The sequence below is a fragment of the Topomyia yanbarensis genome, chromosome 2, assembly GCF_030247195.1.
Source record: "Topomyia yanbarensis strain Yona2022 chromosome 2, ASM3024719v1, whole genome shotgun sequence".
Classification (NCBI taxonomy): Eukaryota; Metazoa; Arthropoda; class Insecta; order Diptera; family Culicidae; genus Topomyia; species Topomyia yanbarensis.
Window position 1 is genome coordinate 52,268,924 of NC_080671.1, and position 229,165 is coordinate 52,498,088.

The 229,165-nt window shown below is 37.7% G+C and overlaps 3 protein-coding genes across 6 annotated transcripts; 1 reads left to right on the forward strand and 2 right to left on the reverse strand.

Moving 5' to 3' along the window:
* Positions 1-275: 275 nt before the first annotated feature.
* Positions 276-161,091, reverse strand: LOC131684952 (uncharacterized). Of its 3 annotated transcripts, XM_058968246.1 has the most exons (12): positions 113,731-113,789; positions 103,999-104,075; positions 71,066-71,631; positions 60,699-60,812; positions 60,423-60,587; positions 32,554-32,761; positions 24,321-24,557; positions 23,918-24,099; positions 20,904-21,105; positions 20,540-20,665; positions 19,779-19,921; positions 276-4,011 (listed from the first exon to the last, which is right to left on the reverse strand). In XM_058968246.1, the coding sequence occupies exons 2-12, from the start codon at positions 104,017-104,019 to the stop codon at positions 2,274-2,276; spliced, it is 3,702 nt and encodes a 1,233-aa protein (XP_058824229.1). In that variant the 5' UTR covers positions 104,020-104,075; positions 113,731-113,789; the 3' UTR covers positions 276-2,273. The 3 variants fall into 3 exon arrangements, with proteins under 3 accessions (XP_058824229.1, XP_058824228.1, XP_058824230.1); XM_058968245.1 differs by lacking the exon at positions 113,731-113,789 and having other exon boundaries at positions 71,066-71,652; positions 103,999-104,019; XM_058968247.1 differs by lacking the exons at positions 60,423-60,587; positions 60,699-60,812; positions 71,066-71,631 and adding an exon at positions 160,063-161,091 and having other exon boundaries at positions 113,731-113,817.
* Positions 161,092-174,572: 13,481 nt separating this feature from the next.
* LOC131684956 (troponin C) lies at positions 174,573-212,923 on the reverse strand. Of its 2 annotated transcripts, none has more exons than XM_058968250.1 (4): positions 212,705-212,923; positions 184,618-184,931; positions 175,579-175,688; positions 174,573-175,514 (listed from the first exon to the last, which is right to left on the reverse strand). In XM_058968250.1, exons 1-4 carry the CDS (start codon positions 212,705-212,707, stop codon positions 175,486-175,488), a joined length of 456 nt encoding a protein of 151 aa, XP_058824233.1. In that variant the 5' UTR covers positions 212,708-212,923; the 3' UTR covers positions 174,573-175,485. The 2 variants fall into 2 exon arrangements, with proteins under 2 accessions (XP_058824233.1, XP_058824234.1); XM_058968251.1 differs by lacking the exon at positions 212,705-212,923 and adding an exon at positions 192,563-192,857.
* Positions 202,275-204,637, forward strand: LOC131684954 (uncharacterized). The gene is made up of 2 exons (XM_058968249.1): positions 202,275-202,915; positions 202,966-204,637. The coding sequence occupies exon 2, from the start codon at positions 202,971-202,973 to the stop codon at positions 204,282-204,284; it is 1,314 nt and encodes a 437-aa protein (XP_058824232.1). The 5' UTR covers positions 202,275-202,915; positions 202,966-202,970; the 3' UTR covers positions 204,285-204,637.
* Positions 212,924-229,165: the final 16,242 nt, after the last annotated feature.

Consider the following 229,165-nt stretch of genomic DNA (forward strand, 5'->3'; position numbering starts at 1 on the left):
TTTATTTATGCATCGATAGCATACTTTTCTATCTGCCTCTCGTTTCTTCTGCTGTAAATTTTATGCATTGGACATATTCGGGCTATCCACTTATTTAATGCTTACTAGAAGTATATGCATGAAAATGCATAAAAATCACAGCAGAAGAAAAGAGACAGGAATAGAACGTAGGCTAACTATGCATATTTTTGTTTCTCAGTGTACAACACACATCACATTCGATATCCTGCGATCTGCTACGGAAATGTTCGGATAAAACATTTGTTTTCAATGAATCGGGTTTCAAAGATGTTCGCTTTATTATTGCTATGTTGTTGTTTTTTGCTGATATGATTTACAATCGTCTCGGGTTTGTTTTTTAGACTATTGGGGGTGAGTTTTGCATTTGTTGTAGATTTTTCGATCGATCCTATTTTCGGAAAGAAAATTTGCCTATGTAGAACGTGTAGTTTTGTATTTTGAATAGCGTATCTAAAATTTTACACTAGCAGTGTTGAGAGTTATTGTTTGTTTTTCTTCGGGGAACATTTGAAGTATGGAATAGCGCGTTTGTTCTTAGTAGAATCTGACGTCATTTCTTACGTTATTTCGTTAAATGTCAAGCTCGCATTACATAAATTTCTATGAACTATTGTATCTTTTAGTTGGTTTTTACTTTGCAGTACTTGGATCTGCACCCTATTTTGAGAAATGTGCTTTATTTTGGGGATCATTGACTGTTTGCTAAAACGAACAATTTGGGCGCATATTTATCTTTGTTTAGTGTTATTTGGAGTTTGGACCCGGGAATGACTGTTCGTATAGACATTGCATGTATTTCCGATTCTAATCGTCTAATTGAGATAGAATGCAATCCGGTATTGGTTGAGTGTGGTAAAATGTTTAAAACCCATCCTGTGGCATCAAGTTGTTCGTTTGGTTCGCTTATGTCGTCTTTCTTATTTATAAAATGTTCTGGAGAAAATTATTGGTGCCGACTAGTGGCTAGCTGACCGTTGAAGGCTTTTAAGTTAGTAGAAAAAGCTATTTTTGCAAATGATCCCTAAACAACTTATGGTCGCATTGGTTTGATAGTACTTGCCAGCATATATCATACAATACACAACAATGAATTTCGAAACGAATCAAAGGATACACAATAAGGGCACACTGAGCGATTGAGTAATTGATCTCATTTGGGACGGCTTTAGGTTATGTTTATAATCTCTTCTATTCCAGCTATCTTTTATTTAACGATAACAGATTGGTGTGCTACGAAGAAAAATGAACTTAGTTCTTTTTACATTGAAAGAAGTAAACCACTTTGCGCAAAGGTTCGAAATATTGATTCGTTTTTTGGTCGGAAAGGACTTATTCAAACAAGATGCGCAATCTGGTTGCTATGAAGTTGAAAAGTGCATTTTGTTTCGTTGTGAAATCAAATTATTTTGGCATATCTGTTGTCTGTTTGTAATATTTTTAATTTTATGTTAAAACTACAGTTCTCCTGTCAGACATTTTTATTTTATGTTAAGCGATAGACTTAGAAAACTATAACAATCGACATAGGCGAGTAATAATCATCCTCTCTGTCTAACAGAAGTAATTCACATTTGTTCATCCTCAGGTCTGCAATTATGAGCTATGCCTAAGTATAGATACAGTCACTGGACATTTGTTCAATACCTTTAACAACTATATAGATTTTCATTTACAGCTGCAGACTTACGCTATATAGATCGTTCTCTTTCTTTTATCATTTATTTTATTGTTTGAATACTGATTACAGTAGTTGATTGACATTCGTGTTGGATGAGTTACATTATGTTACCGCCAAAATACCGAAGAACCCACTTCAAAATAACTTCTATTCCGCTCACGCCGTCATTAAGTGTTCTATTCCTTCACCTTCTTGGCAGGAAAGTTCCGTTAGACTTGTACTTGATATATTCGAAGATAATTCCGCTATTCAAGAGATTGTTCAAAACGATTTAGATAGTATGGAAGAGACTGTAAAATTGAGCTACCATTTTGTCCATGAACAGTACGGTTGGGTGAGAAATATTAGGATAGTGTTTGGAGAATATTTGCTATATTTTCCTAAAAAAACCTGTATTTTTTTGACTTGTATTCTCTTGATTTCTGGGTACATTCGTAAAGGTAACATTTTTTTTTAACATTTCGTTCGCTAAAATTAATTAGTTGTATTTTTCTTTATATTTTCCCTAAACTAGTACTTCATACTGAACCGAGCTAAAATCTGTAGAAAAATAGTTTACACAACTATTATATTATCACAACATTTGTTCCGACTCAGTAGGTGAGATGGGTGACAGTTCCATGCCTTCGAGAAGAGGCGTCTTTTCTTCGTTCCCACTGCCGAAGCCGCCGTCACTTCCAGCAGTGTCGTCGAGATACTTGCGAACTTCGGTCGCACTACTGCAGCTTTGACTTCGTTGTTGCATCATTGGAGACCGCAGCAAGGAATCTGTAATACTACTACTTTCCTGATCACTGGTGTCATCAGCAGAAGAATTCTCCAGTTTCCGTGCTTCGATTTCAGTCCGATCTTCCGATGAGTAGCTTTTTGTGGAACTGTTCGATATACTGCTGCCAGTAGTACAGTGCTTCCTATCCTCCTCAGAGAAATCTTCCAGTGAAATACTATCCAGGATCGTGCTGTGTTTGAATTTAGCCAAGCTGAAGAGCGCTTGTCGATCGGTTCGGGTTCGACGAGGATTCATCACTACTGGTTCCGGGGTCAGTATGAACCGTTCCGTTTCCGTTCGGTCTGCTGACGTGGGAAGATCATGGGTTGAGCTTCCGTGACTTAACAACCGGTCTATCTCACTCTGGGTCGATGACGAAGAAGTCATGTTGAATGATGTTTCGAATAGATATTCGTTCGATTTGACCAACTTGTTTCGCCATTGGCTGGTTTTGTCTCTAGTAGCGGAAATGCTTTGAAGATTCTGGAACGAAGCGTTCTTCTTTTTCTTCGTCAGCTGATTGTACTGAGCGGAGCTTACGGGTTGTTTGGGGAACGAAGATGGCACCAACGTTGGTGGTAGCGATAATTGATGTTGCAGTTGACTGGCTGATTGTTGGCGTGGTTTCATTTGTTGTCGTTGTTGACTCATACGGTTGTTGTTGATGCCGGAGGAACTGTTATCGATTGGCATGAAAGCAGAATCAATTCGTCGTTCCTCTTCGAAAGAACGAAATATCTTGCGACTGCTATTTTTAATCGATTTGTTTGCCATACGGGACGAGTAGGACATGTCTTCAAATGAAGATACTCTATATTTCTGCGAGAATACCTCGGTTGTGGCACATTTACGGAGTGGCGATGAAGTGTAGCACAGGGAGCTACTGGTTGCCGAGAAGGAATGATTGTTTATAACTAATTTGGGAGGTTCCAGGAAGCGAGTAGTATGATTCGGTGAAATATCGCGTGATGGTCCAGGATGAGTGTCCCGGGGTGACAGACTGGCATGTTGATCGTGACACGGTGAGGAGCCAGCTGAGTCGATGTATTTCAGACCGGCCATAGTGGTTGCGATCGTTTCTGAGCCACCTTCAGCTAGCAAGTCTTCAACTCCTTCGTCGATCGGTGAGTTCATCGAAGCGAAACTACTGAGCTTAAAGCTGGACGCTCGGGACGACTCGCCGTCGGTCATTGAGCCAAAGGCGGAGTCTTGCGATGGATTGCTGAGGCCGAGTATCATTCCACGCCGGCTGTACTCCATGCGGCGTGATTTTAGGTTCTTGTACGCTGACGAAGGATTCAACTGCTGCAGCTGTATCGAGCCAGTGGACGACGACGTCGAGCCCTGGGACTCGATCGAATCTATACGAATGATTGTGTTACTATTGCTGTTATCGTCCGAGTGAACGTTATTGTCACAGTAATGTATCGGCGAGCAGAGTGGGTCGTAATGGGCAGGATCGTCGATACGGGCTGACGCTATAACTATTTCATCTAACAGATCTTCGGAATCACTACTAGACAGATCGGAGGATTCTACGTCACTATGGTTATGATGTTGTTGATTGTTTGGATTATTTGCAACAAACGATGAACCAGATAAAAGAAAAGAGACAAGAAAAACACAACATAAGCTGATATCATTTCACTCGGTGATGAGCCAGTAAAGCTCACCAGATTGGATACGTGATGTTTCGATTCTACTTCGCTCCCGTGAATAAACACTACTGGGAATCAGTGCTAGCGGGAACGTATTTAGACTACAGGTTGGTTCAAAACATATGAAAAAATTCTACTTCGTATGTTACAATTAGAAATGGCAACACAAGAGAGAAAATGCAATGGGTAGTTTACAGCTGTATTCTCTAAGCCAATAAAATAAAATCAAAGCAGTTATCAAATGTGGTGGATAAACAAATTATTACTAGAATCAGATGTGGCGATTTGTATGATGAATGTAAATGTTCAATGCACCAATGATGAACGATTAATAAATACAAATTAAACGAGAATGTAGCACGTAAATTAAATAATGCTGTTCGCAATAATACTGCTCAATTTCGTAAGAAAAAAGTAGCACGACTTTTCCAAAAAAAAACAAAACATGACACACGTTTTACATGGTTAAGTCTTATTTTGAATACGTTGCTTGTAAAGTCTCATAGTCTTAACTTCAAAAATATTGCCGTGTCTTTAAATACAGAAAAAATTCCGTACTTAGCCAGGAGTTGTTCAATAAATGGTCACATATCTTTCATAGCAGCATACGAATCGTTTGGCATCTCTAAAAGCTAGCATACGTGTTAGTTGGAAGCAATCCAATTGAATCTTACCTAGTGTAAAATATTTCTGTCATTTATTCATTTTTGTTTTTTTTTCGCTTCATTTCAAAATTGCTTTCTGTTCAAATAAAAAGCATTCAATACTACCATTTGTATGTTGTTAGCTTGTTTGTTTGCTTTGACACAACGTTAGGACTGTCGAAAGTCAAATTCGTCATAGTATGCTTGCTGATAGTTTCTGAGAAAAGTTAATTAAAACAGAACGAAAATATGATTAGAACATGAGACGTTAGAAAATGATGTTTTATGATTATCTAACAAACATGAGGGAATCGAGACACATGTACAGTTGTGTATTGAAGGAAGCCTTGGGCGAAGTCGAAGGTGAATAATGTTTCGGCTCAATTATTCTCTAACATTTATACAATAATTAAACACTATTCCTAGTAAATGGATACACTATTAGTTGATTTCAATTCATATATTATAAAATGTTGTACTGTGATGAAAAAAAAGCCGATATTATGTTGTATTTATAATTGAAATGGATTTGATTTTTTTTCATGAACGTGTAATTTGTCTTTATCAATCGAATGTTATGCACTTCGGAACTCGTATAGTGATTAATAAACATACTGTTCAATGTAATGGGAACTATCCGGTAAATAAGCTCCTTGAATCTGATTGAAATAGCGCATTGAATTCTACCCACTTTTAACAAACATCTTTTTCGCGTATTCGACGCCTACAGCAAAGTATAAATACGCAAGCGATTTTCAATGTATTTTGTCGTGAATTATTTTCCATTTACGACTTGAAATTTAAATTCTATGATAGTCCTCTAACAATATTTTAACTGATTTTATGCTTTTTGCTCTAAGTTTTATAAATTTTAACATTACATTTATGTTAGAGCAACATTTGAAGCTAGATTGGGAAAATGCGAAAATGATAATTTAATAGAAGACACTGAAAGAATGCATGCCCATGGTATCTGTGATTTCCCAATTTCCAGTTAAGGGCGTTAACTGCTTCACAATTATGGGACTGTAATGATGTCAGGGGCGTATCCAAAAAGATTTTGAAATGCACATTGGACAATATGTAATACGTTAATCGTGTAGTATGTGCATTTAAATGCCAAATTACAGATAACCTCATTTAATGAAAATCAGTGTAAATTTTGGTTTGAAAATGAAGATTTGAAAATATAAAATATGGGGGGAGAAAAAATTAGGTAAAAACTATTTTTTCTCCACTAAGGAAAAAATTGTTTTAAACCACATTTGCGTGTTAGCATAGCATATATTTTTAACTTTTGTTCATATATTTGGCTTTATTTGGTCTATAAATAATCGGTGAAATGCATTTTGGTGGAAATGAGTCAGGGAATCTAGAAAAAATAGCTATTTTCGGTTACAGTGTTGGTAATTATGCTATATTTCCAGTTTAAAGCATAAACTGAATTTCTCTCACAATTCGTGTATTTTTGTTTTGAAAATGATTATGCAATTGTGTTTCTTAGATAGTTTTAAACATAAAAACATCTTATACATTAAGATAACTTTAGCCAATCCTCAGACACAGTCATTTGAAGCAATAATTAAAAATTTCACCGCGCTTCTCGCTATAGGAATCAGGAATCAGTAGCATTTGGCTCAAATGGCACGTTCCCCATGTTGATCGGAGATTTGTGCCTTGCCAAGAATCGTCTTTTCATCATTTTCCTGATGGGAAGGATTTGGGAAGTGGTAAGGTTAGGGGTAAGGAAAACAACGACACAGAACAATTAAAACAGAGCATTTTGCACCCACGGAGTGATGCTGAACGATCTGCAGGTGCTACAACAGCAGGAATAAAACTTTCAACCCCCGGAGGGATTTAGAACCTCTACTCAAACAGTGAGCGGATATATCAACACCCCCGAGGGGATATTGAGATAACAGAACGAGAACACCCCCGAAGAGATATTGTCACTAAAATACGGCTAAAAAACTATAGCTCTTTACCACACTGGGTTAGGAACAAAAGCATATCCTTAAATTTCAGCTCTCTGTACATAGGTTCATCTATGTATGGAGAACCAAAAAACCGGATGCGCAATTGCATTAATACAGGGCAATTGCATATCAAATGATATGATGTTCCGTAATCGGATTCACAAAGATCACATCATATTCAGCGCGCTGAATAGTAGCCATGTGATAATTGAGTTTGCAATGTGCAGTCAGTGCCCTGACCAGAATACTGCAGTTGTGCTTGGAAAAATGCAACAAATTTCTTGACATTTTCGGACTCACATCCGGCAGAAAAGCCTTTGTTTGAACGCAAGTTTGCAAGCTACGCCAATGGTTGGCATGTTCGAATGCAGCCCAAGAGCGAATCTTGTGCTTTATCCAACTTATTGACAGTGGTAGAACTGGTTCTGGACCAACGAAATCAGTCGCAGCGCCAGCTCTAGCCAATTCGTCCGCCCATTCATTTCCAGTAGTACCGGAATGACCGGGTACCCATAGAAGGTAGATAGCATTTGAAATGCTAAGTTCTTCGATTTGAGTTCGACATGCGATTACTAATTTCGATCTCGAATCTGCCGAACTAAGTGCTTTCAGGGCAGCCTGACTGTCAGAGCAAAAATAGATTCTTTTACCGCAAATTCCCTGTTGAAGTGCGGATTGTACGCCACACAGAATCGCAAAGATTTCTGCTTGGAATACGGTACAGTATCTACCAAGCGAATGAGATTGGTTTAATCTCATCTCATGACAATAGACACCAGCACCGGCTCGGCCCTCCAACAAAGAACCGTTCGTGTAACAAACTACGTATTCTTCAAGTTGTCGCTCCATCCAGCCAGACAGCCATTCCTCACAAAGAGGAATTCTCACATTGAAAGTTTTAGAAGGAAAACTACATGTGAGTGTAAGGTCACTGGGAGCAAGTGTATATTCATCCCAAGTAACCTTTTGGGGCCACAGTCTTGTGTGGCTAGTTACACGATCTATTGGGTTACTGTTCCAGAGCCCAGTAACCTTAAGACGGTATGCACAAGAAAGTGCTTCTTGTTTCAGAAACACATGTAGTGGTTTTATGTTCAAGAGTGCCTCGAGAGCAGCAGTAGGTGTTGTCGAGAACGCACCAGTCATCGCCATCAAGACCATCCTCTGAAGATGGTTTAACTTTGATTGGATTGTCATGACTTCTCCCTTCTGCCACCAAACAAGGCACCCGTATGCCAGTATTGGTCTAACAATTGTTGTGTAGATCCACTGAATGTACTTGGGTTTGAGTCCCCAAGATTTGCCGAAAGCCCGTCTACATTGGCCAAAGGCCATGCAAGCTTTCTTAATCCTGAAATCGATGTGAGCTGTCCAATTAAGTTTTGAGTCCAGAATTACCCCAACGTACTTAACTTGATCTTCGACAATAATTTCAGAGTCAAAAAACTGCAATGGACGAGCTCCGGTTGTAATCCTTCGTTGCGTGAAAAGCACCATTAAGGTTTTATTTGGATTAACTGATAGTCCAACATGAAGACACCACCGCTCAACAACACATAAGGCTTGTTGCATCAAATCAAAGAGTGTGTTAATGCAAATACCGGTGATCATTATATGATAATCATCGGCGAAACCATACGTCGGAAACCCAAGCTCATTTAGTTTTCTCAACAAGCTATCGGCGACAAGGTTCCATAGAAGTGGTGACAGCACACCACCTTGAGGACATCCGCAGACACTCAGTTTCCTCATCTCTACTTGTCTTAACGATGAGCACAGATGTCGGTTGCTAAGCATTGCGTGTATCCAGTTCGTGATATATGAAGGTACTCCATGATCTCGTGCTGCTTCCAAAATGGATTCGAAAGACACGTTGTCAAAAGCACCTTCAATATCGAGAAAAACTCCTAAACGTGATTACTTTTGTGAAAAAGCTTTTTCAATGTTGTAGACAACATTGTGTAACAGGGTGGTAGTAGACTTCCCCCGCTGATATGCATGTTGCATTGCATGCAGCGGGTGCTCGCCCAAGCTACCATCCCGAATGTAGTGGTCGATTAAACGTTCCACTGATTTGAGAAGGAAGGAGGTCAGACTGATCGGTCTAAAGCTCTTTGCCTCCTCATAAGTGACGCGGCCACCTTTGCGAATGAATTTGACAGTTATTTCCATAACTGACATACTTCAAACCCGCCGGATGCCACGCGGCCTCTAGGCTGGTTTTGTCCGGAGAAAGATAATAGAGTTATCAACCTCCTAGTGGACCACAACCAGTTACTGGGGAGTTCGCCCGGCTCTTCCCAGGCTCCGTTCGCCATTGAGAATATTTTAAACCCCCTCAACAATTTTACCCATAGCACGGGTCGCATGACACTATGGAATTGGGGTTTCCTGTTTGGTGTTACCACCGGAACAGGTAGTCCGTAGTGTAATTCTTAGCCGGTTGAAACAACCACTACCGACACTACACGGCTTATCTAGGCTGTTCGGAGAAAGAAGCTGACATTTATGGACAGCTCCCATAGATGGCCGAACAGCCACAGACACAGTCATTTGAAGCAATTATTAAAAATTTCACCGCGCTTCTCGCTATAACTCAGTAACCAAGCAGAATGCCAAAATTCTGAAAACGCCACTTTGTAGAGATTTTTTAGACAAGTGATGTGGCATAGCTAACTTGGTTTACCCCAAACAGCAACAACAATTTATATGTAGAAAACCCACTAACTTGCATTTTCGCAGCTAGGTGGCACTCTATGCATCAGTTTATCACCGAAAGTGAAATTTGGACAGATAATTTTATTGTCTACAACTTTCTCGAAAGCGGCAACTCAATCCAACTTCTTTGGGAGGAGTTATTAAACTTTTAGTGAAGTGATGTCTGAATCACAGAGATCAGACTTCCATCTTCAGCTTTCAACTTGTGTAAAAATCTCTAACGGTTTCGAAGGTAGTTGGGATATCCAAACCAGGTGCGCTACTGTTGTCATGTTTTTGTGACTGAGTTCGACTGAATTGACAGCGGATATTCCTGTACCGAGTCAAACTAGTCCGGAACCGGTTCGGACTTCCAGTATGAATCCCAGCTCAAAGCATGAACCGATAGAGTCACAATTGGTTGTTTTCTTTGAGCAAGATTCCATATTGAATCCATTTAGGATTTCGAACCGGTTCGGTTCCTGAATGGATTTGACGGATAGTTGGGATAAGTAGGTTTGGCGGCGCTAGTGTTTATCGTATATTAATTTAAATGTTTACACACGTTTTTTAAATATTTTTGGATGTCTGTTCTCTGTGGTAATAGTAATTTGAAAGAATATTAGTATATGGTATGAGTCATCTTTAAACGAAAAAAAATTAGCTCCATGTTTCACAACATAGACGGCACCAAATACTAACTTTTCAACGAAAACAGATAGAAAGTAAGCGTCTTCTACAAAGTTGTAGAACAAGTCTTTTCCAGTAATTCTTGAGCACATACTAAATCTCTCCTTCTTTTTTTATTTCGATTATAGAGTTTTTAACCTTAAGGTCATTCGCTTCTTCGGGTTAGAAAAATCTCTTATGAAAAATTTCTAATCCTATGTCGGGACTCGAACTCAGGTGCGCTGCGTACAAGGCAATCGATTTACCAACTACGCTACGCCCACCCCTTCCTTTAGAAGTTAGTGTTAAAAGTTTTGTAGTTCCAAATATACTATTCAGCTAAACCCAATCATTATTGCGCGAAATAAATAAAGCTCGTGGGAATCGACTTCTGTTTCATCATCATGTGCTTCAACTTCAACTTCATTATTTCTCATCAGTTTAATCAGAACTCCTTTTTTTGCGGGACTAGAGTGTCGCTCAGAAACACAAGTTGAGTTTTCGTTTATGGAGCTAGCGTCAATCCGGCATCAGCTTAGTCCTGGCATTAGTGTCGGATTCTGAAGATTTTGTAAAGAGAAGCAAAAAAACTGCTTTTTTCGTTTTCAAAGATGGCCGCACTCGCTCAATCGAGCGACCGAAAATAAAAGTCGTAAGGGCAGAACAAGCTTCGTAAAACCCGATTCAAATATATTAGAATATAAAAACCGGATATAAACTTCAAGCATAAAAATCGGACAGGCTCTTTCCTTTGTAAGAGTCGGATAAAAAACCTTCAGTAAAAAACCGGAAAATAATAAATCCGATTTTTACAAAGTTTTTGTTAGTCGACTTTTAATCTTGAACATCAAGATATACGGATGCTCCTACGAGCGATTTATTTATTTTGTAATCGATTTTTATACTGGAGGTTTATCTTTGCCGAGTTTTACTGGTGAGAATTTTTGAAACGATTTTATACAGAAGTATTTCTATCCGAGTTTTAGGCTTGAAGTTTATACCCGGTTTTTATATTCTAATATGTTTGAAGCGGGTTTTGCGAAGCATGTTCTATGCGACTTTTATTTTCGATCGATCAAATGGCAAGTCATGCGACTCTTCCGTTAATGTGATTGAGAGGATTGCATGCTGCGGCAATAGCATATCGTTTTTCCACCGCACTTGTATTTCTGGTATGCAACGATTCGCACTATACCATTTGTCTAGTTTCAACAAGAACCTGTAGCAATCCGATTTCGCTACTCCCATCGTAGACCCAAAAAAGTTATTTGTGGCTGTAGATAATCTAAACGCGGTCGTCATAAATCTTTCGATCCGCATTTGGACTCATTTTCCGGCATATTCTGGCTCTTGTCAAGTGATTTCCGAGGTACTTGCCCACTCCAAAACGAAGTCGCGAAAATAATGCAAAAATTTGCGCCACTGTCGCCGCTGTTTGCGGTACTGGAGTTATTCAGCGGGAAATCAGAATAGTTGCTATGGTGAACGGAATCCATTCTGGGTTTATCTGAGCCGCCTTGTTGCTATGACCCAAGAATGCCTCGGAATAAGCGACACACTTAAAGCAATTTTGTTGGTCAAGAAAGGGGCTCTTTTCGAGCACTCAAAGCGTTAACTTTATTTGTGGGAGACGAACCACTGCGACCAGTATTTAGATCTATGGGGGTAAAGCATCTATTCGGCCGACTGGAGTATTCGTTCGTGAGTTCAATTTTGACCAGCTAAAGCAGGATTGATTTCGCTAATAGGGCACTGGGTTGCATCGCCGCTTGTATTACGGAAGCCCTCGCCATAGTCAAGCTACTGCAGCCAACGTTCGTCAGTCGTTCCGATCCTGTGTGCGGGAGGGGAGAAAGGGTCTTCCAAACTTTCGGCAAGTATCCATCCATTCTGAATAATTCAAGCGCTGAAATGTTCTCTAATTTCATTCCATTGTTAATTGCTTTGTATCAGCACCAGATTCCGTTCTTTTTGCCAGCTACCGCTGCTGTTTACGCGAGGGTACCTCTTTTTTTGAAAAAAAATCATGTATGTGTTCACAGATGAGGTAGCTAACGGATGTTCAATAAAAAATGAGAATGATTTCAATACCTTTCTGTAAATCAAGTAAAGAGCCTTATTTTTTTCTCTCCAGGAGAATTGCTCTCTGGACTCCCTAGAAATGGATGACATGTTTCTTTTCGCTCGGGTGCTGTCAGTTCAATCGAAGATGGCGTTGAAACAGTAAGCACTCCGCGAGCGTGTATTACGGTTTTACGAAACGTATGGTCATCGGGGAAAAAAAGTTTACGGTAGACCACTTTCGAGACGAAAACGTGCCCGTGAGTACAGTTTACCGGATCCTGGCATCCCTGAGTGCGGAGCGGAAGGCCGGTAGCGGCCGTCCGGCGAAGAAAATGACGACGTTGAAAAAGCTGTTCGACAACAAGGACGGAACGAGCTTGCGTGACGCCGGCCGAAAATATCACTGCTTCCATATCTTGATTCACCGAACCCTCAAGATGGAGGACATCATCTGTTGGAAGAAGCCTCGGTCCCTCGAGTACACGGACGAGCAAACCTACGAGATGACGAAGAACTACAACGGGACGTCGTTCGTGCAGGACGACGAAAGCTACTTTCCGCTCTCGAAGACCCACATTCCATGAAATGACAGCTATTATTTCAGCGACGAGTCAGCTACACCCCCGAAATAAAATATAAGTTTTGGCATAAATTTGAAAAAAAAAGTTATCGGACAGAGGGATTTCAAAGCCGTGATTCAAGCCGAGCGAGCTGGCCATCAATCAACAAGTGTACCAGCAGGAGTGTCTTGAGGAAATTCTTCTGCCGTTCATAAAGGAGCATCATGCATCTTCTGGCCGGACAAGGCGTCTTCTCCGTTCTTCTTACTCCAAGAAGACGTTGGAGTATCTTGGGCAGAAAAAGATACCGTACGTGCCGAAAGATAGGTGCCTGATCAACTTGCCCCAGTGCCGTCCCATTGAGGATTTTTTCGGCTCCCTCAGTGCCCTAATGTACAAAAATAATTGGCGGGCCAAGGATACGAAGCAGTTGACCACCAGAACCCGGAAGATGGACGTCAGTGCCGTCCAGCGCTCTTGTGAGAGCGTCGCGACTAACTTGCGTCGTACGGCTGACCAGGCCCCTTCTCGACTATTCATTGACATTTTTTTAAAGAATAAACATTATGTTTTTAATAAAGAATACTGAATCCGCTGATTTTTGTTTTGTTTTTTTAACTACATGACTGAACAAATTCTCATTTTTTATTGAACACCCGTTATTGAGCAGCACTTGCGAGTCTAAATCTGGGTGCTATCGATATTAATGCAACTATGATTATCAGAGCTTCCTCGGTTCCACTCCGTTATTCTGAAAAGGCACATCGAAGCTTTTTTTACCACGCTTCTTCACATGTTTCGTATATCTACTGCTAGATGTATGTACTCAGTCCATAAAAAGGGTAATAAGCGTGATGTAAGTAATAACCGTGGAATAACATCATTGAGTGTTGTTTCGAAGCTGTTCGAGCTTGTGGTTATGGAATTTCTTCAGGTTCACTGTAAGCAGAATCTAAGTGACGATCAACACGGGTTCACGACTTCACGACTTTTCAGGCGCTTACGATATCAGAATAGCAACAATGGAGAGATTTCCAATAAATGGTGGTGTTTGCAATGGTTTCGATCTTACCTCACAAACCGAGAGATAGCGGTTGTCATAGGCGATTACCGGGGCTCAACATTCTCTTCTATGCCAGGAAAACCTCACGGACGCTACTTGGGACCGCTGATGTTTCCACTATACTTCCTTGATGTAAATCTAGTACTGAAGACTCCAAGATTGTCCTTCGGTGATGATCTCAAGATTTTTCGTCAAATTCGTTATAGTTATAGCGTAGTTGATAAATTGTATGCAGCTCACATGGGTTCGAGTCCTGACCCCGCACAGAGGGTTAGAAATTTTTCATAAGAGATTTTTTTAACCCGAAGAGGCGAATGACCTTAATATTAAAACCTCCGTAATCGAAATAAAAAAGGTTATGCAATCACTCTGAAAATCGTGAATCTATTCTCGGTCTAGAGGGCCTCGTGTCATATACAATTTGACTCAGTTCGTTGAGATCGAGTTTTATAGCACGCTACAAGTGTATTCTAAGTTTTACGAGCGACATCAAGAGCACCATAAAACCTGAATTGTTAATTGGTAATACATACTTAACTAGATGCAAAATTTCTTGGATTTGCTGGTCTAGATTACTAATGATCAAACAAAGTAGGTTTGATCACATTGGCCACCTATGACGGTTCTTGAAGCCCGTGGAGAACTTGCGAAGTTCCTAGTTTAATTATTAACTTGATTTCAAATGAAAGGAGGAGAGCAAATTCTGTAAAATGGTATGACGCCGCTAGGCGGCGCTAGTGAGTGTGCACTTTTTTGACCTACTGTATCTCAAGTTCTTGATTTTTCAAAAGGACGGTGTCTTCGGCAATTTTGCTTAGGAGATCAAAACCAAAGAGGTGGTATATGCGATTATGGATTCTGCCACTAGACGCACTAGTGTGCATGTCATTTTTTCAACTTATGGTATCCTAAATCTCTTCGGCAAAGTCGCTCATGAGATCAAAACCTACGAGGTGTTACGTAAAATGGTACGGAATTAAATCACCAGATGGCGCCAGTGTGAATGCATTTTTTCGACGTGTTATATCTCAAGATACTGATTTTTTTGCAGATCATGGACAATGCCTCTCATGCCCTAGGTTTAGGCCATTTAAAATGAAAAAAGAATCAAATAAACGAACTGACTAAAAAACCTCTTAGGAAATTGAAACCAACGAAGTGGTTCATCGAATAATACGGGATTCTGCCACTATGCGGCGCTGGTGAGCTTACCATTTGTTAATTCTACTCTATATAAAGTTGCTACTTTTTTATCAGGACGGTGTCTTCGAAAACGTTGCTTACAAGATAAAAAAGAAATTTTTCATAAGAGACTTTTCTAACTCGATGAGGCGAATGACCTTAATATTAAAACCTCTATAATCGAAATAAAAAATGTTATGCAATCACTCTGAAAATCGTGAATCTATTCTCGGTCTAGAGGGCCGCGTGTCATATACCATTCGACTCAGTTCGTCGAGATCGGAAGTTTTATAGCACACTACAAGTGTATTCTAAGTTTTACGAGCGACATCAAGAGTACCATAAAACCTGAATTGTTAATTGGGAATACATACTTAACTAGATGCAAAATTTCTTGGATTTTCTGGTCAAGATTACTAATGATCAAACAAAGTAGCTTTGATCACATTGGCCACCTATGACGGTTCTTGAAGCCCGTGGAGAACTTGCGAAGTTCCTAGTTCAATTATAAACTTGATTTCAAATGAAAGATACAAGGAAAGATACCGGAGAGCAAATCCTGTAAAATGGTATGCCGAATAGTCCGGTATTTTAACGCTAGGCGGCGCTAGTGAGTGTGCACTTTTTTGACCTACTGTATCTCAAGTTCTTGATTTTTCAAAAGGACGGTGTCTTCGGCAATTTTGCTTAGGAGATCAAAACCAAAGAGGTGGTATATGCGATTATGGATTCTGCCACTAGACGCACTAGTGTGCATGTCATTTTTTCAACTTATGGTATCCTAAATTTCTTCGGTAAAGTCGCTCATGAGATCAAAACCTATGAGGTGGTATGTCAAACGGTACGGAATTTTATCACCAGATGGCGCCAGTGTGAATGAAATTTTTTCGACGTGTTGTATCTCAAGATACTGATTTTTTGCAGATCATGGACAATGCCTCTCATGCCCTTTAAAATTAAAATGAAAAAAAAAATCAAATAAACGAACTGACTAAAAAAACCTCTTAGGAAATTGAAACCTACGAAGTGATTCATCGAATATTGCAGGATTCTGCCACTGTGCGGCGCTGGTGAGCATAGCATTTGTTCATGCTACTCTATATAAAGTTGCTCATTTTTTATCCGAACGGTGTCTTCGAAAACGTTGCTAACAAGATAAAAATGTACGAAGTGGTGCACTGGATAGTTCAAGATTTTGCCACCAGGCAGTGCGAATAAGCATGCACATTTATGATTTGCGACTTTCAAGATCTATCTTTTTTTGCTAGAATTTTTGGTTTAGTAGTTTGAAATTTTACCACCAGGCAAGACCAACGCACGAAAATGTAAAAATTGTGGTATCCTGACTACATCCAAAGGGTTTCTAGAAAATATTTTTTTTTCATTTTATTCAAATGTATTTAGCAACTAAATAAGGCAAGGATAACATGTAAAATTGTTTTATACTGTTCAACAAGTTATGATCAATGTTGTTCTACACAGCTTATACAAACAATAACATAATTCATGTCAATAATGAGCTATACCTTTTTTAACACATATCAGTACCTTATCAGTAAAATCTGTACCTCATCGGCACAGTACTGGCGTCTACATTTATCTGAAATTATATTGCAAGTAATTTTTTTCTTGCAAAATAACGACAGAAGTAAAATGAAGATCGTCTTCGCGTATCCCATCTTAGGGCGAAACCAGTCAGATTATATGTTTTATAGCAACTAGCAAAAATAGGAGATACTAATAATAATATCGAAGTACACTTTATCGAAAAAAGTAAACATCCAAGGTGGACACAAAAAGTGTTATTACAACAATGAGTTTTATTTTGTTTCGCGCGGAATAAATTGAAGAACAATAGTTTTTATTTAATATTATTTTGCATTTAGAAAAGATGTGTCAATATTTCTCTGCCTGCTGTAAGTTGTGATCACCATGTTAGTTGGGTCATTAAGCTATATATAGTTTTCCGTTCCATTCGATAAATTTTAGGTTCAATATGCATAAAATAGCATTATTCCAAAAAAAATCGTTATAATACGTAAAAACGATTTTTTTGTTTGTTAAAATAAAACTTATGTAAACTTGGCAACCATACATAGGAAAACTGCGGTTGTTTACATCTGGCCTATCAAGACAACACCCGAAATGAAAAAAACTATATGCATTGGATAGTGTTTATGTCAAATAAAAATAACCCTGCGGGAAAACCGGGAAAACATGTATTCATTTTTTTCTGACAGGGCATCATTTGTCGTGAAATTCGATATGTCAAATGCTTCTGATAGTGTCAAATCCAGACTGTCAACATATTTCTTTATTTTAAATTTAAATTTTGTTTTTACGTTTCCTGAGTTGGAAAAAAACATTGCTGCGAGTACGAAAATGAGCTTTCGATGTATGTAATAAAAAAGATTTTTTTCTCATTTAATGACCCAATTGCACAAATGTTCAACAGGGGTTTTATGACTTCCAAATCTAAAATTCTCTTTGTTCATTTTCCAAAATCATGAATACACATTATTTGATACTAACATAATTACTCAGTTGATAAAAAACGTCACCTGACAATTTGATTAACTTATTTCTAATTTATTCTCTCCCTTAGTGATATTGGTCATTTTCCAATTTAGAGCGAAGAAAAAAAAACGTCAACCTTCTAAAGGATCAGAAACTTGAGATACAGTAGGACAAAAAATGACATCTTACTAGTATTGCCTAATGGCAGTATTCTGGTATATTATGTGTACCACCTCGTAGGTTTTTGGGTTTTGTCCAAAACACAAACTTTCTAAAAAAAATTCCGAGATACAGTCAGCTGAAAAAATAGTTTGCTCACTGGCGCTACCTAGCGGCAGAATTTTGTTTCAAACTATTTGGCCTTCCATAGACAAGCTTTTGATTTCCTGAACAAGTTAGCTGATGTGAGTGACCCTCTACATCAGTGATTCTCAATCTGGGATCCGCGGATCCCTAGGTCGCCGCGAAGAAAAATATATTTTCTGAGGGCAGTCTTATTTCCTAACAAATTGAAAATAACATCGAAATCACAAGATATGTTGATCGGAATGTTGGCCCATGTAGTGCTGTCTACTTACATGGTCTTAACAAACAATTGCAGATTTTATTGCTTCACTTGAGTTGTGTCAGTGTACAAAAATGATTGTATCATGTCCAGAACATGTTATCCGAGGAATAAACAATGGTTTGGCATCGACTGTGTGTAAGAAGTAAAACTGTCATTTTAAAATGCCACCAGAAAGTAGCAACTTGCTACTAGCCAAAGTTACGATCGGCCAGCAAACGCTACACGGGCGTTGCATCCAAACTTGAATACAATGGTGATTCATGCATACGAGCCTGTATGCGATGGTGATTTTCAACGTATTTTCATTTAAATGTTTACACAAGTTTTTCGGCAAAGTTTGTTCTAGCTTATATGTCTGTTCTCTGTGCTAAAACAGCGCGAATTTCAAAGGTTAAAATGTAACATACTCAAAAATTGTCCAAGAGGTAGAATAACTAGTTAAACCAGCTGGGGTTTTCAGTTGGGTTTTCAAAGGTACAAATCTCCGAAAAGCGCGGGGATCGTGCCATTGAACATCTTATTTCGACTTCTTTCTACGAAAGTTTCCATTCTGTAATTTAAAATATGCAAACCTAACGAGTTAATTGTTTCTGTGCTTTCAATTGATGCAGACAAGTTAAAATGTCTTACCCGCCAGTATTATTTTTCAGTACTGTCAGCGTGATTCGGTTTAGTCCTAAGGTGCCACTGAGAATACGCCACTGAATGATAAAAACGATCTTTATAAGCTTTTTATAAAATTACATCAAATTGAACTTATAAACGATCACTGCTTGAAAAACTAACTACGCGAAAAAATGCAAGGCCCTTATAGATGAAAGCGACAACAAAAGGAAAAGGCGCACGATTTTTGAATTAATGGAAAACTTTACTTACATTATTACTTCAATTACTAAGCTTTTATTTATGTCTCATTGAATTACCAAATAATGCTAAGTATGTAGGTGCTTCCTATCTTTTTGCATAATCGACTTACTAAACTATCAAGTACTATCTCCTCGAATCCTTATAAATTGTGCCTTGCAAACTTTATTTCTTTACTAAACTAAACTTGCGTTTGAGCTTACACTATTCAAGTTTTCGATAACGAGTTGAAAACTCTTTCTTCTAATCACTGCACTACATTAAACAAACGATGCAGCCGCATGGTTGCTCGTAACATGTTTGCTTTGCAATCGTTTAATCTTCGGTTTGCCTTTTCCAACTACAACTTTCCGCAAAGCCAGAAAGCCGTTCGACGGTGGTTGCTACAAGGTCTTTTGCTTGCTTCTGGGGTGTGAAGGTCTGTTTTTTTTTGGTTTACCAGTAGAATCACCAACAGTGCGAAAGTTGGCATAACATCAGATGATAAAGACGGTTTTCGTTTGGTGGGATGAAGTAAAAAGAAATGAAGAGATAGAAAGTCAGTATAAAGATAGGAAGTATCGTTATGAAGGTTTATTTGCTGAAGGCACACGGTGTTATGACAAAGAAAATTTTTTGCTTTCTCCACCGAAACAATCGTTAAGAGACGGTAAGTACTCGTTTAAACACCGGCAAAATAATACAACTGAAAACATTGGAACTAAACAAGTGATAACATTAAAATAAATGTGATTGTGGACAAAGTGACTCTGCGGTTGCGGTCTGTTGCTTTATTGGTAGAGTTTTAGTTTGCAAGAATATATTGAAGAAATGCAAGCAGTGGGGCCTAAAGAAAATTTACACACCCAGTTTTCCGGTCACGTGGTGTCGACGGTGGTGTACATGGTGAGCTGCCTTCACTGTATGAACCATTTAGTATCGTACCCTGTCGTCTTCGTACGGCGTTCAGCAGACTCAACGTGGAGCTACTCAAACCATGCTTAAAGGACTGCGCGCCCAGGTGACGTGTTTGAACATGGAAAGAAAAGAAAATAATTGAAATTGATGGCGGCCCAATTTACTTTAACTGCCTAGAGCACTTTATGTGTACTAGATTCTGTCGCTACGAACGCGTATCTATCAGAACAGGCGTTAATTAGGCACGACATACGTGTTGTTGATAGGTGTTATGTTGAGATTTTTTACGTGACCTAACTTATGAATAGCTTTTCGCAGGGTTTTCCTGGATTGGTGATACAGAAAGTGGGCGGTGTCCGCATGAATCAATTGTCATCTGCTCATTGCAGGATTATTACTATCAATAGGTACGTATACGTCATGGATTTGTCGTCTACGCCGAATACCGACTGCAAAGTCTGTCGCGACCAAAACAACGATATTCCGCAAACATATTGTAATATGTACCGCGAGTTACTTAAAGTTTTCGGTAAATCAGAATCGTGTCTCTAACATTTACGAATACAAAGCTAAATAGCTGTTTTCCTGCTATCAAGTTTGACATCCGGTCAGACAAAATCTTTTTTCGTCCCTGAAGCTGCGAACTATTTTTCGCATATTTGTCAATAGTTTGGTTTTAACTTTTTATCTATATCTAATAAAAACTTACAGGCACACATGTTCCTCGCAGTTCTCTTAAATCGATATTGCGGAATATATCACAAAGGACCAGCTCTTCGACCGTCGGATAGCGACCATCTGGTGATTCGAATATCATCTGCAGCACGTCCACGACCTGTAAAGATGTGAAAAAGTGAGATAACAAACAGAAAGCGAGAAATCAAAATGTCACAATCCATTAGTCATCCCACTGGTGATGCTATGGGAGGACATTTTTTTTCTTCCGTATGCCGGTGAAAATGGCTGTGATCGGTCACGGCAGCGACACTAATAACGCCCCTGTGCTGGTAGAACGAGCAGTCTTGGCGCGATATTTACTATACTAGAAAAGAAGGTGGGAGATATTATACAACCTGTGGATAGCGCTCGAGATCAAGCTGGTAGTGGCCTGGAGTCGGCTGGGGTGAGGACAGTTCATAGCCGGCGCACATCTCAAAGAGCAGGTGACCGAAGCAGATAACGTCGATGTTGTCGATGTCCGGTGAGGTGTGAGCCCATACTACTGCGTTGACCCGGGAATTCAGCCCAAGTAAACCGTTTTCCAGCCCGGATAATCTAGGGCGTTCGGGGGTAGAGAGCAAATGCGAAAATAAATAGATGAGTTTTGAATTACGGAATTAGCCGAGTGATGGCAAACAAAATTGTTGGCAGAGGAAATGTTGCGTCCCGTTACCTGTCATCTGACCGTTAGAATGTTTTTTTGGCTAAATTGATTACAAGCTTATCGTGGTTTACAGTATCTGTAAATATCGCGTTCCACTGATTAAGGGCGATTTTCCTATTATAAACCTATTAGCGAGGGTGCTACACTAATTTAATAATAATAATGGAGCTGCTGCACATTCATCCGAATCAATGTTTTTCTTGGTAATATATGTGATATTATAACAAATTTAGCTTGAAAACTTAAGATGTTCTCGTTTGAAGGTGGCAGGCACTGTTATAATCCACAAGCTCAAATGAATGGGCTATTGGAAACATGGCGGGATCACCATTAGAGTGACAAGAAAAAAAAGACCCCTACCGGCCCACCCCTGAATCGATTCCTCGTCCCACCAGAAGTACTTGCTCTAAATTTGTAGCAAATCGGACAATTCTAGCTACCGGACCAACGTGCCTGAAGTTTGTATGGGGTTTTTCGACAATTTACAGGGAGAAAACACACTAGCTCGCATTTGCGCCGGTAGGTGGCACTATATGCATCATATCATCACTGTAAGTGAAAATAAGAAAGATAATTTAATTGTCTACAATTTTGTCGAAGACTGCTGGTCAATCTGGCTTTGTTGAAAAAAGTTATTGAACTTTTAACGAGGTTATGTCTGAGTCAGTTTTGCATGGGGCCTAGCAGTGCATGGTTCTGTATCAGTACTTGATTCCAACGAACTAACCATTTTTGTGAAATAATGGTTAGGTTTAGCTCATGAGCATGTTCAGAAGAATTATAGTAGATAATACGAGTCAAGTTTTGGTTAGAAAATTTTAGTTCCACCTATGACCGCATAGAGGGCGCCAACGTTAACTTTTCAACAGAAAGAGATAGAAACTAGGTGTCTTCTACAAAGTTGTAGAACGGGAATTTTGCAGTATTTCTTCCGAACATCTCGATATTCTATCTCTCTTCTATAAAAAGTTAGTGTTGCGCCCTCTATGCAGTCATAGGTGGAACTAAAATTTTTCTAACCAAAACTTGACTCGTATTATCTACTATAATTCTTCTGAACATGCTTTTGAGCTAAACCTAACCATTATTTCACAAAAATGGTTAGATCGTTGGAATCAAGTACTACTACACAACCATGCACTGCTAGGATCCATGCAAAACTGACTCAGACATCACTTCGTTAAAAGTTCAACAACTTCTTTTATCACAGCCGGATTGACCAGCAGTCTTCAACAAAATTGTAGACAATTAAATTATCTTTCTTATTTTTACTTATAGTGATATTACAATACATACACTGCTACCTGGCGGTCAAAATGCGAGATAGTGGGTTTTCTCAATTTAAATTGTCGAAAAACCCCATACAAACTTCAGGCACGTTGGTCCGGTAGCTAGAATTGTCCGATTTGCTTCGAATTTGGAGCAAGTGCCCCTGGTGGGACTAGAAATCGAGCCAGGGGTGGGCCGATAGAGTTTTCAGAAATTCATTATTTTTTCTGGGCAGTCTAATCACCATGCTATATATGTTTTGAGTAGATAAATAGCCGTGCGCCTCCATTTTTCAAAATTTCAAGGGTGTGCATGGCAATTTTTAAAAAATTAACCCTCCGGCACTCGTGCGGTTGTATTTATTGCAACACCTTCAGAAACTCTAGTGAAATTCTTCTAGCACCAGCGGCTGCTTATTCGGGTAGCCATTCGCGCGAGTACCGGAGGGTTAATGCCAATATTGATGTTGAAAATATTATGTGCATTACGGTTGTAATGCAACCTATTGCATCCATTTTATCCATATAGAATTAAAACACAAACATTTCCCATTGCCAACTTTTCTCATATTCATTCACATAATTTTCCTGCTTGTAACTGATTTATTTTCACACTTAATATCAGTGATTACAGCAGATCCACCACCATTAACTTTTACTCATTTATCCCAAGCTCTGACATTCGGCCTTTGCTGTATACTTGTGGTTTGTGGAACTAGTGCAAAAGCAGGGATTATTCACGCGCAAACGTTAAATCCGACTAACGTGATGAGAAGATAAATTTCGTCGCTTTTCGCGGCAACACGCCGTAGGGACGATATCTGTCTTGCAACCAGATTATTTGTCTTTTTCGGTATAATCCGGTATGCCATCCGAGACTATAAGTTTTGCGTTCGTTTCAACATTTTATCGTGGTAGTTTGGAATTGTCTGTTAAAATGCATTTTTAGTGTTGAAGTTTCACTTTTGTTCGATAATCCAGTGTCAACTTTTGGAAATGACATCTGGTCGAAATGTGGTTCTTCTAAGAAAGTAAACTGTTAATATTGCACGTCTAGTTAGTGGGGCTAAAATGACCTAACTTTTGATTCAAAATTCAGTAATTTTGTAGCAATCAATCAATTGTGTCCACTTTTGAAATTTATGTTATTATATATTATGAAAACCGTTTAACTTCGAATAAATAAGTGGCCCAAATACATTTTTCTACATATAAAACAGTAGCTTAAATTACAGTTGATAAATCGATTATGCCAAACTAGTCGACATCGCAGTGTTAGCTCTTATTTTGTATGAATTCGATCACACAATGTTAGTTAGCACCGTGGAGTAATAGTCTGTTCAAACTATTAAGTGTGCAACATTTCCGCCCGTCAACAGGTTTGATTTTTACATTAGTACTGTGTGACGGAAGTAGGCCGAAGGTGAAAACTTACCTGGCCACCCCATTCTGAAGTATTACATTTCCGCTATGCAGATGGCCGTGCGATGGAATTCCGCGCTCCTTTAAAAATAATAATGCTTCTAAAATTTGACGTCCCAATCGTTGTACCTGTGACAGGGGCAGGCAGGTGGATTTTCGTGTATATTTACGGTTCCATGGTTCATTCCATTGGGACTGCGTGTGGTGTTGCCGAATGCGGTGAAGGTAAAGAGAATTGAATAAAATTAAATTGTAATGATTACTGAATTACTATGTATGTGTGAATCAAACATTTGATGAAATATGATTCAATTCTTTCGTAGCTTATGAAAGCTAGTAATGCACATAATGAATGTGGACAGCATCACTGCCATCATTTAACATACGGCTGGTTTTCTCCCTAAGTCAGTAATTACCTTATAAATGAGATCCTTCAGGCTTCCGCGTTGATTGAAAGGCATAACGAGACACACGTACTGATTAGTGTCGGTAGGAAAGAAGCCTAAATCTAAAACCGGATTGATGTATGGATGCTGAAGCGAACCAAGCAACTCCATTAGAACGCCTTGTGGACATTCGGACGGAGGTAACTCATCTAAGGCAATACAGTCAGGAGGTAATGGGAGCAGAGTCATCAGACGATCCGTGCGTACCTGGAAGAAAAAAGCATTTACATTAAATAGATGAGAACTTGGCATTAAGTAGAAAAAAAATCGTTTTGTTTCTATATCGGAGGTTTTAATTCAAGTTCTTCATTTGTTCCATGTGTAACTGTAACCTAGGGTTCAGGGCCATTCACGCTCTCTACCGCATATAATAGTGAAACAGAACTTTGAAGTTTAGTCATGGTATCAACAACAAATCGACAAAATGAAACTGACATTGCTAAGAAAGAATGCTTTTTGTTAACCCTTTCTAATTATTCATCATTATTGACTCACTGCGACACGTTGTGTGTGCTTTAGAAAGCTGTCCGCGGTAAACGTTAAAATTCATTGCATTTATTCAGCAATTATCTCAATAAAGTATATAAATACGACCGGATAGTGTTTATTAATTTTGTTTTTTATTCCTCGGCTTTTCGGTCTTTCAAATCAGAACGGGTATTCTATACTGCCCGACGTTTCGACCACTGGTTTTGGCCTTTTTCAAGGGAAATATGTTATCGTTCTACGTCTAAGTTTTGCTTCATATGCAACAGTTTGGGAGTAAAACTGGTTAGTTTACACATCAACCTTTTTACCACTGTGCACTATTTAACGACACTTTCAAAGATCTTCGAAAGTGTCGTTGAATAGTGCAAGTGGTAAAAAGGTGGATGTGAAAACTAACCAGTTTTACTCATCAAACTGTTGCATATGAAGCAAAACTTATGGACCTTCTCAACGTCGATAAACAACGTATAGATGTAGAACGGTAACATATTTCCCATGAAAAAGGCCAAAACCAGTGGCCGAAACGTCGGGCAGTATACAATACCCCTTCTGATTTGAAAGACCGAAAAGCCGAGGAATAAAAAACAAAATTATCTCTATATAATGTGAACAAATAGCCGCTGAAAACCCGACCACAAATTCTACAGGCTGTTCTGCTCTTGCGATTAAGCTCTCGTATTAATTTACGTATTACATTATCGATTTCTTTAAACCACATACCAAATACGTCTATCGATCACATATCCCCTGTACTGGTAGTTAAGTAACTTGTCACTATGTAATTTGAGATGCAGTTTCCATTAAAACAACAAAAAAAAGTTATGCATTTTTAATAAAATTATGGGTTAAATTCAATAAATAAAATTATTGTGTGGGAGATAACAAATTAATTTAATGGATACAACAAAATTTATTTGTAGTTCAAAACAAAAATATTATCGTTTTCCTTTTTCAATAATCATTTTATTGAAAATAAAACAAAATTGTCAAAATAAAAATAAGATAATATTAAAATTGAAAGTTTATTGTTGTTTGAATAGATTTTTTAGATCCAAGAAACATTAAACGATTAAATTCAGCAACACATATTTTTGATTTAAATATGTTAAATTTTTCTGTGTATAGGCCATATGTAGTGACAGGCCTTTACCCATTATCTTGCTTTGGGAGGGGCCTAAAATGGAGTGTATAAAAAATATTATAATTAAATCATTATAATTCGAGATAGCCACTGAAAACTGCACGAAATTTTAAAATGTTGTTACTGAAACAACTCCAAATAAATGTATTATAAAAAATGGGTGTTTAAGAATTCGAATGATCATCTCAGATGTCACTGTCACCCAATCCCAGTGAGTAGAAAAGTGTCATAGCAAAAAAACTGTCCCAGGAAACAAAATTTTCCTAGAAACAGCGGATCTGGCAGTTCAACTCTATTTTAAACGAATCTGGCGTCCTGCTACTATCACTAGTTTAAAAAATAATCATGAAACTGCATTCATTAATAATATGTGAATTTTTACACAATGTGTTCGGCAGTATTGTCAAATATTAGAGATTATTGAACAATATAGCAAACATGTTATCTTGTTCATAAAAATATCTCGATTCCTGAAATAATGGCGAAAGATATACTGGTAATTTTTATTGCCTTATACAATTGAATTCCCGGAGTGTTATAGAGCGAATGCCATAACTATACAAATGTAAGAACTCTAGGAAATATAAGAACATTTTGCTTAAGAACTGGTCTTTTAAACAATGCAAAGTATATTTTAATGACTTTATGATTTAGTTTTTCTAAACGATCTGCCAAAAATTTGGATTTGATGAATGTATGGGCGAAAATATTGAAATAGTGAAATTTTGAAATTGTGACCTTTTGTTTAAGTTGTTTTAATTTCAACAATTAAAGTTCAAGTTGTTCTAGTCTCAACAATTAAATAAAAAAATATTTTAGACAATGTGTTATACTATAAAAGGATACATTTGAGAAAAACTGAACTGTAATTATTGTGTCTGTAAATTTCAGTTTTTGAAGTTATTACTGATATCTTGTAATTTGTGTAAAGATATTATAATATTACCTGTTACATAACTTAACATCGCCAAATTGACACGAATGTATAAATAAAATTGGGCACAATAATTTCAGTATCATTAGCTTCTGACACATGGAAGAGAACACATCGTATCTTTGTGACTCTTTCTTCTTTCCCTATCTTTAAATTGATGAAGTTTATCCTATTCATGACATCAACCAATCGAAATCAATCCACAAGCGCCTCTTTCAACTTTTCTATGCACTCAAAATAAGTGCCTTCAAAATTTCGCTCCGACTTTCTCATTCCAGTTAAAATTAAACAACATTCACCTTTTTTTCGTGTTAGAAAAATTTATAACCCTTTGAGCGGGGACGGAAATCGAACCCAGGTGAACTGAACACAAGGTAATTGACTTACTAACTACGCTATGCTCGCCCCCTCGATGGTATGTAAACCATATAATAGCAGATGCCATACCGTAGCAAAGCGTTGCAAAAGTTTGACATGAATAGGATAAACTTCATCATTTTTTTCTGCCTTCTGATCATCTCTCTTCATAACGAACACCAAAAAAGAACAGGATACAACACTTCAAGATGTGTTCAATAACCGAAACGTATCATAGCTTTTCAAATACACGGTCTCACGAGTCTATAGTATTAAAGATGCAACCAGTTACAACATTCTAGTTGCTCTCCTCAATTTCCGATTGATGTCTCTCTGATGTTTAATCGCGTCGTGTACAGGGCCATCGAGAGTCGAACTGGGTCCCAGGACTTATTACTGCCCGGACCTTCTGTATAAAGACTTGTTTGAATCTTGATTAGAAAAATTGTGTATATTTAACTGTTTAAATCAAACCATATTGGATCAGTCCGCTTTAAATCATCGATTGGAAAAGCAATAACAATTGTATTTTGTTTGAAAATAGTGCCTCAATAGAAATGAGCGAATTTTAAGCATAAAAGTTTATGGTCGTGGAACGCTAACAATACAGCGACTGATTTTGAAAGTCTTCTTACCAATCAACCTTTAGCGATATTCAGTAGTTAGTAGTAGTTAATAGTTTGGTTAGTTAGTAAAGTGGAACCATGGGCAGAAATCAGTACCAATAAAAAAAAGTTTTCCTTCAAATTATTGTACACAATTCAACCGAAAAACGTCAAATACAAGATTTTTGCCTATATTGAAGACAGCGCAATATTTTTTTATTTTAGTAAAAGATATTAATGGTGTTGGTGTATTTGGACTGATGTAAAAATGTGTTGTGAAAATGGTATCGAAGCAAAAAGAGCAATGAAGCAAAATTTTTCTCGCGCATCGCGAAAATTGATCTCTCGAACGCCAAGTTGGAGCAATGGTTGAATGTCACAAACGTACAAAAGTGTTCGGAAGACGGTTGTCGGTAGCAGGGAAGGCTGTGTCGGGAGAAGGGAATCGAAAGCCGGAGGCCGCAAAACCGACGAAAGAGTGGGCAGCTGTTTCAATCGAAATCCCAAAATGTCCGCCCGAGATGTCGTAAGCAAGCTGGAAAGATTGTCTGCAGCCGTGCATCGAGCTAAAATACGAACCGGACTGTCGACTTACAAAAAGGTGGTAACTTCAAATCGTGACGATAAGCAAAAGCAGTCGACCAGAGAACGAACGCTTAAACGGTGCATGACTCTGCTGACGAAGTTTGATTGCGTGGTAAAGGATGACGAAACGTGCGACAAGGCAGATTTTGGAATGCTTCCTGGATAAGAATATGATACGTTGAATGTCAGATATTTTGAAACACATTAAGCTGTCGAAGTTTGCAAATAAATATCTCATGTGGCAGGCCATCTGTTTGTTGTGGCGTGAAGAGTGACATATACATTGCGACCAGGACCATCAACTGGGATGTGCAAGAGTGCCTGGAAAAAGCGTCTTTTGTTTTTCCTCGAGCAACACAATTGTTCCGTTCTGTTTATTGCAACACAATTGTTCCGTTCTGTTAAAAATTTGACATCTTGCCATTACGAAAAAAGGTTATGGAGTAACATGCGCGAACAATGTCCAGGTGATGTGCAAGGACATAAATCCTCCCAATTCGACAGAAAAATATGGGCAATCATCAAGCGGAACCTCAAGAAGACAGTTGTCGTTTAGAGGTAGCAAACTGGCGATCTGCGGCGTGGAAAGTGACCAGAGATTGTACGAAATTTGATGGAAGAAGTCAAGCAAAAGGCACGGCAATTTGCATCCGCTAGAAAGGTAGCTTAAGTGAATATTTTTACATTGGACTGTATGAATTTAACTTGGGGGCCGTACACAAATGACGTAGCTTTTTTCTGGCGATTCCTCCCTCCCTCCTCGTAGCATTTGGTCACAAAATTCTAACCTCCCCCTTGTAAATGACATAGCATTTCCTTAACCCCCCCCCCCCCCACAACGCGACAGGGAGATGCAAAAATTACATATGTTTTTCAAATCTTTTAAATAACAAAATGTTTGACAACTTTTATCAACATTTTCATTATAACAGCAAATTGCCTACAAAACAAGCCCATTTCACGACAAATATAGTGTGGATAGTTTTGTTTAGAATTTTACATGTCATAAAGCATGAAGAAAAGTTCACAATCCTGCAGCTGCCAACGATTTTAAGAAGCATAAGCTCAACTAAATTACTAAATTTTCTTTGATTGAATCCGAAAGAAAATTTAATTCAGCTACCAAAATAAGTCTACTAGTTAGCAATATTAGCTAACTAATGTGGAAATTTAAATCCGCATGAAAAATCTTTCCATTTCATTGCGAGCCTGCCATTCCGCGAACAGTAAAATTACAAAATGAAAAACCGCGTGAAAAGCAACTTGGGAATGGAGGAACATTAAATAGTTTTCTCTAATTAATGGGTTTTGATGCCTGTCAAAAAAATTTAAACTTAATGCTACGTCGCACAACTTCTGACCCTACCCTCCCCCTCGTCACACTTCGTCACAAATTTGGTTTAACCCCCCTACCCCCTAAAATGCTACGTCATTTATGCATGACCCCTTGCAAAAGAAACCTGATTTGATTTAAATTAAACTATCAAACTTGTTTCTACATTCATGATATACATCATATATCCTCGTATGCATTTTGGTATACTTTCGCGACAATTCTTTCACAGAATTCAGATTATTATAATTATTTATGTTTAGGAAAGTGTTAGGAGCATGAATCCTTATTAAACCAAGAGCAGGTTTCTTGATACATAGTTAAGTTCGTAGTACAGTGAAAACTATAATAGCCATGATCGCAACCAAACGTTAGCGCAGTACATTTGTAAACGTGAATTAGAGAATTAGATTTTAGCTTTCTAAACATCGCTGTGTCTGCAAATTCTAATGCTCTTCATTTTCAAAATTGAAAATCTTTTCTTTTCAAATTTCAAGGTTTTGTCCCTTTTTGCCCGAAGGTGTTTCAAAACAACCTTACTGGTATGTAGACGCATGGTAATCAGCGCAAAAACAAGTGAATCAAACGTAAACCAACAATTTATATAGTCAGTGTTAAATGAGACCGAACTAAGTGACAAAATATTGATTTCAAAAAAACGAGTTTGACAGTTTGAATCGCAGCATCCATTACATTATGATTGGAAATTATTTTTTGCCATAATTCTTGTTTATTGTTATTTCAAATCTGGCAGAAGTCATATGAAGCTGACGAAATTCTTTATCCAGTGCTATCATTATCTCATTTTTGATGTTTTGCGACTTAGTCCGGTCTGACTTAACACCGACCATATACAGATTTGAAGGAGTTTTATCTAATTTTTACATTGTCCTTGACATAACTAATTAGTAAAAAAAGATTCGTCATAAAAATGGCATAATGCTAATAAGAAAGTTTCGATAGCACTGTATGGACACATGTATCTCATTTATAACTTTTGATATTTAACATGAACTCATCACCCCAAAATTAGCTCAACATGTGATTTTCAGCCGGGTTCAGTTGTGGTGTTGTCCGACTTTTGTTCAATGACCCGCGTGTTCATTAGCGATGTATTTGTTAAGAGTTGCTGAGATATATTTTTTTCTGAAAAAAAAGATAAGGAAATTTTCTAAGGTTGGGGGGGGGGGGGGGAGGCTCGACTTAGAAAACAATTAAGGGGCATATAGTATCATGTGCCATTTGTCGTTTATTAATAATTGCCATATGTGTCTGCCAACTTGTGCATATACTCCACTTTTGGTTACTAGTGCCTAGTAAATAGTCCAGAATCGAATAGATATCGAGAAGTGCTTTAAAATTACAATGTGCAAGAAACCTTTGTCAGAATGAGTGTAATGTAAACATTGGGATTTTTGTCCATGAATGCCATGCCCATAGTTTACAACCACGTGATATTAGCGATTTTGTCAATATCATTCAACTAAAAAGAGAGGTTAATGATTCCCAATAAATACTTTAAAACAATGCTATGTACCTCTCCATCGATTATTTTGATTTTGATTTGTTTGGAATAAAGTTGGTGCAAAAAGATACTTTAAGGGATTACATCACTGTAGAGCACGAAAAAATTGGAATATTTCGAGAATTTTTCTTATCGCAATAAAGAGATGAATCGAGATCTTGTTAAATGGGATTTATAACACAAGTATTGAATCATCCAAAATAACTTTTTCGAGTAATATCATCACAAGAAGGCGGCTGTGCAGCATTTTTCCCCATGCGCATTTTTTTTGAAGGGCCGGTCTGAAATCTATCACTCGTAACTTTTGACCTAGAGCCAAATACTAAAGTTTTTGTGATTTCCTCTGTCAATAACAAGCGACGTACGCAGGATTACTTTTGAGTGAAAAAACGCCGAAAATGTCATACAAATCGACACAAAATAGTTAATTAAAAAAAGTTAAGCAATAAAAAAAAATCCTACGTACGTCGCCGAAGAAATCAATTTTGAATATACTGTGAAAATTTCAAAGCGATCAAAAATCATGTGTTCGAGTTACATTTCCAGCCAGTCCAAAAAAGGGTTTTCGAGAAAAACACGGTTAAAGTTTTAAGTACACACGGAATATACATAAGAGGCGTTGCGGCAGAATTGAACATTTGAACATTTATGCATTGTTTTCGTTTTCTATGTTTTGGGATATCATTTTTAACATCTTAACGCACATTTTAAACTAATGAATAAATAAATAATCGATTACAGTGGTGTAACCCCTTAAAGGACTTGCTCAACTTTAAAAAAATAATTTTCTATGATTATTTGATATATCAACATTGTGTGAGTCATCTGACCATTTGAAAGCAACAATATGGACAGATCAACATTCAGTTTAACCTTCCGGAAGTCGCGCTAGTGCAGTGACTGCTTGCTGCTCTGAAAATCTAGCGATATCGTCTTGGCGCACCAGCGGCTCGTTCAAAGGGCCATTTGCGCGACTTTCGGAGAGTTAAAAGTAAATAAACAATTATTTTGGAATAGTAAATATTTTCAGGATTATTCTCAAATTGAAGATTTCTCCTTAGTTATATTTTTTTTACTGATAAACCCCGTTATCCTCCCGCTCAAAGGCCTTCGATATATTTCTAACTGTTAGAAACTAGGTCTAATGAATATTATAAGTTTAAAAAAAGTTTTTACAAAAGCTTTACCCGAACGGAAATATTTAGAGGTGCTTTGATTCGCAATGTAAACTCACCGTGCAGTCATTCAGGAGGAACCAGTGCTTGTTTGGTCGAGAACCGATGTCATCTAAGTGCGCTATCGATTCGTATCGTCCTCCCGTGTTTTGCAACCAGTCTTGACACGCAGTGAACGCACGATCCCGTGCAGCTCGTTCCCGGGGATTTCGGTCCGGGGCTCCGATGCCACTGTCCAGGGCGGTGTACTGGTAACGCACATTGTGCCTGGAAGTAAACGAAAAATGGGACCTTCCTAAGTTTAACAAAGTTGACGATGATACCCTGTTGACTGTCTGATTGAATTTCATCACTGATGGGTCCGAATATAGCGAATAAGATTAAATTAATTCACTAGAACAAACAACCAGTAGCATACTACGTACCTAGCCCCGACAAAAAGTTGGAAATTGTTTCCAATTGTCCGGGAATAATAATTGAGCTTATCTGTGCATAAGTTTTATCCAAACCGTTATTCTAATGTAATAAAACTTTTCCACGATAAGGTAGTCCAGATAGAGGCTTTATTATTTTATTATTAACCGTCCTTCGTTCAAAGTGGCGGATAAAGAGACCAGCGAATGTCAACGTGCTTTTGGCAATGCAATGAATATGTAATAAAAATGATATTTATGCTGAATGTTCCCATTCGTATGCTAGCTCACTGGAACACAATTTCCTTTCGCTGTTAAATAAGGTAGGCGACGCATTATGCATCTTAGGTTTCATCCTATTGAATCAAATCCGATCTATTGGCTCAAACGGTAGAATGAAATATATGATGATCGATAGGTATTATCACTTAACTCACTGACTATTGAGACCTTATATCTTAATTTCAACGAAGCAGTAAGGTGTCCACTGTGTTTGAAATGTTTTTAAGGGGTTTAATACCTTTGCATGCAATTTTCCGTGATTTTTTAAAAATATATTTTTAAGTCTAATACAAAAAAGTTGATGTTACCATGTGTCATGAGAAAATATTGAAAATTTAAAAAATAACCACCGTTGAAACGTTTTACATAGCGTTTGCGTTGACTACGATATCTCCACTTTTTACAGTTATCGTAACTAGCTATTGTAGTATTGGTGACATTGGTGGTAGAGATTTTGTGGTCACCGCACACGCTCTAAAATAGATGCTTCAGGCAACGGCCGTAATTGAGCCATTCCATGAGAAATCAACCGACCACAAAATATGACCATTGGCGTTTCGAACAAAACTTTGAAGTTGTGTTCAGTTTATGAATGACATAATTTGTTTCTGGCAACATATTGATACAAGTGCAATTTTTCAAAAGGACATAGACATCTTTTCGTGTATCACTTTCAAAACAATTTAGTTCGGTTACCGGAATTTATATAGCAAAACTATTTAAGAAAGAGTTACAGGGAATGAATACGTCTGTACAAAAAATAAACACTGAAAATGTGATTTTTATCAAAACCAAAATTTTTTGTTACAAATTTTAATTCTAATGAACCCAATTTATAAATTAGTTTAAATTTTGTATATTTTGTTAGAAGTGCTATCGTACTACAATAGCGGTTAAAAATGTTGAGATATCTCGTGCAATTGTATATAACCCTTTATTTCTTAAATCATCAGGTCGTAAGGAGACTGGTTACAAAAACGTTCAGAAATTCATGTTATTTAAGGTAGACTATGCAATTAAACTGAGAAAGCATTATTTTTGGAAAAAGTGTAAAAGATTTTTTATTCGAAAACTGCATTTTTCCCAATTATTTAATTGGTCGCCCATTTTGCCCCCAATCCGCCTACGCGTATCTGGTGATGGGGTGATGAATGGTTACTCTTTCGCCCTGTAACCATAATGGATTAGCAAAAATGGGGGAGACTCAGAATCAGCATCCCTTCTCCAAACTCCGATCCAATTAATAGTGTAATAAAATTGAACATCAAATACGAAGCGAAAGAGAGGGGTAGTCAGAGTATTGCTTGCGATGCTGAAATCGGTTGACTGGCTGAGCTCTAGCGAAACTAGGACTCAACTGAATGAGATTGTGTATTGTGCACTGCGAAAATGGGGGATGAATAGTAAACCCGGGGCAGAATCCCTATTCCGAAGCTGTAGATGAGTGCGAGCGCAAAACGAGTAACGAAAACACGCAGGGGGAAAAATTGGTGTCACGCTGCTTTTGGTGACCTAGTTCAACATTCCGGGGCAGTCTTTATTCAATATGGATCTATGGAGCGAGTATATGTACTGCTATCTAACTTGACGAGGGGTGGTGGAGGCGTGGTTACTAGTTGCCTAGAGGCGGTTTATGTTGGGTTTGAGAAGTTATGCAAATTGTGCATTCAATCGAGGTTTTCGCGTCGATTCAACCATCTAAATTGGGTGTGAATTACAAACATAGAAGCTTATCTACAAGGAAGAATATTTAGTTTTTTCCCGCAGGTGCTAATGTTCTGGCGATGTTTTTGCATTTGAGGAGGTGGTAGTGAAGTCAATGGAAAATTTTGAAACGATGATTTTAACGAAGATAACTGATAGATAATCACAGACGAGTAGAGACCTATGTATCACAGACCAGTAGAGACCTAATCGCAAATTTTTCGAGCTTGCGTTAAAATACGAAGACCAATAAAAGTAAACTTCATGCGGTGCTTACTGACCAGAAACAAGCTAACACGATTGTAAAGGAATCACATCTCACAAAGGAAAATAGCGTTTATATTCCGGCACACATTGTCAAAATCGATGGTGTCACGGAAGAATCGCTAACATCCAAAGCATTACTGGAAGTAAATGGAATATTTAAATATCTTAACCGCTCACATGTAAAGATTATCTAGGACAGACTAATAATCTCAGGGATTGGGGAAAAAGAAAGTAGTCCCCTCAAATTCATTGACGGTAATTTCTCTCAAATTTCGTCTTACTGGGCAAACTTTGACTCCCTTTTCGCATGTATGCTGTAGTTATGATTTGTTCCAGTTACAAGCAGTACCTTCTGATGTAATAACAATGGGGTAATATGTGATGAAGAACATAAGGATGACACATGAGAAAAACACCACGAGAATGCACACTTTGCAATGGAAACCGTCATAAAATCACGTAATGTCCTAGGGATGAAATTCGCTCGGAAAAGCTAAAACGTTCGTAAAATATTTTTTTGTGGAGATAGTAAAATCGTTACCCGAAAAGCCAATTCCACTAGATAATCCATTCGCAGCTCTGGCTGATGAGGATGACTCCAGTTTGAAATTGGAAAACAACTACACAAATATTAGTGTAGTCAAAAGAAGAAGGATATTGATCTCATCTTCAAAGCTTCCTCGCAACAAAGGGCATGCTCTTCCTAAAACTCAATTACAAAAAAGCTACTACCAAGCCATTTTTTACTAGGTTCAGTTTTCGTGATATAGATTTTCCTATAACACCAGGTACGTCAAAACCTCTCAACAATCAGAAAACCGAAGTGGTTAAATTCTCTTTTTATCCATAGTAGATTGGATCTTCAACTTTTATTAAGTCAAAAGTATTATCTTTATTTGGCTATCCACAATTAGGCAGTTGGTTAAACGACTAGTCTTAAAAAAATTGAGTGGCTTTTGTCCACCAGTAGGTTGATAACAGTCTATCAACTTTCTCCGAATAAAACCAGTGTAGAGGCCGTGTGACATCCGATGGGTTCAAGTATCTCGACCAAGAATTGATCCACTGGATTCATGCTCCCATGTCGTAAGAGGCGACTGCAAACAGGAGTCCTCAAGTCAAGGTGTTTCTGTATGGCGAGGACTACATGGCTGTCAGAACTAAAATATGCCAGTCGCGCACGGAGTGGGTTGGGTCTTACCCGTGCTGTGTTAAGCGATTCTCTGGCACAGTGGACGTTCGTTTCTTCGCAAATCGTGGCCTTCAAACTATAATGCCCCGAATACCCATTTCGGGGTTCGCTATAGGCGATTATAAGCCAACGTGTTTGATATCTTCTAGTTACTGTACAAGCAGTAACAAGCAGTGTGATGATGAAATGTGTAGTGCTGTGATCGAGTATGGTTTGAGTAGCACAAACTAATCTTCAGCATAAATGTACAGCAACTATGAATCAATAGCTCCTCGTGCAAAAAGGAAAAGCTTCCACATTTTTGGTTCAAGAATCGAATGTTGGATAACTACTTAACCCCTTCCTTTTGCTTCCAACAACAATATCATGATAAATCCACGTGAAATAGCTCGTGCATGTATACTTGCGAATAGTGCTATTCAAGCATGTCTTATATCCCACCTCACAAATTTGCTATCACGGTCAATATGACTGTTGAAAATTTGAACAGAAAATACGCCTACTGTTTGACATATTTGCTGCATAATGAACCATTACCTTCTGATGCTTTCAAAAGTACTGCATCATACTGTAGCAGAAATGGATTTCCCCTCATAATCGGCAGTGATGCAAATGCCAACCACATAATTTGGGACAGCTCAGGTATCAATTTGAGAGCCACCGAATTGATGGAATACTTAAGTAGTACAAATCTGCACATACTTAATGCAGGAAGCCGTTCAGCCGTTTGCACGAGCTGGCAGAGAAGAGGTGTTAGATGTAACTCTCTGCTCTGACGGTATTACGCAGGAGTTAGCAAACAAGCTCGTACCAAACGAGTCTTTGATCACTTAAACGTCTCGCTAAATATCGTCACATATCGTAATCCAAAATCTACGAACTGGGTCCTCTACAAAGAGGGCTTGGCGACTATTTTTGGGGTATTTTTCGACAATTGAATCTCCAAATGTCTTGAATGACGTCGTGGATAAAACAAACTCACTCATAGTAGCAGCGTACCAAGAGTCTTGTCCGCTTCGAGTTATCAGTTCAAGGAGCCCCTTGGTGGAATACCGAACTTGTTTGACTTAAAATGTTAGGTATATGAGCTTGAAATAGCAAACGCAAAGACTGGATGGAGCCATTTCAGATGTCTTGCAAAACATACAGAACTGCTCTTCGAGCTCTTGAGCAACGTGGTTGGTAAAGCTATTGCACAAATGTCTCAAGTCTCAACGAGACTAGCGGATTAAATAAGTTACCTTCGACATCGAAAGATTGTCATGTCAGTTTGATTAGAACTGCTAATGGTGAGTACTCGTATGACGAAGATGTAGAACTCAACTGTCTTTTTGACACACTTTCCAGGTTGCACGGAGGCATCATTGACGACTGCTTCTGAGTTCTTTTATGATAGTTCTGATACTTGGGCATTTGCTCGTAGAATTGTCACAACTGAATCGATCATTTCAAATCTCTAACCCTATGTACGGGGTTGGGATTTGAACCCAGATGAGCTGCGTACAAGTTAATCGATTTACCAACTACGCTATGCCCACCCCCACTCCAGTTCTATTTCAAAGGGGTAATGAACACTTCAACATATTTTGAAAAAAAAATTTACTTGTAGCCATGTAACAGGATATGTTCCATTAACGTGGAAGGAAATAATTGTAAAATTCACTCCCAAAGGTGGCTGCGTCACTTATGAAGAGGCAAAGAACTTTAGACCGAGCAGTCTGACCTCCTTCCTTCTCAAAACAGTGTAACATTCAATCGACTAATACATTCGGGATGTTAGCTTGGGCGATCATCCCCTGTATGCAAGCAAAGCATATCAGAGGGGGAAGTCTACTATCACCCTGTTACATAATATTGTCTACAGCATTGAAAAAGCTTTTCCACAAAAGCAATCAACCTTGGCAGTTTTTCTTGATATTGAAAGAGCATTTGACAACGTGTCTTTCGAATCCATTTTGGAAGCAGTACGAGATCATGAGGTACCTATATATATCACAAACTGGATATACGCAATGCTTAGCAACTGGCATCTGTGTACATCGTCAAGATAAGTAGACATAAGGAAATTGAGTGTCTACGGATGTCCTCAAGGTGGTGTGCTGTCTCCAAATCTATGGAACCTTGTCACCGATGGCTTGTTGAGGAAACTCAATGGGTTACGACATATGGTTTGGATAGATTACAATGGGAGCTCGTCCGTTGCGATTCCGAAAGTCTCTGAGAGTATTGTCGTAGATCAAGTAACGTTGGGACAGTTCTTGACTCAAACCTTAACTGGACAGCTCACATCGATTTCAGAATCAAGAAAGTTTGCATGGCCTTTGGTCAATGTAGACGGAATTTTGGAAAATCTTAGGGACTTAAACCTAAGTACACTCACAACAATTGTTGGATCAATACTGGCATCCGGTTGCCTTGTTTGGTGGCAGAACAAAGAAGTCATGACAATCCAATCAAATCTAAATCATCTTCAGAGTATGATCACGATGACGATAACTGGTGCGTTCTCGACAACACCTACTGCTGCTCTAGAGGCACTCTTAAACATAAAACCACTATATGTATTTTTGAAACAAGAATCACTTTCTTGTGTATACCGTCTTAATATTACTGGGCTCTTGAACAGTAACTCGATAGATCCTACAGCTAACCACACAAGACTGTGGACCCAAATGATTACATGGGATAAGTAGCTCCCAGTAAACTTACACTCACATGTCGTTTTCCTTTTAAAACGTTATTTGAGAATTTCTCCTCGCAAGAAATGGCTGTCTGACTGGATAAAGAGACAACTTCAAGAATACGTAATTTGTTACACTGGCGGTTCTTTGTTGGAGGGCCGTACCGGCGCTTGTGTCTATTGTCGTGAAATGAGAATAGTCCAATCTCATTCGCTTGGTAGATACTACACCGTATTCTAAGCCGAAATTGACACTTTAACAAGGAATTTTCGGCAAATGAATTTATTTTTGTTCGAAGAACTTAGTATCTGAAATGCTATCTACTTTTTACGGGTACCCGATCATTCCTGTATTACTGGAAATGAATGGGCGAACGAATTGGCTAGAGTTGGCGCTACAACTGATTTTGTTGGTCCAGAACCAGTTCTACCACTGTCGACAAGTTGGATAAAACACAGATTCGTACTTGAGCTGCACCTGAACGTGCCAATCATTGGCGTACATTACAAACCTGCATTTAAACAAAAACTTTTCTTCCGGATCTAATGTCCGAAAATGCCGAAAATTGCAGGATTCTTGTCAGGGCACTGACTGGACATTTATCACATGGCTACTACCCGAGCAAAGTCAAACATCAAAATTACAACAAATAGAAATCATGTTTTGATAATAGTATTCATTTGAAAACTTATTTTGCTATCAGTTTTTAAATATGACATCAAATTTTGATCTCATTTTGCTATCCTTGTTTCTTAGAAGAATTTTCTATGTTTATATTTCTTTGGTGAAACGTCAAAGTGAATACATATTTTGTTATCAAAAAAAAATCCAACGAGCTTTCAATTTACTCTCACTGATAGCAGAACTAGTTTTCTGTTTGATATCATAGGACAATTTTGCTGCTTTTCATTTTGATCTCTTAACCGTTAAAACGACCAAAATGACAACAACCTGAGCAATCATTTGCCGAACATCACAACATCAAGTTTAGTTTTCAATTTGTTGTCAGACTCTGCTCGGATATTCAGTGTGCTGAGTATTAGTTGTGTGATCTTTGTGAATTCGATTACGGAACTTCATATCATTTGATACGTAACTGCAGCAATGCAATTGCGTACCTGGACTTTTGCTTTTCCATACATAGATTAACCTATGTACAGAGAGCTGATCAGGAATCATCAGTAATCCTGAAGAATTCCAGTGTGGTAAAGAGCCTTAAGCCATATTTGAATGACAATATCTCTTCGGGGGTGTTGTCGTTCTGTTATATCAATATCCTCTCGGGGGTGTTGATATATGCGCTCATCGAGAAGTGTCTTTTATTTTCCTTGGGAGTGAAAAATACTTCCGTATTGTCTATTTTCTCTGTGTAGTCTTTTTCCTTATCCCTAACCACTTCCCCAATCCTTCCCATCAGGAAATGATGAAAAGACAAATCACGACAAGGCACAAGTCTTCGATCAACAAGGGGAACGTGCCAATTGAGCCAGTCGCTACTGATTCCTAATTCATGCGAGCAAGTTTTTAATTTGGATAAAAAATATGAGTCTGGCAACCGATTTTGATGATAAAAAGGTTGTTAGCTGCAGAGCTAAATATTAAATTATGGACGCTTCTTTATAGAAAAGTTGAACAATTTACGTATTTTTTATTGAAAAACCAAAAAATTTCATAATATTGCCTCAAAACTGGATAGTAGTTTTAACAAAAGAACATAAAATAGCATACCGATAGAAAGGTTTATTCTTCTTTTTTTCGAGAACACTTAAGAAATTGAAAATCTACTGTAAATGACAAGGTAGCTAATATTTTTGGTACCGAAAGTCACAAAAATAGCATTTTTTGTTATTAATCAAGATTTTGAAGGTATACAACATTTCTCAAATAATGTTCTGTGTTGCATTTGATGAGATCTACAACCTATTCTGTAATACCGTGTAATTATTGAAGCATTGTTTCGCGATCAGAGTATGAGTGTGAATTTTGTTTTTAGAGGCAATGATTAAGCAATCTCAACAACGATCTATCCAATTAAAATGTACAAAACGAACCCGTGAACTTGTCAAATTCACCAACTATTTCTTGCCTTGCTTGAATCGTGTTGTCTCGACAGAAACACTAACAACAATCAGTGTAATTACTAAAGTTATGTTTCTTTTGCTAACCAGTTTAATTGACCTATTAAATCATAGCACGTAGGGGTACTACTCTGCCATTCTTCTCACAATGGTCCCACGTTTCTTTATGGCGATTTCCAATTTCCTTCAACAGTCTATTATCACGTGTAGTATGGACCAAACTATAATGGTGGAGAAAAGGGATGGGTGGTGGTACCAATCCTGTGACTCTCTGTTGAACTTCCATATGTAGACAAATGTGTCAAACGGTCCTAAGTGCAAAGGAGAGCCTACATTTTGATTATCACAGTATCATCAAAAAAGTTTTTAAGATTGTTCTAATATATATATATATATATATATATATATATATATATATATATATATATATATATATATATATATATATATATATATATATATATATATATATATATATATATATATATTAGATTAGAAATTATAAATATATATATATATTTATATATCGAAAGATTTAGATTTTGACTAGCATATTATGCAGAGTTTAATGCAGCCGAATTTTTAACAGAAGAGAAAATAAACAATAAGAGGCTCTCATTTGCCCTTAGGACAACTTAACATGTTTGTCTAGATATGTTTGCAACATCGTAAACATATGTGTATACCATATTGCGAACATATCTAGTCAAACATGTTAAATGGTCCTAGCATCCAAGACGGCTGTGAAACAATAAAACTAAATTGGGGATCAAATCGTATTTTCCATGTGCCGTGGTGGACTAGTATGCATAAATTAGGTCAGACTTCTTGGCATCAAAATCTCTCTGAACAAAATGCAAAAAGCAGTGTAAAATAAATTTCTCACAATATATAGCCAACATATTACTTAACTTCCTTCGCATATTTCGCGTTTTGTCTGCTTTAGCACCAGGGACAGTTGAGCGTAGAACGTCTACACATACCGGTATGAAAATACATGTCGAAACCTATAATAACCATATTTGCCATTACCACGATTTAGTACCGAGTCGGTGGCGAAGAATTTCTACGTGGTTGCCTTTTGAATTTTTCTTTGCCAATGCGATAGCTCGAATCCCGCCATAGTTTGCCTACCAACTTTTTCTCTCTTTCGTCTACAGTCTGCCAAACAAACAAGAGACACAACACTCAGTCGCAAAGGTGGAGCAGGATCTCCTGAAAAAAATGCTTGAGGTGTTTACAGGCTCATTTATGATAATAGTACGGAAATTACGATGGAAAGATTGGGTTGCGTCCCAGATGTGTTAGTTGTTGCGCGGTGGTAGCAACAGAGACCTGTTTGTGAGTTAACTGGATTGGACAGAGTGTGGGTTAGTTTCATAATTAAATTACTTGGAATCAGGTAGGCTTCCCAGAATTTCCATAAATCGTTCACCTAGTATTAGTGTCAGCCAATATTGTTGGTAGAACAGTACAAGTAGGTAAGTGATTCAATCACTGTACATATATATAATATTTCGTGTAGGCAGCGTAACGTGAAACAGTGCAGTGGCTGGTAGGACACAGTTTATGGGTATTAACAATAAATGTCACTTTCAGATAGGGAGTGCACCTATTTTCGACATATTAAAAACCGTGCCGCTCGTTTCCGTTAATTACTCGGTCTAAAATCGACGAAGTGAGTATAAATTTATTTTTTTATATTTGTTTCGTTTCTAAAAAGCAGTATAAAAGCAACGTCATAAAAATTCGAGCGTTCACATTTTCATCCTGCTACTTGAGCCGATTCGTTGAACAAACGTGTCATGTATTGCATTGGGCAACGGCTTCAAATGGGTAGAGTGACCATAGGAATAAGGTGAGTATGGGCTTAACACTTTACGACAGGGAATCATACTCTCGGAACAAATTTTGTTTAGGCAACTGTTCATAATTTGGTTAACTCACCTGTGTGAACAGTGGTAGTATAAATTTTCCGCACCATTAATTCAAGATTTAGACTATTTCAAATGGAATAGCTTTTTAATTTCTGGATTTTTATATGCAGTTTTTTTTTATTTTGTCAGAGTTGTGCATCTAGGCTAATGGTATGCAAATAAAGGTTAAACCAGTATTCGTTCACTGAATGGTAGTCGTTTTTTGGACAATTTAATTTGGCCTGGGAATTAATCACCCACGCGCGAGCATAGGGACAACATGATGCATAGCCTATGACACACAAATTTCTTACTTACATAGTTATCCTCATAGGTTTTGGTTATAACATTGACATTAATGATATCTGTATTGGTATCTTTGTCTTTTACATCGGATAATATGTTACTTTTATATTAAATGAATGTGAATTAGGGCATTGCAAATAATCACTCAATTCTGAATCTTCAAATTGCCCCCGTCTTTCATATTACGACCAATCGTCGCTTTTGTGCTATCCCGATCAGAATGAAATAACAAGATTATAACAGAACACAATTTGTGTAACATATTGTGTTATAAATTTGGTCTCGTTAGTAGTTAAAATAACAGAAATTTATAACAAGTAACAACGTGAGATAAATTCTTGAAATATTTCTGTTATGTGTTTCTGATCGGGATCCCATGACAAACGTCATTTTGGGGTAAACTGTGTTTGGTATGCCACATTACTTGCCTAAAAATCTCTACAAAGTGGCGTTTTCAGAATTTTGACATTCTGAGGTATATTGAGAAACAGTGCAGTTTTTAATTTTATGCTTCAAATGACTGTGTCTGGGGATTGGCTCAAGTTATTTGGATACCTATTTTTTCTAGATTTCCTGACTCATTTCCTTCGAAATGCATCTCACCGATTATTTATAGACCAAATGACGCTAAAGATATGAATAAAAGTGAATAATTGATGAATTTTTTCTATGGACCATTTTCCATGCACGATTATGACACGCCATAAAAATTTTGTCATCAATACACACCACCGTGAGTGCGACTTTTATTTACATTTTAAGTAAAAACTCGCAACATAGTCAACCGATCTTCGTAGTATGTTTAATGTAGACTAAATAGAAGCATCAATTGTCTTCTCCGAATTGTTTCTACCATTTATAAGTTTTAACATATTCAATATCAAACTCGTTTTTCTCGAAATGTGCTAAATGGCGCTTGTCATAAGATAGCACAAAAGTGATGAAATGTCAAAGTAAGCTCAGATGCAAATTTTACATCCTTTGGACAATTTCAGATTACCATCCACTTTGCATGAAGTTTTTGAAATTGGTACTATGGGAAAATGGGGAGGCAAAATATATTAAATGCCATAACTTCTGGAGTAGCATTCTGAAAATTACAATTCATAACCCTTTTTAAAGAAAATAACCTTAGTATTGGAAGATGTTTCCGTTTCTCGAAAAATACGGAAAAGTAGGTTACTGGATCATTTTATCCCCAGAATTCCCTAGTTTTAATATTTTTTCTGCTCCGTGATGCAAATCAAGCATACTTTGCAGTTTGCCTAGCGTGAAAAAATCGGTGAACGTTGTTGAACGTGAAAAATTCTTAGGCACAAAATGAAAATGTCGGTTGTCACGGTAAAGAAGGACTTGTCTGTCTATACCAGGACACATCCTAGTGAACTCGGGTAATTATGCTGCCTAAGCTCGACCCTCATTAGCAGAAGACAAAAATTAAGCCCGTACGATATTAAGCCTGTTCTAATGACCATGACACTTCTAGTTTTCCGATCTGTTTACTTCACACCCTTGCTCTCACTTGAGTACTATGGCTCTAATTTTCATAACTTTCCCTACCCAGTAATCTCTAGCTAATTGAATGTCGTTAAAATGTAAAAAAGAAAATGTGACTAACATAGCCGAAATAAAAAAAATTAAATAATAATTTGTTGCTATATTTCACCCTAAGGAGGAAAATTTAGTAAAAACCATAATTTCTCACTAGGGTGAAAATTTGTTGGTAAAAACCAGTCTTTGTACAGGAGGGCACAAATCCTTATTTCATACTATGTTGCGTTTCGGCTTCGCCTCATCAGAAACCGACACTAACGTATTGTCGGAATAGATTAGCGCCGGCTTGACGCAAATCCCTTAAAACTAAAACACACTATGTGTTTCAATCAAACGACTGATCAAACGTGATGTCCCGTTCGAGCAGAAGTTCTGTTTATGCCGATGAGACACAAGTGACCCCGAAACTTGTCTTGGCTTAGCAGGCCTATGCGAAAGCACTATGCTATATTTCACCCTAAGGAGGAAAATTTGGTAAAAACCAAAATTTCTCACTAGGGTGAAAATTTGTTGGTAAAAACCAGTCTTTGTACAGGAGGGCACAAATCCTTATTTCACACTATGTTGCGTTTCGGCTTCGCCTCATCAGAAACCGACACTAACGTATTGTCGGAATAGATTAGCACCGGCTTGACGCAAATCCCTTAAAACTAAAACACACTATGTGTTTCAATCAAACGACTGATCAAACGTGATGTCCCGTATGAAATACATAGTACATAGTATGAAATAAGGATTTGTGCCCTCCTGTACAAAGACTGGTTTTTACCAACAAATTTTCAACCTAGTTAGAAATTTTGGTTTTTACCAAATTTTCCTCCTTAGGGTGAAATATAGCATAGTGCTTTCGCATAGGCCTGCTAAGCCAAGACAAGTTTCGGCTTCACTTGTGTCTCATCGGCATAAACAGAACTTCTGCTCGAACGGGACATCACGTTTGATCAGTCGTTTGATTAAAACACATAGTGTGTTTTAGTTTTAAGGGATTTGCGTCAAGCCGGCGCTAATCTATTCCGACAATACGTTAGTGTCGGTTTCTGATGAGGCGAAGCCGAAACGCAACATAGTATGAAATAATTTGTTGTTAAACGGAATTTGATATGGAGACTAAATGTTAAAAAATTTGATGTTTATGAAATATGAAAATGATAAAATTTAATTTTAAGGCTTTTTAATCCCAACTTTTTGTGTTTGGATAAAGGTAGCAAAGGTTCCGTTCGATTTCTGAGATTTTTTCACATTAGACAAACTGCAAACTATGTATGATTTGCATCACGGAGTAGAAAAATTATTAAAAATAGGGAATATTGGTGACAAAATGATCCAGTAACCCACTTACTCGTATTTTTCAAGCTACGGAAATATTTCCATTCAAATATTAAGGTTAGTCATGCTTTAAAAAAAGGTATAAATTGTAATTTTCAGAATGCTACTTGAGAAGTTATTCAGATGCATTTAAAATATTTTTGCCTCCATATTTTTCCATAGTATCAATTTCAAAAGCTTCAAGCAAAGTGGGTGGAAGTCTGAAATTGTCCAAATGCACAGTGGTTTTTCGTCAAAAAACGCGCGAAAAATTGTTCACGCGAAAAGGGTAAAGCGTACAACAAAGATGTCTTCTAGAATTTTTATGAAGTTCCAAGGCCTTCAATTTGATAATATAGTTATAGTGATCAATTCCCCTTGAAGTGAGATATTTGCCATAATTTTTTTTAAAGTCGGAAAAATAGGATGAAGCCTTCAGAAATGTTGAAGAGCTTGTTTTTGCGAACATCTTTACTGAAGACCAAAAAGCTCTATTTATAGTACACTCGAAGTTATTGACCGTTGTTTGTGAATGACCCCTTAATTTTTTTTACAATATGGCTTCTTAAATATCGTAGATAAAGCTTCAGTATGTTCTAGAAAGTTGTTTGTCTTGTCAAGATACATACCTTTCCACAAGAGATCATTGCAGCTTAGAAGTTTTTGGGTAATTTTTGGTAAAATTTGCAAAATTTTCAAATATAATAACTTTTAAGCGGGCAAAAACAGGCAACCAACTCTAGTTGCAATTAGAAATGCTATATCAACACTATAAAATTAAAAAGAGATCACTTGTCTCTCGTTATCTCCAGTAGAGTTATAGATGATTTGAAAAAAACTTGTTTTTGAAATGTCAAATATCTTCGAAAATACTCGAGATATAAAAAATTATGCGTAAATAAAAATTGTGTATTTTGACGATTGAAAAAACTTCATAGAATGTTAATTGAAAAGATATTTTAAAGCAAATATTTTTTGGGGTCATCCAAATATAACGAGCTAAATTTCTTAAGTATTACAAAAAGAGACTTCATCTTTTCAGAAAAACAGGGTGCGCCATTTGGATGTATCCTATTTCAACATTCAACAACTCCGCCATTTTCCAGCCGATTTTGACAGATGAACACAATTCTGAAACGTCATTTAGTTCCATCTTAGCTAAGAGTCGTTTTACACCAGCACGACCAGAAAGTAACTGTTTGGACCGGAGTGTGCTCCAAAACAATCATTGGTCCTTATTTTTTCAAAGAGAGAGAGAGAGAGAGAGACCATCGACGGTGCACGCTACCGTTGGATTTTGGCGCACTTTGTCTATCAACAAATGCAGAAAAATGGTCTGAAAAACTTTTATTTTTTTTCAACAAGACGGGGCACCCTGCAACACCGCAGCCGCTATAATCAAGTCATGGCAGAGAAAATTCTCAGGACGCGTTTTCTCAAAAAATGGTAATTTGGAATGGCCTCCTCGTTTTTCAGATTTAACGGTACCAGACTTCTTCTGTGAGGTTACTTGAAAAGTTAAGTTTATTGTAGCAAACCTAAGAACCTTGACGAACTCAAAGCTAATATACGAGCTGAGGTTGCTGCGATTAAGCCCAAAATGCTGTCCAATGTCATGCAAAATGCCCGCCAAAGAGCTGCTTTTCGTGTATAAAATGGGGTTGATCATTTAATCGACGTTGTATTTAAAACCTGATTTATAATAAATGGTATAAAATATCCTAAAAAAACTTCACTTGTGAAAATCGGCTGATACATCCAGGTGGCGCAACCTGTATTCGTGAAAGCCATCTCCACAATATGTCCAAAGATGTTAGCTCATTTCTTTTACCAAATAAATTGAATTGAAAAATCTCACTTATAGGAGGATTAATTACGAAAATCACAGCAGCGACCTTGCAATTTTTGATAAGTAGTCCTAAAACTATTGACGTAACCCAGCTGTTTTTTATCAATCATTTATCAACCATTTGAAACACTTTATTTCTCAAAAATTGCGAAATAATTGCGAAACACGAAATAAACCGTTGTTGAAATATAGAAAGTAGTCGATTTTGATAATTCAAACCTTTTTTACGGAACATACCGAACTCGTCAGAATGATATTAAAAAGTTATAGTGATGAATTGGTTTTAAAGGCTTCATCCACAAACAACCAGCAATAATGTTTAAGATATTAAAGATGAAGACATCGTGTCTTCAGTAAAGTTATTGGCAAAAGCTTGCTTTACAAATTTGCCAAATAGAAAATTTTTATATATGCGCTTGCAAAAAAGTTGGTAGATATATATACCAACTTTCTTTTAGTGAGATTAATCATCGAAATAACAATACCATCTGAAAGGGCTTGTAATGTTCACAATTTCCTCCGAAGACATCATTGACCCAAATCTAATGATTAATTAGTCGTAAATTAATCGCACGATTTTGACAAAAAAAAATCACTGTGAAATGTTGTGAAATTTGGCATCTGAGCTTACTTTGACTATTGTCACAATATGAAAAGGGGGGAAGGGAGATTAAAAAAAATTACGATGCCCTAATGCGAATTTCAAATATAAGTATTTTTGAGTTTTTCCATTGAATATCGCTCCTAGATTTTAAACTGATTTTGCACACGCTATACTTTGAATTCTTCCATATTGCATCACTTATAGAATCCGTAGCAAATAGTAGCTTCTGAATCATCGGGGGCTACCCTTGTGAGCCTTACTTGTTGGTAGGAACTTTATTACCTGCTAGCATTACGGAAGGAGCGATCTGATAGTGCTAACAACGAAACAACATTCACATTCACACGGTACGACAAACAATTTCACGTGTGCATGGATAAGGCAGGTACATGTATTTACACAATAGAAGATACAAAGGAAGAAGATGTGAAGTATCGATACCGAGGGGAAAACAAACAAACGTAAGGTACCCTTAGCAGTGTATAATCTTATAAGATATTCACGGAATTGTTGAATTGTCTTGTGCGGAAATATAGGGTAATGAGACTATCTTGACTCTATTAGGAAGGTTGCCGCACTGTTTCATTCATTACTCGGTATTCAATCGATGGAATGTCTCGAAATTGGTATCAATATTTTCGCTTCGTTCCTGAGAACTTGTGTAGAGTTAAAATTTATCAAACGGGCCACCAAAATTAGTAAAATTACAATTTCAATGAAAGATTCATTTTTCGATGGTATTTGGTATTTAAAAAAGAAATCCAGATTCAAAGTTTTCAGTCCGTGTAGTTTCAAAAATTTATTGCAGGCGACCCAAAGTCGGTCAAATTTGAATGATCAAATCATCAATGAAATTGTCAAGAGATAAAGATTTATCGCTACAATTTATGGAAGAAAGTTTTTAGAAATCCAGTGAAATCATACCTATAAATACGAAAAATTAAGAATTTTTGCTTGTTGAGCCAATATCATTTAATTCAACGCAATGACATATTTTCAATGACTTGCAAAAAGCTTTCTTCCATAAATTGTAGCCCATATTAATTTGATTGATGCATAAATATGTACATGTCATCGCTTTGAATTCAAGTTTATAGGCTGAGCAAATATGTACTTTGCGTGCTTTCCGCAGTTGCATTTATTGTCGTTTAATAATGCGACAAAAGCTGCAACAGCCATGTTTGTGCATGCGGACTCTCAGCAACGCAAGCTGTTTACGACTTCAATCCTTCAAGCGTGGGCCATTTTTTTCGGCGGCTTGTTGTTAAGTACTAGAAATAGTATGTGGTTTTTACGAATGAAATAAAGATCCACAAGACCTTTTTACACGGTGTTATAAGCAATTCCCAAAAAATAACCGAAAATGATATTTTTCGGATGGGGAAAAATACGATGAATCTGTATCTTTTAACGATTTTATTGCGGATTTGATCATTAAAATCGGTCAATTGGATCACCCGCAATAGTTGTTTTTAAACCAAGCGGGCAAAACACTTTGATTTGTTATTTTCGCTAAAGAATTTGTTTTTCGCCAAAACCATCGGGATTTGATTTTGCAATGGCAACTACTACTGAAACATGGATTTTCCATTGAAATTGTAATTTCCCCTATTTTGGGTGGCCTGTTTGGGAAATATCGAGTCTATAGTAACAAAAATAGTATGAAATGGTGACATTCTCGCAAAAAAAACTCGAATCGAGTGCCCCGATTTTCACTCTATTATTTGACCCAATGCAATAAATAAAGATTCTCTCAAATAATACGAATAAGGTGAAAATAGGATCGTCACCCTATATTTCGCGCTTCTGGACAAAGACAACTATCGAGGTTTTAGCTATGAGGGAGCCTTGGATCACCTAAGTTTATCGACAAACGCATCCAAAGAAGGGAATCGATAGATGGGTACAGAACTCGCTGAAATGTATCCTTCGGCTAATATATGCGAGGAACAATAGCAATTAACTCGAAACAACGATGAAGTACAGTGTATATGGAATTAATAATGAGTTTAAACGGTTTCTATAGAAGAAGATAAACATAGCTGTGAAAAAGAAATTAAAGTTAAAAATAGAGCTACGACTATGTTTGGTAATGTACAATACTAGAAGGTTTTTAGGGAGCTTTGTAGGAACTGCACTCCATTTTCGAAATGTATTTCTTATTTGTGTAGTCTTATGTGTATAGCTTATGTTTGGAAAGATACATGTTCCACTGGTATATGTTGAGTAACTTATCAATAAATCACAATTTTGATTAGCAGATTCTTTATTCTTATTATTAACATAATACAGTAATTTGGTCCTTATCGATTAAACGTTATCCTTATTGTTGATTAATTTTTGCTTGCTTTCAATTATGGAGTGAATTTTCCTGCCAATGTGGGATAGGTGGTTTGATAATATCAAACTAAGGAAAATCAAGAATGAAGACTATACAGTGAATCGAGAAAACTAATCGTCTACAGCTAGAATTCTATCATTCATAACGCAACAAACCTGGCGAAGAGAGCATTGAGATGAATTTGTACAGTGACAGCCTGAAGGTTTATTTACAATACAGAAAATACATACAGACTGACTCGAGCATTCTTTAGAGCTGGCAGTTGTTTGTGGAACGCTTGTTCCCTTCCAATTAGCGCAAAAGCAAATACTTGACCTGATTTCCCCGGTGCTTTGCTTTTCAATAGAGGCTTTCGCCAGACATCATCTGCCTGGTAAGTTTAGAACAAGAAAAAATAAGCAACGATTACCACTGATGTTTGAAGTGGGGACGATTTTTTGTAGGCGCGAATGGTCATTTGAATATTGTTTTGAAGCTTCAAAAAATAGTTTGCTTAATGTATCCTACCCATGATCGCATATTTGTCCCGTTTTTTATCGGATTTCCTATATTTATGAGACTGATTTGTGATCATGGATAGTATCGACCTCTGTACCTACTGGGAGGAGCTAGAGCAACGAAATTTTTAGTTGATAGTTCAATTGTAGTCTAAGAAAGACAGGATAACAAACCTGCCACGAGAGATTCCATGGTTACAAAAAATCTTCGGGAATATACTACACAGAGTGTTAGTATGAACATTCAAATGCCATATAATAGTGCAATATTCGAAGAATATTTTATGAAATATTCATTGCAGAATATAATAAATTGATCGAGTTTGTATAAACTTGTTTTGCGGTTTAAGTTAGAACTCAGAATTTACTAGACCAATCGTCTTGAATTTTGGTACAGTATTTGTTCATATTCATTCTCCAGGTAACTACGGAGCTTTTTTATTTTTTCGGTTTTCTTATGTTATGGCACTTTTAACTCAATAGCCGGATTTTTCTAAACACCGGATAACTTGTTATTGTTAAGAGGAATTTTTATAACAATTTTAGAAAAACCTCATGTTGTTACTTACAGAATGATGTGAAGAACTGTGTAAAATATCAAAACAGTCCGTAGAGTAATTTTTAAGCTACGATGTACATAGCATTTTTTCGAGGTGCTTCTTGAGATTTACTGTTACTCGTTCAATTTTCAATATTTTGCAAGGCAAATTTAGGAGAATATTGTTCAAATGTTGCATTATTATATGGAAATGACCTGAATAGACTCTGTACCGCTGAAAATGGTTGGAACTGAGTCTTTTACCATAAATACTGCACCCCCTTAAAACAACCCCTATTAGATAACATGACGGCGCTGCTAAAGAATAAATAATGTTTCTGTATTTTAAGTGGAACAGGCTTTAGAAAAGCTTTGAAAAGGCGAACATGTTGAAAGTTGCCAACGTATTAAAAATTATTTGTAGGTTAGCATTCACAAAGTTTAGGTTGCATAGTAGATTCGATGAGATACAGGTGCGTTGGTAATATGCTGAAAAACATGTATCTAGGCGACCCTTAATAAATTTTGATCTCGACTGGATTGAACAAATTAATGCGAAAATGTCGAAAAAGATTGCTATTTCCAGTACTTCCTGCTTTTACCCAAGTCAGCTCGAAGCGAACGACAAAACAGTTATTATTTTTATTGTGCGCCTTGTCTTCCTCTGGCGATCTGTCGAGATAAATAAATCCCAGAAGCAAGAAGTCGTACTCCGATCAAATACGGCGTCTATAGCTTTCCGGTATTTTAGCATTTTAACGATGAAATATTTGAGATATCTAGTTTTCAAATTTTAATGGTTAACCGCCCAGAAGCCGGGCGAATGGCTCCTTTAACGAGCAGGCGCTGGAGCTCAAAAACGATTTCGCTAGAATTCAAAACAAGCTATATCAAATATATCAGGACATGTTACCGGTATATTTTTATATTTGATAGGACATCTATGGTAGACTAAGGAACATTGATGATTGTTTTCCAAAACTTGCAACTTTTTGAAAAAGTTGACATTGAAAATCATGATATTTTTCAATGCTTTGGCTCATTTTTTGCTTCCAATGTGCCGAAAATTAGCAGTCTTCTATAATAGACGCAAATTATCAGTTCTAATAGAAGCGCATTCGTGAGTTTTAAAATTTGACTTATAAAGTTTTAACGTGTTTATAAAAAATTACGTTCTTCCGCTTGTATCCAAAGATAAAGTCGGTTCAGAAATGCACTCTTTCAATGTTTATAAGCTTTTTCGCTATTTGTGCTTTACTCACAAACGTTTTAACTGGAATTGGATCAGAAACATAACCGCTACTACTCTAAATGCAACGGTTAGAAGGAACAAAATTAGTTATGGAATTTGTATTTCGTCTTCGTCTCACCAGAATCCGACACTAACTTAATGTCAGGACTAAGCTAGCGCCGGATAGACGCTTGCTCCAAAAAACGGAAAAATTATTCGTGTTTCTGAGAAAGCCCTTCACCTGCGTGATATCCCGCACGAAAAGGAATTGTGATTGAGCTAATGGCTTAGTAAATCAAAGCAAAATGCACTATGCTATGCTGACGCGCAATAATTTTTCAACAGCTTAATCAGAACTCCCTTTCTTATGAAACATCACGCAGGACTAGGGCTTTGCTCAAATAATAATAACACAAATAATGATTTAGTTTTTTTGGAGTTAGTGTCAAACCGGCGTTAGCTTAGTCCTGTTGCTAAATCAGTGTTTGATTCTGATGAGACGAAGTCGAAACGAAAATTTCATAACTAATTTAGTTATAGGTTTTCTACCCGACTTGACGCTGACACATTCCTATCGACGGGTTTAACCTTGACAACGTTTCGTCCTCCATTAAGGTGGAATACGATTTGATGACTGCGTGTGAAATTTCTTGAGAAGATTTTTATCGGATGGCAATTTTCCGCTCCTTCTGATTGGACGTATTCTACATCTTGTAAATTGCTCATAATCGCAAATCAGCCCCATAAAGCTAGGAAATCCTATAGAAAATGGGACAATTATGCGGTCATGGGCAGTAAATGTGTAGTCTAAAATGCCATGCATTTTCTAACAGCATCAGGGATTGTTATATTCGGTTAGCTTTCAAATACATTGAACTCCTGAATATCCATCGTTGTAACTAGAGTAAATTGTAACTTGTAGGTAAATAATACAAATTAAATTCAACATCAACAATTCGGCAATACAGTATAGCCTTTCTTGTAACTGGGAACATATTTTTATAATTTTTAGGTTCGATCTTCCAAAATGTTTCCATAATGAATGAAAATTTTCTCAAATCATCAAAATAATACATTTATGCATACATTTTTTGACTACCCCCCCTAAATAAAATCCTAGCTACAGACCTGATTAGATTGAACTTGTTGAAATTTTGTTGCAAAATCTAACCAATGCACTGTGGTCCAGAATGTAACTTAAACTTAAGGAATTTTAACTTTTTACTGAAACTAAATAACTTAGCCTTCCATTATGTTTAGGGAAGTTGCTTTACTTGGAGAGGTTTGAACTTTTGAACGGTTCAAGATAGAGCTTGACTGTCTTCGATGAAGTTGTAAAACATCACCTTTTAGGCAGATTTGCTGAAGACATGCAAGCTCTATCTTTTATACTCACAATTGCACGAGAAATCTAAATGTAAGCTTTAGGGTGTTCCTTAAAAAACGGTTTTCTTTCTATATCTTGGGTAGTTTTTATCTTGCACTAAAGTAGTACCTTTTGAACAAATTGAGAATTATTTTAGGGCGCACGATTTGTTTATATACACCAACTACTAAACTTCTATCATTTCAAAGTAATGAGAACGTTTTCAAAAATATATTTTTTCAAAGAGCGTTATCTTCGATTAGGGCACCTAACATCAAATACCGTTACTGTCATATGAAAGTAAAGTGCGTAATTTTTTTCTCTCCAAGAAAATTGCTCTCTGGACTCCCTAGAAATGGGCGGCATGTTTCTTTTCACTCGAGTGCTGTCAGTTCAATGGCGTCGATACAGCAAGCACTCCGCGAGCGTGTTGTACGGTTTTACGAAACGCGTGGTCATCGTGGAAAAAAGTTTACGGTAGACCAGTTTCGAAACAAAAACGTGCCCGTGACTACAGTTTACCGGATCTTGGTCTTCCTGAGCGAGGAGCGGAAGGCCGGAAGATAGTGACGAAGCATAAGAATGAAGCGTTGAAAAAGCTATTCGACAACAAGGACGACACGAGTTTGCGTGACGCCGGCCGAAAATATCACTGCTCCCATAGATTGATTCACAGAACCCTCAAGGAGGAGGACATCATCTGTCGGACGAAGACACGGTTCCCCGAGTACACGGATGAGCAGATGGTGATCGTGAAATTGCAGTGCCCGTGAATGACGAAGAACTACCGCGGGACATCGTTCGTGCAAGATGACGAAAGTTACTTTCCGCTCTCGAAGACCCACGTTCCAGGAAATGACAGCTACTATTCCAGCGACAAGTCGGCCACACTTCCCGTAGGAAAATAAAAGTTTAAGCATAAATTTGAAAAAAGTTATGCTATACATCGTCATGTCGGACAAAGGGATTTCAAAGCCGTGGTTCAAGCCGAGCGGTCCGGTCATCAATCAACAATTGTACCAAAAAAATTATTCTGCCGGAGCATCATGCGGATGGGAAGTACGTCTAGGCCGGACAAGGCGTCTTCCCATTACGCCAAGAAGACGTTGGAGTATCTTGAGTCAAAAAAGATACCGTACGTGTCGAAAGAAAGGAACCCGACCAATTTATGAATTTTTCAATACAGTTTTTAGAGCATAAAACTGATTTTTTAGGAAAAACGTTCTCGAATCCAGAAAAAAATTATTGTATTCAATGAGGTATTGATTTAGTATTTGTGAAAATCACTGGAATAAATAAATAATACTAAAATCAAGTATTATACCTCATTGATTACCTCGGGTTATTGGCCAGTTATTTTCTCCTGGTCGGGTAATACTCCTATACTAACGGAATTTTGGGATTTTAGTTAATCTATTGGTCTTCAATCATGATCACCGCAAACCTTTTAAATAAAAACCTATTTTAATCCACCTAGCGGTGCAATTGTGCCTTTCTCAATCATGAACACGTGAATGTTTGCGTTGTTTATATTCATTAAAAGCTTTCAAATGAATATATTACATTTTATTATTATACATGACATGACAAATATACAAGAAAAAATCACTATTCGAGTTCTAAAATTTTGTAAAAGAAAAAACAGCTACATTAATATTAAATTGAAAAAAGATGCGAAATCGGCAGTCCCAAAAAGTCGATTTTCATAAAAAAAAATTTTTCGAGATAACATAAAATCTCGACGTTTCATGCATTTTAAAGATGTTTGGCATCAAAAACGAATTTGATTTCTGAAATTTCATGGGGTCCCCCCTTTGAAAAAAAATTTAGTTCCGGCTTATATGGGAATTTCATATGTGACCGGATGGATTAGTCTATATTTCCGGACGCATCCAAGCGATCCGTACGAAATTTTATAGACATCTGTGGGGATACTATAGCTATCATTTGGGATAGTGTTTGTGAAAATCGGCCCAACCATTTCCGGGAAACTGATGTGAGTACGTCAATTTTGAAAGATGGCCGCTTTTCCCGGGCACTTCCGGAACCATCTATGGTGGTCAATGTAGTCAACGAAAGTTTGGTTGGCCGTCGATGACCTAGAACAGCAAATTTAAGTTGTTTGAGAGACATTTTAGCGAAATTTTTACCTTTTTTGCTTTCATCGGAGTATCGGTTTGAATCGCAATTTGCTATGTGATCGCACGCCACAACCTGTAACTCCGGAACCGGAAGTCAGATTGGGATGAAATTAAATAACCATTTACGAAGGCGCAACACCTTTCATTTGAGACTAAGTTTGGTTGAATCGGTCTAGCCATCTCCGGGAAACCGATGTGACTGTTATTCTGAATTTGGATACTTCCGCCGGGGCTTCCAGAACCGATGATGGTGGCCAATGGGGCCAAAAAGACTTTGAATGGATGTTAGTGACCTAATACTACAAATCGAAGCAGTTGTGGTCATATTTTGGAAAAATTTTCACCTTTATACATTCATTGCAGAATTTATTAAAATCGACATTTTCTGCGTGATCGTGCTCACCACCCTGTAATTCCGGAACCGGAAGTCGGATCCATCAGAAATTCAATTGCAGCCTATGGGAACGTTGTATCTTTCATTTGAGACTAAGTTTGTCAAAATCGGTTCAGCCAGCTCTGAGAAAAATGAGTGACATTTTTGGTCACATACACACACAGACGCACATACACACACATACATACATACACACATACATACACACGCTCAGACATTTGCCGAACTCGACGAACTGAATCGAATGGTATATGCCACTCGGCCCTCCGGGCCTCCGTTAAAAAGTCGGTTTTCAGAGCAATTGCAATACCTTTCTATTGAGAAAGGCAAAAATTTTACCTTTTTACATTCATCGTTAGAATCGAGATTTGCTGCGTGATCGTACGTATCACCCTGTAATTCAGGAACCAGAACTCGGATCCACACAAAATTCAACAGCAGCTGATGGACCTTCCATTTAAAATCAAGTTTGTCAAAATCGGTTCAGAAAATTCCGAGAAACCGATGTGGACAAATCAACAAATTTTGTTTTGTAACCATACTCTTCAACTCGTAATCCGGAACAAGATGTCGGTTGAAAATGAAATTCAATAGCAACCTATGAGAATAGTATACCTTTCATTTGAATCTTAGTTTCTAAAAATCGGTTCAACCATCTCCGAGAAACCGATGTGGACATTTTGTTAACAAATCCGCACATACACGCACATACATACATACATACATACATAAATACATACATACATACATACATACATACATACATACATACATACGCACATACAAACACACATACATACACACAGATATTTTGCGATCTCGGCGAACTGAGTCGAATGTTATATGAGACTTGGCCCTCCGGGCTTCGGTTAGGAAGTCGGTTTTTGGAGCAATTGCATAACCTTTCTATATGAGAAAGGCAAAAGAATAGTATTTAATTACCTTAATCAGCATGAGTTCAATGTTATCTTCATGTATTGCTTGTGGCACTAAAAACTGGATTCTAACCGCACTGCGCACTTACCATTCTTCCATTAAATTCTTCTCATAGACCGGTTAGTTCGACTGGTCTGTCTATGAAAGTACCATCTCTATCACTTGAAATACATGTTTTTTGACAGCTCGCAGTTTTGAGATCACTCGCACTTTAAAAGTGCGGAGTCCAGGTTGGTGGGAAGTGCGCAATAATTATATTTTGAAATGTTGGTGGAATGGGTTTGAAAGTGGAGGGAATGGGGGTTTAGTAGAGTGAGAGTGGAGGATGCGTCAGAAATCCTTCATCTTATTTCGGTATACGGGGCGGATGAAGGAAATGCGGGCGTGAGGGTGGTCCAAGGGGAGGGGAGTGATGAAGGAGGGAGGTGTAAGGGCAAGGCGGGGGTAGGAGGGGCGGTGACGTAATACTCAACTGCATATTTTGCCTTCCATTTGAGACTTGGTTTGAGAAAATCGGTTCAGTCATCACCGAAGAACCGATGTGACTTTAATTGTGGAATATGCCCGGAATTCCGGACTTCCGGAATCGTCGATAGTGGACAATATATTCAAAGAATGTTTGATTGGCAATCAGTGATCTAGATCTGCGATTAGAAGTAATTTGGTGACCATTTCAATAGTTTTTAGCTTCTGAGGTATTACGATTGTACCGATTTATATGGGAAATTCCAGTGTATCCTTACTAACACCCCTGTAACTCCGGAAGCAAGAGTCAGAACAGAATGAAATTCAGCAGCAGTCAATGGCATTACTGTATCTTTCATTTGAAATCAAGTTTGTAACAATCGGTAGAGAATTCGTTGGGGAATGGGTGTGATATTAGCTTAGGAACTTGGCGGGTTCCCCGGGGGCGTCATGAACCGTCATAGGTGGCCAATGTGGTCAAAGCTGCTTTGATTGATCATTAGTGATCCAGACCCGCAAACTAGAGTAATGTTACATCAATTTTAATATGTTTTACATCATTTTAACATCATGGTGGTACCAGTTTATATGGGAATTTGCTGTGTGACCGCACTCTTCAACCCGTAACTCCGGAACCGGAAGTCGGATCAACTAAAAATTCAATAGCAGCTTATGGGAGCGTTATACCTTTCAGATGAAACTAAGTTTGCGAAAATCGGTTCAGCCATCTCTGAGAAAATTGTGTGAGTTTAAATGACACACACACATACACACACACATACACACACACATACATACACACACACACACAGACATTTGCCGATCTCGACGAACTGAATGGAATGGTGTATGACACTCGGCCCTCCGGGCCTCGGTTAAAAAGTCGATTTTTACAGTGATTGCATAGCCTTTCTTTATATGAGAAAGGCAAAAAGGGTTTCGGGGAAAAAGCCATAACTCCGCCAATTATCGATATTCGTTTTATAAACATATGCTTGTTTAATTCACCGAGAAAAACTTGCTACCAAAATACTATAAGTTTGATGTAATGAAATCATTGCTTTATGACTTTACGTAAATTTAAACTTTATTGACATTTTTCGCACAAAAAAGATAAAGATAGAGTTTGCGTGTCTTCAGTTAACTTGTCTAAAATGTGTTGTTCTACAACTTTATCGAAGATACTCAAGCTTTATCTCGAAGCGTTAAAAAGTTCAATTTTAGACCTACCATCCTAGCTTCTGTTGAAACGAAAACAACTTTCCTGAACATATTATTAGTCAAAATTATTTAGTGTTAGCAAAAGTTAATGGTCCGCTGCTTGTTACTAACACTATAAGATTTCTTTTTACATCAAATGATAATAAATATTGTCACTATGATAAGTTAAGATAATAATATCGATACTGGAAAGAAAATACTCTGAAAAGACTATTACTAACCATATTAATGTATTTTAACTGTCTTTCGCAGGATTCATCTCAATGCTCTTTTCTTAATACTATTTTGTCACGTTCATTAGCAACTGACAGCTAATCGCTAGCGCAGTAACGGAACTAGGTGAAACTCGTAATTCATTGAATCTAAGAGATGAAAAGTTGAAAAACTTCTATAAACAAACTTTAAACTATCGAACTCAAACTAAACACAAAAAGATGGTTCAACGGAAAGTGATGAGGATAAATAGTTTTTTTTTGCGTGATTATTTATAAAGTGTGTATGTGTGTGAATTACATTCAAATGCAGCTTATACAAGACATTAACCAACAATAATGAAAACTTTCATAAAGGTACACTACGGATCGTATACTTATATACGGAAGAGCAATGCGAGAGAGAGAAATATTGATATGAGTTTGCATAGAAACCTTGTCGGCGAATCATTGTCTTTGGTTGAGCTGGTCCCATCCTGATGGATACTGCGGCTGAATAGCAGCTTAGCCAGCGAATCTAGTTTCACGCTGACCAGGGGAGAGCGTTCAGAGTGCTCCGTTTCCGAGTAGTTGTCTTGGTCCGAGCTTACCGAGCGACCTCTGGTAAATCAAAGAAAAAAAAGCATTATAGATTGCTATCAACTGATTTCAGGAAAAATAGGTTTGTGGGAGTAGTAAAGCGTATCAAGTCATTTTCGCAGTTCGTTTTACCTGAACACCATCCGTTTGTTGGCTGCCGTGGTTGCAACTTCCGTGCGAGTTTCGCTGAACTCTGCCGCTGACTGAGCGCGCCTCATTTTTCGCTTCTTTCGACGATAACTGGTTCTGTAAAAAGATATATTTTGTAATACACACGCAATTGCTTCCACGTACATGTCATGATTGATTGAATCTAGTTTACCCTTAAGCAAAACAGGTGCTTCAATAAAAATATTCCACTTCTGGTTGCTACTAAGGTTAGTGTATCTAGCCATTTCAAAGCAGTAAAAAACAACAACACAAAGAAAAGGGCAGCTATTTGTATGCCAAACAATAGAAACAACAGATGAAAAGTTGTGCAAACAGTAGTAGGTACTGCACGCTTCGCAAAAGCTTATGAGCATGGCATGCGTTTGCGACCGCATTTTCCATTCGTTTCCTGTCTCGTTTGTTCTCGCCTTTCTTTGCGGTGGTGCATCTGCATACCAACCCATTTACGGGAATATGCTGGCGGTAAAAACATCTGAAAGCTGCTTTGTGATGTTATTTTTGCCCAGCTGAAGGAGGAAAGCTACACAAATACGAAAGGAATGATTTTATGGCGTCTGTTTTGGAGCAAGCAGTACAACAAAGAAAAGCCTGACTGAAAATATTCCATCAATTATCCATTCGTGAAATCATTTTTTTTTATTATCTGAAATCTCTACAATAACTATTTTCGAAATCACAAAGTATGTTTTCGAAAGAAGTTTCCCATTTTCAAAGGATGATGAGGTAAATAATTTCTAGTTTAACAAGATAGTCATCAGAATTTCTTTGATTACTCGGTCTATAAGCAATTGATTGTGCTTAATTGTTATCAGTATTTGTGGTTATGTTCTAAGAAATAGGATAATGACAAAATTGGTGTAATTAATTCAAAATGTCCATGTTTTTATGAAACGAACATTTGAACTGACCGCTTTCTATTCATTCGATCGGTAGCTAATGCGTTTAACAGAAATGGCAAAGGTTGCTCTTGGAATTGGACTTCGAACTGGACGGCGACTTTAAGTGCTCTCTGAGTAAGAAAGGGCGACACCGTCTTGAAACGGCGAGTGGGGCAACGGTGCGACTGCCTCCGTGCCGGTAACACCTTCAGGTACGTTCGACGTTCGTTACCAGATTCGGTGGTAGTAGGTTCAGCTGTAACATTCCTAACGTCGATCCGGCTCTGGACTCGATTTCCATGAGGGATCGTGTTCAACCGATTGACCTCACTGCTTGCATAGATAACCAATGGATCACAATTGACATCACATATAACGAGTTGTGAGCGACCTGGAGTTGGGACTCATATGCATAGTTATCAAAAAAAAAAACAAATGTGATTGGAGAGGCTCGCAGAGCAAAGGGGGACTCAATTGCGTTTGGAGTACCAGTAGCGGCTTGGTACAGAGTGAGCCATGAGGAAACCAACGGGAGGTGCGGTTACTGAATCGAGTGTTCACCCCGAGATCAGGTAGTAGCAATGATTCACATCTGAGGAAGTCGTACTTGACGGAGGCGAGGAAAAAGATTGACGAGCTCTATGAGTACGTGAAGGACAAGCCCAATGTGTGTGTCTTGATGAAAATAAAGAATAAACCGAAAAAGTTTTCATGGAAGCCGCAGAACACGGTAGAACCTGACCAAAGAGCCATCACTATACTCACTCATAGTGACGGACACGTCGAGGGAGCAAGAGGACCCAAAAAAACAAAAGAGCGAGTTGGAGGGCACCAGCGGCCAGAGGAACGTTGGTAAAGACCGTGGCTGGTGCATTGTGGGAAGCCAGCAGGCGAAGCGGAAAGAACGGAAACAAAAGGAAGAAAAGTAGAAGGAACAAGAGAAGAATGAGAAATGCAAGCCTCCTCGCGGAGGTACAAGAACGATGCACTGATCATCGAAACGAACGATAAGACGTTCTACGCCGCTGTTATCAAAAAAGTGAAAGAGGATCCAGAGCTGAAGGAGTTGGGAGAGAATGTTGTTAAAACGAGGCACTACAGAAAGGCGAGTTTATCTTCGAGCTAAACAAGGATCCTGCCATCAAGAACTTGATCTACCGCGAGCTCGTTGCTTAATCTTTGGCAAGCGAAGCGAACGTGAGAGCCCTGTCGCAGGAAGCCGAAGTCGAGTGCAAGGGTCTAGACGAGATAACGACCGTAGAAGAACTTATCGAGCGGTGCAAACTAGATGTACCGGCGAATATCCGGATTAGGAAATCGTATGGATGCACTCAAACGGCGGCGATTCGGCTACCGGTGGTCGTTGCCAACAAGCAGACAGGGACCGGCAAGATAAAAGTCGGATGGTCGGTGTGGTCGCTGAGAGTCTCTCAACGTTACCAAGCAGACGGGGTGATGCTTCAGGTGCTGGGATCTCGGACATCAGGTCAGGAACTGCAAGGGCCCGGACAGGTCTGCAAGGTATAGAAAATGCGAGGGAAAGGGGTACGTTGCTGGAGACTGCACGAAGCAACTATGATCTGCAAATCGGAGGACGGGCGGCTTCAAATACCCTGCGTACAAAAAGGCGAAGGCAGACCAACAATGAAGGAGATAGCCCAGCTTAATCTCAATCATTGCGAAATTGCACAGCAACTGTTGTGGCAGTTGACAATTGAAACGAAGTGCTTTACAATTATTGCATAGCTGGGTTGAGTTCCTCCCGATAACGGTATCTGGGTGGTGGATAGTGCTGAAATGGCGACAATCTAAGTGATGGAAGGTCTCCCTGTCCAAGAGGTGGTGGATAGCACACACGAAGGCTTCGTGATCGCCAGGATCAACGGCGTATTCGTCTGTAGCTGTTATGCTTCCCTACGATGGACACCAGAGTAGTACAATCGGATTATGGCCGTGCAGTGGGGTTGCAGGCTGACCAACGCAAGAGGTAGAAGCCCTTGCGAAGCTGGATGTAAGACTGTGCAACGAAGGTTGGGCTAGCACATTGCGTAAAGACGGTCCGGAATCCATCATCCACATAACGTTCTGTCTTTCGCTGATCGATAACATGAATTGGCGAGTTAGTGAGCAGCACACACATAGCGACCACCAGGCGATCCATTACACCATTGGTCGGCGGAATTGTATTGTAACGCGGAAAGTGAGGATTTGCGAGCTGAAGAGGAAAATAAAGAACTTCAACAAGCATCTTTTTGTGGAAGCATTTCGTGCTGACAGCTTCACTCCAATTCCGAATGCTGATGAGCTATTGGAAACAGTAGGGGAGACTGAGGAGACTTGATCCCCGGGGAGACTTGATCCCATCATTGTAACCCAAAGGCGGATCAGAATACATTAATCGAATATACTAGAAAGTTGCGTAGTTTTATCTAAACATAAATTTCATTAACACAGAAAAAAGAAATTGGACTTTTGTGTAACCGAATTTTTACCGATTTAAAAAAAGTCTCAGAAGAACTGAAGAAGATTTATTTTTCAAATTTTCAAACTTTTATAAAATTGATAAAATCACCCACTACATACTCTACTTTTGCATACAGAATTACAGGAGAATGTCAATTATATGAATACGTTATGATTGAGCTGATTCTTTTGTTCAACTATATTTTTACTAAAGTTTGCTGAAATAGATGCTATGGGTTCACTTGATCCCTTCAAATTCGTGGAGATTTGATCCCCTTCGCCATACTTCATACACACCACTGAAAATAACCAAATTCACACCAGAACAATTGAAGTCATTGTTGTCATAAAAAAATGCCAAAAATGATCGCTTCATCGTAAAGAAACATAACTGTAATTGTTTACTACAGCATACGTAGCAACCATTCATCCCACATTTGACGTTCCTCAACCATAATAAAGACAGCTTTCAAATAATTGCACGGAGATTTGGGGAATTCGTAAAAAAATCAGGTGAGAAATGCGTAATATGTAGTTACAAAAATAACAATATCTAATCATAACAATTTAATCAATACTACAATCCATTTATAAAATTGAATGGGGTAATGTACCCGTTTTTGCCCTATTAAGAAGGGTACCACATTATTGCTACAATAATTTTATTATTTCAGCTTCTTTGATTTGTTATTAAGGTTCATTTTTTTATTTCGATTCGATAACGTTAAGGTCATTCGCCTCTTATTAAGAGCCAATATAATAACAAAATTGTCTTGAGAATGGTGAAAATCTTCTGTTTGAGCGCAGCAAAATCTCTAATCGAGTACCCCCATTATCGCAATACCATTTGATTAATACCATTTGAGTCAATGCGTTGAGCAAAGATGGCAGACGCTGCTCTAACCAAAGGCTTCAGATGGGTAGGATGATAGTAGAAACAGGGCAAAAATAGGCTTATTACCCTACATGCTCTTTTAAACACGTTTTCATAAAGGAATCAAGTGTCCTCAAATTAGGGATCGAGTCTCCACTAATCTAAGAATTTTCCATTTTTTTGTTGTTTTCCAGAAATGCTCATAGCTCATGTCCAGTATAATATTTCCATGTAATTTTTTTATGATTATTAGTCATCCCTAGAAACAATATAAAACTACAAAAAAATACATAGTTTTTTATCATTCCACGGAGTTGGACTGAAAAATAAAAAAGGGGATCAAGTCTCCTCAGTCTCCCCTAGCGAGGGCATGTTATGTAGCAAGGCCGAGGAAAATGGAGGCGTACTGGTAGAACGAAAGGCTCAGCATCCTCCGGGCTGCTTGTCTAAAAGCCAGAAGATGCGTTCAGAGTGCAAGATCTAAGGCAGCCAGAGAAGGTAATATTCCAGGCAGCCAGGGCCCTTTTTAAACGCAAGAGAGTGCTAAGCAAGTCCCCCTGCTGCTAGGAGCTGTGCAGATAAGTAGACGCTAACCCCTGGGGCAATGCTTACCGTATCGTATTGGCTAGGATCAAGAGTCCAACGACGCAAGTCGAAATGTGCGCTGACAAAAAAAATATTATTGTAGGGGGTCTTTCTCAAAGCTCGACAAAACCGCATGGCCACCTACAACGTACGTCGATGCAGACGGTGGAAATGCTGGTAACATGCGAGGCTCCAACGACGAGCTCCTTATGATGGCAAAAGAGCTGAAAGCGAAGAAAGCTTCTGGACCGGATGGTATACCCAACGTAGCACCTGGCGTTTCCGGACATGTGCAGGATAGCTCAAAAGAAATGCCTGGACGATGGCTACTTCCCGCATTGAGAGAATATCCAGAAGATGGTGTTGCTGCCAAAACCAGGGAAGCCACCAGGAGATCCAGCATCTTGTCGGCTTATATGCCTGCTGGATATTCTGGGTAAACTTCTGCAAAGCGTCATCCTCTGCAGGTTGAAGAACTACGCTGAAAGTGAGAACGGCCTATCGCAGACGCAAATCGGGTTCCGGAAAGGGATCTCGACGGTGGACGCCATCCGCACAGCCATCGCATTGAAACAACAGAGCATGAGTAATCGCTACTGCGCCGTGGTAACGATAAACGTGAATAACGCAAGGTTCTGAAAAGTTATTTTCAGATCGGAGTACTGGTCTACGAAACGAACATGGGGCAGATGTCGATGTCGTAGGGGGTACCTCAGGGCTCCATACTCGGGCCAACGCTCTGGAATATAATGTACAACGGAGCAGTGTTGGGAAAATCATTATCAATGAAAGTTCATTCCAGGTTCATTCGCGAATTAATCTTTCCTTGAACATTTCCAAACATAAATCTGTGAAATCAAACATCGCATCCTAGTGTATCATTCTTGAGACAAATATTCAATGGTTCTTTGAATCGAAGTTCGCACGCGAACTTCTACCTCAGTGAAACTCTTGAAAGAATGTTCACCCAAAGCAACATCGCAAAAGAGACATTCGGAAACGAAAAACGCTTTTAGTGATGTGCACATCATATCGAAAATGTGATTTATATGAAACTTCCATATTGGACCATACAAACAACGGGTTTGGTAAAAGAACGCCATACCAGAATTTGCTTTTTTCCATATATATTTTGACAACATACTATTCAAGTACCGTACTGTTTGTGGATATTTTAGATCTAGCGATGCATAAAATATTAGGTGGAAAAAGAAATCTCTTCTCTTTCCCATTTTAATTCTGTCGATTGGTAAAAGTTTTATTTTTTTACACGCCGGCTTCTGGAGAAAGCTTCGATGAGACTAAAAGTAGACTGACGCTTTATCCCATTGAGCTGTCACCGCAATATTGAAGGATGAGGTTTTTTGTATCATGTTAATCTAAAGGTTTTTGGAAACTTATGAAATCCCTCGGGAATCACTTGTTCGAGGATCGTGCAAGATATTTTCATAAGGTGAACTTTTTTCTATATTTTTGCCGATATAAAAGTTTGCAGGCGATCTTTTCTTCTTTCGATGTTTGCTTGAGCCGAATAATGTTCCCAAATATCGGCATCTCTTGAAGTTCACTGACGATTTTTTCCCTAGCGATAATTTATATCAGTGAACTTTTTATTAGAAAATCGGCGATGAAAAGATTCTTTTGTGAACATTGATATTTTGATTTTTTCCCAACACTGCAACGGAGTGTTAACACTGGAACTGCCCAGAGGAGTAGAGATCGTCGTCTTTGCAGATGACGTTGTCCTGACGATAACCCGTGAGAACCTTGAGCAGGTGGAGATGTTGACGACTGAGACAATAGGCATCGTGGAAACCTGGATGGCTGACGTTAAGTTGCAGCTGGCTCACCACAAGACGGAGGTAGTCCTGGTCAGCAACTGTAAAGCATTTCAGCGTATCGAGATCAGTATCAGGGGACAACCCATCCCATCGATCCGTGCGCTGAAGCACCTGGGTGTGATGGTCGACGATCAGTTAAATTACAACAGCCATGCGACTATGCATCGCAGAAGGCTACGATAACAACTAACGCATTGGCAAGCATCGTGCTGAACAACGGAGAACCAAGATGCAGTACGAGACGTCTTCTGGTGGGTGTCTCATCCTCAATACTGAGGTATGGCATACCGGCCTTGGCTGCTACACTGAACTCGAAGCGGAACCGGACGAAGTTATCAAGCATGTTTCGTCTTATGGCTGTATGTGTCACGAGTGCGTACAGAACGATATCGTCGGAGGCGATATGCGTAATTGCCGGGATGATTCCCATTTGCATCACTACGGCTGAGGACGTGGAAATGCACAACATGAAAGGAGACTGGTCGAAGCAGACTCGTTAGCTAAGTGGCAGCAAGAGTGGGACAACGTGGAGAAAGAAAGGTGGACCCACCGACTCATCCCAAATGTGTTGAGTGCATAGAAAGCATTGAAAGGTAAACTTCAATTTCACGCAGTTTTAGTAAGGCACGGATGCTTTCGGAAGTACCTGCATCGGTTTGGACATGCTTCGTCACCCCTTTGCCCGGAGTGTGTGAACGTGCAAGAGACACCGGAACGCGTGGTCTTCGAATGCCGTTGTTCGAAGAAGTTTGAAGGGCAGTTGACAATATCGTCAAAGAAGTGTGACAGTTGACAATATCGTCGAAGAGATGTGCCATGACTAGCATGTCTGGGATGATGCCAACAGAGTGGTTACTACTATGCTCTCCGAGATGCAGAGGAAGTGTCGAAGGGACCAATTAAGTAGCGCCGTAGGCTAGAAAGCCGCCGTGAAACCACAAATCGGGTTTCGGGAGAAATTCGCGACGTAGCATCGGGTTCGGGTCATCGGGCGCCAGTGAACCGGACATCAGGTTTCACCGCAATCGCCGGACCGACCTCGCCACCCTACCGGGTAGCTCGAGAGTAGGCTAGATCCACCGCCGGGGATTAGAGCTAGTCGATCGCGCCGAATAACTAGCAGTGGGTCGTTGAATCGCCAGTGAACCGGAAGCTAATCTGCCACCGGAGAATTCACATTAGGGTAGATTCACTGCGACAAATATGGGATCTAATTGGCTCACGAAACAGACATCGGTACCGAAAGAAATTCCGCTTCCAGGGAACTAATATCCGGGCAGATCTCGATAAAGCTGGGAGCTATATGGCTCAAGGAAGCGGGTATCGGTATCGGGAGAAATTCCTCCGTCGGGGAACTCTCAGTCGGAGTATGGTGAGTGTTCGGCGGGGGACTATTCGAGTGGGAGCTGAATGACTCACGCAAGCAGAAATTAAATTGCTCATGATATCAGCATTTAAACAGCTCACTGGGATGAGAGCTAAATGGCGACATAATAGATGGAGACAAGAAGCAAGAGAAGAGTCGAAAGATAAATCAAAGCACAGAGCAGCTCATGGACCAAGTGAGACTGCGAGATAGAGCAAAAGAAAGAGGTGCGACGAAAGCACAACGAGACCCTCCTTCCACACGGAATTACACTTTGATGTAGTTCCGTGTGGAAGAAGAGCGAAAAAAGAATAAGGAATGTTTTAGTGACTAGGCACGAAGATGAGTCGTGGGTCCCAAACTATGCCAATGCACTACAGTCCAGGCTTTTGAAGCTTTACCATAAAAAGCAGCACAGAGAAGTTTGATTTCAGTGTACCATGTACAACTTAGGTTGTCCAAAGTTGTATATTGTAATACCAATTGGAAAGATATAAAATGGCTTGAAATATCTTTGTGTGCATTCCTCTTAACTGAATCAGCGAATTAATGGGAGTATTAAGTCAGTAGTATGCTGACAAAATTAGCGTATGGTAATCTGGAGTCGTAGTCACATAATGTGATTTGAGTGTGAAGAGCGCCTTGGCCAAGAATGAGGAATAATGGAGTAAGACGGGTTGACCACTTCATGGTGTGATTAAGATTGTTTTCGTAAATGAAGCGTTCTGGTTTGTGTTTGCTCCAATATTTTAAGTATTACGGGTTTTGTATACATTCCTTTACTATTTGATGTCAGCAGAAGCCAAACTTCGTTGCAACTTTGGGAGACAATCAACGAATTTTTTTTCCACACAATGTGTATATAATTGGAAACAATTTTTACTATTGTACATTTAAATTCTCCTGTTTTAGCGTTTAAGTTCACTTGTTCTAGCTCGACAATTAAAAACTGTTCAAAGCACTAGCTGAAATTTGTTTAAAATTCTTTATAAACCTGAACTTCAAAATAACTCGAATCTATAAATATAGACGATTTTTTGATACATATTTCCAAACTATACCGACGGTTTGGAACTCTTTGTGTCTAATCAAAAAAAAATTCTCTGAACTTAGAATCTGGAATACTTTTGTTTCATATTTCTATGTTACAGAAGGTGCGAAGTAATATCGTATGCAACTTTTTATCAACGAATGTCACATGGGTGTGGCTTACGCGAAAACTAATTTTATCGAAATGTTGTAAAGTGCTCTAAACCGCCAGACTGGATTTAGACCAAAATATTATTTGTCTGTATTATCACACCATTAACAGCCCGGTAGGGAAGGACCTTACATCTCAACATTTGGATCTACGAGCGGGCTGGATTGTTCGTTGTTATGGAGGATTCAATTAATTGATTCCTTTGCAGACGGTATTTGGAGTGCCATATCCAGTCATGGAATGAAATATTCTCTATTTCACGCTGATTGTATCTTTCATCGTGAAGAATAGGAACGCACTTGTTTCGTAGTTTTCTTAGCGCTGCTAGTGGTATCTAGCATGATTTTATATTTATCAGATGTGAGCCCCAAAATCCTGGGACCCCTGGCCCTGACCCAGTGTGCCCATGCCTGAAAACCGCACTGTTCTAAGCACGGCTCGTATATAAAATGCGAAAAGATAAAATCATGCGATACGTGCCGGAGAGACGTTCTTTTACAGAAATACTAAAAAGCTACTGCTGAGGAAGAATTTAGTTTGAAAAATCTGCTTTACATACAATCCAGGAATAATTTATCACAGAAAAATTGTAGCAAAGGATTATCAAAAATTATCTTGAAGGAGACAGTATCACTTATTATTGATGTAATTAATTAAAAAAAATCAGAAACTAGATTCATTTATTATTTATGAAACCGTGTTCTTCTGAACGTAGATTTTCTCAGTTGTTTTGATGCATTCTATCTCAAAAATTATTTGTTATGTTTCCTTTTTAAAAATGGCATTCTGCCACGCAATACAAAGAATAAAGAACAACGAACAGATAATTTATTTGTTACGTCCAAGAGTCCTTCAAGCCATGAACATATTTACACTGATGTAAATAGAAATATCATACCACTAAAGTTTTCATGTACCTATGTATAATAGCACATCGCGGTGGTTCCATTCTGTTTACTGGAAATCCAAATAAAGGGATAATGACCAATCATTCGTTTGCATTTCTAGCAATATGGAACTAAAAATAATGCTACGATTATCGGTTTTCAGTAAAAATGCCATACCTACGAGTAAAAGTAGCAACCAAAGCTTACCCCTACATCATCAAAACTACACCTACCTCGAGGGCCGTTCCTGGCAGAACCGGTCGTGGCCGGTGGTTTCTATTTCGCGGGCCTCCTTCTCCTCAGCGGCATTGCGCTTGTTCATCGTCGAATAGAGATTGAACATTTTCAGCTTTGTTTTCACATTGGTCACTTCACACACGCGTACGATTATTTTACGACCGCTCTTGATAACGGTATTGATTGTCTTGTACAGTGAGAACGGTACCGGTTGATCACTCGTTTGATAGGGTGCTGCTCCTGTGGTCACTCCCGGGGCCGGCTGGGTGTACCCTGCCTCGTTTCGGTTGGCTTCCCGTGGCAGCTTTCCCGGCGGCAACGGTGGAAGTGCAACCAGTGGTACAGTTGCTGCCTGATGACCGTTGGATAATAATAATTGGCCAGCAGTCGACGAGCAGACGACCACGGGCCGTTGAATTCCTTTCCCAGCTGCCACCGGATTGGTTGTTGGGATAGTTGACTGCTGCGGTCGTGGCTGGTGGGCTTGTTTCTGCTTCGCGAACTGTAGGTCCGAATGGACTTGTTCCGACTGGGATGATTGATGGTGTTTATTTGTAGTATCCTGAGTGTGGTCGAGATATAGCTATTATGCAAAACAACGTCATGATGATTCTTTGATTTTCATTCAGTGTAAGCAAGTTCATTAGGGAAGTTCAACTCGTGGTCCGAGTTCTGACAGGTGGCGATTAATGGGGCAGTTCACGGTGGAAGCTCATGAAAACATGGTTCTTGGTTATAGGATTTAGGTTAATGTTCCTCTATCAAGATTAGGCCTAATGAAGTTATAACTGCTACATTGAGCGGATAAGCTTAGAGCGATTTATGGTTTTCAATGCTCCAAAAATTATGCCAGGTGTTTGATGGAGAATATAGTAGAACACACTTTAGATTCAAATCTTTCTACAAGAATGTTCGAAATGAAAAAGGAAAAGGCGCAAATTAAACAGTAGAACAAAAAAACAACTTGAGTGCGCTGTGAGCGCACTTTTCTCCGGAATATAGAAGGAGTATCGGTTTTACTAGCACCTTTTTCTCCATTTTCATCTACAAAAAGGCCACCAAGTGAGAATGACACTAAATTCAATGACTTGACAGTAAGCTATGTGACTTATTTCTAGTGTATATTTGAGCGCATTCAGAATTTGAAGGAAAGTGAAATAAAGCTTTGAGGTCGGATCTTTTACCTATTTTTTCGGTTTAGACAAATCTGCCTAAAACCGTTATTAACAAAAAAAGACCATCAATTCGGAATACGGCATTCAAAATATATAGTATCCAAGCTTCTTCTCAGTGATTTTCAAAATGATCAATCGAGAGATTCAAGAAATATGGCGATTTGAAGTTTTATGACACGTTTCAAAGGCTACCAGCAAACACCCAGGTTTGGTCTGATCTTCATAATCAAAAAAGTATTTGTCTACTTATTTGGTATTGGGCATTCGAAAGATATAGTATTCAGGTATATCTGCTGCAAGTTTGAAAATATTTAATTGACAGAATCGAAAGTTATAACGATTTATATGCGGTATGCAGTCAGAGATGGGTTTTCTACCAGACTTCAAACGTGAATCCATGTTTGTCCATTGACTATTTAGATCGTTTATACGTGTCGCATTTTTAAAGAAAAACCTTACCATTTATTTACATAAATATAATATACAAATGGTGTTATTTATATGCTGCACTAAAAAATACGAAAAAATTGTCGTCTACCTAAGTTAACCATAAATTTTAATTTAAAAAAATGAATAAAAGTTGAAATGTTTACTTCAAAAGGTTATATCCCAGTGGTTTGTTGGCCGATTCTAATTATTTTTTCATTATTGATCAGGTACAAGTTTCATCAATAATTTTTATTAAGAAGAATATAAAATAGAGTTGCGTACCTCAAACAATACATATCATAATTATTCTCAGCTATATGTTTTATCATTATTTAGTGAATATCTTTATATTCAATACGATGACCTATCAATTTCTATACATTAGTTGAACGCAACGAGCGCAAACTACTACAAATCATGGAAAAATAAAATCATGAATTCAATACCTATATTCAAAAATATGAATGTATTTGCTGATTTAGATCAATTCAATATGCATTCTTGAAAAGGGCTAAAGAGATTTTTGTAAACAAACTTGTTTCGCTCATTATTCTGCTGCTGAATTAAATTTCTTGAAAAATACACATGAATCAACATCATTACCCTTGGTAGAATCAATTTTAAATATTTTCGGAGTTAAAATTATAACAAATTAAGAGAAATCAGCAAAACAAAAGTTTGTTTACAAATCTTTTTAACCCTATTCCAAAGTTGATATGGAATTTATGTTATGGTACGGTTTTGTTGAAAGTATTGCAAAGTTGTGATTCGCTGGTTGGGTTGACAGATGTCAAAAACTGATCAAAGGGGATGCTATCACTGCAAATGCATCTGTTTACATCTTTAACTATTGCCAGTGTAATTGCCGGAATTAATTTAACATGAGAATTTGACATTCAGAGGTTTTAGTTCGAAAATGAGCCAACTAGCGGAGATCCAGCTAAACCAGCTAAAAAGCGGCCTCTGTTACAAATTGTCCAATCAGCGAATCACGACTGTGTTGGTTTTAACAGTTCATATATCCACAAGTCGCAGATACAGCAATTAAGATCGACTAGTTTATAAAAATGGATAAGCCGTCATTTTGAATACAAAAATATTCAATAATATATATATATATATATATATATATATATATATATATATATATATATATATATATATATATATATATATATATATATATATATATATATATATATATATATATATATATATATATATATATATATATATATATATATATATATATATATATATATATATATATATACATATATATATATATATATATATAGGCCTCTATTTTATATTCTTCTTTATGAAAATTATTGATGAAACGTCCACCAGTTCAATAATGAAAAAATAATTAGAATCGGTCAACAAACCACTGAGATATAACCTTTTGAAGTAAACATTTCAACTTTTATTAAAAATATTTAATTTACACGTTACAGTTTACTTAGGTAGACGACCCTATTTTCATATTTTTCAGTACAGCATATAAATAACACCTTTTGTGTGAATTAAATGGAAAGTTTTTTCTTTAAAAACGCGACACGTATAAACGATCCAAATAGTCAATGGACACACATGGATTCACGTTTGAAATCTGGTAGAAAACCTATCTATGACCGTATATCGCATTGAAATCATTATAACTTTCGATTCTGTCAATGAAATATTTTCAAACTTACAGAAGATATACCTGAATACTATATCTTTCGAATGCCAAGTACCAAATAAGTAGACAAATACTTTTTTGATTATAAAGATCAGACCAAACCTGTGGGTGTTTGCTGGTAGTCTTTTGAAACGTGTCATAAAACTTCAAATCGCCATATCTCTCGAATCTCTCGATGAATTTTGAAATTCACTGAAAAGGTGCTTGGATACTTTATCTTTCGAATGTCGTATACCAAATTAATGGTCATTTTTTGTTAATAACCGTTTTAGGCATACCGTGTATGGGTATTTTCAGAATGGTTCCAACTAGTAGGTAACAGAAATTGATTTTTGACGCCATTTTGAAATTCAAGATGGCGACTTCCTGTTGAGTGAAATTTTCTATGAACTAATCAATAGGATTTTTTTTCAATTGGCGCGCATAAAAAACCTGGGTGATCTTCCAAAACTTCCTCGAATAAAATAAACCAGCGAAACGTAAAGTTATTTTATGTATTGATCTAGAAGAGTGTGGTGAGAATTTTATTTTGACGCACGATACCTGCGCCGAACGGGCAGTTTCTTTTCGTAACTTTCAAACGTACTGCATACATTGTTAGACAGAGCTAGTAAACGCTGAAAAGAAAGCTTCCGATGATTTACAGCTTGACAACGAGGGGCCAAAGGCATATGGCAACCTTTTGAAACGTAAACGAGTCCGCGTTATGATAGCGATCATATGTTATAGGATCGTTTACGTGATATTTTCTTAAAAGAATTGAACTAAGTTTTGATTTGTCAATAGTATGATACGTAAAAATATGAAGTTGAAGTTGCAGAAAAAATAGTTTTAATTAAACAGTTGTATTTAATTTCAATTAATTCAAACTTACAACTCACACCACATTATTCTCATTCTATTCTCACTTCCATTCTCATCGCACTCTACTAGATGACCACATAAAAATATTTTGCGCGTCGCTGGTTTATGATAAGATCTCGCGTGTTTTTTGTAAACGGCCAATAAGCATACTGTCATTATTCACTTTGAGAGAAAAATCCAGACAAACCGTAATTCGCCGAGAATGGATGTTAACGTTTTATGAAAGAGAAAAGTTTTCTCTTTTGTTTACTGCTGTTATTTATAGTCGGCGATAAATGGTTTCTCTACAATTTCATGTTACAGCATGCTTATTGGCCCTTTTCAAAAAAAACGCGGGAAATCTAATATTTGAGGAAGTTTTGGATGATCACCTAGGTTTTTTTATGCGGGATATACCACGTCAATTGAAAAATTCGTATTGATTAGTTCATAGAGAATTTCAGTGAACCGGATGTCGCCATCTTGAATTTCAACATGACGTCAAACATCGACATTCGTCTCCTACTCGTCAATACCATTCCGAAAATACCCATATTGATTTTCGCTTAACCGGAAGTCGCCATCTTGGATTTCAAAATGGCGTCAAATATCAATTTCTGGCACCCATTCATGAAGACCATTTCGAAAATACCCATATTTATTGGGTTATGGCGAATTTCGCTAAACCGGATGTCGCCATCTTGTATTTCAAAATGGCGTCAAAATCAATTTTTGGCACCTACTCGTCAAGATCATTCCGAAAATAGTCATATTGATTGGGTTATTGACTAATCCATGTGCAGTTGTGTTGGTGCGAGATTGAGGTTAAATCGGGTGGATTTTTTGCCAAATGACGTTAAATGAGATGGCGAATTGTAAACATCGCGTTATATGTATGTTGTCCATACACATTACAACTATGTTGGTGTCCTAGACGTCAAATAAGGCAATAGGGAATTTCGCTAAACCGGAAGACGCCATCTTAGATTTCAATTCAATGGCAATGGCATCAAATATCTATTTCTGGCACCTACTCATCAAGGTCATTTCAAAAATAGTCATATTGATTGGGGTATAGCAAATTTCACTAAACCGGAAGTCTTTGAATTATAGAGAATTACGCTAAACCGCCAGTCGCCGGATTTCAAAATGGCGCCAAGAATCTATTTCTGGCAACCACTCATCAAGACCATTCCAAAAATGCCCATATTGTTGAGCTGCGGGCCATAAGGAGTCTTCCAGACCCGTCTCTTCCATCTTTTCGAAAATCTTCTATGCAAAAATATTCCTTTTGAATGCAACAGACATTCAAAAGGAATATTTTTGCAAAAGCCGTGTTAATTGCGAAAAAAACTTCTAAGTTCTTTGCATTTCCGTATTGTCTATGTTTTCTGTGTCGTTATTTTCCTTATCCCTAACCTTACCACTTCTTCAATCCTTCCCATCAGGAAATGATGAAAAAAGACAAATCACGGCAAGTCATGGATCAACATGGGGAACGTGCCATATGAGCTAGTCGCTATTGATTCCTGGTACTGATAACAAGTCAAACTACCCGAGCAGAGTTTGATATCAAATTGAGAACTTAACTTGATGTTGTGATGTAGTAGGTAATGATTGCTTATGTTGTTATCGTTTTGGTCGTTTTAACGGTTAAAATATCAAAATCGAAAGCAAAAAAATTGTCCTATGACATCAAATAGATTCAATTGTGCTATCAGTGAAAGAAAATTGAAAACTCGTTGAGATGTTGAAATATTTCAATAAAAACAAAATAAGTAATCAATTTGATGTTTGTCAAAGAAATAGAAACAATATTTTTTTTATAAAAAACGCAAAGCATGTAAGCACATCAAAATGAAATCAAAATATGATGTCCTCTCTGAAAAAGTTTGAACCGATATCAAAATAAGATTTCAATTTGATGACTGATATCAAAATATGATGTCTACTTGCTGTAATTTTGATGTTTGACTTTGCTCGGGTATGAAGCCGCTCTTGCCAAATAAAATTCGGAGCTCAGAAAGGCCAAAAAACTATCGATTCGAGAATTACACGAAAACAGAAACATTCCTGAGCTATATTTCCTTTCAAAACCATTCATCCACTTTCCGGGGTCGTTTGCGAGAGACAAAATTTCGATAAAATAGGTTATCAATTATTTCAAACCATACAAGTCGCCCGGCCCGTTTCACTAAAATTTGGTTTCTGTAGAAATTTGTCCTTTTAGTTCGACCAAATATGGTAAAGAGCTGAAGGCACTGTCAGAGTTGTCAATAACTCCTCCGGAAGTAATGAATCCATTTTGTAGCAATTCTATGCGTTTGCCTGCCATTTCTCATTTCACAACATGTTCGGTTGCGTTTTCCTCTCTCTTACCAAAAGAAAAACTGTGGCAAAGCAAGGCACTAATCTTAAAGCTGTATGATAAACGTGCCAATTTGTTATACCTCCTGATCAACATTCTTAGAATATGTTACCAGTGTTTTTGTGCGTCCTTTTTTTCTGATAATCTAATTTACGTGTCGAAGAAAAATCTAGTAGACCGAATTCCCCAGTTCAGTATAATTAAGGCTCCTGAGCCAATTAACTAAAGGTTAAGGAATACAAAAAAGTGGCCCGAATTCTGAACCATTGATTTAGAGCAGCGGCTCTCAACCTTTTTTCATCTCACGGACCCCTTAAAAATCACCCTGGGTTGCTGCGGACCCGCACGGATAAACATCAATTTTGTATGCTATCAATACGTTATTTTCAGTTTGTTAGGAAACAAGACTTGAAATTTCAATATGCACTCGGAAAATACATTTTTCTTCGCGGACCCCCAGCAACGACTTCATGCCCCCCAAGGGGTCCCCGGACCACAGGTTGAGAATCACTGATTTAGAGCGTTCATAAAACACCACGCGTCTACATCGAAATGGTATAACAATTTCGAGCAAAATAAATGAGGGGATTTGTAAATTTTTTTTCATCATTGCAAAACGTTTTAAATATAAAAAGGAAAGGGCTGAATCAAGCATTACCGTTGTATTTCTAAAGAAGTTTTTTGCGCCGTTTTTGTAACGATCTACTCAAACACTCAGCTCAAATTATGACATTTTCACAAATGGTTAATGTTGTGTTTGCTTATTTATTTCTCGTTTGTCACAATGTATTGTGAGCATAATCAAACTTATGTGTTCGAGTCTCTTCATTCCACAAGTGCCCAGTGATTTGCTTACTAGTTTGCTATCCCTGACGTGGTGGTTGTTCTATTTGCACTGCTAGGCAAACAGCGAAAACGTTTCATAGCATTGCGGGAAAAGTGACGGGGGACGAAAATCGATAACATATATTAATTTATTTAGTGTAGTTCACATTAGCTGCAACGAAAAAGAGAGGTTTGCAGCGTTGCTGTACTCTGAAAAGTCATAGTATATTAATTAGCTTTCGAATTATACTTTCTCTTGACGGGTTCATCTCATGATGCACATTTTTCGAATGTTGAGAACGGCCATGTCATTTCCATGCACCATACGCAAGAATGTTGCTCACTACTCATAAACACTTGATTATCTTCAAATAAGGTTTCTTATCACATTCGTTACATTTTCATTGCTCACACTAAATTAAAAAAATAATGTCCATTAACATTCGCGCCGGTGTTTCCACGATTTTCCTTCCGCAGTGACACGCCGTAAACTATACGGGAAATTAAGGCTCAAGTTACCTCAAGGCTTGGTAGTATGCGTAAGAAAAATTGTGTTCAGCTTTGCCACCAGATTATCCATTTAAACCTTTTCAAAACTCAAAAAGAAAAATATCAGTTGATTTATTAGATCATCACGATTCAATTCATGCAAAATACCTGCTGGAAAAACCATCGGCTTAGCTAAATGGTGCTTTTGAAAAAGTGGCTGTGATTTTTTATCACACTACCACACCGAGCTGGGGTACGCAACACAACTGCGCAATGAAAAAACCACAGCCACTTTTTCAAAAGCACCATTTAGCTAAGCCGATGGTTTCTCCAGCAGGTATTTTGCATGAATTGAATCGTGATGATCTAATAAATCGACTGATATTCTTCTTTTAGAGTTTTAAAAAGGTTTAAATGGATAATCCGGTGGCAAAGCTGAACACAAATTTTCCTACGCACACTACCAAGCGTTCAATTCTAACACATGCTTAAAAAAGGTAACTTGAACCTTAACTTCAACCGTTTAGCACACACCGCCCAACAGTTACCACTTAGCACTCCGAATAGCGCCCGCATTTCACTAACTCTGACGAATGAATGAGCAATGCGTCGAAGGTACGGCACGATAAACGACCATCCGAGGCTTCGCTTCGACTTTCGCACCGGCCGGCCGTGGCTGTTGATTGTTTTTCCTGACTTCAGTGCATATACTTTCATACGCTTTTACTCTGTCGACAGGGCTTCGGGACATGTAGGTATGTGCATGTTGTATATAGGAATGGGAGTGCAATGGTATCTGTTGGATATTTGTCCTGTAGGTGTTTTATGTAAAGTTCGCATTTGACGTTAGGAGCTGTGATATTATTCTGTCGTCGTGAAATGAATAGTAATAGAAATCATGGAAGCCACACAAGTTTTTTTTTTCGAATTCGATAGGATTTGTAAGTAGCGATTGGATAGAGATTTCTTTTTAACGTATATTGTAAATCAATAAGTGTATTGTATGGTTTCCAGAACACGCTTTTGGAACTAACTATTAATTGTTGCTATACACTAGGCACATAAATTGTTCCTACAGCAATCTTTTTGTAACAACGCGTCAAGAAAAGATCATTTCCCTCACAAAATCGAATGTTTAAAATTTTTTATGCAGACTTTGTGTCGACAACTCCACTATTTAACAGTTTTCGGGCTGCATACTTATAAGTTTCAAAAGATTTTCAATAAAAAGTTGTACGAATTGCTAAATAAATGCCAAAAATTTTCCGCGCACCATCATGTGATTTGAAATATACTTAAATAAACTTAATAGTATTAACTATTTTTAAGCATGTAGCCAGAAAAAAAATCGGGCAGAGTTTAAGAGTTTTGAAGTAAAATATCGGGTTTCAAAACATCTGCCAGAAAAGATGTGACTTTTGTTTTACAGATTGTATATCATCCTTTGTAGCTAGCTATGCAAATGTGATAAAGCTTTTACTCCGGAGATGTAAAATAAGACCGGTATACTGGGAAGACAATATCGATAGTTGTACCCTGGTTGTATTGTTTCCGAGTTTGTAGCAGGATCCAACAAAATAAAGTAAAAATACGACCAATGAAGTCCTGCAGATCAAAATTATTGAGCCAAATTTTTGTTATGCCCATGCCAAAAGCCGCTAACTGTTGATCGCAAAGTAGTCCAAAGTGTACTCACTGATAACTATGTACAACATACCGAGCGAACAAGTGTCACAGTGAGCCCTTAGATGCGTGAATTGCGACGAACGATGAAGCTGGAACTGCTGAGAGCAGTACCGTCATTACGCATGGGAACATTGGGGCAGGGGCTCCGGGATTTTGGGGGCCTCGAACTTGAGATGAATATGAAATCATTCTAAGGGCTATATCCAAAAAATGGTGGCACTCAATTGTTTACAACACTTCAACGTGTGGGTAACAATGGATTGGTAGCAGCTTGGAATCGCACATTGTACCGTATCCCATGTGAACAAGACGTTTAGAGAGCATCAGATTACCAAGCGAAGTGATGGCAGCGGTAGGAAACAAGACATTGCATGCGCAGAACGTTATTGAACCAATACAAACGTCGATCCAACATTTCGATTCAAGTTTCAATTTGTTTTGAGCAGAAACAATTTAACGTTTAGTACAACACGCACATAATGTTCGAAAGACACCGAATAGGAGCAGCAACCAGAGCATGGCGTTAGAACTTGCATAAGGGAGCTGTACAGACAGTGAAAGCAGCATATGTCAAAATTGGAAACAAAATTCTTGTTTGGCAAGCGATCCGCAGATGTGGTATGTATTCAATTGTTGCTCAATCTATAACGTTATTTTCGTAAAAATTCAAAAAAAAATTAAAATCTCTTCACAAAAGTGTGATTGAAAGTGTCTACACAAATCGATATTAAATCTGATTAAAGGAATTAAAGTCAATTACCATACAATTATGCAACAACGTCAAAAATAAAAAAGAATATTTGTTTAATACGAACGGTGGTTTCGCTCCCTTTATGCCTCTGTTAACCTGGCAAGGGACCAGACTTTATTAGCTCTGTCACCCACCGAAGTACGATGGGTAAGGAGCTAAAATTAGGCACCAGACAATAATAAAAACCCCAGGCTTTGGTATCTAGCGGGGAAATTAAATAGATCAAATGTGTTGGGTGGCAGCTGCGGTTGTGTGTGATCTCGCTTTACGATCGCTGCCAATGCAATACTCATGTGTTCTTTCTGGAACGCCGTCCTATTCCAGGGATAACATAAGGGTTTGTGCATTGGCCCGGAGTCGCAAGGGTTGCAGGTTCGAATCCTGTCTCTGGGAGATTTTTTTTAACGCAATTGCCACCGCTTAACTCACTATTTCGATCTATTTTCCCCGATCGATTACACCAAGAAGTCAAAAATTACGTAAAAAACAAAAAAAGAATAATTTGTTTAACATTTGAATAACATTTTCCTTATTTTTCATGGCGGAATGTTTAAAAATGGACACGTTACAGTAAATGCGGTGTACATCATTTATCAAAATCTACTAATGTGTTAACTTCAACTGTTTCACGTCACTGGCATTAAAATAATTGTACCGCTCATATTGATAGGTTAGATCTCCATCCATTTTCAGAAAAATGACAATAAAGCAAGCAATGCGTTTCATTTTAGGTTACACATAATTATAGAGAATGTACCAAAAAGTAGTCTAGATAAAACTCAAATAAAGGACGTATAACTCGCTCTACTCCATCATTCCTCCTTCTTGACGGAGGCACTCTTCATCCTCAAACAACGTCTTATCACTATGAAGGTCAGATTGCACCGTCCGGAGAGAGTCAACCCATTACACCGTGCGCAGCTCACCTGAGTTCAAACTCTTACCATAACATATAGTGTTTGGGCTCCTTGCCACTGTCGATTAGAAATATTAGAAACTTTTTAGGATCTACTAAAATCGTCTTGAGTTTTTCGACGGTTCATGAATATTTACAATAACACCTAGCGATGGAAATCTGATATTGTGCGTTTTCTCCATATATTTTGATTCATAAACTATTTGTTTTGATAATTTCAACGTGGTTGACTAAATTGGCTCAAATTTGGAAAAAAAATCTGAGGGTTGCATGGAGTTGGAATGGCTTTTGGTGCTGAGATTCATTTTTTTAACCTTCTTACTCTACAGCAGTTTATACTTGTTAAATTATGGGGGTCCCTTAGCTCAGTAGTGCCCAGGGGCCCCGAATGGTCCTAAGACGGCCCTGGCTGAGAGCCGTTTGCTCGAACGTTCTTCACATGACAACATTTATATTAAAAGAATTTTTATTAGCGATGCCAATTTGAGGTAGCAGTCACCAGCATAACATTAGTCCCATGAACTATGTAAATTTTCAACAGAAAATTTTTAAATATCTCCAACTTGTAGAAAAATGCAAAATTGTACGATATCTAGGCATAATCCCAAGCTCTCATTTGTGGAACAGTACAATACGATAATGAATGAAGCAAATAGTATGCTGGGGTTTATTAAACGCTTCAGCTATAATCTTTATACAATAAAATCATTATGCAATACATATGTCAGAACAATTTTGCAATGCATCGAATCAGTTCAAAAACAATTTCTTTTGTACGCAATTGGAAAACTAAACTTTCCTGTTCCATCCTGTAAAGCACGTTGTATGCTCATCAATATACAAAAACGCAAAGAATCCCCACGAATTTACCATGTTTTGCTTTATCAACGACATTGTTTCTCAACGTGTACAATCCGCATCATTACTTTCGCAAATAATATTTTATGTACGTAACGTAGCCGTCATCTAAGAACTCGTTAATTTTTCAAGAGAATCTTTTGGGACAAACTATGCTAAAAATAGCCCCATCAAAAGAATGATGTCATTATAATGAAAATTATGAAAATAATTGACCTCTCCATGCCAAGAATACAAATTAAATTTAAAGTCAACGCTAAAAATAATGTATGGGGGGACCCGGGGCAATTAAGACCGTGGGGGTAATTCGGAGCCTCCCAATTTCTCAGAAAATCGTAAGACTTTCTAACGGTCGTATATATTCATTTTTTCGCCATCCTCAAAACAAAAATCATTATAATGGTAAAAGCGTGATTAAAGCAACACATAAAATTGAAAAAATAACAGGGAAGTGTTTTGGAAAGCTTGAGGCTCCTATTTTATGGAAGGATTTTTGTTTGGGTGAAAACATAGATATTTTATAGACGCTCACCACTTTTGTGCGCGTTTGGGGCTATTCGGACCCCCTATTCCATCAACCGCCGTCCAGTGGCTTGAAGAAGCTCACACGATTGTAAACAGCACAGCAAAGAAAATGATGTGCCAATTGACAGCTGTGACTAAGTTTAAGATTAAGCTTTTGTAACGCAATTTATTTTTTGCTTTTTAAGGAGTTTTTCTAATAAATATTTCATATAGGTAAACATAATTCTATCTAAAAAAATGACGGTCTGAATTGCCAATTACATTGTAGAAGGATGGAAAAAAGAAGAGGTTTACAAATCGTTGACTAGCGCTGCTATGGAGTAGTGCAAACAAACTTTTATGGCCCAAAATGTAGCTGAGGTTTCAAACTAACAATTAGAACCTTCGACCGATTTTTTTCACATCTATCCTCCTAAAACGGCGATTTACTTAGGTAGGTCCGAATAGCCTCGGGTTCCCCTAGTATATAAGTAAATATTGCAATACCATTCTATGTAGTGTACATGTGCTAGACGAAAAATAACATAAAATTAAATAAAATAAAAAATAAAAATATTTTATATCAGACTTTGCTTTGTTAGTATCATCGTATTGTTAAGGCTCAGAATAAGTAATGCAGGATAAACATGTTCAATTCAACTATTATATTAGAGAAGAAACATAAATCCGTGGTATATCTGCCTAATTAGATCAGCATTCATTTTATGGTAGCTTTTCTTCATGTCTCATTTGTTTCAGTAATATGGTCGAGGTACATAGCACTAAAATATATTTTACAAACTAAATTGGGTTGGGTTTGTACTTTGTACAATTAAAGTCATGGCAACAATACACATTTGAAAAAAAAATCTTGATGCCAGGAAACCAAAATTTTCTTGAGGACAATTTTTAAAACTAAAAATCTTATTTATGATTTTGAACAATTTTTTTACCATCCAATTTTTAAAACGAACTGAACTACGGATTAGAATAAAACCAAAAGTTACTCAAGATTTGATTCTAAACTGTGAAGCCATGGACCATTTTTTTAAAAATTACTTCTCCACGGGTTTTTAAAGATCATTAAAATTCGGGTAGTATATCTATTCTTATTCAGTTTACAAAAAAAAAAAAACGGAAATTTATTTGGCTTAGGAAAAGAAGCTGGACCCTTCGGGCCATTTTGCTGGCTACGCTTTTGCAACGACGCTTCCTCACCCATCTCCGGATTTAAACCCAACTCAATATTTGTGGTTCTATGTTGGAACATTTTGGGGATAATCTCGAGCGAAAAATTCAGGAGCAAATAATTGCCACCAAGGAACAAGTAAACCAGTTATCACAGAGAAAAGATGAAAATTCCACCAGAAACAACTCAGACGTTAATGCTAGTGATGAAGAACAGAGTGTAATGTGTCCGTGCTGGAAGTTATTACACGGTCTCAGTATTTTCGATTTGAAGCACGAGCATTTTGTTGGCATCTGTTTGATGTCTTTATTAACCCTCAAAAAGGCAAGCTATTGTGAGTCATTACTCCCAAGACACAATGAAATTGACAGCTTCTTTTTTGTCGTTTTATCAGTGAGGGAATCGAAAACCCGAAAATGCTCGAACATTTGCATTTAAAATTACAAGTTTATTGAAACTAGAGAACTGTAACTAGCGGGGCCTCTGCCTTTTTGAGGGTAAACAAAGTTTCCTTCAAGTACACAATAAAATGAAATTTATTAAATATGCCATGTTAGACGCGGAGGTCGAAAAAACAAATAAAGATCAGGTTTGAAATTTATATTCGAAAATTTACGCGTTTTGCTAGTATCTGTTTCTTAATTCATTCCCTGTACGGACAATTTCCGTGCCTAGTGTATGAATTGTCTAGAGAACCGAGCAAGTGCAACTTATGTTCTCCAGATGTGGTTGTCTGGACATGCTAGAGATAACAAAATTGGATTCCAGCTATCAAGACTGATTTTTGTTACCGACGTTCTTGTTCCCAAACAACTTAGCATGGAAGATTAACAGGTCGATAAGCAAGTTGTTAAGTGCATATCCTTGGACGCCCACCAACCATCAACTCGATACGCAAAACCGAAAATGAGACAAGTTAGACGTGCTAAATGTGTGTCCAATTTATATTAACGTTAATGTGGGACCTGCGTGGGCTTTCGTATTTTCTTGCTATGCTGTTCAGTTCAGCAGTTCTGATGAAAATCCTACCACTACCCACCACCTCGTTATTTGCTGGGACATTTCAACGTTTTCTCCGAGTTGATCAAATTTGGTGTTGGTGTTTTTGTTGACACACCTGACATTTTGAACATGATTGGCGGCAAATGTCAAAAGTCGTATTCTCTGCTATGGTATCATAGACGTGGGTAGTTTGGTAGCATTACCAGTTCAATTGGAGGATGGAGTTTGCCGATAATAAATACTTTTACGTAATACTTGTTCCTTTGTATACAGAAAGTGATAATTACTGTTACTCGTTTAGCTTTCTACGAATGCTAAGTAGCACCTTGTTATTATTTAGATAGTATTATTCTATACAATAGAAGATTGCGTGATGCTTAGTTAAATATATACATTCCGTTTCAATAATGTAAGAAATTATTTGAAGCGAACAGATGCACATCATTAAATTAAAAGAATGCGTCAACACATCCGTGCATAATTACGTTTTCAAGAGAGAGAGCGAACCGCAATGGGAAAAAGTCAAGAGCCACGAAGCTCTGCCGCTCTAGAGACATCTACTTTTTCTGCACTGGTTGCTGCAGAAACTTCATCAAGCCGGAATCGGGTACCCGGTGAGTAAATCTAGGTTAAAGGCTGAGAAGCCTTTAGAAAGCGAGGCAAGCGGCAAAAGAAAAAAAAAGTTTAATATCATACACATCAAGCCCTGCAGCATTTCAATTACAACTTTATCCGTATCGCACGGCGCAATTTCACATTGATTAAAGCTAGCCTTAGGTTGTTTATGAGAAGGACAGGAAGGACAATTTCTAGGCATGTTTTGTTCAACGACAGCGCTGTTCATTTTTCCAAATTTATTTGGTTCGTTGGCGTTCTTTAGAAAAAAACAATATTTTTCTTTTCGATGTTGATATCGAGTGGAGATCTCGTGCTTCTATATTGTATCGTCCATACCCAAGCCACATATTTTGTAGTGAAAGAATGTTAACAACTAATAATAAAACGTGTAATAATCCAGCTGCGGTGAACATATTCTCAACTGTTTTATCACCAAAAAAGCCCCAAAGTGGAGTCCATTTGTAACATCTCACGATAATCACGAATTTTCATCCAACAACCCTTCGAAATGTCAAAGAAGACACAAGATTGAACAATCGGCAAAGGATACGGCAAATTTTAACTCGGTACTTAGAACTTCAGAAGCCTGCTAAAACCTCCCAGCTTGCGCGAGAGCTACAAAAAGTGGACTCATCATCAAGTTCGATGGTCAGATACAGTAGAAGGCGCAGTAAACCCAATTACAAACACCTCGTTCAAGTATAACATTTACTACAGTGGCGGCGAGAAGGTAGAATATGGAGTGAGGTTTTAAACACATTCTAAACGTCTAAAAGTCGGCTATCTGTGATTTTATTTTTCGTCAGTAACATGCGTTCAAATAGACATACGCTGGAAATCACTGGCTCATTACAGCCATCTATTCAAATGTTTGCTACATGTAGGGCAATGGTAGCACTCCAGCTACATATTTTCGATAACTGCGCAACCAACAAACGTTCGCTTAATGTATTTCAGTTATACATTTTGGTTTAAAATGGCAGTGGCAGGTGTTTACACACATTTCGAATACGATCCTAAACGTTTGTTATCTGTGATAAAATGTACCAAGTAAAGCAGTTAATTCCCTCAACGTCAGCAACTGATAGGAGACGAGAAAGCCAAGTACTGAAATCAACGTTGAACCCTATCTGTTCGACCCCGCAATTCGCGTGGGACGGTGGAATTTGTACGGACTGAAGTAGCCGGTTTCCTGCTACCGGAAATGTAAATGAAATGGAAAATTGAGCAGCGAACTTTCACCTTTCGTTTCCGGGAAAATTGTACTTGCCACGGGTTCGGGTTCGGTGCCGGTAGTAGCGGAGCACCCGCCCACACTTTCACTCTTTGACAGGCCATCATTGCGTGCGTCGCAGCGAAGGATACGATCCGTAAAAATTAAGTAATTTAGTTGATTGAGTTTCACGGCACCGCCCCGTCCCATCCGTACAGTTGCTGGGAAGAACGCGTTTTGCATTATTTTGTAATTTCAGAATAGTAAGTTATTGATTCCGCGGACGGAAAAGGACGTAATTTGTATTTTTTTAAATAAGTGCAATCGATGCCGCCAACCTTGTTTGCGTTGAGGAAATTTGATTGCATATTGGCAGCCTGTGTGTAACGCTGTGAGAACACTTGGTTGCTGGGTAGGTAGTTGAAAAAATATGGAAATCAACTGTTGCTGTTGTTCACTGCGAACATGTGTTGCAGGAATGTAATGGAACCACCATACGATCCAATAAAGTATAGTTAACCAGAATTACAGATTCGGTTTTATGAGAATCTACACTGATGATATGCCTTATTGTTGTTTTACGTTTAAGCTGGAGATTTATTTTTGTTGCTTAGTCATCGTTGATTAGAAAACTGAACATTTAATCTCCAACATAAATTGCACAATAACTATAGAAGACACCATGGGACAAGATCATAAACCATTATTGCCCAACTTATTTTTCACGCGCATCACAAATTGTGTTTTCCGATCGAAGAAAAATTATGTGGTCATTCCAGTAAAATTATTTTTGTACTCAAAGTAGCTGATATAATAAGGAGCAACCAGTGAAAATTTAAGATTGATCGGGTAAGCGGTTCCCGAGATATCGTGATCGCCGCGGATGAACTTTTCAACAAAATACAACTCCAAGATAATCGAGTTTTACTGTCGGTGCAGCGAGTCAACGGTCTAGCGTATCAAACACTACGCACCGCCTACGAGTGCTCAAAGGGTAGCAGTCTATGAATAGATGTAACTCAAGTTGTAGTATTCCGATCTTAATGAAACTTTGAGAAAATTTTCCTCAGCGTATGTAGTTTCAGAGTATCTAATTTACAAAAATTCGATTTTTTCATCCTAACAAAAATGTGTAACCCCTTAAGGGGTGTACCCCATTTGGTATAAATACGTTAGGTATACGGACGTGAGTGATAAAAGCGTAAATGTTTGAACATTTTAGATTTGGTAGAATTACGCTAAGGTTAGAGCCTCTATAATAAAAAAAAAGATTAATTGTGACATTCCGCCAAGTCGCCCAAAAAGTTTTGAATTTTGTAAAAAAAATTGTGATTCAACTTGTTTTTTCTATCTTTGATAGTACTTCTAACGAACTGTTTTGCTTTTTTAAATAAAATTTGCAGAAAATCTTCTAAAAGATCACGAACTTAGCTCATTTTATCGCCACAACTTTGTATAAAACCCCTTAAGGTATGAATAACGCACATAAACTTAGATTAGTTCTTACATACATCTATGGTGCATACATAATGTCCAAGAAGAAAATTTGTGCTCTTGAAGCTCATGGAAGAAAGAATGATGCATTTTATTATTTATTCAACGAATATAAGAATATTGTTGGTTCAATATTAATTATCTTCTATATTATTAAGTTCAATGATTATATTCTTGAGGCCATCGAAATAGAACTACGGGAACTGTCTGATACGAGAGAGAGTTTATTTGTGTACTGTGACGAGGTATCGAAACGAAAAAGATATCGTCACAAATGTAAAATCTGAAGCCTAAGCCTGATGCTGTACATAACACTGCCAGTTTCCATAGGCTCCAAAACTTAATATTTGTTCATTATTTGGCTTTTTGAATATTTGGATGCAACTGTATTGGTTATACATAAAATAGGCTTGAAATGTGCTTGTAACAAACTGTTGACTTAAATCAAGGGATTCTTTCCTCATCTCGTCCATGGAAAAAAATAGGAAAAAACCCCTGCAGCTGCAAAGGACAAATATGTCGCATGGTATTTTTCATTTTGGAGTATCTCGTTAAACTCGAAAAAACAAGTGTAGGATTGATATCTCTATAATAACGAATGCCTTGCGATCACTTATATTTTTGTAAATTATGCCTATCGTCCATTATGCCTACCGTACATTATGTCAGCCGTCCATTATGCCTAACGTATATTATGCCTAATGCACTTATGTCTAGCGTATGTATGCCTAACGTACTTATGCCTAACGTATTTATCCCAAACGTCGCGGACCCCCCCCCCCCTTAAGGGAAAATTGATTGAAAACAAAACATAAACACTGGTTTAACCACTCTAACTTCTCTATACATATTCTGCAAGAGTATATGAACAATATTAACTCGTTGATAATGCCTGTTCAGCGCTATTAATTGAGTAATAGGAATTATTCTTAGCGCCTACTATATATAGTTGGGCAATAATGGGATAATTTGGATCCTACAATTTACGAATAAAATTAACATTTTGTACATCTAACTAACTGTGCTAACTTCGATTTGAGTTTTCCCGTAGTCACAATAAGAAATTATGAAGGAAATAATGCATTTAATGCTATAACTGATGAAGGTTTGAGCTTCGCTTATTATTCATATCATTTTTAGAGCGAAAATTCTCAAGATTCACATAAGTTTTACCATTCATCAAGTAAGTGAAGTCGTGATCCTCGAATTCTCCTATTTTATATGAAATACCCTAATCGAGAGGCACAAAAAACCCATTTTGTATCTTTAAACTACAAGCTAAATACTTACTAAACATTTTCTTCTTATAACGTTTTGCTCTAAAATAATACGATACTTACGAATGACTGCGCACAGTAGGACGAGATCAAAAATGCCGGAAATTGATATTTACGACGAAACTGTTATTTATAGCTCTTCGATGTCTTCTTCTTTATTTTTTGAATATAATGGTGGCAAATTTTAACTTAGGGGGTATATAATCAGATAAAACAAAATAACTTTTTCATGTATTTTTTTAGTATCTAAGGGAAGTGTGTAGAGGAACTTATTTTGAGAAACTTTTTCGAAGATGCAAAATATCTAGCTCATAACAGAAAAAAACATAAAGTGAAACACATCTACATAGGGACCATCCATAAATGACGTAGAATTATATGGGGGAGGGGGGAGTTTTGTATTTTGTGATGATGTGTGACGACAGGGAAGTAGGGGGTCATGTCATGCTGCGTAGCTTTTTTTTAAAGAGGAATAGGGTTGACCTGCTGTCACGACAACCTTACCCGTTTCATCTAACTAACAACGCTTTTTAATTTTTTTTTGATTTTTTACGGGGACAAGAGGGGTAGGGTTGCTGTCAAGCTACGCAATTATCGGGGGGGGGGGGGGGGGGTTGGAGGTTCGTGACGAAATGCTACGATGGGGGAGGGGGGTGTTAAAAATCCCTCAAAATGCTAAGTCATTTATGGATGATCCCATATTCATATTTTTCAATTTTTTACTTTATCTTTAAGAGTCTACAGTTTTCCAGGTAGTTGCAGTTACACGTATTATCTTTTTGTTCAGCAATGTATGTCCCATTCGTACATAGGGGAGACTAGTAAGGGTTTATGAGCTATAGAACTGTAGAACTATAGAATAATTATTTTTTGCTGAAAACCAGGTCAATTTTGTACATTTTTTTCTATGGCGACTTTTTCTGATCTCTTACGGTATTGTGTATAAACGGCTCTGCGCAAAAGTACATGAAAGGCCCGAATTACCAGTTCACCCTAAAAACGATTTTTCAAAAAAAAAATTATTCAAGTAATTATCAAGTAATAATCCACACCACATTTCTAGCGTGTTTTTTGGAAAGGGCCAATACGTATACTGCGAAAATTCACTTTGAGAGGAAATACAGGACAAACCATCAATCGCCGATTATAATTCAGAGTAACAGACGAAAGAGAAAACCTTTCTCTTTCATAAAATGTGGATGTTACGGTTTGTCCGGAATGTTCTCTCAAAGTGAATTTTGACAGCATTCTTATGGGCCCTTCTCAAAAAAAAACACGCGAGATTTAATAGTCAATCAAATTCCCATCATTTTCGAAGGTGTCCGGCCATTAGGCCGAAGGTCATTCGACCGAATAAACATTAGCTCGAGTGGACATTAGGCCGAATGGACAGCCGGCCGAATGGACAGTCGGCCGAATGGACAGTCGGCCGAATGGACAGTTGGCCGAATGGACATTAGGCCGATTGGGCGTTAGGCCGAATGCACATTATGCCGAATGAGCATTAGGCAAAGAAATGGAAAGGAAATCGATGCTTAGCCAGTGGAGCATTCGGGCTTCTCGGTCTGACTTAAATTTTCATAGCTTGATTAAACGAATCTCTTAATGTTTTACTGCCAGGAAAAAATCAGTTCTTTCGAATTTATGCTGTATGTGTAATTTTCTTAGCAATATGTACATATACTATTCGAATTGCGTTTTGCCTACGCTGTTCCAATTACCAAACACGCCAAACTGGTGTGAATTTGGCGCAAACTCGGTCATTTTTTCCTTTTCGGTCCGATCGTGACCGCTGGCGCTGCATCATACAAAGAACAAGGTTTGTATTTGACTCTCTAAATTTCCTTCGCACCACATATTATGCGCTGTGGTTGAGGTTTCGCAACAGTGCTGGAAAAAGCTGGAGGTTGATCCAATTCCACGACGTTATGAAAACCCCATTTCTCCACAGGTTCGAACCATTCCGCCAGTAAGTGATCACCTTTCAAAAATGCATTTTAATAATTACGAATATAAACCTTATTTCCTTCTTTTTATCATGAGCTCTTCTTTCGAATTATATTAAATGCAAAATATTCTATCCAGCCAGCTCTATTAAATAATTACCAGTTTTATTATTATGGGATGTAACGAAGTTCTAAACAGGACGACTTATTGAATATACGTAAACCTACTGTACCATCAGTTTCCACACTACTTTGGTTCTTAAGCGAAATCATGGTAATATGGCTTTGCCGCATAACCGAGACCGAGCGACGGGGTCACCGATACGCCATTAGAAGCGACGGCCCATTGCAAGCAAACCTATGATCCACTAGTTTTTAAAGTTTGAAAAATTGCAAAAATTCACCCTTTATTGAAATCTGATCATTGTTTTAAATCTTGTGTTCAATTCCAGCTACACTTTTTGGCTCTCTATTTGGTTCAAACGGCATTGTGTCCATTCGGCCTAATGACCATTCGGCCTAGTGTCCTTCGGCCAAAAAATCCACTATCATTTTTGAATACAAATTACAGTGGGACACACTGTAATACAAAAAATGAAGGCACTTTATTCAAAGTTTTTCTAAGTATTCCTTTTTGATTTCTCTGTGAATTATATACCTATCGATAAGGTGTATATTGTTGAATTAGGGGATAATAAGTTTATTTGTTACTGCCTGCTGCTTTGCGAAGCCCCTAAAGTTAAAGTAAAAAATCCAAAAAACATTCATAAATCCTGGAAACGAAGAGATAGCGAGCTGGAATGTTCCGCAAAAAAAATGTGTTTTTAAAACATCCGAAATATTCGAAAAATGTCAAAAATTAAATAAAAAAGTTATAGCAAACATTTTTTTACAAAAAGCTCTTTTTAAGGAAGTATATCTCGCTTTTTTGAGAAGGGCCAATAAGTATGCTGTCAAAATTCACTTTGAGAGGATATTCTGGATAAACCATTAATCGCCGATTATAAATCACAGCAACAGACGAAAGAGAAAACTTTGCTCTTTCATAAAATGTTAACATCCACTCTTGGCGAGTTACGGTTTGTCCAGAATTTCCTCTCAAAGTGAATTTTGACAGTATGCTTATTTGCCCTTTCTCAAAAAACAACGCGAGATTCATCTGAGTCCCTTTATATTTGTATTCATATTTTTTATTTTTTGTTCAGAGATAGACATTTTACATATTCGTAAAGTTTCCCAAAATTAGTTCCTCTACAAACTTTCCATAGATACCGCAACATTTAAACAATGAATGAAAAACGTTATTGTTTTCATCTGACTTTATGCCCCATTCAATTAAAATTTGACGCCATTATATTAAAGCACACAAAAAAAAGAAAATTTTACCGAAGATATTGAAAAACAGCAAGCCGAGAAAAACGCTGTTCAAGATTTACATTTTCATTGAGCCTTATGGATGGGACAACCATGTTTTGGTATTTTTTCGATATTTTCTAAACAAAGCTGATAATCTTATTTGTGCATTATGCTGCCGTTCTATATATAATTGTCCCATGTATGTAGGGAATCCCATAGAACATGGGACAATTAAGCTTATAACGGCAGTATGATTCAGTGGTGATACAGAATACAATCCAACAGATATCTCATTTTCGACAAAAATCCATATGGGACTCTTATACTTTTATGGTCAGTGCTATAACTGTTAGTTTCGTTACAAATATCAATGACCGGTTTTTTTATTCGTGCAGCGTAACGATTGGGTAAATGGGCAGGACTTTAGAAAGTTTAGTTTCAACAACGCTAACAAAGGAAGAAAAACGATTAAAAATTTTATTGTTTGTCTTTAGAAGGCCAGATATCTTACAATGAGAAATTTATTTCTAAACATGTATTGGGTCATAGCTGCTAGTCCATTTTACACTTTCTCAAAACACAAAAGACGAAATCTAGTTCAATTAGATTTTAATTTCTCAACCTACCAACTACATTATCCCGACGTTTCCGCTCGAGAGCTGGCACTATTATGCAGTAACGTTACTGTCAGGCTTCGTATCAAGTATGCATGAGCCCGCCTCGTGCTCGTATGGAGGTTGATCCAAACTATAATGGACCATGGAACAGAACTAAATTATTCATAAATGCGCCTAACTTTTTCTGCACTGGAAAATCTTATTGCTGTCACTGCATTTCACGGGCCGTTCCGTCAAGCGGTATTGTGCCTGTATTTTTCCCGAATGTTGTATGCATCCCCATTTGCGACAATGGCGTTGTCAAGTGAATGAAATATGTGCCGCCGTGGCGTAACATGCCCAAAGGCGCAAATATTTATGTCAGTCTTCGGTCGGATCGAGCTGCTAGCTGGAAGGCTGACACATTTTCTAGTCTGTATGTACACTTGGTAACCTGCATCATCAGCAGGCATCCGGAGTGCAGTGGATTGGCGTGACGCGAGGTGGAATATGAATGGGATGCAATGAAGCAAGTAATCGCCGCTTTACTGTTTTCTTGAGCAGCGCCGGGCCAGCAGATTTTCTCTTCATTATGTCAACAACCAGTGAAGTGGGTGGTTTACGTAATGTGTATGCAAATTGTCGATGTTTTTATTCTTACGTATTAAAATAGAAATCTGGCCCGGAGCGAAATTCTTTTTGATGTGATTATAATATGGTTAGAGCTCTGTCGCGAGGCTTATTTTAATTAGTTTAATATATAGGATTAAATGCTGACAAGCCGTAAGCGTATCTATTTAAAGGTATGCTTAATAGCACGTCAACTGGCGGTGATTTTTATAGCTTATTTTATAATTAATCAAATCCAAATTAGTTGTTTTCAACGCATCCCAACACGTGTATAAATCTGATTCGTTGAGATGAATGCAGATATAGGGTTGACCCCATTAGGCATACCTACATGCATATGGTCGTTAGGGATGTGTATTATATACGTTAGGCATAATGGTCGTTAAGCATATAGTTTAAATACCTTTCTTGGCCTGAGTGTCCTTCTGCGATTAGTCGAAAAGATGTTCCTGATCAACAAAAACGTGAATACAAAAAAAATCTTGAAAAGTTTCTTTTTGTCAGAGTAGTGTGACTTATGTTCATGATTTCAGGATCTCAGTTACCATTTTCATTATTTCTATTGACTACTTAGAGTGATTTGTGTTCGGGATTTTAGGATCATAGTCTCGATTTTTTATGTTTTAATCACGAGTAGTGTAATTTATTTTCATGATTTGAGGATCTTAGCTACATTTATCATAATTTATATGCACGTTATCGTGATATTTTATTCTTGAGCTCATGTTCGAATTTGACACGTGCAGTAATGTAGGAATCAGAATATATTGGCTCAAATGGCACGTTCCCCGTACATAGTCGGGGATTTGTGCCTTGCCGTGTGTTTTCATCATTTCCTGAGCGGAAGGAAAGGACAAGGAGGTGTGGGGAAGTAGACTTGGAAGGGTGGGAAAAACAGCACAAAACAAAAAATAAACAACAGGTAAATTAAACTCACAAGTAGTTCAACTTGCCTGCGAATAAGCCTAAAGATCTTTACCACATTGGATAAGAAACTTTAGTATGTCTCTGAGTTTCAGTCGACCAAACATGGTTTCGTCTATATAAGGACGGCTGAAGACTCGTAATCGCAATTGCGCTAGCGCTGGGCAGTTGCATATCAGATGATATGAAGTTCCGTAGTCGGATTCACAAAGATCACATGAAAAAGACTCAGCGCGCTGAATAGTTGCCATGTGATAATTGAGTTTGCAGTGGCCGGTTAAAGCCCTGGTCAGCATGCCGCAGTGGAGCTTCGAAAAATGTAAGAGATTTTTCGAAACCACTGGGCATGGTTGTTCTAGAAACGCCTTTGTTTGGCGACACGTTTGTAGATTTCTCCAATAATTGCGGTGCTCGGACGAAGCCCAGGACCGTATTTTTCCCTTATCCAACTTGTCGAAATTGGCAGCGCGGGCTCAGGACCAATGAAGTCAATCGCTGAACCTGCCCTGGCCAATTCGTCAGCCCATTCATTTCCAGTAATACCGCAATGTCCGGGCACCCAGACAAGGTAGATAGTGTTGACAATGCTTAGTTCTTCGATTTGGGTTCGGCACGCGATCACTAGCTTGGACCGGGATTTGTCTGAGCTAAGGGCCTTGATTGCAGCCTGACTATCGGAGCAGAAGTTTATAACTCTGCCGGACAAACTCAGTTGAAGGGCCGATTGCACCCCGCACATAATCGCAAAGATTTCTGCTTGGAATACAGTACAGTATCTACCTAGTGAGTGAGATTGTTCCAGTCTCATTTCACGACAGTAGACACCAGCACCAGCACGTCCCTCCATCAGAGAACCGTCAGTGTAACAAACCACTTGCGTTTGTTGTTGTCTTTCCATAAAGCCAGACAACCACTCCTCTCGAGAGGGAATCTTAATATGGAATGTCCTGTAAGGAAAACTACAAGTGAGTGTAATATCGCTGGGAGCAAGAATATCTTCACCCCATGTAACCATTTGTGACCACAAACGTGTATGACTGGTAGCAAGATCAACATGATTACTGTTCCAAAGCCCAGTAACCTGCAGTCTGTATGCACATGATAGTGCTTCTTGTTTTAAGTGTATGTGTAATGGTTTGATATTTAGAAGTGCCTCAAGAGCAGCAGTCGGAGTCGTGGTGAAAGCACCAGTCAACGCCATGAGCGCCATTCTTTGCAGATGGTTTAGCTTTGACTGGACTGTCACCACCTCTCCCCTCTGCCACCACACAAGGCATCCGTATGACAGTATTGGACGTACAATTGTCGTGTAAATCCAATAGATGTATTTAGGTTTGAGACCCCAGGTCTTTCCAAAAGTTCGTCTGCACTGCCCGAAGGCCATGCACGCTTTCTTGACTCTGAACTCAATGTGAGCAGACCAATTCAGTTTGGAATCCAATATGACTCCAACGTATTTGACTTGATCTGCACACAGCAGCTCAGAATCAAAGAACTGCAAGGGACGAACCCCGGTTGTTATTCGCTTCTTCGTGAAAAGAACCATTGAAGTTTTGCTTGGGTTAACTGATAGTTTAACTTGTCGACACCACTGTTCGACAGCTCTTAATGCCTGTTGCATCAAGTCAAAGATTGTTCCGATGCAAAATCCAGTAATTAGTATTTGGTAATCGTCAGCAAACCCGTAGGTTGGAAATCCAAGCTCATTGAGTTTCTTCAACAAGCCGTCAGCTACTAAGTTCCATAACAAAGGTGACAGAACGCCGCCCTGAGGACAACCGCAAATACTCAACTTCCGTATCTCAGCCTGTCGCAGTGACGAGCAAAGCATGCGGTTACTAAGCATTGCGTTTATCCAACCTGAGATACATGCAGGTATCCCATGACCGCGCGTCGCTTCCAGAATAGACTGGAAGGACACATTGTCAAAAGCACCCTCAATATCTAGGAATACACCCAAGCTAGATTGCTTGAGCGAGAAGGCTTTCTCAATGTTGTAAACAACATCGTGAAGCAGAGTGATCGTGGATTTCCCACACTGATATGCATGTTGCATTTTGTGCAGTGGATATTCAACTAAACTAACGTTCCTGATGTGATGATCGATTATCCGTTCCAAAGCTTTCAGAAGAAAAGAACTTAAGCTGATTGGCCTAAAACTCTTGGCTTCTTCATAGCTTGAGCGCCCCCCTTTGGGAATAAATCTAACAGTTATTTCTCGCCATGCTTTCGGGATATACCCGGTAGCAAGACTGGAAAGCAAAATCTTTTTCAAGACATGTTTAAGAATATCAAATCCCTTTTGCAGTAGCACGGGAAGTATCCCATCTTTTCCGGGTGATTTGTATGGAGCAAAGCTGTCAACTGCCCACTTGACCGATTCAGTGAAAACCAATGTGCGTGCTAGCGCCCACGAGTCCGAATCACCAGAATGAGATCTGTGAACATTGATCAACTCCGGATCGATACAACCTGGAAAGTGTGTATCGAAGAGACAATTAAGAACATCTTTTTCGTCTGTCACATAAACACCATCTCTGGTTTTCAAGGAGTTCATCTGAAAATCATTCGATTTGGAGAGAATTTTATTTAATCTGCTAGCCTTGTTCAGACTAGAGACATTAGTGCATAGGCTTTGCCAGCCAGCCCGTTCTGCAGATCTAAGACATTTCTTATATGCACTACGAGCTGACCTGAAAGCCCTGGAGTCATCACGCTGACGCCGGTTCCAAGCTCTTCTCATAACTTTCTTCATTCTATCAAGCTCAGCCCTCCACCAAGGGGTTCCCCTAGTCGATTTAACAGTACGAAGTGGACAAGCTTCTTCGTAGGATGCTAATATGAATGAGTTTGTCGTATCCACGACGTCATCTAAGTCGTCTAGTTGACTAATTGTTGGAAAATATCCATGAAATTTAGTCGCTAAGTTTTCCAAAAAGAGGTCCCAGTTTGTAGGCTTAGGATTACGATATGTCACCACATTGAAGGTGACATCAAAATGCTCGAAAAATATATATTTATGATCGGATAGAGACGGTTCAGTTTCATTTGGAACCTGCCAATTTCCCAGTTCATGCAAAATTCTATCAGAGCAAAGTGTTATGTCTAACACCTCCTCCCTCCCAGACCTCGCAAAAGTTGGTCGGTTTCCCACATTCAGAATATGGAGATTTGTACTACTTATGTACTCCATCAGTTCAGAGCCTCTCAGATTGATGTCTGAGCTGCCCCAAATGATGTGATGAGCATTCGCATCACTGCCGATAATGAGCGGAAGCCCATTTCTGCTACAATATGATACAACGCTTTTGAAATCATCAGAAGGAGATGATTCGTTATGCGGTAGGTATGCTGAACAGTATATATATTTTTTGTCTACGTTTCCGACAGTCAATGTAACTGTGACAACACAGATATCGCGAGTTGTGAGCTCCGATATGAGACACGCGTCAATAGCCTTATTTGCAAGAATGCAAGCACGAGGCATTTCACGTGGGTTAGTCATGCCTGTCTTGTTGTAAGCAATGAAGGCAGTGTTAAGTAACTTTCCAAAATAGAAGTTTCCTTTATGGAAATACGGTTCTTGAACCAATGCTATGGAAGCTTTACCTTCCTGCATGAGTCGAGATAAATTCATAGTTGCTGTACGTTTATGTTGGAGATTGACTTGTGCTATTCTAACCATTGTTGATTAGAGAACTGTACATTTCATCTCCAACACAAATTGCACAACAACTAGAGGACACCAAGCGAGTTGGGATGTTAACGCATTTAGCGAGCCATATCAGGTTTAAATGGGACATGATCATTTGATTCCCACGATTTGCGAAGAAAATAATGGTCCACTGTGTCAGAGATTCGCATAATACAGCAAGGGCAAAACCCAAAATGCTCCGTGCGCGACTGGCATATTTTAGACCCTCCAATCATTAAGTCCTCGGCACTTTTTTTATCTCTTGACGTCAAGTAAAGTTGACGAAAAAGCTCTACTCTGACCCAACACCGCGGTCGTCAACTTCAAATTTTGTTCAATAAAACCCAACTTTCCTGACGTGGAATGCCTTCTGAAGGTGAAAGTGGAACTTAGGCTTAAGAAAGTCGCCTATCTTCAGTATCATCATCTCCGCAATGCAGTATTGATAGCTTTAAATACTTTACTCCAAGCCGAACGTTTCGCTTTACAGAAAACTTAAAGCACGTGGTTGAAAGTGATAACGTTGGAATTAAGATTCCTGTGTAATGGGTGTTCAAAAATAAATGAGAATGATTTTTTTTTTTTATTTCAATTATAGAGGTTTTAACCTTAAGGTCATTCGCCTCTTCGGGTTAGAAAAATCTCTTAAGAAAAATTTCTAACCCTATGTGCGGGGTCGGGAATCGAACCCAGGTGCGCTGCGTACAAGGCAATCGATTTACCAACTACGCTACGCCCACCCCCCATTGAGAATGAGAATGATTTCAATACCTTTCTGTAATTAAAGTAAGGAGCGTAATTTTTCCTCTCCAAGAGAATTGCTCTCTGAAGTCCCTAGAAATGGGTGGCATGTTTCATTTCGCTCGGGTGCTGTCAGTTCAATCGAAGATGCCGTCGAAATAGCAAGCATTCCGCGAGCGTGTTGTACGGTTTTACGAAATGCAAGGTCATCGTGGAAAAAAAGTTCACGGTAGACCGATTTCGAGACGAAAACGTGCCCGTAAGTACATAGTTCACCGGATCCTGGCATCCCTGAGCGTGAGCGGAAGGCCGGTAGCGGCGGTCCAGCGAAGATAATGACGAGGAAGAAGAAGGAAGCGTTGAAAAAGCTGTTCGAAAACAAGGACGGAACGAGTTTGCGTGACGCCGGCCGAAAAGTTGTGCTGTACATCGCCATATCAGACAGAGGGATTTCAAAGCCGTAGTTCAAGCCGAGCGGTCTGGCTATCAATAAACAAGTGTACCAGGAGGAGTGTGTTGAGAACTTTCTTCTGCCGTTCTTAAAGGAGCATCATGCGGATGGGAAGTACGTCTTCTGGCCGGACAAGGCGTCTTCCTATTACACCAAGAAGACGCTGGATTATCTTGAGCAGAAAAGACGTGCTGAAAGAAAGGAACCCAACCAACTTGCCCGAGTGCCGTCCCATTGACAATGTTTTCGGCTCCCTCAGTGTACAAAAATAATTGGTGGGCTAAGGATACGAAGCAGTTGACCACCAGGATCCGGAGTTGTATACGGAAGATGAACGTCAGTGCCGTCCAGCACTCTTGTAAGAGCATCGCGACTAAGTTGCGTCATACGGCTGACCAGGGCCCTTCTCCAATATTCATTGACGTTTTTTGAAGAATAAACATTTTTAATAAAAAATACTGAATTCTTAATTTTTTTTTAACTACATAAAAATTTTAGTTTTTGTTGAACACCCGTCGTTTTTTATTTTATTACACGACCCAAAAAATGCACTTCTTCACCTTCAATTCAAAAAAATATTGCATCCTTTGTCACTCGTTTCCTTAGTTTCATGGAAACATAAATAGGACAGTAAATGGCAGTAAAGCAGGCCATCTCCTTGAAGCTGTGCTAGAATGGTAGTGTGAATAAGATCGATTGTCATCGAGAAGACAACACCACGTCGTCCCGTAAGAATTGATGTCTCCTCGCTGCCGAAAGGAGTTCCGCAATAACACAAAGTTGCCGTTGTTCAAACAAGGCCAAACCAATCGTGCATTCAGTATAATCTCTGATTGGAATGTTGGGTCACGTTAGGTTTTTGGTGTTCTTGGAAGCATTGGAAACTTCTGGTTTGACCACAAATGACAAATACCAAAGGCTGTTTGCCTTCGACTTTGTGTCAGCGCTTTCTTTAGCTGTTATATTTGGCGGCTCCTCTAGAGAATAAAAATTAGTCCTTAGTCTGTTTGTAGATTTTAGGAGCAGTAACAGATGCCCCCACAAGGGGATCATCAGAGTCGCACTCTTCCTGAACTAAGAGAGCATCGCGATTTGTCGTGATGAATGGTGTCGTTATCTTTAGTATTTATGCAAAAGAGTGCTTGGAGCATGCATGAATGCTTCAGATTAGTCGGATACTGATTGTATGCGGGGCATGGTAATTGATCATGCGGACTCTTCCGCATAGGCACGCAATTCAAGAGTCATCCTAATGATTCTCTGCACACTTGTCACACTGGGCCTTATTGCTACAATGCCCCATTTTCTTGTGATTAGAGCGATGCATGACGCAGTACAAACAACCTATAAGACAGGCCAATCTTGTCGAACAAATCATAAATTGGCACCAAAGATCACATAATACGAGTTAGAAAGTACATACAATCTTGCCCTTTCGTTTGTTATGGCCATTCAAAATCTGTGGTCACTAAAGCAAGACGCTCTTGAAACAACCAACCCCTTGCTTTAGTACATTAGAATCACTGACGACACCGTCGATCTCAACGTTGTGGACGGAAATGTAGACGCGGTAGTCTTTCATTAAAAACTTGTCATCGGTGATATCATTTGCTTACTTTAGACAGAATATCACATTCTGAACGTATCTAGGCGGATTTAGAAATATCCGTGACGGATATGCATTCTTTCGAAATCTTTAGAACACTTAGCGGATTATCTTTGATCCGAAAAAAGAACAGACGTGGTCCGACTGATGCTAATATATACGGTTTAAAACAGCTAATCGAAGCTTCGATGATGAATCTTGTTCAACATCTCAGCTGGACCTTTTTCAGGGGAGTTCATTTATGTATGGACTTGGAGCTTTTTCGAATTACAAATATGTTTATGGTATTTTAAGATGCACCCAATATAAGAATCGCGACGACGATAATGATTGAAGTTGCTACTGTGTGCAAGTTTTTTACGGTTCTGGACGTAAAATGAATCAACAGCCAAAGCAAACAATACTACGTCAGCACCATTATCCAACACCAGCTCTTTCTCCCAGGAAAAGTGCAAAAACAACCTTTGCGAAGTTTATATAGCAAGATAATCTAAAATCAATTTCGATCCAGTTGTTTACAGAGCAATCATTCATTGCGAGTGTCCTTTCATTTCGATTTTCCTTTGTGTATTTGGTGCGAACTAAACTTTCTATGTGGTAAGGTAATGTGCCTATTTTCAACTTATTGCTATTATCACTTTGAAGCCGTCGATTAGAACAGCATCTGTTTATAACGATGGTTAATTACTAGGCCAACAAACTGGACGCGCGATTCGAGTTTTCACTGCGCTTAGCGCAAGAATTTCTTCAGGTTATTTTTGTAATTATACTGATTCTACGGAACGAAGCTAAGATATTGATACCAGTCGCATTTCATTTCCCGAGTGATTAATGAAATAGTGCGCCATCCTCCCAAAAAGTGTCAAAATAAGCTCATTATCATTACACTATATACATTTGTACTTAGGTCCTAGGTCAACCAACAAACTGGTATAGACTAGAGTTTTTGCACTTGATGGACTGTTGTGAGGGGGTATTGCTTCTAGGTCACATTCCCGTTGTGAGACGAAAAGGTAATGGAAAGGCTGTCAATGTGTATTTTGTCCGTTATGCGTTTTAGTGGATGCTGAGTGTCAGATGTAGGAGGGTGTAATTATTTCTCTTAGTTTGTAAAATTGTTATTATAAGCTGTTTTCTGGAAACATGCTCTGCCCATCATACACTCAAATATACGTTATATCTAAAGCCTACTCCAGTGCGAAAGCGAACACACACCTCTTTGGTTGAGAGTTACACAATACATTCTCACTTACTGAACCGAATACTTGAATGCACTGGTTAATCACAAAACCACCGAAGAACACTTGTACGAATGAATAATATATTAGAGCTTTAAATGAATCTGTTATTGATATTTCCGTCTCAAGCAAGTATACATTAACCGTGGTTAGAACAAATTTCACGGTGCTATCACCACACCCTATTGGTCGTAATAATGCAAACACATCACCGTCATCACAGTGGCACATATTATCACAATCTACACCGTGCTAAAAATAGAAGCAATCTTCTGCATTAGTTATAGCATATTACATACAACACCGAGGGAAAATCATACAAACACATAGTGCCTTTTGTGTTACACTGTTTACGTTTCGCATCCGCATGGGGACACGGCTGCTAGCTGTGAAGAACTAGACAAGCGAGGAAAGTGTATAGTTTACCTGCATCGTTTTATCCAACATGAAATTACAGCCACTGCTCCGAATATGATGACACCAAATGTACACCAGAGTGCACCCTGGAAAAGGAAAGGAAAAGCAAACTGTAATTTATCCAGCGAATTGTGCATGTCATGAGTACTATTACGCAGTGCGACACGGTATTAAATCTTTAAAATGTATTGCACTGTAATGTAATTATTTGGGCTTTACCTGTAGTTTTGGAAGTAGTTTAGCTTAGAATGATCAAATTTGCAATGAAAATTCGAAGATCGAGAAAAATTTAAAGCTGGTATTTTTTTTTGCGCGATGCGAGCCTAACTGGGTTAGTACCAATCCATTTCTAGTTTATCGGCATGTTTGTGTTGAACACTGGAAAGGAACGTCCCAGTGATGTTTTTGTAAATAGTTTTAGTAGGCTTTCAACCTGAGATACATGTAACTCTGTAAGATGGAAATGTACAATGGCAGATATTGCATCCAAGTTTATCATAGAAAAAAAATGTTACGTGAGAACATTAATTCGACGAAAAAGGTGTCAATTTAAAATTGCATTATGTGTTGCCAAACTACAATGGCATAAAAAGTGAGTAGATAATTAAGGCGACCCTTTCAAACTTGCGGTTTTTTCAAGTTTGACCAAAATTAACCAAATTTTGCCTAGTTTTTCTTTAGAGTATTTTGTTTACACCCGTCAAGTTATGTAGTTGTCAGTGAGATTCTGATCGGGATAGAAAAAACTCAGCAAACTCATTGCGTTTTGGTAAAACTGATGAATATACATCATTCGACTGTCTCAAATGTCCCAAGAGTTGGACGAAAATCAGGAACAACTTACAAACAAATCGAGGGAGTGTTGATTGCTCATTTCAAATGGAATCCCAGCATTTCGACATGGGGCTTGGCCAAAAAACTTGATGTTTCGTAAAGTTTCGTCCAGAGATCCAAGAAACGTACAAGCTATTGATTCGCAAAAATCGGAACGAACGCTTGCAAGGTATTGCTGAAACGGAAACTCTACGTCATTTGTGATGAGACCTAAATCAAAGCGGATTTAAAGCTGTCTAAACTCATATTCCGAAAAGGAAACTGAGGCTCAATGTTTGATTGGGATGGAAAAAAAATCACTAATAGATTGCAGTTGTGAATTACTTCTTTCTGAATCCCCTCTAGTGAGTGATCGTAAGAAAATAAAAGAGAAATAGTGCTATAAGTTTGCGAACTGACTAGTTTAATTGAATATTGTACAAAGTAATTTTGGAAGCATATTGTTTGATCACTACATTGACTATCAACTGTTTTAAGCATTACGAGCGCTGTTGAAAAATTGTGGGAATAGGATCTTGTAACTGATCTCTTAATCGAGATCCCATAGTTGTCAAATAACATAAATTTCAAACAAAACAACTACATGATTTATTATGCGCTCTTTTTCGAAGAGATGTTCCGAAATATGGATTAGAGTCAATTATTAGAATGAGTAGATAAGTTTGAATTGTCAAAAAAACATAAACTTGGTCACCGAAAAATTGCTTAAATTTCAATTTGCTGAAATCGCATTTTTGCGAATGCGTAGAGTTGAGGCAAAAACTCAATATCGACATTAGTTTTCGAACGCTCGGTTGAGACACAAGTGTTTTGCCAGTCCGTGCAGTGTATAGCGACAAAGAATAGTGCTAATTTTCGTTCAAGGTTATCTTGCGCACTCTCCGCCTCGTTGAGGTTTCAGTATTTTTTCCCTTCTTTTGTGTTTCTGTTTCTGAGTACCGTTAGCCGGCCAGTGACCAGTGAAGCAGTGTTCTTCTAGTAAGCCATCTGGATCCCGTTACATACACAAGGTATTATTTTACGTTTCCCCTTCTTGGTTCTCCTACTGACGTGCACTAGGCAATGGGTCCGTGCAAAAATGACTTCTCCTGACGGCGGTTCATCTCAAGGTGAGATGGACGTTGAAACAAAATCGGCTTCCCGGCTCAAAGTATATCCAAGCTCGGCCACCTTCGTGATCTTCTTCCGGACCAAAGACAAAAAGTGTTTGATTCTGTTGCAGATTTCTCGAATTCTGACGGATCGGTACTCGGCCGTGACAGAAATATAGAAAATTCGCCCTGATAAACTTCGGGTGGTTGTAAACAGTTTAACCCAGGCAAACGATATTGCTGGCTATGAGTCCTTTACGAAGGAGTACAGGGTGTATATACCTGCTAACAGGGTTGAAGTATGTGGCGTCGTTTCCGATTCGAGTCTGAGTTGCGAGGACCTGCTGAAATATGGGACTGGCTGTTTCAAAGATTCCATGCTTCAGCTAGTGAAGATACTGGAGTGCAAACGTTTGCATTCAGCATCAGTTGCAGCTGACGGGAAGAAAATATACGTCAACAGACTCTTATCGGGTGACCTTCGCCGGGCTCTGCCCTGCGCAATTACCTCCTCTTTGACAAGGTTCGTCTACCTGTTCGCCTCTTTGTGCCGCGGGTCATGAACTGCAAACAATTGGGACACACAGCCTCCGATTGTAGCAATAAGGACCGTTGTGGGAAATGCGGTGGGAATCATGAGGATGATTCCTGTGGAAGAGATGTCGAAAATTGACTACTGTGGGGGAATCTGTGGCGTTCTCTTCAGGGACGCTCTTAGCGATCTTTTGCAGGAATGCTTAAGATAGCTACGCCACCGGCCTCTACGAACATCTATACCAACTTGTCTACTGACGAAGGCGACTGTGATGAACCCCAGGAGGAAACATTTTCTGATATGCCTAGAAGCAATAGAAAAAGGAAGAACATTTCCTCTCCCAAGCTTCGTCGTAAAAGGCCAGAAGGTGTCTCTTCACGGCCCACCTAAAATAACTACTCAAGGAAGCACTGGTGCAAAACCGAAACAAGTCGCTCCCGGTCTCAGAAACCTGAGCTCAGAAAAGGAGTTCCCTGCACTTCCAGGAACATCAAAAACCCCAAGTGTTTCCATACTCAGCCAGAGAAAGAAACCAGCGCTGGCTTAATAAATTTCTCTGACATTGTGAACCGTATTTTACAGCACTAAATATTTCTGACCCTCTTAAAAAGCATCTTGATAAGCTTTCTTCCCGCAGTAAAATCGTTTTTGATGCAGTTTACTGCGAAATGGCCTCTCCTTTCAGTGATTGTATCCTTTCATAGCTAATTCATCGAACGAGGTCACGGATTTAATCATTGTTCTACAGTGGAATTGCAGAAGCATTATCCCGAAAATCGATTTCTTTAAAATCTTACCAAATAATTTGAAATGCGATACATTTGCACTATGCGAGACATGATTTACTTCAGAAATAACCCTACACTTCCACGATTTTAATATTATTCGCTTGGAGAAGACTCTTACAGAGGAGTACTTTTGGGGATCAAAAAGTGCTATTCTTTCAATCGGATCGACCTCCCCTCGCCACCAGGCATTGAAGTTGTCGCTTGCCAAACCAGAATTAAAGGCAAAGACCTTTGCATTGCTTCCAGCTACATCCTCCCTAGAGCCTCAGTTCGCCACCGACGGCTTTGCGATATTGCGGAACTCCTCCCCGCACCGAGGCTAATTTTAGGTGACTTTAACTCCCACGGTACGGAATGGGGTTGCCTTCATGACGATAATCGATCTACCTAATCCATGAGTTTTGCGACAACTTCAATATGACTATTTTGAACACGGGTGAAATGACACGGGTGAAATGACACGGATTCCTGCCCCTCCAGCGCGTCCGAGCGCCTTAGATCTGTCCCTCTGCTCGACATCGCTGCGGTTAGATTGCATGTGGAAGGTAGTCTCTGATCCCCACGACAGTGACCACCTGCTAACGGTTCAAGGCCACCGAATACAATCAATGTTTCGTATGACCTCTTACGAAATATTGATTGGAAGAGCTACGCGTCCGCGATATCCAGAAAAGTAGAGAAGACACAAGAGCTTCCTCCAGAGAAAGAGTACGGGTTCCTGACTGGCTTGATTCTCGATACCGCGATTCAAGCTCAGACTAAACGTGTACCAGATGCGAACTCACGCGGGCGTCATCCCTACCCATGGTGGGACAAAGAGTGCTCAGCCGTATACGCGGAGAAGGCCACCGCGTATAAGACCTTCCGGGACGACAGGCTATCAGCCAGCTACCGACAGTACGCGATGGCAGAAACGTAGCTACTGGCGCCGGTTCGTTGACGGGCTAACGAGAGAAACATCGATGAGCACTATTTGGGGCATGACCCGGCGCTTACAAAACCGAAACAGTACTAAAGAGAGCCTGGAATATTCAAACCGTTGGATATTCGATTTGGCCAAGAAGGTTTGTCCGCGTTCCGCCCCAGCAGAGAAGATCTACCGCGCCGCGTCCACCTACGATAACGCGAACAAAACACCGTTTCCGCAAAAGCAAAAGGACGAACGATTGTGCCAACAAAGGATCAACTTTCTCCGTGCAAAAACCGGAACATGGTTGGGAGCCCAACCAGGAGACCTGATCAGGTTGTACCAAACAATAATATTGTCGGTGATGGAGTATGGGAGTTTCTGTTTCCGCTACCGTTTAGAAGTGCTGGCGGGCGTCCTTCCGCTGAAAAATTTTGGTACCTCTTATATCGATTGCTCAGCCGATGCGATATCTTACAAATTTCGAGAATTTACAAATTTCGAGAGGCTTGTCGAGCTCAATTCTCAAACCCGATTTATGTCCTTGTACTTCGATTACATGGCACAAAATATCAATCCTTTTTCACATTATCCCAACCGTGTCAATCTCCCTTATGCTTCTGATTCAACTGTATTCTTCGATACATCCATGATAGACGAGATTCGTGGAATCCCGGATCACATACGTCTGCAAGTGATCCCAAGCATCTTTCAAAGTAAATTTCGAGAAGTCGACTATAACAAGATGTTTTACACCGACGGGTCAAGCCTCGACGGCTCCACTGGCTTCGATATATTCCATCAAAACCTCACCGCCTCATTCAAACTCAATGATCCTGCTTCAGTTTTCGTCGCAGAACTTGCTGCTATTTAGTAAACCCTTGGGATCATTGATACTTTGCCCATCGACCATTACTTTATCGTCTTGGATAGCCTCAGCTTAGTCGAGGCTCTCCGTTCAATGAAAGCTAGGAAGATATTTTCTGGGGAAAATCTGGGAGCGCCTGCGTGCTTGCGTCTGTAAGATCGTACAAGATTGCCTTAGTTTGGGTTCCCTCACATTGCTCCATTTCAGGTAATGAAGAAGCGGACTTTTAGCTAAGGCGGGCGTTTTGGAAGGTGACATATATGAAAGACCAATTAGCTTCAGCGAATTTTTCAGTATTACTCATCAGAGAACACTCGAAAGCTATCAAACTTCATGGAGCAATGGGGAACTAGGAAGGTGGCTACATTCGATAATCCCTGAGGTATCAACGAAACCTTGGTTCAAGGGGATAGATGTGGTTAGGGATTTCATTCGTGTTATGTCTCGGCTCATGTCCAATCACTACACACTGGAGGTATCTCCGACGTATTGGGCTTGCGAATAGCGGTATCTGCGCCTGTGGCAACTGTTACCACGATATTGAACATATTGTCTGGGCATGCGCCGAGTACTGTTCTGCCAGATCTCAACTATTGGATTCCCTTCGTCCCGATGAAGATCACCCAATATCCCGGTTTGAGATGTACTGGAAAGCAGTGATCTCTTCTATATGTCCCTCGTATACACCTTTCTAAAAACCATCAATATTCAGATTGACCTTTCCCTATTAATTTCTTATCATTCTCAGAAGTGCCCTCTACCGCCTACCGTACCACAACGATGGTTTGTTGCGACTCCAAGACGACACAAAACACCTCTGTCGAATGACCCAACAACACGGTGTGTTGCCGATCCGCATCTGAGCCGTATTACGAAATCATCTGGAGAACTCGTCTCGGCCGGCTCGAGGAAGACCGCCCGGGTTATGATGCATCCGTCCGAATATGTAATCCTTACCGTTGTTTCCCGATTCCGGAAACTGAAAGTTAGTTTCTCACCCCTCCTGTCAGACTTGTCCACCCTTTCTCCACTATGTCTCTGATACACATATGTAGGACTTCAGCCCCCCTCCCCCTTGAATATCTTCTCAAAATTTATGTGCCCCTTGTCTTCTAGTTTTAGTTGATCAATATATAATCCCGTAAAGAAATGCCCAACAGTACCACTACTTAAAAATAGCTCTAATTAATGACCCGTAATCTTAGTAAAAAATTGAACAACCCCCTCTAGTTATTTCTAGTTTTAATGTTTCTGTTAAATGTTCCACTTAGTTTATAATTAATTATTCCAATAATATCCTTTCTAAAATTCCTAAAGTGCATTACTATACAAAAATACACAAAATGACCCCCTCCCCCTAACCTTACGAATAATATATTATGCCCTCTTGTATATATAAATTAGCTGTAAAATTTCTTTAGTTTCATTATATAAAAACAAAATTATATTTAAATGTGTAACCCAGTAGAAATACAAAATGCAAAGCAAAGAAAAAATAGCACCTTAAAGCAAACGCAAACGTGCGTTATCAAATAAACGAATTGAATAAAAATAAAAAAATAACATTAATCCGGTTATACCTCAGTGCCGGATTCTGATGAGACGAAGTCTAAACACAAATTCCATAACTAATGTATTTAATGACGATAATTTCGTTTCTGAAATTCTCAACTGTCCATAAGGCGTGGTGACTAATAAAATTCTGTGATGCTTTTTCTTTGGCGATTCAACTGCGCGAGCTGTGTTTAATATTCTTGTAAATGGCTACATGTAGAGACATTTTAGCATATTTGAATCAAAAATATGTATTATTGAATCCATTCATTTATTGCTTATTACTCCGAAAGACAAAAAAACAATAAATAAATTTAAATGTATTCAATGAACAATTTCATTGACTATCGACCTGTACAATTATTTATTCAAGCCATAATTTTACTAAACAAATATTTTTGCGTTTTACACAATATACCAAAGTACTTAAGATTATTCTTCTGATTTTTTTTTCATTGCATGCTTGCAAAGTAAACAACAAAATAGTCTCATTTAAAAGACGAAAACAGTTTGAAAACCATCAAAACTATTTACTATCATTTTTACCCTTCTTTTATTTTTAGTCAAAATTCAAAATATTTTTCCGTCCCGAATTGTCATTTTCCGTCAGCATCGTCGCGTGCCACGGCTGACTACCAGTTTAGTGGAACAGTGCCAACTAAAAAGTACAGTTTATTGTTTATTGGATTTACCTCATGTACTCACCCGTAAATGAATGTGCGCTTATAGAGCGCAGCAGACAACTACGTCCGATCGTAATGCAGTTTAGCACTCATTTGCATCAAGCGAAATATACGTATGTGATGCCTTATGGACTAGAGACGACAGCTCAATGCATGACAGTAAGGATGATGATGATGACAATTGCGGTTATCTGGTTGGTTTATTATAAAATTGAGTTTCTTGCAGCATTCCCTCATGGAGCTACTTTAATAGTGCTGTGACACAGCTGCGGCATTTGCTGCAACCTGCACTCTGATTTGGGTAATCATGCAAATGGGTTTAACGCAGTCAGATAGCTGAATGCTAGGGAGATTTTATAATAGAAGTAGTAGTTCAGTGATAGTTACTCACGAATTCAGATTGGTAAGCATAAAGATTTTTTTGTGAGATAACGTTACTAGAGGGAATCCGGACAGAGGAAAGTTTTTGATAGACTGGATTCACTAAGCACAGCTAACTCGGTATCAAATATATTTTATGCGCTTGATACTAGCAGGCAATGGAGAATGATCATTAATTGTAGGGGAAAGAAGATATATTAATTTTGCAAATATCGGTTACAAAGTGTTACGATGAGTTACGTTTTTCTATTACAAAGTTTTGAAACTCGTACGAATCGTGTTGATGAGTTCTCCCAGATCGATTACTTTGGTCGAAGCTAAAATTGCATATCCCTCACTCTCTTCTCCATAGTTTTTACACACGCTGTGAAATCATATATAGGGTAAAGAGCCTATTTTGGCAGTATTGGGAAGGGTGCCTCACTATTTCATTAGTTACTCGGCTTACAATCGTTGGAATGCATATAAATTGGCATCAGCATCTTTGCTTAGTTCTTGAGAACCAATATAATAACACAAATGGCCTGAAAATGGTCAAATGTTCGTGTTTTAGCGTATCGAAAACTCAAAACCTACCGTTTGAACCAATACGTTGAAGAAAGATGGCAGACACCGCTTTAACCAACGGTTTCTATTGGGTATGGTGATGATTGAAACATGGTGAACCACTGCAATTACTAAACTCGTATATTGTTAATGTTCTATATTGATTTTCTGTGTTTCTTAGTGTCCTAAGCACTATTGAACTATGGGATTAGCGTCTAACTTTTGCTAAACCAGTGCCAGATTAGATTCTGAAGAATCGAGTTCGAAACGCAAATCATTATATTCTCATATAAAATCGCAAGCGCACGACGACAAAAATCCAACTTTAGTATTCTTAGTTCACACATAATTTATCGTGAAGTTCACGAGATATGACGAAAAACTACGTTTTTTGTTTTTCCTCTAGCGGATCAGGGTCGGTTTTTTCACCTTTTGAAGATTTTGTCAATATTTGTCAATCAAAATTGAGTTTTATTGCGAGTTTTTTCTTTCAAAACGGCGTATCTCAAGATTGGATCAAATTATATTGAGATTAGAAGTGTTTTCTATGCAAAAATGCCTGAGGAACACAATACAATTATAATTTTTAAAATTAAAATATGCGCATAGCGAGAAAAATGAACTTTTAATTTTTTGCTGCGATAATAGCATAGTTGGCAGCACTGCCGCTAAAAGCTAATATTTTTTCGAGACTCCATGAACAATTTCCTTCTAAAAATATCTTGCGGTTCGATTTTAGAGTAAATTGAACCGGAGATATAATCAAAAGAAAATCAAGAGTTTTAGCAATTTGTCAAAATGAAGGGTAATCCCATGGACCGAGGGATGAATCAATTGGCACAAACATTTAGAATTCTATATATTAGCCCTATATGAATAAAAAAAAAATTGTTCAAATCTGTGAAGGTCGATTTAATGTTGCCATCTTTTTTATCACTTCGCGCGGAATTTATTTAAAAAAATCACAAACAGTCATCGACGTACGCTGCTATAACACAGTGCGTTTTGTATCTCAAAACCAACTGTCATTATTGAACAATTGAAAAATAACAACGATTGTGCCTAGTGACTCCACATCAAAAACCAGCACCACAAATAAATATATAACTGCGAATGAACACGGATATACAATAGCAGCCCGTAAGAAAGAAATCGCGAACAGCAGGATAACAGTACCGATGATGATATAGACCTGAACTTTAAGTTGCAAAGCAACCAGTCATAGCGCAGATATGTTACGAGATCCATAACGTTATCAATCGTAGCTGTTTCAGCGCCGTCAGTTGTCTGACATAAATATCTGCTACTTCGTGTCAGTTGTGAAACATTTCAAGAGCACAAAGATTTCGAATTGTTTGTGAATTAGTTTGCTATGAACAAGTTCTTTTTAAAAATTAAAAGAATCGTGACCAACATAGCTCGAATTATGAATTAAGTTGACGTGCGAAATACATGATTTTTTTCTGTTTTCGTTATCCAAATAATTCACTGTTTCAATATTCGAACCATGTTTCTCACGAAGTTGAGAGCATATTTTTCCAGAACGATACTTACAATCCAGAAATGTGGCGACGAGGTGTTGTTAATGTTTTGGTGCAAGTCTACTTTCATTTCCTCTCAGAAGCGCAAAGTCACGGTGACCTGTAATGAAAAGGTATAAAATCTGTTTAACCAATTGATTATATTCAAACCTTGTCGGAAGGGTGAAAATTCTTTCTATACTAGTCTATGATAAATGGAATCAGATATGTTTTCGAATAATAATAACAGACGTTTTCGACAGCCTGTTCTAAATCTATTAACGATATATATTTTATAATTTACATCATGTCGGTTACTGGTGCATTAGTAGGAAATTGTCAACGTTCTTCTCCCGAGAATAAAAATATTTGCAACAATACCATGAGCATTTTGACAAGGCTATACCTTGCGAACGTATGACCTTAACGAGTCACATTTCCCTCAACTAGAGTTTCCTTATCCGACGACTTTCTGCTTCCTGGAATTTGAGACATGAAATAGTTTTTTCCTGGGAATGCTCATTGAAAAATGCATAGTTTTATTGAAAACAAAATAATTAACTTATGCAATGTGTAACAGTTAAGCCTTAGTACAACATTCCGTAGCGGAACCTGACCATCAGTTTCGATAGATTTTGCAGCCGATTGATAGTGTAGAGGACAATCACAAGGCTGCATACCTGTGTTGATCCTACTGCACGCATAAAATTTTTTATTAGAAATAAACAAACTTTAGTTAATTTTAACCATTTTAATTTTAACGAAATTTCTGCTCGATCTAGTGATAAAGAAGATGCAGTTTTAAATCAGCTAATACTGTGTCTCAAAATTACTATTCATTATTGTGTCAGTTTAAACAAAGACTTCGTTTGAAACAACATGAAATACCAAGCGAATTTTAATCACCTGTTAATAATCTTTGGGTGCTAAATCGTCTAAAACATGTTTTTCCGCAATAAATAGGACATTTCGCGGCTTTTTGAACTTAAGTGTTATGGCCATTGAAAATAAATACTACGATTACGTTTATTTGAAATGAAGAAATTAGTTGTTTTGATAAACTAACGAGATCATCGTTTTACCAAGAAAATATTTTCGTAAAACTGCTACGAATAGGTTTCGTACAGAAAATATACGAGCACAAAGATTTCGAATACATATATCGATTTTCTGAGAAGCTCAGGGAGTCTGAATCACTCTACGGTCCCGGGTTTCCCTACTTCACAATATAGATCCTCTCTTGCACCGTCTGAACCGGTTCTTGATTCATGATATACTGGTCACGATTCCCTATTCGTGTTCGCAAAATGGTTCACAAAACTATGAAAAAGGTTTCCACTTTCATAATATAGTTCATATAATAGTATGTAGCATTGTATATGGTCCTATCATTTTCATGTTAACACTTATAGAACTCAAAATCATTGGGGTTTGAGGCTTAAATCCTTCTTCTCCCAAACCCAAATTATTTTGCTTGACGAAAAAAATGTAGTGATGCTGATTAAGTTAACCCTATTTTTTGGTTTAGGGAAGAATTGTTCACAAAAACAAATAAGGCTAATGAATGTGATTGTTACCTTTCATTTGATCACTAGCAGTTGCAAGTAATAGCTCTAGAACTGAAGTTATTGCAGTTAAGATTTCGATGGAGCAGTGCTTCCAGGGACAGTTTACGTTGACGACGAAAATGGAATTTGAAGATATTTTCGTTATTTGGCTATATTATTGTAAACTAATAAAACCTATCAATATATACTGTATTCCATTACGTTTTCTACGGAATTGAACTATTGTAGGATGACAGCTCCCTAATTCATCTCAGCACATCTATTCATCCCACCGATTTGAACACATTAGTTAGAACAGTGTCTTCTATTTCTGTTCAACGCATTAGCATAAATGGTAGGATGAATAAAGGTGCGTTGTACTCGACTTTTCACTTCGCTCAAACGCGAGTATTTTACTTTTTCCAAGTCAGATTTTTCATTATATTGCTTCTTAGGAACGAAGCAAAGATGTTAAAACCTATTTAAAGGTAATCCAGTGACAATTGGCCGAGGTATCAACGAAATAGTGTGACATTCTCACTAATGAGATGAATAAGGGCTCGTCTACCCTAAATATTCTAGAAGAATTCTATTGAGCATTGGAGGGTAAAAATTGAGCAGCTTCTTGACCCCATCCTTTTCAAGGAAAAGTAGTTTTGAAGTCTATATGCAGTATAAAAAAGTTAGGCATGAAAGGGTTGATTCTCTAGCACTTTTTCAAGTTGACCTACCAGTCAAAAGTTTAAGTTCACCCTACAATGTAAATGTAATATTCAAAAAGCTATAGTTTCCTTCATTTCTTGATATTAATTATTATTAATTATAATTATTTTTCGACCCATTTCTCTACGATACACGCATAAAATATTTATTTTTTTTCACTTCAAAAATTTCATATCATTTCAATAATGATATGATAATTTTCGAATTAGGTCAATTTGAATAGATATTTTTTTCGACGGTTACGATTTTTAATATAAAAATCTTTGTAATTATTTTTGAATCTTCAAAATATAAATAACAATTTAAAATATAATTCTTGCAGTAAGCTCTCGCAGCATATCATTACACGTATTATGTACTCGACTCACCGAAAGAATACAACCTGTCATAACAAGTTTATTTGTGATGTACGCGTCACACAAAGGCGTCAAACCCCCTCCTACACTTGACTAGTAGCGTGTAGCAACAAAATATAGTCAAGACGCACGTGCTTGACAAAGTCTACTGAGAAACGCACTCAATTATGTAAAATTCAAAAAATGAAGTGAACTTTAACTTTCAACCGGTAGTGTATCTAAGATAGAGATAATCGCTTTTTAACTTTCTCTTTTGATTATTACGGTGCCATTGCAACACGTCTTTCAATTATTTTCTAATAGGAATGAGGATTTTTGGGGTGAGCATATTATGCATAGAGTTTAGAGGCAAACGTAGGAATGACTGAATAATTGACAGAAGAGGAAGTAGAAAATGAGAGTCTTTCTTTGTTAGATATTATAAAATTAATTTCTCAATACGTCAACAACCTATTATTTTAATCATCAGGAGGAATTTTGGAAAAATTTTGAGAGTACTTTGATCGTGAAACTAATCTTTTAGTTTGTATCCCATAGTTGAAAAGGATCTCAAAATATGGAACTAATCATAACCCTCAGATTTCGAATTATTTTTAGTTCACCTTTGGTAGGTTGCACCGAAATTTGGATTGGTAAAGAATAACTCCTTTCGATTGAAACAGTCGCGTGGCGGTTGTCGAGTTAGGAAGCATTTTTTTCTATCTTTGTGAAGTGGAATATTTTCTGAAGGTATAAAATTGGTTTTAGATTTACGGAAGTACTGTATATTCAGTTTCATCACATATGCAATTCGGTAATGATATAATTCAACATGTTAGTCCAAGCAGAAAGTTTCGTTCTCAAGAATAACCTAAAACACGTGTTATGGCCATCTTTATATATAAAAATGCTAAAAAACAACCGCCGAAGCTAAAAAAATTTGCCGCCGAAAAGGCAAAGGAGGGGCAGCAAAACGGCAGAAACAGATGGAAAAAGAACGAAAATTGATCGAAACAGAGAAGAAAAAAGAATCCAAAAAAAAATGCTATGACGCGCATACTTGGTCGTCTCGCAGCTAGGCAACCACGTGAGCAGGAATGCACAACTTCTATTCCACACTCTGTCGACGACGAGGACACCGAAGACATCATTAGCAAGTACAAAACCAGACGCAAATGCTAAAAAATACATATTTTTTCAACATTTCTCTACATGGTTTCATGATTTTTCACATTATTTGCCACTTCCTCAATTTCTTACCTGATAGACATTAATAAATACCATTTATTTTTATTATTTAGAATTTATATTTATTCATTTTTAAAATATCTGAAGTATTCCTATTCTTCAAAGAAAAGTAGGACTGCATTTTATTTAATCTCGAGTAAAGTCACATATTGTACCCCCAGATTTTAAAAACCTCGAAAAAAGCACCGTAAAACGGGGTATCTGTGATCACCGGGGTAAGTTTGATCAAATGAGACTTTTTTCAGTAACGTACGATAAGATGATTCCCTCTAACAAAATCATCAAACAAAATACAAACCATATTCTAAACATGTTCAGCATCTATCGGCAAAGATTATTTCATCATTTAGTGTAACCTTTATGAACATGAATTCAAATTGAAAATGATACAACTCTTATGCGTCGTATCAATCTGCTCAAACCATTCTTTGTATATTAATGAAATCAATCAACTTCAACTGAACTGATCACTTTTTCAGAATCTGTTCAAACCATTCTTTGTATATTAATGGAATCAATCAACTTCAACTGAACTGATCACTTTTTCAGAAACCGTAAATATTTTTGTCTAATAATTCATTATAAAATAACGAAATACAATACCCAACATTTTGAACGTTTTCAATCTACAGGTACCAGTACTTGTTTTAAAAATGCAAACAGTTACATCTACTTGAATTGACGATAGTTATTCGAAAAACTTTTGAAAAAATGATCAATGTTCTCCCATTTTACGGTACATTTGCCTTAATAGATGTAGCTTGAAACATATTAAGCCAAACATAAAAGCATAATTACCAAAACGTTGAGAGATGTATAACCATCCCAAAGAGTGCTTGTTTGTCCAAATCAATGCAAAAATAGCATCGCACGATTGCCAAAGAAAACTGACCTACTTGACCTCACTCTACTCTAATATTTTCGTCAATTTTTTCACGAGATCCATTTTGATTTGATTGTGTAATGACAAATACTACCGAATAACGGACCTTTCAGTGAAATTTTAATTTATCTTCTTTTGGGTGTTTGGGCTCAAATCTGTTACACCGTGGAGAAATTTTTTCGCAGGAATTCCTAACAGCGTTTATGCAGTGAGGATGTGGGTTGAAAATGTATTCCTTCTCACCTGATAATACCATTCATAACACACGGAGCAAAAATTACACAAACCTTGTTAAGCACCCATCATGGATAGATTAGCTTGTGCCCATATGGTATTTAGGCGAAACAACTTGCCCAGAAGATGCTGAGGAGAATAAATCACAATCGGTTGTTCACTCATCCACTGCTATTAAATCCAAAATATAGCATCGAATGTCATCATCTGATATACAAATGGTTGTCAAACTTGTGGTTGCTTGTCAGTAACCTGACAAAAGCAGCTTCCAGTGCTGTCAAACAAACATCCCCAACAGCGACGAAGCTAATATGAATGACGGCGAGATCCGCAAGCCCAGGGAACAAGGAAGAACAAGAAATTGAACAATGAAGATATTGACGTGAACTTAAGTAAAAGTAAATGATTCCCCAAGATGCAGTAGCAAACAAATGGTTTTCTGTTGCAAAATAAAGTATCCACGCGCAACAGCTTATAGCGTGCACAATGTCTAACGGACACTGAAAAATATTTGATTTTATTTAATCTATTTTATTTTGCAATGAAAAATACGTTTTGAAGTACGAAATGTTTTGGAGTGTATATTCATTTCAAAACCCTAACTCATCAACTAAGAATCTAAAATTTCTGTAATATTTTAGAAATAAATGTTTTTTTTCAGCGAACTTAACAGGTTTTCAAAACAAACGTTTATGTTTTGCCGGAATTTTTGGTTTTAGGTTGCAATGCTGTACTTACAATGTAATGATTGAGCACAGTATTTTGGTTGGAATTTATTATATGTGAGCAATATCTTCAGCACATTAGAGAAGAAGTTATCTATGGAGGTTTAAAAACTGTTCTATGTTCATTCTTCTGGTATGTAGACTGGATTGATACATGTAGGATAGTTTACCTTTACCTAAAAAATAGTTTCAAGTTCCAGGATGTCGTAAATAGTAATAAAAATTACCAATATATTAAAATAAGCATTTTCGAAAAATTAACGATTTACGCCCAAACCCCTCTCCCTCTCCCAAACCAAATTTCGGACTACACCACTGCTCAGAATATTATTCATTATTCATTGGAGATTTTTGCGTCGTGAACTGATATATTTTATGTTTTCCAAATAACAACTCCTATCAGTCATCACATTATATAACCTGTTAGTGTTTGTCGGGTTAAACCAGGAATATAATGATTCCGCTTACAATGTAGCAAATAGGAACGTTTCCATTTACGTCAATGAAATGCACGTCAAGCATCTATTAATATCATATCGACCAGCAATTCACCCCCAAGGTACGAATGACAGGGTAACAAAAAATTAGAACCAAATTTATCATACTAGTTTCATCTTATACAGTCACAATCAAGCATCTATTTTTATCTGTTCTCATTACAAGTAGCCAAACATGGAAGACCCATAAAACTAAATGCGGTAGAAAATTAAGCATAATTTCCTTGCAAAACGCGAGTAATTTATGTTTCGTTCTTTTTTTTGCTGCCTCGTGCTGCCATGTTATTTTGGCGTTCATACAAATAACCATAATCAACGCTATCGTGGGCATTTGGTGTAGCAGCAGTAGTAAATCACTATGTAGATGCTAGAAATGGATTTAATGGAAATTATACTGAATAGTTATGTACAAATGCGGGAAAGCATTTCTGGTGACAACTGGTCTTGGTTTCCGGGGAAGAGTGGATGTATAATTCGCATGTGAGATCTTTATAATGTAATCCCCTCAGTAAACTCAGTTGATGAAAATAATTCACCGTTGAGATATAGTTCAAATCTCAATTTTACCACGAATTATGTAAATTGTGCATTACAAATTTTGTTCAGCATGCATACCTATATATTTAGAATTTCAATTTTTAAACTTTGTTAATCATGAATTAGTGCCGATTTCTTCACTCTTGCTTAACATTTAAGCCAGGTTTAAACGTACTGGTGAACCTGGTTTAACAGTTAAGCGAGGGTGAAGAAATCGACCCTTAACCCTTGTGAAGGCAAGCTAAAAACCTAACATTAAAGGGCAAGCCGGGCCTCTCAGGCCCGTCTAAATTCAAGCTCCTTTTTGCCGTTCTCATATAGAAAGGTTATGCAATCGGTCGAAATTTCGATTTTTTAACCGAAACCCGCAGGGCCAAATCTCTTATACCATTCGACTCAGCTCGTCGAGATCGTAAAATGAGTGTGTGTGTGTGTGTGTATGTGTGTATGTATGTATGTATGTGGCAAACAATCTCATCGATTTTTCTCTGAGGTGGCTGGACCGGTTTGTATAAATTTAGTCTCAAATGAAAGGTGCAGCCTTCCCATCGGTCGCTATTGATTTTTTTATTGATCCGACTTTCGGTTCTGGAGTTACGTGTTGAAGAGTACAATCACACAGCAAATTTCCATAGAAACTGATACCACCATGATGTCCAAATGATGCAATATATATTAAAATATGTGTAACATTACTTGGCTTTGCATGTCTAGATCATTAATGACCCACCGAAGGCACGTCGACCACATTGGCCAGCTATGACGGTTCTTGATGCCCCGGGGGAAATTACCAAGTTCCTAAGATAATGTCATACCTATTTCTCAGCGAATTCTTTACCGATTATTACAAACTTGGTTTCACATGAAAGGTACAGCATTCCCATTGGCTGCTGTTGAATTTCTAATTGATTCGACTTCCGGTTCTGGAATTACAGGATGATGAGTACGAACACGCAGCGAATCCCGATTTCAGCGTATAAGGCGATGGATGTAAAAAGGTCAATTTTTTTCCAAAAGGTGAGTACTCGGAAGATCACGTCGACTGTCGATTGGTTCTGAGCTCCATTTCGTTTGAACACGACCAATAAATGTTTCTGGGTTGCTATTAATTTCTTCTGATGCATACCCGGAGTACATATTCATATTTTTCTGCATCAGATTCATCTTCGGAAGCAATATCATTCACATCTTCTTCCTCGCTTTGAAAATCAGTTTCGGAATCGTCTGCTGTTGAATTTGCTCGAATTTCTTCCATTATTTCAGATTCTTTGAGACGATTGAAAACATGGGCATATCGTCTTATAGCGATTTCAATTTTTTGTTGCTTTTAGATCCAGAATTTGAATAATTACGACAACTATAACACAAAGAATAGACAACAAAAATAGACAATAACGACAGAGTTAGGTTATGTTGCATCCAAATAATTGTCAAGTAGACCACAGTGGGTGAAATAAAAGTATTTACCCAAAAAATATGACACACGCCATTATCGTATGCTATTTTTACATTTCTTATAAAAGAAATGTATAGAATTCGCTCAAACTTTCAAGATTTTTTTTCTTATAAAAAAGGTAAAAAGATAAAATCAATCAAAACATGAAAAAAATTCCTGCTAATATGAAGATGAACTCATCAAAATGTTTTTTTCAGATAAATATTAATGTATAAAACCCGTGGTATTCCTAGTAAATATTGCATGCACACCGGGCCTGCCAGGCCCGGCTTGCCTTTTTGTGCATGTAAAAAATCCAAACATAGCTGCGCATCACTCCATAGATTAAAATTTCACAATTCTTTATTTTTGTTATAGATTTTAAAGCTACTTATCAAAATTTCCATGCCCAAGCTTATACTGCATACACATTTCTTTGTAACTAAAAAATTGTAGCGTGCCGGGCCTCTGAGACCCGGTTGCCTTTTTGAGGGTTAAAGAAGTTATTACTTAAAAATATAAGAAATGTAAAAGTATGACACCAACGCGCAGTGGTCGGGAACCCCAAAAACGTGAACTAAATTCAGTAGAGGCTAAACCATCGAATATATTCACAGGTAGTCTTTGGAGGAACTGTTCGTAAGAATATTCCCCACAACCTGATAAAAATTAAAATTGGACAAGGCTTACTATGATCGAACTAAAAACATAATTTTTTATACTGACGAGGTAGAAAGTTGGTGTCGCCATCATAGTTTTAGAAATGCTCGTAATGAAGGATTTTAATGAATAACTTGAACTTATAGGACTTGAGCTTGTCGAGTTATAAAGCGTTTTCTATGGCAGCCCCCTTAAATTTGGTTTTTTAGATATAACTTTTTCCATTGCGACTTTTCGCGCGAACGATGTTCCAAACAAATGTGGAGGCATTAAAACTACATAATATTGTTGAAGACTGTTTGTAAAAATGCTCATTCGTTTCAAAGTTAATGATGATTTTAACATATGGAGTTTTTACTATCATTGCACAGTGGTCCGAATTCACAATTTAGGAAGACAAAAATGTTTGTGGCTAAACCTTATGTTGTAGAGCTATGATGTCTTCAGGACAAATAATCAGTATTGATTAGGCTATCTCTAGATGTAGATGGTATTAGGGTGGCTCTTATTGTTAGGGTGCTTCAAAAATTATTTTCTGATTGTGATGAGATAGAATATTGCAGTCTTCAGCAACATTGTAGGGGAACTTACACCAAGCAACTTTGCCGAAGACGTTATAGTTGTATCTCCAAAGGTTTTTATTTTATAGCTATTTTAATTGAGCAACTTAGGGTGTTCCTAACATAAACAGTTTTTTTGCTCTAACTTTTTTATTTTTTATTTCTCATAAATGGTGTCTTCAGACAACTTGTAAAGCTTATGGAGACACATTTTTTCATAAAAGAAGAATTCAGATATCACTTTCAGAACCGAAGTTATGAGTAATATTGAATAAAAAATAAGTCCTTTTAAAATATTTATATCTAAAATTGGGGCAAACAAAAATAATTGCTTTTTCTTGCATTTCAAAGAACATACTTTCAGGCATATTTAGAAAAAAAATTGCGAAGATGATATTTCTGATAAAAATTTAAACGAAGTTTGAATATTGTGATTTTACTACTGAAAAATTCCTCATGTAGAGTCAAAATTTCTCGAATGGGTCACCCAAATTAGGTGATATCGCAATTTCGATGGAAGATCCATTTTTTGGTAGTATATGGCATTGCAAAACCAAATCCAGATGGGTTCCGCGAAAAAAATGTATTTTTATAATTTTTTTTAAGCTGCGTACAAGGTAATCGATTTCCAAATACGCTATGCTCGTTCCCACATTTATTTAGAATAATGTAAATGGCGGACCATCTTTTTTCTCGACGGTATGTTGTTAAAAAGATTTATTCCATTTTTTATAGACAATTGTTTAAAAAATCTACAAAAATTCGGATTGGAAAAAATTACGAACAATCTGTGACAATTTTTTTTGCTGATTAGTTCGTTAAAATTTAATTAGGCCGCCCGTAGTAACATTTTAAAAATAAGCGGGCTAAAAATTTCAAATGTCAATATTTTCACAGACTAACACACATAAAACTGGAAAACAATTCTTCGCCCGCTTTAACGGTCATTTTTAGTTGGGACTGTGGTCGCATTTGAGATTATGACACCACTTATATATCGTCGATGTTGTGCTATCTTATAACAAACGCCATTTTGGGGTAAACTTAGTTAGATATGCCATATAACTTGTCTAAAAAATCTCTACAAAATCACGTTTTCAGAATGTTAACATTCTGCTTGGTTACTGAGATATAGTGAGAAAGGTGCTAAGAAATTTTTAAATTTTTGCTTCAAATGACTGTTTCTGTGCATTGGCTCTAGTTATTTTGATGTATAAGATATTTTTATGTGTAAAACTATCTGAGAAACACAATGGCATAATCATTTTTGAAACAAAAATACACAATTTCTGAGAAAAAAGGAAGTTGAAGTTTTAAACCGAAAATGTAGCACTGTAACTAAAAATAAGTATTTATTCTAGATTCCCTGGCCCATTTCCTTCAAAATGTACCTCATCGATTGTTTATAGACCAAGTATTGTCAAAGATATGAATAAAAGTTAATAAATTAATGATTTATTTCTATGGAAAATTTTCCATGCACGATTATGACACGCCATTCAAATTTTGTCATCAATACACACCTATGACACGTGTGAGTGCGACTTTTATTTACATTTATAGTAAAAACAACATAGTCAACCGGTCTTCGTAATATTTGAGATGTTAATGCAGAGTAGATAGATGCATCAATTGTCTTCTTTGAATTGTTTTTACCATTTATAAGTTTCAATATATCCAATCTCAAACATTAAAAATCATTTTTCTCGAAATGTGCTAAATGGCCCTTGTCATAAGATAGGACAACAGCGACGATATGCGCAAGTATACGGGAGATAGACCACTACTGAAAAATTGCGCTTGAGCCTGAGGGATAACCCTTTTGTAAATTAATGGTTGGGACCGCGTATAAAAGGTGGAGCTAGTGTTCTAGTAAAATTCGCGAATCGATATTTTTTAACGAATTTCCTCAAAGTGTTATGTCTGTTAACCTATGATATTATAGTAAAAACAAATTTTTTTAGGTGCCCATCTTGATTTGGTTTTGCAATGCCACATACTACCAAAAAATGGATCTTCCATCGAAAATGTGACAATTTGGGTGGACCATTCGACAAATTTTGACTCTACATGAGGAATTTTCGGTAGTAAAATCAAAATTTTCAAACTCCATTTAATTTTTTTTCCGAAATATCACCTTCGCAATTTTTTTTCTGAACATGCCTGAAAGTATGCTCTTTGAAATGCAAGAAGAAGAAATTATTTTTAATTGCCCCAATTTTAGATATAAATATTTTAAAAGGACCTATTATTTATTCAATATTACTCATAACTTCGGTTCTGAAAGTGATATCTGAATTCTTCTTTTATGAAAAAATTTGTCTCCATAAGCTTTATAAGTTGTCTGAAGACACCGTTTATGAGAAATAAAAAATAAAAAAGTTAGAGCAAAAAAACTGTTTTTGTTAGGAATACCCTAAGTTGCTCAATTAAAATAGCTATCAAATAAAAACCTTTGGAGATACAATTATGACGTCTTCGGCAAAGTTGCTTGGTGTAAGTTCCTCTACAATGTTGCTGAAGACTGCAATATTCTATCTCATCACAATCAGAAAATAATTTTTGAAGCACCCTAACAATAACAGCAACCCTAATACCATCTACATCTGGAGATGGCCTAATCAATACTGATTATTTGTCCTGAAGACATCATAGCTCTAAAACATAAGGTTTAGCCACAAACATTTTTGGCTTCCTAAATTGTGAATTCGGACCACTGTGCATTGGAGATCCCAAACTGATATATACGCGAATACACTTGTCCTTATGAATTTAATGCTTACAAAAGAATGTTAAACCATTAATTACAAAATTTTACGAAAAAATTCGAAAAATATTCTTTCAGTTTTTATTTGGAAAAAGAAAAAAAATATGTAAAAGTGAGCTTACTATATTCATAGGGTTCTAGAGTGCCACGCATCAATCCTCCTTACCTTTATAATGCATAGTCTGAATATTGAAAATAGTGCCTCGTCCATTTTAGTTCGCACCTTTCTCTAACTGAGAACTGACATACAAGTAAACTTTGCAACTTGTGTAAGAAATTAAACTGTCGCTTTGAAATGACAACACCAAGTAGCAACTTGCCACTGGTCGGCGCTGCAATCGGCCAGCAATCGCTATACGGGACTTGTATGCAAACTTGGATACAATGCACAGTGGTCCAGATCGCTAATTTAGGAGGAATTTTTACTTTCTGACAAACCTGTATAATTTAGCCGTATCATGTCTTAGGATGAATTTGTGTACTTTAGAAGATGCTTCTTTTTATTGGAATAGTTATTAGGGTGGTTCTAATTTATCTAAAATACGAAAATAAACTTTTTACTGATGAAAGATAGAGCTCCACAGTCTTCCACAAAGTTGTAAAGTAACTTATTTTGAATAAATTTGTTGAATATATTAAAGCTCTATCTCTTTTAGTTTTTGTTATACAAGAAATTAAAAAAAAAAGATTAGGGTGTTCCTGAAAAAACGTTTTTTTAGTATAACTTTCGTATCTTTTACTTTTTGTTAACACAACCTTTGAACAGCTTATTGAAAACTTCAAGCCGAGTATTTTTCTCCAAGACATCGAAGGTCTAACTTTTTTCTTTAAAAAGTTATGGACACTTTTCGTTAAAAAAATAGCCTATTTCAAGGCTCAATATCGCTGATGCGGGCACCTAAAATTGAATTCTGTTTCCACCACATGAAAGACCATACTTATTGGTATATTTGAGCAAAAATTGGCGAATACGATATTTTTTTAAAATTTGCAATTTAGATTTAAAGTTTGTAGTTTTGCAGGTTCAACGCATTAAAGCATTTACACACATATCGTTGTATTATGAAAAAAGCCACTTTCAAATATCATTCTCTCATCGCAGCAAGCTTTGCATAAGTGAAACGACTGTCAAAAACCTATTTTAATCCACCTAGCGGTGCAATTGTGCCTTTCTCAATCATGAATCACGAGAATGTGTGCGTTGTTTATATTCATTAAAAGAGTTCGAGTTCTAAAATTTTGAAAAAAAAACAGCCACGGTAATATTGAACTGAAAAAAGGTGCGAAATCCCAAAAATTCGATTTTTACAAAAAAAAATTTTTTCGAGATAACATAAAATCTCGACGTTTCATGCATTTTAAAGATGTTTGGCATCAAAAATACGAATTCGATTTCTGAAATTTCATGGGGTCCCCCCTTTGAAAAAAAAATTTGAGTTCTGGCTTATATGGGAATTTCATATGTGACCGGACGATTTAGTCTATATTTCCGGACCCATATAAGCGATCCGTACGAAATTTTATAGACATCTGTGGGGATATTATAGCTATCATTTGGAACTAAGTTTGTGAAAATCGGCCCAAACATTTCAGGGAAACTGATGTGAGTTCGTAAATTTTGAAAGATGGCCGCTTTTCCCGGGCACTTCCGGAACCGTCTATGGTGGTCAATGTAGTCAACGAAAGTTTGGTTGGCCGTCGGTGACCTAGAACAGCAAATTTAAGTTGTTTGAGAGACATTTTAGCGAAATTTTTACCTTTTTTGCTTTCATCGGAGTATCGGTTTGAATCACAATTTGCTATGTGATCGCACGCCACAACCTGTAACTCCGGAACCGGAAGTCGGATCGGGATGAAATTAAATAGCCATTTACGGGGACGCAATACCTTTCATTTGAGGCCAAGTTTAGACGAATCGGTCTAGCCATCTCCGAGAAACCGATGTGACAATTATTCTGAATTTAGATACTTCCGCCGGGGCTTCCGGAACCGAGGATGGTGGCCAATGTGGCCAAATAGACTTTGAATGGATGTTAGTGACCTAATACCACAAATCGAAGCAGTTGTGGTCATATTTTGGAAAATTTTTCACCTTTATACATTCATTGCAGAATTTATTAAAATCGACATTTTCTGCGTGTTCGTACTTATCACCCTGTAATTCCGGAACCGGAAGTCGGATCCATTAGAAATTCAATAGCAGCCTATGGGAACGTTGCACCTTTCATTTGAGACTAAGTTTGTCAAAATCGGTTCAGCCATCTCTGAGAAAAATGAGTGACATTTTTGGTCACATACACACACACATACACACACACATACATACATACACACATACATACACACACACAGACATTTGCCGAACTCGACGAACTGAATCGAATGGTATATGTCACTCGGCCCTCCGGGCCTCCGTTACAAAATCGGTTTTCAGAGCAATTGCAATACCTTTCTATTGAGAAAGGCAAAAAGGTTTCTGATTTTATTCGTTTTAAATAAAACTAGTAAATATGGATATTAGTCGAAGAGAGTTGGCGAATTTGCTTATTTCTGGTAAAAAGACAGATGAACTGCTTAAGTTCATTACAAGTAGTAATCCAAATGTAAAATTGAGACTTGTTAGTGCTCGGAAGAAAATAAAAATCTTCATGTTGGAATTTAGAAGGTTGTGGATTCGGAGTAAGCGCACGCAAATTCGGTTTGAGCTGTTGCTAGAACGTATGTATGTGCTATTAACAATCATCAACAGCAAATTGGGAATTAACGCGGATGCTTACCGGAGTTACGCCGAAGATACACGATTGCTTTATGTACGCCTGTATGGTTGGTACGCTCTCTCACCAACCGTGCATAAACTCCTGGTCCATGGAGGAAGCATTATTCAACATAACATGCTGCCAGTAGGTATGTGCAGTGAAGAAGTTCAAGAAACCAGGAATAAAAGTATTCGCAGATTCCGAGAATTCCACGCACGCAAATTCGATCGACTCGTCAATCTTGATGACGTTTTCAAGAGACTTCTTGTTTCATCAGATCCTATAATTTCTCTTAAATGTAAACGTCGAATTCAACGAGCACCGCTGGATATACCTGAAAATGCAATGCATCTACTTTTGAATTAATTGGCATTGAATAAATTCTCCTTATATAAATCATAAATTGTTGTCATAGCCAAATTATTTTTAATGAACACATTCTGTATTGTTGATATGTAAGCAAAACAGAAAAGGAAATACAAAAGCTTTAGGCAATTTCTTTTATGTCGCTATGCGATAAAATTTAAAACTTTGGTTAGTAAATTTAAAATTACATGCTTAAAAAACCTGTTTTAATCCACCTAGCGGTGCAATTGTGCCTTTCTCATTTCTCTAAACTATGGCACGGAGGCTTTTTATGTTCAACATAATTGTGGAAATGTCCATTACATTCTTAGTACACTTTGCACTTATACACAATGGCATGCCAGCCACGAACTTGATGAGCTACGTGTCGACGGTGAAACACTTGAAACAAAAAAATATCATACTCCATTAGCCTAATCAGCATTAGATCAATGTTATCTGCTTGCTAACTCATTTTGTCATGCGGGGCTGGGTATGTGAAGAGGGCGAAAGTCCCATGAACGAACGACTCCCCAGCTTAAATTATTATGCTTTGTGATACAGTGGTGGTTTAAAGATGACGGGGTTGAAAGGGAGGGGTATGAGGGCTGGATGGGGTGGTGGTCTGAGGGGTGATTTAAGGAGATTTTTAAAGTATTGGCGCGAACAGTAGAGGGGGGGGGGGGTGTAACCCCTCTCCGTAAACCATCAACTACGCCTCTGTTAAAATCCAGAAACCCTAAACGAGTCGAAAAAAAAATTTGGCCGGGCCGGGATTAGGTTGACGTTTTTCAGAGTGATTGCATAACCTTTCTATATGAGAAAGGCAAAAATGTGCCAAAATCCAAAAAAGTGAATCGTAGTCAAATTTTTTTTCGAGTTTGCATCAAATCTCGACGTTTCATGCACCTTGAACGCATTTAGCATCAAAAATAAAAATTCTATTTTTAATTTTTCCTATAGTTTATATGAGAAATTTCTGTGTGGCCGTACTCTGAAACCCGTAATTCCGGAACCAGAATTCCGATCGATCCAAAATTCAATAGCAGCCGATGGGAAGGTTGCACCTTTCATTTGAGACTAAGTTTGGGCAAATCGGTCCAGCCATCTCTGAGAAAAATGAGTGACATTATTTGACACATACGCACATACATACACACACACACACATACACACACACATACACACACACACATACACACACACATACACACACACATACACACACACATACAGACTTTTTCCGATCTCGACGAACTGAGTCGAATGGGATATGACACCCGGCCCTCCGGGCCGGGATTAGGTTGACGTTTTTCAGAGTGATTGCATAACCTTTCTATATGAGAAAGGCAAAAAATAATATTTTCCAATTTTTGCTCAAATATACTTAAAAGTATTTTTTTTTTATTCATTTCGTTTATTTGATAGGCACAAATGCGTTAGCTTGGCGGTGCCAAATGCTTTTGTTTTTACATTTTGGATATCTTAAAACTAGGAGGTTACAATGTTGAAATATTTTTTTACAAAGGAAAAGAAAGTTTACAGCTATCTTAAGACTAGAAATAGGATTCAATATACAAAAGAGGGCCAAAAGATTTTTTTTATGAAAAAATTTAAAACAAGGGATTCACTTTGATAACTTAAAAGTATGTTCTTTTCTAAGGTTCAATCCGAACTTACTTTTATTTGCCCCAATCAGAGATAATGACATTTGAAAAAGGGCTATTTATGAGCGAAAAGTTTCCATAACTTTTGAAAGTATAAAGTTAGACTTTCAGAGTTATGAAAAAACGTGGATTGAAGTTTTCTAAAAGCTGTTCAAAGGTTGTTTTAACAAAATATAAAATTTCTTTCGAACATTAACAAGTCTCAATTTTACATTTGGATTACTACTTGTAATGAACTTAAGCAGTTCATCTGTCTTTTTACCAGCAATAAGCAAATTCGCCAACTCTTTTCGACTAATATCCATATTTACTAGTTTTATTTAAAACGAATAAAATCAGAAACCTTTTTTGACAGTCGTTTCACTTATGCAAAGCTTGCTGCGATGAGAGAATGATATTTGAAAGTGGCTTTTTTCATAATACAACGATATGTGTGTAAATGCTTTAATGCGTTGAACCTGCAAAACTACAAACTTTAAATCTAAATTGCAAATTTTAAAAAAATATCGTATTCGCCAATTTTTGCTCAAATATACCAATAAGTATGGTCTTTTATGTGGTGGAAACAGAATTCAATTTTAGGTGCCCGCATCAGCGATATTGAGCCTTGAAATAGGCTATTTTTTTAACGAAAAGTGTCCATAACTTTTTAAAGAAAAAAGTTAGACCTTCGGTGTCTTGGAGAAAAATACTCGGCTTGAAGTTTTCAATAAGCTGTCCAAAGGTTGTGTTAACAAAAAGTAAAAGATACGAAAGTTATACTAAAAAAACGTTTTTTTTCAGGAACACCCTAATCTTTTTTTTTTTTTTAAATTTCTTGTATAACAAAAACTAAAAGAGATAGAGCTTTAATATGTTCAACAAATTTATTCAAAATAAGTTACTTTACAACTTTGTGGAAGACTGTGGAGCTCTATCTTTCATCAGTAAAAAGTTTATTTTCGTATTTTAGATAAATTAGAACCACCCTAATAACTATTCCAATAAAAAGAAGCATCTTCTAAAGTACACAAATTCATCCTAAGACATGATACGGCTAAATTATACAGGTTTGTCAGAAAGTAAAAATTCCTCTTAAATTAGCGATCTGGACCACTGTGCAATGGTGACACACGCATGCGAACCTGTATGCGATGGTGATTTTCAACGTATTTTCATTTAAATGTTTACACACGTTTTTCGGGAAAGTTTGTTCTAGCTTATATGTCTGTTCTCTGTGTTTCATTCTTATTCGCAGTTGAAATTCGTGTGAAAAAGTTTAAAAATTCTTCCATAACTCTAAAACGAATGAGTATTTTTACAAACAGTCTTCAACAATGTTATGTTATTTTAATACCTCAACATTTGTCTGGAACATCGTTTGCACAAAAAGTCAGATTGAAAAAGTTATATTAAAACAACTTAAGGGTTGCCATATCGCTTTATAAATCGATAACCTTAAATCCAACAAGTTCAAGTTTTCCAACAAAATTCTTCATTATGAGCATTTTTAAAACTTTGTTGAAGACACCAATTTTGTATCTCGTTAGTATAAAAAACTAATTTTTCTAGTTCAATCGTAGTAAGCCATGCCTCATTTTAATTTTTATCAGATAGTGGATAATATTCATACGCACAATTCCTCCAAAGACACTCTGTGAATATATTCGATGGTTTGGCCTCTAGTGAATTAAGTTCACGTTTTTGGCATTTCCGTCCACTGTGCAACGTACGTCGGGAGATTCCGGAAGTTGTTTGACGATATGTGTTGAACCTACACGGTAGGGCTGAGGTTATTTGCGCTATTGTATATATACCGGAGATCAATTTTATAGGTTATTTCGTAAACAGTTTACACAAAACTTTAGCTGAAGCTATCAAACATTGTTCCGAAAGAAAGCCATACTCGTACGGATGTATGTAATAGGATACATTAAGCAACAATTTATCAGCACTCGGATTCATTATACGTGGGTTCCTGTTCGTAGCCAATCTTTGCTATAACAATTCAAGATTGTATCGTGCAAACTGCTTTGCTGCAATGTGAGCTACTTTCATATCGGTGGCACCATGCATGTGCAATTATTTACTTCTCACCTTCAGAGGAAAATTGCACTTCACGATTTTGACATTATCTCTTTGCCGTCAGTAAGAACCTTGTCTAACTTGTAAAGGCGCGAGTTTTAATCGTTTTAATGCTTAATTGCTTCAACTATTTGAAGCAGATTTTTTCAAACAATTTGTATTTTTTCAGAAAAAAAATCGAATCGCAAACAGGTTCTGATGTAGCACTTTAAGGGTTAGCCTTGATAACCTGAATGCCTATAGCTACCGGGATGATATTGTTGCATTTGCATATAGCCAATATTTGAAACGAGAACGGAAATAGGTGAGCGTCAAACAAAATATGGGCAAAACGGGCGTCAGTTAATCATACACTTTAGTAGACGGGCTCCACAACCAGTAGGTTGTTTTGGATCGATACATTGAAGGTAGTAGCAGCAGGTGTTCCACATATTTAGCTATATAGCACTTCGTTTACCTGCTGGTGGTGCCTGTTTATTGATTATATCAGCAAATTGTATTCTCTGGATAATTTTCTTAGAATTGAGTGTTATCAAAAGGCAAAACAATTTTGTTACACTAGTGATTCTATCAGTAGTTTACGAAACTAACAAGCTGAAATTTTACCAACCAACATATGATGATGGTTCTGCAGTATACAGTCCGAGCCATCAGACCTACTACTCCAAAATATGCAAACTGTTGTTGAGATCTGTCGACTACCTTCTATATGGCCAAAGGCGAAAAAGGCCAAAACGATAGGGGAAGTATAATTGAAGACGCTACCCAGCTCTGCCTATCCGAGCGAAGCCTATCTATTTTATTTATTCACAACTGCCACAGAAAGGAACGCAGTTGAAATAATCATCGGAGAGGAAATACCCGAAAACCATCATTATCCTTCGATATGTTTATTCTAGGTTGGAAATCCTCAGGCCTTGTGTGCCTGATTGGATCATAGTCCGCAGAAGCCGGACTCAGCCTGTGGCTGCCTAGAGAGACGACTTTGGCATAATCTTTATAGCTTTTATGTCGTTGTTGTGACTGCTCGCATGTAACTTCTGGCTCCGGTCCCAAATGACAAACAAATCGATTCATCGTGAACATCCTTGTTGTTCCTGCGATAGGAATGGTGTTAACGATGGGATGAGCCAGAACGGACATTTGGTTCGTTATTTTTATCACTGATTGCCACACTGGTTGAACATTTTGCGCTGAATGAGCTGCAAAAGCTATTCTATACGTATTTATTGTGTTATTAATCCAATTTGAATCGAATCAATTGCGATTGCTTAATTCATAAAATCTGAAGGCTTGCAAACTGCTTTCCACTTATTTTCAGATGGCGCTCCACGTGACGCGTTTTATAAATAACAGTAATTGATAATCTTCATGTATTTGGCATAACGTGGCGATAGTACACTTATAATCCGATGAATAGGATTGCACTACTTTTCGATAAGATTCAATTATCTTTTTCATAATGCAATTGCACATTTCGGTAATATAGTCCTGATATCACAAAACTAATGAACGCTGGAATGACATGCTCAGAAAAAAATGGCAAAATAAATTCGAAAATAGAGAGAAATGATTGTACAATGCCCGAATTCATTCATCGTTTTCTATAGCGAAACATTCTTGTGCATTTTAAATAGTTGGTTCCGTTCATTTTACGAACTGAAAAAATGGAGAATCCATTTTTCGTACATTGAAGGATTTCGTTAGTCGCACGAATTTATTTTCGTTCATCGAACAAAAGTTTTCGTAATATTAAATGTTATTCTTTTTTTCTATGTTTTGGAATAGATGTTTGACAACCTCTATTATTTTTATATTAAAGTGATCATTTTGGGAAAATCGATTTTATTTACAAGTGTTCACCACTACTGAATACTAGAATGATGGTGGTATTTTTTTGTTCGTGCAATTACGGAAAATGTTGGATGCACTCTCGTAGTAACTATTTTTTTGTGTATAAATGTTGTGGGGATTCTTTGGCAAAAACCATTCCTTGGATTGATGACGAATCTATTTCGTTATTAGCAGAAATTATTACAAACATCTTTCATAATCATGAGCGAAAATCGATTTTGTCAGCTCGATTTTGTTAATCGAACATCGACCCTAAAAGATCGAATGAAAATAAGTTCGACTTTCCCAAAAATATTCGCACTATATATAAACATTTAGTTAAGTAACGAAACATTTCGTTTCAATCAATGAAAATTGTTTCACCATCGACGATAAATTTCGTGCAACGTTCACTAAATATGTAAAATACGAAAATGTTCGTTCTTCAAGATGCCTGTTTTGGCACTATTAAAGAGAGAGAGTGTCTCTCTATTCCAAAATTACTCGGCTTACAATACATGAGAGTGTATAAATTGACATCGCTATTGTGCTTAAAATCTCGTCGCTGGTGTGCTATCTTATGACTAGCGCCATTTAGCACTTTTTGATAAAAACGACTTTTAAAGTTTCAGATTGAACATCTTCAAATTCATAAATGTTAGAAGCTTTTCGGTGCACACAATCGATGCTTCTATGTTTTCTGTAGTAATCTCTTGATGTATGCGAAGATATCAAACAGATATCAAACAATGTTACTGTTGACACGTGACTAGATGAAAAAAATATTCTTCTTGCATAATCCAGCATTACATTTCGACATACTTTCCAAAACTAATGGAAATCTTAAAAGGAAATTTGTTCAATGATTTTGAAAAACACAATCCAGCCATATGCAGAAAAAAAAACTATGGTAGAAAAAGTTTTGCACCCAAGAAAACATGATTATGGTTGATTTGCATAAGAATTACGTATGTCACCAGAGACATCTGTTGGCTTGCTATAAGCTTTTTGGCTGTTAGCAAACCAGCAAGCTAGCAATGTTGTCTGTTTTTTTGTTGTCACAAGATAGTAAAACTCGATCACTTGTCATAATCGTGTTTCGCTATATCTTAATAACTAAGCAGAACTTGTACATTATGAAAACGCTACATTGTAGAGATTTTAAAATTCAGTAACATGTTTTATCCCACAATGGCGTTTGTCACAAGATAACACAACAGCCCCGAGCTCCCCTATTTCAAAAATCTACCTCACCAATAATCCATACAAAAAGAGATACCTAATATTTCAAAGTATTGAATTTATTGCTACAGCAAGGAATGCGAACATGAAAAGTGAACGAAGCTCAAGACAATTCGCTCGCTTAGATTCAGCATATTATTGAGTGATTTCTAAGGTTGCTATATTCGGAATGTTAATTGAAGGAAAAAAATGTGGCTTTTTATTAAGTGTGATGTGAACTCTAACCAGTTTTATCATATAAGGAACATTAAGATTTTGAAACGCTACACGAAATATTGTAAATCCCGTAGTCTAAATTCCGATATACATACGTTTGAAGGTATTACTATGTTGAGATCCTAAACAAAACATATGTTTGCTAGTCGAATTTTATTGGCAGGAGTTTTATGATGACCTCGCTGGCCTTCTTTTATTTTAAGCAGCCATGCGTTCCCCGCACGTATTTGCTGTCACACCCGCATATTTCAATCTCTCCGCCAATTTAATAGCGTTTATCTCGAATAACATTTTTCATATTGGCGGATACGATAACTCAAAAACTATTCAACAGATTGACTTTTTTCAATTTATTTGGTTCTTCGACTAACTAAAAATCTAAGTTAATCTTATTGAATTTCCTGTTTCAGCCAATTTTATAAAGAACTATCATGTTTATCGTGGCGCTCTTCGATGTGGAAATGGTTGGACATCTACTCTTAGAACGGTTGTATGTGTAGCTCTGCGCGACTGAATTTTTTTTCGTTCATAATGAATGTAAAAACAACCCTTCAAATTATGCAACAGGTCCATTGTTTGCCTTGCCTCCAACAATATACGACAAAATTACTTTCGATTTGAGCACTTGACATCAGACGTTTTTCATAATATTAGCGACATATTTTGGTTTTTATAATTTATTTCATATTCGATAGCTTTTTTTCAAAGGAAATGATTTCAATATCCTTTGAATACTTGACAAGTCAGGTTTCTGCGAAGTTTGTTTTGAATCTAAAAAACCTGTTTTAATCCACCTAGCGGTGCAATTGTGCCTTTCTCATTTCTCTAAACTATGGCAAGGAAGCTTTTTATGTTCAACATAATTGTGGAAATGTCCATTACATTCTTAGTACACTTTGCACTTATACACAATGGCATGCCAGCCACGAACTTGATGAGCTACGTGTCGACGGTGGAACACTTGAAACAAAAAAATATCATACTCCATTAGCCTTATCAGCATTAGTTCAATGTTATCTGCTTGCTAACTCATTTTGTCATGCGGGGGTGGGTATGTGAGGAGGGCGAAAGTCCCATGAACGAACGACTCCCCAGCTTAAATTGGTATGCTTTGTGATATAGTGGTGGTTTAAAGATGATGGGGTTGAAAGGGAGGGGTATGAGAGCTGGATGGGGTGGTGGTCTGAGGAGTGATTTAAGGAGACTTTTAAAGGAGGGGAGTGAACAGTAGAGGGGGGGGGGGTGTAACCCCTCTCCGTAAACCATCAACTACGCCCCTGTTAAAATCCAGAAACCTTATGCGAGTCGAAAAAAAAATTTGGCCGGCCGGGATTAGGTTGACGTTTTTCAGAGTGATTGCATAACCTTTGTATATGAGAAAGGCAAAAATATAGGCCTAATTTGGCTTCCTCCTGTTCATTTTACCTACTTTCCCCAAATCATCTCTGGATTTCAATAATGAACCCGGATTTTGGAAATAAATAGTGCTCAAAAATTGTTGATAAAACCAACTAATATGTAATGTTTAGAGCTGACATAATAATGTTTTGTCTAGTTTAAAAAATTCATAGTGTTACCGTCGGTCTTAATTTAATTATATCTAACATAAGTTTTTCAATGGAAACCCATGGTACTTTTTATTATCATTTATGTTTTCTGAAAACCCCTTTGGGATTTTAGGGTAATTTCTGGAATGGAAATATACATATATGCCCTACCCATCTGGCAATAATTACTTGTATGTTACTGTGTTTTAATTACCGCAAGGTTCTACTGTATCGTTTTTTTTTTTGGCTATTTTCGGCAAATTTGAGACTAAGAGAAACGAAAGCAATGAAATTGAAAGACGGATAGGTATTCTAGAGCGAATCAGTTATAAACTTAGAACGGAAAACTAGAACTAGGCAGGCTCATATGGGCATGATCGAAAGGACATGTGAAGAATTCTTTGCCTTCTGCAGAGTAGGAGTTGGGCGTTGCACCCAAGTCTACCGCATGGTCTATGGTAGAACATAACTCATCATCATGTTTTACCGCCGACGCCGACGATAGCTTGGTGTCGATTGAATGCATACGTCACGGCTTGATGCTAGCAGAAAGGGAGAAGAATGATCGCATGGTCGTTCTAGGCGAGGATTTGTGAAGAATTTTTTGCCGGCGTCGGCGGTAAAACATGATGATGAGTTATGTTCTACCATAGACCATGCGGTAGACTTGGGTGCAACGCCCAACTCCTACTCTGCTGAAGGCAAAGAATTCTTCTCATTTCCTTTCGATCATGCCCATATGAGCCTGCCTAGTTCTAGTTTTCCGTTCTAAGTTTATAACAGATTCGCTCTAGAATACCTATCCGTCTTTCAATTTCATTGCTTTCGTTTCTCTTAGTCTCAAATTTGCCGAAAATAGCCAACAAAATTGATACAATAATTACTTGTTCTTCTCCATCCACGCAGTTATCAGTAGGACAAAGGGTAAGTAAATAGAAATCAGTTCGTAGCATGCAACTATGTTTATCACTTTTCATAAATTCTCTCTTTTTATAAACAATTGTCTTACTGACGTGAGGTAAACGCTTGACGTGTGGAGAATTTCTTTTCGCCTGATGTTTTTTTCTTGCACTAGTGTGCTTCCGTATAACGATGTTTTTGAGCAAGAAACATGACAGATAGTGCTCAAGTTTCGAATCGAAATATGAGCGATGAAAAATAAGCAAATTTTCTCTAAGTCGCCGACATGGTGGTCAAATTATATTGTTTCCAGTTATCGAATACAGTAAGAGCAAAACATGGTTTGTCCTTTCAGGTAGGTATTAGGGTGGGGCATTGTTATATGGAAAAACGTAATCATAACCACATTAACCGAGCACAGCACTTTTTCGGTTCCATTTGGGGTCCCAAATAACTGTGCAAAATCTGGGGTCGATTGGTTATGACCTGGCGTAGCGCATTACGTTTGAAATTTGTATGGAATTTAGTATGGGAAAACCTACTTTTTTGCATTTTAAATTCTACAAACTACAATTCTTCCTGCAGTATGCCAATAATTAAATAGAAGCCGAAGGATGTATGGTTATAGAATGTCTCTAAAACAAGTTATATTGGTCAAAGTTCGATAGATCGAATTAAATGCCAAATAGACACATTCCACATTCCAAATCATAGATATATAGAAATTTTTTAGAAGAATTTTATGACGGTCGTCGATGAAAACCAGTAATATATTTATGACTCGTTTTTAATAATTGAATTGATTTTTCCGTACCACACCGACGGGTTTGTAATAAAATTTATTTGGAATAATCTTGAATTCCATTTTATTGTTCACATATTGTACAAAGATTTCATCTTCGGACGCAGTTTTATTGAGTGAATTGATCGTCGGATAAAAGGGGGGCAAAAATTGACCATTTTTGCGTTGTCCCCTAACGCAAGTATCATGTTTTTTCAATTTTTCACGAAAACAAAGCACGCTATCTATGAAATCTTTTCAGAAGCTATTAGTACTCATCAATACCTTTCTAAAAATATGCTATTTGTATATAACAAGCTTTGGAATCGTTCTTTCAGAGGGGTGCACTGAAGTGTTGTCCCCTAACGCTTTCCGTTGCAATACGATAAATCCTTCTGCAGAGTAACTTTGAGAGCCTACAGAACAGTATATGGACATAAAAGATATAACCAACCTATTTCAGCAATACCGCAGCCATGCAGTGTCATGGGTGGTCTCAGGGGCGGGGAGAGGGGGGGGGTCCATTAAGGGGGAGGCCTTATAATATCGAAAAATTATCAAGTTTTTTATTACATATATCAGTAAATAAACTATCTAAGGATATATCAACAATTTCAGAGCAGAGTTCGAAGTGATTTCAAAAAAATAGAATGGAACGCATTAGAATACCAAATAAGCATGAGAGCGCGCGGAAGAATTTGGTCATAGGGAATAACACTCACTCGTCGTCACATTCTTTCAAATTAGCGGGATAATTATTGACCACTTGGAACTAACCCGGTTTGTCTTTTCGGGATAGATTTTTTTCACCATGAACCAAACATCGTAGTTTAATGCAGTTTTTGGATGTTTTATAGCACTTTAAATTCAAATTGTTATCTTGAGGATACGCATTTCTTAGAATTCGCTAATAAAAGATACAATTTTACGAAATTCTTCAGTTTTCTATTATTTAGATAATTCAATGACAAGTCAGCCATCTGAGCCATAAGACAGCAATTGTGTGAAATTTGTTAACGATTTTTTTTGTTTTCTAATATATCAAAATTTTTAAAAAGCTGGATCTTACCCTTCTTTTCCAAAAAATGCGTAAAAGGGCTACATTTTGATTAATTTCCGCAATCATCACTAATAAGTGTCGTCGTGCAGATCTATGAGTAGAAACAGTTGTGCAAACGCCAAAGGATGAACTGGTAGGGCGATATTCTCTTTCGAAATTTTTCAACCGTATTACTCGTATTTCGCGACAACATTATATACAATATGTAAATATAATAACTGCTCGACTGAGTATAATCATTCACAGTCTTTCCTTTGTTGAATTGCTTCAGAGTCACATTTGTGTATTTGTAACGTAACAAGAAAATAAATATTGAACAACCCTATGACGTATTTTATCTGCCCTAATCACCAGTCAATTTTATTTTCAAGATTTTATAAGGCCAAAAACAATGTCAATGCACCAAACTTACATGAAAAAAACTTAGTTGGTGAACAAAATAAAAAATATTTTGAGTCACCCTATGAAACAGTTAATTTTATTTCATATATTTTCCTATGTCAATCAGGAGCGGATCCAGAAAAAAATTTCGGAGCGGGTCCAAAATTTCGACTTTAAAATGTTCATTGTACAATACGTAATATGTAATACCCTCATTTAATTAAACTCAGTTTTGGTAATCAAATCTGGTTTGCAAAGATTTTGAACTTAGAATGAATTTAAAAACGAAACTTTTTTAAAAATTCTCAAAATGTCAAAAAAATGGGGGGGGGGGTCCGGACCCCCAAGACCCTCCTCCTGGATCCGTCACTGATGTCAATAATATATTAAACTTACCAAAACTACTTGAAACCACCTTTTTCGATCCATTAGATCCATCCACTGTGGTATGCGGTGTGCCCTGTTCTCATTTCATATTAATTTGATTTCTTAATAAAACACATGAAGGTGAAACTGGAAATACATCTGGTTTGGCGTTTCAAATCTTTATTTTGAGTTATTTACAGGTTCAGGGGTAATATACATCGCTTTGTTTGAGCTTCAACAAATTCTTCAGTCGCGTTAGGGGACAACACTTCATATGCGACAGTTTGTGTTCATTTTGGTGTTGTCCCCTAACGCAGTGTTCGCAGCGGTCGTGAAAAAAAAATTCTAAAAACTCGAAAATCTAAGTAAACAGTATTGTTCTGTGACTATCGATGATCAAATTTCTAGAACAAATAAATGCTCTAAAGTTTGAGACAGAGCAGGTTTTTTGATAAATACAAGTGTAGGTTGGAAAATCAATTTTTGCGCTGTTGTCCCCTAACGCGACATTTTCACCTCTCAGAATGAAAAGACAACCGGAAAAACATCAAACCCATAACATTAACGTTGTGTTAGGACTTTTAAAGTATTCAATTAAGTTTTTTGAGCGTACATCGTAGGATTTTTCAAACGACGAGCTGTTAACAGTTGCATGATGCGTGCAAACGTTGTCCCCTAACGCTGGAATGTGTCAATATCATTTGTTTTGCCAACACTGCGGGTGTATCACTGATATTTCATATAATATACCAACATACCATCATCAATTTTAGATTTACCACCTTGGTACTTTTGGATCAATTACAATAATGTTTCGATTATATCACTATGCGTTTATATCAATACTCGTTTATATCACCCTCGATTATATCGATTTTGTCTCGATTATATCACGCTTTTTGAAAAACAGACAAGGCACACTACGTTGTGATCCAATTAAGCCACATATTATGTCCTGATACTTTTAAGATATTTTTACAATTGATTTGCTTATTTACATGTAGGGTAATGAGCCTATTATTGGGTTTCGGACTATTTCGTTAAGGGTTTATATATGATGGGGTCGGTCAAAAAGTCGACCTTTTTCCTTTTATCTTAAGAATGAATCTGAAATCTTTTAAGAGGTCTAGGTAGTAGAAACAATAGTTCAGTAGTAGTTTTTGTTTTAAATTCTTCCTAACTTAACTGCCGTGTCCTTAAGAAGCCGTATGGTGTAGCGGGTAAAAAACGACTTCTTTTTTATTTTTTATTATTTTATTTATTTATATTGATGAGAAAAACAAAATAAGAAAGATATGGTAGGTATGCCGCGATATGGCATTTTCTCTTGAATGCATGTGAAACCTTTTCTTTTGAAAGGACAACATCAACGATTGGATATGGAACTATTTATATGGATGTTGAAACAACGAGAACTGAATCGTAGTCCCTTCGAATACATCTTAACGTGTCAGATTCCTTGAAATTTAGATTTGGGTGGTTCAACAATTTTAAGAAACGGTACGGGATACGAAAAGTGAAGCTGTGTGGAGAAAAATTATCCGCTTATGCCATAACATTTGACCCAATTCGTTGAACAAAGATGGCGAACGCTGCTCTAACCAACGGTTTCAAATGGGTAGTATTAAAATAGAAACATGGCAAAAATACCCTACTATAATTTATTCTTTTTGACTAACTTTAACTTTTTATTACTTTTTGTTTATAGAAATACATGAATTAATGCTTGAATGTAATCTTTTGTTTTGTTTTGAATATATCACGCTTCCAATATATCACGCTAAAATACAGACCGATCGTGATATAATCGAAACATTACTGTATTCAAAAGCCTTAGCTCAATTTCATGGGCGTAAGTAGTTGAGGAACACGGCGAAGTGAGAGGCGGGGGGTCATCTTCAATATATAGAAATTAGAACTGAAATAACTGAAATATTGTCGAGTTGGAATGTTCAGACGAATTATTTCAAAACATTTGCACAACCCACCAGAGCCCCAGTTCAACAGCAAACAGCAATTTCAAACATCTTTAAAATTTTGAAATTGTGTTAATAACATTTACTTGATTGATGTAATACGATCTCAAGCCACGGTTTGCGTACAATTTGTGAGCAATGCATCAATTGTTGTGTAGAATTTGCTATATATACTTAACGTGTCCGTCTTAGGCACAGTTCCCCTAGGTTTTATGTACTTAACACGCAAAATACGGTTTAAAACATTTTTTCTTAGTGTAGGAAAAATAATTTTTTGCTAAATTTCCTCAACCAAGGAGAAGTATAGCATTTTTTGTTGGAGACGAACCACTGCGACCAGTATTTAGATCTATTGTGGTATAGCAGAGTAATGCTGGTTTCTAGTCCAAAGTTGTTATTCACGATCTAAACTATGCATAAAATACACATCGCAGCGACCATTTTATCGTAAACGCAACTAGCATTTCAAACTTCCTTCCGTTCTTCTACAAACACAAACTAAACGCTGAACAGAACAAAAGAGCAACCAAATGATGACAGAATCACGATCGACCACGAATTTCCAAATTCGTTCTTCATTGATGTCACTCGGTCATACGTTTAACAGCGAGCTGAAAAATGTTCTCAGCGTTTAGCGGAATATCAAACTATTGCATTGCTTCCGCTTTAGTGCGCCTAGGTTTTTACAGGTTGTCACAATCTGGCGCACCAGTCATCTCCCGGAAACATTATTTGGTACCACTCCAAAAAGCCCAGATCGGAATAGTGTCTTTTTTGTTCTCTATGCATTCAGTCTGCTGCCGGAAACCATGCTACAACATTCCCCTTTGACAAGTTCGTGGGCTTGTTCGAACCATTTCCTAAATGTACATACTCAATGCCAACATCGACGATAGTTGCGAAGCTGATCGTTGTCAGCCAATCGGGACACATTTTGACGGTGTTGAAGGGGGGTTCTTACTAAAGCAATTTGCTGATTTTATTCGGTGGACAAATCGATTTGATGTGTTATAGTATTTAATATGTTGAGCAAACACTGCAGGAGTCCGAGGCTAGTAGGCGGTGTTTTCAATTTTTTTTTCTTTAAGTTTATGGGTAGTTCATGCAAAATTTATCACGTTGCATAACAGGGCAGACTATTGACTACATCTCAGAACTTTAATGCGTTTAATGTGTCCTAAGTTTTATAGATACTATCGACGAAATACGCATTAGTCGGTATTCATCTTTTCTCATAAGTTACAGTCTTTATTGGATATCGATGAACATCCATTACACAATTGGACAGTAGTAACATTTCATATGACTCTAACAACCCCGCTTTTCTGTTTATTAATAAGATTTTACATGTTCTGACATGTAAAATAAAATATTGTTTCTCTTTTAATGTTAAACTCGGATGAATAAACTTGAGAAATATGAATCATCTTTATTTTTGCATATTCATAAACTTCAAGTGGATGGCACCGGTGGTTGACTGGAAACCGTGACCGCTTCTCAGATATCTAGGCTTAATCCCAGCTGATGGTCGTTGAGATATTCTGAGGTGGAAAATGTGTTGATGGGCCGATATCTAGCGTCCAGGTGGTATTGTTACCTCTCTGGCGTCGGTAATGGGCACTTAGTACGGACAGAGGCTCGTGAGGCGTAAAGTTACAAAAATTATTCCAAATTTTTAGTTCTACGAGCAACGATGAGTATGTACCTCATACATAAACTCCCATTCTTTGGTTAGGCTTGTAGATCGCAATACCAGTACTCTCAAGAGGTCCTGGATGGCTCGGTATCTCTATAATATTTCTATTATTATTATTTATTCAACTTACTCAGTGAGTCTAATTGAATATGCATAAACTAACTACGAAATGATCAATGGTTATGTTTGAAGATATTGTACGTATGTATGAGTACATAAAGCTTTTTAATCTGTATAGTGGAACATAAACCTTTAAATTTTTATTAGCAATAGTTACATAACTGAAAATATGTAAAATAGTGCACAACTTCATGCTGTATAATATGCATCCATACTTTGTCACGAAATTGATTGGTAATAAAAGACTGCGTTATTTCGAAATGACTTCGTGAATTATAAGAAAGGTAAACAATATTACCAAAATAGAATTTTACTTAAAACAGCCTTCGTAAATGGAGGTTCTAGTGTATAGAGCAAGATTTTTTTTAAAAAACCAGGCTAGGTTCAATGGTGGATAGAAAACAAATCGATGAATATTTTTTTCATCTTGCCAGTTCATCTTAATACAAAACAGTCGCAAAGCGAACAAAGAACGACAAAACAAGAACCGTAAAAGTAGATCCTGCCAGCCATGCTCCAGATAACTACATAACGGTACGCCCACAACACGCCGATTGGAGCATCATAAATATTGCTTCCAGAATGCGGAGGGATAGCGTAGTAGACATACCCGTGAAGCAGGATCCGTTTGCCAGTTCGGTGCCGGCCACCGGCAGTAAAAAAGTACCACCGTTTATGTCAACAACATAAACGCTTCTTGTTTTTTCAGGCTTGCTCAATAAACCTATTTAGAGTCGTTTTTGCCTTCAATTTTGCTTCGATTTTCATCAGTCATTTAACTTGAAAATTTTTAAACAATCCTAGTTTAATCATTTGCAAAATAGGTTTTCATTATTCTTATAGACACAACACATGCACAGAGTAATTGCTTAACTGCGACAACCGAAGTGCTCCCACTAATGGATTTTCTTTTAGCAACCAATCGGATTGGAAACTCAAGAGGAAGTGACTTTATGTTTACACAGAGCGCGAGCCACTCAGAAAATCAAGCGAAAGCGTCTTTGAACACCAGTGCCTACTCGTTCAGCGAGCCATTTACGCGATTTCAAAATTAGACTGCAGAAATTGTTCAAAATTTTAAAGTCTCTCTAACTTTGGTTTAGCTTGATGAAATCCAATTCTGTTTAGTTTTTCTAAAAAAGCTTTGTGAGAGGTTGAAAATAGGATATACCTTTTCGTTTTGTAAACAATACAATGAAAAGCATTATTATTTTACCTTGAAAAAATGACACTTTTAAAAACGTTTAGCTCTTTGCGTCAATCTTATTAAGGGTAGATAGGGTTGTATGGATTAATTTTAGAGTAAACTTAGGACTAAAAGCTTATGACAATAACTATTTAAGGTGTCTTAAAATTGGCGAAATATTACATTTTTTCAGAATCTTCGTGTTTTCAAAATAAATTCTATTCGGGGTTCCTTTTCAAACGATATTTCATTCAAAATTCTAACATTTTCAGATTTATCAGCCATTTTTATTTCAAATGCTGTATTATAGTCATATAATTTGGGGAAAAAGTCTTGGGTCAATGGAAAAAAATCTCTTTTAAAAACCCATCAGAGTAAGTGGTCTAAAGATCAAAATAGTATTTTTCACATTCTATTTTGTTTATAGTCTCCTAAACTATTTTTCGCATGGCAATAGGTTCAGAAACAATAAAGGCTGGACAAGTATTGTGAAAAACATAATTTCTCGAATTAAAGACGCTCTGGACCACGTGGCCTGATGCGTGTTTCAAAGGGAAGTCTTTCGATCATGCTAAACCGCAGATTTTGAAGTAGAATACTTCTAACGTTTCAATATGGGGTCACTTTTCAAAAATTTCTGCTGAGATAATTTCCCAGTTTTGAAATGCGAATAACTTCCGTTGTACTGATCGAAATCGCTATATTTTTGCACTATCTGCACTATCGGGAATATGTGCACGTATATTGTATTTGATTTCGTAAAATGTACGTCTATTATAGATAACGAAAAATATGTATTTTGGAAAGGTGATAATTATCTGCGCTGATTGGTCCATACAATTCAACCAAGCAGCGAGCGTTGCTAGGACTGCCTCTTTGTTATCCAATGAACTTCGCCAGGTATAAAAACGACACATAAGAGAAAATTCGTCAGTAGTTGTTACATTTTGTGTCAGCTCAAACTCTTCGGTTGGAATATTTTCAATGACGCCAGGCATCATTTCATCCAATAATGCACAGGCGTGTCAGTTTCATGCATACAATCATCAGCACACATCTCAGAAAAAGCAGAACTCTCTTTATTCGGAGTTCAATAAACGGATTGCAAGTGTGCGCGTGCGAAGGGGTGGTTGGGTGCGAGAGACCGCGCTCTCTGGCTCTTTAAACCACTTTAAATTACTCGCAAGACGTCTTTCTGAACATTCCTTCATTGAATCACAAAGATGATTTCTTGTAACAATCACACTTAAAAATATTTACAGCTCGCAGGATGTAACATTAAAAGAGCTTTACAGTTCACCTGAATTTAAATTCAAGAACAAATAAAAATATGTGTCGCTCACAATTTTCCAGTTTCTTTAGCCGAGTTTTACATCAAAAGACAATTTTTTTTTAAACGTCAGAACCTGTAAAATTCTATTATGAAATAGACAAATATGCCGCAATATTGTTTATGTCATATGTCAGTTTTTCTAAGAGTGTATGGTAACAGTTCCGCTATATCCTGAAAATATACAAATTAATAAAAATAACCTAAACTTTTTAAAGTGGTTTAATTGATGGCGCCGGTGTTTGAGTGGTAAGCGTGACCGCCATTCATTCCAATTGGCGTGGGTTCAATTCCAGCCGAGGTCGTTTAGATTTTTCTGAGATGAAAGAATCTGTGGTCACGTCTTCCTTCGGAAGAAAAGTAAATCCGTTGGTCCCTGGTCCATGAGTTGATGGATCTATATCAATATCTAGTCCAGATAGTAGAGTCACTTCTCTGGCGTCGGTAAAGAAGAAGTAGAATCCAACTTCTATACTTACTAACAAACATCCTCCTCCCGTGATACTTGTGGAGGGCGCAGTAGTATATACTACCTCTAGCAGAAGCAAGTATCGGACTAACCATTCCTTCCCTATTGGTCGATAAACACTTTAGGATTACCGGGAGTTGTACATTGAAAGATGTTTCGCTATTCACAAGCATAATTATCTACTTATTCCGTGTGCAACTTCAGCTATTTTCCTAAGTTGTTTAAAATGCGGAATCGGCAATATTCTGTAGATTTTATTTCACTATTATATAACAAGGAAGAATTGGTCTTTCATATGATATATTTCATTCAACCGGAAACTACCAAAAATCAATTTTTTAAATTTTAAATATACTTGGAAATTTTCTTTCTTAAATTTAATACGTATGTACCTATAATGCTCGGAAAAAATAAAGGTAATTTATTTGAATAAGAAATACATAATATGATGCTACCAGTATTCTTTTACAACTACAATGGCTGTTCTAAATAAAAATCACTTCAGACCCTTTTGAAAAATGCAACGCAAGAAGAAGTTAAAATTGGTCGATTGGAACCTCTTGTAACGTGGAAGTTCTTGTTATACACAACATTTAAAAACCAATAATCTGACGAACGATGCGGAAATCATGACATTGCACAACAAAATAGCACATAACAATGATAACATAATTTGAGATTTTTTACTTTTGATCAGGTTTTGAATTAATTTACTTCTCTGTGCGTCGATATTTTCGAAAAAAATTGTAGTGAATTACAAAAATACGTGTCCATTAAATTTGTTCAAACATGTTATAAAAAAATTTCAAGACATTTGAAGATGTTAGCAAAATCTGTGCGATTTATTATAGAAAGACTAAAAGAGACTAAAGTTGAAAATGTTGCCAATAGACATAAAATCCGAAGAGAGAGTTATGAAAAATGTCCCATCGCACTAGTAGGTGGGTTAAAACCTTTTTAGGATTCCCTTAGTAGGTGCATTTTCCCTATATATGTAACCCATATTGCACTGATATTCATTGAAGCTCAGCTGAAGTGTCCTCTCCACAGATCACACAGTCAAACGGCAGGCTGGGGTTGGGGCTTGACAGAGAGCATGCCAGCAAAGCAGTTTTCTTCTGCGCTTCGCGTGAACTGTGTTTCTGCAAGGATCAATAGACACACTGGGTCCGGGACATGGTCGTTCGCAAATTGGTTCATGCTTCATTAGTAAAGAACGGTCGGGTACGGGTGATGACATGGCTGGTTCTGTCGGATAGGTTTAGATATTTTCACTTCATTTCCCTTGTTTTAATCCATTGTCGTTCTTCTTTATTTTTGATTTCATGTTCTACTGGAAATAATTTATTATCGTGCTGGTGTTGGACGTATATTAATCGATAACCGTTCGATTAGTTAACCACAACGTCTGATAATTAAAGTAGGTGAGTACTTGTTGTTTTGGAAAGGAATTAAATGAAGAATTGGTGAATGCCGTGTTGGAATTGCATGGGCTGTAGACAAGCAAGGAGTGACCTTTCGTTCATTTAGAGAGAGCTGATGATATTGGGAATAAAAGAAGGCTCTGTGGATTGAATGTAGACTTTACAATTGTTTCACAAAGACCGAAAAGAAAAGAAGATTTTTAGTCTTTCGAAGTTTTAACAAAAAGCATCATGGTAATAACATTTTGTCCGTAGGGAATAATATCAATGATCAATATAATACAAAATTTATAGCAACTAGCAATCGTACACGATGTTCTGTTCGCTTCCATAGCAATGCTTAACGAATCAGAAGCCCAAATGTGCAATATCAATCTCATAACGTAGACAACAACACACTCAAAATGCAATCAAATAGCTCCGTTATTGACGCAGCTTCACTGTCAGGGTCGTACAGTTTGTCCATCCGTATGTTATTTTTTGTTTCGAACGATAGGATGTCGTTCCGACATTGCCGAAATGTTTCAAATGGAGCCTGACGCTGCCATCTGCTTGGGCCTTCAACCGGTAGTCCAATAGCTTTAGTGTAAAACTTAAAATGTGCACTGCTGAAAATAATACCACATCTAATGAGTTTCTGACAGCACGCCAGAACTGCTAAGTGCGCCGAATAATTTACACACGTTGGTAAAAACTTATTTATAGACCAATCACAAATGTGCGCATAATTTTCGACTGTTTAAAAAAATAGAGCTATCATATATTCCTGGAAATGGAAATGGAAATGGAAGAAAATCTTTGAAACATTATATATTCCTGTCCAATTCATTCTCGATGACATTTTTGTGTCATGTTAAAAATATTTGACGATCCAATTTGGAACATTTAAAAGAACACACTCATTACTGTAACTAGTTGTGTGACTCACAGCATTAGAAATTGAGCAAAGATTCCATCCAAGCCCAGAATTATGAAATCCTGATTAGATTCCTACTCTGGAATGAATCTTCTGCCGGACAGAAGCAACTTTCAAGCGTTCGCCCCATCCTCGTATTGCTGCATTTAACGTCGTGTAAGTACAATTGACTATAAAATTGGCACAGGCAAGTTTCGCAGACTGCGAGCGTGGTCTTCTCTAATAAACCAGTATGAACATGCCCCCTTCTATTCAATCATCACATTAATTATAGTAAACGAAACATGAGCAGAATGAGTAAGTTTCGGTTCAACCAACATGGCAAGAGAAACTGTTGAATTACTTTCCTCTGCCTTGTATATGTCGTATATTTTATAATACCTATAACAGCATGTTTCCTATAGTTCCTAGCATCGTTCACTCGATTATTCTCGCAATACACGAATGCTAGCAGCTTATGGTGCGTACCTGCTTGTGGTGAGACCTTCTGCTGTTTGAGAAAAGAAAGCAGGAAAAAATGTATAAAATACATGTTTCAGCTAGTCTTAATCAAGATGACGCGGCAGCTTGAATTTGCATTTAAACGATCGCCTTAAATTGCTGACTCGGAAGTGTGCGCCAGCGTTATTTTCCACATACTTACTTATATCAACTGGTTGGATGAAGCTGTTGATTCCCCTGAACCAGAGAATGCCAGCAATAATATAGAACAACAGGGTGTGAGCCAGTAAATATGCACGTTTTAGCACATGTAACGGCGGTAATTATAATGAATGTGAGACAAACATGTAAATGGTAGAACTTTAGGATAGGTTCTTCTATTAGAAGCAATGAATTATTAGTAAACAAATTCAGTGACAGTTCCGTATCTATCGCTACCTCTATATGTTGAGTTATCTGTGATTGAAAATGACTCTGCGCTATACAGTATGTATGTACTAAGAATATCGCTTGTTCGTAGGACCTGATACCACATTCGTTCATTCAATAAAAAAAATCTTCACATGAGCGATTGATACTAATAGATCCCTCCAAAATGGTAATAATAATGAATATTCAGCATGGATTCAAGAATTACTCTATAATAGATTTATAGTGTTATGAATACTCGATTTGAACCGTTAACCTCTCTTCACTGCAAATTTCTCCAAATTATGAACGAAATTTAAAAACGACCATGCGTCTACACTAAAAAAATAATTCAATGAGCTATTGTGTAAAATATGAATTCTCTCGTGGTTCTGATATACCTATGCCTTCTATATCATGTAGCTTAAAGGGTCACAAGAATTTTACCCTGTTTTGTCACAATTTCAAAGTTCTTTTTCTCGACAAGAAAACAGAATCAGGGCCGGCGGAACACTTTTTTCCCGAGTGGTAAGAATCGAAATGATTTCTATCCGCACTGACGAAAGTTCAGACATCGCGTGTGTAAGTGAAAATGCAAATACCTTGATAAGCTGATGGCCCTTTAGAAAACACCCTTTGTTAACGGGCTGTATGACTGGCGGCTCAGCGATTATTGATTAATGATACTACATGGATCATTGGCATAGCCAAGTCCCAATTACTACTCCTTTCTTTTAAATTTCGTTGCAATTTTCCATTCCTTGGAATAGAACCTTCTTTGGTGGGTACTGAAGCCCGCATGATAGTGTGGACTAATGGGAAGGCACCTCCGACGACCAACATCCTTTCAGGCTTATTGGGCTTTGAATACGATGGCAAAAATAATCTTTTTCAATACAAACCATATCCATTTAATACAACCTACCCCTGGATGTCTTCCGGGCCAAAGATAAGCCATTTAGCATCATCAATATATCGCGTGATCTAACTAAACAACACTCGGGCGTGTACGAAGAAGTATTTTGTGTACGTACCCGCCCGGGAAGTACAGATTGTTGGTTTAGTTTTCGAGAGTGGCTTTATTTGCGAAATATGGGCTTCACTCCTTCCAGAACCTTTCGCTCTAGTCAGTGAAAATTGCGATATGCAAGCAATTGCGTTTAGTCTTTTGCCAGATCTGTTTTTTTAACGGAGCTGGTTTACCTGTTCGCCTTTTTGTGCCGCGGGGCATGAACTGCCGTCGTTGCAAACAATGGGACCATATAGTTATCCGTTGTAGAAACAAGGCACGGTGTGGAAAATGCGGAGAGAGTTATGAATAGTTTTACTTCTGTGGACAGACTCCGCATGAACTTTCGACATATCGCACATATAAATTGCACGGGAAAAAAATTAGGCTTCCTTGTGAAGTCCTGAGAGTGTCACTTGATGGATGTTGTTACAAATCCTATTATTTTCCTAGGTTTTACGCAATGCATTTGCATTATGTAAAACGTTGTACACTTCCGACGTAGATCTTCCTTAATTTTCACAATATTCGTCAGGACCGAGAAGGAGCATTTTATTTATTTATTTATTCTTATTTTTCATCTGACCTGTGTTGGTCTACATGAAATGTTTCTAGAATGGGAAAAGCCCATTTCAGGATATACTTCAGAAGCAATCCTCAAATGGGCGTAAAAACCCATCATCTTTTCAAATTTTTCACAGTTGATTACAATGATTTTACACTACAATTAAACATAATCATATAGTACACAGTATTGCAAGAACAAAAATTACGAATATTACAATTAATTATTAAATTTTGGGAATTAATATGTGCTATTATTTCAATCATTAACCTTTGCTCAGTACTAGGTATTAAAATTGTCGCTAGTCAAGTCCGAATCAAAGGCAAAAACTTATTGATATTGTTTCTATATACATCGCACATCAGCTGGTTCTAGAAGAATTCAACTCCCTCGATATAATACGCGTCCGAAATACATGAAACAATAAAATCAAAACAAGTACTTCCTCCAGTGGAAGCGTACAACGTTTTGATAAGCTTGATTCTCTACACTGCGATTAAAGGTCAGATGAAACGAATACCCAGCACGAACAACCGTGGACGGTTTCCCACCCCGCGGTGGGCAAAGACTGAACAGAATTATACGCACAAAAGTCTTACAAGGACTTTCTGAGCATCGGATCACTCAAATTTTACCGAATATACGCGACTTTAGAAACGCAAATTAAAAACTTGAAAAAGATGAAAACGCGGTTATTGGCACCGGTTTGTCGACGGATTAATGAGAGACAGTATTTCGCCTGTGGCTAGGCCAAACGTTATGTACTCGATCCAACACGGAACGAAAAATCGTTTTGTGACGATAGCAGTATTCCATGTAGATACACATTCAAACAATAGACGTTTCGCGATGAAATGATAATTCTATATATAAACGTATTGATTGTTCTTTAAACACACAATTTTATCTGACAGCAAAGATGCTCGCGTTAAGCAATGTTGTGCGCATATCCCCGTAATATTCATCAGATGATGAGAGATTTGCATAGCTTCTATGCTAATTATTATAACACCACCTATACCACCTTTTCCTACTCTTACTAGGAACTCAAAATTGAATTATGGTTAGGGTCCCAGGTCGATAAATGCCAAATTCTCGTCTTCACACGGCTCCAAAGAAGGCGTAGGCGGACTAGTGCGTAGTATAAAGATTTCAGTGCGTAGAAATCCAGAAAATCGATTGTTTTCCGTTTTAGAAAACCCAATGTTACAAAAGCCTTCGCCGTTATTGCAGTGATGTGGTCGATGAAACGAAGTTTTCTGTCGAATAACAATCCCAAGTCACGGATAGAATCCACCCGCGCGATGACACAGGCTTGAAGAGTATATTCGCCACGCCTTATATTTTCCGAGCGTCCGAAACTTATCACTTTACATTTATCAACGTTGATCTGCATACCGTTCATACCGTTGGTGCATCGTTTGCTATTTATAAACATCCAGAATATCGAGGGATTATTTCGAAGGCCGCGTTGAACTTGGTTCAGATCAAGGTGTCTAGAGTTCTAAGGTGATTCGTCTTTGGCAGTAACTAGGTGAGGAGTGAGGTAAGCGTACAGCAAGCTGCGGGGAAGAAAAATGACAGCGAACAACGTTGTTTACATACTGAAATCCAAGCAAACATGCATGGGGATGTAGTAAACAATGTTGTTAGCTGTCGTTTCTAGCGCCAACATGGCTGATCGGCGATTTCGAGGATCGTATCACCTGAGAATAAAAGCTCCTTGGTTCAGATATTCACCAAATGCACTGTTCCGGGCTGTTTCATACTGCAGTTCAATTTGACGAAGAACAGTTTTGTTGTCGTGGGTCCTATGTTGTAAGTATCGCTTTTGTTGTTTCCAGAGTACGTTGCGTAGGCGACCAAGCTCGGCATTCCACCACGGAAACTTATAATCTGCTTTTCTGCTGTGACGTTTTTTAGGAACATTACGGCGAAGAGTCTCATATATGGCATAATTGAACGCCGCAACTGCCTGATCAAAGTCTTTTCTGACCAGCACTTCACGCTAAATGAGTGCAATAATGGTTGTTAAGGCTTAATCGAAGTTACATCGAGTAAAGTCAAAGTTGAAGTCGTCGTTAATTGTATCAAAAGCTTCACCATCATCAGAACGCACATCAAATCTTAAAACGAAAGGTTTATGGTGAGGGTCTACCTTCAGTATAGATGTCGGAGGCTCAATCAGTTCGAACACGAACATTAACGAAAGCTAAATCGGGGGTCCGTCCATTCACGTTGCTAAAAGAGTAGATTTGATACAAGCCACCAGCGACCAACGTTTCTGTTATGGCCGTCTCTTGTTCCGATGTTGAATTTTCGGGAAGTTAGCAATTATAATCGTCTTCAAAAGTCCACCGAAGATGACCTACAACAAGTACATTGTCGCGCCTGTTACATTTGTCCAGGATGCTTTGGACTGCTGAGGAGTGCACGTTGTACAAGTCAGGATCGCTGTTCGGCCTTAGATAAATGCAGCAAATATATAACGATCGACCTAGCATTGAAACGCGTACGACAACTTGCTCCAAACATTCACATCCGTGCATTATTAGTACAGTCCCAGTTAGATGCTTCTTTCTCGCTATAAGAACACCACCTCCGCGGCTTAGATGACTGGTGGAAGAGTTGCGATCGCATCGGTAGATTGCGTAGTTCGTCGAGAGCTCAGCCTTTAATACATCATCACGTAGCCTGGTTTCGGTGAGAACGATAATATCGTAGTAGCAGGAAGTGAGGGCAAGCAAGAAGGCCTGCGTTTTAGTTCTCATTCTGTGAACGTTCTGGTAGTAGACGGACAGGAAATCATGTGCTGTCTGCGACGGTGTGCTATGAACCAAAAGGTTTTCAGGGAGCGGACTATTATTTAAAGCAACATACTCGCCTGAGGATGGAGTTCGAAAGACCCCCTCACGACATCTGAACGCAGGGTCGGAACGACTGAGCTGGTCGTTGGCTGGTAGCGCGACTGCGTCGGAGCGCTCCACAGTGGCCGGTCTTCGAACAAAAGTCGGACAAAAACAAAAATGTTACCCAATCTGGCTGAAAATTACATGTTAAGGTAATTTTGGGGTGCTGAGCTCATTTTAAATGTCAAAAGTTATAAAAGATGAGATAAATTTTCCCATGTTATCGATCCTTTCTAATTAGCATAATACCATTTTTATGAAAAATCTTTTTTTTTACTGATTAGATATAACTAAAACTAGATATAAAAAACATAATAAATGGGTAAAACTACTTTCAATCTTAACAAAAAAGTGTTTGTTTACGTTTTACTCAGTTGTTATATTGCACTAATCACCATGCTCCTCCATGTCAGTAAACATTAAAAAATGTAGATTTTAAACCCCTCCGTGCAAAAAGGGGCAAAACGATACCTTGAAATTCGATAAGTAGAGAAAATTTCCCATAGAATGTATAACAACCGTTCCGAACTATTTCACCTGATTGTACAGAATACATTTGTGAAAAAAAAATTATCTATCAACTCACTTAAGATATATTAGTAATAATATTTCATAGTTCGAATCAAATTTGGCGAACATGTTAAAATGATGATCAAAGTTCTTTAAATGCCCTTTAAAACGAAACTAGTTGTACTTAAATCGGATTAAAATTGAAAGAGCAACATGCTTTTGAAGTGAAGATAGATACTGTGATTTCAAAACTGAATTTCATCAGAATTGTCTGACACAACGATGTTTAAACTGCTATTAAAAATCTTATTCTCATTCGGTTGTCACAAAATTTGGAGAACATGTCATTCAATACATAAGCAACCTAGGAAAAAAAATATTAATATTTGAAACATAAGTTTTGTCCGGTCTCCGGCCACTGTGCGCTTAGTGGCTTCCGTATTACACATAAAAAAATCATGAAATTTAAGCGACATAAATCAATTCGAATGTAAAAATACAACAATTGAATCAAAAATTTGATTGAAAATTACGTTAAAATCAATTAAAGCATCAAACAGCATACAATTTTACACTTTTATTTATGACATGTAAAATTCATTCATGTAATATTACATGTCATTCATTTTACAGCAGTATTCGAGTAAATATACATTGAAGTGCATTGATTTTCCGTTTAAAGAAACTGTACTTTTCAATTCACGTGTAAAATAATAATAAAATTCGTTGAAGAAAGCACGACAAGTCGTGTGTATTTGTGGTGGAACTTAATTTTACACTTATATTCATGCTCCAAATATGTGCATGAAAATAAACTTAAAATCACAAAATATTTTTTTCTGTGTACTGTATAACGGGCGTCCAGGTGATGACTGCGCAGCGTGAGTTTGTAGATGTAGTCTCGATGATGGCATGGCTGTTATTGTCGCGCTTATAATAAAATCTCACATTGCGGGCGTCTGAAAGGCGCATCAAATATAGCCGCAGTTGCTCCGCAAGCAGATTTCAGTGGAGCTTTATTTTTCTGCCAGCTGTGTGCTTTTCGAAAGCTTCAAGGAAAAAGCTGCCTATACATTTATATAGGCGGCTGTCACGCGCCTATCTCAATTGAGCTTTCATATAATCGCATATCGAGCGATTATCCTGCAAGGCACAATATGCTTTGTTGAAGAAACGACGGATTGCTCGAACGTACTGTACTCGATGGCACGCTAGAAGCCGAGTGATTTTCAGAAAGTGAACTGTCATGTAAAGCAAAATACTCGCCTGAGAAGGGAGTTCGGAAGACCCCCTCACGACCTCCGAACGCAAGGCCGGGATGACTGATGTCGTTTTTCATTGAAAAACACCGGGGCAGTGGATTGCACTGGTTTTGCACTTTCTAGCAGAAGTGGGAATGAAACACGTCTAGTGGCCTGCGCTTCTGCTAGAAAATGCAACACCAGTGCAATCCACCGCCCCGGGGTTTTTCAATGAAAAACCTCATGAGCTGGTCGTTGGCTGATAGTGCGACTGCGTCAGAGCGCTCGGGAGCTTCCGTTATGTATGTATAAATCATACTGAATATGTAATAGACATTTCCTTCATTATGTTAAACATAACCAGCCATGGAATCGTAGTTTGGAATTAATAAAGTAAGGTTTTCAGTTCAGTTAATTTTGCGCTCAAATTTTTGTCATATTCTTGTAGTCAAAGAAATCGATAGTTTTCAGTTGTACCCCAGTTTGTTTTCTACTCTTTTTTCTTCTTTTTGTTCCTTTTTCCGTTTGCTTGTTTACAAATAATATTTGGATAAATATCAGTTTAGAAATTGTTTCGTTATTTGTCATTACGATATTTCTAAAACGTATTGTAAGCACCTATTGATTCTCCTGGTGGCCGTGTGCCCAGAGACGCCTAAAATCTCGCGTGCGAATTCTAGCACGATTTCGAGCCTCTCTCTTTACTAATCTCCCATGACACTTGTGGAGTACATAGTAGAATGTACGGCCTCTAGCAAAAGTAAGTGTCAGACTAACAATCCTTCTTTTTATTATTGCGATGTACGTTTGGGCCAGGCCGGCGTCAGTATTGGTCAATATACAGCATGGAATTACCAGAATGAGTACCAGTATGAGATAACCATTTTTTACTGGCAATTGTCTGAATCGACTGGTGTTCGAATTATAAACAACAATTAACAAAACGTAAGCGACAAATTGTCTGTTTTCTCACCTTTTTTCGAATTTTAGTAAAGTATACTGGCTCTGATCGCTAATCAGTCCCATAAAGATAGGAAATCCACTAGAAAATTGGACAAATATACGATCATAGGAGTTGAAATACCACAATAAAGTTGCAATCAATATTTAAGATAGACTTTTCGGAATCGACTGGTGCTGCAAATCCATCAACAATCGGCAGTTATAGTCGTTTAAAATCATGCCACATTTTCGGGACACGGATCGAATTACAAATTTTAGTCAAGTTTTCAATGCTACCAATTTCGACAAATGTACAGAATATGAACAATACACGTTAAGCTCTATTTCAACAACATTTGATATTCTGCGTCATTCGGAGAAGAAGTTGTGATGTAATTTTGCGTCGATAGCATTAAGAGAACAAAACCCAAAAAATCTGATGATAGTCTGAACCAATAAAAATCGAAACAGGCAATTAAAAATTGTTCTCGTACCTCGTACGCATTCATTGTTTTAAAAAAGTGTTATACTTGCATGATAGACTCTTAAACTAGTAATGTTCGCCCATCTATCAATGTAAATTGGCATCTATTGACATATGACAGCATATATAATAGATGGTGTAAAATTTACGCTGTTATGCATAGCCGAGCGCACTGTTTACGAAAACAACCTGAAACGCATAATGAAGTACGAAGAATGCTTTGCTGGCCTGAAAAAAAAGTTCGAATGGTGGATTTACGGTAAATCTGATCTACTTAATTGTCCCTCTTTCTTGGTCAATAAACTCTTCATCAACAAACAAGGCAATCAAACTAATACTCTGTTTACACTACAGAGTTAAAACACGTTGTAATAATTAGCAGCAATAAAAATGTCATCAAGATAGTGCTAAAACACGTTTCAACTTGTAGTGTGGACGTAGTATACGGCATTCAAGTTACTGAGGTTTATTCTGTCAGTATACCGTTAACTGCGCATTCAACTATACAGATGCCATTAAGAGAAACGCAACGCAAATTTCTAGTCTTTAATTGTTTCCTAATTTTTTCAATTGTCATTACAAAATATCTTATTTTGGAACCCTTGAAGTAAAATATGATATACTGATTTCAAGTCTGTGATGTGACGGTTAATCATATTCATCACATGTTACTCTTATGGGGTTTTACATTGAAAATCCCCGGGGCGGTGGATTGCACTGGTGTTGCATTTTCTAGCAGAAGAGTAGGCCACTAGACGTGTTTCATTCCCACTTCTGCTAGAAGGTCTAAAACCAGTGCAATCCACTGCTCCGGTGTTTTTCAATGAAAAACGACGTTAAACTGTTTACATGTGTTTAACTATAGGGGCCCTACATTTAATAGTGCCCAGGGGCTTCGAGTTGTCTTGAGACGACACTGCTGGGGATAATTTTAAAAGTAGAATAATCATAGGCATAATCTCAAAATAACATTGCTTCAATTTTCTCTAGGAATTCGACTAAGATACTATTTTGTGCTTAAGCCTGATACGAAACTCTCTTTAAGCAATTGTTTTTGAGATATCTACGCTATTTCTCACATAACAGTATTAAGTGTATTAAACATATCCATTGTTTTATAGATTAATAGCGTTAGTATACATATGTGATTTTTCATTGAAAACCCCCGGGGCGGTGGATTGCACTGGTGTTGCATTTTCTAGCAGAAGAGTAGGCCACTAGACGTGTTTCATTCCCACTTCTGCTAGAAAGTCTAAAACCAGTGCAATCCACTGCCCCGGTGTTTTTCAATGAAAAACGACAATAGTATATCCCATCGGTCATTAAATATACCAAAACGGTGCCATACTATCTCATTCCGTGAACCATATGCGCTAACTTCCAGTTCAATTTCGAACATTCCTGTAATCATTTGTTAAACTGCAAGCTTACCTTGGCACCATTTTCCCTTTTGCGAAAATTGTTCACCCACCAACGTTTGCGTCGCTCCACTGCTCAATCGCCTCCCGGTTAATCAACACTCTTTGTTCCGTTTGTTCTACTTCCCCCTTTGTGTGAAATTCCAAATACGCACACTCACTTGCTCACTCACTAGCCATACGCCGACGGCTGATGGGGTTGGAAAATCGTGAAAAATTCACTTCACGTTTCAACTCAGCACAGTTCTAGATGTGACGTTCTATACATGAAATACATAACATTAGCACAAAACGTCACTACTTGGCGTGCTGTTGCTCTCCACCAAATTGTGGCTCTCGCTGCCTACTCTGACGTAGTAACGGTTGAATCTCAGGGAGCGAGAGCTCCTCTACAGCTGTGTTCGTGCGTCTGATGCGAACAGGAAAAACTGGTGAAATATCCAAAACCGACCCAGAGTTGCTACTAAGACGTATGCCGACCCCCCTTCGACTGTACCACACAGTTAGGTACCTGTTCTTCTGGGTAGGTATGCCAAATCCACACTCACATTGAAAGTGGTTACCTTTTCGCTTTCCAGAGATTATGTTGCTTTACTCAAACGCAATTTTCGTACACAATCTTGTTCGACTATCTTTCAGAACACGTTGAATTCTGATCGCATTAATATTAAAAAGGATTAACCTTTCAATCCACTGTTACGCTTTATCTCGTCTGTTTCACAGGTGAAAGTAAACACAAGAATATTTTTCATGTTATGCACGTTCACTACATCATTGCCCCAGTAGTAGCAAAAGCAGCAGCAGCACTAGGTCTTCCCAGGGGGACCTAGTTTTTCCTGACAGAGGCCTCTCCCCCATTGCATGAAACGAAACTCATACCATTGATCTCCTTTTTGCCAATCCACAGCAGAAACACGACTTTCACCTACTTCTTCTTCTTTCTCTATGGTTTGCCTAGTTTTGAAAATCTTTTACCCCGAAGATAATCCACAAGAACACACAAAAGCTTCCGAACGACAAGTGGGACACCCGTTCCGCTCAACGTGCCAAGTGTTACAGAGCGAGGAAAATTTTCCAAAAAACTGCCTTAGGATGCTTCGGTAGCAGCCGAGAGCGATTTTTCTCACGAATCCTCTCGTGAAAATGGGGAGTACATACCATTAATATTCCGGGAATGGATCAGGGGAAATCTGGTCTCAATTTACTCCCTTGCGAGAGAGCGGTGCTCCAAATTGGGTCTGTTTTGAAGTTTGATGGGGCACTGTAATGCTGGTTGCGATAAACCAGCCCATTCAATAAATGTGGAACGTTTCATCGTGAGAAATATTATTTTTGGCAGTTCTCTGAGTAGTTCTCACTACCTTTCAACCGATGGCTGCTTGCTGATATGGTTCAGGAGGAGAGTATTCAACCATGCTTCAAATCATAGAACTGATCGAATGGCATCCAACGGCGAAGAGATGGCGGGGGTTTATGTTTGAACTTTAGCTTTATGAATGGGATTTAAGGGAATTTGTGAGGTGCCTGATGCTTTCAAAGGCTGGTTTAGCTTGTGACACACATAATATTCCGGGAGCTTGAATTGGAAGTAGGAACATGAGAGTGCAGCAACCGTCACATAAATACAAATGATGTATACAAATCTGATTGCTACTTGACGTTACATAAACTATACATATATGAATATAAATTACCATTAAGTGTTGAAGCATAAAACCAGAATATTTATCAATTTGATATATACCAATGAAGTTCTTTTGCAAATAAACCATAACTTCCATCAATACATTTAAGCAATTGTCGATTGCATGGAATTGCTTCACGGTTTGGCCCGGAAATCGTAAAATTATCTCTAAAATCAATGTACCACTTTAACATTTGCAGCTTAGTCGCAAATGTGCTCTAAAGTACACAGAAACGTTAGATTGTTGATTCCAATATTCTGACTCTACTAAAATCGTTTGCCTATGGATAACGTACATACCGAATTCATGTTAAGAATTTGCTGTGACAAAATCCCACATTGACCATTCAAATTTGGGCACTTGAACAATCCAAAATTAACCGTGCACTTAAATGACCGTCAGAGTATATTTATTTTTTTAAGTAAACCTGATGTAAATTGTAATCATAACAGGCCCGTAGCTAGGATTTTACTTCGGGATGCTTAAACATTAATGCATAAATATAGAAATCTGGGGGGTATATTCGGCTTTTCAGTCAATAAATAATATCGAACACTACTTTTTTATAATGTCCAGATGTTTCGACCGTTATAAAAAATAAATTATATATATAAAAAAGTAGTGTTCGATATTATTTATTGACTGAAAAGCCGAATATACCCCACTGTGCCAACGACAGTTGTAACATCACCTATTACTATGGAAATCTGGTAACTTGAGATAGTCACTGGAAACTGAATGTAATTATGAATAGTTCTTAAAGAAAACAGTTCCAAAACTAAGACAATAGACACTAAAAATCCTAATAATATGTTATCTGTTACAAGAAAGGCTATTATAATTATTATTAATTTAAATAAGTTACAAATTCCTAGATCCTTGAAACTGTGGTAAAAGACAAAATGTAAAGTGTGTGCGAAAACCTATTGATTTCAATACAAACCAAGAATAAGAAATTCTATTGACTTTCAGCGAGCTTGCAAAACCGTTGGAACTTGATAAGATTACCTAGATTAAGCAAATATTATATGTGAACATTTGAAGGTTTTATATCGGAATTCATATGTTTTTGGACAATGCAAAATATATCTTTCAATGATTTAATCTCCCAATGGAAACTATCCAGAATTTAATCTACTGAGGGAATTGTTCACTAATCGTAAGAAAATCATTTAGCACTGATTACTGAAGGCTTCTAATTCACGTAAAAAAATTTAAATGTAACATTGATGACACCACCAAAATATGAGTGAGCTTAATAAGTCGGTTCCGACAGCATGAAGTAACAAGTTACTTAACGCTTATCCGGACATGCCGTAGACTCTTGACTCCTATGGTAGCAGACAAAAGGTTAAGTCACCGGGAAACTGTAAGCTTGCACATATGATCCATCCACGCTTTTCTAAACTTTCTCCCTTCAACTCCTTGCTCTCCCTTGAGTACTATGGCTCTTAATATTGTAAAATATACTTCACCTTCCAGTTCAGCTGATTACAATTTTTTTACAACTATTTGGGAAATAGTTTCAATTAAAGTTGTTGCACCTTACGCATCAAAGTTGTATGGAGAACGTAGACGAAAATGTCATTGTATTCAACCCGAAATGAAATGATCAGAGTGCAATTCCGAAAGCACTCGTGTTGAGTGTATAGAAATAATAGAAGAAGTTCTCTTGAGTCGATTTCGATTGGTTGATTCTTTTTTCCTCTCTTTTCTCTCCGATTTAAGATTATCATTTTATTCCTTGACAAGCAAAAACACAACGAAAGACTATCACATATTGAAATTGAAACATTTATCCCAACTTATTGGCTTATAGATTCAACCAGTTACAACATTTTAGTCGCTCTTCGTGATTACCTATTGATGTCTGTTCGCTGTATTGTTACGTCATTTTCAAATTTACATGGACACTAAGTGAAAACCACAGATAGAACACGACTAAACTGCTGTTGCTGATTGTGACATTAAGTGTATCGTTTGAACTTAGCCTAAAAGCAAAAAAATTAAAGTAAACATTATCTATCTTTTTGACCAGTCGACTTTGAACGAATTTTTCTTTTACACGTTTGTTGAAGGTATCATGGTTTTGCAGTTTATTAGTACGGAACGAATTCCTGGTAAAAATGAAATGAAGTGACATTAAAAATGACGCGAAATAAAAACGTCTTCTCGGCCGTATCGTTCTCAAATCTCAACCAAATTGAAATTATTATATTTTATGTTTCACGCTTGAATATGATGCCTAGTGCTTATACTAAGAGTACATAGTATACAGTATGACAGATATTCAAAATTGTGTGCAATTCAAAAACTTACCCTTTACAAACGGAGCCGGGGGTGTTTTATATATTTCCATTGTGATAAAAAATAAAAATAATAAAACGAGTTTCAAGTTGTACATTTCTATCTCGCTATTGTACATTTCCGTGTCATCATTTGAATTCTTCCTTGCTTCTTGCCCTTACGAGTGTGAACTTTCTCAGTGATGGTACTGGTTGTAGATTTTAAGGTACTTGACGCAGCTGTTGCCGTTGTCAATATTACCTGAACAGCAAATTTTGCAATTGTTTATATTCAGTGGTTTCTAAGCAGGATAGACCGGAAGGGAGGCAAGGAATTCTCTGTAACGGTACTATCGAATTATGTTTTGTACTGCAGGGTCAGGTAGGAGAAAATGGGTCGGCCCATCGACATTCTCACCACATAAACACATTGCTTTTCACATCGTCCATATATAGCAGGATCTTAATTATAGCATTGTTACACACAACCATGTGTTTTAACCCAGTATATTCTAGCGTATGAAATTGTTTTGAGCTTTTGTCACCGTTCGATTATGTTTACATATTTAGGTTGATGTTGTTCTGTGAAACTAATGGAATTATTACACCTCATACTTCATTGTAAAACAAAACAGCTGCCAATTTTTGTCATTTTATTTGCATTTTTGAACCGTGTATAGTTGAGGAAAAATTAAAATCTAAAAAAATCTATTAAAACATCCGAAGAAGCATGAGAAACAACTTAAAATTTGTTTGTTTTTTATATAAGCGTACGAAATTTTTTGAATAAGATATTTCCATTATCAAAACCATTTAGAGCGGTGATTTTGTGTTTCCCATAATCTTTGATACATTTTTTTAAAGAATTGAGAATATCACTGCATTTGGCTCACTTTTTGAAACCTCTGGGTTATAATGGGTTAAGTTGTACGAAATGAATGGTTTCGTCTGGGCTAATTTGTAGAAGGCTATGAGCGCTGAACGCCTGATGTGATAGAATTCGACAATGGCGGCTTCCGAAAGTCTAACCTCCATTTACACCTTCAGGAAATGTTCCACATTATAAATGCTCGCTCCTATGCGAGTCATCAATAATGATATAATCATCGTATTTGGCACCACTTCTTGTTTCTGCTACTCACTCTTTCATTTCGACAGATTACTACAGCAAGAATTATACTAACAGTTTCTTTTGATCTTCAGACAAGGCACACAATATGAAAGTAACATAAAAGGATAAGGATAAGTAATTTGCAAAATTATTTTTTTAAATACTTTCTTCAGAAGGAAAACTACCAAAGGGAAAAAAAATCAGTCGATCCTCAACAGCCGAAGCGGCTGGTTCGTTTAATCGGTGCCCTCTGTGTTGTGAACAAACAATAGTGATTGTTTCATTTACAATAAGATGGCGAAGTGTGTGCCGGATGTAAACAAGCATCAAATGAACTTCTCTTTCGAAAACGATCTTCAAATGGTGAATCGGATAAAACATTATCCAAAAAGTGCCACAGCTCCTTTTGTTTTTATAAGACAACGAGAATCCCCCATAAACGTAATGCAGATTTCAGCTGCCCTTCATAGTAAATACAATTCAGTACTCGAAGTGAGAAAGATGACCTCTGAAAAGCTCAAGATCACTCTGACCAATTGAAATGAAGTGAATGACCTGGTTAAAAGAAGTGATTTACGTTCAATGTTCCATCTAAGTATTCCAACTGATCTTATCGAATCTGATGGTGTCATCGCCGACCCATACATCGGTATAGCCGATGTTATACGTTTCGGCGTCGGAGTGTTCAAAAACCCAAAGATATGCCCTGTTGCCGTATTGGCTGCCCGTCGCCTGGCTCAATATTGTAACGAGAAGAAGCAGTTTGTACCGTCGTCCAATATTAGAATAACCTTTAGTGGCACCGCGCTACCAGATTTTCTACGAGTTCATAGAGTGTTATTACCCATACGCATCTTCTACCATAAACCTATGGTATGCACACGATGCAAACGATTCGGCCATACAGCAAAGCACTGTAACAACAAGGACCATCCAATAATTAATTCCGAAACTGATCAGAATATCTGTCGTTGGTGTGCAAATCACACAAAAACGATAAGGACTGCCCAGTATACCAGAAAAAAACCAAGCAACTAAAAGCTAAACTGAAACAAAGATATAAAAAATCTTATGCATCTATTCAAAAACCTTCGGTGGTTGAAGCGGAACCATACCCAAAAGATTTGAACATCAATCAACACAAAATCGAACCACGCCTCAAAAGGAGTCTACATAGAAAACCATCGCCAAATAATAGGAAGGATGTAAAATATCAACAAGTCAGCTCAACACAACAGCGTCCGCAGGACCAATCTAGCGCTGTAAGAAATTCACCATCCTTAATTACACTCAGTGAAGCAATAACCAAAATATGCGACGCACTAAACGTTAATCCAAATTTGAAAATAATCATTGTAGCGTTACAACCACTACTTGCTCAACTTTGGCAACAAATTATTCTTAAAATTACCCTTGTTAGGACTGATTATTTCTCCATAATATATAAATAAAATGTATTATAATTAAGAAACTCCGGCTCCGTAAAGCTACCGCAGCGAGCCATGCCAAATAAACGAATTGAAAAAAAGGGAAAAAAGAAATAATCACGAAATCATTAATTAAGGAAAGTAGATAAACCGAAGCTACAACACAAAACTCCATTTTATTTGTGATTTGAGTGATTTGAGCGGCCCAAAATAAGCAATAACTGTGCCGGAAGCATTCATTTTGTACGCGTGATATATTAACAGTCTCACGCGCGCGACATTTGTTTCCCTTCCCTGTCAGCATGCGACCCAGAGATTTTGACTAATGTAGCTTCTGCCCGAAGTGAAACTGACTCAGGCTCCAACTCCAACCGTTGTTAAAATGTACGAACTGCAAGGGGGGGCAAACCCAACCCAGTCACGCGAAACCCCCAAGCAAAAACGGTACAAGGTGGCTTGTACACCGGTTGGCACCGCGGGGAGGTAAGGGATTAGTAATTCTGTACCAGAGGTGAATGGCGACATATTGGCCACCGATATTGCGCGAGACTATTCCAGAGGATCAATACTAACAATTAGAGCGATTAAAAAATCGATTTTGTTACCCACTACACCAGGCGCCCCTTTAAGGCTCTACAGGATACGCTAACAAAATCGGTTATCAACAGTCTTCCACGCTATTTATTTAATCTTTATAGAAATCAATCTCCAACATGCAGCGCTCCTGCTATATTTTTAATAAGCTGACTGATTTTTATAAATATTGAGTAAAAGCTGTCGGTTTTCTCTTTGAAAAATGTCCGAATTTGACAGCATTCTGTCTTGCCCTTCAATATGTTTTCACTATAGTGATGAACATTCTGATTATGGAGAGTATTGGTTACTAACAAAACAATAAAGTCAGTGTCGATTATACATTTGAACTGTCCAATTTCGTTACTATCATTGCAGTCCATGAACAGTATCGCTCCAGTATGAGACATAGGTGTAAGCATTTTTCTCTTGTTTGTTGGAACATTATGAACATCATATTCGGACAGAGTGCATAGCTATTTGGCAAACACAACATATTTTGCATATCGTGCTTAATTATCATGCGCTGTACTGACAGCGAGAAGCTATTCTGAAATGTAACGTAAATTGTGTTAAAATATATAGAAATGTGTATTTTTAGCGATAGCGTTTCATACGGTATACTAGCAGGCAATAGTTCGAGACGGGTGCTTAAGTTTTGTGATGGGAATCTACTTGCAGGCGAACGAAGCGGTTTCAACATGTTGAAAGCTACAGGTTTTCATTTGTACTATACTCAACATCCTGGAATTTCTTTCTAAATTTAAAACATAGATTTTCATAGCACGAGAAAAATTGAATGCAAGCTGTAGGGGTACCTATATTAAAATTTCAGTTAAATCTTTACTTATCTGTGGCAGTTTCCCGGACACTCGAAAAAAAAATTTGATTTTATGTGTGACTGGTGGTTAGACTGCCAAGTAGAGCAGTAAAGTTAAAAATTCAATAGAAACGGTGATAAAGATAACACTTATCAAAGATTGTTTTATTCATACCGGATTCGTGCTTGAGCTATTGAAATATCAAACGATATTCAAGATTAGTTTAACTATTGGAATTGGAAGTGGAAGGTTTTATAGTGAAAATCATCCACCTGCTGTATGCGCCATTGAAGTCGTATTAGGTATTCTAGATGAACCAATGTGTTAAGTTTTTATAAGGTGTACTTAATTTCTTTGGTATGTTTAGTTTTCTAACCTCTCATGCTAGAGACATAAAACAGGCTGTCTCAAGCTGTCTTCATATTTTCACATATTGTCGAGATCCTTAAGTACCAGTAAAAAATATAAAATATAAATTTCGATTGTTTTCTGCATTTCTTTTTAAGGATTGACTGTACTGCTTACATTGCTTGTTCACACGTCACGAAATCAGCCATATTACTGCTAACTTTGTTCACTAAAAGATATAGACTGATGTTTGAGGTGGGATTTTTTGTGACGTGTTTATCATTAACAGTAGGTACCACAGCATAGTAACTATCAGAAATTTTGAATCTTTATTCAGCTTATTTCCACTTGGTCAAGTCTCCCCATAAAATCTTGGTCAAGTCTCCCCAACATTAGTTGTTGTGTAAAATGTCGTGCAAATGTTAGTAATATCTATTCCAATGTTCCGATTTATGCAAAACCATTTCACCATTTCATAAGGAATAAGATGATAAATGAGTAATTAAAAAGTAATTATTAGTCGAGTAGATATGTCCATACAAAGTTTGATAAAAAATTACATCATTTAACACAAATTTATTAAATACGGAATATTTTCTATAAGGAAAGTATTTCTCATTCCAAACTTTCAAAATTACTTTAAAGGGTCGAAACAAGTATAAAAATATTTTTGAAAAAAATTTAGGAACCTAGTAGAACACGTCATAGCTAATAATAGAATTTTGCGCTTGGTCAATCTGTGTTTTCTCCCAAACAAAAAACATTGCATAAATAATTGGAGCCTCAAGCTTTCCAAAACACTACCCTGTTATTTTTTTTCTCTTTCATTTGTTACTTTAATCACGGTTTTACCAATATAATGATATTTATTTTTAGGATGGCAAAAAATTAAAAACGTTGTATCTCCTTTCCAAAAAAAACAGCAGAATGAGGTTAATCTGTAAAATTAATGTTCCAGAATGGCGCTTCCACAAATAGTTACCACAGTCAGAAAGTCTTACAATTTCTGAGAAATCCAGGGGTCTGCATTACCTCCACGGTTTTAGTAGCTCCGGGTCACTTATGGTTTTCTTTTCAAAAATTAAAGTATATCTTCAGATGTGTTCAAGAATGTTGGTATCAGGTATGGGAAAAATGCATTCGAAATTCATTCCACTGCAAACATCTTCTGATACATCTCACGCAAGCAATCGCTGTGTTTGTCTCACGAAGTGAACGCCAGAAAGAAAGCTTGTCGCAAAGCTTATTCGCGAAAGCAGCTGTGCGGCACTCAATTGACTCCCGTTCCTACTAAGTCTGAGAGCCTCTCATTCTCTCAATATTTTCTAAGAATGATGTTTGGATGTGAGTGAATCAGATTGGAATATTGTTGTTTTGGTTTGCGAGCCATTCGATGAGTATAAACTTGATTCAATCATCATATTCAATCATTAAATCGTTCAATCGGTTCTCTATCCTTTGTAGAGGTAATACAGTGATGACCCGTTTTTATCAGCCCCTTGGTGAATTTTAGGCTGATAAAACGGGGACAATAATAAAATCGGGACATATATTTTTCTTTCCTTTTAAGAAACCGAAGCTCTTAAAATATTCGTTTTTGGTCCCTAGATACAGCCTCATAACCTTTCCTGATTATTTATCATAAATTTCATTTAAGGAGGTCGACAGCGCAAAATAAAAAATAATGAATTTTTTTTTTGCATATTTCGGATCTCTAAGATAAGAAAAATATGCTCAAGAAAGGATTTACTCGAATTCAACTTGGTTCGTCTGCTAGAGCCCATCAAACTTCCAACTATCAATTTTCATCTGAAGCTGATAAAATCGGGTCAAGAAGCTGACAAAATCGGGTGCTGATAAAATCGGGTCTTCACTGTACATAGAAAGATTTGTGGTTAGAAGTGCAAAGGTAAAATAGCTCAAGAGGTAGGATTTTTTTTTAAGTAGAATACTTCTAACGTTTCAATATGGGGTCCCGTTTCAAAAATTTCAGTTGAGAAATTTTCCCAGGTTTGAAATGCGAATATATTCCGTTCTACTGATCGAAATCGCAATATTTTTGCACTATCTGATCGGAAATTCGTGCACGTATTTCGTATTAAATTTCGGAATTAGTGCGACTACTATAAATAAACCAAAACAAGGATTTTTAGAAAATCCTTCGAAAACAGCGAAGAAAATGCGCAATTTGCAAGCATATCTCACGCAGAGCCGTCAAAAAGGAGCATGTAAGCGTTTCATTACATACGGGAATGTTATATATACAGGTCACGCGAGCTTGTTTTGTATAAGTGGGTGCTCGCTTACCACACGAGCAACATGCTCGTCCGGACGGTACCAATGAGCGGAATCATTTTTGCGTTCCCGTACCAAGCGTCATCGCTAGGTTCTTCGTGATAAAATCCAGGGAATCACCAAATCCGCCATTCGGCGTCTGGCTTGTCGTGGTGGTGTAAAATGCATCTCCGATTTAATCTACGAATGCTGATGGTGTGTAGGAAAATGTCATCCGAGATGCCGTGACCTACACTTAACACGCCAAGCGCAAAACCGCAATGAATGTCGTCTATACTCTGAAGCGGCAGGGACGCACTTTGTATGGATTTGGATTTTGAAAAGGTAGAACTCACTTGTATCATTATAAAAAAGGCCCTTTCCAGGGCCACCAAAATCATTTCAAAGAATAAGTTTGCATTTTCTGTTTCATGGACTGTTTCTCCCTGGAGAGCAATTTGGGTTAAACCCTAAATTATGATTTATTTCTGTACGCAAATTGCAAATATGGTCAGAAACAAACTGGAGTAAAGTGGAAAACATTTTTACTAGGCGCATTCAAAAAAGGTTTCAATTCTCAAACATTTTACCAAGGTGCCGTATTACATTACTCTCTTTACCCTTGTTCGATAATCTTCGTATTGGAAACACAATTTCAAAAATATGTGGTCGTCCTGAAAAGGACGGTATTTACAAGAGCATTTCTTTGGTAAGTCTCAGCGTTCGATTTATGCTTTCTTTTCGGTCTTCTTGGGAAGCAGTACGGCTTGGATATTTGGCAACACACCGCCCTGAGCAATTGTCACTCCGAAGAGCAGTTTGTACGAATCACCAGCTGCTGAAGACGTCTTTTTGTTGTCACGGGCAGCATTTCCTTCCAATTTCAACACTTTAGCAGCAAGGTATTCCATTACAGCTACTAAGTAAACGGCACTCCGACGCGTTCAACACAATTTGCTTGTGTATCGACCAACGAAGGGGAGGAGCTACGAAGAACACATATTGAGAACAGCACAAAAAAGGACGAGCTTACATTGTGCTGTAGTCAGGTATAAAAAACTCAGCATGCTGTTGTTCACGATCAGTTCGTTTGCACCATCGTAACTGAAACTGTACGTCGGTCGAAATGTCTTCGAAAGCCAGTGGAAAGGCCGGTAACAAATCTGGCCGCAGATCATTGTGAAAGGAGGCAAGAAGAAGCGGAAGCTACGCCGTAAGAAAAATTGTTCCATCTACATCTACAAGGTGCTGAAAGAGGTCCATCCAGACACCAGAGTCTCGTCGAAGGCCATGAGCATCATAAACCTCCCGCGAAATTCAAGCCGCCGTCCGTTTGCTGCTGACAGAAGAGTTGGCCAAGCCATCTCAGATGGCACTAAAGCTGTTACCAAATACACTAGCTCCAAGTAAATTCTGAACACTGCCCAAACAAAAGGCCCTTTTCAGGGCCATCAATTTATCGACAAAGAATCGAATTGAAGTTTTGTTATTACAAGCATCAGAAAAAGGCTTGCCAAGAGCGTTGGATAGTAAGTGAGCCCCTTGTGAACAATATCGTCGGCATGTCGTAGAATGGCACGAAATAAAAAGTTATTATTTGTGTGATTTGTTGACAATAACATTCAATAAATGCTCTTTTTAAGATTACCATATGGATAAATATGTTCGAATATTTTAGATTTTGATGTACGTGTATCGATATTTCGGTATTTCCATTAGAAATAATGAAATAACTGCTTTTAATACAACCTATCAGAAGATAGTCAAAATTGTAGCATTTGTAAAACCAGTGTATTCTACTTCACTCCGGTTATGTCTCTGACATTACCCACCCATCTTTTATTTTTACATCGCAAGCTTATCGTTTAACGGCTCTAGCTAGACCTTCAATAGCGAAATAAAGTTAGTCTCAACCCTCAAAAAGGCAAGCTAACATTGTGACTTCATGAAGCATCGCTCCTAAGACCCAATCAAATCAAAAGCCTCTTTTTTTGTCATTTTACCAGTGAGAGAATCGACAGCCCGAAAACGCTCGAATATTTGTATTTCAAATCACAAGTTGATTAAAACTAGAGAACTATAACTAGCCGGGCCTCTGAGACCTCTTGCCTCTTTGAGGGTTAAGCGTGAGCTCTAGTGTAATGAATTGTGTTTACTTTAATTAGTGCAGAAATAAATTATTTCATAACATTCTGGTACATCAGTGCATTGTTTATGTATCAAAAGAAATGCCTCTTCAAATCAATTAATTTTTTTCGGACAATTTACACCACTAAAATCAACAGTTTAGACGTTAATATTCTAAATGAAGGCAACTGGACAATTTAGCCGCTCTATCTTTCAGTGCCCCAGTAACTGTAACTGGGGTCGAATCCTGGCCAAAACTATTTATTGCGGCTATTGGTGTTATTATGCCTTAATATGAACTAAAAATAGAAAATAACTAGTTTTTGGGAGAATTTGGCATCTATCTACCTACCAGTGCAGAGGTCATTTTTCTAGATCCTTCCGAATACTAGTATTTTCGAGGTGATCTTTGTGAATACATTTGTTTTTCCCGATGCATGAACAGTTGCTCAGTGGAAAAGGGAGAAGAAAAGGGATACCTGTACACATATTCATAGATATACATTTTGCCAAACATAGTATTTGGCCCTCCAGCATTTTGGCGTACCCCAAATTAGTGGAAATATCAATATTTTCAAATCGCTTTGAATTTGTGGATCGGAAAAGATCGGAAGAGATTGAATGTTTTTCGGATAGCCGGAATCTTGTTTTGTAATGTTGTTTCAGCAACTTTGCCAGATCTTGCCGTATAATGTAACTTTTTTATCATTCAAATTTGGAATAAAAAGTTTAAAAAGGGTGTTTCTAAAGCTGGTCCAATTCACAGAAGCACTAAAATTTATGGTTATTTTTAAGCTGAGATTACACAAATAGTTGTGTTCAATTACGTTTATTATAATATTGTCTTATTTAATACAGTCATCATCATTAGAAAACGATTTTGCTGGATATATAATAAAAATGATTAAAAACCCCTTAAAATATCACCATTTTGCATCCATGCAAAAAATCTTTAGCAATTTTTGGCAAACTCTTTATTTTGCCACAATATGCAGTATGCTTTTAGGTATCTAAAAAAATATAAGTAAATAAAAAATCAAAAAAATTTTTTTTGGTTATTGGCCAAGAATTTGTTCTAGTTACTCCTCTGTGCGGTGCTAGTGGGTTACGAATTAGTGGAGTAGTTTTTTATGAGCATGTAGTTTTTCTGTAGTGTAGTTGTATAGTCATAGTATCCTAAAAAATTCTCTCCATATTCCAAGACCTCTCAAGCAACTTTATTGAAATCACTAGCCTCCTAAATAATAAAGAACCTGATGTAAAGCATAGTTTTAACATGTGTAGAATTTTTGCATGTTTGTTTTTGCGGCACCTGGTGTGACGATTCCGGTCTAATACTACTACCAACTACAATAGAAGCCCCATTTACTGATATTCGCATTTACAACGAACGTCTTCCTCTTGATAGATTAACGGTATAATTCTCATAGAATTGGACATCATTACAAGTTTTCCACAGAAAGTATTGCGCTATATGTTGACATGGACGAAGCAATCAGTCACAGCCTCAATTAGTCGAAATCCAATAAGCTAAGAGATTCCTTACGAACAAACTTCTTTTTCACGTCCCCAGTTTATCGTGCAGTAGAAAACCTGACTGTAATAGAGATTAGAAGTTTAAAATCTTTCATTTGGGCTACTTACACATACATTTTGAATCCTACATTGCGAACATCATTCAAGTTATTGTTTAACACTCCGAAAGTCGCGCTTATGGCCTACTGGACGAGCAGCAGCTGGTGCCCTAAGACGATTTCACTAGATTTTCAGAGCAGCGCGCACTCAGTGCACTAGCGCGACTGCCGGAATGTTAAGGCAGCACAAGTCTACATTTTACGGACTATTTCAAAAGAAAACCAAATGCAACATCAATTTCTTAATAAATAATGGCTTTTATTATCGTTTCGATATTACATAATATCGTCATACTTTAAAATATCTACATTGAACAATAAGTGTGGTATTCTAGTGATTGGCGAAAACAGCTGCAATTGTGGCAAAAGGGCAGATCGAGAGCTAGTAATGGAAGCAAGAAGAGTAATGGGTAAATAACACTTTCATATTGGTGGCTGTTCAGAAAATATTTCCACGAAAAATAAGCGCTCAAATGATACGGCGGAAGCTAAAAATAGAACCGAGGAAACAATTCAAATCAAATTCAATTGCTGATCGATTTGGACCTTGATTACTTGTACGGTGAACTAAATTGTTGACTGGAATATAAAAGAGAGAGAGAGAAGGAAATGTCTCGTATTTGCATCGTTGCTGTTTGTTTCGGAGGGGAAGGTACGAGGAAAGGTCGTGACGAATTCCGCAAACTGATTGTGTTAGAGAGTAGAAAAGTGGTACGTGATTGACTAGCGAGGTGAAATTTCATTTACTCTTGAAACTTGAAACGTGCCGTCTAGCTGCTTCGTATCGAACCTACATGCTGCCTCAGCCCTTCTTTCCCTAGCATGATTTTTTCCCTGTACTTTTGTGGGTGGTGACTGGGAGGTGGTGATTCAATCATAAAGAAAAATACTGATCCTTGGATAGGCGCTTGATGGTCGACCGGAACAGATTAAACCCACGCTGATGTACTTGCAAGTGCCGGTGGATGTAAGAAGACACGTGTTCAGTGTCAGCAGCAGCAAATTGAAAAAGGAAAGCGGCAAAGCGGAGTAAAACCAGAAGGACCTTCACGAAAACAAAAACACAGGAACTCGCTACGATCTCTACACTGTCGTTGTTTGTGTGCTGTTGGTGGCTCAGTTCGAACATACCGCCTCCCTTTACAGTCCGATTACTCCCCGGTCATCATTTCCATGAACTCTGCAAGTATAATTGGAATTAAAGTCAGCTTGCTCATTGATATATGCGTACGGATGTTGCATACCATCAAAATCAACAGTTCCGGATCCGTCGGCATCGATTTCGTTGATCATGCCATCCAGGTCTTCGTTCGATAGTTTATCATCCAGAGCAGCCAAAATTTCCTTCAGTGTGCTGTGGGGAAAGAGAAACAAACAAGAAAAACAGTTAGAAATGTTTACCGCGCCAGAACGGAGCACATGAAGATTATTGAATCCGCTAGATATACGTTTTGAGGATAGTGGGGCAAGCTGCTATGTATTGAAATAATGAAATCCGATGTGAAGAAGAGTATAATACAAAAAATCAGCCGACAACGAAAGAGAAAACTTTTCTATTTTATTTAATATTAACAAATAGTGATAAGCAAGTAACGGTTTGTCCAACATTTCCCCTCAACGTGATTATTGACAGTTAATTTATGCGTCCTAATCGTAAATTTATCGAGAACTGATCTCAAGAAAACGATGAGTGATGCTGTAATCTCGGCAGTGCTATGGATATTAGAACAAAAATAAGAAGGGGATCCGTTAGCTTTGAATATATAACTTTAAAAATCCTAAATTGACCCATTCGATTTAGAATTCGCAATATTCAATTACTATTTATGAATAATACATAATTTCAATTGAAACGCTACCCTAATTTGAATCGCAAAAAATCTTCGATATATTTTCTCTTTCAACTCACTTGCCCCTTTGCTCTCAGTTTACTTTAGCTGCTAATGATGATGAATACAAATCAATTTGGGAAGGAAGAAGTATGAATAAATCATCCGTCCATTCAATAGAAGAAGAGCGGTGACGAGGGATGAAACAGATGTCTTTTTGGGTAGTTAATCAACAAGCTTTCATCTTCTCTGAATCCAGTCTTCGTGTGATCAATTGTCCCCACCGCAATCCTTTGGATTTGTGATTCCATTAGTATTGTTAGTGCTAACAGGATTGACATCACAAGAAGAGTTTTCACGATTGTGACCAAATCGAAATGAATCGAAATTTTTTGATACATTGCGACTTAAAAGCATGGCACAAATGATTGAATCGTAAACAATTTTTCCTTTCAGCACCTTCATTTGATGATGGGTGGTAGCGATGAATGATTGTTTTTGTTTATATTCCCAGTTACCGTAAAACGGGGTATCTTTGATCACCGGGGTAAGTTTGATCAAATGAGACTTTTTTATGTAACGATGATTCCGTCTAATAAAATCATCGAAACATAATACAAACCATATTCTACACATGTTCAGCATCTACCGGCAACGATTATTTCGTCATTTAATGTATTTTTTGTGAACACAAATTCAAATTGAAAATGATTCAACTTTCATGCATCGTTTCAATCTGTTCCTTGTATATTAAGGAAATCAATCAACTTCAACTGAACTGATCACTTTTTCAGAAACCGTAAATATTTTTGTCAAATAATTTATTAAAAAAATGCAAGATTTTTATTGCCAAATATTTAATTTCGACTATTTTCCTGACAAAATTTAATAAAAGTCGACCGTATTCAGACAAGTTGGTTTTCTTACGAGACGACATAATATCGGGCCATAAAATCGCCTACAGTTATGCAATTTACACAAAATTTGGAGCGTTAGTTTCTATTTTGCTGATCAAATTTACCCCGAAAATTGTATTTTATTTTTCTAGTAAAACGAAATAAATTACTAAACAATTTGTACGTTTCCAATCTATGGGTACCAGTACTTGTTTTAAAAAATCAAGCAGTTACGTCTACCTGTTTTGAAGAAAGTTATTTGAAAAACTGTGGAAAAATTGATCAACGTTCCCCCGTTTTACGGTACATTTTTGCCATACAACATTACAAATGGCACTGGTTCCGACTGAAAACCCCAAGGTACCTATTTGACATTGAAAATGTCCTACTGCACTATCTGGGACAGGGTGTCATTCTAAAATCTAAAATCAAACGATGCCACGTTTTGGCGTCATTATTTTGAACGCTAATAACTTTGTTATTTATGAACGGATTTCCGTCTGGTTATCACTAAACAATTCGGAATTAACTGAAATTATGTCTCACTGCTATAGTGTTTTTGTATTTCAATAGCACACTATTGAAAAACAAGCAAAAACGAATAGATCTCGGAAAACGTGAAAACACATCAGTCAATCTATCCCCGGAAGAGCCGTCAATAGGGAGCACCTTAGTGACTCAAACGAACCCGAAAAGTTATAAATAAATGTGCCGCGTGCCTGTTTGAATCAGTTGTAGCTCTTTTGCCAGACAAGTAACATCGTGCCTATAGCGTCTCGTACGACAGATTTGAGCACCCAGCACACAACGCTTCTATAAATGACCTCATTCTCGACTATTTAAAGAATATCATTCCTCGAGCGAGTTCATTCCCCCGTCGAACGTCGAGCCGTAAAGAACAGCAGTAGCAATCAGGCATATTGACATTTCACTGCGATTCATTGGTCTAGGCATCCAGCGGCCAAGCGCTTGCGATGTCTCCTTTCCATGGCTCTGATTGGCTGTATTGATTTTGCCGATGACGTCATCCTCGGGTATATAACTTGCAGCATTGCTCGGGCGAGCTCATTCTCTGGTCGAACGTTGGAGCGAAGACGATAGCAGTCAGGGATGCGAACGGTACCGGTAAACTACATTTTTTCCGGTATATTTAAATTTGCACAAGCCGTACAGCCCGCTACAGCGACGCATCACTACCCGATCAGAATGAAATAACAAGATTATAACAGAACACAATTTTTGTAACATATTGAGTTATAAATTAGGTCTCGTTAGTAGTTAAAATAACAGAAATTCATAACAAGTAGGGTAAGATGGGGCAAATCCGACCGTTGGGTAAACCAGACCCCCCTCTGTTACCGAAAATCAGAAGTACTACGCGAACTAATATCAATGGTGTCGTGTAGAGCATCGAAAATAATCATAATGGTGGCATGACAGCATTTTATTAAACTACATTGAGATGCTCAAATGACAAAAAGCGTGTTTTTACAACTTTTGATTTGACTTTTGTGCTTTATTGCCTACAGGATATTTCTGATTGTTAAAGTGATTGCATAAAAAATGTAAGTGGATTTAAATTCTTTGATTAAAATCCTACAAAGTGCATAGATGAATTTGGTTCAACCTATTTCATAACTTTTTTTAATTGCATCGTAATGAAAAATGACGCGGTGGGGCAAATCCGACCTCTAAATAGTGGGGTAAATCCGACCGCTTTTTTGCTAAGAAAATGTTTATTTATCATATTGAAATATATTTTTGTCGTTATTTTATATTATTTTTATGAAAAATGGTTCATAATTACAAACGAAAGACACAAAAACGTGATGATTATAGTATTCGTCAAGCAATTGCTCTGATGCAAATGGGAATATCATTACGTGCTACTGCTCGTGATTTTAGCATTCCAAGATTGACATTGAACTCCATTTTCTTCATGTTTCAATTCAATAACACAACATTCATTGATTTATCATTGAAACCCATAAAATTTGGGTAATATCTGCACTAAATCAACCAAAAACATAAGGGGGTCGGGTTTACCCCACCATTTTTGAAAACAGCAAAAATGAACATATTCGTAAAACGCTTGTATCTCAAAATATTCCCAAGATCAGAATGAAATGCTTTATATAGAAAGTTGCCCAGAAGTCTAACCTTTAATTTGGTATATAAAACGACTTGATCCGATGTAAAATGAGCATTTTACAGCCAAAACCATTTACTAGGTCGGATTTACCCCACCTTACCCTAACAATGCGAGATATAGTGTTGAAATATTTTTGTTATGTGTTTCTGATCGGGTACTGCTCTTGCCAGAACGGTAGCCAAACCGAGTACATTTTTCCGTACAGCAGTAAAATACATTTTTGTTTTGCTGCTGTACTCCGACTGCTCGGTGAGAGTGTGGCGTAATAAAGTTTGCCCTCTCGCTATGTGCACTTTTTTCTGCATAGTCAAAGGGAGAGGCCCTCACACGAAAGCGTTGATGCCGGTCGTTACGTAAATGAACCGCATTCATTGTCGTCGTTTGTGATTAAAAATATTAGATAGATTGAAAATATGAAAAAATGTAAAATAAGGACTGTCAAGTTTCCTTGTAAACGGACTACAGGTCATTAATATGCTATGTACATACGAACGGCTTGATCTTTTCCTTTTCAATTTCCACGTAAGAGAAGAAAGTTGTGAAATTAAAAAAGACTGCGATCTGAACCTGAGGAAATAAAGCGAAGACTCAATAAAGAAAAATATTTTAGGCTTACAGGGCAAAAACCAGGACAAATCAAGCGTTTTCCTCGACTTCCCAGGACACCAGGACAGTCATTGAAAAACCAGGACATGTCTTGGAAAACCAGGACGTATGGTCACTAGAGTGACAGAAAAAAATGACCCCCATCGGCCCACCCCTGAGTCGATTCCTAGTCCCACCAGGAGTGTCTACTCCAAATTTGAGCCAAATCGAACAAGTCTAGCTACCGGACCAACGTGCTTGAAGTTTGTATGGGATTTTTCGACAATTTACATGGAGAAAACCCTCTTGCTCATATTTTCGCCGCTAGGTGGCACTGTATACATCAGATTATTACCAAAAGTGAAACTTAAGAAGATAATTTTATTATCTACAACTTTGTTGAAGACTAAAAAGCGATCCGACTTCAATAGGAAAAGTTATTAAACTTTTAACGAAGTGATGTCTGAGTCAGTTTTGCATGGGGCCTAGCAGTGCATGGTAGTGTATCGGTACTAGGTTCTAACAAACTAAACATTTTTATGGAATAATGGTTAGATCTAGCTGAATAGTATGTTCGGAAGAATTGTAGTACATAATACAAGTTATGTTTTGGTTAGAAAATTGTAGTTCCACATCTGACCGCATAGATGGCGCCAACACTAACTTTTCAACGAAGACAGATAGAAATTAGGTGTCTTCTACAAAGTTGTAGAACAAGAATATTGCAGTAATTCCTCCAAACATTTCGATATTCTATCTCTCTCCGTTGAAAAGTTAGTGATGGCGCCATCTATGCGGTCACATATTGCACTAAAATTTTCTAACCAAAACATAGCTCGTATTATGTACTGCAATTCTTCCGAACATACTATTTAGCTAAATCTAACCATTAATCCACAAAAATGTTTAGTTTGTTAGAACCTAGTACTGATACACTACCATGCACTGCTAGGCCCCATGCAAAACTGACTCAGACATCACTTCGTTAAAAATTTAATAACTTTTCTTATTGGAGTCAGATCGCTTTGCAGTCTTCAACAAAGTTGTAGATAATAAAATTATCTTCTTAAGTTTCACTTTTGGTGATAATCTGATGTATACAGTGCCACCTAGCGGTGAAAATGTGAGCAAGAGGGTTTTCTCCATGTAAATTGTCGAAAAATCCCATACAAACTTCAAGCACGTTGGTCCGGTAGCAAGACTTGTTCGATTTGCTTCAAATTTGGAGCAAGTACTCCTGGTGGGACTAGGAATCGACTCAGGGGTGGGCCGATTGTGTTTTCGAAAATTCATTATTTTTCTGGGCAGTCTAATGGTCACCCTAAGATAGTGCAGTAAGACATTTTCAATGTGCTTTGTTTCATAACTAGAATAACCAGTTCGAATATGTTTAAGCAAGCTATTACGATACAATTACACACATCATGTCTGGTGGTGATATCTGGCATCATACAGGGGGATGGGTTGGTTGAGGACCAAAGTTACAGCAATTCAATTGAACGTGACAATTTTTGATGTAACTAGAAAAGGTGTTCTGAATAACATGTTTACAAAGTGTAGAATACACCACGTCGGAATGAACAGAAAAATATCTTAGCAAAAATCCTTTCCCTCAGCTCAAACTTCCTTGTTCAGATTGGTTTCAGAGTAAATAATGTCAAAAACAAACCCAATTTTTTTATGTGGAAGGCAATTTGTGGATGTGATGAAACAGTTAAACTCTGTTTTGACTTGATTTGGCATCCTGTTACTATTATCACTACTTTGACATCACGCGAATTTGACGCTAATCAATTTCATGATACTTTAGATTTAAAAATAAAACTAGACTAATTTGTTCTTTCTGTCCGGCTTATGTATTTAGTGGACCCACTGTGCCCCGGTAAAGGGTGTCCCACATCAAAGTGCATGTACGAAAACCCATTTTTTCTTCATGTCTTCCTCAGATTTGACCTCCTTGGGAGGCTTCCGTAATGCCTACGTCATAATTGCCCAGCGTTTTTGATGGGCCTTTGTTTCGTTGCGTTGGAGAGGGGGGAGGAGATTCATGGCCTTGGGTGCGAAAGTGTCCCCGTTTGCTTCGCATAGTGGCACGAAGCTAGAAGGTCAGAAGATCGTAAGAAGCTCGTGTTGCTTCAACTGAGAAAACGCTTCTGCGCTTTTGTAGACACTCCTTGAGGTGAATCTCCCCGTTTACAATCCGTCACGAACGGCGCACTCCGTTTACCACATGAGCAGATCGCTTGCCTAATCATGTATTTATTGGCAAACTTTGAAATTTCTGCTTTCTTACTTCCGCCAGAACATCAAAGTTGTGCTGGGCGAAGAATAGTAATCCAGAAAACTACCGGAAGTCCGCTTTGACGTAAGTCTCATCATCCATGATGAGACAATGAAGCTTTGTCAGCATTGGGGTGTAAAGTTTCCGGGCCCATGACTTTCTCACCGTATTTTGCTGTTCGTCACCATTTGGATCCTTCTGCACTTTGTACGTATGCAGTGCCTCCCGATCCTTGGCTCTCTGAACGAAAGACTTGGACAGATTCAACTTTTTGGTCACATCCCTGACCGAAGCATTCGGATTCCGCTTAAACGCTTTCACTATACGATTGTGATCGTGATCACTGATAGAACATCCATTCTTACCACATATCTCCTTCCGTTCGACGTTCAGAGTTTCGTAGTAACGTTTAATCACACGACTTACCGTTCACTGCACAATTTCGTGTTGTTTTCCGATGTCCCGATGAGAGTTGAGGATTTTCCAAGTGCTTGCTCAAAATCAATTCCAATTCTCGAAAAACTGATAGCGATAAAAATACAATGTAAAAAGTACGCTCTAAACTACTACTACCCAAATTTTCAAGAGAAAATACCCAAATTGCAGCGTTTAACCGTGATGCAATTTGGTGTGGGGCATTTACTACACTAGATTGGAACGGGAAGCCTGAAATTACGACATACGCTACAATAAATCGCTGAATTTGGCAGTGACATTTATACAAGAGAGGGTTAAATTTGTCCAATGAAAAAAGCTCTCCGGCGAAGTAGAGAAACGGACAGGTTGAAGAGTAAGGCTGATTTTCTTTCTATCGCTGTAAAATTCCACCAAACTCTAGACAAGGGCATGTGGCAATAGTATTTAAATTTTCACTATACTTCTATATCTATATCGGAGAAGATGGCAACATATCGGCGGTCCGGCTCCTTTCTATTGGCATTGGCTCAACAGACTAACGCCGGTCGGTGGTGGTGGTGACTGGTGAGTGACATGGAATTTGGCCCTCAAGTAGCACTCGGTCGTTCGTACATCATCTATTCGCTTAACGGCTCACAGTCAGGGTTCACACACCAAAAGAAAGCCCGATGCTGTCGAATATGTTATATTTTTATATTGCCCATGAGTATCCGTAAAAGTCAATGGAGAGATTTATCTATTCAAATGTCCAAATTTTTCTACCAATCAGCGTTGCTGTTTACGCGGATCTCCTGTGTTGCTTTCGGCGCGCATCTTCTATGTTGACACATAGCAGATGTTCTGTCGTTCGAAGCGCGAAAAAAGTGGGAAATAGTTATAAATATGTTACCATCGATAGAGAACTGTCTCATGGATATGTCTGTATATATGTATTGGCGGTGGCCGATTGAAATGTGTTACAGCTGTTTCCGCGATTGAGTCATCCATGGGATTGGTATATGCTTTACGGTACGGTTCCAGCATGTCTCTCTCTCAAACCACCTCGTCGACATTAAGGTGATAAACAAGGAATTTAAGTGCATAAGCAAGAGTGGAATCGAATCTTTAAAATGTGATCATCGGATAGATGACTCTTATAACTAATTTTGAATTTTAGTTATCTCTAGTCATTTTATAGCACTATGCTATATTTCTCTTTAGTGGAGAACAGATTTGGGTGTAAACATTTTTTTCTCTATTAAGGAGAACATTGTTTACAACCATTTTTGCGCGCGAAGGGTACAAAATCTAAAACTAAATTAGTTATGGAGTTTGCGTTTCGACTTCGTCTCATTAGACACTAACTTAGTGACAGAACTAAGCTAGCGCCGGTTTGACGCTAGCTCTAAAAAAAGGAAAACACTATTTGGGTTTCTGAGCAATACCTCTAGTTGTGCGTGATTTTCCGCAAGAAAAAGAGTTCGGATTAAGCTGATGAGAATTAATGAAATCGAAATTTGGTTTGGTTTATTATATTTGAGTATTAGATATTTATTTTTATTCCCAAAATAAAAAAAATGTACCAGAGCATTCAAAACTTGTCTCATTTAAAAGAGGAGCAAGCTTCCATTTGGCGAATGTTTCAGTGATATTGATTTCTCGAGTACTTTTTCATATGGACGTAAGTAACATTGAGAGCCTCTCTTTGTTTACTTTCTCTTTCGTTTATTACGACGTCATTACAACACTTTGTACTAATTTTCCAGTACATATCGAAAGCCGACGGTTTTTACTACAATATTATGCAAAGAGTAGAGTAGTAAATGTTGAAATGGCCGAGTAATGAACAGAAGAGAAAGACCTCAAAGAGAATCTCTCATTGTTACTTACGTCCTATTGAAAATTTTCTCTAGAATTCATCCACCTTAATGTGCGATATATGTTTATAACTGTTCATTGGAAAACTTTCTTACATATTGATCAGCTAAATGTCAAAAAAATCCATGTTCCCCCGATAGAACATTTCAAAACTATACCCAGTTATAAAGGGAACATCTAAGCTTTCGATTAATGAGTACTCCAGCGATACTACTTTTTTGTGTTCTACCAGAGATAAATGCGTTTCGGCGAAGTAAACCACTCACCTAGTTGTGATATAACCATTTCCCTCTCGATCGTACAATCTGAAGGCTTCTTTCAGTTCTTTCTCCATCGCTTCGGCGTCCTCATCCTCCACCAGAAAGTTCGAGGCAATGTTTGCGAATCCATTGAAGTTCACCTTTCCCGTTTCTTCGGGGTCCTCCTGTTCGATCAGGTCCTGCAGTTCACCTTCGTCAAATTTTTGGCCCAGCGTGTCGAAGATGGTAGAAATTTTCGAGGTGTCGATGAAACCCGATTTGGTTGTGTCAAACATTTGGAATGCTTTGCGCATAATGAGTAGCCTTTGCTCTTCATCCTCCTACAAAGACAACACGGATAATCAATTAGTTTTAAATATTTTGAAGCTGGAAACTATTGAAATTAAAAATACGGTTGTATTTATGTACCAGATTTGCATGTAACACCTTTTGTATCAACAAGAAACAAATGTTGATGCTTCTATTTTTTTGCCATTCTAATTCCTTTGGAACCTGCTGTTGTTTTTATCAAAATTCGGTAGCATGGATGGTAGTTAGGGTATGTATTAAAATTACATTCGTTCCATCGTTGGAGGCAGCACGTTTCTATTAAGAGAAAACTCGTCAATGAGCTTCTCAGATAAATATACATAGTAGGGAAATATTTGTATGGATGCAATATAAACTGATGTTTACGTTCAATGCGGAAAAAATAAGCCAGTTTGTTCATATGTTTATAACAATACATTGCTGATATTGGATACCCTGCTGATTAAAGATGCTGTCCGATATTTCATATCTTATAAAATCTCAGTTGGATCAGGAAAATTGTTTACCATATCAGATAGTTCATTAAATCGACGGGATAACCTTGCATTCATTGAATTGTTGGCATTTTATCTTTCGGTAAACAAAATACTACATTTGAAAGAAATGACGTGAACTTGCATATAGCAATAATAATTTTAAAAAATCGGCCGATGATCATTCCACGAAATAAACTGCCCGTTTTGAATTACCATTCATTTGCCAACAATTAATGCCTATATTCTGAATCACTCAACCGAAGATCCTTGGTGACATTTCATCTTACCGCAACAGATGTAGAACATTTATCAATCCATCCTGCAAAAATGAAGGAAAAATCCCACATAAAGCGGATCAATTAATTTGATGCCATTGCTGTTTCCAAGCGCGGCCCTCCGTTAGTTGAATCAATCGCTAATAATTATATCACCGTCACTTGGCTCGCACTCAATAATTCACCGAGTAAATGATATCCGTCATGAGCGGAATTACGGGTGCAGCTGGCAGCACTTCTGTCTGGGAAAATTCAGTCGCTTTCAGATCAATGACGAACGAATGTATCGTGGTAGGTACGCGTAGCTAACTAAAATATTTCTTTTGCACAAATTATAGCCGATTTGAATGGCGGAAACCAGGGGAAAACTGCTACAGAATTAAATGAGCCGAAAATGATAAATGTTGCCGATTGACAGCGAATGGTTGAACGTATTAATGATTTATAAAATACAGTTCTAGTGGTCTGAGCCCGTTGTTGTGAGTGGACTTCAAGAAATTAGAAAATCGTGCAATTTATGTTACCATTGGTTCGCACCAGGGCACATGAGCTCCACATATATTATTTATTAGTGGGAAGGATGAAGCGAATTAGAATTAGCAAATCATACCGGCTTGAACCTTCGTTCGAACCGGTCACAAATCTTGATAGCTCCTGGTTTACCTAAAGTTTTTCAACAGCAACAGTCTTTCTTAAGACTACCTATAGTTTTTCGACAATTAGTCTTTCTCAAGACTACCTACTTTTTCTACTCAATCAGTCTTTTTCAAGACTAAAACATTTTTCAAGAACAATTCAGCCTATAGAAATATTTAATTCTTCTAACATGCCTGGGTCCTCCCAGAAAGGCCGTGTGCCAAAAATTAAAGCCAAACGGAAAAGGGTATCTTCTCCACCCGAAAATTCAATTGACTGCAACAACTCATTCGATGTTTTATCCGAATGTGAAACTGATGAAATTTCTAAATTTCTTCGCATTGCGCATAATGCCAATGAGAAAAAACGCAATCGCCTCCGTCTATAACAGTGATGATCTCTGACTTCAAAGCCTTTCGAACTGAGCTTTCGACGTTCCTTCCGGACGTGAGAGTCTCTTTTCAGATTGGCCGAGGAGGAGAATGTCGAGTTATAGCGGAAGAATTGATTGGCCACAAACGACTACTCCAGTATCTTACGGAGAAGTTATATAAATTTTATTCATATGAATTCAAGACAGCTAGACCATTCAAGGCTGTCTTGAGAGGGCTACCACAAGGTTAAAGTTTGGATGAAATATCCAACGAATTGAAAAAATTACTTGGCTTTTCTCTTTCACAAGTTATTCTTATGAAGAGAAAGGCTAGCGGCGAGAACACGCCAGTACGCTCTGGAATTATCCAGAAGCTTTATTTAATTCATTTTAACCGTAATGAGGTTAATAAGTTGAAAGTATTTGAAAAAGCATGTTTTATGTTCCACGTGCGAGTAAAGTGGGAACATTATGGACGACATGGGAGCAGAATTCAAAGTGTGACCCAGTGTCGTAGACGCCAAGGCTTTGGACACAGCACAAAAAATGTCATTTGGATTCTAAATGTATGATCTGTGGTGATAAATCGCACACGAGAGATACAGTGAAAAAACCACAAAAAGTTTCAAATGCGCTAATTGTAGCGAAAATCATAAATCGAATTTCTGGGGTTGTCCTGTTCGAGAAAAAATTATAAACTCTCGTTCTAGATAACAAAAACAACAAATAAAAAATGTACCTACTTCTTCAGGTACACTTCAAGAAAACACGTCCAAACGTGTTAATCCGATTCAAAATAAATTAACAACTTCTCCTACCTCCTCCTACAATGGTGTGTCATCTTATGCTTCAGTGGCAGGTAATTAGGCCAAAATAACGGCTACCGTTACCACGCCTACAAACTCGTTTGCACCCAACGCTCCCTTTAGTCCAATGGATCTAGGTAGCGTAACGGAAGAAAAATTAAAATACCTGCAAAACTCTATGTTACCTATGATGATTGCTATGTTAAATTCTACCTCCATGTTTGAAGCTTTTCAAGCAGGGTGGGAATTGGCTAACAAAATTGTAATGAAATTAATGTTGTTGTTATTCATCGATTTGATCGTTGGATTCGGCGGAGGAATCGCAATAGCGGTTAATCGCAGGATCAACCATTCCGTTACGCCCTCTCTTGACACCAAGGTGATCGAGAGTTTGGGTATCGAAGTTGAAACTGATCTTGGTATCAACAAATTGCTGCATCCTATTTACCTTTTTAGTGCACTGGCGAGCAAATTAATTTCTTGAAAGGAGACTTACAAAAACTTACAAGAAATCGGTCGAAATTTTTCATAATCGGTGATTTTAACGCCAAACACCGAGCCTGGAATAATGCTCAAAGCAATTCCAACGGCAAACTACTTTTTAATGATTGCTCTGTGGGTTATTATTCAATTTTGTTCCCGAATGATCCTACGTGCTATTCGTCTGTAAGGAATCCATCAACAATTGATTTGGTTTTGACAGATCAAAGTCACCTTTGTAGCGAATTGATTACACATGCTGACTTTGATTCTAATCATCTTCCAGTAACTTTTTCACTATCTCAAGAAGTTGTTTCCAATCCCATTAGAACAGTGTTCAATTATCACAAAGCGAATTGGGAAAGGTACAAAACTTATATTGAGAATAATTTTAATTATGACCTTGATTTACAAAATAAAGCTGAAATTATGGCTCTTAACATTGAATAATACTTTATGTCTTCAGGCCCTTGCTAATTGAACGTCTTTGCAACATAGAAAGTTTGAATATACGTTAAGTTTAATTTTAAAAAAATTGGCCCCACCACATAAAACAAAATTGCTACGGCTCTGAACACAATGGATAATATATTTCACATTGCTTGCAATAAACAAGGAGAAACAGCGCCATATGTCTACTACAAACGGAGAAACTTACCCCTGCCGCCAGCTAGCCCCAGGCTCTCCTATTATAGCGAAGACCCGTTTTTATCAGCCCCCTTGATTTATGTTAGGTTGACAAAATGGGAACAATGACAAAACATATTTCGTCGCTGTTGTGCTATCTTAAGACAAACGCCATTTTGGGGTAAACTGAGTTGGATATGCCACATTACTTGTCTAAAAAATCTCTACAAAGTGGCGTTTTCAGAATTTTGACATTTTGCTTGGATATAGCGAGAGACGCTCTGAGAAATTTTTAATTTTTTACTCCAAACGATTGGTTCAAGTTATCTTGACGTGTATGCGTAAAACTACCTGAGAAACACAATGGCATAATCATTTTCAAAACAAAAATACACGAATTGTGAGAAACATGCAGTTTCAGTTTTAAACTAGAAATACAGTATATTTGGTAGCACTATAACCTGACTCCTTTTTAATTATAGAGGTTTTAACCTTAGCCTCATTCGCCTCTTCGGGTTAGAGATATCTCATTTGGAAAAATCTTTAGCCCTATGTGCGGGGTTGGGAATCGAACCCAGGTGAGCTGCGTACAATGCAATCGATTTACCAACTACGCTATGCCCGTCACCCATTCCCTGACTCATTCCCACCAACATGAATCTCACCGATTGTTTATAGACCAAATAATGCCAAAGATATGAATAAATGTTAATAATTGATGCTTTTTATCAATGGAAAATTTACCATGCACGATTATGACACGCCAAACAAATACACACCTATGATACGTGTGAGTGCGACTTTTGTTTACATTTTAGTAAAAACTCGCAACATAGTTAACCGATCTTCGTATTATTTGATTAATACAGAATAGATAGAAGAATCAGTTGTTTTCTTTGAATTTTTTTTAATCGTTTATTTGAGACGGCTCATTGCTGGTAGTTTCACAGAGCCAGAATTACATTTTTTTAAATATTTACAGAAATAAATATAAAAAAGCTATTGTGTAACAATTAGATTTTCCCGACGCAGTCTAGTGCGCGCAGAAATCTTTTTCCTTGATTTGTTTGCAGTGTCGCCCGATAATGACTGAGAATCATCATGTTTGCTTGTTTCTAGGATGTTATCTTCGTCCATACTATCGTCACTGGTAATGGTATCGGTAGCAATCTCTTTTGGCTTTTTGTCCCTTTACGAGTCACTAGCGTAAACTCGTTGTTGTTATCATTTAAGCAACATTTTGTGGTACTGGTAGTTGATTTAAAAAAAAAACTGAGGGTGTCCGTTGTTGTTGGCGTTATTCGATTTTTGTAGGTTTGTGGTGGGTATAGCTGTAGCTGGTTGTGCTGTAGTTGTAGCCATTGGTATAGTTGAAAATGATGATTCTGGTTTGCGTCCGCCAGCAAATGTTCCATTTTTCTTAGCAGCATCCGCGCAAGAAGTTTCATAGTGAGCAGTTCGTTCACAAAATTGACTCGTGGCAAGTTGACCTTCATAAGTACATAGTGTTCTTTGTGGATAAAGAGTTCGTTGACCAAGGATGATGAATGATGGAATAAGGCGGGTTAAGTGCATCTTTACCACTCTAACTCCGTTATCCATACCAGGAAATTTTTTTCTCCATGTGTCAAATTGAATCCCAAGCACTTTTCCATATTGAGACATGTTGCTCTGAATGTAGCTCAGTGAGGTACGCGGTGCTAAATCGTGTAGACGTATACTGACTTCGTTAGTGGCAATGTACACGGGAATCTTGAATTTAACACTTCCGTGCTCTAAAATGTATTTGAGGTTGTTTTCGGAAACGAAGCGTTCTGCCATATTTAACTGCTTGAATACTAATAGTACTGCATTTTTCACATGTTGTATTTGTATGCAGGATATTTCCTTTACATCGAGTTTCATTTGATGTTTCAGCAAATGGGCGCACTAAACTTCCCTTGAAGTCAATCATATCCGTGTTAACTAACAAAGGCCGGCCTTGAATATCACACATTTTGATTTACACAATACGCACTCTATGTAGAAACAAAGATTCTTTGTTGTCGACTTCGACCGATGATCGTTGGCTCCGCGCCGTGAGGTTAGACATGTGTTTCGAACGACAACTGAGAGCGAACTGATCTTTGAATTTTTAATTCCATTATTATTTTTTTAATGAAGCGAAGTTGTAAAAATATTCTTCTTTAATCATCATTTAATGTGGAAAAAGCTGAAGCTGTCAATAATCATAGTGTAGTTAGGAAGATGCGAGGATTTTTTTCCAAAACTATTTTACCGTAAACACGCTTATCTGTAATTCTTGCAATTAAAATGACATAACTTATCTGTATATTTTTGATAAATTGGAATAATACCGTATACATAAATACATGGAAACATTCCTCTTTAAACTAATGAATATATTTTTTTAGCAACAGCAAACATTTTTGTCAATAAAGCCAGAAAAGTTCGTCAGTTTTTGTTGATCGATCTCTTTAAAAAAATAGTCGAAATTAACCATCAGGTAAATTTAAACATTTTACATAAAAAATCTATAAAATGTTATTTATCCTTTCGATACATTTGTTTTTTCTTTCTGGACGTCGTAATGTTGTATTGTGAAATTGCAATGTTTCCCTTTTCGGTTCAACGATTTTATTGATCCAAGTTAACATAAGAAAGTAAATTTACAGCAAAAATGCTTCACATAAATGTTTACCCCGTTTTACAGTACAGCAAAGTTTTTCACAATGCAATTGTCTAAACGTTTAATCCCTAGTTCAAAATCTAGGAATAGTCGTGTTAAATCGATACATGCTCACTTATCTAAGTATAGTCGCGTTAAATCGATACACGCACAAGCAAAAGCGAAATATTTCGAAAAAACCGACCTGTCCCGTACCCGGAATAAATGTTTTTCGAAGCACCCGACCCGATCCGTAGCCGGTGATAACAAAACCCAAACCCGCTCGATTCCTACGGGTACGGTTGCGGGTCGGGTATAGAATAAGAATACTCGTATCCGCCCATCTCTAATTTGTGTATTGAATTGTATTTCTAGTTTTAAGTTAGCTGAAAAAATCGTATCCCTTCGTTTTTAATATTGATATAATTTGAAATTGTAATTCCCCAGCTTGAAGAAATTTAAAATGTAAAGCAAAAAATGGTACCGTCAAGCTTACGCAAACGTGCTTTATCAAATAAACAAACTGACTTTAAAAATGGATTTACAGTGTTGCAAAAATTTTGTGTTCACTCCTTATCCCAATCAAAACCATCTCTAGGTCAGAATTATAACTACGCCATAGCAACGGGTTATTAACTTGATGATTTTCAGATGTGAGATAAATTTACGATAGTTGCAAATGAATTAAAAATATTGTCATGATCGTACAAGCACACTCTGTAGTTTGTTCTAATGAAAATATAATTATACACGATGACAACAAAATAAATTGAAAAACTTTAATTCTTTTTGGGTCCATACGTATTCAATCCTTTAATATACAATTCACTAGCTCCAATTACTACAACAATAATATCAGCCGTATTACTGATTATGATATGCCGGTTTTTGTAGCATTCTGATACGGCATGCGGTTACATAAACCTTCTCTTCACTTTTGGACTGGGAGGATTCAATATTTTTAGTAGAATGTTTATGTGTAATAGAATCGTGATTCAAACATGTCAAAAAACACTTAGAAACCACCGGTACGTAGAAAGCTACATTGGATTCTGTTAATTAAGTCACAAAACACGTAACACATTTTCCATACATATCCGAAACCAATGCAGTGCATACAGAACACAAATTCGCTTCGCTCACTCCAGCATTGTGCAACGAATTTGACACCCGTCATGCTTATTTTTCGGACACGACGAAATTTGGCCTCTCATTAGCTCCAATTAATTAGTTGCATTTTGCTGACTCAATGATCTGAAACCAGGGCACTATCAAGGAAACGGAAACATTCCAATGCTCACATCGTAAACCGCGATGCTGCTGGCGCGGCGAAGCTTTGAAGAAGCCAGCGTGAATGTTTTGACCTCAGAACGTCCAGCTACCGAACAGGAAATTGGTTTCGCAGAGCCTTTGCAAACTGAGCTGACCGAGAAGCTCCCGCACGCGATTCCCGAGAACGAGCAGTGTGATCTTTCGTGATCCGACCTAGATGCTAGACTGACTGACCGATCGATCGCTGGCTAACGCCGCACTTTTCGGATTTCCCAATCACCACCACAAAGCCAGCTAATCGGGCGGAGCTCGAACTGCCGCGTCCGGGGCAGACACCTATATCAAATCAAACTGCACGCGAAACCAAATTACATGCAGGAAAAATTCTGCTTTCTTTCAACGAAATCGGGAAGTGACCAATAATAGAGGTGGGAAATTTGCGCTGAATAGGAAGGGAATGAAGTTGGCGATTCGCAAAGCACTCCTCTTAACAAGTAGCAGCGATGAGAGAATAGTGAAGAGCACGGTATTGTGGAAATGTGCAGCTTGCTAAATGTACGTGTATATTTGTAATAAAACTTCTATAGATTAATGAAATTGTGTTCAATATTGACATACGAAATTATTACAACCGTAACACAAGCTGCAAATTTCATATTTTTGATTTAGTCAATGTGAACCTATTGGAAAAATCGTAATTTGTTTGCACAAATAGCTTTAGAATATTCGTTCAAATCCCATATAACTGGTAATCACTTCTTTCATCAGAGAACGTGATAATTTTATATCTCGTAGATATAAACGAATGTGTCAAAATGTCCACGCCATTAGCAAGAAATTCGAAAGCAAAGTAGAATAGACTTAATATTTCAAAGGTTTACTTCCATTTAATTCCACTATGTTTGCACATAGTGGAATTAAATGGAAGAAAACCTTTGAAATATTACGTACATTCCACTAAGACCTCCGTTCGCGTATATATTGAGAATAGACTTGTTATTCTACATTTATTATGAGAGTCATCTAGGCAGCGAAAACAATAGGAATATCCAGATAAACTCATTAGCACATTGTTCGGCGAATTTATGAGTGGTGAAAATAACTTTTCAAACTAATGGTGTGTCCGACAATAACTTTTCATGCGAAAATGTGAAGTTTTTTATTGACGAAGTGCTAAATTGTCCGAACTCTTTCACTCATATGAGTGATAAATGCTATGCCTGACGGTAAACTTTCTGTGTTCTGTATCTAAAGGAAGCTGAAAAATAACAAAAAAAATGCAATCCCCAAAGCATGCATGTAATAAGGATTTTTACACCAATTAATGCTTGAAATGTAATAATTTTGGAATATTGGCTACAAAACACTTTGTTACAATATTAATCCTAGCCCAAAACTTCTGACCAGCACTTTCCCAAGCCAATAATTATTTATTTGCCATGCTAGATCGGCACGGAGTGAGTAGAGCTGCCGATCGGAGCGTGAAATTGAGAGTCGAAAATTATTGGCCGACTGACAGATTGCGCCACTGTGGCTGAGATCACACTACGTTTCCGTCGTCCACTTGTCCCCGCGAACCTGCTGAAGTGCGGGCAGTGCGATGGGTGCTTAGTGCTTGCTGTACCTATAGCTGCTGATTATCACTTGCTAAATGAATGTTTGCCGTTTCATCGGTGTTTTCTGGGGATGCATGGAGCAAGGATGTATTGAGGGGGCGCATACAAGTTTTATTGCAGGTGGTCAAACGGGAAACGGAGTGAGCAACCGAATGAGAAATGTAATCCCGGAATATATTTAACCTAACCCAGATGTGAGCCGATGATGGCAATAATTGGCAAATATCAACGGTGGTCAGTACCATGCTGAAACAATCAGTGCGCATCGCGGTACACTTTGAAATCGATGTCATTAATTATTATGTGTGGGCTGAAGTGTTCTGTGTCCTGCTGATGAGTGTGTTTACTGCGACGTTCGGCGTGATTAGCATGAATTATAAGAAATTTAATTAAAAAAGGATATAAATAAATATTTACTTTTGAGTGTAAATATATTTAGATATCTAATATAATCCAGGGTAGCACAGCGGTTGTGGCGGAAAGTTCTGAGTATATTCTCAAACGTATTTTGGGCCGGCTGATTTTATGATTACTCCCAGAAGTCTAAGTTCCAACATATTGGTCCAATGGTTTTAGTAAGTATGATTGTATTCAGATATTCATCTGAAACGAGTAAAAAATAACCCCAATGATGAAAACCTCAAAGCTCTTCTGCAACACATAACTAAAAAAGTTAATGTAATGAAAAAGCGGTGCAAAAAGGCCTACTTTGAAAACCTTCTATCCAACACAACTCATTCAAAACTTTGGAAAAATATTAATACCATTTTTGGTCGTTCAAAGTCGGATGTTCCTATCAGCCTAATTTGCAATGATATCAGGGTCACTGAGACTAAAGAAGTATGTAATATTTTCAACGAATATTTCTCTAGGATTGCAAAAATTTGGCTGACAATATTCCCACGAGTCCCAACTCAAATCCTATTACAAATATACAACACGTCCAAGAAACAATCTTCTTGCGTCCTGCAACCATAAACGAAGTGATCCTTTTGATTAAAGACCTCGAAAAAAATAACAACTGTGGTCCTGATAAGATCCCCGCTAGTGTTCTTAAGAGTAACTGTACCACTTTTGCAAACATCCTAACCAAAGCTTTTAATTTAATAATTCAAACCGGCAGGTACCCAGACTGTTTAAAAATGGCCCGAGTAATTCCAATTTTCAAAGCTGATGATCCAAACCAACCTTGCAACTATAGGCTACAAACGCTTCAAAACAGATGTCTTAAAATTATTTATAAAAAACCAATTATGTACCCTACTATTTTGTTATACAATAATAATGCCCATAACATTTTACCTTTGCTTGGGTTGACTAACTACCAAACAATAATATACATCCACAATGCTTTGCATAATACTATTGCTCATAATAATCTAGAATTTACAACAGGCATTCGAGCTCACAGCATTTATTATACTCCAGAGTATCCACGAACCTTGGTCAAAGACGCATTTCTTTCATCGGACCTAACGGACCTAAGTTATTCAACCAGCTTCCTACTGATTTAAAGCAAATAACATGTCGCACTCGTTTCCAAGCAAAATTGAAACTAATTTTAAAACATAAAATAGGAGAATTTTTAATATAAACTTCGTTCACCACCAATCGAGCTTATTGCTTTAGTTATAATTGGTTAACATTTTTTTAATAAAAACAATTGATAAATGCATTTTTCTAGCAATAAGTAATAAATAAATTTAAATGATTATAAGCTTCCTGCAAAGCTACGATGGGACCCTTAAAAGGATTTTTTTCCGCTGGGTACTCGCCGTAGCTTCTTGTCAAATTTTGTGTTTTGTCGGTCTCGTATTGTTTTTTTTTTGTTCTCAGCGGTTCCGCGATTCGTAACTTTGTTTTGTTGTGTTGAACTTTTTTTGTACGCTGAGAACTGATGTGTCCACTACCAGGGGGCTCCGTTTGTGAGCTTTTTGGTGTGGGGGTAAGAGGCGGGCTATTAAATAAAAAAAAAAACAAAAAAACAAATATACAAAATACTTCCATTCCATTCGAACGGGCATAGTGTAGTTGGTAAATCGGTTGCCTTGTACGCAGCTCACCTGGGTTCAATCCCCAACCCCGGTCATAGGGTCAGAGATTTTTCTAACTAGATTTCTCTAACCAGAAAAAGAGGCGAATGAGCCTTAGATTAAAACCCCCAAAATAAAAAAAAACACCGAAGGGGCGCTAAACTGAGACTTTGCCAAGGGTGCCAGAAGACCACGCTACGGTCTTGGCTTTTGTATGTTATGTTTTATACTTTTTAATTCAAACAACAATTATAAAAACACCTTCACAAATACCATAAAAACGGATGAAACGTCGGGTATTTTACAAAACAACTCGTTTGTCTATATAATACCGACTGAGACAGTCGTGCCCGAACCAGCGCAAAGTGAACGACAAAAACTGTAACTTATATGTTGTATGTATTGGGTGAACACTTAACACGTTACTTTCATTCTTGCAGTGGTCATTGCTCGATAAGAGTAAGTCACAATTACGCAAGGAGTTGTGCTTCGGTCAAACACTGTGACAAACGACTTCTGGTCTTTTTGCGTAAGATCTAACGTTAATGGAACTTCTGGTGAAGGTGAAAATAAAGCTTCCAGTTCGATCAGACCAGTGATGTCACCGTTCAACAAATGGGGCCAGCCAAAAAAATCCTATTGCATAACAACCTAAACCCATGTAAATGAGTTACACTTACTCCCAAAGCGGCCATGAATATTCTTGTTTGTTTTGATGATCGAGATTTTAGCGTTGGAATCATTCGCCTTCGGGTTAGAAAAATTTCTAACCCTATTTGTGGGGTTGCGAATCGAACCCAGATGACCTACGTATAAGGCAAACGATCTACCAATTACGCTATGCCCGCCCGCGGTTATGAAAAAAATATATCGTACCGTTCAGAAGTGGAATCCATTACGGAGGACACAAGGAGAAGCTATTTTCCAAGAATTTCAATCGATGTTTTTATGGCGAGAGAGACGTAGAGAACTTTTTATGCAAATCAACAATATATTTAATTCACGCCGGTTCTGTAAACAGACGGTACATTATGAACAACAGACGGTACATTATGAATACCGTTGCCTGAACTGTGAACGGTTGCCAAACTCGTGACTACCACCCAGGTGCAAAAGCTGCATCGAGTACCTCATAATCTACAGGCAGTACCATCATTGAAGAAGATACTATCATGAACGGAGGGTGTACCCCTGGATTGTCATATTTAAAGATTTTTCAGTGATGTCACAGCAATTTTGCGTCACAGATTCTTTTTCACAAATGACAAATTTTTGGCATTTTAATGCAAATTTCAGAAATTACCACAGAGTTTGGGAAATATTACAAATTTTCACATATTTTTTGGAAACTTGATGATAGATGTTTTTTTCTGTTGTATGCATCACAGATGGTAAACATATTTTTTGACGAAAACACAGATTTCAATGTGGTTTCCCTAGGCAGGGCGGCCGAGAAGGAGGGGGACGGATTATGTTCCCCCGGCCCCGAATGTACTGACAAATATTATTTCAATATTATTTTTTGAAAATGGGTTTGAGTTTCAGAGTTTGGTATGGTTTGATTAGGGTAACTTGCCTAAATTCTAAATTGCGACATGTTGGTAAATAAATATATGAATATCAAACATTTCATGGTATAAACAATGTTAGTGATTTTGCGAAATTTCATGAGATTTTTTTTGATTTCGTAAGCATTTTGGAAATGGGATAAAAATGCTTTTCTCTAAAAGCGTGTATTTTCGATTGTAGGAAATATGACCACGCTCTGAGTGGTTTTATGAACTATAACAAAATAAAGGTGTTGCAACTGATGAGGCCAAACTGAACCACGGTCAAAGGTTCGTACTGACAGAAATAGAAATTACTAAATAGGGTACAATTTCTATCATATAACTAATCCTAAATTCTATCATAAAGTTCATACTGCACGAAACTAATCGAAAGAAAAAATTTAAACTTAGAGGTTAAAACCCGATTTTAAATTGCAGTGGGCAAAAATACATAAGATTTTTTTTTTGTAAATTGTGCATTAAAAGACTTAAATTTATTTTTACATTTATTTTACGTTTCATACTTTACTATAATTATCTCATGGATTATGATCGACTATTCAAACAATTGTTTTTGAGTTCCGGACTTTCGGAAAACTGATTTTGATTCGTATTTTATTAAATGGTTCGAAACTTTGAAATCTGTGGATGGGTTTCGAAAAGTAGAGGTCTGATTTTATCATGACGCTATGTGGCGATATTTAGAGTGCTCAATTGGTCAAATAGAACTCGAGAATCGAATTATGAATAACTGCATAAATCAAGAAAGAAGATGAAAATCCACGAAAAACGTGCTTTTTCGTGGTCACTTGGAAAATATTATTTATGCGAAAATCCGAAAGCTTTTTTAATCTTTAACTAACCCTCTCAATTTAAATAATTTCTTTATTCGTCAAAGAATTTAGAATTTCTGCTGCTTCCATGTTTTTCTCTTTTTCTTTTGATTCATATTTTATTTCTCTGCTATGTATAAATTTTGACGGCAATCGGTTAAGCCGTTTGGGGTCCATAAATCATATACATACAAATATTGATTTTTATATATAGATTTATATAGATAGATTTAACCCATTTATTTTTCTGATTTTCTCCTATTTTTATTATTGAAATGTTACTATTTTTTCCATTTCTTTTAGCATTTGTATGTTTACCAATTTAAACTATTTTGATTTTACATGTGTTTTATGATATCGCTTTTGTCCCTTTTTGAGCTATTTTCAATTGTTCCTGATTTCTATTTTTTCTTTAATCTATTCCGTCCAACTGCTTCCATTTATTTCTATTTCGTTTATTCTATTGTACTTGAATAAGAATAAGGTATCTACAATAGTTTAACTAAAAATATAATAAGTCATTTTTTTTTACTTTTCATGGTTATTTTATTTTTAACTATTTATTCCATTCATGTTCTTTTTCATTTCTTCTATTTTGAAACATTATCAGACATTATTCCTTTTTTCCTGTTCTCATTCTTTAATATTATAATATTGTTACCATTTTTTATATTTCAAACATTTTATATTATACTGAAATCTCCATTTATGATCTTTTTTACGTTATATATGATTTACGTAAATTTTTTTTAAATAAATTTGAAATACCGAACTCATTTCTTACGAACCAAGTTCTTAAAAAAAGTTTGAGCAAGAAGTCGTCTACAATTTTGTATATTCTTAGCTAACTGTTACTGATAAAAGTTGGGTATTTTCGGATGAGGTTGGCGATTTAATGACGGAAATCGATGTCTGAAATCCAAGATGGCGACTTCTGGTTTAGATAAATTATCTATAATCTCAACAATATGAGTATTTTCTGAATGAGGTTGACGAGTGCATGACGGGAATCGATGTCTTGAGCCATTCTGTAATCCAAGATGGTGATTTCCGGCTTAGATAAATTCTCCATTGCCTCAGCAATACTGACGAGTTCATGACGGAAATCGATGTCTTGAACCATTTTGTAATTTAAGCGACTTCCGGTTTAGAAAATTTCTTTAAAGCCTCAGCTATATGGGAATTTTTGGCAAAGGTTTGACTAGTACATGACGAAAATCGATATTTGAAGTTATTTTGAAACATAAGATGGCGAATTCCAGTTTAATTTTCCATATTGTTAGAGTTATCGTGAATATTGCTCAACCGGAAGTCGCCATCTTGGATTTCAAAAAGGTTCCAGTTGTTCATTTTCATCATTTACTTGTTAGGCTCATTCCAAAAATACCCATTTTGTTAGTGTTATCGAAAAAATTGCTTAATAAACGGATTTGAATAAGAATGTGACGCAAACTTTTTTTTAACAAACCAAATCCCAAATAACGAACACTTTTTGCCTTTCTCATAAAGAAAGGATATGCAATCACTATGAAAACCGACTTTTTAACCGAGGCCCCAAGGGCCGAGTCTCATATACCATTCGACTCAGTTCGTCGAAATTGACAAATGTCTGTATGTGTGTGTGTATGTGTGTATGTGTGTGTGTGTGTTTTCAAAACTCACTCACTTTTCTCAGAGATGGCTGAACCGAATCGCTCAAACTTGATTTCAAATGAAAGGTATAACGCTCCCATATTTTTTGTCGATCGGACTTCCGGTTCCGGAGTTACGGGTTGGAAAGTGTGGTCACCCAGCAAATTCCCATATAAAATGGTAACACCATGTTGTCCAAATGGTGCAATACATATTAAAAAGGGTGCAACATAACTCGAATTTGCGGGTCTAGATCACTAATGATCATTCTAGGCAGCTTTGACCACATTGGCCACCTATGACGGTTCTTGGTGCTCCTGGTACTTCCCAAGTTCGTAAGTTAATCTCACACCTTTTTCTCAGGGAATTCTTGACCGATTTTCATAAACTTGGTTTCAAATGAAAGATACAATACTTCCATGGACTGTTATTGAATTTCATTCGTATCTAACATTTGGTTCCGGAGTTACAGGTTATTTATTGCGATCAAATAGGAATTTCCCATATAAACCGGTAAAATCGTAATACTTCAAAGGATAAAATTCTATTTGCAAGTCTAGATCACTGATGGCCAATCAAAGATTCTTTGAATATAATGTCCACTATTGTCAGTTCCGGAATTTTCGGGTTCCTGGACATATTCCAGAATTAGTCACATCGATTACTCGGTGATGACTGAACCGATTTTCATAAACCAAATCTCAAATGGAGGGCATAATATGCTGTTGGATGTTGTCTACTCCATCAGCCCGCTCTCAACTTCCCCTCACACCATCTCTTTCTACATACCCGCCACCCTCCATCCCCTTTGACGTATATTCTATTCATCCGCCATATACATTTTCAGAGAATTTCGTCCCATAGCCATATATTATAAGTGAATTTGGAGTCGCTCAGCTGAAATTTGATATCGAAAAGATCAGATCAATTCAGTGATAAATTGATTTTGTCACATTTTATGATACAAGTTTTGCCAATAGTTGGTAATGAATACGAAAGAGAACATAAATAAACTATCTGATTTTATTATCTTCAATTCGGTCCTAGCGGATTAGATTTCAACGTACTTTAGTGAGCTGTAACTTTTTTTACTACAAATTTTATATAAGATGATAAAATCTATGGACATTCTTACTATGACTTTCAGCTATAAACTCGGTATCGTTTGTTGGTTTTAATCGACGATTTTATTAATTGTGTGTTTAGGCTAGCCTCAATTCGGTTTATTTCTTAGCTGTATTTTCGCTTTAGGTATAACACTTTTTTACATTTTAACGGCATTTAATTAGCTTGAGATTACTGGGTTGGGTAGGAAAAGTTTTGAAAATTTAGAGCCATAGTACTCAAATGAGGGCAAGGATGTGAAGTATACAGATCGGAAAACTAGAAGTATCTTTAGAAAAAGCGCTTCTCTTATAATCTAGGCAAATATTAAAAGGCGCCTTTCTACTACTTATGCGCAAATTAATAAGTATTGATGCCTCGTTAGCTTAGTGTCGACTATCAGAGATAGTACTTCATTATCCTCTAACTTCGCAAATTCTGTAGCATAAGCACTCAAGTTAACTAGCAGAATTTGCATAATAACTTGCATCAATTTTAGACAATTCTAATACAGTGAAGATCCGTTTTTAACAGCTCTTTGGTGAGTTTTAGGCTGTTAAAACGGGGATATTGGCAAAATCGGGACATAAATTTTTCTTTCTTTTTAACGACCGAAGTTGGGTTAAAATATTCTTCTCTAGTCCCTAGATATAGCTTCATAATTCTTTCCGATTATTTAGTATAAATTTCGCTTAATAGGGTCAGACAGCGCAAAATTTAAAATAAAATTAAAATTTGGATTTTTTCTTATTAAGGATCTCTAATATAAGAAAAATATGCTCAAGAAAAAAATAAAAATACTCGAATTCGACTTGGTTCGTCTGCTAGAGCTCATCAAACTACCAACTATCAATTTTCATATGAGGCTGACAAAATCGTGGGCTGATAAAAGCGGGTCTTTACTATTATCTATCAATCAACAATGTAATGGTACAACAACATGACAACAATGTTCCATAAATACCTTCTCATAACAGTTTTTGCAACCGGCCGAGACGGTTGTGCCTCCAGGTGGAAGGTTTTGTTCTCGAGAGAGTGACGGAGTGCGAGACGCTGTATGCGTTTTTGTGGGAGAGAGAGAGACCAGTTTGTTAAGTGTGAGTCGACAGTTGATACGTCGGAGGCGTGGTCAACGACATCCTCGGTGTTTTGACAGCAAACCGCGGGTAGACAAATTTGCCTACCGCGGTGGCAGAAATCGACAGTGATCGTGCCTGTACACACAGAAAAAATATATTGTATTGGTGTCGTCGGGCAATTCTAATCGACGAGAGGGGAAGCGTCACAGGTAGACTCATTTGCTCTATTCGTCTACCGCAGAAGTGGTACGACGAATAAGGAAAACAAGTGGCACCGAAAAGTGCCGCATCGACAGTGGGATTTTCGCAGCAAGCCACAGGTAGCCACATTTGTTTACCGCGGCGGTGGAAACGGAGAGAGCGCGCTTGTGGTGGTGATACCGACGAGCAGCTTAACCGGAGAGAGTTTTGAAGTGTTGCAGGTAGGCCTATTTCTCTACTGAAGAAGCAACGCGACGAAGAAGGACAGCAAGTGTCACATTGTCAAACAACGGGCACCGAGTTTACAACGTAACACATGAGGTGTGTTCTACAGGTATAACAGGTATATTTTTCATTCCTTTTTGTGATAGTTTTTCTTCCTAGGTAAAATGGATGAAGAGATGGGAGAACGAGTAACAGACCCTCCCCCTAAACCTTATGCTGAAAATGTAAATCCGACTAGAATTAAAATTTACCCAGAGTCGTCAACGGGACCATGGATTGTATTTATTAGGCGTAAAGTAAAGGCGCTAAATATTATTCAAATTTCTAAAGATTTGACTTCGCGATTCTCGGATGTAAAAGAGATCGTCAAAGTCAATAAAGATAAAATACGCATTGTCGTTGGTAGTCTCAAACAAGCCAATGCAATTGCTTCTTGCGAGCTTTTTACGCGTGAGTATAGAGCGTATATTCCTTCAAAGGAAATTGAAATTGATGGGGTCATCACAGAATCGAGTTTGACTGTTGATGACATAATTAAGCATGGGGTTGGTCGTTTCAAAGACACCATACTTAAAGACGTAAAAATACTTGAATGCAAGCAATTGCATTCAGTATCACACGAAGGAGATAAAAAAGTTTATCGACTGTCTGACTCATTTCGAGTGACTTTCGCTGGGTCTGCGCTGCCCAACTATGTCATTATCGATAAGATTCGTCTCCCTGTTCGCCTTTTTATTCCTCGTGTAATGAATTGCCTTAATTGCAAACAGCTTGGCCACACAGCCACTTACTGTTCCAATAAGGCACGGTGTGGCAAATGTGGGGGTTCTCATCAAGAGGATACATGCAATGAAAATTCAGAAAAATGTTTAATGTGCGGAGAAAACTCGCATGAGCTCCCTTCATGCCCCATTTATAAATTGCGTGAGGATAAAATTAAACGATCCTTGAAGGAGAGGTCTAAGCGCTCCTATGCAGAAATGTTGAAAAATGCTACCCCTAAACCCATCTTCTTAGAAAACACTTACACATCTCTATTTTCGGAACAGTCTGACTCTGACGGAGCGTGCGAAGGTACATCATTTGTTTTACCCGGAAATTCCAGAAAAAGAAAACAGTCTTCTTTTCCCAAGCTGCCAAGAAAGGGCCTTAAAATTTCTCCACCAATAGATAAACTGCACCCAAAACCGAAAAATTCCGATTCAAAACCGAAATCAATTCCGCCCGGTTTTGGGAACGTACAATCCAAACAGAACACCATTACTGGAAATAATAAAATTTCGACTTCCTCTGAGCCTCAGCCGGGGGTAGGATTATTGAAATTTTCTGAAATTGTTGATTGGATTTTTAAAGCATTCAATATTTCTGAACCACTAAAGAGTATACTTTCAGCTTTCCTCCCAACAATTAGAACATTTTTAGAGCAGCTGATTGCTCAATGGCCCATCCTTGCAGCGATTGTATCTTTCAATGGGTAATTCACCTCCTCCAATGAAAGATTCCATCACTGTTTTACAGTGGAATTGCAGAAGTATCATACCTAAAATTGATTCCTTAAAAATTTTACTGCATAATTTAAAATGCGATGCTTTTGCTCTATGTGAAACATGGCTTACCTCAAACATTAATTTCAACTTAAATGAATTCAACATTATTCGCCTAGACCGAGACACCCCGTATGGAGGAGTGCTTCTAGGAATTAAAAAGTGCTATTCTTTCTATAGAATTAACATCCCCTTGTTTGCGGGCATTGAGGCTGTAGCTGTCCAAACGAACATTAAAGGCAAAGACATGTCTATCGCTTCTATATATATACCTCCCAAAGTTCAAATTGGACAACGTCAAATTTTTGAGGTAGTGGAATCCATGGCTGCTCCGCGTCTGATACTGGGAGACTTCAACTCGCACGGAGTATTGTGGGGTTCCCTCTACAATGATAATCGATCCTCTTTGATATGCAATGTATGTGACGAATTTAATATGACAGTTTTAAATACTGGCGAAACAACACGCATCCCCAGACCTCCTGCACGTCCAAGTGCATTAGATCTATCTCTGTGCTCGACATCACTTCGGTTAGATTGCACGTGGAAGGTTGTACCTGATCCTCACGGTAGCGATCATTTGCCAATCGTTGTTTCAATTAACAGTGAATTAGGCCTTACGAATTCAATCAATGTTCCTTATGACTTAACACGAAATATTGATTGGAAAACATACGAAACATTAATTTCCACTTCTCTTGCTTCGACAGAAGAGCTACCCCCTACCGAAGAATATGAATTCTTAGCGGGTTTAATTATTGAAGCAGCAGAACAAGCCCAAACGAAATGCAATCCTGGAATGACAATAAATAGACGGCCCCCTAATCCTTGGTGGGACAAAGAGTGCTCTGATGCATATGAAGCTAAACAAGTTGCCTACAAAGAAATTATGAAACAGAAAGGGGGTATACGTGAGAACTTTGAAAATTATTTCATTTTGCAAAACAAATTTGACAGTATACGTCGTGCCAAAAAATCTAGTTATTGGAGACACTTCGTTAATGGCTTGTCAAGAGAAACATCAATGAGTACTCTTTGGAACACAGCCAGAAGAATGAGGAATCGAAACGTGACTAATGAAAGCGAAGATTTTTCGAATCGTTGGATATTTAATTTTGCCAAGAAAATTTGTCCCGATTCTGCTCCTGCGCAGAAAATCACTCGCGATGCTCCCACAAGTAACGATTTCATAGATTCGCCTTTGACAATGATGGAATTCTCAATTGCACTCCTCTCATGCAACAATAATGCTCCGGGACTAGACAGAATTAAATTCAACTTGGTGAAGAATCTGCCTGACCTAGCAAAAAGACGCTTGTTGAATTTATTCAATAAGCTTCTTGAGCAGAACATTGTCCCGCACGACTGGAGACAAGTGAGAGTTATCGCTATTCCAAAACCGGGAAAGCCAGCCTCCGACCATAACTCGTATCGACCGATTGCAATGCTATCCTGCATCAGGAAATTGTTGGAAAAAATTATCCTACGACGTCTCGACAATTGGGTTGAGGCGAACGGCTTGCTATCAGATACCCAGTTTGGTTTTCGGAGGGGAAAGGGAACGAATGATTGTCTGGCGCTACTTTCGTCAGAAATCCAACTCGCTTACGCAAAAAAAGAACAAATGGCGTCTGTGTTCTTAGACATAAAAGGAGCATTCGACTCAGTCTCCATTGATGTTCTCTCGGAGAAGCTACATCAATGTGGTCTTTCACCGATATTAAATAATTATTTATACAATTTATTGTCAGAAAAGCACATGCATTTTTCATATGGCGATTTGGCGACATTCAGAATAAGTTACATGGGCCTCCCACAAGGCTCTTGTCTAAGCCCCCTTCTCTATAATTTTTACGTGAATGACATTGATAATTGTATTGTCAGCCCATGCACTTTAAGACAACTTGCAGATGATGGGGTGGTTTCTGCCACAGGACCAAAAGCTATAAATTTACAACAACCATTGCAAGATAGCTTGGATAATTTATCAATTTGGGCTTTAAAGCTGGGCATCGATTTCTCTACGGAGAAAACAGAGTTGGTCGTTTTCTCAAGGAAGCGTGATCCAGCTCAGCTTCAGCTTCAGTTGGTTGGTAGAACGATAGCCCAAGTCCTGACTTTTAAATACCTTGGAATTTGGTTCGATTCTAAAGGCACATGGGGAGGCCACATTAGGTATCTAATAACGAAATGCCAACAAAGGATAAATTTTCTGCGAACAATAACTGGATCATGGTGGGGTTCTCATCCAAGTGACATGATAAGATTGTATCAAACAACAATACTTTCAGTAATGGAATATGGGTGCATCTGTTTCCGTTCAGCTGCGAACACTCACATTATTAAACTGGAACGGATACAGTATCGCTGTTTACGAATTGCCTTAGGTTGCATGCAGTCGACCCATACAATGAGTCTTGAAGTACTAGCGGGAGTTCTTCCTTTAAAAGACCGATTCTGGGATCTCTCTTCTCGTTTACTTATTCGATGTGAGGTTATGAACCCACTGGTAATTGAAAATTTTGAAAGACTTGTCGAGCTTCAACCCCAAACCAGATTCATGACAGTGTATTTCAATCACATGTCACAAGAAATAACGCCTGCTAGGTATGTTCCCACATACGTCAATATACTAGATATTCCTGAATCCACTTTATTCTTTGACACGTCCATGCAAGCAGAGATTCGTGGAATTCCGGATCATCTACGCTCGCGGGAGATCCCTAAAATATTCACAAGTAAATATCAACACATAGACTGCCTTAAAATGTTTTACACTGATGGGTCACGAATCAGTGAGGCCACTGGTTTCGGTATTTTCAACAATAATTTTTCAATTTCTCTCAAACTTGCAGAACCCGCCTCTGTTTATATAGCGGAACTAGCAGCAGTTCACTATAGTTTTCAAATAATTAATACTTTACCCCCGAACCATTACTTTATCCTCACTGATAGTCTCAGCACAATTGCAGCTCTACGCTCAAAGAGGATTGATAATCACGATCCATTCTTTTTGGGGAAGATACGAGAATCTCTGAGTAACCTGACAAGAAAATGTTATAAATTTACCCTAGTGTGGCTCCCCGCCCATTGCTCTATTGCGGGAAATGAGAAAGCTGATAATTTAGCCAAGATTGGTGCACTAGATGGTGAAATATATGAAAGACCCATCGCTTACAATGAATTTTATAGCGCTTCTCGACAGAGGACACTTGCTAGTTGGCAAAAATCTTGGGACAATGGAGATATGGGACGATGGCTACACTCAATTATCCCTAAAGTATCAACGAAGGCATGGTTCAAAGGATTGGATGTAAGTCGAGACTTCATCTGTGTGATGTCTAGGCTCATGTCCAATCATTATACTTTAGATGCGCATCTCCGTCGTATTGGGCTCGCTGAGGGTAATCATTGTGCTTGTGGAGAAGGTTACCATGACATTGAGCATGTTGTTTGGTCCTGCACTGAATATCGTGAAGCCAGATCACAATTAGTAGATTCTTTACAAGTCCGAGGAAGACCAATCCATGTTCCTGTTAGAGACATCCTGGCGTATCGCGATCCTCTATACATGGAACTTATCTATCATTTTCTAAAAACAGCGTCTGTCAAAATTTAATTAAATTCATCTCCTCATACTCTCATCCAAGGCTAATCATTCACCAATTAAAGGAACCTAGAATATTTAGTTTTTAAATTTAGACAATAACAGAAAAAAAAGTAAATAAATACACCCGAAAATACTAGATCAGTATGAAATACAACAATGTAAGGAAAAAAGCAAACAATAAAGTGATTTCAGTGTTAGTTTTAGACAAAGTACTAGTATAGTTAAAATTAGTCTTAAGGATTTTTGTAACGTGCTATGTAAAAAAAAGAAACTGGCGTAAAAAGCTTTTGCAAATGCCGTGTCAAATAAACGTATGGAAAAAAAAAAAAAAAAAATAAATACCTTCTCGTCTTATTGCGACTGTACTCTCCGCAAAATAGATCTTTGCCACACACGTCCATAGTGAACTAGTCCATTGTTCACATTGTTCTTTCAAATTGATGTTCTTTGGGTGTTTCAAACAACTGGAATAATTAAAAATCATATTCGATTTTCTTCTGTTTGCTTTCGTCCATTTCTGGACAGCCAGTTTATAAAAGGAGCAAATGAGTTATATTAAATATGCAATCTTTTCCTAATACACTAGTTATAACACTATTTGTAACTTGTCTGGACTTGTCAGCTTCAGATTCATCCAAATCTGAAAAAATCAGATTCGTGCAGATTTCGCAAATATATATTTTAGCTAATAGTCAGCTAAGGGGTCATGCACAAATGACGTAGCATTTTGCCTTTCTCATATAGAGGATATGCAATCACTCTAAAAATCGTCAACCTAATCCCGGCATTGACATAAGGTTTCTGGGTTTTAACAGGAGAGATTTACACCCCCTCCCCCTCACCGGTCACCGCCAATTTAAATTCCCCTTAGATCAACCCTCATTGCACCCCCGCCCCCTCTAAACCCCATCACCCCATATGATATTTTTTTGTTTCAAGTGTTTCACTGTCAACACATAGCTCATCAGGTTCGTGGCTGGCAAACTATTGTGTGTAGGTGTAAAGTGTACTAAGAATGTAGTAGACGTTTCCATAATTGAAACGAACATGACCAGCCATAGACTCATAGTTTAAAGAAATGAGAAAGGCACAATTGTACCACTAGGTGGATTAAAACAGGTTTTTTACGAACTAATTTAATTTGCGACTCAGTGGATACATGTTGTTAATTTATACATTTGTTTTTTTAGCTTTGTTTTTATATTTCTCGTTGCATTCATTTTTCTTTCTTTTGTCGTTATTTCTTTATTTCTTTGCTTATGATATTTAATTTTTATTTTTACCCGCTTTTATATTTTTTACCATTTTGCAATATTTTTCAATTTATCCATTTTTTGTATAATTTCCTTTATTATTTTTTAGTTTAGTTCGATTAGTTCAATTATTCAATCTGTTTTATTTGCTATTTCTTCAATTTTTTTACATACTTTCAAATTTTAACTTTTCTATTGTCTTAAGTTTGTCCATTTTCTGTTGTTTCTCCACTTTGAATGATTTGTTTTGATTTTTGATGTTAAAAGGTGGCTATTTGCACATTATTAATCCTTTTCCATTATTTTTTCATTTTTGCAGCATTCTCGTTTTGTTTCATTTTATCTACTTATTATTTTTCTTCGATTATTCCTTTTTTTTGTTTTTCTCTGTTTAAATTCTACCTCCATAGAATGTTTTTTTGTCCTTTCTTTAAATTATAACATTTTCATTTTGCTACCACTTTTGCAATTTGTGCATGGTTTTAACTATGGGTCTTTTAATAATATTTTCTTAAATATATAAATGAGGCTGGCAATGTTGTAGTGCATCGACTTGGCCGAACGAGTTTTTTCTTTAACGAATTCTAGGTGAAACCAGCCGAAGATCTGAACAAATCCAGACAATATTGACACCTGTATAAATATTAATTATTGATAAATCGACTTCTTTTAAAACCGCTGACGTATCCTGGCGTATTTCTTTGCACGATATTCAAACAATCTGAAAAAACTCCCAATTTCCTGCGCGCCACTTTTTTTGCCATTTGCTCTTCAATTATAAAAGTGTTGTCCAAGTAAGAGGAACAACACTGCGAAATCTTGCTCGCATATCGTCTGAATCTGAACTGCTTGCACTAGCGTAATGGCAACCGCAAGAGAAAAGTGTCCGATATTTTCAAGCATATGAATTTGTCAAAGTTCAAACAGAACTATCTTATTTGGCAGGCTTACTGTACCTGTGGTTTGAAAAGCGACATTCTAATGCAACCGAGACCGTCAGCCAAAAAAAAATTTACGTGAAAGAGAGCATGAAAAACGTCTGCTGCCTTTCATGAAGCAATACGATTGTCCCGTGCTATTTTGGCCGAATTTTGAAGAACATGTAGTAATATGACTGCAACCACGTTCAGGTGGCGTCCAAGGATACTAATTGAACTACTGAAAAAAATATTTTTCAATAAAAAATTTAATCAATTTACATGCATTCTTAGGCGACCCAATTTTGATCATAGATAAAACAAGGGACTGAGTGGAACCGTGACAGCCACTCAGTCCAGTGTTCAATCCCAGCCGAGGTTGTTGAGATCTTCTGAGGTGAAAACTCTGTGTCACGTCTTCCTTCGCAAGGGAAGTAGAGCCGTTGGTCCCAGTCCATGTGTAAGCGAACTGATATTTGGTTATGGAGTCTCTGACGTCGGTTATAGGCACTTAGTGCTGACAGAGACCGACGGAATATAAATGAATAAAAGGACCGTAACACCCTTTGAAATGAAAAAGAATCACTTCAATTAACAGCACTAAGTGTATACTACTATAGTTCTGCCACAAAAATTTCTATGCACTATACATAATAGCAGAGAACTATTGATTCCAATAGATTTCGAGCTTACCCGTCTCTGTGTTCTAAAAATCTACAATGATGGAGGGGGTTTTATGCTGGACCTTCCGGGCCCATAATTTCTCTCTACAGCCTTGTGACCCTGGGTAACATCTGTAACCAGTAACGGCAATAAATAAGCTCATACATCTGATCATCAAGGTATATCAAAGTAGCCACCACGATGATGACACGGACGTGAGAGGGAGAAAAAGCTTATTCGTTTAGATCCCAAGAATCAGTTAGAGAGGAACAAATCCATGCACAATGTCAAGTCACACGAATGACCATTAATACACGTGGTATTGTTTAATTTCTTATTTCGGACCTACGACTCCATTTAACTAGCCCATTGAGACGTTTCAACTAAACGAATTATAAAAAAAATTGTAAACTAGCTCACGGCCAGAATAATGAATTAATAATAATATAGCTGAAACTATAACTAAAGTCCAAAAAAACTAATTGGCATAAATAATAGCGTTATGAAGGCGTTATGGAAGAAAAACTTAACACAACTATAAACCACATGATTTTAAATCAGGATCAGCATTGCGTAAAAATGTGTTGGTTTCAGAATCTATACCAAGTTATTCACGAATTTTGGAACATATTTTTCCGTGTATCGCTACAAAAATCAACAACCTTTCAGAAGTTCATTTTTTTCACCATTTCTCTACACTTTTGCAAATGTTTGCAATTTCAAGGGTCTCATATTCAGTGGTACCCATAAGCCATAAATAGCATAAAGACAGTTCTAGATACATCCTTCTCTTCAATTAGAAGATTAAAAAACAGCAACTATTTCAATGTTTTTTCCATCCAACATTCCAACATACAGTTCCACCTTTGGTTGGATCGCCTTCGAATTTGACAGATACTCAAAACGGTTACATTGTAACCAATGATAATTAAAAACAGATGCATGACTCACAGCAAACACACCTGAACTGCATTAATTAAGAGAACAATTTCACGGTTGAATTAAACTGACATACATTTTTTTTTAATTTTTAGTGCTTCCCAATACACTCATACACATACTGTCCATAGGCCTAGCGGTGGGTATGCCAAATAGTCGACCATGATCGTGAATCTGATCAGCGTATATTCACCACGAACATTCTTGGGCCGAAATTGAAAACGTTAGTCATTCGAATCACAAATTCAGAATCGAAAATAGTTTCGTCTCTCGTCAATATCAGGTACCCGCGTTTGCACCAAGCCAAAGGTGAGCAGATTTTTTTTTATTTATTTATGGCATCCAAAAACTGCAGCTTAAACGAACGGATGGACAGCTATAATCGATGATGAATGTTCTTCCCTGCGCGGATACTGGTACACGTAATAAAATATAAAACTGCTTCTCATTACAGTAGTTTGCACTCCAACCGGCATTGGTGACTCGCAGATTTGAATAATTAATTAAAGCGGATTGTGTGTCGTTATGATTGATGGCCTATTTTTCCCAAATCTCTCCAAGGAAAATGTTCACCATTCCTGTTCATTTGGTTTAACAATTTTATTTATTACTATAGATTTCGAATCCCACGCTTTTAGCAGGGAGCTTATAAATTCTTGCAGCAACACGTCGAGGCAACATATAATTCGCGCCGAAACCGGAGCGGTTCAAATATTTTTCTTAACGTTTACACGTGCAGCAGTTACTGGTAGTTTTATAAAAAGTAATTTATTATCCGGCAACATTTACTTTTAGCTGTCGGTTTAACTTCAATGGAGGCGGGCGGTGCCTCGTTTAGTCTGTTAAGGGAATGAAAAATTTATGTTCGGTTTCCATTTATCACACTCGTATATGTATAGACTTCAATTCAGAACCGATAATTCAAATCGTAGTGCGAATAAAAAATGAGCAATACTTGAGAAGAAAAATTACCATTATTAATTAATTGATTGGGACTTCGACGAACGAACTGTACGAGTGAGTTTCCTTGTAATGGGTCACTGAAAACAATATTCTGCTATGCTTTCTGTGGCGCTTCACTCTTTTCCTTTGACCTGCACTGAAGGTTCAACTAGATTCGGCTTCGAACCTTCTATCCTTGGGTACTCCGAACGCGACGTGAACGTGATGAGTTAATTAACCGAGAGCCGTTCAATAACTAACTAAAGCGAAAATATCATTCAACATCATTTATATTTAAAAACTCCTCCACACAATGTGAAGATGGAAAAACTGCAGCAAACGGGATGGTCGGCAGTCCCTTGAAACGCAGTGTTGGTGGGGGAGGCCCCAAAATGAGTAGCAAATCGCTATAAGTAGCTAGAAAACGTGTATATTTTGCTTATGGAAAATGAGAGTCTCCTCAATCTCATCTTTTCGGGGGTATGTATTTTGAAGACGATGCTATGATTGCTTGTGCTTGCTTCCCATTCTGCCGACTGTGTGACGCGCTACGCTAAGGGGGGAAACCGAGTCGCGAAGGTGCTGTCGCGTAGCCGAGAAAAAAGTTGGAGAAAAGATAACATGTTCAACTTGGGTGTCGATGAGTAGGGACGTTTCGTCAAAGTTTGGTAATCGGTTGGAAAGTTACTTCAACCGATAATTCATTGGACCTTCTTTGTGAGTTGCGTATTTTACGCCACAAAACGAAAAAGTTTGCATTCCTTGTGTCGCTTGAAAACGCTGTGCACGCTACTACTTATTTTCAATTCCAGTTTGACAGGGTTCAGACTATTCGAATAAATCCGAAATCTGTCGTAACACATTCAAAGAAGATGCGTGGAACAGGAAGCTGTGACTTTAAGCTATATGCAATACCTAACAAATTATACCGTAACATCCACACATTTAGTTTTCAACCTAGGATTCAAGCGTCCCGTATATTTGTGTCTATATAATGCATCAACAATAATATCAAATACCGCAGATTCCACAAATTTTTCATCTACCTTAACCGCAGACTCGTCACGTACGTATCCATAAACGCATAGACTCTAGGGGCGACTTACTGCTGTGCGGCTTGGATTGACAGCATCTCAGCCGGAAAATGGCAGTGGTTTGGAAAAGCTGGTAGAGCTAAAATCAATCCTCCCCCAAATCACGAGCGGTGAAGAGAGCCTGACTTGTGCGAAACGAGAGAACTTTTCGCACGCGCCTATGATAATCCACTATAAAACAGTGAAAGCAACGGTTTTCTACGCTTGAGCAGAACGAAACATCATGTTAGCCGTGGTCAATACGAGCACCGCTGATGCTGCTGCTGCTCCTTTGACTTGTCGACACAAACAAAAACCATTCACCACGACACTCTTTGGTTTGACGTCAAGAGGGTAAAGACTAATGGTCAGCTGATGTTTTGTCAAATTTGTTGAAAAGGATTAGACTTTTTTCATGTAGTCGTGTCGTGGAACGCCACTCGTCGGATTCACGCGTTGAAAGCTAATTTTGCATGGTCTAACACAGTAACTAATGGTTGTTTTGAAGTATGTTACTAGGGTCCGACTACGATGATCACACTTAGTGTAGGATAAAAACAATGAACTGTATGACCTACATAGAAGTCAAGTAACTATAATCGAGTTAAAGTGATCGTTCCGTTCCCATAGCTTTTACAAGGCCGAGTGCGGACTTTGTATTACGCAATGAAAGAATGTGTCACCTTTTCAACCAATCTGTAGAACATCTTACCGAGCAGATTGCATCTGAATAAACAAGACACCAGGTGTAAACGAGCGAGTTTTCGGTTGAAGTGTTTTTTTATATTAGTTAATAAATTTCGAAAATTTATTGTTATTACCGTTATGCTCATTCAGCTCGGGGCACTTCGTTTAATGTTTTATATAATAATGCTACACGGAAAAAAAATCAGCACATTTATTTAAGGGAAAGATACCGATTTCATAAAGTGAGCCCTTTACTAAAGTAGTTCACACCAAAAATTCATGGTGTTATTGTTTTTCTTTTGCCACAAATTTAACTGTTTATTCATCAAGAAGCGAAGAGAAGAATTGAAACTTATCGAAGCTCAGTAACACTTTCCTTACCATGTTTCGTTTTTTATGATTATAGTTTACAAATTGGAGCTACACTGATTTGAATTATCTATCTACTAAAGGAGTCAAAGATTACCCGCAATTTTCGTTTTTTCGTAAATCGCGATGTATTTTTTTAATGGGTGAGGGATTCCGTGAGAAACCGGCCAACCCACAGAGGAGTAACTGGAATAAATTCTTGGCCAATAACCAAAAAATATTTGTTTTCGAATTTTTATTTAGTTATATTTTTTTAGATACCTAAAAGCATATTGCATATTGTGGCAAAATAAAGAGTATGTCAAAAATTGCTAAATAATTTTTGCATGGATGCAAAATGGTGATATTTTAAGGGGGTTTTAATCATTTTTTAGCATTGAAAATGCTTTACTCTACTATATGGGGCTGGGGCTAGGTGTAAAACTAAAATCTGATTTCGAACAGCATCACGAAAATGTGGCATTATTTTAAATTACTGTAGCGTTGTTAATTGTTGATGGATTTGCGTCATTTATACACTAATCGATTCAGAGAACTTAACTTAAAAATTGGTTGCAACTATAAATCGGTATTCCAACTGTACACTATTGAACAATCCGTTTTATTGTGAAAACATTGCGAAAATGTAAGAAAATAGACAAAGTTTTGCATACGTTTTGTTAATTGTTGATGGATTTTCATAATTCGAACACCAATCGATTCTAAAAATTGCCAGAAAAAAATTGTTATCAAGTTAATCTGTGTATTTTATTAGCACATTATTGAAAAATCCGTAAATATGGAATAAATAGGGATAAACGTATACAATTTTTATAAATTTGCGCAAGACTTTCCCTAACACGGACCTCATCTCGACATTCATAAGCATTCTATACATTCCATCGCTTGGTATAAAAGGAATATTTTTGACCGAATTCCTTCATTGCCATGCCTGCTCTGCTGGCAGAAGCAATTAGATTATCGCTACTGTTACTTGTAGGATAGCTGTTAGATCTTGTATTTGACACGAACTAAAGAAGGGGAACGTTTATCTGTCCGCTGGAAGGATTTTCTTCGCAGTTCCAAATGACGATGGCGGAACAGAAGCGAATTGACTGGTTCATACCGTTAATATTGGTCGTGCAGACAAGGGTCAAATCGTCCCATAGGATTTTTGTCTGTAACCCAAAACAAGGTTATTAGCAAACCGTCCTTATTAGGACGAATATATAATGGAAAAAGAATTCAATTGGAAAATTCCTTTAATTAACTTGTATTAAGTTTGTGTTTGTTAATTCTGTTCCTTTACCAATGAATTGTGATATAAGCAAATATTCAAAATAATAATCCCCGATGATTTCTACAAAACCTTTAAGAAAATTAGTGAATGTGGTAACCCTGCCGCTAAGCGAAAGCCACACCAAAAAGAATGATAAAAATATTTCTATTTATCGTACAAAAGGAGGGTCTTCCATCTGCACCAAAAAGTGGAGAAAAGAGATCGCCTAGTGTCACATAGTGCTCATTTGATCTGAGCTGCGAAAGAGGAATGTTCGTCTGTGTGTATGCAACAGAAGCGAATCGCCGGTTAAGTTCGAATTGTTTTAAAGGAGTCTCCTCCCGCATCCGAAAAATAGTTATTAGCAAACCGTACTTATTAGGACGAATATATAATGGAAAAAGAATTCAATTAGAAAATTCCTTGCTTGTTAATTCTGTTTCTTCACCAGTGAATTGTAATATAAGCAAATAGGGTAAAGTGCCTATTTTCACCATACTAAGCAGGGTTCCTAACTAAATCATTAATTTCTCGGCCTACAATCAATGGAATCCGTAAAATTTGACATCAACAGCTTTGCTTCGTTATTAAGAACCAATATAATAACACAAATGCACTGAAACAGTGAAATTCTCGTGTTTGAGCGCAAACTCGAATCGAGTGCCCCTATTGTTGCGATACCATTTTACTCAATGCGTGGAACAAAGATGGCAGGCACTGCTACAACCAACGGCTTCAAATGGGTAGGGTGATAACAAAAACATGGTGAATATGGGCTCATCACCCTATTCAAAATAATAATCTCCGGTGATTTCTACAAAACCTTTAAGAAAATTAGTTAAAGTTGACAACCCTGCCATCAAACGAAAGCCACACCAAAAATGCTGCATTTTAAATGTGACTGCGGTCGTGACTTGTATACAACCCTTTAATTTTTTATTTTATTTTTTTTTATTTCGATTATAGAGGTTTTAACCTTAAGATCATTTGCCTCTTCGGGTTAGGAATATCTCTTATGAAAAATTTCTAACCCTATGTGCGGGGTCGGGACTCGAACCCAGGTGCGCTGCGTACAAGGCAATCGATTTACCAACTACGCTACGCCCCCCCCCCCCCCCCCTTAATTTTTTATTATATATCCAGCAAAATCGCTTTCTAATGTTGATGACTGTATTAAATACGACAATATTATAACAAACGTAATTGAACACAACTATTGTGTAACCTCAGCTTAAAAATAACTGAAAATAGTGGTGTTTCGGTATATTGGACCAGCTTTAGAAACACCCTTTTTAAACATTTTATTCCAAATTGGAATGATAAAAAAGTTACTCTATACGGCAAGATCCGGCAAAGTTGCTGAAACAACATTACAAAACAAGATGCCGGCTATCCGAAAAACATTCAATCTCTTCCGATCTTTTCCGATCCACAAATTCCAAGCGATTTGAAAATATTGATATTTCCACTAATTTGAGGTACGCCAAAATGCTGAAGGGCCAAATACTATGCTTGGCAAAATATATATCTATGAATATGTGCAAGGTATCCCTTTTCTTCTCCCTTTTCCACTGACCAGCTGTTCATGCATCGAGAAAAACAAAATGTATTCACAAAGATCACCTCGAAAATACTAGCATTCGGAAGGATCTAGAAAATTGACCTCTGCACTGGTAGGTGGATAGATTCCAAATTGTCCTAAAAACTAGTTTTTTTTCTATTTTTAGTTCATATTAAGGCACAATAACAACAATAGCCGCAATCAATAGTTTTGGCCAGGATCCGACCCCAGTTACTGCTTTGTGCGACCGCAAAATATGACCATCGTCGATTCGAACGAAACTTTACCTTTGTGTTCGGTTTATGAATCTCCATGATTTTCTCTGGCAATTGCAATATTTTGATGCAAAAGCAATTTTTCAAAAGGGCGTAGACATTTCTACGTGCAATAATTTCAATTTTTTTGTTCGATTACTCTATTTTATACGGTTACAGGGAATGAAAACTTCACACGAAAAAAAATATACTCTGAAAAAATGTTGTCATTTTTCACAAAAACAATAATTTATGTTAAAAATTCAAATCGCAAAAGAACATTTTTTCTACTTTTTTTATATTTTGTCAACAAAAACCTAAAGAGAAAAGAAAAATTTTGAATGTCATTTCATGATAGAGCAATTATCAGCAAAAAAGTTTAGATTTTTTTATAATTCATACTAATTGCAGTCAAAAGCAGAATTTTATTTTTGAATATGATTCTAAACGTCTTTTTAAAACAAAATGTTCATAACAAAAATTTTCTGAAATGTTATGGTTCTCGAGATATTTTAAGTTTTGTTTTAACAACAGAATTATTTTATTTTATTACGGACTTTTTCAGAAGTTATTCGTGTTTCTTCATCAACAACAATTGGTTTTTCGAACGGCCCATAATATTTCCTGTAACTTTACCATTGACATCAAGGGGATATTGTAAACCGTTTGAAAGCTATATAAAAACAATCAAAATATTATTCACCCATAGGATCTAATGATTAAACTATATAGTTGAATTATATTTTGGTTGTTTTCATGTAGCTTTCAAATGATTTACAATATCGCCTTGATGTCAATGATAAAGTTACAGGAAATATTATGGGCCGTACGGAAAACCAATTGTTGTTGATGGAGAATCGCGAATAACTTCTGAAAATGTCATAATAAAACAAAATAATTGTTTCGTTAATACAAAATTTAAAATATCTCGAGAACTACTACATTTAAAAAAAATTTTGCTATGAACATTTTGATGTAGAATGGCGCTTAAAATCATATTCAAAAATAAAATTCTGCTTTTGACTGCAAATAGTATGAATTATAAAAATTTGTCAAAAGTTGTTGTTAGGAAAACTTTTTTATTGAAAGCTTCTCTATGATCCAAATACACTGAAAAATCTTCTTTTATGTCATTACAATGATAAACATTTGATTGTTGACAATTTATGATTGGGTAATAATTAATTACATTAATTACACGAATTAATTGTTTTTGTTGGAGCAAAATTCCAAATATCTCGAAAACTATCGCATTTTGGGAGATACACTCAGGTGTTTTTACGAAGGGGATACAGGCCGCGTAAATGAAAACCGCGTAAATTTCAAATTCCGCTTAAAAAACCGCGTAAAAACTTGCGTGAAAAACAACCTGAGTGTATTTGTTAAATGCATTTTGATTTAAAATCATACTTAGAATTATATTCTGTAATAAAATTAATGTTTTGTATGTCAATTAGTGTGAAATTTAAAAACATGTATAAAGTTATTGTTAGAAAAAGTTTTTTGCTGATAATTTCTCCATCATGAAATCACATTCAAAATGTTTCTTGTTTCTTTAAGTTTTGTTGACAAAATATAAAAATTAGAGAAAATGGGTTTTTTGCAATTTGAATTTTTAACATAAATTTTTGTTTTTGTGAAAAATTACACATTTTGTTCAGTGTATATTTTTTCGTGTAGAAGTGTTTATTCTCTGTAACTCGTTCTCAGATAGTTTTACTGTATAAAATAGCGTAATCGAGCAAAAAATTGAAATTATTGCAAATAGGAACGTCTACGCCATTTTAAAAAATTGCGCTTGATCCAAAATAATCTTATTGACTCTGGAAAATTTAGTCTTCCATGACGGTTCAACCTGTAAAGTTTCGTCGGAACCTAATATAGTTGGTCACGATTTTAGAGATTTTCGGACGGATTTTCGTGGAATTCCTCGGGTGCCAAACAACTTGCATTTACAGTTCTATGTCACGGACTGCCAACCGAAGTCTCGTTGACCGCATTGACCACCATAGATGATTCCGGAAGTACTCAGGAATAGTGACCATCTTTCGAAATTAACAGACTCACATCAGTTTCTCGAAGATAGTTCGGCCGATGTTCACAAACTTACTCTCGGTATATTATCCCCATAGACTGCTATGAAATTTCATACGGATCAGAGATATGGCTCTGAAAATAGAGACTCAATCGTTCGGTCACACATGAAATTTTTAGAGGATGGAGCTAATTTTTTAAAGGTAGGGCTGATTTCGCACCTTTTTGCATTTCTCATATAGAAAGATTATGCAATCATTCGGAATTTCGATTTTTTATTCGAGGCCGGAGGGTCGAGTCTCTTTCACCATTCGACAAAGTTCGTATGTGTCAAATAATATCATATTATATTCAAATGCAAGATGAAACATCGTCATAGACTGCTATTGAATTTTATTTGGATCAAAGTTCTGGTTCCGGAGTTACGAGATGGAGAGTGCGGTCACACACACCAAATTCCCATAGAACCGGTATCACCTTGCAACCTAAATTATGCAAAAATTAATAAAATATTTTCTGAATGGCTGTTGAGTTGATTATAGTGCACTGACGCACAATTAAACCCTCTTCGACGACTTTGGCCATCTACGATGGAACCGGAAGGAAGTGACAAAGACCCTAAATTAAATACACATCTCTTTCTCTGGGATGACTAACTCGATTTCCATAAATAGAATCTATAATATTCTTATTATAATTATGTTATCGAGTTTCATTTGGATCGGAGTTCTGGTTCCGGAGTTATGAGTTAAAGAGCGCGGTTACACTCGAAATTCTGTGATGCTTTCTTCCTTTCTCATATAAAGAAAGGATATGCAATCACTCTGAAAACCGGCTCCTTAACCGAGGTCCGCAGTGCCAAGCCTCATATACCAATCGACTCAGTTGGTTGAAATCGGAAAATATCTGTGTGTATGTATGTGCATGTATGTATGTGTCAATTAATGTCACTCACTTTCCTCTAAGATAGCTGTGCCGATTTTAACAAAATTATACACAAATATAAGGGACCATTCACAAATTACGTAACGCTTTTAGGGGGGAAGGGGGTTCGACAAGTTGTTACATATTGTGACATAGGGGGGAGGGGGAGTAAGCTAGATCGTTACGTAACATGTTTTCACCAAAGAAAAAAAAATTTCAAGGAATTTGTTACGTAATAGGGGAGGGGGGGATAAAGAAATTCGTGACAATTTGTTACACAGGGGGAGGGGGAGTCAATTTTGGGCAATTTTTGCGTTACGTAATTAATGAATGGTCCCTAAGGGGTATCATCGCCATAGCCTGCAATTTAACCCTTTCATGCCCAACTTTTTTCTAACACATATTGGGTTCCAAAACTATTTTTCTTGAAAATGGTGGAATCAAGGAACATAAAAAACCTCTTTTCATAAGCATAGGTGCTTTCTTCGCAGTACTAGAAGCTGCTAAATTTTTACCACCCAATGCTGAATACAATTCTTCTAGAATATTTACAATAGTCCAATTGCATGGAAAACGCAGTCGAAGGCAGTCTAATTTGAAAGGTTTCATTTGGATCAGAGGGGTTCATTTGGATCAGAGCTCTGGATCCAGAGTTACGGATCGAAGAGTGTCACCACTCATCGAATTCCACTATAAACCTTCTTGGTATTAGGGATCATCCATAAATGATGTAGCATTTTTGAGTGATTTTTAACACCCCCTACCCCATCGTAGCATTTCGTCACAAAACTCTAAATACCCCCTCTGGTAATTACGTAGCTTGACGGTAAACCCCTCCCCCCTTGTCGACATAAAAAATTAAAAAATATGAAAAACGATGTTAGTTAGATGAAACGGGTAAGGTTGTCGTGACATCGGGTCAACCCCTATTCCCCTTTAGAAAAGCTAAGTAGCATGACATGAGCCCCTACCCCTCCTGTCATCACACATCATCACAAAATACAAAATTCCCCCCTGCCCCATATAATGCTACTTCATATACTGATGGTCCCTTATTAACTACTTTCCTGAAGCTTCCGGTTCCGCCGAAAGTGTCCAAAGTTGTCAAAGTTGATTTGATTGGGCAACAGTGAGCTGAAGTTATAAATCCAAGTAATTTAGAAAACAATTTATGAAGTTTTGTATCTTTTAGATAACATATTGATTTCGCTTTAAATGAGAATTTCATGCGTGACCGCACTCTTCAACCCATAACTCCGGAACCGGAAGTCGGCATTAAATGAAATTCAATAGCAGCCTATGGGAGCATTGTACCACAAACATACACATACACGCACACACAGCCATTTGCCGACGAACTGAGTCGAATGGTATAAGAGACTCAGCTCTCCGAGCCTCCGTTGAAAAAACGATTTTAAGAGTGATTGCATAGCCTTTCGATAGGAAAAAAGTAAAGTAAAAAAATGATTTTCGCCCAACATTTTTTTTTCGAGGTGTCATCAAATCTCAACATTTTATGCATTTTAAACTCATTTGGCATTAAAAATTCAAGTTCGCTTTCTGAAATTTAATGTGGTCCCCCTTTCAAAACATTTTTTTTTGTTCCGGCTTATGTGGTAATTTCGTAGGTCGTACGATGCAGTCAATATTTCCGGAACCATTTGACCGAAATGAAATTTTATAGTACTCTATGGGGATTACATCCCTTTCATTTTAGGCGAATTTTGAGAATATCGGCCTAACCATCTTTGGGAAACTGATGTGAGTTTGTTAATTTTGAAAGATGGCCATATTTCCGGGATTGCCGGCACCCTTTATTGTGGTCAATATGTCCAACGAGACTTTGGGGAATGTCGATAGTGGGTAATAACTTTAAAGAATCTTTAATTGACCATCAGTCCAGATCTAGATCGATCTGCAAATCGATTTGATTTTCATTTCAGTAGATTTTTAACCTCTGAAGTATTAAGATTGTAACGGTCTATATGGGCAATTTCTGTGTGACCGTAGTATTCAACCAATAACTCCGGAACCAAATATGATCATTATGAAATTCAACAGATGTCAATGAAAGTATTGTGTCTTTCACTTGAAATCAGATGTAAAAATCGATCATGAAGTCGCTGAGAAATAGATGTCATATTAACTTGGAGCCTGGCAAGTTCCCTGGGAGCATCAAGGACCGTCATAGGTGGCCAATGTGGTCAAAGCTATTTCGATTGGTCATTAATGATTTAGACCCGCAAATTCCAGTAATGTTGCATATATTTTCATATATATTGCATAATTTGGTCATTATGGTTAACCTATGTGCATTTGTTGGTTACATTCATACACATATACGCACACACAGACATTTGCCGACCACGCAATAGACGGCGTCCAGCTTACTGGTGGAACGAGATGCATAGTACGCTACGCGCTGCTTGTCTCAGAGCCGGAGGTCGGGCTCAGAGAGCAATGTTTTTGGAAGATAGAGAACCCCGAAAGGTAGCGTTTCGGGAAGCTAGGGCCACTTTAAAACGAGAGATCAGACTTGGCAAGTCAGATTGCCACAATGAGCTGTGCCGAGAAGTAGACGTCAATCCCTGCGGCGATGAGTACCGAGTTGCAATGGCAAAAGTGAAGGGCTCGACGACGCCAGCCGAAATGTGCCCGGATAAGCTGAAAATAATCGCCAAGGGTCTTTTCCCGAAGCACCATTCAACTATCTGGTCACCGACACCGTATGGCAAAGAAGAAGAAGAAGCAAACGGAGGAGAAGTGACTAACGGTGAGCTAGTATAAGCGTCGAAGCGTCTGAAATTAAAGATCGACATGGAATACCAAACGTGGTGCTGAAAGCTGCGATCCTGACATATCCGAACATGTTGAACATAGTGTGCTGCAGGTGTGTTTATGAAGTCAATCTCCCCGAAATGTGGAAGGGAAACTATCGGACGATCCGGCCTCGTATAGGCCCATATGTCTGCTGGATACACTCGGAAAACTACTGGAAAGAATCATTCTTAACAGGTTGACGAAATGCACGGAGGGTGAGCGCGGACTGTCCATGATGAAGTTCGGATTCCGCAAAGGAGCATCAACAGTGAATGCAATTAGGACAGTGCTCGAGAGTGCTGAGAAGGCATCTAAACCGAAGCGAAGAAGAGATCGATACTGCACTGTGTTCACGATAGATGTGAAAAATGCATTTAACAGCACCAGCTGGGAAGCCATCGCTGCACAAAACCGAGGGTTCCCGGCTATCTATGCCAGATCCTGAAGAGCAGAGTGCTGCTGTACGAGACGAGCAAGGGACAGAAGCCAATGCAAGTCACAGCTGGCGTTCCTAAGGGCTCCAATCTAGGTCCCACACGTTGGAACGGGATGAACGATGGGGAAACTGCGGCAGCCCAGGAAAGTAAAAATCGTGGGTTTCACGGACGACGTGTCACTAACGGTGATGGGTGAGACACTTGAAGAAGTAGAGGTGTCGGACACAATAGTTAGACACGATAACACAGTGGCTTAAAACGCGAAAATCGTGATCGTTTTGAATAACTTTGAAATAGTTAGTTATAGCGATATACTACCTTCGGAAGAATTTTTGATAATAAGCTGAGAAAATACCGAAAAAATCATTTTTTTTCATTATAACTTCTTTCCAAGATTTTTTGGAAGTTCAAAATGTTCTACAACACTGTTACAATTAATTAAATACAAAATTTCGGTGAAGGAAGCAACTTATGCTGATTTCGGTTTTAGATCAGAGTCGCCCTAGGCTTGCTCTAATATGCATAAAATCCATACAAAAGTGACAACTCAGAGCGAACCTAGAGCGGCTCGGCTCTAAAAACGAAATCAGCATTAATATGTTGAGCAGTTTCTGAGATATTTACGGTTTTTGTTCGAAAAATGGCCTACTTTGCACTCAAATAACTCATGAACGGCCAAACCACTCAGTATGCGTTGAAAAGTACAAGAAAGATACTAAAAGACTGTATCCGGTTGTTAGCTGTGGTAGCCGGATTTAAAGAATATGATTTATTAGTCTAAGATATTGATACGAAACATATTCGGAGAACTAAAGAGATAAAGTGGTACTATCTTCGGCAAATTTTTGAGGAATGTTCTCACAAGAAACATTGTCGAAAACAGCGGCCATCTATCTTGATTGGTTTCTTAGATAAAGTGCATTGTTCGGTGGTACAGAGTATAATGTGCTGTCTTATGAGCCATGGAGTCGAATCCTAACCAGGAACGAATTTAAGTATAAGTAGGCGGTGCATTAGCCCTGAATTCGGCTGTAAAGTTTGTCAATACAGAAGGTCAAGTTCCACAATACAATGTGATACCTGGGCTTGGATAATCAATATAAGCAAACCGTTTGCTATGAATGACTTGATGGTTGAATTTGCATTGTTATATGAGAGAAAAAGCAATAACCTTATAAAAATTTGGTTATTGTTCACCATCGCGATTACTGCAAATAAAGATCATTCGAATTAACAAGCTAGATTTGTTGCTTACAAAGTGTGACGTAACACTATACAGTGACAATGCTAAGCAAGTAATCAAAGTATGCGCGAATACTAAATGAATCGCTTCTAACGGGTTTTCTATAAATATTGCACCGCATCGAAGAAACTAGTAAAGATTGAAATCCGGTGTCTTCGGCAATGTTTCTAAGAAAAACATTCCCTAACACTTTGCCGAAAGTATCACCACTTTATCGCAATAACTTTACCGAATCTGTTTCGTATCAATATTTTAGAATGATAAATGATATTCTGTAAATCCTACTACCAGAGCCATGGATTCAACCGGATACAAGTGATTTCCACAGAATCTTGTAGCATCTTTCTTGTACTTTCAAATGCATACTGAGTAGTCTACCCGTTTTTGCCCGTTCATGAGTTATTTGAGTGCAAAGTGGTGCAATTTTCGAACAAAATCGTGAATATCTTAGAACCTGCTCATCATATTAAGTTGATTCCTTCACCAGAATTTTGTATTTCATTAAATGTGACAGTTTTGTAGAACATTTTGAACTTCAAAAAAATATTGGAAAGAAGTTATAATGAAAAAAATGATTTTTTGGGTACTTTCTCTAATAATGTTCTATATCTCAAAGAATATTAAAGATAGACTATTACAACCTTAACTAAAGATTCTTGTAGAAGATTTTACTACAACTTTGCAGAATACACCAAATTGCTATCTCTAACAATACGAGAAATAAATTTTGAATCTCACTTATAGGAGAATTAATCATCAAACTTTTGACTTAAAAAGATGGAACGTCTCATTATCATAAATTCTTCTGAAGGTAGCATATCGCTATAACTAACCATTTCGAAGTTATTCAAAACGATCACGTTTTTCGCGTTTTAAACCACTGTGTATTGAGAGCTGGATGAACGGGGCAAGCTGCAAATAGCTCACCACAGAACGGAAGTGTTGTTGGTCAGCAACTGCAAAACGGTGCAGCGGATGCCTATCGACGTCGGAGGACAAGCGATTGCATCTAAGCGTGCACTGAAGCAACTGGGAGTGATAATAGACGACCGGTTGAGTTTTAACAATCACGTCGACTACGCCTGCGAAAAGTCGACGAAGGCAACGAACGCAATAGCAAAAATCAAGCCAAACGTCGGTGGTCCGAGAAGCAGCGGGGTTTCCGGTGCTGCGCTAAAAACCAAGCGGAACCGTGAAAAGCTGAACAGCACATTCCGGCTAGTGAGCGTACGAGTCGCGAGTGCTTACAGAATTATATCGTTGAAGGCAGTATACGTTATCGCCGGGACTCTGGCTGAGGACGTGAATTGCTACCAGCAGAAAAATGCACGTAATGCAAGGAGACATGTCCGAGCAGACTCGTTGGCTAAGTGACAGCAGGAGTGTGACAACGCGGAGAAAGGACAGTGGACAGGAAGCATGGAGAGCATGGCGTGTGAACGTGCAAGATACATCGGAGCACGTGGTCTTCGAATGTCCTAGGTTCGAAGACGTTCGTATGCCTGATGTGACGGTGGGCAATATCGTCGAAGAGATGTGCCACAGCCCCCACTCCGAGAGCACCGATGATGACAAAGACGGTTTCTACGCGCAGCTCGAACGAGAATACGACCGCTGCGCAAGCCACGACGTCAAGATCATCATTGAGTGCCTAAACACCCAGGTAGGCCAGGAGAAGGAATTCAGACCGACGATTGGAAAGTTCAGCGCTCACCAGCTGACGAATGAGAACGGCCTTCGACTCATTGATTTCGCCGCTTCCAAGAATATGGCCATTCGTAGCACCTTCTTCCAGCACAGCCTCCCTTATCGTTACACCTGGAGATCACCGCTACAAACGGAATCGCAAATCGACCACGTTCTGATCGATGGACGGCACTTCTCCGACATTATCGACGTCAGGACCTATCGTGGCGCTAACATCGACTCTGACCACTGCCTGGTGATGGTTAAATTGCGCCCAAAACTATCCGTCATTAATCATGTACGGTACCGACGGCCGCCTCGGTACGATCTGGAGCGACTGAAGCAACCAGATGTCGCCACTGCCTACGCGCAGCACCTCGAGGCTGCGTTACCGGACGAGGGAGAGCCCGACGTGGCCCCTCTAGAGGACTGCTGGAGAACAGTAAAAGCAGCCATCAACAACGTAGCTGAGGACATTGTCGGGTACGAGGAACGGAGACGACGGAACGATTGGTTCGATGAGGAGTACAGAGCGGTTTTTGGAGCGCGAGCGGTCATGTTGCAGTATGGAACCCGACAGAATGTGGAACGATACAAACGGAAGCGGAGGCAGCAGACACGCCTCTTCCGGGAGAAAAAAACGCCGCCTGGAAGAAGCGGAGTGCGAGGAAATGGAACTGCTATGCCGTTCTCAAGATACACGGAAGTTCTACCAGAAGCTCAACGCATCCCGCAAAGGCTTCGTGCCGCAAGCCGAAATATGTAGGAATAAGGACGGGAGCCTGCGGACGGACAACCGTGAGGTGATCGAAAAGTGGAAGCAGCACTTCGACGAGCACCTGAACGGCGAGGAGAATGTAGGTACAGATGACCAAGGCAACGGAGGATTTGACTACGTCAGTGCAGTTGAAGACGGGAATGAACCAACTCCCAGGTTGAGGGAAGTTAAGGATGCCATCAAACAGCTCAAGAACAATAAAGCAGCTGGCAAAGATGATATCGCAGCAGAACTCATCAAGTTGGGCCCGGAAAAGTTGGCCACTTGTCTGCACCGGTTAGTAGTCATGATCTGGGAAACCGAACAGCTACCGGAGGAGTGGAAAGAAGGGGTGATCTGCCCCATTCACAAGAATGGCGACCATTTGGAGTGTGAGAACTTCCGAGCGAAAAAACAGCGTAAGGATTTCGGGTGAACTTTCCAGTCCATTTGAATCTCGACGGGGACTGAGACAAGGTGATGGACTCTCGTGTCTACTATTCAACATCGCTCTGGAAGGTGTGATGCGACGAGCCGGGCTCAACCGCCGGGGCACGAAATCCGACTAATTTGTATGCTTCGCGGACGACAGGGACATTATCGCCCGAACATTTGGAATGGTGGCAGACTTGTACACCCGCCTGAAACGCGAAGCAGCGAAGGTCGGACTGGTGGTAAATGCGTCCAAAACAAAGTATATGGTGGTAGGCGGAACCGGAAACGACAGGATCCGGCTAGGAAATAGTGGAAGATTTTGTCATCCTTATTATCGGCTGACAATAACGTGAGCCGTGTCTTCCGAAGACGCATCATCAGTGGAAGTCAGGCCTACTATGGGCTCTAGAAGAAACTGCGGTCAAGAAAGATTCACCCCCGCACCAAATGCACCATGTACAAAACGCTTATAAGACCGGTGGTTCTCTACGGGCACGAGACTTGGACCATGCTCGAGGAGGACCTGCAAGCGCTAGGAGTTTTCGAGCGACGGGTGCTAAGGACGATCTTCGGCGGTGTGCAGGAGAACGGTGTGTGAAGGATGAACCATGAGCTCGCTGTACTCTACGGTGAACCCAGTATCCAAAAGGTGGCCAAATCTGGAAGGATACGGTAGGCAGGGCATGTTGCAAGAATGCCGGACATCAATCCTGCAAAGATGGTGTTCGCTAATGATCCGGTTGGTACAAGAAGGCGAGGAACGCAGAGAGCACGATAGGCGGACCAGGTGGAACGTGATTTGGCGAGTGTTAGGCGTAACCGACGTTGGAGAGCTGCGGCTTCAAATCGAGTATTGTGGAGGCAAATTGTTGATACAGTGTTATCATGAAATTGATATTGAACTAAATAAATGAAATGAACTCTCCGAGCTTCAGAGGTAGTGATGAAGCCAC

Bases quoted from the DNA above. Each gene is read 5' to 3' on its own strand.
- LOC131684952 (XM_058968245.1), bottom strand. From the start codon at position 104,019: ATGTTGGATAAAACGATGCAG. The intron at 20,666-20,903 runs GTTGTATAATAT...ACATCTTTACAG, and splicing joins ATCTCGAGCGCTATCCACAG to GTCGTGGACGTGCTGCAGAT. The intron at 4,012-19,778 runs GTGTGTAAATTT...TCATAACCATAG, and splicing joins CCACGTGACCGGAAAACTGG to TGACGTAGAATCCTCCGATC.
- LOC131684954 (XM_058968249.1), top strand. From the start codon at position 202,971: ATGGATGAAGAGATGGGAGAACGAGTAACAGACCCTCCCCCTAAACCT.
- LOC131684956 (XM_058968250.1), bottom strand. The intron at 175,689-184,617 runs GTGAGTGGTTTA...CTTTCCCCACAG, and splicing joins AATGGTTATATCACAACTAG to CACACTGAAGGAAATTTTGG. The intron at 175,515-175,578 runs GTATGCAACATC...TTATACTTGCAG, and splicing joins CGGAACTGTTGATTTTGATG to AGTTCATGGAAATGATGACC.